The 213,717-nt window shown below is 49.6% G+C and overlaps 15 protein-coding genes, 1 long non-coding RNA gene and 1 pseudogene across 37 annotated transcripts; 6 read left to right on the top strand and 11 right to left on the bottom strand.

Annotated features, from left to right (window-relative positions):
* Positions 1 to 6,632: 6,632 nt before the first annotated feature.
* LOC112640072 (major vault protein) lies at positions 6,633 to 30,136 on the bottom strand. Of its 4 annotated transcripts, none has more exons than XM_049110855.1 (16): positions 29,790 to 30,136; positions 23,940 to 24,055; positions 23,578 to 23,710; positions 23,193 to 23,388; positions 16,679 to 16,802; positions 16,451 to 16,582; positions 15,493 to 15,587; positions 14,957 to 15,193; positions 12,997 to 13,278; positions 11,320 to 11,564; positions 10,946 to 11,143; positions 9,591 to 9,977; positions 8,703 to 8,819; positions 8,420 to 8,546; positions 7,476 to 7,664; positions 6,633 to 6,894 (listed from the first exon to the last, which is right to left on the bottom strand). In XM_049110855.1, the coding sequence occupies exons 3-16, from the start codon at positions 23,700 to 23,702 to the stop codon at positions 6,676 to 6,678; spliced, it is 2,673 nt and encodes an 890-aa protein (XP_048966812.1). In that variant the 5' UTR covers positions 23,703 to 23,710; positions 23,940 to 24,055; positions 29,790 to 30,136; the 3' UTR covers positions 6,633 to 6,675. The 4 variants fall into 4 exon arrangements, with proteins under 4 accessions (XP_048966812.1, XP_048966814.1, XP_025271599.1 ...); XM_049110857.1 differs by having other exon boundaries at positions 23,193 to 23,278; XM_025415814.3 differs by lacking the exon at positions 23,940 to 24,055.
* Positions 30,137 to 30,277: 141 nt separating this feature from the next.
* Positions 30,278 to 33,222, bottom strand: PAGR1 (PAXIP1 associated glutamate rich protein 1). The gene is made up of 4 exons (XM_049110859.1): positions 33,094 to 33,222; positions 32,248 to 32,749; positions 31,981 to 32,063; positions 30,278 to 30,697 (listed from the first exon to the last, which is right to left on the bottom strand). The coding sequence occupies exons 2-4, from the start codon at positions 32,727 to 32,729 to the stop codon at positions 30,498 to 30,500; spliced, it is 765 nt and encodes a 254-aa protein (XP_048966816.1). The 5' UTR covers positions 32,730 to 32,749; positions 33,094 to 33,222; the 3' UTR covers positions 30,278 to 30,497.
* Positions 33,223 to 33,376: 154 nt separating this feature from the next.
* Positions 33,377 to 37,152, bottom strand: PRRT2 (proline rich transmembrane protein 2). Its single transcript, XM_025415823.3, has 4 exons — positions 36,955 to 37,152; positions 35,336 to 36,299; positions 34,808 to 34,940; positions 33,377 to 34,640 (listed from the first exon to the last, which is right to left on the bottom strand). Exons 1-4 carry the CDS (start codon positions 36,969 to 36,971, stop codon positions 34,630 to 34,632), a joined length of 1,125 nt encoding a protein of 374 aa, XP_025271608.1. The 5' UTR covers positions 36,972 to 37,152; the 3' UTR covers positions 33,377 to 34,629.
* Positions 37,153 to 38,223: 1,071 nt separating this feature from the next.
* Positions 38,224 to 43,389, bottom strand: MAZ (MYC associated zinc finger protein). Of its 5 annotated transcripts, none has more exons than XM_025415819.3 (6): positions 43,266 to 43,382; positions 42,526 to 42,612; positions 41,586 to 42,442; positions 41,122 to 41,185; positions 40,675 to 40,846; positions 38,224 to 39,328 (listed from the first exon to the last, which is right to left on the bottom strand). In XM_025415819.3, the coding sequence occupies exons 1-6, from the start codon at positions 43,299 to 43,301 to the stop codon at positions 39,177 to 39,179; spliced, it is 1,368 nt and encodes a 455-aa protein (XP_025271604.3). In that variant the 5' UTR covers positions 43,302 to 43,382; the 3' UTR covers positions 38,224 to 39,176. The 5 variants fall into 5 exon arrangements, with proteins under 5 accessions (XP_025271604.3, XP_025271602.3, XP_025271603.1 ...); XM_025415818.3 differs by lacking the exon at positions 38,224 to 39,328 and adding an exon at positions 39,661 to 39,863 and having other exon boundaries at positions 43,266 to 43,389; XM_025415817.3 differs by lacking the exon at positions 43,266 to 43,382 and having other exon boundaries at positions 42,526 to 42,784.
* LOC112640077 (uncharacterized) lies at positions 39,704 to 40,772 on the top strand. Its single transcript, XR_007411013.1, has 2 exons — positions 39,704 to 39,843; positions 40,315 to 40,772. It is a non-coding gene; the product is annotated as an uncharacterized LOC112640077 (long non-coding RNA).
* A 692-nt stretch (positions 43,390 to 44,081) lies between the features above and the next one.
* On the bottom strand, positions 44,082 to 56,273 carry KIF22 (kinesin family member 22). The gene is made up of 14 exons (XM_025415825.3): positions 56,172 to 56,273; positions 51,921 to 52,116; positions 50,310 to 50,437; positions 50,064 to 50,218; positions 49,629 to 49,838; positions 49,319 to 49,549; positions 49,032 to 49,185; positions 48,785 to 48,920; positions 46,568 to 46,736; positions 45,884 to 46,052; positions 45,430 to 45,497; positions 44,475 to 44,687; positions 44,299 to 44,358; positions 44,082 to 44,209 (listed from the first exon to the last, which is right to left on the bottom strand). The coding sequence occupies exons 1-14, from the start codon at positions 56,227 to 56,229 to the stop codon at positions 44,162 to 44,164; spliced, it is 1,995 nt and encodes a 664-aa protein (XP_025271610.1). The 5' UTR covers positions 56,230 to 56,273; the 3' UTR covers positions 44,082 to 44,161.
* Positions 56,274 to 56,411: 138 nt separating this feature from the next.
* Positions 56,412 to 97,981, top strand: C6H16orf54 (chromosome 6 C16orf54 homolog). 7 transcript variants are annotated; one of them, XM_025415827.3, is made up of 3 exons: positions 56,413 to 56,589; positions 83,604 to 83,837; positions 96,146 to 97,981. In XM_025415827.3, the coding sequence occupies exon 3, from the start codon at positions 96,146 to 96,148 to the stop codon at positions 96,818 to 96,820; it is 675 nt and encodes a 224-aa protein (XP_025271612.3). In that variant the 5' UTR covers positions 56,413 to 56,589; positions 83,604 to 83,837; the 3' UTR covers positions 96,821 to 97,981. The 7 variants fall into 7 exon arrangements, with proteins under 7 accessions (XP_025271615.3, XP_025271612.3, XP_025271613.3 ...); XM_025415828.3 differs by lacking the exon at positions 56,413 to 56,589 and adding an exon at positions 81,823 to 82,054; XM_025415830.3 differs by lacking the exon at positions 83,604 to 83,837 and having other exon boundaries at positions 56,412 to 56,589.
* ZG16 (zymogen granule protein 16) lies at positions 67,466 to 69,953 on the bottom strand. Its single transcript, XM_025415833.3, has 4 exons — positions 69,874 to 69,953; positions 68,894 to 68,955; positions 68,586 to 68,718; positions 67,466 to 67,884 (listed from the first exon to the last, which is right to left on the bottom strand). The coding sequence occupies exons 2-4, from the start codon at positions 68,946 to 68,948 to the stop codon at positions 67,569 to 67,571; spliced, it is 504 nt and encodes a 167-aa protein (XP_025271618.1). The 5' UTR covers positions 68,949 to 68,955; positions 69,874 to 69,953; the 3' UTR covers positions 67,466 to 67,568.
* Positions 97,982 to 115,615: 17,634 nt separating the features above from the next.
* On the bottom strand, positions 115,616 to 130,785 carry QPRT (quinolinate phosphoribosyltransferase). The gene is made up of 4 exons (XM_025415834.3): positions 130,008 to 130,785; positions 116,922 to 117,457; positions 116,106 to 116,237; positions 115,616 to 116,032 (listed from the first exon to the last, which is right to left on the bottom strand). Exons 1-4 carry the CDS (start codon positions 130,018 to 130,020, stop codon positions 115,814 to 115,816), a joined length of 900 nt encoding a protein of 299 aa, XP_025271619.1. The 5' UTR covers positions 130,021 to 130,785; the 3' UTR covers positions 115,616 to 115,813.
* LOC112640083 (40S ribosomal protein S27-like) lies at positions 127,079 to 127,388 on the top strand (annotated as a pseudogene).
* A 2,761-nt stretch (positions 130,786 to 133,546) lies between the features above and the next one.
* Positions 133,547 to 139,106, bottom strand: SPN (sialophorin). Its single transcript, XM_049111265.1, has 3 exons — positions 139,039 to 139,106; positions 138,091 to 138,648; positions 133,547 to 138,036 (listed from the first exon to the last, which is right to left on the bottom strand). The coding sequence occupies exons 2-3, from the start codon at positions 138,627 to 138,629 to the stop codon at positions 137,004 to 137,006; spliced, it is 1,572 nt and encodes a 523-aa protein (XP_048967222.1). The 5' UTR covers positions 138,630 to 138,648; positions 139,039 to 139,106; the 3' UTR covers positions 133,547 to 137,003.
* A 30,904-nt stretch (positions 139,107 to 170,010) lies between these two features.
* Positions 170,011 to 172,527, bottom strand: CD2BP2 (CD2 cytoplasmic tail binding protein 2). Of its 6 annotated transcripts, none has more exons than XM_025415840.3 (8): positions 172,386 to 172,505; positions 171,934 to 171,953; positions 171,747 to 171,850; positions 171,372 to 171,507; positions 171,091 to 171,248; positions 170,529 to 170,970; positions 170,338 to 170,447; positions 170,011 to 170,255 (listed from the first exon to the last, which is right to left on the bottom strand). In XM_025415840.3, the coding sequence occupies exons 3-8, from the start codon at positions 171,822 to 171,824 to the stop codon at positions 170,145 to 170,147; spliced, it is 1,035 nt and encodes a 344-aa protein (XP_025271625.1). In that variant the 5' UTR covers positions 171,825 to 171,850; positions 171,934 to 171,953; positions 172,386 to 172,505; the 3' UTR covers positions 170,011 to 170,144. The 6 variants fall into 6 exon arrangements, with proteins under 6 accessions (XP_025271625.1, XP_035574294.1, XP_035574293.1 ...); XM_035718401.2 differs by having other exon boundaries at positions 171,372 to 171,439; XM_035718400.2 differs by lacking the exon at positions 171,934 to 171,953 and having other exon boundaries at positions 171,372 to 171,439; positions 172,386 to 172,527.
* Positions 172,229 to 174,432, top strand: LOC112640087 (sesquipedalian-1-like). The gene is made up of 2 exons (XM_025415842.3): positions 172,229 to 172,523; positions 173,389 to 174,432. Exon 2 carries the CDS (start codon positions 173,412 to 173,414, stop codon positions 174,018 to 174,020), a length of 609 nt encoding a protein of 202 aa, XP_025271627.1. The 5' UTR covers positions 172,229 to 172,523; positions 173,389 to 173,411; the 3' UTR covers positions 174,021 to 174,432.
* On the bottom strand, positions 174,183 to 186,079 carry TBC1D10B (TBC1 domain family member 10B). Its single transcript, XM_025415837.3, has 9 exons — positions 185,066 to 186,079; positions 180,661 to 180,760; positions 180,258 to 180,365; positions 180,062 to 180,168; positions 176,824 to 176,938; positions 176,635 to 176,700; positions 176,264 to 176,453; positions 175,786 to 175,940; positions 174,183 to 175,707 (listed from the first exon to the last, which is right to left on the bottom strand). The coding sequence occupies exons 1-9, from the start codon at positions 186,016 to 186,018 to the stop codon at positions 175,063 to 175,065; spliced, it is 2,439 nt and encodes an 812-aa protein (XP_025271622.1). The 5' UTR covers positions 186,019 to 186,079; the 3' UTR covers positions 174,183 to 175,062.
* A 4,229-nt stretch (positions 186,080 to 190,308) lies between these two features.
* On the top strand, positions 190,309 to 192,619 carry MYL11 (myosin light chain 11). Its single transcript, XM_025415843.2, has 7 exons — positions 190,309 to 190,461; positions 191,081 to 191,176; positions 191,410 to 191,485; positions 191,689 to 191,793; positions 191,900 to 191,978; positions 192,282 to 192,330; positions 192,422 to 192,619. Exons 1-7 carry the CDS (start codon positions 190,459 to 190,461, stop codon positions 192,524 to 192,526), a joined length of 513 nt encoding a protein of 170 aa, XP_025271628.1. The 5' UTR covers positions 190,309 to 190,458; the 3' UTR covers positions 192,527 to 192,619.
* A 405-nt stretch (positions 192,620 to 193,024) lies between these two features.
* Positions 193,025 to 197,302, bottom strand: SEPTIN1 (septin 1). Of its 2 annotated transcripts, XM_025415848.3 has the most exons (11): positions 196,802 to 197,287; positions 196,529 to 196,625; positions 196,355 to 196,441; positions 196,019 to 196,142; positions 195,590 to 195,724; positions 195,378 to 195,495; positions 194,432 to 194,533; positions 194,213 to 194,312; positions 193,811 to 193,976; positions 193,483 to 193,573; positions 193,025 to 193,377 (listed from the first exon to the last, which is right to left on the bottom strand). In XM_025415848.3, exons 1-11 carry the CDS (start codon positions 196,802 to 196,804, stop codon positions 193,291 to 193,293), a joined length of 1,110 nt encoding a protein of 369 aa, XP_025271633.1. In that variant the 5' UTR covers positions 196,805 to 197,287; the 3' UTR covers positions 193,025 to 193,290. The 2 variants fall into 2 exon arrangements, with proteins under 2 accessions (XP_025271633.1, XP_025271634.1); XM_025415849.3 differs by lacking the exon at positions 195,590 to 195,724 and having other exon boundaries at positions 196,802 to 197,302.
* On the top strand, positions 193,141 to 210,772 carry ZNF48 (zinc finger protein 48). Of its 3 annotated transcripts, none has more exons than XM_049111255.1 (3): positions 193,141 to 193,266; positions 206,321 to 206,414; positions 208,161 to 210,772. In XM_049111255.1, exons 2-3 carry the CDS (start codon positions 206,336 to 206,338, stop codon positions 209,960 to 209,962), a joined length of 1,881 nt encoding a protein of 626 aa, XP_048967212.1. In that variant the 5' UTR covers positions 193,141 to 193,266; positions 206,321 to 206,335; the 3' UTR covers positions 209,963 to 210,772. The 3 variants fall into 3 exon arrangements, with proteins under 3 accessions (XP_048967212.1, XP_048967213.1, XP_025271629.2); XM_049111256.1 differs by lacking the exon at positions 193,141 to 193,266 and adding an exon at positions 205,534 to 205,781; XM_025415844.3 differs by lacking the exon at positions 193,141 to 193,266 and adding an exon at positions 205,886 to 206,152.
* The last annotated feature ends 2,945 nt before the right edge of the window (positions 210,773 to 213,717 follow it).

The following is a 213,717-nucleotide window of genomic DNA, read 5'->3' as shown; positions in this document are numbered from 1 at the left end:
TGCTGGGGGTTCTTTGCAGATGTTACTCATTTCGTCCTTATAATAGCTTAGCCAGGAGGCCCTTGTGTCCCAGAGAGCTGAGATTTAGCAGCTGGGTTTTGAGCCTTGACTCCTGAGCTAGGCCCCTGACTTGGTCAGCCCTCTTGGAGGTCACAGGCCAGCCATGGGGGAGATGATAATGCACTTCCTGTGGTGCTGGTGGGGAGATGGGAGAAGAAAGTCCTGGAGCACTTAGGTGTTGCTGAAGCGGGTAGGTATCCAGAAAGCTGGTGGGGATTGGGCGGAAAGGGTTAATGTACAGAAGAGGATTGATTCTCAGCTGGGAGAATAGGGAGGCCAGAGAGCATACTGAGCAGTTGCAAAAATGGAAATTGACCCAAAATGGAAACGGATCGATGTGCCTAGAACACTGAGGGCTGGGAGCTGGAGAGCTGGTGAGAGGTGGGGCTGAAGGCAGCCAGGGCAGCCTGAGGAGTCCAGTTTGGACTTTAGCCTGAAGGCCACGTGGGGCCACTGAAGGGATCTTTTGAAATAAGAGGAAAACATCCAGATGGTGAGAATATGAAATCGTATGCATTACAAAAGGGTGACAAAGTCTGCCACCTTAAGCTCTAACTTCTTCCCAGCTGTGGGCACTGCTACTCATTGCTTTTATATCTGCCTAAATACTTAACATCTACATGTACATATTTCCATATTTTCACACTCATTCTATACAGGTTCTTTTTTAAGATTTTATTTATTCATGAGAATACACAGAGAGGAGAGAGAGGGGCAGAGACACAGGCAGAGGGAGAAGCAGGCCTCATGCAAGGAGCCCAACGTGGGACTCGATCCAGGGTCTCCAAGATCACACCCTGGGCTGCAGGCGGCGCTAAACCGTTGAGCCACCAGGGCTGCCCTCTATACAGGTTCTGTTCTGTTCTCACAAGCTACCGGAGTTCCAAGTGCTTTTTGCGTGCCTGCATCCCTCATTTCACCTCACACCCATGCTGTCCTGTGTATTGAACAATACGGCAAGCCTTTTATTGTGCCTATTTTCCAGAGAGGAAATATCAAGGCCCCCAGAGCCTGTACCCTTAACATTTACCATACATGGCAGTCCATGCCAGCTGTCTGCTTAATGGTGGCACAGAATTCCGTTATTTCTTGGTGATCTCTCTCTTCCAGCCAGATGCATCCTCTGAGCCCTCGCTCACACCCCACAGCCCTGCCTCCTTGGCTCACCAGGAGTCTCTAACTTACATAAGCTCAGCAAACCCATGATCTAAAAAAGAGAGAAAGGTGGGCAGGAGAGTGTGTCTTCCACTCAAATAGAATACATGCTGGAGGGCACCTGGGTGGCTCAGTCTATTAAACATCTGCATTCTGCTTGGATCATGATCTCAGAGTCCTGGGATCGAGCCCCACATTGGGCTCTCTACTCAGTGGGGAGTCTGCTTCTCATTCTCCCTCTGTGCTCTCACTCAAATAAATAAAATCTTTAAAAAAAAAAAAAATACACACCTGAGGCGCCACCACCAGAGACCAGTCTCCTCCCTTGGTAGGGCCTGGAGGTTAGCCTCTGCCTTTGGTCCCATGTCCAATAGCTGGACTGAGCCCAGGAGCGAGCAGAGTGACCTGGAGGAGGACAGTGGGGAAAGTCTAGGCCCAACTGGATCTAAGGAACATAGCGGAGCCATGTTACTGTGGTCTGCGTATTTGTGTGCTGGCAGCATTCATGTGTTGAAACCTAATGTCCGATGTGATGGTGTTTGGAGATGGGGCCTTTAGGTCATCATGAGCTTTCATGAATGGATTAGTGCTTTCATGAAAGAGGCCCCAGAGAGCTCTCTTGCCTCTTCCACCAAGTGAGGAAAAAGCCAAAGATGCCAGTTCTACCGGGAAGAGGGTTGTCAGCAGAACTTGACCATGCCAGTGACTCAATCTTGGAAATCCAGCCTTCGGAACCATAAGAACTATATGACTATTGTTTATAAGCTACCCAATCTATGGTGTCTTGCTATGGCAGCCCAAATGGACTAAGGCATATGTGCAGCAAGAACTTTCTAGATTTCATCTATATGCTTTCAGACTAATAACCACCACATTCCATTTGCTCATTCCATTCCATTCAACAGGCTCTGCCTCCGGGAGGGCATGGCCCAGGCACTGTGCATCTGCCATTCCCTCAGGTAAGCCTAACCGCTCTAACAAACCTCATAGAGGTACAGTGGCTTAAACATGATGAAAGAAAGAAAGAGAAAGAAGAAAGAAAGAAAGAAGAAAGAAAGAAAGAAAAAGAAAGAAAGAAAGAGAAAGAAAGAAAGAAGAAAGAAAGAAAGAAAGAAAGAAAGAAAGAAAGAAAGAAAGAAAGAAAGAAAAGAAAAAGAAACTTCTAAGATTTTATTTATACATGAGAGACAGAGAGAGAAGCAGGCCCCCTGCGGGGAGCCCAATGCAGGGGGAGCAGGGAACCTCAATCCCAGGATCCCAGGATCATGCTAGAGCCAAAGACAGCCGCTCAACCACTGAGCCACCCAGGTGCCCCCCAAGGTTTTTATGGGAAGGCAGGGAGTTGACACATACTATTTCCATTCACCTTCCATTGGTTACAACTCAATCAAAGTGGCCACGTGTCCTCACAAGGGAGGTTGGGAAAGAGAGGTTAGCTGTGGGACCAGGAGGAAGAGAAAATAGGTTGAATAAACAGCACTGCTAACCTGCTGAGTGTGATTTCATTTTTCTTATGCAAGTTCTTTTTTTTTTTAAGATTTATTTTTATTTGTGATAGATATATAGAGAGAAAGAGAGAGGGGGGCAGAGACACAGGCAGAGGGAGAAGCAGGCTCCATGCCAGGAGCCCGACGCGGGACTCGATCCTGGAACTCCAGGATCGCACCCTAGGCCAAAGGCAGGTGCCAAACCGCTGCGCCACCCAGGGATCCCCATGAGTTCTTAAATCAAAGACCTTATCTGGCATGCAGCCAAAGAAGAGCCAGTAGCTCTAGTGCCAGAGAAAAACGGGCTGTGTTGAACATCAGAGATCACACTATTCTGTATTTTACGGGCAATTCAAGGAACTTCAAGGGTAAATTTAGTAGAGTAGCCATGTTCTCCAAAAATCCTGGGTGGCTCAGTGTTAAGCATCTGCTCAGGGGACTGGCTCAGAATTTGGCTCTGGTGTGAGCTGGAGCCCCACTCCATTGCCAGCAAAACTTGCTTTTCTATCACTAAGGTGTATCTGGTCTCCCTCACCCTACAATTAGTACTGGGCCTGTCTTTATGCATACAATTTATTTGTTTATTTTATTTTATTTTATTTTATTTATTTGTTTATTTTAAAGACTGATCTCTCAAGAGAGAGCATGAGCAGGGAGCCCAACATGGACCCTGAAATCATGACCTGAGGCAAGGGCTGATGCTTAACCGATGCTTCCATGCATGTGATTTAAAGGACAGCTTCCTCTATTAACTTACTAGATTTCATAAGCCCGTGGGAGTACACGTAGTGGTTAGGATGGGCTAGATTCTACTATGGTAACATCCCCCTCCCCAGGTTCCAGTTCCATAATATAGCAAACACTTCTTGCTCCTGCTGGAGTCAGGTGTGGCTCTCTGCTTCATGCCATTTCTCTCTCTGGGATCCGTGCTGACAGAAAAGCCTCTGTTTGGAACACTGCCTGTCACCATGGAAAAGGAAAAAGAGAAGGCAGTGATGTGCCTTCCCTTTGCATTTCACTGGCTAGAACGAGTCATATGGCCCAGCCTGATGGCCATTAGAGATCCCTGTGGAGATATCAGGTCATCAGCTGGAAAGGAGTCCAGAGCTCAGGGGTGAGGTCAGGGATGGAGAACTGCATTTGAAGTCCATGGTGTAGAGATGCTCTAAAGCTATGGAACTGGCCAAGATGGTCACTGAGTAAGAAGGTGGCTCAGGGCGACCCATGATTTAGATGGAGCAGGGGAAGTAGAGCCGGCCAGGGAAACTGAGGTGTGGCCCCTGGTGTGGAGAGGAAGTGGAGTAGGCAAGGTCAGGGGAGCCCCAGTGTGGAAGAGAGGTGGCCACTGTGCCTAGTGACAGGGGAGGCTGTGCAAGAACCATCTCGCTGAGGGGTCTAGCGACAGGGATGTCACTGGTGACGCCGATAAGAGTCGTTTCTGTGAAGAAAGGGGTGGAGGCCACAGTTAATTGGAGTAGCTTGAGAAGATAATAAGAGGTGAAGAATGGAAACTAAGAAATGTAGGCTGCGAAGGAAAAAGAGTAAGGGTGGCAGCTGGAGGGAAGGCAGAGCTGAGGGAGAGCTCATTTGTTGGTTCTGGGGGGCAGAGTGGCAGGGAGCCCAGAGAGGGAGAAACTGACAGTGCAGGCCAGAAAGCTGATCCATGGAGGAGTTGACTCAAGGGCCTGAGATGGCTGGGATACAGAACCCAAGGGGAGGAGCGGAACCCAGGGGGACACATTCCCAGTGGGAGCAGGAGGCAGGAGTCCAGGTGCCGGTAGTTTGCCGGATTTGGTGCTGGGAAGCAGGTGGGTGCCTTCCTGCCCCTATGTGCTTCTATTTTCTCTCAGAGGGGAGAGTAAGTGGGTGGGGATGTGGGAGGGCGGGGGGAGGCGCGAGTGGTTGTTCTGAAGGAGCTCACACAGCAGAAGAAACAGAGTCAGAGGCCCTAGGTTTCCCTCCAGATTTGTTGCCATGAGTTTAAAATGAGATTGTTCAGCATGTGGGATATACCTCCCCCCTGCAACATGCCGCTGGCCAGAGGCTGGTGGAGAGGATGGTAGTTGGTTTAAGAAGGGCTGGGGTAGAGAGAAGGCCCTCAGCTGCTGGGGAGTCCCTGCCCTAACTTAATCCCCCAACACACAGAACACAAAGAATCTCCAGACCTCCAATTTACATCCCAGACCCCGCCGAAGGGGAGGGGTTTGCAGAGCCCTACCTTGTCATGTACCATCAATAAAGTATACTGAGTATACTGTACCCAGCTAAAAAAAAAGGGGGGGGGGCTGGGGTAGAGGAGCCTGGGTAGCTCAGTTGGTTGAGCATCTGCCCTGGGCTCAGGTCATGATCCCATGGTCCTGGGGATCGAGCCTTATGCCCATCCAGTTGGGGCTCCCTGCTCAGTGAGGAGTCTGCTTCTCCCTCTGCCTGTCACTCACCCCTACTTATGCTCTCCCCATCAAATAAATCTCTAAAGAAAAAGACGGGGGGGGGTGGAGGGGAACAGGACTAAGCATCACAGGGGAAGGGGAGAAGTGGAGTTAAGAAGGGAGGTTTCTGGTGAGTGAATTACCTATAGGACAAAAATCTAAGCTGGGCAAGATTGAAATGAAAGGGTGGGTGTCAAGGTTGAGAAGGTGGTTGGGGTCAAGGTCACTGAAGCCCTGAGTTGGAGAAATGGTTTGGGAAGGTGAGGCTTCAGAGATGGTATGTTACCAGTAAGGACAAGGTCAAGGAACGGCCATGGGAGCTGGATGCTGGGGGAAGGAACATACCCACCAAGTAGAGTCTTACTCCCCAGAGGCTCTTGGCCATGAGCAGTGCTAAGGCTACACACAAAGTTCTGCATCTGGCACCTGGCACATGCTCATGACCGCTCTTAAGGGAAGATGTAGGACCGTTAGTAGGAACCAGGGCTGGTGAGGCTGACTCACTTGCCTGTCTACTCAGAGCCCCCACCAGCCCTGGCCCCCCCACGTGCTGCGAGCTCACCAGTCAGCCCTCGGCCTCAAGCTCAGGCTTGAGTGGAGCCATCAGCCACATAAATGCAACTCAGCTCTCAGCTCGGAAAGAGACCAGGCTCATGGGGTCAGGCCCCCATCCATCAGGAAGAGGACTCAGACCCCAAAGCCAAGCATCAACCCTGTTCAGGAGGGGAAGTGCTCCTGAGCTCTTTCATGGACAGAAGACATCAGAGAAGTGGCCTTCTCCAGCCATCCAGAATGGAAAGCAAGCTTCTGTCTCCTTTATACCTCCAGTATCTTCTTACTTTGCTATAGACCTGGTACCCACAGCTCCACCTGGGCAAAGGGCTGGTGCACCATGCAGCCTCCCCTTACGGAAGAGGATTTGAAACTGCCTGGGATCCGTCCCCAAGAAAGGGCTCTGTGATGGTTGTGGGGGGTTGTGTGTGGGGGGGGGCGGGTGGAAGGAGAGAACTCCTCTCTCTGCTCCTGAAGAGCCCTTCCAGAAACCCAGGGAGGCACTGGTTCCTGTGGCCCCTGGGCAGGATCCAGACATCCCCTGAAGTGGGACGAGTGCACAGGCCATGCTACCAGCAGGTGGCGCCAGAGAGCGCCTCCCAAGTGCTGCAGGAGGGAAGCCGGGGTGGATGCTCCAGCAGCAGAGCGTTAGATTCCAGGACTGGCCAGATTTGCTCCTGGAGGACTTAGCTGAGAGAAGAGAAGATGTTGCTGGTACTGAAGCTAGCCCAGGGGGGCTGGCCAGGCAGGCGCCATTCTCTCCCCTGCAGTGTCCGCCCCCACCCCGGGGTCAGAGATAGCTGACTGCCAACAGACCCAACAGCGTGACTTCAGATGAGTCTTCTCCCTGTTTCCTCTCCACCCAACAGATGAGGATGGTCTCTAGCAGCTACCTGGAGATTTCAGGGGTATCCACTGAGCTCTCTCAGGATGAGCTTGAGGCCCAGCATTTAAATGCCCAGAAATGTTTTATTCATCAACGCAGTACGGATCTAAGGAACCACATGGTTGCTTCCAACAGCTTGAGGAGGGGAAGTGGAGCGGAGTACCAAGCCCTCCCGGGGGCCAGGCATGCCAGCTGCCTTTTGGGCTGGGTGCTGAGCCTCAGACCCTACACCCAGCAGACCCAAGGCTGTGTTGAAGAGGTTGATGGGAGTGGAGCCATCGGTGATGAGGGTTGATTTCAGGCCCAGGCTCTGAAGCAGTTTTACCTGGAGGAGCAAAAACGTACAGTCAAGGCCCTTGCCCCTTTCTCTTGTTTCCTTGGCCACTATCCCCCCATTGATCTGACACCAAACTGCCACTCAAGCCATCTTCACAAAATAGTCAGGGATAATAGGTGAGGATATAAGGGGAGCCTGAAGGGTTTTACCAGGAAGACCTGGCTACACCTGCATTGCCTTCAGCCGCTCACCATTCCATCCTTGGTGGCAGCCATCCCATCCTTTCTGTTCCTAAACACACTGAGTTTTGTTCTGTGTCTTTGCCCTTGGACCTTCTCCAGGAAGCTCCTGTCAATTCTACATCCTGTATCCCCTCCTCATAGCGACTCTTCCTAAGCCAACCTGCATCACCCTGCTCGACTTCCTTCAAAGCACTTGCCACAGTCCGGTGTCCCAGCGGGTCATCATCTGCACCAGGGGCTGAGGCCCCCTGGGAAGCTAGCATGGTGCCCACCAATCCCTCTGCCCCCAAGATCTTTCCAGATATGTCTACCGCCCTAGCTCTGCCTTCTTGGTTTCAAGTGTGGCCCTGAAACACATACTCCCCTGCTCCCACCACCACCACTCACCTGCATCTCTGGCCCAGCCACTGCAAGGTCCCTGATGGTGCTGGGGCCCAGGGCCTCAGTCATCTGTTTGAACTTCTTCACCTCCACCTCAGCCAGCTGCTGGGCCTTGCTCACCTCCAGTTCTAGCTGGGCCCGGGCGTAGACCAGTTCTAGCTCTCGCACTTTCTGTACCCGCTGGAGCTCAGCCTCCTGGAAGAGAGGAAAACATAGCATGCTTTCCATTGTGTGGCCCATGGGAACTGTCCAGCAAGTCACCCTAGCCAGCAAGCCTGAGGGAACAGAGCCCCCAAGGGATGGAATTGCAAGCTAATAGTCAATCAGGTGTGGATCCTGGCCAGGCTACCTTTTAAGCTAGTGACCTGTGGGAGTCCTTAGTCTAAGCCTTGGTTTCCCCATCTGTGATATGGAGATAATATTTATCCCCTTAGTGGGATTTCAAGAGTTAAATAGGACCACATGTATAAGATGCATCCAACACTTGGCACAAAGCTGGCCAATGTTTGTATGCATATCATACACAAGATGGATGTCCTAATGCTTGCCTGCTGGGGTGGGGGGGCGTGGAGATTAAGTGAATAGATAGAGGGCAAAGGACTTTATAAACCACAAAGTAGTTATAAAATAGTGCTTTACAGGGATGCCTGGGTGGCTTAGTGGTTAAATGTCTGACTCTTGATTTTGGCTCAGGTCATGATCTCCAGGTTGTGAGATCTAGCCCCGAGTCGGGAGAAGCTGGGAATGGAATCTGTTTAAGATTATCTCTCCTTCTGCTTCTGCCCCTCCCCTCCACCCTGGCTCCCACTCTCTAAATAAATAAGTAAATTAATTAATCAGGGCTTTATACTCTAATACCTGGCATCCTGCTCATATTCAAGGATTGGCATGATGGTGCCTCTTCCAGACCCCAAGGCTACATCCGCCCACAGGTATCGCCCCCCACTCACCGTCTCAATGGCCAAGGCCTCTGCTTTCAGCTTGGCCTGCAGCACGGAGCCTTCTCCCTCGATGCGCAGGGCCTCTGCACGGGACTCAGCCTCAGCCTTGGCAGTCCCTGTGCTCTCTACAGCAGTGCTGGGGGGGCAACAGAGTCAGGGGACACCCGGGAGAAACCTGCCCATGCCCTCCCCCAGCCTTGACTTATGTCGCAGCAGATGTCACACGCACCCTGTTCCATCCACCAGCTACTTTTCCAAGCTGGGCCTTGTTTGCCTCTGGTTTTCCACCCACCTCAGAGCCTCCAGCTCCAGGAGTTCCCTGCGAGCTTTTTCAGCTTCAGATTGGTCCAAGATCTTCTGCCTCTCAAGCCGGCCGCGGGCTTCTTGCTCAAGTCTCTGAGCCTCGTGCCTGGATAGGAGAGGGAACCAGGAAGATGCTGGTGAGAGGCCAGATCTTGACCAGGAAATCCAAGGGCAGGGACCACCAATCTGTCAGGGGCCCATGGAAAGCACTCAATATGCAAATGGAAGGACAGTGCCTGATTCCAGGCGCAGGGGAACGCAGTGTGACCCGGGGCCCCATGTTCACACAACTGACCTCCCAATCAGGAGGAACAAATGAACGGGGTTGATTTTAGACAGTGACAAGTTCCCTGAAAATGGATGATGAGGCACTGTGGCTGAGCAGAGAGGGCGCCACCTCAGTTGGGGAAGAAACAGGCTCTCCAAGGGGGGCAGCTTGGGGTTGAGGCTGGAGAAGCAGCCTGCCTGAAGCGTTTGGGGGAAGAGTATTCTGGGCAGAGGGAACGGCCAGTGCAGAAGGTCCTATGGCATGAGCCCAGCTGTGCCGCAGTGGGGCAGAAAGCAGCTAGTGGGATCGGAGCACATGAGCCTGGGGAGAGTCTGGAAGGGGTGGGGAGGGAGGCGGGGGGATCAATCCCTGGGTGCCTGGAAGGCTACAGCAACAAGTTTGGGTTCTAGCACAAGCAAGGGAAGATGCCACAGGAGCAAGAGAGCACCCAGTTGTACTTTGAGTGGGCCATCCATTCTGCTGGCTAAGGGTGACACCAGGCTGACCACAGGGTCCCCCTGACAGTGGGCTGAGGGAAGGACACTGGAAAGCTCTGGCCCACAGTGGGCACTGTGGTGGCAGGGGCCCCCCACCCAAGACCTCACTCACTTGGCTGCAGCCTCCTGGGAGTTGGTGGTGATCTCAATGGCCAGCTGGACACTGCGCTGTAGGGCATCCCGGGTCCTCTGGTCCACAGGCTCCACTGACTGCACGTCCACACTGCTGACCACTAGTCCATTTTGGGGGAAGATGGCCCGGTCCCGGGGCTGGGGCAGGGCCTTGCTGTCGAGTATCTTGATTTCTGGAGTCTCAAAGCCAAAGACAGCCATGCGAATGATGCGGGCGGAGTTCTTATGGAAGTCATCAAAGGTGACAGATGCCACAGCACCCCGCACCCGGGACGCGATGGCTTTGCAGGCATCACCCACGAAGTCAGGCACTGAGAAAAGCTTGGCTGCCTCCTTGGGGTCCTTCCGGTCACTCAGCTCGAAATGCCTGTGAGCAAAGAGGCCCAGAACAGGGAAGCTATTTTCCTCCAGGACACAGCAACTTCCTCGTGTTTGGAAAGGACTGCGACACAAACCCTCCATTACTGGCCAGGGTCTGTCTCTCTTAACAGTGAGTGAGAATTAGCGCCCAGGTGATGTCCCATTTAATTCTCTTGGTCACCGTATGAGGTGGGGATGAGTGTTACCCCCTTCTGCAGAGAAGTAAGAGGCCCAGGAGGTTAAGGGACAGGCCTGAAGTAGCAGAAGATGTAGCCAACTGGAAAGATGAATCAGGCAGCATGGCTGAGTAGATTTATGCTCTAAGGTACCACGCTGTCGTGCCCCCTAAGACGTCAGCGTCCATCTGCCTCCGTCATGGTCCTGGCCACTCAGCCAAGAGGTGGGTGTGGTGGAGCATAGCTTCTGGATGGGACTCCTTTCCCTCAGCTCCAGGTACTGCCATTCCAGCTCTAACTATGTACACGGCCCCGTTCTAATCCTCAACGCACACTTTCAACAGCCCTGTGAGGTTGATGGTTGCCATTCTCATTTTACAGATTGGGAAACTGAGGAAAGCATTGAGTCTGTCGCCCAGATCCACAGCAAGCACACAGCAGGGCCGGGATCCAGACAGGGAGCCCTAGAGCATGTGCTGGTGACACCTGCCTGCACACTCCCACTCCTACCGGGTGTGTCCCACTGACATTTTTATAACCATTCAGTTATGTGGCTGACTGAACACATGGGAAGTTTAGCTGGGGAGTTTCCTCCGACCACATCCACCAAATCCTGCTCCTGGGGAGCAGGGGAGTCTGCATCTTCCCATCACCCGACTTGGGCATCACCGGATTTCCTTCTCAGTCATGACACAGAGTCAGGTATCCTGCCCCCACTCAGCCTGGCACCTTGGGAGGCATCGTCTGTCCCCATGATTCCCCTAGGGTTGGGCCTGCAGCAGCCCCCCCCTCCCCTCACCAGTTGTAGGCAAGCTGCAGCTGCAGCCTGGCATGGTCTGCCGTTTCGATGGTGATGACATCTGTGAAGAAGTCCGGCCCGAGCAGCAGGCAGAGTGCACGGCGTGCATGGGGACGTTTGGGCCTCCCAGCCGAGAGGGACAACACGGTGAACTGCTCTTCGGGACCCAGTGACACCAGCTCAGGCCCAAAGACCACACTGCAGAGGGATCCAGGAATCAGATACATAGAGAACCCTTCCCACCTCACCACCCTCAATGGCTGGTCCCTCAATCCCCAGTGGCCCCTACCTCCCTACCTCACTCCCCCCTTGTCACCTTTCCATCACCTGTTCCCTCCTCACCCCAATCCCCCCCCCACTAGGTAGCCCCTCACCGAGCTCTCTTCTCTCTGTAGTCATACACCTGCACGGCTGCGTTGTGAGGGACCCGGTAGCTAACCACACGGGTCTTGTTCCGGACAACGGAGGGCTGAGGGGTCTTGGACATCTCCTTCTCTCCCCTGTCTGCCAGAGGGTCCTGCCCCTTGCTCAGCAGCTCCTCCACCCCAGGGGGCAGCTCTTTCTCCCATAGGACTTCATCCTGGGTCAGCATGTAGGTGCTTCCAATCACAGCACGTACCTTGAGAGAAGAGGACAAGGAGGGACATCAGTTGGGAAGGTAAAAGGGAGAAGGACCCAGCCAACAGTCCTGAAACAGCTGGCCTGGGGGTCAGACAGTGCTGTGGTTGGGCACGGTCCCTGGGATGGGGCTGCATCCACAGGCAGCACCTGTTGGCTCCAGCATGGCTTTAGGCCCCCATCCGCAAAACGGACCTGACACTGGCTGCCTCACATTGAGGAATGAATGACCTCTCCCATATTTAGTGCTGAGAACCTGGCATGTGGTAAGGGTTCAATATTATTTCTTCTGGAATGTTCCTTCTTGGGGTAGCTTGGAGAACATCGTAGGGACAGATGCAGTCAATCCTAGGAAATAGGGAATATCCACCAACATTTCCTAGGATTCTGAGCTCTACTTCTAGGTTGGATTTTTTTTTTTTTTGTAAGATTTTATTTTATTTTGAAAGAGCTAGAGTGAGCAAGCAAGCATGAGTGAGGGGGAGGGGAAGAGGGAGAGGTAGAAGATTCTCTGCTGAGCAGGGAGCCCAATGTGGGGCTCGATCCCAGAACCCTGGGATCATGATCTGAAGGCAGATGCTTCACTGACTGAGCCATCCAGGTGCCCCTCTAGTGTGGAGTCTTAGAAGTCAGAGATGTTTTCCTAGATCAAACCATGGTCAAGTCTTCAGATGAGGGGGCAAAGAGGAAGGATTCCACCAGGATAAAGGCATGGGGGAAGAGGTTGGTTCTTGCTGTTCCCAGGCCACTCCCCAGTCAGACCTTTATGCTGGGGCCAGTCAGAGGCCCCATCCTAAAACCTGGCTCATCTCCCTTGGGGGTTTCTCAAATTTAAAGTTAGCTATTTAGGGATCCCTGGGTGGCACAGCGGTTTGGCGCCTGCCTTTGGCCCAGGGCGCGATCCTGGAGATCCGGGATCGAATCCCACATCGGGCTCCCAATGCATGGAGCCTGCTTCTCCCTCTGCCTGTGTCTCTGCCTCTCTCTCTCTCTCTCTCTCTCTGTGTGACTATCATAAATAAATAAAAATTTTTAAATAATAAAATAAAGTTAGCTATTTAATGGGCCGCCTGGGTGGCTCAGTCAGTTAAGTCTCTGACTCTTGATTTCAGCTCAGGTCATGATCTCAGGGTTATGAGATTAAGCCCTGCGTGGGGGCTCTGCGCTGGGCATGGAGTCTGTTTATTTCCCTCTGTCCCTCTCCCCACTCCCTCTCTAAAAAGAAAACGTTAGTGAGTTAGCTATTTAAGACAAAGGGAAGGCAAATACTCCCCAGAATGTCCTTATACCTAGTAGCCAGCCAGCTCAGATGCCACCATCAAGGCTGTTGAAGTCCCCTCCCCTGTCTCCACCCTGCACCTCTCCCTGTCAGCCCCAAGCAAGCTACCACCATGGCCACACAGCGGTGATGGGGCCCATCCCTTAACCATTACCCTTCCGGTCTTGACATCCTGCACGTAGATGCCCTCATTCTCGTCCAGAGGGATGGCTTGACGCTCTTCCACCACCTCCACCTTGGCAGAGGGCACGTACTCCAGGGGCCCACGGATGAGCCAGTGGTCCCCGGCCTGGTGTGCAACCTTCTCTCCTTCTTCTCCCTCCTCCAGGGGCTGCAAGGCCCTCAGCAGCAGCCCCTGTTGCTCTGACAGCACATACACATCCTGGATGCCTCGTTCCAGTCTCTCTCCAGGCTGGAGGAAAAAGGACTTCTCGCCCTAATGGGGAGTCACGGGGTTAGGAGCAGTCGCCACCCAGGGTTGTTCCTTGGATGGTCCCTCTTCTGGTTCCTGTGGCCACAGGCTTGTTTTGAGAACAGGAGCCCAAGAAGCACCCTCCCCACACTCCCGCTGTGAAGTATCATCTGGATCATGAGGCTCTCGGCAAATGCCTACATACTTCATCTGGTCGAACCTGCCCTTGATAAATTCTGTAAACCGTCAAGACCTGAACCCTCACAATCTCAACAGCTAAGCATGAATCTCTTGTTGCTCTTCATTTCTCTCATGCCTTGTTTTCTTGGGATGGTATAGTCTGGGTGTTGGGAGACTGTTGTTGGGTCAAATCTGGCCTTTTTTTTAAACTATATATTTGAGATATAATTTGTATACCAAAAAAATTGTCCATTTAAAGTATACAATTCAAAAATAAATAAATAAATAAAAATAAAGTATGCAATTCAGCTCAGTAAGTGGAGCGTGCACCTCTTGATCTTGGGGTTGTGAGTCGAGCCCCATGTTGGATGTAGAGAGGATTTAAAAATAAAATCTTAAAAATAAGTAAATGAAATCAAGTATATAGTTCAGTTGTTCTGAGACATCCATAGAGCTGTCCATTCATGATGATGATCTAACTCCAAGGCATTTTCATCATCCTGAAAATCTGTGTATTCAACAGCAGCTAATGTCCATCTATCCCTACCTGCTGTAACCACTAATCTGTTTTCTATTGCTATGGATTTACCCATTAGGGACATTTTGTATAAATGGAATCATACAATATATGGTCTTTTGTGTGGCTTCTTGCTTAGCATGATATTTGTTTATCCATGTTGTAGGTGTTAGTACATGCTGATCATTAGTACACAAGCATCAGTACACATTCTTTATATAATTGAAGGATATTCCACTGTGTGGATATGCCATACAATTTGTTATCCATTCATCCACTGATAGATATTTGGGCTGTTTCTGGAAGCAAAGTGTTACAGGAACACAGAGGCACTCGTTCATTTACAAGCTGTCTATGCTCTTGCTCCAACGGCACAGTTGAGTGGTTGCAACAGAAGCTATTACCACTCACAAAGCCCAAAATATCTGCGATCTGGCCCTTCACAGAAAAGTGTGCCAATCCCTGGCAGGCCAGCATATAGTTGAGAGAAGGGTAAGGTAGGGAGTGGGGAGAAGCATAAACCAGGAGATTTGTTTTATGCAGGATGATGACAAAGTTTTCAGGACGGCAGGTACAGATGGGGCTGGGGAGGTGCTCCCAGGAGAGACCGTGTGTGAACTGAGGTTGGGGGCCACCAGGAAGACTGATGGGACAGTGTCTCAAAAGACAAGAGCTAGGGGATCCCTGGGTGGCTTAGCGGTTTAGCGCCTGCCATCAACCCAGGGCGTGATCCTGGAGACCCGGGATCAAGTCCCGCACTGGGCTCCTTGCATGGAGCCTGCTTCTCCCTCTGCCTGTGTCTCTGCCTCTCTCTCTCTCTCACACACATAAATAAATAAAAAATCTTTAAAATAAAGAGCTAGGTGTGCAAAGGCACAGAGGGAGCCATAATAAGCTCAATGCTTCTAGAATGTGTATCTGGGGTGGGAGGAGGGAAGGGAGTGGTCTAAGGGCCTGCTGCCACTCAGGGCCATTCACCCTCCCAGGAGAGCTGGAGGCATTTACCTTGACCACACGCTTTTGCCCGAGCTGGTTCTTGCCATCTGGTCCGACAGGGTCGAGAATCACACAGTAGTTGTGAGAGCCCAAGGTGGTGATGGGCACGATCCCCAGCACCTCCTCGTAGACATCTGGCACATGGGCCTCTGTGTCCTGCACAGTCACCAGCCACTCCTCCCCAGTGCGGCGGGTCACTCCTCTCAAGTCTCGGAAGTTCTGCCTCGCCCGCAGGTGCAGGGCCGTCTGGAGGGCAACATGGCAAGGAGCTGGGCCACTTGAGGAAATCGACCTCTAGTTTCCTCTGGGGATCTGGGTGGCCACTCTGCTGGCCACTGAGTGCTTTCAGGCCTGAATGCCAGTCTCCACCAACACAGGAGGACCTTTAACCCTCTCAGAGGACCCAGGATATTCCTCAGGTATCCAACCTCTGCATTTTTCTTTGAGTGGACTCAAATATTGCCTCTCTTCTACTGTCCTGTCCTCTGCCACTAGGAGTGATCCCTAAGGGATCCAGGGTCCCTTAACCCCCCCAGAGCACAGACCTTTTCTGTGAGGATCACAGCTTCCACCAAATCCAGAACTTCCTCAAACACTGCCGGGAGATATGCACCCACGGAGCGGACCAGCCATTCTTCTCCTGGGCCAAAGGTGGAGAGGTGAGGGTCAAAGTTCACCCAGCCTGCTCCCCAGTGGCTGTCCCTTCCCGCACCCTAAACAACAGGGCACCCCCAAGGCTCTGCAAGCTAGGAGAGGTCACTGTGCTCAGGCTCAAGGGCCTGACGGTAGGCCATGTGTTAATTTTTACTGAGGCCAGAGAAAAAAAACAACCCCTAACCAGGACAGTAAGAAAAGTCATCCAAGTGCTCAAGCTGCTACCACACCTTCTCTGAGCTCCAAAGACCAACTTTTCTCTTCTCCTGAAGTGGGCAGAACTGCCTCTAGGAGAGTTGTAGATTTTGTCTGGCTTATCAGAGAAGCAAGAGTGCCTGGGTACTGGCCTTGCCCTTGCTCATCATAAATCCCAGCAAGTGACCTCACATCTGTGCCTCAGTTAGGTCATCTGGAGAGTGAGAACTGTAGCACCTCTAGGTTGAGGACAAAGTAAGTCCCATCTGTAAAGCATTTTAAGCCATACCTGGCACAGAGGGAGTACTGCATTTGTTAAGTACACATATCGCATTTGTCCAGTACGATTGCTAACTATATGCGAACATCTACTTTGCTGATCTAGAAACAGTTACGACTGCTGTCCCTGGCTCATGGTAAAAGGAGTGGGGTGTGGAGGTGGAAGGAGGAAAAAGCCATGTCAATACATTCATGACAACAGGGTCAGGTAGAGGCTGCATGAGGCTGGAGTGGGATGCGAAGCAGTGGGCAGCCTCCAAAAGCTTATGATACCAGGGAAGCACTTCCTCACAGGCTGCATGCAAGTGGCTGTCCCCAACCCTGCAGGCAAGGTACAGCCTGCTCAGCCCCATCAGCACCCCTTCTCAGCCCCACCTGTCACCCTCTCCTTGCCGTCCCGGTCGCAGCACTCCTTGCGGGCCCTCAGCCGCAGGGCCTGGTTCTGCCTTATGACTGTGGCCTGAATGATCTCCAGGACCTCCACCTCCTTCTGGGGGATATACGTGCCTGGGGAGGGAAGAGATGGCAGAGGTTAAAGACCAGAGCCTTAAGGGAAGGGCAGGGAGTCTCTGACCCTGACTCCAGCCAATGGAAGGAACTTACCAGGTCCTTCAAATAGCCACTCATCTCCTGCCACCACCTTCTCTCCATTCTTATCCTCAAAATCCAGCAACGCTTTAAGGTGGAGGGCAGTGTTGGGAAGAACCACCTGCAGTGGGGTAATGTCCTAACAGGGGAAGAAGGGAAGTCATGGGACATTCAGTACTGTGACCCAAGAGTCAAACCCAATATCTTGGAGGTCGGAGTCCACAGCATCAGTCTTTACATGTTCCCAGATAAGCCTCCACATGGAATGTACAAGGCAGAGGTTAAGTCCCAAAGCCATCTGATCTGAAGAACTAAGACAGTTGACAGGGCAAGTGGACTCCACTGCCAGTGAGCCAAGGACACACATTCCTCTGCAGGAAGTGCTTGGAAATGGTTCTGACCTAGAAGTCTAGGCAGGAAACTGGGCAACCCCTCAAGGCCTCATGTGCACCAGGGCCCTCTACGAAATGTAAGGAAGTGGGAGGTGTGAACAACCTTAACAGGCATGCTTTGGACACAGGCTTTTGTTTTCAAGGTTGTTTCATGGTCACAAGACAGCTGCTGTACTACAGCCATTACATTTCCCTTCATCAGGGAGGGGAACCTGGCAACAAGTATCCAAACCTTTTAGGAGTTCATAGAAATGTTTCCACGAGTAGGACTTCACTTGGTCTTTGATCTGAGGGAGCAGGAAAGCAAGCAAAGAGAGGCTCATAGAGGCTAAGAGACCTGCCCAAGGTCACACAACTAGTAAGGAACAGGAATCAGGACCTGAACCACAGTCTTTTAAGAAGCCCACCTGCCACTCCTTACTCCGATCAGAGTAGCAGGGGTGGGGGTGGTCATATAACACCACTCTCCCCACTCCCACACGCAAGGTTGGAGGGAGACAGAGTTGGAGGTTCACTGTGCCAGCAAAGCCCTCCCTTGTGCACCTTCAGTGTACACAGCACCCGGCGGGTTGTGGTGGGGGCAGGCTAGCCCCAGCTTCATGGATTGCAAGTTCCAGCAGGTGATAAGACAGATACAGCCCCTTCTCTGCAAGCAGACCATGGACAGTGTCAAGGGAACCAGGTTGCAAAAGTTCAAAGAAGAGCTTGTTTCTGATGCAAAGGTGTGGGAGGAGGAAATGGTGAGCATTCTGGAAGGAGCACGGAGGCCAGTGGGTTTTTCACCTCCCACATCTACTCTATCATCACCTCCTACCTGCTCCAGCGAACGCTATAACTGCCTTTATCTATTGCTGCCATTCCCCTCACCTAAGCTACCATCTCTCACCTGAACAATGGAAAGATCTTCCTAATTGGTCTCCACCTGCCACTGCAGGCTTCCAGCTTGGGTGACTGGGTACCCAGAAGTATCATCATGTAAAATTGGGGATGTAGGAGAACAGATTTGAGGGCAGAATAGAAAGTAGCAGGTTTGGATGTCCAGTAGGAGGTTAAGCATCTGACTTTGGCTCAGGTCATAATCTCAGGGTCCTTGGATGTGGAGTCCAGCATCAGGCTCCCTCCCTGCTCAGTAGGGAGCCTGCTTCTCCCTCTCCCTTTGCCCCTCCCTCCCAACTCATGTACATTCTTTCTCAAATAAAATCTAAAAAAAAAAAAAATTAAAAAACCCCAACCCAGGGCAGCCTGGGTGGCTCAGCGGTTTAGCGCCGCCTTCAGCCCAGGGCACGATCCTAGAGACCCGGGATCGAGTCCCGCGTCAGGCTCCCTGCACAGAGCCTACTTCTCCCTCTGCCTGTGTCTCTGCCTCTCTCTCTCTCTGTTTCTCATGAATAAATAAATAAAGTAAAAAAAAAACAAAAAACAAAAAAACCCAACCCAGGGACAATCTGATAGCTCTTATGCAAATGGTTATAGTTCATATATAAATATATAATACATATTTTTATATTTCTTTTATATATATACATATATATTTTTTTACACATACTCTGCTAACGCATAAACACATATGGAAACACAGACCTTGAATGGATGACAGTAGATACTATCTGGAGAATGGAGACCAGAGATTGGTGGTGGAAGTCAGAACCTTACAGCCTTCTGAATTCATTTTTTTTAATTTTTTAATCTACAATGCAATATTGGTTTCTGGAATAGAATTCAGTGATTCATCCCTTATATACCAAATGTATTCTTTAGAATGAAAAGCTCACACAAGTAAGCCTTTAAGGGCAGAAAAGGATGGAAGAGGCAAAGCATGTTTATTGGTCAAGAGAAAGGCATCAGTAGTGGAGAAGTTAAAGACAGAGGAAGGAGAAGCTCTAAGAAGTGGGGGAGCAAGGTCTTAAGAGATAGAATGGGGGACACCTGGGTGGCTCAGTGGTTGAGCGAATGCCTTTGGCTTGGGGCGTGATCCCAGCCTAGGGATTGAATCCTGCATCATGGTCTCTGAGGGGAGCCTGCTTCTCCCTCTGTGTCTCTGCTTCTCTGTGTCTCTCATGAATAAATAAAAACTTAAAAGAGAGAGAGAGAGAGAGAGAGAGAGAGAGAGAAAGAATGATATTAACTTAACTAAGGAGGTGAAAGACCTATACTCTGAAAACTATAAAATACTGGTGAAAGAAACTGAAGATGACAAACAAATGGAAAGATATTCCACGCTCATGGATTGAAAGAAATATTGTTAAAATGTTTATGCTACCCAAAGCAATCTACAGATTTAATGCAATCCCTATCAAGATACCAACAGCATATTTCACAGAACTAGAACAATCCAAAAATTTTATGGAACTACAAAGAACCCTGAATAGCCCAAACAGTCTTGAAAAAGTAAAACAAAGCTGGAGGTGTCACCATTCCAGATTTCAAATTATGCTACAAGGGCTGTAGTGATCAAAACAGTATGGGACTGGCACAAAAACAAAACACATAGATCAATGGCCAGAATAGAGAGCCCAGAAATATAGCCACAGTTTTATTGCCAATTAATCTTCAACAAAGGAGGCAAGAATATGCAATGGGAAAAAGTCTCTTCAACAAATGGTATTGGGAAAACTAGATAGTTACATGCAAAAGATGAAACTGGACTACTTTCTTATACCAGGCACAAAAATTAATTTAAAATGGATTAAGGATCTAAATGTGAGACCTGAAACCATACAACCCTACAAGAGAGCACAGGCAATAATGTCTCTGACATCGGCTGTAGCAACATTTTTCTAGATAGGTCTTCTGAAGCAAGAGAAAAAAACAAAACAAAAAAAAAGCACAAATAATCTATTGAGACTATATCAAAATAAAAAGCTTCTGCATAGCAAAGGAAACAAAACTAAAAGACAACCTACTGAATGGGAGAAGATATTTGCAAATAACATATCCGACATTCAAAATATATAAAGAACTTATACACAACTCAACACCAAAAAGTAATTCCATTAAAAATGGGCAGAAGACATTTCTCCAAAGACACCTAGATGGCCAACAGACACATGAAAAGATGCTCAACATGACTCATCATCAGGGAAACGCAAATCAAAACCACAATGAGATATCACTTCACATCTGTCAGAACGGCTAAAAGAAAAAACACAGGAAACAATAAGTGTTGGCGAAGATGTGGAGAAAAAGGAACTCTTGTGCACTGTTGGTGAAAACAGAAACTGGTGCTGCCACTCTGGAAAACAGTATGGAAGGTCCTCAAAAAATAAAAAATAGAACTCCCTTACTATCCAATAATCACACTCCTGGGTATTTACCCAAAGAATAGGAGCACACTCATTTGAAAGGATATGTGCACTCCAATGTTTATTGGAGCATAAATATTACTAGCCAGTAAATTAAACTAGCTAGTAAATTATTTACTAGCCAGATTATGGAGGCAGCTCAAGTGTCCATCAATAAAGGAATGGATAAAGAAGATATTAAAAAAAAAAGATGTGATACATATATACAATGGAATATTACTCAGCCATTAAAAAAGAATGAAATCTTGCCATTTACAAAAAAAAAAAAGAGAAAGAAATCTTGCCATTTGCAATGATGTGGATGGATCTAGAGAAGATAATGCTAAGCAAAATAAGTCAGAGAAAGGTAAACAACCTAGGATTTCACTCATATGTGGAATTTAAGAAATAAATTAATAAAGGGGGGGGAGACAAAGCAAGAAACAGACTCTTAACTATAGAGAACTGATAATTACCAGAAAGGGAACGGTAGTGGGGTGGGGGAAATAGGTGAGGGGTTAAGAGTGCATTTACTGTGATGAACACTGAGTCTGGCATGGAATTGTTGAACCACTATATAATGTACTATTGTCTGTTAATTACATTGGGATTAAAATAAAAGAGAGAGGGAGATACAGAATGATGAGCTGGGTTCCCAGGCCCACCTGACAGAGGCTCCAGCAGGTAGAGAGGAGAAAAAAGTAGATCTAAAGTAAGGGAAGGGGACACAGACCAGATGCTGCCAGATGGCATTGACTTCTAAGCACATGATGAATTTTTTCAAGAGTGAGAAGATAGGAAATAGGAGGAGAGTGCTGTGATAAGTATTTAGAGGCATGCAGAGAGAAGTGGAGAGAAAGCTGGCTAGGAAGGAAGAGAACCACTGAAGGTGGGGGGAGCGGGGCTTGGGTTGGGATGAACTGCTGAACCCATCAACTACATGTCTGCTGCCCATTGTCTTGATGGATCCATGTCCATAGCTAGGAGACCCCCCCCCCCCACCGAGTGTGAGGACAGGACAGGGGAGGGTCCCACCAAGCCAGGACTGGGTTCTGCCACAGGTTCTTGCACACAAGTGTTAAAATGACAAGCTTGGGACACCTGGGTGGCTCAGCAGTTGGGCATCTGCCCTCGGCTCTGCGTGATTCCGGAATCCTGGGACTGAGTCCCACATCGGACTCCCTGCATGGAGCCTGTTTCTCCCTCTGCCTGTCTCTGTGTCTCTCATAAACAGACAAATAAAATCTTAAAAAATAAAATAAAATAAAATGACACGCTCCAGTTGGAGTAGGAAAGAGATCAGGAAGCAAATCTAAGGGACAGAAGAGAGAATGAAAAGCCCTGAAAGGGGCAGCCCAGGTGGATCAGCGGTTTAGTGCCACCTTCAGTCCAGGGCGTGATCCCGGAATCCTGGAATCGAGTCCCACATTGGGCTCCCTGCATGGAGACTGCTTCTCCCTCTGCCTGTGTCTCTGCCTCTCTCTCTCTCTCTCATGAATAAATAAATAAAATCTTTAAAGGAAAAAAAAAAAAAAAAAAAAAAGACAGGCCATGATGACCCAGGAGGCCTAGGAAAGGGAGGCTGATGGTGAAGAGGGTGGGGTTGAATTCCCAAGGTGGGCAGGTGGGAGAATAAGCAAGCCCAGAGTGCACATGGCCCCCAAGAAGGGGCTGAAGCAGAACGGGAGAGGCAAAGATCCAAGTCGGGCAAGAAGGCGAAGTCATCGACAGGGTCATCACAAGGACATCTGTGAGGCTCCCCGGAGTCTACAGGGGAGGAGGAAGGAGGGACGCTTGAGCCACACACCACTGCAGTGAAGACCAGGAAAGAAGCCATATGGGCAGAGAGGGGCAAGAGTGGGGGTGGTGGGTAGAAAGGGAGGGTCTCCATGGCACTGAGCTCTGAGGAGGGAGAGGTCCTGCCCTCCTGGCCCAGATGATGTGAGGTGTGAAAGAATGAGTGGCAGGGGGCTGGGGCTCCTAGGGAGCTTTAGGCACTGGTGCCTGATGACTCCCCCACACTCCCATACACACTGCTCCCCACCCAGAGAGGAACTGAACAGACCTGAGGTAGAACCTGGGCATGGAGGATTTTTAGCTTTCGACAGTTTCAGACATACACAGAAGTTGCTAGAATAGTACAAAGAATTCCCGGAGGCTCCTCACTCAGATTCCTCAAGGGTTAACATTCTAATTACCCATCAGCCCTCCCTATCTCTGCTGCACATACTCCTCTCCCAAAGTGGCCACCGCTAAGTGGGCAAGAAGGTCTCAAAGCTCCCTGGCTCGTGCCGTGAGGCTTCCGGGATCACAGGTGAGTAGAGGAAGCCAGAGTAAGCCAGGATACAATGGCCAGGAGGTGAAAGCAGGACCGTTAAGGACATAAAGGCAGATGCCCACTTGCGTGGGCCCAGGGCCTAAGGGTGACACAGACAAGGGCTCAACCAGAAGCGCAGGCCTGAGATGTGGTTCTGTGGCATAGTCACATCGGGTCCACTATTATCGTCACTGGCCACCAGTGTCACACTGTTTGAGTGAATGAAATGCTCACTCTCGGCAAAGTCATTTAACACCAGACTGGTCAGGACCTTCTAGCAGGCTCTGGAGACTGGGAGGCCAGGTTGGGAGAATGGGCTGACAGCTCTCAAACGGAGGCAAGTCTGTCATGGGCATGTGAGGAGGAAGGGGAGGATGGTTAGAGATGAGTGGAGGAAGCAAGAATTCTGTCCTTGGTGAGAACCACCAAATGCCACCCCCGCCTCCGCCCCCTCCAGTCTGATTCTCTGTGGGAGGTAGAGAGCCCTAGGACAAGGGGGCAGTACAGGTTGGAGGTTACGGAGGAAGCAAGCTAGGTACCTTCTCCAGCACCTCCCCCGGGTACAGAGGGAAGGGGTCCTGGGTCAGCCGGATCTCTAGGTCAGCATGGCGTAGCCGTACTTGCCCTGTAACATCGAACAGCACTGAGCCCTGAGGATCCCGGGACACAGGGTTGGCCACTGTGCAGTAGTGGCGTGGAGGGACAGTCACCATGCGCATGGGGGCAAACAGGACCCTGTTGGGGGTGAGAGACAGTGTGAGAACCCCAGGGGATCCCTGTCCCCACTCCTGGAGGGGACAGTGAATGGGATAGAAAGCTCCCCATCACTCAACCCCGGGCTAATCCTGCCTGGAAACAGGATGGAGATGGACAATCATGCCAGCCAGACTAAGGGGCACCCCATGGCCCAGTCCCGACACCAACCTCTCGTTGTCCTGCCGGATGTAAGTCTTTGGCCCGACCTCCACACGGGACACATTGCTGTTCTGGTCCAACACGTGGATATAGTGGTATGGGGGGATGCGTATGATGGACTCTTCAGTTGCCATGGTGACTTCTGAGGCCAGACCAGCAGAGTGACAGACAGGTAGGGAGCAGATACAGCAACATGAGTACAGGGGGCCTAGCAATCAGCTGGATTAGAAACACCAAACTATTCTAGTCCTTTCCTCCCCAGCAGTCTCTGGTCAGTTGCCACTCTTGGTTTCCTGCTGCTGTGGGTAGGGGTGGTGGGTGGGAAGGGAATAAGTGAGTACATATCCCAGCCCCCCCCCCCCCCAACCTACCTGCTTCTAAATCCTGGGTGGTTCCACTCCATGCTTGGCCTGTTCAGGAAGATGGCACCTCTTCCCTAAACTCCATCCCTGCCCCCAGCATGCCTTGGACCTTGGACAACACAGCCCTTGGCATCACACAAAGGGAATCAAGTTTGTTAGGGGACCCAAAGCCTTGTCCTCTGAGACTTTGGTCAGACATTTTCGAAGCCACCACCAGAAAGGATTGACACCTCATCTACCCCACCATTCATCCAACTTCAGACTGGAGTGAAAAAAGGGGAAGCGAGGAGGGAGTGGCTTGCCACAGGAAAAATAGGCAGAAACCACATAAATTAGAGAGCCAAGGCAAGGCCCAAGAGTTTTACTTGATCTATACAATCTGTAAAATCTCAATTTTTAGTTTAGCAATCACAAACTCCTGATCGCTACTTCTCTTGATGGATTAGGGGCCACGCCCTATGTTCCCACCTAGCAAAATTGGGTAGAGCCAAGTCACAGCAGCTCCCTTTGGATGGGACACAAGCTTTCCTATTTACCACACTTCCCACCTATAGTCCCTGTCATCTTGTACCTGGGCCACTGTACTATGTCACCTGCCTGGCTCCTGCTTAACACCCTCTCAGCATCATCCAACAGAATTTTCTAAACCTGTGCTCTTTGGACTGGTCACACGCAGCTACTGAATACTAGAGCGGCACTAGAGTAACTTTAGAATATTAAGTTTTATTTAAGGTGGCCAAATATGGCTGCTTGATCCCAGATTACAGAGTGTGGCTCGAAATGGTTGAGTCCCAAATAGGGACTACGAATCATTCAGGGCCACACAGCAAATAAATGGTACTACTGGGATGGGAATCCTTTCTGGTGGCAGCACGGGACAGTGGTTAGGGGCACCGATTCAGCTAGAATGCCCAGGCTTACAGTTCCGATTTCCTGCCTTGTACAGTTTCCTTCACGTCTTACCTCATTTTGAAAGGTTACAGTTTTGACCTCTTTTCCTGGTACACATTTGACATCAAAGGAAAGTTCCTCTGCTATCTTGCAACTTTGTATGGGATTTGACCTTGATACTTTTCTGTGGCTCTCTTTTATGTGGAGTTAATTTCCCTTAACTTGTAGGAGTGGCTTTTCTAGCACCAGAGCTCCCTCTTCTGTTGTTTTGGGGTAGCATTTGAAAATACAGGGGCTGGCTTGCCAGTATGGGTTCTCCTCCCCACTCTTATCTGGACCTTCTGGTTCCTTCTGCTCTACTCTCCAGTCCTGCCCAGCTGTCTTCCAAAGTTGCTCCCTGCTGAAGCCCCTGAAGAGCCTCCAGGAACTGGGACTGCCTAGATCCCTTACTGGATGGGTCACCTGGTTGCCTTCCCTGTACCTGTTTCCCAGGCCTGTAAACTGGGAGTGGACAGGGCATCTAACAGAGTTATGAGGGCTGAGGTCATCGTAAAGTAGTTGGAACAGCCCGGCTCTTCGGAACCACTATGTGGCTCACTGCTGAGGCAGAAAGAGCCTGAGGCCCAACTCCTTTAATCAGCTAGGGGATGTGGCCTAGTACCAGAGGGGTCTTAACCCCCTCCTTGTTGACTGGTCAGAAGGATGGCAAGTCTTAGATCACCCCAGCTGTGGGGCTAGAAGAATAGCAAAGAAGGGGCATCTGATGGCCAAGTAAAGCCTTTTCCAGCTGCTCCTTTGCCAAGTTCTCTGCAGGGTGGAAGCCTAGCCAGGAAGCCAGATGGGGGAGAAGAAGGGCAAGGGCTATAAACGGAGGTTCGGACAGGGCTCCATGAGGCCCCCCAGGGAAGATTTGAACTCTAGAAGGCCATGCAGGGCTGGGAAGCAGGCCCCAGGAACAGCCTCCAATGACTCTTTTTTGGACTATCCCCTACTCCCTATGGCTGAGGCCTCTCTACCATCTGTCACCCCAGCTGGGCCCAGTCAGGGGGGTTGAGAGCCTCGCCCAGCTCAGTGAGTCAGCTGAGAATTATTCTGATAGCTGATCTGGCTGGGCTTCTGCCTTATTCCAAAGCCAAGCCCTTGTTTCAGTCCCAGGCCCATCTTAACCCCCTACCACCCACCCACCATGCCCTACAGCTGTGCCTCCCACCTAGCTCACCTGCTATTCACCCAAGAATGGACTCTGCTCTTTTCTGTCATCTCTAGAAGGAAGCCTCAATGTAAGGCCTCTCCAGGCAATCAGAGAACCCACTTGACTCAGGCAACATGTTTGTGACAAGTCCCAGATTTAGACTTTGTGGTTTACCAGATAACATGTACAGTTAGAACATTTTCTTTCCAATATATCGGGGCCCTCAAAGAACAATGGTTAAGGATTATGTTGATCTTTGGAAGTTACTGCTCAGCCCTTGGGGTTTGGCCCCAATATTCCAAATCCACCCATCTCTCCCCTCCAGTACCAGCTTCCTAGTCTGCTCTCTGGCTATATGCCCACCTTTGCCTGATCACACTGCCCTCAAGGGTCATGGGGCTCTTGCAGGAGCCAGTCAATTTTTGCCCAAAACCTCAGACACTGCATCACACCCATGAAGAAAGGAAGAAAGTCACAGGTGGAAGGGCAGAGAATAACACAACCTAAAGGCAGAAGCTGGGTTCCTCCTCTAGTTAAGAGGCACTCTGGTCCAGCGTCTTGGCTCAGATAAACTTACACTATAGCAAAGCTTAATGAGATTCTTTGGTCACTCTTGGTCAGAGATCTTCAGAGTCAACCCTGAGGACCTGCCGCAGTGACTCAAATAGCAGATACCTATGTGACCAGCCTTACTACTGTGTCCTGGTCTGCAGTGAGCAGTGTTCACTTTGTGAGGGAGCTTCTTGGGCTGCACTCAAGAGCTGCTGAATCGGCTGGCATTTTAACTAGAGCCCTAGTGATTTGGGCGCATGTGAAAGTACCAGCAACACTGGCCTCAAGCAGCCACTCTCAGCCCTAGCTGCACTTGAGAATCACCTGGGGTCTTTGAAAAGCATTGATCTCTGGGGATTCTGACATCAGTGGCCTGAGATAGGGCACAAGCATTGCCTTTTTTCACCCCCTCCCAGTAGGGTCTACGCTCAGCATGGAGCCCAACACAGGGCTTAAACTCACCACCCTGAGATCAAGACCTGAGCTGAGATCAAGAGTTCAACGTAGGGGAGCTTGGGTGGCCCAATCAGTTAAGTAGCCAACTCCTGACTTAGGCTTAGGTCATGATCTCAGGGTCGTGAGATGGTACCCTGCATTGGGCTCAAAGCTCAGTGCAGTCTGCTTGGGACTGCCTCTCCCTCTGCCCCTCCGCTTGCACATGTGCTCTCTCTTGCTCTAAATAAAATATCTTTTAAAAAATAGAAAAAAAGGTTGAGGCTACACAGACTGAGCCATCCGGGCATCCTGACCATTACTATATTTAAAAGCTTCCCCACTAAATCTAATACACAGCAAGGACTGAACTCTCATTATCTTGGGCCACTTGCTAACTCTGAGCCGGAGTGTCCTAGACTGAGAAGTGGAAAGAAAAGGGACTATTTCCTGGGCTTGAAGAGATTAGTGGCCACAGGGTATCTCTAGTGCACAGGCTCAAAGTAGGGGGCTGGGAGGAAGGAGGGAGATTTAAAGACAAGCTCAGATTACAGACTGCTCCTCAAGGGCAGGGCATTTGGCATTTGGTTATTCACCTCCAGCCCAATCCACTGCCAGGCCCAGGGACCCCCTAGCCAATGCAAGTCCCCTGCCCCACGCAGCCTGAAGTTGGAGGGGAGGCCGGTGGCCCAGCCTGCCACTATCACCTCTATCAAACTCAGGTTTAGGGGTCCCTGGGTGACGCAGCGGTTTGGCGCCTGCCTTTGGCCCAGGGCACGATCCTGGAGACCCAGGATCGAATCCCACATCGGGCTCCCGGTGCATGCAGCCTGCTTCTCCCTCTGCCTGTGTCTCTGCCTCTCTTTCTCTCTGTAACTATCATAAATAAATAAAAATAAAAAAAAAACAAAAAAAAAACCCCTCAGGTTTAGGAAAATGCACGATGCCTAGCATAAACAAGGGCTCATTATTGCAGTTTCCCTGATTTTAAACATTCTAGACTTTGGGGAAGGCCAGAAGCCTTCACTATGCACAGATGTTTATACGCTGGTTTAGTTTAGGGAAATTATTTTCTGCTTTAGGGGACTTTTGAGAACTTGTCTCATACTGACCACAACTGTGTAAGAGCAAAGTTTTAGGAACTTTCCTTCCTAGGGAAGACTTATCTGAGCTCCAGTCCAACTACTTTGTGGGAGGAGCAGCTTGGTGGCCTCACTGGAGCCACAACACATCTGCCAGCTCAGAATGCTTCTTGTCCTATCTCCCGGACACTAATTAATGCTCATCACTGAAGGCAATGATTGCCTAGTTGAGAAGTGACCCAGGAACCAGGCTTCACAATTCCTGATCCAGATCAGTGTTTTCTAAGCTCACTCCATCATAAGACCCAGCTGAGAGCATTGCTCCTGTTCATGCGGATTCCCAGGCCTCACCCAGACCAGCTGAGTTTCCAGGAGGCTCCGGAACATGTATCTTTGGCAAGAGCCCCCAAATAACAGCTCCCACTTATTAAGGAATTAACCTGTGCTAGGTGTTGTGTGCCTTTTAACTCATTCATCTAATCCTCACAGGAACCTAGAAGTTAAGGAATTTTGCACAACGGTCAAAGGACAGGGTCAGAATCCTGTCTCTTACCCTACCTGCAGAGCTCCCAAACCAGGAAGTAGCCTGGCTTCTTGGCACAAAACAGGGACCTAAGACCAGGGAGGGAGTTGCGGGGGGCGGGGGGGGGGGGGGCTGCAGGTAGCCTCCAACAAACAAGGAGGCCCAAGTTCTTGGAGCCCGGGGTGGGGGTGGGGGGGTCAAGGGGCATCCACTCAAGGTGGCTCCTCTACCAGCTCCTGCCTCTGGAGAGCTGCCTCGCCCAGAAAGCTTCACCCCAGGTCAGGCCTGTGTGCCAAGGGCGGAAACAGGCAGGAGTTCCCAGGGAGCACACAGGCTGGCACCCCATGTAACAGAAGGCTTCCCCCTCACAATCCAGGGTCCCCCCAGGGCAAGGAGCAGACAACACAGGGACATCTGTCTCAACCCACTGTCTCCCACCCCTCCAGACTTCACTCAAGAAGAGCCAACCCTAAGATGTCCACAATCACAGACTGGCAAGCCCAAAGGAATTTTGGGTTCCTTCATTTCTCCCAAAGAGAAAAAGAGCCTTGCTCAACAACCAACCCCCACACCTTCTAGAAGTCCAGCCTACCTCAAATTGCTTTCCTAACCACTTCCCACATGGTCCCACATTGGCATAGCCTTTAGTGAGGCAATAGGAAAGCTTCATTTGGCAGAGATGAAGGATCCTGGGGGCAGGGGTAGGGAGAAATCACATTCTAAAAGCTCAAGAGAGGGATCCCGGGGTGGCTCAGCTGTTTAGCGCCTGCCTTTGGCCCAGGGCGTGGTCCTGGAGTCCGGGGATCGAGTCCCACGTCGGGCAACCTGCATGGAGCCTGCTTCTCCCTGTCTCTGCCTCTCACTGTCTCTCATGAACAAAAAAAAAAAAAAAAACTTTAAAAAATAAAGGCTCTAGAGGACAGGCCAGAGCCCAGGCCAGCCCCAAGGGGGAGCAGACAGCAGGGACCCAGGAGGGAGTATAAATGGACCCACTTTCCTCTGGCCCTTACTTCTGATGTGGGAGCCCCTGAAGTCGAGAGGCCTGAGATTTTGGGGGGTAGGGAGTGTTGGCAAGGTAACAAGTTGACCAACCTTTACTTTCAAAATACAGAAAAAAGAAAAAAAATCCAACAAGGAACGTAAGCCTCCACCCACCTTCTTCCTCCTCAGGGTCAGAGAGGTCTTACCTGCCCCGGCAGAAGCAAGCGGCCCTAGAAGGCAGGACCAGGCTCAGAGAGCCTGGAGGGACACAAGGCCCCACCACTGGTTTAGGGGTGTTTAGGACCAGTACGAAGTATACCCGGAAGGGTGTCCGCTGCCACAGATCCCTCAGATGGGGGAACTCCCTGGCCCAACCCCAGGGATCACTTCCTGACAGAGGAGGGCAAGCTTGGGGGTGGGGCTTGGCCATTTAAAGAGCCCTTGCAGCTGTTTGTCTCCTTTTTTTCCTATGGGCGGCTCCTCTGGCAGCTGAAGGCACTGCAGCCCTTTCAGCCCTCAGGAAGGTCCCGCCTCAGAGCCAGCTGGCAGCACTGGAACGAGAATTGGGGGCAGGTGCTGAGCTCATCTCTGTCCCATGTGGCTTTAATTTTCATTTCCCCACCTGAGTGACTAGGATCCTGATCCGGCTGCTCCAGAACTGGGTTCCTGCTGCAGCCCACCCTCTAGGAGAAAATAACTTTGTGTTTTTTTTATTCTAGATTCCAAAAATTCAGCCCAGGTCTCCAAATAAATGTTCAACAGAAAGCATAAATACACACACATGTCCTCTTTCTGGCAAGGTGCGGTGTTGGGAGCTTGGGAGCTCTCTCCTCTTGCCCAGTTCCCAGTGCCCAGAGTTAGGGAAGGAGAGCCCAGAAGGTATAAGCTCTGCACGCTAAAGGCTGCAACAACACTCAATATTTCCGTTGCCGGGGGAAGAGTGTGCTCCCTGAGGACCGGAGCGGGGGGCTGGTGGGGCTGGGGTCCTCTGAGTCCAGGCTGAAGAGATCCCTGCCAGTACGAAGGATCTGCTCCTCCAGCTTCTTGTGTCGCTTCATGTCTGAGAGGACCTTGTCTAGGCGGGCCTCCCGTTTCTGGCTCCGGGCGGAACTTCCTGGAGAAGAGGAAGGTAAGAAATGTGGACGGGAGTGAGGTGCTGTGCTCCAGACCTGCCTACATATTACTCATTGCTTAGGGAGCTCATTAAACAGAGATTTTCAGGTCTCTGTCACAGAGGTTGTAGGGTTTGAGGTTGGGCCTCAGATGGGGTAAGCAGTAAAGGGCTGACTTACAAGAAGGAGCCAGTAATGTGAAAACCAAGGTAAAGATATCCAGGCAGGGGAAGAGCAAGTGGAAAGGCCCCAGAGCAGGAACAGGGAGGTTTGTTCAAAGGGTATAGAGAGCTGGGGTATGGCAGGGAGAAGGAAAGTTGTGGCTCAAGAAACGACTCTGAGGCCATGATGAAAGTTTGGATATCTTAGGTCAAACGGAAATAAATTATCTTTGGAAACTTTGGCGGCCCAAAAAAAGTCAGGGGGAGTTGTGGTGTTTGGATTCCCTCTTGATATGCTCTTTCCCCCAACAATGGAATCCTTTGGAGAATTTTAAACCAAGTAGTGACATGATTTATATTTTGAAAGGATCATTTTGGTTGCTGAGGAGAAGCAGGGAGGCCAGTTACGAGCCATGGCAAATATCCAGGCAAAAGAAATGATGGCTTGGGGGTGCCTGGGTGGCTTAGTCGGTTGGGCTTCTGACTCTTAATTTCAGCTCTGGTTGTGATCTCAGGGTTGTGAGATCCACCCCTCAGGATGGGTTCTGGGCTGGGAGTGAAGTCTGATTAAGATTCTCTCTCTCCCTCTGTCTCCCCTGCCTGCCTTCCCCAGAAATGTCCTCTATAAAAGAAAATAAAGAGAAAGAGAAATGATGGCTTGGATGAGGGTGTGGTGCTGAGGGTGGAGAGTAGCAGATGAGCTTGGAAATGTGGAGGCAGGGCTAAACAGGACTTGCTGCTGGTTTAAATGCTGGGGTGAGAGAAAGAGAAATCAAGAATGGCTCCAACAGTAAATTCCAGGAAGGCACTTGGAGTGTGAAATCAGGTCAGATTAGGAGATATACACAGTGGTACAGGGATAAGAACGGAGAAGACTTGAACTTCTAGGGAGATGGAGATAAAAGGAATGGGAAGCATGATAGAACCATCTGTCAGTCTCATAAAGAAGACAGGGTATCTATCCAAGCTGTTAATGATGGCACCGCTTGGTGAATGCTCTCTCCTGCAGCTACAAGTTGTGTATAGCAATCAAGGCACCAAACACAGGCCTCTCCTCAGGAGTCGCCTTTCAGGTCGGTGGGAGTAGAGGTCCTTTACCTCCCCCCTACTCTCCCCCTTTGTACCTGGGGTGCGTCTCCGGTCAATCAGGGAGTCCTTTGGGGTCATTGGCTCATCATCAAAGTCAAATTCTGTAGGCATGTGCGGTCTGGGACAGGTGGACAGAGTGAAAAGTGAGGGTGGTCTCCCCAAACACCCCAGCCTGAGGGTCTCCCCCCACACCCCTTGCAACCCTCTACTTTCCATGCTCCAAGGTCCCACCTCCCCTCCCAATTTTCTCTTGGCACCAAGAGAGCAAGCCCCAGCAACAAAGTGTAAGGGTGTGCCCTCACTTTTCCTCTTCCTCTTCTTTGGCTTCAGGCTCCTCATCCGATCTCTCCTCTTCACTCTGGGCCTCAGGCGTGGGTGGCCGGCGGGGCAGGATCTCAGCCTGAAGCTCCAGGGTACCGTGGGCAGCCAGAAGTTCATAGAGCCGCTGGATTTCGGACGGGGGAGGCATCCAGGCCTGCCCATCTGCGGGCAGCTCCATCTCCTCATCGCTGCAGGGTACGCACCAGTCTTCGGATTCTCCCTTGGCATGCTCTTCCCCTTCGGTGCAGGGGGCTTCTCCCTGCACCTCCTCGACCCCGGGCCCCTCAAGCTCGGTCTCCTGCTGGCCTCCTTCCCCCTCTTCCTCGGCTTTATTGGCCGAAGCAGAGGAGCCTCCGGTATCCTCCACCGCCAGAGCTTGGAGGCCAGAGGTCACCTCCCCTTCTTCAGACAGGGGCGCCGCCGTGGTGGCCGAAATGTCTCCATGACCACGAACAAGGGACATAGGCTACTAGGGGAGGGGCCCTGCGATGGTAGGAGATGCAGGAGTACTAAACCAGGGGGGTCTCCCGCCCCCGGGGGACTGGGCTCCCCAGGAGTTCAGGGAATGTCTCCAACCGGGCTCCAACAGCGGTCCCAGCGACGAGACCGCCGGTTCCCAGGAGGGGGCGCTGAGTCCCCTCCAAGGACCCCGCCCCACCGATCCAGATCCGGTACTCCGAGATTCCTAGGGACCAGCGGAAACCACTTTCTGGGCCGGAGAGGGGGTGGAGACGCTCTTCTCGCCTTCACACCGCCCCTCTCTACACCGGGATCCGGCGCCCTCTCCCCACACCTCGCAGTTCAGCCACCTCAGCCGCCGTACGCACCTGGAGCTAGGACCCGCCTCTCGGGCTGCGCAGGGTCACGGTACGCAGGCGCACAGATACGGCGCGGAAGGCTCCGCTCTAGCCAAAGCTACTTAGAAAAGGAAAGCAAGGGGAGGATTGCACATGCGCAGGTAGGCTCGGGCACAATTGGCTTCGACCCACAGTAAAGATGGCCACCGGGACGACGCATGCGCATACACCCAGCAGGCTCTGCCCGAAAGGGGGCAGTACCGTGGGCCCCGGCGGCGGACAGACGTAAGGACTAACTGAGGCTAGAGGCGAGTCTCATGCAGTCTCCGTTTATTGGTGTTTCAGACTCATGCAGCATCCGGCATACAAAAAGGGAGAATCTGTTTGATGTATCTTTTTTTTTTTTTTTAAAGACTTTTAGTGTTTTTCCAGCGCTTTTTTTTTTTTTTTTAAAGAAAACAAAACCCGCCAACTCCGAAAGGCATCGTAGCTCGGTCCCCGCCTCCCTAGCGAACTGTCGCGTGCAACAAACCTCCCTAGTCCTCTTGGAAAATAATTATAGAGCTCCCCGCCCTTCACTCGCTCCCTGCATCTAGGAGCTTTGGTCCTATTTCGGGGTTCTTTCGTTACAATGCACGTGAATGACCCCAGCCCCGACGCCTTTAAGAAACTCGCAGAGCGAGTTTAAAAGCCCAGTCGGGGCGAGTCAACTCGGGCTGATCTGAAAGGGTCAACAGCCGCGCCCCTTCCTCCTCCTCCCAGGTGCGTGCTCAGAACCCAGCTAAGCAACGGTGCGCGACACCCCGCACCAGTTCCCAGACAAGACCTGGCTAGCCAGCTCTGCGACCCAGAGGCGCCCTGGGGGCGTCAGGACCTGGGTGGTCCCAGCAGAAAACAGTCGGAACGCGGCGGGGGAGCCCTCCCCTGACACCGCTGCCCTCCCCCAGCTGATCTAAGTGCTGGAGTTTTTGCAGAGAAAACGGTGGCAGGAGGGAGGAGGAGAGGATCCTGAGAGGGGATAGGAATGCTGAGGGGAGAGGAGGCAGGAAGAGGAAGGGGGCAAGGAGTGTGGAGGGGGAAGGGGAGATAATAAAGGGGAGAAGGAAGAAAGGAATGGGGAAGGATGCCAAGACAGTGAAAGTTGAAAGGGGGACACTGGGGCAGAGGTGCAGGGAATTGGGGAAGTTGGGAGGAGTGCAGGGAGGCTGGGGGGGGGATGCAGGGAGGCTGAGAGCAGAGAGTTTGGGAGACGTTCAGGTCAGGGAGATTTCCAGAAGTGCAGGAAGGTTTCTAGAAGTGCAGGGGCAAGGAGTCCAAGAGGCGAGGGGGAATGCAGGCAGAAGTGCAGGGAGGGTGGAAACAGTGCAGGGAGAAGAGAGGCCTACGGTTGGCACAGGAGCCTGGCAGGATGCAGGAGCAGGAAAGAAGCTGTAAACAAGGCCGCTCAGGCTCCCTTGGTCCCTATGGGTGCGGGCCTGGGCCATCGATTGGGCTCCCCCCAGGGGAGGATGGGCCCAAGGCAGCTCCCAACAGGAAGAAAAGTCTTGGAATGCAGGGCAGAGCCCCTCACTTATACACTGTGGGAGAGGAGAGGGAGGGACAGACAGAGACGGTGGTGGGGAGAGACAAGGAGAGACAAAGGAGAAGTAGGGAGGACAGACAGGAGAGAGCAGGGGCAGGGGTTAGTAAAGCTGCCCTTGCCAACCCTTCCATTCCTCCCGGCCTGTCCCAGACCCCCACTCACCGCCTAAGTTGATGACGCAGGAGGCGATGATGATGAGGACCCCCCCTACCAGCGCCACGATGCTTAAGAGCTTGGCCACGCGGCCCAGACGCTGGGCCCCATCCACGTCCCCCTGCTGCAGGCTGTTCCGGGACTGGGGTTAGGGTGAGGGGTGGGGCACCATGGGCCCAGGTCAGGAGAAGGCAGCCCAGCAGGGATCAGGTGAAAGAGTTGTCCAGAGGAGACGGGCAGGCCCCCGTGGACAGTGGTTAAAGGAGGAAAGAGGGTTGGAAAGGCAGGGGGAGGAGGGCAAAGGTCAGCAAGGCTGGGTAAAACGTGTCTTGACATCCCTCCCACCTGACGGGGGTAGGGCAATGGTGGCTCAGACGGGAAAGTCCTAAGGAGAGGCTAGAATAGGCCCCATACTTGGGAAGTGAGATCCATGCAGAGAGGAGAGGGAAGGCAAGACTACTCCTGGGGTTTTTGTCCCAGTGCTGGCAGGAAGCTGGGAGCCACAGCAGGCCTGGGCCAGGGTCCCATGGGGCTCACCATGACAGCATAAGCGAAGGCCACGATGTTGACAGGCCACATGGGGCAGAAGCAGGACAGGATGGCGAGGATGATGTAGTCCCGAGGTTTCTGGGTGCCTTCACCCCCCTCCACCCCAGACCCTGCCAGTTGGGAGCTGGGGTGGCGGCTCAGGCTACCTCGGGGAGATCCTGGGTGCCCACTGTGAGCCCTTCCTAGTCGGTCCTCCTCAACCAGCTGCTGTAGCACTCGCGGAGGAGCCCCATTGGCTGGGTGGGTTTTTGTTGAGGGTGGCGAGTGAGGCTGGGGGGCTGGGCCCTCTTCCCCACCGCCAGCCTGCAGGGGAACCACTGCCCCATTCTCTTGCTTTTCCCCCACACTCTCAGTCAGGACCTCAGGGGTGGGGTCCTCCTGGGTGGGGGGCTCTGGCTGAAGATCTGACTTGGTGGGCTGAGAACCTGGCTGGCAATCTGGCTGAGGGTCTGACTGGGGGTCCAACTGGGGAGCAGGCTCTGAGGCTGGCTCAAGCGGGGCCGCAGGCCCCAGATCGGAACCCTGGTCTGCAGTGACCTCTTTATTCACTTCTGGTTTGGGTGCTGGCTCTTGGCATGCTTCTTCAGGGCTAGGGATGGCATTCGATTCCCCTCCTGGGTTTGAGCTGAGGTCTCTAGCCTGAGCTGTTTCTGGGACCCCAGTTGGGGTCTCTGTGGTTTCTGGAGCCAGCCCAGCCTTAGCTTCTGAGTCCACAGGGGCCCCAGTGATGTCTGGGCCTGGCTGCAGGGCCTCTGGCTCATCTGGGACCCCAGCTGGGACCTGGAGAGGGCCAGTTTTGGCTTCAGAATGGCCAGGCCCTTGTCCTTGGGTTTGGGGACCCTCTTCTATCCCCTTCATCTCTGAGCCCTCAGAGCTGCTGGCTGCCATCTTGAGAGGGGAGAGGGGAGAGGACCTCGCTGGAGAGGCTGGAGCAGCAGAGACAGCAGCAGTCCTGAAAGAGGAGGAGACAGGTTTGGTGTGAGGCGGAAAGAGGTGGCTCTCAGCACTGCAGCTGGAGAGGGCTATGCTGTCTTAGGGCCAGCCTTGGGCTGCCCCTGGGGAGAGGAAGAAAAGTTGGGGTTTCCTTTGCCTTGGGGTGGGACATCCCTGGGGAGGAGTGCTCTGCTCAAAGTCTGCTTGGAGAGCCCTGGGAAGATTAACACTTTTGTAAACAGGACCCTCCCCATGGTCTCTTCCTGGGTCTCCCCGACAAGATCCAGACTCTGAGATCCTAGCAGATGCCCCAGCACCCCGAAATCAACAAGCTGTGCAGACGCTCGTACACTCCGACAGGCAGACAGGCACACCGGGCAGAGGACCGACATTTACATTCCACTCCCTCTGCATCCTCCCTTCCTCCCTGGGCGCCCCGCCGGTGTTTTCTCACTGCGCGTCTGGGGCGCAGACGCCCCCGCCCCTCCCTGGGGGACCTGGGCTGCTCCTCTGAGCCCCTTCTCAGCCCCTCTTGCAGGGATTCCCTCGCCCCCGGGGGACGGCGCCTCCTCCTCCCATCGGCGTGGCGCGCCCAGCACCACCGGCCAGTCCGCCAGGCGCCTGCATTCCGGTGCAGCCCTCCCAGCGTCCGCCGTCTGTCCGCGCACTCCTACCCGCAGCCTCTGTCCATCCCCGTCTCACCTCGACGCCGGCCTCGAGACTGCTCCCGCTGCTGCTGCCACCGCCGCCCCGTTGCAGCAGCCGCAGCCCGGGAGGGAGCGAGTCAGCGAGCGAGGGAGGGAGGCGGCGGGTCTCCCCTCCCCTCTGCTCGTCCCCTCCTTTCGCTCCTCTCAGGTCCCCTCCCCTACGCTCCGCTGCTGCCGCGCACCGCCCCCGCCCCTCGCTCGCCTCCCGCCCCTCCCGGCCAGCCCCAGGGAGCCACGCGTGCCAGGCCCCGCGTTACCCGGGCAACCGGCCGGGTAACCACTCGCGCCCCCTCCCTGCCCCTTCCCACGCGCGCCTCCTGGGGGTGCCCCCTTCCCAAGCCCTGGGCCCCTCCCGCCAACGGTCACCGGGGTGTCCTGGCAGAGGCGGGGGGCTGGGGGAGACGGAGAGGGGTCTGCGAGGAGACAGGACCTGTGAGACAGGCGGGACCCGGTGGTGGCACTCCTACAAGCAGAAGGCGGGGAGGGGAAATGAGGCAAAACTTGGGGAGGCTGCTCCAAGGAGGAGCAGGGTGGGGTTTTAAGAAAAGGGAGCCTGCAGTACGGGAAGTCCCTCTACCCTCGAGGAAGCAGCAGCAGAAATGGGTGCTGGAAGGCTCCCGGGTCCCTGGAGCAGGGCTCAAAAGGGAATTCCAGGGCCGAGGCTGCAGGGGCAGTCTGGAACAGGAGGGGGCTGGGGCCCTGGAGCCCCGTAAATGCTGAATGGATCACACCAAGAGCGAAGGGGACGGGTGGGGGAGAAATGCAGTTCTTCTCGGCACCCTCAGGGCTCCCGGTCCCAGGGCTGACTTCCCCATCCTTTCTGCAGCTCCACCACCCACTGTCACCTCTCAGGGCCTTAAGGATGTGCAGGTATTCGGCTGGGGTCTGAGCAGCAGGCAGTGTGTGAGTCGGGGAGAGCAGCATTTTTGTGTGGTAACTGTTGGGGTTTCTGACCCTGGCCTCTTCAAACCTCCAGTGGCTATTCTGGGACTGCCCAGATTGGGTATTCCGGGGAGACCTGGGAGTCCTGGAACCTGCTCTCCAGTCACTGGAGCCTCAGCCCCACCCTGAATCAGGCTTGCAGCCACTGGTGCTGCCTCTGGTGAGGGAGGAGCCAGCGCCCCAGAGCCACACAGGGCAGGGCAAGGCTGGGACTGATACTAGACCCGCAAGAAACTCCTTGGGGGTGGGGCAGAAGGCTTGGGGAGAGCAATTCATCCAAACCAGAGTCAGAGACAGGTTTTTATTTAAAATTTATTGTAATGGGGTCCGCGCAAAAGGAGGGGGTGAAGGGTGGGGAACATGCAGGGGACACAGGAACACGATGACATGGCCAGGGCCACAGCTTCTGTCGTGGGGGAGAGGGATGAAAAGAAAAGGCCAGGGCTGGAGCTGGGGTGGCAGAGGGACGGGGGAGACACTGTGACTGCATTCCCCCCACCCCCAGGAAGCACCTCTAGTCCCTGGATCCCCCCATTTACCCTGGCACCCTAAAATTCCATCTCTTGTCCTGCCTCTGGCCCTAGTGGCTCCTTCTTTTGCTCCCCTTGACTTGTTTTCCCCTGACAGATTCTCAATTAGGACGATGTTTAGGGGCTGACCCCAAACAACCTCACCTTATGAAGGTACTACTGTTGCCTTCCCTGCTTCTGCCCCTTCTCCAATCTCACCTTTTCCCCTCTCTGGGACAGAATCTCTGATTCCCCTCCTTCCTCTCCTCCCTCCCCCTGGAAAAAAAAAAAAAAAAAAAAAAAAAAAAAGCACCAACTCCCCAGGGAGGGGCAGCAGACAGTAGTGGGAGGGGGAAATGGGAGGAGGAGGAGAGCAGGGACCATCAAGGAGGTGGCTTGCAGATCCCGGGCAGGGCAGGGGGCTACAGAGAGGAGAGGGGAGTGAGGGCAGTGGCCGCTCCTGTCCTCTGCCACCCCTGCCCACTGTCCAGGGGGCTTCAACACAACCAAGGGGACAGGTGTGTGTGGGGTCAGGTCTGATAGGAGAGAGGAGCAGGAGAAACAAATCTTTAAAACCTAGCGAATTCCCCCTAAGAAACATCTCTTCCTCCTTTCCTTCTGGAGGCTCCTTGGTTGGTGGGGAAGTAGTGAGGAGTTGGTAGGAAGAGAGAGGGGAAGAGGAGACGGTACCAAGGGACTTTCCTCCGCTTTCCACTCTCCCCACCACCAACCTGGAGCTCACCAGGGCTGGGAGGGAAGTGGCTGAGAGCTCACAGGCACCCCCTCGGCCCCGGAAAGGGAGCCCACAGCTGTGGGGGGGGCTGCCACTGCTGCTGCTGCCGCCGCTGCTGCTGCTGCTGCCGCCGCCATAGGACAAACCTCACCAGTACCTGCACAGAGAGAAACACCAGGAGATCACAGCGCAATCCGATCGGCAAGAGCCTTGCCCCTTGCCCCAGACTCTTTCCCAGACTCCCTCCCCTGGGACACAGCCGTTGCTCACTTCCTGTTTGGTCCCCAAAGGCTTCCACCTGCATCCTTACCCAGTTCTCCTGCAGGGCCCTCCCTGTCCCCAGAAGTGTCCCTAACTTCAGTGATGGATGGGCATCCCTGGCCTTCCTGAGTTCCGCTACTGGGCACTTTGAGCCCCCTCGTCCCACACACCCCATCCCACCCCCCCCAGCCATGCCCCACGCCTTGCCTGGTGGGTGCGGGGTCCCCCTCAGCAGGTGGGCTGTGGCTGGGGGGCGTCTCCCGGGACAGGGGGGGCGGCCCCCCCCAGATGGGTCTGCATGTGGCCGGCCAGCTGGGCAGGGGTCTTGCAGTGCACGCTGCACAGCTTGCACAGGATGCGGTCAGCCCGCGGGGCCTGGAGCCCGTGGTCCTTCACCGCGTGGATGCGCAGGTATGCTGCTGTGGTGAAGCCTATTGGGGGGGGGGGGTGGATTGGGATGGGGGGATGGGGGGTCAGCCAGGCGGAGACCCCAGAGACGGGGTGGTTCTCCTAGGCCGGGGACGCCCTCCTCAGATGGCCCTGTCCTCCTCCCACCACATCCTTGGTAGCCTGGGGCCAACTACTCTCTTGGGGCTGGTGGAACATCGCCCCTCCCTAAGCTTGGGGCCTGGGTGAGTGGTGTCAGCTTCTCAGCCTTGGTGTCCACAGAACCTATTTTCTGTGGCTAGGGGGACCTCTCCCGGGGTGACAGGCCACTAATTTCTAGCCACTCGAAGAGTTGACCCTCAGCAGAGACGGCTGTGTCCCCTCCCTCCAGGGCCCCATACGGTCTCATTCCAATTACTCAGTCAATCTGTGAAGCTGTATAAAAGCAGCTTTCTGCTACTAGGGCAGGGTGCGAGCTTGTTAATCCCCTGCCAGCATACTCCACTTGCCCCAGAAGCCAAAGAGCACACCATTGTGGATGCACAGCTGAAACCCTGCCTTCCAACCCTTGGGAACTGGCTCTCTTGACTGCTCCTTGCTCCTTTCCCAAAGCAGCCGAATCCTGCTCCTCCTCCCCACCCCCAGAGGCCCACTCTTGCTAGTAGCTCATCTCCAGTCAAGACCTCTTAGAACTTAATGAGGTTCGGTCGTCGGATGTTGTTCCCCTTGCTTCCTAAAAGGCTCTAATAGCCGTGAGCTCTTGGCTACAGCACCTTTAACCCACATCTGTGGAAGGGCCTCTGGCTTTGCCCCTGCCCTTTGTCCCTGGCCCTCCCAGCATCCCTCAGCATGTACCTTTGTTGCAGAGCTCACAGACATGGTGAGGGCCCTGGCTGTGCACCTTCATGTGGTCCGAAATATAAGCCGAGCTCAGCATCTTGCCACACACATGACATGGCACCTTCTCCTCGTGTCGTACTGTGTGCGCTCTCAGTCGATCCTTCGTAGCAAAAGCTGCCTCACATTTCTGGGGAGGGGGGAGGGGCGTGGGGGTTGTCAGGAGAGTTAGAGCTTCGGGGAGCAGGGAGAGGGGAACAAGAGGTTAAAGGAATCAGAGCCTTGGGGATCTTTGATCTGTAGGAAATGGGAGTGAGATGACAAGGTCTTGAAGAAGGGATGAGAAAATGGAGTGAAAAAGCAAAAAGAAAAGAGAGAAAAAGGGGGTCTGAGAGGCCGAGCTCAGACAGCTACAATGAGGATCAAAATCATGAAAACCGGGAAAGGAGGAGGCGGGCTTCCTACCTCACATTTGAAGGGCCGTTCTGTTGAGTGCACTTGTCTGACGTGACTGTTGAGGTGATCCGGCCTGAGAATACGTTGGGGTTGGGGTTAGGGCCCTGGAGTGTGGACGTGCTCCCAAATCTGCCTAACTTAGCGCAACAGGCCCTTCCAAAGACGCCGGCAATTCGCCCCGACCCGAGGCTCCCGAGTCCCGGTGTGGCAGGAAATCCCTCCCCCTGCCGCAGGGCGGGCTGCTCCTCCTCCCACGCGAAGCTTTCTTACAACCGGAGGACCCACCTCCTTGGCTAAGTACCACCCCCCGCTCCCTGGTAACCGGGAGAGGCTTTCCTCCCTCCTCCCGGGGAGTGGCTCCCGGTCCCCATCCTCAGAAACCGCCTCCCTCCCCGCCAGCCAAGGCCAGGCCACCTCCGTTGCCGTCCCTCCCTCCCCACCCGCCCAGTGGGCGGCCGAGGCCCCGTGCACACCGGGAAAAGCTCTTGCCACAGTGGGAGCAGTTGTAGGGCTTGTGCACAGCGCCGTCATGTGAGCGCACGTGGTAGCTCATGCGGTCCTTGCGCTTGAAGCGCTGCTGGCACACCGGGCACTGGTAGGGCTTCTCGTCCGAGTGCGACAGCTTGTGTCGGTTCAGATGGTAGACGTCGCGGAAGGCCTTGCCGCACATCTCACAGGCGTGGTTCTTCCGGATGCGCTTCCCCGAGGCGGTCGTGGTCACCACGCCACCCGCGGCCACGGCGGCCGCTCCGCCGCCCGCACCGGCTTCTCCCCCTCCCCCGCCGGCTCCGCTCAGCTGGGGCACGCTCAGGAGACTCAGGGGCACCATGGTGGGCATCTTCATAGCACCCGAGGGGACCCGGCCGGCCTTGGCTCCTGTGTGGATGGCCTCGTGCCTCCGGAGATTGTAGCCGTTCTTGAACTCCTTGGCGCACAGGGCACAGATGTAGGGCCCCTTGCTCTTTGTCTTCTTCTCCAAGGCAGATGCGACCGGGGCCACGGCGACCGTCGAGGTTGGGGCTACGACGGCGGTAGCCGCGGCTGCGGCGATAGTGGCGGCAGAGACAGGGGGCGCGGCCTCGGCCGCGGGCGCCGACACCGGCGGGGGCGGCGGCGGGGGCGCCGGCGGCTGCTTCAGAGCCGCTGTGTCCACTGTGGAGGCGGCGGCCGGGGCCGGGGGCGCAGCAGCGACGGCGGCGGCGGCAGCAGCTGCTGCGGCGGCGGCCGCGGCGGCGGCAGACTCCTGGGCGGCGGCGAGAACCGGGAGCAAGTCCACCTGGAGGGGCTCGGCCGCCGGGGGCTGGGGCGTGGGTGGGGGCGCCGGCGCGGCCTGCGAAGACAAGGCGCCGTGTGGGCCGCGGCCGCGGGTCGGCGCCCTCCCGGCCCGGCCCGCCACGGCCGGCCCCTACTCACCTGGAATGGACTCTGGGCGCAGCCCTGGGAGGCAAAGAAGCGGGACTGGAGCTCAGCCCCGACCTGCAGGGGGTTCTGGGCGTGACCCTGAGGTGGCGGGAAGGAGTTCATGAGGCCGCCCACCCCCCGGGAGTCCAGGCCCAGCACGGGGAAGGGGGGGGCCAGCAGCGTGCAAGGGAACACGGGGAACATGGCCTCGGCCACGGCGGGGCCCCCGGGGCTCAGCGGGGGCCGGGGGCGCGGGCCGCGCGGGGCCCGGGCTCGGGGCGCCGCCCCCGGCCGGCCGGGCTGGGCCGCGCCGAACGCATGGCCCGCGGGCCGCCCCGCCGCCCGCGCACCCCGGCCGGCGGGAGGGAGGGAAGGAGGGCGCCTGGCGGGCCGCGGAGCGCGGCGGCGACGGCGGCGGCGACGCCCCCTGGGTGGGGGCGGGAGGCCCCGCGGGGCCGGGGGCCGGGGGCCGGGGGCGGGGGGCGGGGGCCCGGGCGGCGGCGGCGGCGGCGGCGGCGGCGGCGGCGGTTGGAGCCTGGCGGGGCGGGGTGGGGGGAGCGAGGGAGCAGCCTCGGCCCCCGCCGCGCGCGCGCCCAGCCGGCGCCTCGGGGAGGGCGGGGGAGGGCGCGAGGGAGGGAGGGGGACAGCTGCGCGCGCACCGGGCGCGCGGAGGGGGGGTGGGACGGGAGGGAGGGCGGGCGGGAGGGGGTGTGGGAAGGGGGGGTGGGGGGGCGGGGGGAGGGGGTTGTTACCTGGAAGATGAAGCTGCTCCAGTTGCCGGGATCCATGGCGGAGGGAGGGAGGGAGGTGGCTCGCGCTCACCCTGGGGCGGGAGGAGGAGGAGGCGGCAGTGGGGGAGGGGGAACCCAGGGAGGAGGCGCGCGGGGCGAGCGGGAGGGGGGAAGGAGGAGGAGGGTGGGGGGAGCGGAGCACACTGCGCGCGGGGAGGGCGGGCGGGGGGCGCGAGGACACACAAGAGGCTGGAGCGGGCGCGAGCGCGAGCGCGCGCGAGGCCAGCGGGAGGGGGGAGGTACGAGAGGGACTCTGGCGGGAGGAGGGACGGGGGAGCCACCCAGCAGCCGGAGTCGCCCCAAGCGCGAGACCCCTGAGACGGCCGCTGATTGGCTGACGATGGCGCAGGTGGTGGGCGCGCGGGAGACAGGGCGGCTTCTCTCTTCCCCCCCCTTCAAAGATTCCACCCCCCCTCCTCCCTTCTCCAGCGGCCGTTATTTCGCGCGCACGCGCATAAAACCGCTGTCGTTGCTGAGCGGGAGAACAGGGGAGCGCGCGCCGGGGGTACGGATGGGGCGGGGCTAAACTCGAAGCGCGCGCCCGCCTAACGGTCGCCGTCCGCGGGCTTTCGCGTTACTTTTTTGTTTCCTTTCGGCCACCGTCGTTTCCCCCTCCCCACGCCAGCGGTTTATTTACAATCCTACCCCGCTTCGTTCCTGCCAGCTTTTCCCAAAGATGGCGCCCGAAGAAGTTATGCCGAGGAGCTTGTGGCCCAACCCAAGGGCAGTTATACCCCCTGGCCCCGCCCCCACAGTCCCAAGAATCAGGCTGAAACACCGGAGTAAAAATTGTATTTACACGACACGCAATTATATAAGGATTAAAAAAAAAAATGACAGAGGAAAGGAGCTGGCAGTCAGGAGGGGCCGCTGCGCTGGCACGCGGCGAGACCCAGGATGTTCGCCTGCAACACAGGAGGGAAAGGGAGAGGGGCATTAAAGCTGGGTGCGGGGCACAGGCTGGGGAAGGGAGGGGGCTAAGCGGTGGGCTCACCTTCAGGAATGATTCCATCTGTTTCCCGGATATGCCCTCCACGTGTTCCAGGTCCTCCACCTGGCAGGACGGCACAGCAGCAGCGATGGGAAGGGGCCTCAGGGGTGTCCCGCGTCGCCCCTCCCGCCCCACCCCCCAACTCCATTTCAGGGCCGCCGGCCTCCCTGGGCCATTACCTGGCTGAAGGGGCCGTGGAGCTCCCTCCAGCCGACGATGAGCTGGGCCTTCTTTTGGCCAATGCGCTGCAGGCTGCGCAGATCCCGGGCAGAGCCTTCGTTCAGCAGATCTAGTATTTTTTGGCGCCCATGGGCCAGTAGCTCCGGGCTGATCTGTAGCTCCCAGCAGTCCTCAGCCTTCTCCTCTGGCTCTGAGGCATCCAGGGACTCCAGCTATGAGGCAGGGGGAGGTGAGTGACAGAAACAGAGTTTGCTATTCAGCCCATGGCAGCAAACTGCTTTAGACTCCTCTGCCAAGGATAGAAGCCTAGGCGCAGCTACCTCCCCGCCCTCCCAAGCCTCTCTTTCCCTCAAGTGTCTGTCCAAAAACAGACACACTTCTCTCGGGTCACTCTCTGGGCTGATTCTTATTGTGAAAGGCTGCTAATAGTTATTGTGAAGCTCGAATGAGTTAATGAACATAAAGCACATAATAAGCTCTTAAATTTGCCTCATCTCTGAAAAGTAAAGAATGAGCTTTCTTCCACTCCTAGGAAGGCACACAAAAGGTACTTAATAAATGATACTCACACCCCCACCACATATGTCATCTCAGTTTTTAGGTAATTCTTCCAGTGTTGGTTCATTTCTTGAGTGCTTAGGTCATGTTTCCCCTAAGTGACCTCTTAATTTTGTGGAGTGAGACTCAGGCTACACACTGTACCTAGTAGCTGCTGACTGAGGGAGAGTGCCAGCAGGAAGAAAGTAACAGGTGACAGACACCTTCTCTGCTAGGTGTACGGATACATACTGCATTTCATCCTAAATGCTGTGAAGTATCTCCACATTCAGAGGATGAGCAACTTATAAATAGCTAGTATGTGTTTTAACTCCATGGCCAGTGCTCTTCCCACTAGAGCTCACTAGTCTTAGCTTCTCCGCTCTAAGTGTGGCTTAAGCTGCCAGCCACTCTCACCTTTCTCTTCCGCCCTTTCTTCTTCAGAATATGGATCTCAGCATTGGGAGACGCTGCCTGTTCCTGAACTGAAGGCAAGAATCATGAGCCAGAATCATGGCAGAGGCTACTTTTCACCCTCCCTCACTTGGTTCTATTTCTGATTCCCCAGTTCCCCTCCAGCCCAAGTGAGCCTCCTCTTCTGTTGTTTCCATATGACCTTTCTTATATCTATATTTGAAAGTCTCAGCTGTTACTGCATAGTAATCAGTCACATATTATCCGTCTATCCGACCTACTAAGTGCCTGAGAACAGAGCGCACCCAAGCTCTATTTCAGGCAGTCCTCAACCCCCGACCCCGCAGTTGCAATACAGAGAGAGCACATGAGTGATGTGATGAAAGCTGTTCCATAAACCTCCTCCCTTCCCAGGCTCTATCATCTGGGCTCCCCTGGTCTCCACAGCTGAACTTACTCAGTTGTAAGGGCATCACCACAGCCTTTTTCAGGGGCTTAGCTACTGTGACTGTGCGGCGGGCAAGTGGTCGGAGTATTGCAGGAGAGGAATTCTCTTTATCCTTTGGGTCCAGAGCCTCCTGGGCCAGAACCTTAGCTTCTAGTTCTTTTTGCTTCATCTTAAGCCTCTGTTGGAAAAGATCAGGGAGACGTGTGACCTAGAACCAACTTTCGGGCAGCTTGAAGGGCAGTGGTCCAGGAAAGTGAATGCAGGGCTCTGACACACTAGCAGGCAGGGTGAGGACCAAGGAGAGAAGCTACCAGGAGACAACTGGAGCCCAGTATAATTAAGGGCTTCCTAATGATCAGGGCTGCTTGGAGGTGGAATGGGCCCCATTGTGAAACACTGAAGGGAAGGGACTGTTCAGGCAGAAAGTCCTAACTTGAGTTGGGTTTTAAGAAATGACATCTTACATTTGTTCCTTTCACTTGGATTTCCACCCCCTCACCTCCTCAAAGCTGACCTTAATTATTTTTTAGTCTGGCCACATTAAGGACATTCAAGCAGAAGCTGAAGAACAGGGATTCCAGTGTTGGGTAAAAATTGGATGCTGGTCCAGCCTTTGGTGTCATTTATCTGAAGATCTTCAGATTGCTTTTCTAAGCCAGTAGGGATCCCAGCCCCCACCTTCCCAACACTTACCTTAATCTCCAAATCCTTCTCCTCCATTGTCTTCATGAGCACCATCCGCTCTCGTCTTGGGGTGTTCAGCCCATGGGTCCCCTGGCTCCCCTGGGAGCCCAAGAGACGGTCCAAGCTTAGGAGGCGCTCCAGCACAGCTGGATCCATGCTACTTAGCTTCTGTAGGGGGCTGAGCAGACAAAAGTTACTCTGCATCTACCCCTTCTCTCATCACCCTCTCTAAAGCAGCAAGACTCCCCCCATGATCCCTTAAAATGGCATATTCTGTGATTCCAGACTCTGGTGTTAACTTGCTGGGTAACCTTGAGCAAAGTCAGACTCTCTGGGTATAGTGCCTTCATCAGGTGAAGGAGATCAATCACTGCTTGCCCAGGTAACCTCTCAGGGATGCCAAGAGATCCAATGAGAACAGGCATTTAATGCACACCTGAGTTTCAAGTGTTCAGGCTCTAAAACCCTGCTCTGCCAGCAGTCACTGTCTTAAGGGAAAGGCAAAGACTGTGACAACAAGGACTGTGTGCCGGTTTCTCTAGAAGAGCAGTTGGGGAAAGATTCAGCAGCACTCTGAAAGCCACTGAAGACCTCAAATGCCAAACCTTCTTCCCATGGGCAGTAGGAAAGTTCTCCTCAAACTGAATCCTGACTTAATCTGAGTATGACCATGCTTAACATTTGTTCCTTCTGTTTGGTATTATTTCCCCTCACAATTATCATTCAGTCAATTTGACACCACCTTTCCCATGAACCCCAACTTGATTGTGTACCTTCCTTCCTATACTGTGAACTAGTTCCTCAAGGACAGGGACTGCCCCGTTCTTTGTGTGCAAATGTGTAGGAAGAGCAGGATCAGAAAATATGGGTGAACACTTGAAGTCATTTCTTCCTCCCTGGCTGTCAGAGAAGCAGTAACTCCTTCCATACTGCACCCTGTCCTATCTACCCTGCATCATAAACTGAAGTTCTGGGACACCTTGGTGGCTCAGCAGTTGAGAATCTGCTTTCAGTTCAGGGTGTGATCCCAGAGTTCCGGGATCAAGTCCCACATTGGGTGCCCTGCAGGGAGCCTGCTTCTCCCTCTGCCTGTGTCTCTGCCTGTTTCTCTCCCAAATAAATAAATAAATAATTCTTAAAAAAAACAAAACAAAACAAAAAAACTGAAGTTCTCGTCTTCCCTTCCTGAATCCCTAAAGTCAAGGTCTGACTAGGTCTTACATGCCTCATCTCTGAGCTTACCTGGGATGTCTGTCTGGCAGAGACTTTGCCTATTCACATGTTACAACACATGTGCAGGGTGTAGGTTTCTCTTGAGTTTATGCACATAGGAGAGGGGACTGCTGACAGATAGCTTGAGGGACAAGATTAAGATGGGGTTCTAAGCAAGTGCGTTTTTCTGTATGCCATCCATCTTCAACGACAGTAGAGCCCTTCCATCCCCGGGAGGGGGGTGGGCAGAGTATATACTAATCCTTGACCTCTTCAGGTCACCTATGTTCACTAGACTTCAGACTTAAATAGTTTAGATGCTTTATTTGGGCTTGGGTAGAAACCGGGCAAAAGTAAAACTGCAGCTGGCTCCCTAGAATTAGGGAGGGCCCAGTGGCCAGACATAGAAAGCAAGACCACTAAATGGCAGTGACCTAAGACCTCATGCATCCTTGGCCATGAGGTGCAGCTATCAGAACGGGGGAGAGGCTGCACACACAAAAGGGACTTAGTTGAGAAGCTTTAGATTGAGGTTAGAAGCCAAATTAGGACAGCAGCTGGCCCCTTGTAGAGTCATGGAGATGTTGGACTCTAATGCACAGACTGCGAGGTCTCAGGGAGACACGGCTCTTCATCTCTTTGCTTTGCTCTTATCCTCTAGACCTGAAAGACCTAATCCAGATTTCTCCTTGAGACAGAAGTTAAAATGCTCATCCTTGAAACAGCTGCCTGCAAATGCGAGGTTTTGCTGCCTGCCTAAAGGGGTTGGTAAATGTCGAGGGGCTGCGAACTCAAAGGGATGGCTTCCTGCAGGTGCAGGACAGCACACCAGGGCTGGAGATTGAGCTTAGCACTTCAGTGAGTTCTGTAGAGTAGGATTTGGGGTAAAGTCAATGAGAGAGGAACCAGTTCGCAGCTCAAGGATCTGACAAACTAAGCCCACTACTGCTCTCTGCACTTAACACACACAACAGTTGAAGGGAACATCCCCAGGGCCCCTCCCCTTCTGCTCACCTGAGTTTCTGGGAGGCAGAGGCTGGAGCTGCTGGGGGCTCAGGACTCCCAATTTCCTCTTCCTCAGGGCCTCGGGCTCTCTTTGCCTCTGACGGGCCTAGCAGTTCTTTCTGGGACAGTTTAATGGGTGCCAAGACTAGGGAAGATGTGGGAGCAGGTCAGCCTCTGTGCTGATGCTGGGCAGCTTCAGCGTGCTGCCCAGTTGTCCAGATCTGCCCTCCACATTCTTGCCAACCCCAGTCCTCACCAGGAAGCTGTAGACTTTCATTGGTAAAAGGCCGGTTGATCACCTCCTTGGACCTGGCAGCAAAGTTGAGTGCAGAGACTGTATCTAGGTAGAAGTGTCTCTCAGGGGCAATGTTGGCAATGAGGATGCTGTGGGCTGAGCCACCCAGAGAATCCTGAGGGATTGGGCAGGGATAGGCAGATCAGACGCCCCATGTTTCCATTCCTTGACTGCTGTTCCCCAGCCTCCCAGCACACCTGAGAACGTTCTCCTCCAGCCCCTTTTCATCCTGAGATGGGTAGCCTAACCTGCAACAGGCGAGTGAGCTTGCTGTCCCGGTAAGGTACACGAGGGAGGCCTTGGTTCAGGGCATCCACCACCTTGCCCAGTACAAAGAGGGAGGAGTTGATGGCTCCGCTTTCCTTCAGCCGCAGACCCTTGTTGCCCGTGCGCCGGTTGTCCTCTGAGCCAGCCAAGTCAATCAGGTAGAGTTTACCCTCCCGCTGGCGAAACGGGGCCAGCCGTTCCCGTTGATCCACCTGGGGTTAAGAGCAAGGGCCCCCAACTTAATTCAGCCTGTAGGGGCTCCTCAGGTCCTCACCCTGTCAGTGGTCTCACCTTAACCAGGAGCACAGCATGACTGCGGGAGGAGCGCTGGTTGAGCCGGGTGGCTCCCACAGTCCGATTTCTACTTGCTGGCAGGAAGTGCCGCTCAAAATCAGCAAAGCTAGTGATGGGCTTCTGCATGAGGCCTGGAATCAGGATGTTTCCCCGACAGTCTTCTCGGATCACCAGATCTCCTGATGTGGGCTCCAAGAGGTCTAATACCTGTTGGAGCAGAGAGAGGTAGGGCCAGTTCTCTAGACCCAAGCTGCTTACTTCCAGGGCATCAGTGTCTTTCTTGTGCTGGACTGTCAGAGGTATACTATCTGCTACCCCAATCTCTGTCTTTCCAGGTCTCGCCTCTTTGCTAGGGCAGAGCTTCACAGTCAAGAACTGGATCCTATTTTGTTTGACCTTTCTCTCCCCTTCCCAACCAGAATGGGGCCTCACCTTTTCCTGGTAGATCTCTAAGTAGGACATAGTGACAGAAAGGGCCCAGGGCCGGCCCTCGCCGCCCTCCTCCCTTGTGAGCTGTAGGAGGTCCATAAGAGCCCGGGGTATCACTCCAGGTTGCTCTGGGCTGCCCAGCATTGTGTGTGTCTTCCCTGGGGGAAAGAATGGAGATTGCTGCAAGATCTTCCTCCCCACTCTTGAGCACTTTTGGGCCCATACCTGTTCCCTATTTGGCTCCCTCACCTGCCCCTGTGGGCCCATAGGCAAGCACACTGGCATTCTGCCCTTCCAGCAAGTGCCTTAGGATGGGCTGTACTGATCCTGCATAGATGTCCTGCTGAGAGCTCCTCTCCCCATAGAAGGCATCAAACCTATATATAGGCAGGGAGAAAAGGAGAGAATTAACAGAGGCTTCCATTCTCACCCAGACTTAGAGGGTAATACTGGCCCTGGATTGATTGATTTTTAAAGATTTTATTTATCTGACAGAGGAAGAGAGAGCAAAAGCAGGGTAAAGCGGCAGGCAGAGGGAGAAGAAGCAGGCTCCACACTGAACAGGGAGCCCAAAAAGGAGCTTGATCCCAGGACCCCAGGACCATGACCTGAGCCAAAGGCAGATGCTTAACCAACGGAGCCACCCAGGTGCCCCTGGGCCTCGGATTTAAAGAGTCTCTATCCCTTTTCTTATATAAGGATCTTGGAAAGTACTCACAGAACACCTATTCTGCTCCAGTCCCTGTCCCAGTGTTAGGAATACAGAGATGAGTCTGATGCCTGCTTTGGGGAGTTCTGCCGTCTTGTGGGACAGAAAGATATCCAAACTACTGTGATTCAAGAAACGGAGAGGAGGACACACTAGAAAGTGTAACTGATTCTGCCTGAGGAAAGAGGATTTTGCCAGAGAGAGAAGAGAAAGATATTCCAAGTATCAAAAATAGCATGCAGACAAGGCACGGTGTGAAAGGGCAGGGCTTCCAGTCTTTTTCTCGACACAGTACACAGAGAAAGTAATATCTGTACATCAGAACGAAGCAGAGGATGCTGTCAATAACAAGATGAGACTCCACACACCTGCGGTCTACTCTCTGCACTCTGGCTGAGGCCACAGCAGAGGTAAGGGTTTTAAGGGGACTGTAGCCTGTGTTGGGGGAGAGAATGAGGCTGGAAAAAAACAAGACAAATTGCCAAGAGCCTAGAATGAAGTTGTCAAACTTTTTCTGTAATGAGCCAGAGAGTAAATATTTCAGGCTTGGTGAGCCATATGATTCCTTTTGGAGTTCTTCACCTCCGTCATTATCATGGGAAAGCAACCATAGATAGTATGTAAATGAACAAATATGGTTTGTTTGAATAAAGCTTTCATTACAAAGACTCCTGGTCAGATGTGACCTGCAGGCTGTAGTTTGCCAACCCCCTAGCCTCCAATGACAGGCCAAAGAGACTGAACTTCCAATCTCCAATGGGGTTTTAAAGTAGCTGTCCTTGTGATTTCTGTCCCCAAATCTGGATGGTCTTCTCTCACACAGCCCAGCTGCAGCCTGCGTTGGCTGGCTGGTCTGTGTTCCTCCAAACCCTCCCACACCACCTCCCCTGACCCTAGGTAGGGCTCCCCTGCTAACAGTAGTGTGTTTGGTTCAGCCTTCGGCCTTTACCCAAGGATCCTACAGAGGACCTGTCATAGTGGGCACCCATGAATGTTTCTGGAAGACCAAACGAAGGTGTGGGGAACAAAGCTGTGCTAGGGAAGGAGTAAGGATCCTAAAGAGGCATGTGTGAGAAACCATGTGGGCAAGCAATAATGTGAGCAGCCGAGGAGGGAGGAGGGAGGAGAGGGATGGGCAGCCTGAACCTTACTGGTATTTGAGAGTCTCCTGGTGGTTCCTCCAGTTGGCAATCTCCAGGGAACAGCTGTCCAGGCCCCGCACACAAGGGGGATCATCTGCTCCAGCTGTCCCATCCACAAATGGCCGCAGCCGCACAGCCACCCTTACTCGGGCTGGCGGTGGGCGCCTACCAGCTCCCACCTTGCTTAGCCGACAGCGACCAGCTCCTAGAATAGAGAAGGTAAGTTTTTAGGCATAAAATGTGGTGGTGGCACAGAAACAGCAGGAGCCGGCTTTGCCAGAGGTAACAGGAGTCTTGCAGGAAGAGGTACTTGATACAGTGAGTTCTGAAGGATGAATAGCAGCTTGCCCAGAGTAAGCCGGAGGTTGGAGGAGCAAGATTATGTAAAGGTCGGGGAGTGCAAACCATATTGTGTACTAAGCAAACGTTAACATTTATTAAGCACTGACTACATGTCAGGTATTGTTTAATCTTCACAGTGTTCCTGAGGTAGGTTCTATCCGTGCCATTTTACCAATGAGAAGCTGAGAGAGGTGCAGTAGCTCTTCGGAGCACCTCAGCAAGTTATTCCTGGGGCCTGTGCCCATTACATCTTGTTTCATAGGCCACATTTTGTCTCTCTGCTCCTCAAAAGAATAAGCAGAGCCTGAAAACAAAACAAAACCTTAGCATCTTAAGTAGACCAGAGACCCTCATAACCTGGACAGAGGGGCAGGGAAAATGAACTGGACCTGGGGACACCTTGGGAGAGCCAGAGGCCCCCAGCTCATTTCAGGGAAACTCTTTCTACCCTGGTTATACTGTGGGTATTCCCAAGCTTAGTCCCATTTCTTTCCTTGCTCTACAAGTAGGTCCAGTGGGATGTAGATTGTCAGGCTTACACAAATAACCTGTAAGATCTTGTAATGCAGATTTTGCTTCAGTCCCTGAAGTGATGCCAGAGCTTTTTTTTTTTTTAAGATTCTGGATTTCTAACCAACTGCCAGATGATGTGGATGCTGCTGGTGGGACATGTTTTGAATTGTCAAGGTGTTGTAGACCAGCATCTTCTGGAGTTATAAGGATTAAGAGTTGACATTTGCCCCCACCCAAAACCAGTCAATGAACTGCCTGACTTTTCTGTGCTTTTTCTTTTTCTTTTTTTTTTTTTTTTTAAGATTTTATTTATTTATTCATGAGAGACACAGAGAGGCAGAGACACAGGCAGAGCCCAACCTGGGACTTGATCCCAGAACTCCAGGATCACGCCCTGGGCTGAAGGCGGGGCTAAACTGCTGACCACTGGGCTGCCCTGTGCTTCTATTTCTTATCCACGGGTTATAACACATACTAACATGTACATGTGTGTATACCCAAAATCATTAATGACGGTTTTCTCTTGATGGGGACTATGTGAGTTTCTTTTTTGTTACCCAGTGCTGTAATATTTGTATTAAAAAAATAAATAACTCTGCTCACTCTAAATTTCTGCCAGTCTTAAATGTTTTTCCTGAGCTCCTTCTATCCTTTCTCTAGCACAGGGTTCCTCAACTATGGCACTATTATTTTGGGCTGGATAACTCTAATAAAGCCATCCAGAAAAAAATAAAAAAATTTTAAAAAGCCATCCTGTGCGTTGTAGGATGTTTAGCACATATATACCAGTAGCATTCCACGTGCCACTGCCCCCCCTCCCATAACAACCAAAAATGTCTCCAGATATTAAAAATGCCCCCATAGGGAACAAAACTGCCTCTAGTTGAAAACGACTACTCTGATTCATTTCATGGGTATGGTCATCTGCTTTCTTGGCTTTAATTACCATTTTAATGGTAATTAAAATTGATGACTCCTAATCCACACCTCCAAACCAGAGCTCACTCTCAAATTTAGGATCCAGGTTCCAGCTTGCCCTGACTGACACCTCCTCTGACACCATTCTCAGGTACTTCAAACCCCACCTGTCCTAAACAGAACCCTTCTCCATCTCTCTGCCACCCGGTCTTTCTATGCTCTCTAGCATAAATGAATGGAACCAATCCCAAAGATGGGGGTCTTCCTTAATTAACCCCACCTTCTCTCATCACCTAAGTCAGTTACTCATTTAACACCTGTCAATTCTGCCTTGTTAAAAAAGATTTATTTGAGAGAGCGAACTCAGAGCAGTGGGGAGGGACAGAGGGACAAGCAGACTCCCCACTGAGTAGGGAGGCTGTCATGGGGCTCGATGCCAGGACCCCAAGACCACCATCTGAGCCAAAGGCAGACACTTAACCGACTGAGCCACCCAGGTACCATTTCTGCCTTTTTTTTTTTTTTTTAAGATTTCATTTATCCATTCATGAGAGACACAGAGAGAGGCAGAGACATAGGCAGAGGGAGAAGCAGACTCCCTGTGGGGAGCCCGATGCAGAACTTAATCCTAGGACCCTGGGATCATGACCTGAGCCAAAGGCAGATTCTCAACCACTGAACCACCCAGCTGCCCTCCTCCCAGTTCTGTCTTTTTTAAATGGGTCCACTTCTCTCTAGAACCACCGCACAATCTTTGCAAAGGTCATCATCATCTCACCAGTCTCCCCAATGCTCTCCCTGTTTCCAGTTCTTCTCTCTCCACTTCCTCCCTTCCTTCCTTGCGCTGTAAGCTCCAGCTCTCAGCCATAATGACTTTCCTTTAGTTCCTACAACATGCCAAGTTCTCTCACAGCTTTGGGCGCTTGTACATGCTATACTCTCTCCCTGGAATATCTACTTTATCACATCCCTCCCCTCATATGACTGACGTAAAAATACCTTACCTCTTCTAAAAAAACCTCTTGTAAAATTACTGCCCCACTACAGTATACCCATGGCTATCTGGCTGTCTCCATCCAAGTGCTCATCATACTCCACTGTAGCTGCAGACTTGTCTGTCTGCTCCACCTAACTGAACTCAGTGAAAACAAGTCTTACTCTGGTCACCTCTATACCCCCAGTGCCAGGCACACAGTAGCTCTCAAGAAGTATCTGCTCAACAAATTGAGACTTGATGAATGAATTAACATAAATCATTGGCTTGTTTATTTCCTGTTTTCAGCATAAAAGTGGTTCACGTGCCATTCCTGTCCCAAAGCTCACAGTCTAGGGGAGAAGCAAAGAAGAGTTATACGTAAACAACTGCTTTTATAATACAAGTCTAGGGATGCCTGGGTGGCTCAGAGTGTGATCCCAGAGTTTCAGGATAGATTCCTACATTGGGCTCCCTGCATGGAGCCCGCTTTTCCCTCCGCCTGTGTCTCTCATGAATAAATAAATAAAATCTTTCAAAAAAAAAAAAAAAAAGAGCAGAGGCTCTAGAGTAGGACTTGCCTGAGCACAAATTCAGACCCCAATATTTACTAGTCGTGTTAACTCTGAGCAAGCTATTTAACCCATCTTCACCTCAGTTTCCTCATCTGTAAAACAAGGACAACAGCCAACAATCTCGTAGCATTGTGTGGCGATTAAATGATTCATCACCACAAAGTGCTTACAACTATGCCTGGCACCTAGCAAGCGTTCAACATGTGCCTGACATTCTGCTAAATAGCTCTGTTTTTCCCAGGGCCTGACAAACAGCAGGGGACTCAATCAATTACTACCGTCCCCACCATAATCACTGGCCAGAACTCAGTGTACAGGGAGAGAGCAGAGACATCTGTAAACAAATACGCACTTACAAGATTCCGAATGTCCCAACAGCCTTTCCAACCCTAAAAGGGCACTGACTTCCACGGCTAGACCTTTATTTCCCTGGTCCGGGACCTCAGCACATCTAAGGCTGTCAACTTACACCCAGCTGCGGCCGGTCTGAACCTCGGCCTCCCTGCATCTCCCCGGGATCTCCTCTCACTCAAACAGCACGTCAAGAACACAGTCAAACGTGCATCCAGCTTCTTTCTTTTGGTCCTTACGGTTCAGTGTCACCTACTTTTCGCTCACTCATCTCCCGAGATGGGGTCGCTGTCCCCATTCGACAATAAAACTGCGGCTCGCAAAGGGCGGCAAGTGCGCTAGGCTCAAACAAAGCTCTAGTGTCGGAACCGGGTCTTAACACGGCCCACTGACCCGCGCGGAGAGCTGGAAACAGTGAGCAGGAAAATGCGAGCGGGGCCGGCCCGCTCGGAAGTCCCACACTCCCACCTTCCCCTCCCCGCGCCACTTCGGCCTCTCCGCGACAACCCACAGAGGCCGGACCAGACTCCGGGCGTTACCACACCAGGCTCCAGACTTTGGCACCCCGTCCAGGCCGGGGTGGCGTACCTGAGACCGCCGCCGCCATCTCGCGTCGCCTGAGCGGCGCGGCGCCCCCCGCGTCCATTCCACTCCCTCCGTTGGCCCGCCTCTCCTATTCGAATTTCCCGGTGCCCCGCCCCCTGTTCTGGGTTCCACCAATCACGCCTGCTCGCCGCCGGAAGCCGCTGACGGCAGCTCTCAACCATCCCGCCCTCTAGGGTTCGCCTCTGGGACCTGCAAGAAAAACCTCCCCGGGGCGGAGGACGCATGCGCGCAGGTTGGCCAGCCAGCGGTGGCGGCAGCGGCCGGGCTCCCGCTCGAATTCCCGCGCGGGAGGCAGGGGCGGCGGCGGCGGCAGCGGAAGCAGTCGGAGGAGCTGCTGGGCGAGGCCGGGCACCGGACTCCCCGTACCTTCTGGCTTTCGGGTGTCCCAGAGTAGATTTGCGTAAGTACAGACTTCTCGCCTCGTTTTTCCCCCTCAACCACGGATTTGGGTACGAACCACGCAGGGATCGAAGGCACTCCATCGATTTAGCCCCTAATTTCCCTGAATTGAACACAGCTTAAGCTATTATAGTGGCAGAAGGGATGATTCTATGAAACGGGAAGACGTTGCGAGAAAACGAGTTATTCTAAGCTTCACTTTCTGCAGTTTCTTGCCTTCGCGCCCTTGGGAGTGGGGGTTGGCGAGGTCGTCTTTGTGGATTTCGAGACTTGAACTCAGTGCCAGTCAGCGGTGCTTTACCGTCTGGTCACTCCTGTAGGTCTGGACCGCGCTGCCCGGATTGTAGGCAGTCACGGTGCACTCACCTCCTGCTGAGCCCAAATCCACTATGTGAGGTGCAGGTGACTTACGTGTCCTCTTATGTCAAATCTGAGCCCGGGAGACCAGCTCCGATGTTCCTTACTTGGCAATTCAGAACACATTGGAGTGAACGTTAAAGGCATGTTCAGTCTTTTACCTAGTCAGCCTCACCTACGGTTCCACTCCCCAGTGTCCTGTGGTTCACCTGTTTGTGAATTAGTTACCTTTCCCTTCTGGAAGCCTAACCAGGGATGGATGTCACATCTTTGAGCTCCTGGGGTAGGGCCCTGATTTAGACATTATGTCCATCCTGTTAAAAAACAAAACAGGGATCCCTGGGTGGCGCAGCGGTTTAGCGCCTGCCTTTGGCCCAGGGCGCGATCCTGGAGACCCGGAATCGAATCCCACATCGGGCTCCCGGTGCATGGAGCCTGCTTCTCCCTCTGCCTGTGTCTCTGCGCCTCTCTCTCTCTCTCTGTGACTATCATAAATAAAATAAAATAAAAAAAAAAAAAACAAGTGTTAGACCCTTTGTTCCTGAGAACAATTTTGCTCTTGAGGTCCTTTTACGTTCTTAAAATGTGAGGCCCCAGGGGCGCCTGGCTGGCTGAGTCCGCAGAGCATTTGACTCTTGATCTTGGAGTTGTAAATTTGAGCCTCATGTTGGGTGTAGAGATTACTTAAATAATTTACAAATCTTAAAAAAAGTTTTTGAGGGGCAGCCTGGGTGGCTCAGCGGTTTAGCGCCACCTTCAGCCCGGGGCATGATATTGGAGACCGGGGATCGAGTCCCACGTCGGGCTCCCTGCCTGGAGCCTGCTTCTCCCTCTGCCTGTGTCTCTGCCTCTCTTTCTGTGTCTCTCATGAATAAGTAAATAAAATCTTTTAAAAAATGGTGAGTTTTATGTTGTGTGAATTATATCTCCATTTAAAAACCTGCCTGAAAAATTACAATAACCTATTACATATGAGGTAAATAACATTATAAAATTTTTAAAGATATTATTTATTATCTGACAACGCACACACACAAGTAGGCGGAGCAGGAGAGAGTTGGAGAGGCAGTTTCCCTGATGAGCAGAGAGCCTGAGGCTGAGCCTACTCCAGGACCCTGGGATCATAACCTGAGCCAAAGGCAGATGCTTAACCAACTGTGCAACCCAGGCACTCTAACATTTTAATTTTAAAAACCAAAAAGAAAAAGAGTGGCACGTTTTACATTTTTACAAATATAACGTCTGGCTTAACAGAAAATAGCTGGATTCTCCTATCTGCTTCTGCATTCAGGATGTTGTGATATCAATATATCATATAGCTTCTTGAAAACTCTACCATATACTTAAGAAAGTATGCAAGGAGGGACGCCTGGGTAGCTCAGCTGTTGAGCATCTGCCTTCAGATCAGGGCACGGTCTTGAAGTCCCAGGATCTAGTCCCACATTGGTCTCCTTGCATGGAGCCTGCTTGTCCCTTGCCTGTGTCTCTGCCTCTCTCTCTCTGTGTCTCTCATGAATAAGTAAAGAAAATCTTAAAAACAAAAAGGTTTACAAGGAGAAAAGGCAAATGGCATCTTAGTTTTATTATGAAAATAGTTTTGGCCTTGCAGGCCTCCCTGAAGGTGTCTTAGGAGCCTCCAGAATTTCCCGGATCACACTTGGGAAACCACTGTTTTAAGATGATTGGCAGTTTGGTTTTATCCACGCTTTAGAAAGGATTCCTGGGCTTTTCACATTTGTTGCCAGTCCCTAGGTATTTGGTAAGATACTTGCCAGAAATAGTGGAAGGAGCATAGGTCAGGGGTCAGGACTTTTAAGATTGAATAAATAGCTCAGGTACAGGGCTTTGGTGCTAGACCACCCAGGGTAGAGGCTTAACCTCCTTGCCTCCATTTCCTCAGGTGTTAAAAAAAGGAATAATGGTTGAATCTGCTTCCTAGGGTTGTCTTAAGGATGTGCATCTGTCTGGTGGAAATTAGATTGTTAAATACCTGACAGGCAAAAAGAAGCAGTGGATTTTTTTTAACTTTTTTTTTTTTTTTTAAACTAGACTCTTGGGAAGCAAAGGAGAGCTCAGCAAAGTCATGTAGCATTTGCACTATCACAATTGGAAGGAGACTAGTGAGCAAGAGAGGCAATTCTGTCCTTCAAGCCTCTCTGTCCTTCAAGCCTTGGAAGATCCCAAGTGAGGATCATCTGGGGTGAAAGGCAAAGCAGCAGTGATGGCGAAGGGAATTGGTGGTGGGAGAGAAAGGACCAGATGGAGGAGGGGGGCCGCCAGGTGGGGAGGGAGGACTCCTGGGCGAGATAATAAAGCACCTCAGGGGGCCAGGAAGCCTCACCAGTTGGCCCCTGGTGGGCATCTCTTTCCCTTGCTTCATTTACAATTATGTAAGAGCTGAGGAGGGTGGGGGAGCTTCCCAAAAAGGCTCAGCAGAGGTACCCCTGACCTATCTACTGGCCCTTTCCTGCAGGCTCAGGTCAGCTTTGAAGGCTGCTGTGCTGGGGGAGTTTGAAATGCTTGCTAGAATGAGGCTGGCTCCAGAGGATTCCTGCCTTGAGGAGACAAAGCAGAGTTGTATATTAACATTTCAAACAAAACAAAATATTGTAATCCCTAGAGCAAGGATTCTCAAAATGTGGTCTGGGGGCCCCTGGCCTCTGTAGAGTAAAAGCGATTTTCATACTGAATATCAAAGATGTTATTTGCCTTTTTACTCATTCTCTCAGGGCTGTACAGTGGTTTTCCAAATGCTCCATGCTTTGTAAGATAACAGCAGTTTGAATGCAGAACAGACTTAACCTGTGCTGGAAAAGTCAGAGAAGTGATTGCCTTTTGGGAGTTAGGGGCAGGAAGTGACTGGGAAGGGCCCAGAAGGAATTTTGGGGGGGTGATGGTAATGTCCTATATATCCTTTTTTTTTTTTTAAGATTTTATTTATTTATTCATGAGAGGCAGAGACATAGGTGGACGGAGAAGCAGGCTCCTCAAGGGGAGCCCAGTGTGGGACTCGATCCCAGCATCCCGGGATCATACCCTGAGCCAAAGGTGGATGCTCAACCACTGAGCCACCCAGGCGTCCCAATGTCCTATATATCCTGATGAAGGAGTTTGGGTTCAACAGGCATTTGAGAGAACTCACATGTAGATGCCTTACATGGTTTTCTAACTGTGGGATCTTCATATCAGAAAATATTGTAAGATTTTGTGTTGAAGATGTTTGAAAGCCATAGACATGTGAAAATGCCCAGATTTTGACATCAGAAAGACCCGCATTCGAAACTGACTCTGCTCTATTCTATGTTTGTGACTTTGGACATGTAACAGCATTTAGCAGAGTGCCTGATGCATCATGGGCACCTAGTAAATATTTGTAATATGATCGAAGGCAAACGTGTCATTTTTCAGAGCTCTAGTTTGTACTAAGTCTGAGAAATCTCACTTTCATTTGCTCCACCAAGATTTAGACGGTTCCGGGTGAGTTTCCTTTGACGGCACACTAAAGCAGAGAAAAACATGTTTTTGTTTGGATTTGCTCAGTTATTACCTCCTGGGGAATGAGCAGGGGTGTAAGGTCTGAGGGGGAGACACAGTGAACTGTGACATGCACCATTGTAACTCTCTCTCTCTTTTTTTTTAAGATTGTATTTATTTATTCATGAGAGACACAGGTAGAGGGAGAAGCAGGCTCCATGCAGGGAGCCCAATGTGAGACTCAATCCCAGGACTCTAGGATCATGCCCTGGGCGGAAGGCAGGTGCTAAACCACTGAGCCACCCAGGGGTCCCCCCATTGTAACTCTCAAACTTCCTACAACCACAACTGATTTCTGTCTTGGTGACTTCATCTGGAAAATGAGAATACCCTTACTGCTTTACAACAGGATTGTTGTCACAATTAAACGAGGTACTTTTGCAGAGTCCCTGAACTCCTAATGGATGATGCAAAATAAATATAAGTCCCCTCTTCCATTTTTCATCTCTCCCTACTATTTTCCTCAAAATAGCCACGCTCCAAACATGTATGGCTGCTAACATAGTCTTCCTACTTGAAGTGATCCTTAAACGTTCTCACACATGTTCAGTGTTACTCATCGTCTATTTGCTGTCCTTCCGCAATGTGAGTGAGTCCACATGCTAATGCCAAGGATTGCCTCGTTTCATTGGCTGGACTGGAAGGTATTGGACCCAAAACTTTCTTGAAACCCACGAGTTCGGACACCTGAGTGGCTCAATGGTTGAGCGTCTGCCTTTGCCTCATGAAGGTCATGATCCTGGGGTGCTGGGATGGAATCCCATATTGGGCTCCCCACAGAGAGCCTGTTTCTCCCTCTGCCTGTGTCTTTGCCTTTCTCTGTGTCTCTCATGAATAAATGAAACCTTTAAGAAAAAGAAACCTACAAGTTATAGTCTAAGGGGAGTCTTCTATTTCTTGGATAGTTAGGTTTTTTTTTTGTTTGTTTTATTTATGATAGTCACAGAGAGAGAGAGAGAGAGAGAGAGAGGCAGAGACACAGGCAGAGGGAGAAGCAGGCTCCATGCACCGGGAGCCCAACGTGGGATTCGATCCCAGGTCTACCAGGATCGTGCTCTGGGCCAAAGGCAGGCGCTAAACTGCTGCGCCACCCAGGGTTCCCGGATAGTCAGGTTCTTTTGGTGGTTGTAGTTTGGGAATTTGACCTTTGGGGCACCTGGGTGGCTAAATTTGTTAATTGTCTGCTTTCAGCTCAGGTCATGATCTCAGGGTCCTGAGATTGAGCCTGCATGGGGTACCCTGCTCAACACAGAATCTACTTCTCCCTCTCTCTCTCTCTTTCCCTCTCTCTCTCTCCCCCTTTGCCCCTCCCCCTGCTCATGCTCACTCTCATAAATTTTTTTTTTAAATCTCAAAATGGGGGGCACAGATTTGACTTTTGCTTTCTCCTGAATCAGCTTGTGCAGATTGAAGCTTCTCTATTCTTGGGAATCCTCTAGATGCCTGGTCCTGTGTTTCCTTAAAATGGCTCTTTCCCTGCTCTGCTCTGCAGTGGGAGCTTGAGGATTCAGTTCCAGCCACTATGGAGTCCATGATGATCCACATGAGGAAGCAGTCATAGTTACATCACCTAGTTAATTTGGTGACCTCCTGTAGGGCAAAGTTGTTGTTGTTTTAAGATTTTGTTTTTAAGTAATCTCTACACCTAACATGGGGCTCCAACTTAGAACCTCGAGATCAAGAGTGCCATGCTCTACCCACTGAGCCAGCCAGGTGCCCCTAGCTGTCAGGCAGTATGTGTGTGTATAATCTTTTTGAGAGATTGCCTCCAGTTGCCATCAGAGGAGCAGTGGACCTTTGGGCCCTTCATACTGGCATACTCCAGATCATTTCCTATTTGGGGAGACCTCAGACATACCCTCTTTTGGGCCATGTCCTTCATACACATATCTCCATTATCACTATATAGCATTCAGTCATTGCACAATGAGGTCAGTTTTTTCATGTAATGAATTCTTAGAAGTTAGATTTCTAGGATGAATGCGCTCGATACATCTTAGAGAGCCTATGACCCAGAGAAGCTCTTTTTTTTTTTTTTTTTTTTTTAAGATTTATTTATTCAAGAGAGGGGGGAGGGCAGAGACACAGGCAAAGGGAGAAGCAGGCTCCCTGCAGGGAACCTGATGTGGGACTCGATCCCAGGACCCCAGGATCACGCCCTGGGCCGAAAGGAGGCGCTCAACCACCCAGCCACCCAGGTGCCCCTTATAAATGGGTATTTGGAACCCAGAGAGGTTAAGAAGTTTGACTAAGGCCATGTAGTTGTGCAGAGGTAGGACCTAGGTTTCCCAAGTCCCTGGGCAGTACTCTATCAACTTGCTGTGATCTCTGGTAACTAATAGCTAAGTTCCCAGGATTCCTCAGTAATCATTTTATCTGACTTTGGTTAGCAAACTCCCTCACTGCCTGCTGTTGTTCTGACTCCCCTCTCCAGCCCTCCTAGGTTTTCTCAGGTGCAACAGGTCATTTATATGTTAGTTTGGCTAGGCTGTAGTAGAGCATTCAATCAAAACTAGTCTAGGTGTTGCTGTGAAGATGCTTTGTAGACACAATTACCATCTACAATCATTTGACTTTAAGTAATGATCCTGGGTAAGCCAGGTAGGCTGCATGCAGTCAGTTGAAATGCCTAAAAGCAAAACTGATACTTACGTGTGAAATCTAAAATCAAAAAATTGAACATCGGGGCTCTTGACTGGCTCCATCAGTAGAGCATGCTACTCTTGATCTCAGGGTCATGAGTTAAAGCCCAACCTTCAGAGTAGAGATTACTTAAAAAAAAAAAAAAAATGTTGAACACCATAGAAACAGTAGAATGTGGTTGCCAAGACCTGGGAAGTATGGGAAATGGAGAGATGTTAGTAAAAGGGTACAGACTTTCCACTGTGTCTCCTGGTGACCGTAGTTGAAAATACTATATTGTATGATTGTAATTTGCTATGTGAGTAGATCTTAAGTAGTCTCACAAAAAATTTTTAAGGGTAACTATTGATAAAATAAGATTGGGAGATGTAATATACAGTGTAGGGAATAGTAAATAATATTGTAACAATTTTTTTAAAATTTTTTCTTTAAAAAAAATAAATAAATAAAAATTTTTCTTTATTTACTGTAGAGAGAGAGTGAACAAGCACGAGCGGGGTTGGAGGGTAAGGAATGGGTTGGGGGGGGAGCAGAGGGATAAGCACACTCTGCAGCGGGAGGAACAGAGGAATAAGCAGACTCTGCTGAACACAGAGCCTGACTCGAGGCTGGATCCCATGACCCTGAGATCATGACTTGAGCTGAAACCCAGTCAGATGCTTAACTGACTGAGCCACCCAGGTGCCCCGACCACTTTATAATGTATATAAATATTGAATCACTATATTGTACACCTGACATGAATACAATGTTGTATGTCAATTATTCTTCAATAAAAAAAATTTTTTTTAAGTAACTGAGGTGGTGCATCTGTTAATGAACTTGATTGTGGGAGTCCTTTCACCATGTATATGTATCAAATCATCACGTCGTACACTTTAAATATATTATAGTTTTATTTGCCATTTATACTTCAATAAAGCTAGAAAAAATTTTAAAAAGAAAATTAAGTCACTAAAAGTGTAAGTTTTGATTACATAAAATTTACAAGGAAGCAAAAGAGCAAAACTGGGGTATCCCTGAGGAAGAAGAAATCCATCTGTATACCTGGAGCACGCCCTCCAGATGGCTGGCCTGCCCTCCAGATTTCAGACTTGCCTCACCTGCCTCCATGGTTTTAAAGCCGATTCTTTGCAATAAAGCCCTTTGTATTTAGGGGTCACGTGGCTTTCTCCGTCGGGGGAGTATGCATGTGGGGCCCCACACTGGGTATGGAGCTTGCTTAATATTGTCTCTCTCTCCCTCTTTCTCTGTTTCCCCCAAATTAATTTTTTTTAAAGGCTAAATTTTCCTTGTAGTCCTCATCTTAGAGAGGGTTTCTTTCTTCCCAGTTGCTGATACTAGACATGGTCTTCTAGATTCTCCTCCTTCACGCACTTTCTTGCATTCATTTATCAAATTCTTCTGAGTCCACCCTCCCCCTTGAATCTCCCAGATTCCTCCCAATCTTCTCTTCCTCACATTCCTGCCTTTGTTCAGACTTCCATCATTTCTGATCTAGATCTATTCTCTTAACTATTTCCCCGCTTCACCTTTATTTTTTTTTAAGATTGTATTTATTCATGACAGACACAGAGAGAAAGAGACCCAGAGACACAGGCAGAGGAAGAAGCAGGCTCCATGCAGGGAGCCCGACGTGGGACTCGATTTCGGGTCTCCAGGATCATATACTAGGCTGAAGGTGGCACCAAACCACTGGGCCATCGGGGCTACCCCCTGCTTCACCTTTAATCCATTTTCCCCACTCATCCCAGGAAAAAATGATTTTAAAAAAATTATTTATTTATTCATGAAAGACACAGAGAGAGGCAGAGACACAGGCAGAGGGAGAAGCAGGCTCCATTAAGGGAGCCCCACACGGGACTCGATCCCAGGACTCCAGGATCATGCCCTGGGCCAAAGGCAGGTGCTAAACCGCTGAGCCACCCAGGGATCCCCCAAAAATGATTTTCTTATGAATCTTAATCCCTTGGGCGAATTTTTGGTTAAATGACTTCAAGGAGCCCATAAAATAAAGTTTTAATCATTTAGCATGACGTTCATGGTCCCTGCCTGTCCATGAGGCTTCCTCTTTGCCCAGTTGTACTTTGCATTTTAGCTGTGCTAAACCACTTGTTATCTTCATGTGTTCGTCTTTCTTTCTTTCTTTCTTTCTTTCTTTCTTTCTTTCTTTCTTTCTTTCTTTCTTTCTTTCTTTCTTCTTTCTTTCTTTCTTCTTTCTTTCTTTTTTAAGATTTTATTTGTTCATGAGAAACAGAGAGGCCGAGACACAGGCAGAGGGAGAAAGAGGCTCCCTGTGGAGAGCCAGATGCAGGACTTGATCCCAGGACCCTGGGATCCCGCCCTGAGCCAAAGGTACATGCTCAACCACTGAGCCACCCAGGTGCCTCATGTGTTGATATTTCTGCATCACCTGGGGCCTGAGTCTAGTACGGTGCCCCTATACACGTGTGTGCACGTGTATACACACACCTGCCTTCACCAAGTCTTCCCTTTGACTAGAAGAGAAGAACCAAACTTTCAGTGGTCTTTGTATTCCTAAATACCTAGCAGAATATTTGATAAATGTATGATTAGCTCATCTTAATCTTAGAATTTTATAAGTAAAGAAATATTTTCTTTAAATAAAATTTGTACAAAAGCCTAATATGTAGACTGGACAAAAGTCAGGAATGCCATTACTTCATCCTCTTGTGCTGCTTCTGCCTCTTTAATGCCAGTGCCTACCCCCTGGCACAATGTGAAACCCGCTGGCTTCAAGCCTGCCTGAAGTGGACCAGATATCTGATCTGTCAGATTCAGCCATACAGAGGAACAGAGTACTAACACATGCTACAACATGGATAAACCTGGAAAATACGCTAAATGGGAAAAGCCAGACACAAAAGGCCACAATATTGTATGATTCCATCTACATGTAGTGTTGGGAATAGACAAAGCCATAGAGACAGAAAACAAGAGGGGCGGTTATATGGGGCTGGGAGAGGAATGGGAAGTGACTGCTTAATGGGGATGAGGCTTCTTTCTGAGCTGATGGCAGTGTCCTGGAATTAGAGAGGTGATGATTGCACAATCTATGAATGCACTAATAACCACTGAAATGACACACTTTAAAAAGCTGACATTTATGTGCTTTATATCTAAAAAAATAATAATCACAGTGATATAATATTCCATTACATGGAATTGTTTCAGAAAAATAAAGGAATTGTTATAAAAAGCTAGGCATGGGGGATCCCTGGGTGGCGCAGCGGTTTAGCGCCTGCCTTTGGCCCAGGGCGCGATCCTGGAGACCCGGGATCGAGTCCCACGTCGAGCTCCCAGTGCATGGAACCTGCTTCTCCCTCTGCCTCTCTCTCTGTGACTATCAAATAAATAATTAAAAAAAAAAAAAAAAAAGGCTAGGCATGAGTTGCTTCTATAATGTTAATACTTCTTTCTAAAATTACGTGTACATAATTGTTGTCTTTGTCTGATGGGGAAGAAATGTGACTCTGGCACTGCCCACAATGTGAATCCATCTACTGGTAGCAGGGAGTGATTTCCCCCACCCCTAGCCACCACCACCAAAAGACAAAGAAAAAAAAAAAAAAACTGTCACAGTCTTAGAAGTGGGAGCTAGAGTCCTAAGAATTCTTTCTAAAGCAACTTTATAGCCTTGCTATATCTGTGAAACCACTCTGTTGCCTCCCCTGAACGTTCATAGAAACCCACGATGGAAATCTACCCTCTTGTAATGCCTGTTTTTGAGGATGGTATTGGCAGAGTAGAAGCTGTTGAGGAGGTGGTGGCTTCCTAGGGAAGGAAGCCCAGTTCTGAGTGAGCTAAACTAAGCAAGGACATTAGTGCTTCTGGGCAAAGTTGGGGAGGAACAAGGCTGGAGTAACAGGCAAGGTCCTTGACACAGGCCAAGTTTCAGAAGTCAGGTGGATTCTGGGAAAGAACAAAGGAAAATAGCCCAGGCCAGTCACAGATAGCAGGTGAGTTAAGGTCAAGAGGGCCTTTTGAGGAAGAGGGACTATCAAGGGTAGAGGCGATCTAGGGAGTGGAACATCTGGGGTTTTGGCGACAAGCCCCAGCCAGGCCAGCCCTTAGCCTTAGGACTCCAGTTTGGGTAAAGTCTCAGGAGCTATCCTTGAAAAAAAGAGTTGGTACAAGCCCTAATCTTATCTCCTCTTGATAAATTAGGAAGAAAAGCCCAGGACTCTTAGACCTCTCTCCTCTCCCTCCCACTCTTCCCTAGAATGACATCCGACAGCCAGATAGGAGATTAGCTCGCTCGTTCACAGCCAGAGTCAGGAGGCAGATTCCAGCTGCACACACCCACACACACGAGCCTTAGCTAGGTTCTTTTATTTTGTCTTTATTGAGCCTTGCAGATGGAGTTAGTGGTGAAGAGGTTCCCATACCCGTCGCCGCAATGCAGGGCCTGGAGAAGGCTGGATCTCAGCAACTGCTGCAGTCACTGGGGTAGACGTCCCAGTGCAGGCCAATGGCATTGATGAGGGAGCTAGCACGGCCGCTGATGAATCGGAGCACAGTGTTGGGGTACAAGGGGACGGCGTTGAAGCTCGTGCCTGTGTCTTTCCCAAAAGGCAGGTAGCGGCCCTTGTCCGTCACGAAGACCAGCTTCCTCAGGTAGTACTTGTACTTGCCAGACACCTGGATCACTGACTCCCCGGGGTGCAGGAAGATCTCTTCCAGATCTCCCTGGGTGCCACCCACGTAGTCGCTCCATACCTTGCCATAGCGCACCTGGAGGCTAGGGGCAGGGTGAGGAAGGAAGGAAGACTGACATTGGGCTGATCATAATTCAGGACCTCCCCGCCTCCCTGCTGAGACTTGCAGACTGGTGATGGGGCAACAGGTCTGCTGCCAACTCCACAGTGTGTGAGGGGTGAGTGAGCCCTTGAGATCATATAGGGAACTTCAACTCGCTTTGCCCACAAATGCAGAGGCTCAGAAAGGAAAAATTGCCTAGCCAGAGTCAAGCAGACAGCGTTGGAGCTTGATTTTGGAATCTAGATTCCCACTGTGCTGCCCACCCCACCCCACCCCCAATACAAAGGGAGCAGGGGGATCTTTCTGGAAAGTTCTCGTTAGGGAAGATACTTTGTTGTTCCAGGGTGTAGTCCAGGATTAGAAGGCTATACATTGTCTGGAGAGAGTCAGCAAAGATGGAAGATGCCAGAGGGGGCTTACACCTCAGGTGGGGCCCGACTAGCCAGCTTCCAAGTGCCTGAGCAGCTATGGCCTATGATTTGCCTGAGGTCATGTGTGCTGGGGGGCTGTAGGGTTATTAGCAGAGCTGACCTCAGATCCCTGTCCTCTAACAACTTTCACGTATCATGTTATCCCTGGGATTTGTTGACTGGAACAGCCATGACCCAAAGTGACTGAGAACTTTCCAGTTTAGCAAGATCAGAGCAGATCCCCAAACCACAGAAACACAAAGAATCTTACCCTACAATGTAGTATCTGTTGACCCGGACACGGAGGGCGGTGATAGGGCCTTCCAGCTGGTTGCCAGAATGGGAGAATCGCTGCCCTCCACCACCTCCATACTCTCCATTGTATGAGGAGGACCTAGCCTGAACTGGAGGGGACAGTAGGAGTTGAAGGGAGAAATCTCAAAAGCTCAGTTTCCCCACCACCACCTCCCACAGCTCAGTGTCCACCACTCCGAGCCAGCCTCTGAAAGCCTTGGCCACCAGCAATGCAGGAGGCTGCCTTCCCATGACACTATGCTGGGCTCCTGGCTTCTCACTTACTGGCATTGGCCGAGGCTGATGCACAGAGTAGGGCCAGAAGAGCAATGGTCAACATTCTGGGGCTGGAGTGGAAATAAGGAGAAAGTCAAGGTTTAGCTTTTTTTCTTTGGCTTTCATTTACTCAGGTTTCACTGACCTCCAGCTGAGTGTCAGCCTTCTTTGTCTTCAACTCAGACTTCACTGACCCAGTCTTGGGCTTAGAAAGGATTGTCCCTAATCTCTAGTCCTGCTCTTGGCCGACTGTCTTCTGTCCTTAACCCCTCTGTCGTCCCTGGTCCAGAGGGAGCCAACTCCCTTCTTCCATCCCAGATCAGAAGATCAATCCTAACCCTCTATCTGGACCAAGCTGTGTTAAGTCCTGATCCCTCCTGCCACAAAGCAGGAAAAGCATTTTCAAAGAAGTAGAGACCATCTCCAAATCATAGAGATGGCTGAGTTTACCAAACCAGGAGTCTGAGCAAAACCTAACTGAAATCTGCCTGTAAGGGATGGGCCTGGCATGGGGGGACATCTGGGCAGAGTTCAAACTTCTAGCTTCCTGCTGATCTCAGATCAGAAGGAAAGGAGCATTTTAGAGGTGCATCTCTGTGACACCTGGGGAGTAGAGGTGGTGATAGAGGAGACTGCCACCACCAGCATCAGAGCAGTTCAGGCAGAGGTGGATAGAGATTGCAGAAGGTGTTTGGACCAGCTCCAGATATTAGATTCCAGATGCCTGCTCTATTTGTCATCATTCTTTCTCCACTAACACAAATCTGGCCACATTGATTCCCCCGAGCATCCCAGACATCCCCAGTCCTTCCACTGAGACCCAGATATCTTTGCACCTCACTCAGATACAGAAGCCCCAGTTAGCTGACCCGCAGGTTTCTCTTGCCACCCAATCCAAGTAGGCGCCTGTCTGGCTCAGCCTGAATTCCCCTTAATTTGAACCCGGCCATCCCTGTCACCTCTTAGCTCAGGCCACTGTCACCCCTCACCTGGCAGTTTCAGGTGCAAAGTAACCCCCCTGAAACTTTCAGATCTTTTATACCAGGTCCGAGCCCTCCTCCTGCTCTTTATCGTGTGAACCTCACCTCCTGAGCAAATATGATCAACCTCTGAGGATCAGTTGTCAAGCAGGGTCCGGAATATCTTATCCGGCCTCTCCCCCCAAGGGTGACAGATCACAGGGTGGGGTACTCGGGGCCAAGGCCATATCTGAGCAAAACCTAACTGAAATCTGGACGGACAGGCAGGATAAACTTGAGAAAAGGTCACCAACCGAAAGGACCATCAGCTTTGGGTGGGCTAAGTTACTAATCACTTCTGGGTGTGGTCTAAGATTCCCTCCCCTATTTGGGTGTTCTGCAGGTGCTCTCACCTGTAATATGTCATCTTTCAAGATAAACATTGTCCTTTCAGGGCATTTGAAATATAGATTCTCTTGGAGAGGGATTACACTCCCAATGCTCCATACTTAGGAGTGCCTACTATATTCCAATTTTTTCCCTCTCCTTTTTACTTTATATGAAAAAAAAAATCCACATTGATAGAAAAATTGAAAGAATTGTACAAGTACCCATATACCCACCATGTCAATTCTACCATGGTTAATATTTTGCTGTGTTTGCTTTTTTTTTCTTCCCCCATCTATCCATCCTCAACCTGCCAGACAGTTCACAAACCTTTTCTGAGAACGGTAAGGTAACAGAGGGGGCACCTGGGTGGCTCAGTGGTTGAGTGTCTGCCTTTGGCTCAGGGCTTGATCCCGGGGTCCTGGGATCGAGTCCTGCATCAGGCTCCCTGCGAGGAACCTGCTTCTCCCTCTGCCTATGTCTCTGCCTCTCTCTGTGTGTCTCTCATGAATAAATAAAGTCTTTAAAAAAAAAGGTAACATTGGTGTTGCCGGTGGACACTGAACACCTGTAGATCCCCCTCTTGGGAACAGACAGTCAGTCCAGAGGGCACGTGGGAAGCTAAGGAAGTAAAAGTAGCCAGGTCCTCCTTGGGGGCAGTTCTGCTCAGGACCCCAGGACTCCTGGGAGCCACAGCTGAATCTTCCAGGGGTTACAGCCCACACAGGACAATTGCTCTTTCCTGTAGGTCTGAAATGCCTCCCGGATTGATGTCATAGATTTCTTCTCTTTGGAGGCATTCCTTTCCACCTACATCCCTAGGATGGACTCCTGAGTTCTGCTTCCTGACCCCTCTAGGACTGGCTCTTTGACCCTCTGGGTCAGCAGGTCCTCCCAAGCAGACAGAAGGATGGAGCTCCGGGAGGGGCTGGAGTCATTAACCTCGGTTATTAATGACTAGTAGTTGGACACACAAAGCACCCACCCATCACAGGCTCACCATCTAGGACTGAGAGCTCCTCCCAAGAAAGCAAGGGAACCCCACCCTAAGAAGCCGGAAATAGGACAGGGCTCTTCTGGAGATTGCTGAACCAGGAGGGCAGCCAGGGACACCGTGTCTGACCTCACTTCTCCAAGTTCAAAAGAAGCCTGTCCTGCTGACATACTTTTCCTTCATTCCAGATGTTCTGTTTTGTCTCTTGTCCTCTCTGGTTTTCCTTTGTTTCCTGATTCTGTGTCTTAATTTTTCCCCCATGTCTACTGCTCTGAGGATTTTTCTTTATATTCTCTCTGTGGTTTTTCCTTCTACCTCTTCTCTTTGCCTCTCTTCCTCCCCCAAACTCTCTTTCCTCTGTCTCTTCTCTTACTGTTGTCTCTCTCCTCTTCCTTATTAGGAATATATCCTACAGGATGCAACCAAACACCAATATTAAAGATGGCCTCAGAGGTCTGAGGTGAATGCTCAGGGAGAATGCCCTCGCATTTCCATGCATGATGCACTGGGATCCTCATAACAGAGGCCCCTACACTTGTCATGGGTTTATCTGATGCACTTAATGAAGTTCTGGAATATAGGTTAGGACCTGAGCCGACGACCAAGAAAGAATTCTTGAGACATCTTTGGTGAAAAATGGTGATTTTATTAAAACAAAGGGACAGGATCCGTGGGTAGGAAGAGCTGGGTAGGAAAAGCTGTTGCCCAGGGCCTGTGAAGAGTGGCTGATTATATACCTGGGAGTTGGGAGGGGTTTGGGGATAGCATCCTCTCTAAGGAACTTTGGAAGCAACGTTTCCAGGACCCTGAGGGGGCTAGCTATTGTTGGGGAAAGGTCATTTATTACCAACTAATAAAACCTGAGTCATGAAACCCTTCAGATGTATATGGTGGGCCACATGCTTGGGGGATGATTGCTAACAAAAATCTTGGGGGTTTAGAGATAAAGGAAATTTCTTTTTTTTTTTTAAGATTTTATTTATTCATTCATGAGAGACACAGAGAGAAGAGAGGCAGAGACACAGGCAGAGGGAGAAGTAGGCTCCATGCAGGGAGCCCGGCGTGGGATCCTGGGTCTCCAGGATCAAGCCCCAAGCCGAAGGCACCCAGATAAAGGAAATTTCTAAAGGAATTTTTATATGTTAAAGTAGACTTACAGGATCCTGGGGGGTGGGCAAAGATTGCCTTTTGCCCTTAGCAAAGTATTAACTTGGAGTCAGCTGAGTGGTAGAAGAATGCTCCACTGCCTGTTTCAAGGATTTGTCAATGTGCTGCTCCCGGCTTGTGCTTTGTCCTCAGCTAGTCCTCTGTTCCCCCATCACACTGACCCCACCTAAGCAGAGAGCCAGAGTTTTCCCATCCCTACAGACTGCTCCCTGTGTTCCCACAGCCAGCTCTCCAGCCCCTCTCCAGAGGGCAAGAGAGGCCTTCCTTCCAGTGGGAGAGGGTCAGGGCTCATCCTCTGTCGGTCCCAACCACATAGGTCATTGTGCAGCTCATGTGGGGACATCCAGGGTTTGCTCTGATTTGGTGCCGAAAGAGTCAAGAGGAAGGAAGATGGTGGAGGCATTGGGACTCCAGACCTCACCTCTACTTCCACTTCATTAACTCCTGTTTGAATTTTTCACATTTTACCCATGTGTCTGCTGGGGGCCTACCTGCCTTAGTCCTACAGGCAGTGGGGGTTGTCCCTGTCCCCCTTCTACAGGCAGTGGGTCACCCCTACCCCCAACCTACAGGCAATAGGGTCACTGTTCCCATCCTACAGGTAGTGAAAGTCCAAAGCCTCCCAAGCTTTCTACTGTTGCAGGGCAGCTTACATTCTCTCCGTCTTCTCTGCCCCCCTGGCAAAGCAACTTACACGTTTGTGGAGCATCTGTATGTTGGAGGCAATGTTCTAGATGTTGGAGAGACAGCCACCAAGGAAGAGTTGAGTCACACACTCCCCTCAGGAGCTTTTGCTCCAAGGACTGGGATGGGGGGTGGGGGTGCTGTCAGACAATGGAACAACTGTTAGCACATGACAGGCCTGAGGAAGTACACAAAGCAGAGGGAGCTGGGAGCTGGGCTGGAAAGGCTGCTCTGCTGCCTGGGGGGCCTCCCTCCTCAGGTAACATTGATGAAGACTAAGACCTGACTGAAGCGATGGAAAGAACAGATGTTTGGGGGTAGACTGGGCCTGGTGAAGGCCTGAGTGCCAAAGCCCCGAGTGGGCGTGCAAGCAGTGAGTGTGTGGAACTGTGTGCAGGGGAGCAGGGGCTGGTGTAAGTGTGGAAGTCATGAGGGTGGAGAGGGAGGTGTGGACAGCAGACAGGGGGCAGATGGTGCGGGGCCTGAGAGGCCTGGTCAGGAGTTTGGATTCCTCCTGATGGTGAGGGGAGCCGTCGAGGGATCTTACCTTTTTTTTTTCTTTTTTAAAGATTTTTATTTATCTATTCATGAGGGACACACAGAGAGAGGCAGAGATGTGGGCAGAGGGAGTAGTAGATTCCCTGTGGGAGTCTGTGGGGGACTCCATCCCAGGACCCCAGGATCACTCCCTGAGCCAAAGGCAGACACTCAACCACTGAACCACCCAGGCGCCTGAGGGGTTTTGCTTTTTTTTTTTTTTGGGGGGGGGGTTGCTTTTTAAAACTGGAGAATGAGGGCAGCCCGGGTGGCTCAGTGGTTTAGCACCACCTTCAGCCCAGGGTGTGATCCTGGAGTCCCGGGATCCAGTCCCACGACAGGTTCCCTGCATGGATCCTGCTTCTCCCTCTGCCTGTGTCTCTGCCCCTCTCTCTCTCTGTGTCTCTCATGAATAAATAAATAAATAATCTTTTTTAAAAAATAAATAAAAATAAAACTGGAGAATGCAGGGACGCCTGGGTGACTCAGTGAGGTCAGCCTGAGAGTCTTGGTTTCCCTCAGGTCATGATCTGGGGTGGGAGGTTCGAGCCCCACCTCCCGCTCTGAGCTGGGCGGAGTCTGCTGGTCCCTGTCCTCCCCTCTCTGTCTTTCCCTCGCGCTCTCTCTCTCAAATAAATATTTATTTATTTATTTTTATTTTTAAAAAGATTTTATTTATCTATTCATGAGAGACACAGAGAGCAGAAACACAGGCAGAGGGAGAAGCAGGTTCCTGCAGGAAGCCCACGTGGGACTCGATCCCTGGACCCCAGGATCACGCCCTGGGCCGAAGGGAGGTTCTCAACCTCTGAGCCACCCGGGCTGCCCTCAAATAAATATTTTTTAAAATAGATAGATGATGATGATGATGATGATGATGATGATGATGAAGATAGATGATAGATAGATAGATAGATAGATAGATAGATAGATAGATAGATAGATAGAAGTGGAGAATGGGGCGCGGTGGGGGTGGGTGGTAAGAGCGGAGGTAGGGGCCCCAGCAGAGGCAGTGGGAGCTCTGACACTCGCCCCCCACACCAGGCCCCTGGCTCTGCTCCTCCCCGGCTCCGACCTGAGAACTACTTCCTCTCCCAGACAAAGCGGTTTAAGTTCTGATGCAAAATCCCACCGGGGGTGGGGTGGGGTGGGAGGAATCCGCCTCTTCCCGCCCATCCTGGATGTTTCAAAATGTTTTTCCAAACAATGGCAGATCTGTTTCCTGCTAAGAAAAAAAAAATCTCTATCTCCTTGTGTATGCCGGTGGCTTCATTTGAACAAAGGGCTTTAGCACAAAAGCAAATGTGAATATTGCTTCTCTGTTCACCCTTCACTGTTCAAGTGAGGAAACTAAAGTCTCGCGAGAGGAGTGACCCCACTCAATTGCAGACGGGGTCCCTCTACCCCCTGCCCTCCTGTCCCCAGTGCCCCGCATGCCAGCCCCTGCAGTGGCCTGCAGTTTGCCCATGCCACTCCTGCTGCCTTCTGCTCGTCTAGTATCTTCTACCCTCAAGACATTCATTCACACCTGCCCCTGCACCTCTCACCAAGCGTCTATCGCAGGTGCCCTCTCCCCAGCCCCTCCCTCCACTCCAGATTTCTTCTCTCTGGCCTCCAGCTGTGCTTCCTACATCACCAGCTTGCCTCTGATTACTCTGTGCTGTAATTTATCTGTTTACATGGAACCTCCTCTACTAAACCTGGAGCCCACTGGAGGCCAAGCCAGTGTCTTCACCTCTGACTTCCCCGTTCCTGCTCCCCACCTGGCACCAGAGCAGGTGCCCCAGAAATGACAGTCTTAGCTGCGGTGAGAATTCTACTAAATGCGCATCCTTTGTCTTTTCACTCCTGTGTCTCTCCTCTGGTAGGCTCCTATTTGGGTTTTCTTGTTTCTTATTTCTGAATCTTCTGGTAAAATTCTGCCTTCAGTAGAATACTGGACATAAAGACCAAATTTCAGGTTGAGGTTCTCTATCCAACACTCATTAGCGGAGTGAATGTAAAGAAGTCACATTTTAGGGCCTAGATTTCTGCATTTGTAAAATAAGAAAAAAAGGTCTCCAGGTCAACCAAAATCCTCAAGGATGATGTTTTTCTTTTCTTTCTTTTTAAGATTTTATTTATTTATTCATGAGAGACACAGACACAGGCAGAGAGAGAAGCGGACTCCATGCAGGAAACCCGACGCAGGACTCGATCCCGGGACTCCAGAATCACGCCCTGGGTTGAAGGCAGGCGCTAAACCGCTGTGCCACCCAAGGATCCCCAGATGATGTTTTTCTATCTGTAGGTCTTAACTCGCTACTGGACCACGAAATCAGACTATATATTTTTAGTTTATTTATTTATTTGTTTGTTTTTTAGTAATTTGTACATATAAGGTGGGGCTCGAGGCCGTGACCCCGATATCAAGAGTTGTGCGCTCTTCTGACTGAGCCAGCAGGGCACCCCAAGACCAACATAATTTTAAACACGGACCAGAGGGACGCCTGGGTGGCTCAACGGTTTAGCGCCGCCTTCAGCCCAGGTCGTGAATCTGGAGTCCTCGGATCGAGTCCCACATCATCAGGCTCCCTGCATGGAGCCTGCTTTTCCCTCTCCCTCTGCCTGTGTCTCTGACTCTCTCCCTCTCTCTCTCATGAATGAATACATATAATATTAAAAAAAAAAACTTTAAAAATAAATAAAAGTGGAATAGAGAAGAAAGTGAGAGCATCGCATGCAACAAGTCTAAATACTGTTTCCTGAACCATTGTTTCAGTTAAATACTCTATACTGTGTATTGGCTCACAATATAAAATGTTCTTTCCTATTGTGAATTGGTATTTAAAAAAAAAAACCCTTGGAAAAAAACCTTTCCCTCTCTCAAAGGGTAAGATTCTTTGTATGCAGTTCAAAACTGCCAGGCTAGAAGTGGGTTGGGACACCTCTAGGGTAGTAACCAGAGCACCTCCAGAAACCCAAAGTATATGTTGGTAATCTTTTTTTTTGAGGGAGGGGAAACATGTAATTGACATGTAACATGATCAATTTCAGGTATATAACAGACTGGACATGTATATAGTGCAAACTGAGTTAATTTTTTTTTAAAGATTTTATCCATTTATTCATGAGAGACACACACAGAGAGAGGCAGAGACATAGAGAGAGAAGCAGGCTCCATGCAGGGAGCCCAATGTGGGACTCCATCTGGGACTCCGGGATCACACCCTGGGACTGAAGGCAGGTGCTCAACTGCTGAGCCACCCAGGCTCACCCTGAGTTAATCATTTTTTGAAGTCAAACCTATAGCGATAGACCAGGAATATATTAGAAAGAGACAGGTCCTAAAGGGCTCCTGCCCTTACTCATTCCATGAGCTTCTGTTTGTTTATCTGCCATAGGAGAGGGGTTCGATCAATTTGTGTCAAGCCCCTGGCACAGATCTGGCCCACATAAGTACTGAGTAAATTTCTCTCTCTCTCTCTCTCTCTCTCTCTAATTCTCACAAAACATGGCCTTTCTTTTTCCATCTCTTTTTTTTTTTTTTTTTTTTTTATTTATTTATGATAGTCACAGAGAGAGAGGAGAGAGAGAGAGAGAGGCAGAGACACAGGCAGAGGGAAAAGCAGGCTCCATGCACTGGGAGCCCGACGTGGGATTCGATCCCGGGTCTCCAGGATCACGCCCTGGGCCAAAGGCAGGCGCCAAACCGCTGCGCCACCCAGGGATCCCTCCATCTCTTTATCTGAAGATAAAGTTGATGAGGGCAGCCCTTGTCTTTCTCATCTGCAGTTAGCTTTATTTATGGCTTAGCTTAGTTCAGATCCTGGAGATCTTTATCAAATGCATCATAAGACTCAAAGAAACAATTTTTTTAAGTTTATTTTTTTAGTCATCCCTGCATCCCACATGGGGCTTGAACTCATGACCCCAAGATTAAGAGTCACATGCTCTTCAGACTGACACAGCCAGGTGCCCCTCAAAGAAATAATTTTCTGTAAGTTGATTTGAACATTTAAGTTAAAGTCACTTGGAGGGACACCTGGGTGGCTCAGCGGTTGAGCATCTGCCTTTGGCTTAGGGGATGATCCTGGGATCTGGGTCGAGTCCCACATCGGGCTCATTGCAGGGAGCCTGCTTCTCCCTCTGCTGTGTCTCTGTGGCTCTCATGAATAAATTTTAAAAATCTTAAAAAAAAAAGTCACTTGGAAATCTGGTTCTAATTTCCTTTTATTGGGGCACCTGGATGGCTCAGTCAGTTAAACATCTGCCTTCGGGTCAGGTCATGATCTCAGGGTCCTGGGATCGAGCCCTGCTTTGGGGCTCCCTGTTTAGTGGGGAGTCTGTTTCTCCCTCTCCTTCTGTGTGTTCTCTCTCTCTCTCTCAAATAAATAAAATATTTTAGAAAATGTAATTTCCTTTTATTGAGCTATGATTACATGGTAATTTTTAAAAATCTGTGTGTGCTTTTTTTTTTTTAAAGATTTTACTTTTAAGGGGCACCTGGGTGGCTCAGTCAGTTGAACATCCCACTCCTGGTTTCACACAGGTCATGATCTTAGGGTCGAGGGATTGAACCCATGTCAGGCTCCACACCCATCATGGAGCCTGCTTGGATTCTTTCTGTCTCCCTCTTGACCCTTCCCACCGGCTCGTGCTCTCTTAAAAAAGAAAAAAATAATTTAAAAAAAATCCAATGAGTATTTTTTTAAGTTTTTAAAGTAATCTCTACACCCAACGTGGGGCTCGAACTTACAACCCGAAGTCAAGAGTCAAGGGATGCCTGGATGGCTCAGTGGTTTAGCACCTGCCTTTGGCCCAGGGCGTGATCCTGGAGTCCCAAGATCAAGTCCCACATCAGGCTCCTGGCTTGGAGCCTGCTTCTCCCTCTGCTTCTCTCTCTCTCTCTGTGTCTCTCATGAATAAATAAATAAAATATTAAAAAAAAAATCAAGCAGCCAGGCGCCCCAATTTCTGTGTTTTTGCCTTCAGCCTCAGTACCTCTTACTGAATGGTTTGATCAATTGCAACTCTTTGTGTTTTCATTTGTTTCATTTATTTTTTCCTTTGTTTCCTGTATTTGTTTTTCTCCTCACCAAGAATAATCACCTTCCAGAACATATAACAATTTAACAATATCAAATATTGATACAACAATATCGTAGTGGGAATCAGGTGAGGTCATTCTGCCAGGATGTAGTCATTATCACTGTGTGCGGAAGAATTCATCTAACAATATGAGCAGATTTAGTGTCCTTCATATATCACAGGAGGCTCAGTCACCTGCTCCTGTGCGATGTGTTCTACAAATGCATGACGACAGGGTCAGTTGGTGTGCCCTTGTGGTGTGCTGGTGAAGGACATGGATGGCCGGGCAGGACCACTCAGAAGCCTGGGGCGAGTTATTTTACCTCTCTCTGCTTCTGTTTTCTCATATGAAAAATACACACAAACAAAAAAGTGATCATTGTGCCTGCCTCCATGGGTTGCTGTGGTCCTGAAATGGTTAATGTTGGTAAAGTTCCAGACCACTGCCTGGTACAAGGTGAGGTGCCAAGGAAGTACTTCTTGTTCCTCATGGTCTAAGGAGTGACTCTGTCCTGTGAAAGTAAGAAAATCATAGGGGCATCTGGGTGGCTCGGTTAAGGTATCTGCCTTCCGCTCAGGTCACGTCCCAGGGTCCTGGGATGGATGGAGTCCCACATTGGGCTCTTGGCTCATCAGGGAGCCTGCTTCTCCCTCTCCTTCTACTCCCCCTCACATTCTCTCTTGCTCCCTTTGCTTTCTCTCTTTCTCTCAAATAAATAAATCTTTTTTTTTTAAGATTTTATTTATTTATTCATGATAGTCACACAGAGAGAGAGAGAGAGGCAGAGACACAGGCAGAGGGAGAAGCAGGCTCCATGCAGGGGGCCCGACGTGGGATTCGATCCCGGGTCTCCAGGATCGCGCCCCGGGCCAAAGGCAGGCGCCAAACCGCTGCGCCACCCAGGGATCCCAATAAATAAATCTTTAAAAGAAAATCATAAAGTTCCTAATTACCCTGCATGTTTTACTTTATTTATTTTATTTTTTAAGATTGTATTTATTTATTCATGACAGACACACACACAGAGAGGCAGAGACACAGGCAGAAGAAGAAGCAGGCTCCATGCAGGGAGCCCGATGCCGGACTCGATCCCGGGTCTCCAGGATCACACCCCGGGCTGAAGGCGGCGCTGAACCGCTGAGCCACCGGGGTTGCCCCATTTATTGTTTTTTGAGATTTTATTTATTCATTCATGAGAGAGAGAGAGAGAGAAAGAGAGAGAGAGAGAGAGAGAGACGCAGAGACACAGGCAGAGGGAGAAGCAGGCTCCATGCAGGGAGCCCGACGTGGGACTCGATTCCAGGACTCCAGGATCATGCCCTGGACCGAAGGCAGGCGCTAAACCGCTGAGCTACCCAGGGATCCCCTATTTATTTATTTTTACCCCTCGTTTTAGTTGTAAACCTAAATTGTATATTCCTAGCATTCCATACATACACTTCATCTTGTTCTTTTCTTCCCCCCGCCCCCCGACTCAATAGGACTCAGTACTCTGCAGACGAACTAAAGCCCCAGAGCCACCACCACCATCATCCCACCCGCCTGAGGGCAGGGCTCACAGATTTTAGTACTTCCCAACTCTGGCCCTGTCATATCAAGGTTATGAGATGTCACATATCTCCTCTAGCATCATCACCTTTTCATGTCCACTTGGCTAATGAAAGAATAAGGGCAAAAGCACTGTCAACTAAGCAGAGAACAGTGATAGGAAGGCCAAGATAGCTTGAACTGAACATCATTAAAAGCACTTAGTGAGCTTGCTGGAAAAATGGAAATGAAGTGTCCTGCTGGGAAGGGCTCGCACCCTGGTGAGGGGCAAACCTGATCAACTGGTCTTCAGAGTGTAGTGAATGAGCAAAGCCAGAGGGCTAGGGATTCAGTCAAACACAGGGGAGGGAACCAGGGTCCCCACTGTGGCCACAAAGTGTGGTCACAGATGCCAGAACTGCACAGTGAAAAGAGAGAAGCAGGCTGAGGTTTGGCTCTGCCACCTTCCTTGGGCAAATTACTTAATGTCTCTGAATCTCAGTTTCTTCATTAGAGAAGAGAGGATAAGATCCACCCCAAGGGTTATTTTAGAGGATTAAATGAAACATACAAATGTGCTTAGTCAGGGGCACCTGGCTGGCTCGGTCAGTAGAGCATCTCCCGGGCATGATTCAAGCCCCCGTTGGGTATAGAGATTACTTTATAAAAGAAAATCAGTGTTCTTAGTAAATTGCTTGACACAGAAGGCGCACGGGCCAGGAGCAGTAGCATTGGAGGAGTGCAGACTTTGAAACAAAGTAGGAAAATCAGTGCAGGGGACAAAGTGGGGCACATCATCCTTCACTGTGGGAAGAAAATGTCTGGGCAGACAGGGCTCACAGAAACTGTAGGAAGCCTGTAAGAATCCTCAGACAAAAAAAAAAAAAAAAAAAGGAATCCTCAGGCAAGCTATGAACAGACCCAAGAGTGAAAGCATGGTGTCCATGATTGCTAATCTATCCTTGGAGAAGGAGCCAAAGGGGCCAACCCCCTCTCAGAGGCTGAGAATGAACAAGGAGGAGAGCTAGGGCTGCCTGAAGGCATCAGCTTTCTGCACAAGAGAGAAAGCAGGTCCACTGATGATAAGAGTTGAGATTGGGCAAAGTTCGCTAGGGAAGCTGTGAAAGATCTGGAAGAGCTTTGTAGGGAAGGGAAAGAAAGAGCATTGCCCAGATCCACATTGACAGCGTGACTGAGGGACCAGGTGGAGTTAGGGGCGTAAATGGGGTGAGTTTGTGTGATTTTCTCCAACCGGGCTCACTAACCTGGTAGGATAATAGGCAAGAGGTTGTATTGGTCCAAGGTAGAAGCTTTATGAGGAAGGTGTGGCCGAGGACAAGGCTAGCAAGTGGCAGAGAGAGGTTGGTTGGAGCAATACACCGTAAAGTCAGGGTTATAGAGGAAGTGCAGTAAGATCAGGGAGGGATTCCAGGATGTGGGCTCCAGGAAAAGAAATATCAATAGGATGCACCAGGAGGTGGAGTGGGAGAGAGGGGAGGCTCAGAGGCTGGGGAATCTGGTGGTCAGTGTAGAGCAATCCTGAGTGGTAATGAGATTGAAGGGGAGATCTTTTATGGTCTTTTTTTTTTTTTTTTTTTGAAGATTGTATGTATTTATTCATGAGAGACACACTGAGAGAGGCAGAGACATAGAAGGAGAAGCAGGCTCCTCACAAGGAGCCTGATGCAGGACTCAATCCCAGGACCCCCGATCGCACCCTGAGCTTGAGGCAGGTGCTCAAACGCTAAGCCACCGAGGCGCCCCCTTTATGGTCTTCCAGAGATGAGAAGCAATGCTATATCAAGACAGAAGAGGACAGAAGTGCTGAATGCCTACTTTATGAGGTGCTTTATATAAACTATCTACTATTCCTTATAGCCTTTCAAGGTGGGAATTCGTGAAAAATGGGAATCAAATATAGGAATCTGGGATCCCTGGGTGGCGCAGCGTTTTAGCGCCTGCCTTTGGCCCAGGGCACGATCCTGGAGACCCAGGATCGAATCCCACGTTGGGCTCCCGGTGCATGGAGCCTGCTTCTCCCTCTGCCTGTGTCTCTGCCTCTCTCTCTCTCTCTCTCTCTCTCTGTGTGACTATCATAAGTAAATAAAAAAGAAAATCAAATATAGGAATCTCAGATTTAATCCCAAGACTGACTGGTTCCAAAACCCAGATTCTTTCCACCGCTGCAAATATCCCCAAAGAGGTGGCACTTGGGACCTTTCTAATTCATTATCATTTTTAAAAATTTATTTATTCATGAGAGACACAGAGAGAGGCAGAGACAGGCAGAGGAAGAGGCAGGCTCCTCATGGGGAGCCCAATGTGGGGCTCGATCCTGGGACTCCGGGATCATGCCCTGAACCAAAAGCAGATGCTCAACCACTGAGCTACCCAGGCATCCTGATTCTTTCTTTCTTTTTTTTTTTTTTCTTTTTTGTTGGAGTTCAATTTGCCAACATATAGCATAACACCCAGTGCTCATCCCATCAAGTGCCCCCCTCAGTGCCCGTCACCCAGTCACCCCCACCCCCCGCCCACCTCCCGGCATCCTGATTCTTATCATTTTTTTAAAGTTTATTTATTTCGCTAATCTCTACACCCAACACGGGGCTTGAACTTATGACTCTGAGATCAAGAGTCGCATGCTCCTCTGACTGAGCCAGTTGGGCCCCCCCATTCTTATCATTTTTCACAGTTCTCAAGGTTAGAATCTCTGACTAGGGATCCTGAGCAGCCACTAGGTACAATAGGCAGGCCCTGAGCAGTGATGAAACCTTCCTGAGTTCAGCCCTGTCTTTATTCCCTGTTGGCAGCAAGATGGCCCCTGGTGAGGGTTGGGACTCTCAGTGGGATAGGGCCCCACTGCAGAGTGCATGAGGGTGAAGGGAAGAGCAACAGGAAATAGCTGTACTCTTTTGTTTAAGCTCTGGCTGTGTTTCCTATGATTGACCTCCTCAGGAAGTCATTCATTCAGCAGGAGGAGAAGGTTGGAGATGGTCAGATCTGGGCTTGGATTCAGCTCCAGCACTTGAGTTGTGTGACTTTGGGTGCCATTGCCCAACTTTCTCAGTTGGCCCAGCATTAAAGGGTTTTCTGAGATGTGGAACTTCCAGTGCTAAAACCAGATTGGTCCTGAGGTGCCTGGTTGGCTCAATCAGTAGAACATGTAACTCCTGATTTTGGAGTCCTGAGTTCAAGCCCACATGAAGCATAGAGCTTACAGTAAGTACATACATACATACACACGGAAAACTGGGATGATCCAGACAAAATTGGGATGGTTGGTCACCCCAGATGGGCTACTCAACACTTTTAAGCCTCAGTTTCCAAGTACATTACAGCTACCTGCTATCTGCTTCTCTGCTCCTCACCACCTGAGGTTGTGCTTTTCAGAGAACATAAAAGCAAGGAATGTGGTTTAATTCCATTTGGTTAGAAGAAGCTCAAGTTTGCCTGCCTGCTCCTTCATCTGCTGAAGCTGAACTTCTGAAGGACAAATCAACTTTCACTGACATGCTGCTTGGAGTCTTCAGCTGTTGCTCATGTTGTGACCTGGACCCAAAGTCATGAGCCTCCCTAGTTGAACCACCTCCCCTGCTGTTCCTGGCCCCTGCGTCTTGCTGTCAGGTGAGCATGGCAAGATCCAAGCACACATGCTCAGCAAACAGTGGTATGACAGTGGCTGGGCACAGGTGGATGAGGGCACCTTGAAACATAAAACCCAGAACTCTGGTCACAGTATCATTGCATACGGAGGGATCTTTAGGCTTCAGCCAGGATGAGTGGCATGAGCACAACAGGAAGAGAGCAAAGTCTTTCTGAAGGCTCGTCTTCCCTGGTGCCTGCTGTCAATTCTGTTCTTGCCGGAGACTGGTGACCACCACATGTTGCCCAGGAACCAGGTGCATAGGGAACTCAGCGATGTGCAGGAAGGCAGTGGAGCTGTCGTTACCATAGGAGGGTGGGTTCTGAGCAGAAAGTAAGGAGAAGTGGATGAACTCAACAGTCATAAATGTGACCATCCTCAGGTAAACAGAGTCACCATATGATTGAGAAGTTCTATTTCTAGGTACAGACCAAAGAGAAACTGAAAACATTATGTGCACACAAAAGCCTGTGCTGGAACATTCCATAGCATAGTCCTTTGTGATAACAAAGAAGTAGAAACAACTCACATGGCCCCTCAACTGATGAATGGATAAAAACAATGTAAAATATCCATACACTAAAATATTCAGCTATAAAAAAGGAATGAAGTACTGATTCATGCTACAGCATGGATGAACCTTGAAAACATTATGCTAAGTGAATGATGCCAGATACAAGAGGCCACATGTTATATGATTGCATTTATGTGAGATGTCCAGAATAGGCAAATGCATAGACATAGCAAAGATAGTTTTTGCCAGGGTCTGGGGGAGGAGGGAACAGGGAGTGACTGCTAATGAGTACAGGGTTTCTTTCCGGGATGATGAGAATGTTCTGAAATTAGATAGTAGTGACAGTTGCACAGTCTTATGAATATAGTAAAACTCACTACATCTTATTGAGTGAGCTTCATAGCATGTGAAGTGTAGCTCAAGAGAAATAATAATAAAGTTTGGCCACTCAGTCCTGTTACCTGTAGAGAGTGCAGCAGTGGAGTGACGCCTTCAGGATCCCGTTGATATCCCTTTGGCATTGGGATGGGGTGTTAGAGGAGGAATGGATTTGGATGGATGAGTCTTCTGCACCCAGAATACAAGCAGATCCTCCAGTTGGATCACCAGTGGCTAACTGCCCGTGGAGGTAGTAAACCTTTGTGATGAATGGGGCCCTGACGGCCAGGTATGTGGTGGAGGACCTAAAGCTTAATGTTTCTCTGAGACCACCCATCTCTGTCAGAATCAAGCTAAGAGGGAGGCCTGGGTGGCTCAGTGGTTGAGCGTCTGCCTTCAGCTCAGGGTGTGATCCCGGGTCCGGGGATCGAGTCCCACATCGGGCTTCCTGCAGGGAGCCTGCTTCTCCCTCTGCCTGTGTCTCTCCCTCTGTGTGTGTGTGTCTTTCATGAATAAATAAATACAATCTTTAAAAAAAAGAAAAAAGAAGCAGGCTAAGAACCTAAATATGAGCAGGCTCATTAAGTGTAGGAATTGGGAAGGGATACGTTAGCCCATTGGGCCCTCCTTTCTCCTGGGAACATCTGGTGTGCAGCCATGTGTCACAGGGTGCAATGCCAGGTGCTGGCCACTGAAAGAACTGTACGGTATAGAGGTGGCCAGATCGGACAAGTGGGATCCAAGTGGAAGTGAAGGAGGCACCTAGCAAGTCAGATAGCAAGTCCTTTAGGCAGAAAGTGAGCAGAACGCCAAGGAGTAACTCACCTACCCCCCAAATTTCCTTCCTTCCATTTTCGTGGGGCCTGGCATCCTCTGGACCTTCTGACTAGAGAGGACATAGCCCCAGATGGTGGCCTCCCATTTGCTGGCAGGTTTCATCAGAGAGGCTGCACTGCTAGAAAAGTCGGCTTCCTCTGCCTCCTCAGTCTGCCCTTCCCCAAATAAATTAGGTGGTTTTATCCAGGGAGCTTTCCCATGTGCTCCACACCCAAGCAGGAGCACATAATTGACATATGCTGAGACCCGCAGGAACTTGGGCCATGTGGGTTGCTAGTGCTAAAGACCCTGGTCCTGGAATTGGTTGGCTGCTTGGCTGTCTTTCTCCCACCCCCCGGCTCCGTAACCTCCACAAGTTCAGGGACCGTGTCTGATTGTCCACTCTTGGATCCCCGTGCCTGGCACATAGTAGATTCAAAAATAAATATTGCTTGCATTTGTGCTTTTACTGGTAGCCAAAATGTTCCCAACCAGTTTAGGGTTGGCAGGTTGTGCTTTTCCTGGGCAAGTGAGGAGTCCTTTAGGAGGGGCTCCATACCCGAAAGTAGCCAGGCTCCCCAAAACATAATCATAGCTGCCCCTCCACTCCTGGCTGAAGTTCCACTCAGCTCATCAGCAAGGATTCTGACACACCCAGGCACACATGCACACAAGCACACGCATGCATACATATGTGGGAGCACACCCATCCTCACACACACTCAGATTCACATTGGCTTCTCTTCCCCCAAATTAGGCACCCAGTTACACTTCCTTTTTTTTTTTTAATATTTTATTTATTTATTCATGAGACACCGAGAGAGAGAGAGGCGGAGACACAAGCAGAGGGAGAAGCAGGCTTCATGCAGGGAGCCCAACGCGGGACTGGATCCCGGGACTCCAGGATCACACCCTGGGCCGAAGGCAGGCGCTCAACCGCTGAGCCACCCAGGGATCCCCTCCAGTTACACTTCCAATATGAAGTATCTGCTAGTGAAGGTGCTTGGCTGCCTCTTGGAAATCCAAGCTAACCCATCTTAGATGGTTCCTGATCAATTTTCTTAGAATCAAAAAAAAAAAAAAAAAAAATTCTTAGAATCAAGCCCAGAATGGAGTCATTCCTTATGGAGATCCTGGGTGAATAGACAAGCATCATTTACTCTTTTTTTTTTTTTTTTTTAAAGTATTTTATTTATCTATTTGACACAGAGAGACCACAAGCAGGAGGAGTGGCAGGCAGAGGGAGAGGAAGAAGCAGGCTCCTTGCTAGGAGGTATGGAGCCCCCATTAGGGGCTCGATCCCAGGACCCTGAGATCATGACCTGAGCCAAAGGCAGACACTTAACCGACTGAGCCACCCAGGTGCCCCAAGTGTCATTTACTCTTGGAAGCCTTCCCTGCACACCTTTCTACCCACCACAGAGAGAGCTCTGGCTCTGTCTTTGGAGAAATCATGGAAGCCTTCCCAAAGTGACGAGGCTTTAGCTGAGCCTTGGCAGACAAGTAAAAGCCAGGTAGAGAGGTGTTCCAATCTCAAGGAGAAAGGGACTCTATTTACCCGGCACCCAGTAAAGGGCCATTATCACTGGACGTTTTATAGATACATGATAAATACGTACTGGAGAAAGGCAGACAGTAGACTCAGGGGCTGTAAGTTTGTGTGAGTGTGAGGTCATAGCACAAATGAAGTTGAAGCTAGAGAGGTGGGTTTGGAGCCAAACCATGAAGGGCTGTGCACTAAGCCAGAGAATTTCCATCTGATCTAGCTGGTAGCAGTAAGCTCTCAAAGATTTTGAAGCAGGAAGGTGATAAGATCAGAACTGTCTTTTTGGGGTGCTTGGGTGGCTCAGTCAGTTAAGCATCTGCCTGGGGCTCAGGTCATGATCTCGGGGTCCTGAGATCAGGCTTCTTATCTGAGCCACACATAGTGCTCCCTGATCAGCAGGGAATCAGCTTCTTCCTCTGCTCCTTCCACTGCTCATGCTTTCTATTTCTCACTCTCTCTCAAATAAATAAAATCTTTTAAAATAGAAAAAAAGAGCTGTCTTTTTAAAAGATTAGCCTGGAGGGGATCCCTGGGTGGCTCAGCGGTTTCGCGCCTGCCTTTGGCCCAGGGCGTGATCCTGGAGTCCCGGGTTCAAGTCCCATGTTGGGCTCCCGGCATGGAGCCTGCTTCTCCCTCTGCCTGTGTCTCTGCCTCTCTCTCTCTCTCTCTCTATGTCTATCATAAATGAATAAATAGATCTTTAAACACAAATAAATCTTTTAAAAAAAAATTAGCCTGGAAAAGATTAGAATGGGGGAGAAATTGAGTGAAGGAAACCACATCAGAAGGCTGTTGAGACAGGACACCAAGGTGTGGCTATGGGGGTGGAGAAGGTCATCACATTCGCAAAGTATTTTACATATAAAATCACCTGGACAGGCTGACGTGGAAGGAAATGAGGAAGAGGATAGATTCCAGGATAGTACACCTTCCTAGCTCAGCACACTGGGCAGATTGCACAGTCCCATTAGCTCAGATTTACATAAAGAAGAATAAACATAGAGGGAGAGATGGTAGGTTTTAAAACCTTTTTATTATGAAATATTACACAACTATAGAAAAGTAAAAAAAAAAAGAGGAAATGTGTTGTGCAATAATAATGAGGCCGTTTTTTTTTAAAGATTTTATTTATTTATTCATGAGAGACATACAGAGAGAGAGAGGCAGAGACACAAGCAGAGGGAGAAGCAGGCTCCATGCAGGGAGCACAACGTGAGACTTGATCCTGGATCTACAGGATCACGCCCTGGGCTGAAGGTGGCGCCAAACCGCTGGGCCACCGGGACTGCCCAATGAGACCATTTTTTAAAATTTATTAGTTACCTGTGAAATCTAGTTCTGTTCTAGAACATAGTTGACAGGTGTAAGATTATATAAATGAGCATTCTCGAGTCACAGAAATGCCACCCAAACTATTAAACACAAAGGGAAATGTATTATAAGGACACCAGAACCCAAGGACAGGAGTGAAGCTGGGCATCAGGAAGGAACTAGAGGGCACCTGGGTGGCTCAGTGGTTGAATGTCTGTCTTTGGCTCAGGGCGTGATCCCGGGGTCCTGGGATGGAGTCCTGCGTTGGGCTCCCCTCAGGAAGCCTGCTTCTCCTTTTGCCTGTGTCTCTACCTCTCTCTCTGTGTATCTCATGAATAAATAAATAAAACCTTAAAAAAAAAAAAAAGGGAATTAGAACCAGGTCTCTCCAGTGCTCCTCTCTGCTGGCTGGTTCTTCCACTTCTCTGGCCCATGTAATGGAGAGGGGTCAGTGAGAGTTCCTAATTTTTATATCTAACAGATTCAGTCATCCAGTCATTCAATTTCAGCTCCAAAGTCCCAAGGGAGAGAACTCATTGGTCCCACACGTGTGGCATGTTAACCTAGTAACTTGTGGCTAGGTGCAAGGTGACATTCAGAAAAGATGATTCTTCAAATGGTGGCACTAGTCAAAGAATCCAACAAGTGTGCACTACAGGGCAGAAGCTGTCAGGCTCCCCCAAGGATGCAGACTAGAGCAGTGGTTCTCAACCTTCGCTGCATATTGGAATCACCCAGAAAACCGTAAGCCTGCTGCCTGGGTCCCACCTCTCGGGAGATTGTGATTGTCTTGGTCTGGGGTGTGGCTACAACATCAACCTTTTTAAAAAAGCTTCCCAGGTACTTTTTTTTTTTTTTTAAGATTTTATTTATTTATTCATAAGAGACACAGAAAGAGAGAGAGAGAGGCAGAGATACAGGCAGAGGGAGAAGCAGGCTCCCTGCAGGGAGCCCGATGCAGGACTTGATGCCAGGACTCCAGAATCATGCCCTGGGCCGAAGGCAGGGCCACCCAGGTATCCCCCAGGTGCTTCTGATGTACAGCCAGGGTTGTGAACTTGTGCCTAGTGCCATGTCCCTCCAGGTCACCTGGGTAACCTGCTAAGATGCAGTTTCTGATTCACAGAGGCTGGGCAGAGCCTGAGATCTACACTCCCAGGTGATGCTGTCCTGGCTGGTCCTCCACCCGCCCTGGGCAGTGAGACTCTGGGACATCACCATCCAGTAGAAGTCTCTGTGGTGGCCAGATGTTCTGTAGCCACACTGCCCTGTGCAGCAGCCATGACTAGCTATGTGTGTCTGTTGAACACCTAAAATGTAATTAGTGAGACTGAAGGACTGATTTTATTTTATTTGAATTAATTTGAATTGGAAGAACTGAATGTGGCTAACGACTACTGTATTAGACAGACAGGTTTAGTGTATCTCAGCCACGGAGTGGGAGGGCAGATCTGAATGGCTTGTGACGTTTCTTAACCAACCTCGTGCTGCTGTTGCTACGGTTTTTCTCCTCACCCTCCCCAATTTAGGCCCTAAAACAGTGGAATAGGATGAGGGGAGGGACCTAGAGACAAAGAGTGAGCACTGGAGAAGGCCCCACAGATGATTCCGAGGCACAGTCCTTACTCATCCTGGGAGAGCAATGCCATAGGTGTTCCAGTATACACTTTGGTGTTACAAACCTCCCTGAATGTAGTGACCTAAGGCAGTGATATATATATATATATATATATATATATATATATATATATATATATATATATATATTTATAAATCTATTTTAAACAAGGCTCAGTGGGGATAGCTCATCTCTGCTGCGCTTGGGGTGGGTGAGAATCATGGTAGAATAGCTCAGTTACAGGTGGGTAGCTGATGCTGGCTGTCATTTGGGACTGCCCCTGGGACTTTGACCAGATCATCTACATGTATCTTGGACTTCCTCACACATGGTGACTGGGTTCCAAGAGGGAGCATTGAGATGATAGATAGATAGATAGATAGATAGATAGATAGATAGATAGATAGATAGATAGGGATCCCTGGGTGGCTCAGTGGTTTAGCGCCTGCCTTCGGCCCAGGGCATGATCCTGGAGTCCTGGGATAGAGTCCCACATCAGGTTCCCTGCATGGAGCCTGCTTCTCCCTCTGCCTGTGTCTCTGCCACTCTCTCATGAATAAATAAATAGAATCTTAAAAAAAAAGACATAGATAGATGATAGATGGATAGATGATGGATAGATAGATACCCCAAGCCAGGTGGGAGCTCTGTCCCTTCTTTAAATGTTTTTATTTTTATTTTTTAAGATTTTTAAAAAGTAATCTCTATACCCAGCATGGGACTCGAACCCACAACCCCAAGGTCAAGAGTCACATGCTCTGTAGACTGAGCCAGTCAGGCACCCCTGTCCCTTCTTTTTTTTTTTAAGACTTATTTATTTTAGAGTTGGAGGAAGGGCAGAGGGAGAGACTTTCAGGTGGATTCCCCACTAAATGTGGAGCTGGAAGCTGGGCTCAATCCCCCAACCCACCAGATCACAACATGAGCCAAAACCAAGAGTCTGATGCTCGATCACTCAGTCGACTAAGCCACCTAGGTGCCCCCTGTCCCTTTTTTTTAAACCTAGGTTTGGGGGCCATGCTATCACTTCTACTCTAGTCCATTCATTAGAAGTCAGCCACTAAGGCCAGCCTACGTTCAAGAGATGGGGGACTAGACACAACCTCATGAGAGAAGGAATGTCAAGGAACTTGCAGATATGTTTTAAAACCACCACACACACCTAGGCGGTAAGAGCACCAAGGACAAAACGCTGCCCATGGCTGCCCACAAGCCAGCCAGCTAGTCTATGATTCTCTCACTGGTTCCAAGTAGAATCAGGCTCCTCCCAGAGCACCTAGCCCCAGGAGCACCCCATCAGCCCAGAAGACACCTCCCCCAGGGTTGTTTCATAGACTTCTGACCCAGAGACTCCTCTATTGCATACACTCCTTGAGTAACTTCCTGATTCCTGTTTTCAGAAATTCTTGAGCAGTGGAGTGGGAGGAACCCGAGTGTCAGGATATCTGGGTTTTGATCCCTGTGCTGCAGAAGATTGTAAAAAAAAATGCAAGCTAGGGTGCCTGGCTGGCTCAGTCAGTGGGCGTGTAACTCCTGATCTTGGGGTTGTCAGTTTCAGCCCTATGTTGGGTGTAGAGATTTACTGTAAAAATAAAATCGTAAAAAAAAAAAAAAAAAAAAAAGAATGCAGACTTATTTGGGAGTGAGGAAATTACAAGCAATAATTTCCCTGTTTCAATTTTCTATATTATTGTTTATTATTTTTTTAAGTTTTTCTTGTAGTGAAATACATACAACATAAATTTTACCATTTTAATGATTTTTAAGTGTACAGGTCAGCAGCATTAAGTACATATTCACTGTTGTGCAACCATCCTCACCATCCATCTTGAGAACTTTTTTATCTGGTCAAAGTGAAATTCTATACTCTTTAAGCAACTCCCCATCCCCTTTTCCCCCAGGCCCTGGCCACCACCATTCTACTTTCTTGGTCTCCGTGAGTCTGACTGCCCTGGGGACCTCGTATGGGTAGAATCCTACAGTATTTGTCCTTTCGTGACTGGCCTAATTCACTTAGCATACCATTCTTTTTTTTTTTTTTAAGATTTTATTTATTTATTCATAGAGATGCAGAGAGAGACAGAGAGAGGCAGAGACACAAGCAGAGGGAGAAGCAGGCTCCATGCAGGGAGCCTGATGTGAGACTCGATCCCCGGACTCCAGGATCATGCCCTGGGCTGCAGGCGGCGCCAAACCGCTGCGCCACCGGGGCTGCCCTTAGCATACCATTCTTAAGGTTCATCCCTGTTGTAGCACGCGTCAGACTGCCTCTCCTTTTTAGGGCTGAATAATACTCCACTGTATATATACATATATGTGTGTGTGTATAACATTCTGTTTATCCATTCATCCATTGATGGACATTTGAGTTTTTCCACCTTTTTGGCTGTTGTTAATAACACTGGTAACAAACACTGGTGTGCAAATACCTGTTTGAGTCTGCTTTCAGTTCTGTATATACATGAAAGTACAATTGCACAAAATAAATCTATTTTTAATTTTTTAAGGAAACAAAAATGTTAAGCTTTTTTTTTTAAGTGATAAGTGACAGTTAAGAATTAAAACATGGGGGGGGCACCTGGGTGGCTCAGCTGGTTAAGCATCTTTTTTTTTATTCTTTCTTTATTTATTTTTTTAATCATGAGAGACGCAGAGACAGAGGCAGAGACACAGGTAGAGGGAGAAGCAGGCCCCATGCAGGGAGCCCAATGTGGGACTCGATCCCGGCGGGATCACACCCTGAGCTAAAGGCAGACACTTAAGCTCTGAGCCACCCAGGCGACCCTGATCTTCCTGGTTTTATTTTATTTATTTATTTTTTAAAGATTTTATTTATTTATTCATGATAGTCACACAGAGAGAGAGAGGCAGAGACACAGGCAGAGGGAGAAGCAGGCTCCATGCACCAGGAGCCCGACGTGGGATTCGATCCCGGGTCTCCAGGATCACGCCCTGGGCCAAAGGCAGGCGCTTTGGCCTGCGCCAAACCGCTGCGCCACCCAGGGATCCCTCTTCCTGGTTTTAATGATGTTTACTCTTCTAGTGTTTTTTTTTTTTTTTTTAAGATTTTATTTATTTATCCATGAGAGACAGAGAAAGAGAGAGAGAGAGAGAGAGAGAGAGAGGCAGAGACACAGGCAGAGGGAGAAGCAGGCTCCCTGCAGGAGTCCGATGAGGGACTTGATGCCAGGACTCCAGAATCACACCCTGGGCTGAAGGCAGGCGCCAAACCGCTGAGTCACCCAGGGATTCCCTAGTGTTTTATTTTTTTAAGGAAAGACTAAAACAGAACATTACATACATTTCAAATCTATTCATTTATTTAGATTTTTAAAAACATATTGTTGTAAATACATGTAACAAAATGTATTATCTTAGCCTGTTTTTCAAATTTTATTTTATTTATTATTTATTTATTTATTTTTAATGATTTTATTTATTTACTTGGGAGAGAGAGAACACAAGCATGGTGAAGGACAAAGGAAGAAACAGACTCCCTGCTGGGCAAGGAGCCCGATGTGGGACTCAATTCTTGGACACTGGGATCATGACCTGAGCTGAAGACAGACATCTAACCGACTGAGCCACCCAAGTGCCCCAATCTCTTTAATTTTTTTTAAGTTTATTTTTTAGTAATGTCTATACCCAAAGTGAGGGTCAAACTCATGACCTCAAGATCTAGGGTCGCACGCCCTTCCAAGAGTCAACCATGTGCTGCAATCAACCTTTTTTTTTTTTAAGATTTATTTATTTATTTATGACAGACAGAGAGAGAGAGAGAGAGAGGCAGAGACACAGGAGGATGGAGAAGCAGGCTCCATGCTGGGAGCCTGACGTGGGATTCGATCCCGGGACTCCAGAATCGCACCCTGGGCCAAAGGCAGGCGCTAAACCCCTGAGCCACCCAGGGATTCCCAATCAACCATTTTTTAAGTGTCCAGTTCAGTGTTATCAAGTTCAGTGTTTTGTTTTTTTTTTTTAATTTCTTTATTCATGAGAGACACAGAGAGAGGCAGAGAAATAGGCAGAGGGAGAAGCAGTCTCCTTGCAGGGAGCCCAATGTGAGTTTCCATCCTAGAACCCCAGGATCACATCCTGAGCTGAAGGTAACACTCAACCACTGAGCCACCCAGGCGTCCCTCAGTTTTGTTGTTGTTTTTTATTTTTTTTTAAGATTTTTATTCATTTATTTGGTAGAGAGAGAGAAAACAAGCACAAGCAGGGGGAGGGGTAGAGGGAGAGGGAGAAGCAGACTCCCTGCTGATCGGGGAGACCAATGAAGGGCTCCAATCCCAGGACCCTGAGATCATGACCTTAGCTGAAGGCAGACATTTAACCGACTGAGCCACCCATGTGCTCCAATTTCAGGTTTTATTTTAAGGCTTATGATCTCATCAAATTATAATTGTATCAGATTCAAGCATGTGTCATAGGGCTAGGAGCCTCCGAACTCTATTTCTACCTACTCCTATCTCATGCCACACTTTGTGCTCCTTCTGGCCCTTTCCTCAAAACCACCAGGACAGACCAGTGTGAGTCAGGCTGTCCTTGTGATCATGTTGTAAGATGCTAACATTTCAACATATTTTTTAGCCTTTCTCAAAAGGCTTGCAAAAGAAAATATTAATCCCAAGTAAGAGTTGTGTTCTGTTCAGTTGCTTGCCAGACTAGGAACTTATATTTATGCTTCTCCCATCCCTCCCACATACATGGGTTGTGTGACCTTGGGCACGACACTGCCCTTATGCGGGGCTTGCTTGTCATCTGTCGGCGAGTGAGTCAAACTAGACAATCTCCAAAGGGACCCGAGTGACCGACAACACTCCCTCATGCCGCGTTCCCAGGCTCTGCGGACCCTCACCCCAGGAGAAAGGAGCCAGGGTGGCAAATGTCCAGGGCCTTGGAGATAGACCTGAGCCTGATTCTATACCAGGCTTCTTCCCAGAGGCCTTACTCTGTTGCTACCCACACCGCACCTCACCAATGTCTGGTGAGATAGTAAGATATCACACCCTGACCAAAATTGAGGCCAAATATTCTGAAGACAGAGAAATGTGTATTCATAAGAAGTATGGGGAAGGCTGGGTTGAGCAGGAGAGGGGAGGGTGTGGGTGGGCCAGGGCCAGAGCCACCGCCCCCAGAGTAGGGAAAGCAAGGAGCCTTGGGTGCTCTGTGAACCCACCTCTTGGTCTCTGGTGGAAGGTTTTGGGGCCTGAGGCCTGGGGCCTGGCTGGGGTGAGACTGAGTTCAATACAACTACTGCCCGTTGAGCCCCACCTCTCACCAGGAAACGCCTCCCCACCACATTGACCACATCCCCCCAGGTCGCCTAGGAAACACTCCCCCCCCTCCCAGGGCCAGAAAGTTGGGGCACAGTTGCCCAGCAACAGGTGGTGCCCTTCCGCCCTCATCTGAGGCGATTGCCTGGGCGCTCAGTCACAGGGAGTGCTCCAAAGGGAGAGCCAGGAGCCCTGGGGGTGCCCCAAGGTAAGGTGAGGCAGCGGGAGGCCCCTGCAGATGGGATGCTGGGGGCCCCGGCAGAGCAGTCAGGCAGGGGCCGGAGCAGAGGAGGCGCCTGACACCTGGCATGACAGCCAGCGAGCGTGCTGGAGCCTGTAGAGGCGAGACCAAGCCCAGGGGAGTGGTGAGGGCACAGGAGCATCCCAGGTGCTGGCCAGTGGCAAGTGGGCTTGCACAGGGTGGGGGCCGGGAGGGGAGGAGGGGACAGTCTCATCTTACCCACCACTTCCTCTGAGCCAGAGCCAGACCTGGGCCGCGGGGGTGGGGGTGCTAGATGGAGGAAAGAAGCCCTTGGGGCCCTCAGAGTTTTGTCTGAGGCACCCCAGGGTCTGAAAGGGAACTGGGGTTTCTGCAAGCAGGCTGGGGAGCCTGAGCAGAAGTGTCTGGCTGTAGGCCGTGGAGGGACCCTTGCTCTCCAGCCTTCTGGGTCCCCTTGGCTCCTCTGTCTGCCCAGGTCTGTTTCCCGGGCCAGATGCTGCGCCCCTCAGGCCTCTGTCTTTCTCCTCGCCCTTGTTTGGACACTCACTGCCTCCTGCCCCCGCTTAGGTTGTGGCCACCCTGTCTCATCTGACCCCTGTCTTTCCAGATGCCTTCAACACCAGAGCAGCCCTCTGGGCAACAGGAGGGACTCCCTGTGTCCGAACTGGTTCCGTGGCCCCCACTGCCCTGCGGACCCTGCATCCCCATCATGCTGGCCCTGGCCTCCCTCGCCGCACTCTTCCTCCTAACCACAGCCGTGTTGGCCGAACGCCTGTTCCGTCGCTCTCTGCACTCGGACCCTGGCAACCACGCACCCACCCTGGTCTGGCGCCCTGGAGGAGAACTGTGGATCGAGCCCAGGGGTACTGCCCGAGAGCGCTCAGAGGACTGGTATGGCTCTGCAGTCCCCTTGCTCATGGACCGGCCCCCAGACCCTCCCACCCCTGGGGGCACATTGGAGGCCAGAGCCACAGCCCCACCTGTCCCTTTAGCCCCACTCACCCCTCCTGGCTCCTTGGCCCCCCATACCCCACACAGGGCCCCAGCCTGCAACACCTTCTGGGGGCCCCAGGCGTCAGAGGAGAGGCCCTACGCCCCAGGCCTGGTAAGCTGGGCTGAGCCTGAACAGAGGCCAGAGGCCAACATGCATCTGGGGAGCCCCCAGGCCCAGAGGCAGCGACTAGGAAGCCCCGATTTTGAGTGGGGCCTCCAGCCTCGGGTCACCCTGGAGCAGATCTCAGCTTTCTGGAGGCGTGAAGGTCGGACCAGTGTGGGGTTCTGAATCCCCAGGTCCTGGAGGACTGGCCTCCCAAAGACCCATACAGAAGGCCCTACCTCAGAGAAGACCCTGAAGCTCCAGCCTAGGAGCCCAAGTTGATACCTGGGTCCCCAGGGAAGAATGCCCCCTACCCATCCTCGGCCTTTTACATCTGGATTTCAACTCCCTGGATCTGGGGCTGGGCAGTTTCCTGTGGACAGAGCTGGTGCTGCAGAGGAAGCCCAGAGGTGTGTGCCTTTGGCTGCCCCAGGCTGCAGAGAATTGGAGGTGGGGCCCACTCTGGGCCAGAAGACACCAAAATCACGTTGCAGATTAAGATCTCAAGGTACCAAAGAGGCAGAAAATAGCATCATCATAGGGGTTTCCGCCTTCCTTTGCTGTGCAGCTAAGATGCTGGGGTTGGCGTGCAGGGTTCCCGTGGATGCCGAGAAACAGGCCGAGTGTGGATGCTAGCAGGAGAGGACAGGAAGTCAGCCTCTCAAAGCCACAGATTGTGCCTCCAAGGAAACACAAGACCAGGCAAAGGAGCGTCTTACTACATCTCAACTGTGCCTTTGACCCTCAACTTGCAACAGGGAACTTCATCAGCCAAACTGGGGAGTTGCCTTCCTTGCCCAGACCCGGGACCTCGTATCAACAGAGACCAGGGGCAGCCTTCCGATCTTGACCCCTCCAGGGTGCAGGACACCAGCCAAGGAGACCTGAGTGCGATCCAATGTGGAAAGGAACGTTGTCCCAGGGCAGAGCACCAGCGTCTGGTCCTCTCCCTGGGACCTTGCTGGATCAATCCAGAGAGATGGATTTGCCCCAGGACACGCTTATTTATAACGCTCCACCCTTGTAGAAATGGAGCCCAGGGATGTCCTTGGCCCTAAAGCCATCTGTAAGAGCTGACCTCCCCTCTGGGAGAGGAGCCAGGAGTGGGGAGAGGGGAAGTAGTTTCCATTCCATTCCTGGGGTTTGATTTCCCAAACTTCAATCATGAACGTTAGGATTTTTGCCATATCACTTAACCATCTGTATTTTTCTTTAAGATGACTTACTATTTGCTTAATAAATTTATTTTAAAAGGAACCTTTTTTGTATCACTTCTGCAAATGGAAAACCAGTATCACTTGCCATAAATAGAAGGTCCAACATGAAAATAAATACAAGGTAAACAAAGATATTGCGTAAACGTTGTTCTTTCACTGCTGGAGGCATTCATTTACTCAAAGATCTGCTCTTTCTTTGTTAAAAGAAAAGAGAACCGGTGGATCAGTAAGTGTTAGGAAAGTGTCAGACTGGGATCCCTGGGTGGCGCAGTGGTTTGGTGCCTGCCTTTGGCCCAGGGCGCGATCCTGGAGACCCGGGATCGAATCCCACGACGGGCTCCCGGTGCATGGAGCCTGCTTCTCCCTCTGCCTGTGTCTCTGCCTCTCTCTCTCTCACTGTGTGCCTATCATAAATAAATAAAAATTTAAAAAAAAAAAAAAAAAAAAAGGAAAGTGTCAGACTTCCTAGTCCCATCCTGCCATCTCTCCACCCCCCACCCCCGCCCCCGGAAGTACAGAGAGACTCAGAGTCCTGGGGGGTGGGGAGGAGCAGCCATCCTGTGCTACTGAATGGCCAGGAACCTCCCAAGTTCACACCCGGTTAATGCTGGACACAGCTCTTCCTTCCTGCTCAGGAGGGCCTTGGAGCATTCACCCCCTGGATGCAGGAAGGAAGTGGAAGTACCAGCAGGGCATTCCTCTGAGCCAGGCCCTGCGGGTGGAGGAATCAGGCCCTCGCTCTCAACTCTCAACGAGCTCAGCGTCTCCAGTGGCAGGGGCAGGGCTGGGGGAGGGTGACAGAAGACCGGGACAGAACTGATACAAGATAGAGATCAGGGCTCTGGTCCCATCTCTGTCACTCAGGAGCTGGAAAACCATGTTGCTTCTCATTGTCATCATCAGCTGGCAGGACTGGGTCGTGGGGACCCTGCACATGAGGGGCAAACAATCTGCCAGGGAAACACAACAGGCGTACAGTGTTCAGAGCTCAGACGCCCGCATGTCAAGTGATCAGCAGAGGCAAGGCCCTGGCTCTCCAGCTGGCCTCGCCGCCCACACACTTGGAGACTTCAGGAAAGTGATTTTTATGTTGCTAGGACTCACATTCTTTCTCTGCGAGAAAGTTGAAAGTTAACCAAGAGGGGCATCTAGGGGCTCAGTGGTTGAGCATCTGCCTTGAGGGTAATGATCCCAGGGTCCTGGGATGAGTCCCACATCAGGCTCCCCGCAGGGATCCTGCTTCTCCCTCTGCCTGTGTCCCCACCTCTCTCTGTGTCTTTCATGAATAAAATAAAATCTTAAAAAAAAAAAAAAAAAAAAAAGAGGTTGAACAAGATGCCCTGTGGGGACTTTCTAGCTTGACCTCTTAAAGATGCTGGGAAAGGAAAGAGGGGCGTGCACATGCATGGACGAATGTGATGTTCCTGCCCTAGAGTCCAGCCTGCTGTCCCCAGAGTCATCTTTACACTCTCAGACCCAGACAAGGGGCCACAGGAAAGGGGAACGGATGGCTAGGTGGGTGGATTAACAGTGGCATTAGTTTTACCCTTTTCCTTTCTCTTTGTTTTAAACCTCTGCCTCTCCTTTTTAACACCCTCTGATTACTTTCTCATGCTGAGTCCTTCTTTTAATTCTTCAGGTGCTTAAAATATACTTACTGTGTGGTCTTTTGCTCCATGATTCTGTTGTCTGGAGTTCTGGGGTGCTTACTTTCGTCCATGACAGATGGTTTCCTCTTAAGTTTCTAATTCAGGGCTGTGAACTCAGAGTCAGCAGGGGGACACCATGTGACTAAGTTTGATGGTGTCTTTCTAGAGAGATTCTGGTTTGCTCCTGTCAAGGATGCTTCAAGGGTATTACAAACCCTGAACCATGTTATTTGCTCATTTTATCTGGGCTTCCATGATGGTGTAAACTTGGAACCCAAATCCAAGTGAGGGCAAGCCTTCTGCAATGAATTCTCAGGACTTTTCTATTGCCATCAGATCTCAGGGCGAGGCAGGCAAGGTTCTTTTGTGCTCTCTGAGCCGATGGAAAGATCTTTTTTTCTAGTCTACTCCTTCACTAAGGGTCCCCCTTTAAGGGGTTGAGCTTTATATTAGGGTCTCCGTTTTCAATGGCCCTGCAAGACCTCATCTCCAATCTCTAAGTGAAGGTAAAGCCCAAAGCCCCTGTGTTGCCAAGATCTACGGCCTCAGAGCTCTGGTTTTCAATTTCCTCCTTGTGTGTGGGGATTCCCCTTACTATCTTGAAACCCAGCTGTGCATTTTGAGGGATGTTTACTTGATTTTATGCCTAATCTCTACCTGTTTTATGGTGGGGATGTGCTCTTTAGGTTACACTGTTCACGACATCACAAAACCCAGACTATTTCCTCTATAAACAAGATCAGATCTCTTCCACCTTAAAAAAACCAGCCAACCGACAACCAATTCTCCATCCTTCACCACGCATGACCTCGCACCTCCTTCACTGCCAAACTTCTGGAAAGAGCTGTCTGTCTTAACAGTCTAGGTTTCCTCCTCTCCCCAGCAGCTGAAACCTGCTGTAGGCTTTGGCATGCCTCCAGCACTCCAGAAGAAACTGCTTTCTTTTTTTTCTTTCTTTCTTTTTTTTTTTTTAGAAACTGCTTTCACCAAAATCATGACCTGCATATTTTACTTAAAGGATACCTCTGTAGGCTACATTTTTTTTCTCTTTTTTTCTTAAGATTTTTAATTTATTTATTCATGAGAGACACAGAGAAAGAGAGGCAGACATAGGCAGAGGGAGAAGTGGGCTCCCCGCGGGAGCCAGATGTGGGACTCGATCCCAGAACTCCAGGTCATGACCTGAGCCAAAGGCAGATGCTCAACTGCTGAGCCACCCAGGTATCCCTTGATTCTTTTCTTGACATGTTCTCTTCGCTTAGCTTCTGTGATTCCACACACACCTGATATCCCTTCCCTCCCTCTGGCCATCCTCTCTGACTTCTTTCTTGTCTGCCTTCTTCAGCAGTCCATCCTGGACAGCTTTTGTTCTTGCCTGCCACGCTTCTCCTGAGCAATCTCACTCATGCCCATGGCCTCACCTGCTGTCCCGTACCTGAAAATCCCCAAGTTTCCACCACCAACGGTGGCAGATATGATTCTCTTATTTATATGCTCTGCCATTATTCCAAAGTAATAGTAACAATGGGAAAGAAACAAATTAACTAACTAGAAGATTATCTCAGAATCACTCCACAGCTGTCCTTGGGTACAGAGACAACATTTGTCCCCAGGATAAAACCAGGAAAAAAGAAAATACAGGGGTCATGAATTTGCATGAGTAAAGAGGCCAAGCAGGAGATATAGGTGGCCAAATGGACCAAGGGACAGAGGTGGGAAGGGACACATGCTCATCTGTAGGGACAGCAGCCACTCAGCTCTATTAATCACGTCTGTCCTGATTTTCTAGCAGAAACTAGAAATCTGTTTTTTTAGGTAAAATCAACCAAAATGTTGACCACTTTATATATATGTAAGTATTTTAATAAAAGCCAAATGAACCAAAGCTGTAGGCCACTTGTGGTTCATGAGCCATCAGTTGAAGATCGCTCTCTCTCTCTCTCTCTCTTTTTTTTTTTTTTAAAGTAGACTCTACACCCAGCCTGGAATCCAACAGAGGGCTTGAACTCATAACCCTGAGATCAAGACCTGAGCCAAGATCAAGAGTCAGATGCTCACTCAATTGACTGAATCACCCAGGCGCCCCTCTTTCTTTTTAAATATTTTTATTTTCTTAAGATTTTATTTATTTATTCATGAGAGACACACAGAGAGAGGCAGAGACATAGGCAGAGGCCGAAACAGGCTCCCTGCAGGGAGCTCGATGTGGGACTCAATACCAAGACCCCAGGATCTCAGCCTGAGCCAAAGACAGATGCTCAACCACTGAGCCACCCAGGTATCCCTAAAGATTTTATTTTTAATAATCTCTACATCCAACATGGTGCTCGAACTCAAAACCCCAAGATCAAGAGTCATATGCTCCAGCAACTGAGCCAGCTGAGTGCCCCTGGAGATCTCCTTTAACAAACTTGAATAAATGCCTGGGAATTCTCCTGAAGTGGATGTGGAGAGTCCCTTCTTGTCTTGACCTTTGGTGGTGTGAGGTGTGGCAGGCTGCTCTCAGATTGTCTTAAATCAGGGTTTTCTCCACCTTCACACGATTGACATTTGGCCCAGATACCTCTTTGTGGTGGGAGACTTTCCTGTATGCTGTAGGATATTTAGCAGCATCTCCGGTCTGTAACCACTAGATGACAGTAGCATCCCCTGAGATATCACAACCAAAAATGTCTCCAGACATTGCCAAATGAATGGCACCTGGGGAGAGGATTGAAGTGAAACATTTTCATCAATTAATACACCTTTCCACAGAACTCGCAGCCTGTCCAGGTATAGGCCTGCTGGTGAACTACGTGGATCTCCTTTGACTCACTTCCAGTAGAACCAAAAGGATTAGGATGAAGAGACAAAACAAACAGCCCTGGAGGAAACAAATAAATGAGATAATGCAGCATGAAACAATAGAGGTTTCTAGGAAGACATGGTAATTGGAGAACAAGAAATAGTTTGGGAAATTACAAATATCATTGCCTAGGGATGCCTGGGTGGCTCAGCGGTTTAGCACCTGCCTTCAGCCCAGGGTGTGATCTGGAGTCCCAGAATCGAGTCCTGCATTGGGCTCCCTGCATGGAGCCTGCTTCTGCTTCTCCCTGTGCCTGTGTCTCTGCCTCTCTCTTTTTTTCTCTCTCTCTCTGTCTCTCATGAATAAATAAAATCTTTTAAAAAAAGAAATGGAAAATATGAAAGAAAAGTTAAGAGATGATCAATCCATTCAATATTCATCTGAACAAAGTTCCAGAAAGAGAGCCCAGAGAAAATGGAGGAGAGGAAATAATCAAAGATTCTATTTGATTGAAAAAAAATTTCAAGCAGAGAAAACAGCTCTATAAACTGGCTGTCACTTGGCTGCATCCTGGATCACCTGAGGAGCTCTTAGAAACACACACGCCAGGATCCCTGCTCCTCCTCAAGGTGAAGAAAGGGAACCAGGTTTACCCTATCAGAAACAACTACCACTACCACCACAAAACCAGACAAAACACACAAAACAATGGTTTTCAAAACACTGGACACTAAGCAATGAAGGACAGTAACAGAAACACTGCAATTCCAGAGAGAAAGGAACACAAGGACACTAGGGGAAGAGCCATCTTTGCAGGGAGCTCCACTCAGGGCCTTCTCCCACCAGCCAGACTAGAAAATGTGACAAGGCTTTGGGCAGGGTATTCGGAAGGGTTTGGCTTTAGTAGCAGGGAATAAATAGCCATAAGCTGAGCGTTGCTCTGGACCTGTCTATCAAATCATACAGATTACAAAAATATCTGGCACTCAGCAAGGTAAAATTCACAATGTTGAAAGATTACCAGGCAGGCAGAGAGGCAGGAAACACATGAAGAATAATGTGAAGAATAATCAATCAATTGAAACCAACCCAGAAGTGACACATACGTTACAATGAGCAGAAAAGGACATGAAACAGCTTTCATAACTGTATTTTGTATGTTAAAAAAGTTAAATAGAGACAGGGAGATATAAAAAAGACATAAATTCCTAGAAATGAAAATGGCAATGTCAGGGCCACCTGGCTGACTCAGTCCGTGGAGCATGCAACTCTTGCTCTTGAGGTTGTGACTTTGGGTGTGGAGATAACTTTAAAAAACAAAGTCCTGGGATCCCTGGGTGGCGCAGTGGTTTGGCGCCTGCCTTTGGCCCAGGGCGCGATCCTGGTAGACCCGGGATCGAATCCCACATCCGGCTCCTGGTGTATGGAGCCTGCTTCTCCCTCTGCCTGTGTCTCTGTGCCTCTCTCTCTCTCTGTGACTATCATAAATAAATAAAAATTTTTTAAAAAAATCTTAAAAAAAAAGAAAATTACAGAGCCAGATATGAAAAATACATTGAATGAGATCAATAGTAGATGAGACATCGTGGAAGAAAAGATTCGTCAAGTTGAAGGCAAAGCAATAGAAATTATCCAAAATAAAATACACAGAGAAAACAAAAATTTTTAATGAAAAGCACATTAGTGAGCTGTGGAAAAATCTCACATAGCCTAATATGTGAGTAAATGGAGTTGAAGGAAAGGAGAGACAGAGGGACACAGAAAAAATATTTTAGGAACTAATGCTTATGTTATTTCCAAGTTTGATGAAAATTATAAACCTACATATCCAAGAAGTTCCATACATCTCACACACAAGAATCTCCACCAAGACACATCATAATCAGGGGCACCTGGGTGGCTCAGTGGTGTAGTGCCTGCCTTCAGCCCAGGGCATGATCCTGGAGTCCTGGGATCAAGTTCCACATCAGGCTCCCTGCATGGAGCCTGCTTTTTCCTCTGCCTGTGTTTCTGCCTCTCTTTCTCTCTGTGTCTCTCATGAATAAATAAAAAAATATATATTTAAAAAAAGACACATCATAATCAAATTGCTCAAAACCAGTGATAGAGTGAAAATCCTAAAAGTAACCAGAGACAGCTCAACAACACTAATCATCAGAGTAATGAAACTCAAAACTACAACGAGATATCACAACCATTAGGATGGCTACTATTAAAAAAACAGGGGGCCCCTTTGTGGTTCAGTTGGTTAAGCATCAGACTCTTGATTTTGGCTCTGGTCATGATCTCAGGGTGGTGCAATGGATCCCTGTGTCAAGCTCTGTGCTGGATGTGGAGCCTGCTTGAGATTCTCTCTTCCTCTTGAGCTGCACCCCCCTGCCAATCTCTAAAATAAACAAACCAGAAAATACATGTTGGTGAGGATGTAGAGAAATTAGAACCCTTGTGCACTGTTGGTGGGGTGACAAAATGGTGCAAACACTATGGAAAACAATTAAAAATAGAGCTACCAGGGAGCTTGGGTGGTACAGTTGGTTAAGTGTCCAACCCTTGGTTTTGGCTCAGGTTGTGATCTAGGATCATGGAATTGAGCTCTGCATTGGCTTCAAACTCAGTGCAGAGTCTGCTTAAGATTCTCTCTCCCTCTGCTCCTGCCCTCCCCAAATAAATAAACAAATCTTTAAAAAAGCTAAAAAACAATAGAGCTACCATATGATTCAGCAATTTTACTTCTGGGTATATGTCCAAAAGAATTGAAAGAAGGATCTCAAAGCACACGATTTCACAACAGCACTATGCACAGTAGCCAAGAGGTACAAGCAACACAAATGTCCATCAATAGATGACTGGAGAAGCAAAATATGTTCTATACACATAATGGAATATTATTCAGCCTTAAAAAAGGAAGGACATCCTATCACATGCTACAACATGGATGAAACTTGAGGACATTATGCTAAGAGAAATAAGTCAATCACAAAAAGACAAAATACTGTATTATTCCTCTTACATGAGGTATTGAAAGTAGTCAAATTCATAGAAACAGAAAATAGGATGGCGGTTGATGGGGAAGGAGGAACAGAGGAGTTACTGTTTAATAAATGTAGAGTTTCAGATTTGCAAGATGAAAAAGTTCTAGAGATCGGTTTGTTTGTTTGTTTTTAGATTATATTTATTTACTGGGCAGCCCAGGTGGCTCAGCGGTTTAGTGTTACCTTCAGCCCAGGGTGTGATCCTGAAGACCCAGGATCGAGTCCCACGTCTGGCTCCCTGCAGGGAGCCTGCTTCTCCTTCTGCCTGTGTCTCTGCCTCTCTTGTGTCTCTCATGAATAAATAAATAAAATCCTTTTTAAAAATTATATTTATTTACTTATTCATGAGAGACACAGAGAGAGAGAAAGAGGCAGAGACAAAGGTAGAGGGAGAAGCAGGTTCCCTGCAGGAAGCCCAATGTGGGACTTGATTCTGGGACTCCAGTATCATGTCCTGAGTGGAAGGCAGACCCTCACACACTGAGCCACCCAGGTGTCCCTGGAGATATGTTTTACAACAATGTGAATATACTTAACACCACTGAACTGTACACTTAAGAATGTCCAAGATGGGGGATCCCTGGGTGGCTCAGTGGTTGGCCCAGGGTGTGATCCTGGAGTCCCAGGATCAAGTTCCACATTGGGCTCCCTGCGCATGGACCCTGCTTCTCCCTCTGCCTGTGTCTCTGCCTCTCTCTCTCTGTGTCTCTCATGAATAAATAAAATCTTTTTTTGTAATGTCCAAGAGTGCTTGCTTCAGCAGCACATATACTAAAAAAATGTCCAAAATGGTAAAGTTTTCTGTTTTCTGTTTTTTATCATACATGCAAAAAGCAGCCAGAGACAAAGCCAAAGAGACAGAAAGCAGATTAGTGGTTATCACAGGTTGGGGGAGGACAGAATGGGCAGTGACTGCAAATGAGGACAGGGTTTCTTTGGGGAATGATGAAAATGTTCTGGAATTAGTTGGTGGTTATGGTTGCACAACTTGGTGAATATACTAAAAACCACCGAATTGCACATTTTAAAAGGGTGAAGTTTAGAGTATGAAGATTATATTTCAATTTTTTAGAAAAAGCACCCTAAGGAAAAAGACACTACTATAGGAAAACAGAGATAAGGTTGACATCAGGTATCTTGTCAGAAACAATGCAAATAAGAAGTGAGAGAAGCAATATCTTTAAGCATTGGAGGGGGAAAAAAAAGACAACCTAGAATTCTATACCTGGCAAAAAAAAATTTTTATATGAATGTAAAACCCAAATTCACAGATCTAGAGAACAGATTGGTGGTTGCCAGAGGAAGGGGAGTGGAGGGTGGGCAAAGTGAGTGAAAGGGGTGAAAAGTTACTGACCTCCAGTTATAAAGTAAGTCCTGAGGATGTAATACATTACATGTGGTGACTATAGTTAACAATACTGTATTCTTTATTGGAAAATTGCTTAAAAGTAGATCTTAAAAGTTCTTTTCACAAAAAAAAATTTTTGTGACTATGGGTGAGGATGGATGTTAATTAGACTTGTGGTGATCATTTTGCAACATACACAAATATTGAATCACTACATTGTACACCTCAAACTAATATAATGTTATGTGTCAATTACATCTCAATTAAAAAAAAAAGAAGGCAAAAGAGAAACATTTTCAGATTTACAAAAGCTGAACCCACACCAAATGAAAATGTAAAATGTCTCCTTCAAGCAGCAGGAAAATTATCCTAGAAGAAATCTGGATTTACAAAAGGAATGAGAAGCATCAGAAATAGTACATATAGGGGTAAATACATAAGATTTGTTTTCTTCTCCTTTATTTATTTTTAGTGAGGGGCAGAGGGAGAAGAGCAGAGGGAGATGGAGAGAGAGAATCCAAAGCAGGATCCACACCCAGCTTCCAAGTTCAACATGGGGTTCGATCTCACAACCCTGAAATCATGACCTGAGCTGAAATCAAGAGCCAAACACTTAACTGACTGAGCCACCCAGGTGCCCCAAGATTTATTATTCTTTAAATACCTTTTTTTTAAAGATATTTATTTATTTATGATAGACATAGAGAGAGAGAGAAAGGCAGAGACACAGGAGGAGGGAGAAGCAGGCTCCATGCCGGGAGCCCAACATGGGACTCAATCCCGGGACTCCAGGATCGCGCCCTGGGCCAAAGGCCAAACCGCTGAGCCACCCAGAGATCCCCTTAAATACCTTTCAAAGAGAATTGATTTTTTCTTTTTTTTTAAAAAAAGATTTTATGTATTTATTTGAGAGAGAGAGAAGCGTGCACACTAATAGGGGAAAAGGCAGAGGCAGAGGGAGAAGCAGACTTTTGGATGAGCCGGGAGCCCAATTCCAGGACCCTGAGATCATGACCTGAGCCTTAGGAAGATGTTTAACTGACTGGGCCATCCAGGTGCCCTGATAATTTTTTTTTTCAATAAAAAGAATAGTATATTGTGGAGTTTAGAACATATGTAAAATTTAAATGGGATGCTTGGGTGGCTCAGCGATTTAGCACCTGCCTTCGGCCCAGGGCATGATCCTGCGTCCCGGGATCGAGTCCCGCGTCTAGCTCCCTGCATAGAGCCTACTTCTCCCTCTGCCTGTGTCTCTGTTTCTCTCTGTCTCTGTGTCTCTCATGAATAAATAAGTAAAATCTTAAAAAAAAAAAAGTTAGGGATCCCTGGGTGGCGCAGCGGTTTAGCGCCTGCCTTTGGCCCAGGGCGCGATCCTGGAGACCCGGGATCGAATCCCATGTCGGGCTCCCGGTGCATGGAGCCTGCTTCTCCCTCTGCCTGTCTCTCTGCCTCTCTCTCTCTCTCTGTGACTATCATAAATAAATAAAAATTAAAAAAAAAAAGTTAAATGTATGACAACAGCAGCATAAAGGCCAGGAAGGGAGAGATGCAAGTCTACAAGGTTGTCATACTATTTATATTGTGGTGTAATACCCCTCAAATATTTGTAATAGACGGAGACAGGTTACAGATGAATGCTCTAAAACCTAAAACAATCACACACACACACACACACATACACACACACAAGGAGTTATAGCTAATAAGCCAACAAAAGAGGAAAAACAAAACTAAAAAACACCTCTGAAAAAGAGGCAGAAAAAGAGGAACAAAGAATTGATGGGACAAATAAAAAACAAACGGCAAGATGATAGATTCAAATCTAATCATATCAATAATTTTTTAAAAGATTTTATTTATTTAGGGATCCCTGGGTGGCGCAACGGTTTGGCGCCTGCCATTGGCCCAGGGCGTGATCCTGGAGACCCGGGATCGAATCCCACATTGGGCTCCCGGTGCATGGAGCCTGCTTCTCCCTCTGCCTGTGTCTCTGCCTCTCTCTCTCTCTCTGTGACTATCATAAATAAATAAAAATTTAAAAAAAAAGATTTTATTTATTTATTCATGAGACACATGGAGAGAAAGAGAGGCAGAGACACAGGCAGAGGGAGAAGCAAGCTCCATTCAGGGAGCTCACCTTGGGACTCGATCCCGGGTCCCCAGGATCAGGTCCTGGGCCGAAGATGGTGTCAAACTGCTGAGCCATCCAGGCTGCCCTCAATAATGTTTTAAAAGATTTTATTTATTTATTCACGAGAGACACATTGAGAGAGAGAGAGACACAGGCAGAGGGAGAAGCAGGCTCTTCGCAGGGACCCTGATGCGGGACTGAATCCCTAGGCCCTAGGATCAAGCCCTGAGCTGAAGGCAGATCACTCAACCTCTGAGCCACCCAGGCGTCCCTAACCATATCAATAATTACATTAAGCATAAATAGTCCAGGCTAGATTGGAAAGGAAGAAGTAAAACTATATTTTCAGAAGACACGCTCTTATATATAAAAAATTCTAAGGAATCCACAAAAAATCATTATAACCAGCAAATGAATTTGACGAGGTTGCAGTATACATAATCAGTATAAAATATATACAATATATATAAGCACATGAAAAGATGTTGGCATCACCAGTCATTAGGGAAATACAAATCAAAACCATACTAGGACACTGCTTTACACCCACTAGGATGGCCATAATAAAAAAGACAGGGGTATCTGGATGGCTCAGTTGGTAGAGCATGCAACTCTTGATCTCAGGATTGTGGGTTCAAGCACCACATTAGGTGTAGAGATTACTTTTTAAACACTAAAAACTTAGGGATCCCTGGGTGGCTCAGTGGTTTGGCACCTGCCTTCAGCCCAGGGTGTGATCCTGGAGACCCGGGATCGAGTCCCACATTGGGCTTCCTGCATGGAGCCTGCTTCTCCCTCCTTCTGTGTCTCTGCCTCTCTCTCAGGAATAAATAAATAAAATCTTAAAAAAAACAAAAAACAAAAAACTTGTACAAGAATCTTCACAGCAGCACTATTCATAATAGCCTTATTGTTAATAGCATTATTCATAATTATTATTCATAATAATAAAAGGGGAAACAAGACATATGGGCATCAATGATGAATGGATAAACAAAATGAGATCTGCTCACACAGTGAAATATTATTCAGCCACACAAAAAAGTGAAGTACCAATGCACTCTACAATGTGGATGACCCTCAGAAATGTGCTAAGTGTGGAACGCCTGGGTGGCTCAGCGGTTTGAACATCTGCCTTCAGCTTAGGTCATGATCCTGGGGTCCTGGGATTGAGTTCTGCATCAGGCTCCCCACAGGGAGCCTGCTTCTCCCTCGGCCTGTGTCTCTGCTTCTGTCTCTGTGTCTCTCATGAATAAATAAATAAAACCTTTTTTTTTTTTTAAAAAAAGGAAAACTAACAGGGGTGCCTGGCTATCTCAGTCAACAAGAGCGTGCAACTCTTGATCTCAGGGTCATGAGTTCAAGCCCCACGTTGGGTGCAGAGATTAACTAAAGAAGTAAACAGATAAACTTTAGAAAATGATAAAGCAACAAAAATAAAAGGTGTGTATAAGCTAAATTCTTTGTCCTTCACACACAGAGTCAAGAGAGCTTTAAAAGCTATAAATCATCATCTTTCTAATGCAAGACTGCCACCAGAAGAATTCAAAACAACTCTTTAAAAGTGGGCTATCTCCAGGAAATGAGAGTGAATAGAGATTTTTACTTCTTCATTTTTACAACCTGATAAGTAAATTAATTAACAAGTGAAAAATAAAGGCAAAGATAAATTAACTATCAGAGTTAATTCATAAAGATGTATGAAACTTTTTTGGTTTTATTTTAATTATTGTATGCAGAGTGATGCTGACCTATTGCCACGGACAGGTCATGAAACAGTTCTTTTGCACCTTCTCTGGCTTCCCTAGTGCACTTTTCATCCATTGGAATTAATTAGATTAGAATTTTTAAATATATATTTTTTAAGATTTTATTTATTTATTCATGAGAGACACAGAGAGAAAGGCAGATACATAGGCAGAGGGAGAAGCAGGGTCCCCATAGGCACCCCAGTGTAAAACTCGATCCCAGGATCCCGGTATCACAACATGAGCTGAAGGCAGATGCTCAACCACTGAGCTACCCAGGTACCCCTAGATTGGAATTTTTTTAATGCAAGGCTTGTTTTAGCCCCTGAAATAATCTATTTGGGTAGTTTACCAAAAATACAAAACTGTGTTAAGTACAATCGTTTACCCAAAAAGCTGCCAAACCTCAACGGATTCCCCTTCTGGCTCATAACATTCCAAGAAAACAAAGCAAGTCATGCAAAAAATAAAAATTAAATGTCTTTGTTTTTCGGTGAGATTACAGTTAAGGGACTATTATTATTGTTCAATATGAGAAGAATGATTTTTATCGAGCCTCTAATACATCAGCATTGTCCTTCCCATATTGATATATTATCCCAAAAAAATGCTTTCCTTTGGCTAAAGGGCAACTAAATATCAAGAAGCAAGGGGCTTGTGGGATAGCTCTTCTTGGTACCATCCCAGGCTTCGGAATCTCTCAGCTGAATTGCTGGGAGAGAGGAAAGAGGTTACCCAACAACCCACCAAAGTAGAGCTATGAGGATCTCTGCCCCTGATCATTTTCCAGGGCTGCTGTGCTAGATTCCAGGGATCTGAAGAGCACTCCATTCTTGAAATGAAGAAAGCCCTCATCACCTGGCATGAGTTTGGGGTGTACAGTGATCAGCGGAAATGCTATTCACAGCCTCCTGGTGAGATTCCCTTCAGGACTTTGAAGTTTGGTCTTACAAGCTGAGCCTACTTAGGGCCTCAGAAAGCAGGGCTTAAAATGTTACTGAGCAACTGCCAAGATGATCAAGACTCAGGAAGCGATTGGAACAAAGTACAGAGGTACTGAAATATTTATGAAATTTTACCTACCATATTGTCTTGAAGGCCTAGTGATAAATTAATACATGTGTCCACACCACATCATACCACAGTGGGATTTTTTAAAGATCCAAAGTTGAATTGCTTTCAGATACTAATAACATCTTGCCAGTTTTAAATGCCTTCAGTTTTTAACCGGCCTTATCACGCTCAAACTCATGCCCACTGGGTTCACGGTCTCTATCAACCTGGTTTGACCTCTTGCCTTCCCCGACCTTCTAGACTGAGTACCCCAGTTGGTGGGTGGGTGGAGGGCTGGGAAGAGGGATGGAGAGATGGGAGGAGGTGGGGAGGTGGGTAAATGGAAGGGAGTGGTGGATGAACTGATGAGTGCATGTGCACCTTGGTAATCTCTGGAGTACAGAGGACCTTAAAAAGTCGCTGAGAGACCTGGAGCAGTTGGATAGGGATCTGGTGAAGAGATTAAGCTGGAAAAGTGGGTAGAAGAAGGAACTGTTGCATACCTCTCCTCAGCTTCCATCCTTGAGCAGATGCGCTGAATATTCACAGCCTCCCTGGCTGTTATCTTTGGGACCCAGAAGGGAAGATGGAAGCAGAGAAAGGACGGTGGTGTGGTTACAGTGTCCTCTGGTGGCCATGAGGGGACTTGGCGTTTTGTCTTTTTTCTCCCAACCCCGCAACCCCAGTAGACTATAAAGTCCATGAGGACAGGGACTTTTGTCTGTTCACTCATTGTTGTATACTCAGTGTCTAGAATACTGCCCAGTATGTAGTAGGTGTTCAAACCATATTTATTGAGTGAGTGGCTGATAGATTTCTAATCTTGCTCCACCGCTTTATTGATGTATGACCCTGAGCAGCTCTCTTTACCTCATAAATCCTCAGTTTCCTCCTGGGGAAAATGGAGATACTCACCCCCACCCCCACGGGCATGGAGGGAAAGAGACCTTCCCAGGGCTGAGCAAGGGCACTCAGTCAACGTTCCCTTCTCACCCACCAGCCAGCGTTGGTGATACGTTATATGCTGACTGTAGCACCCAGCTGGATAGGCACATTTGCCATAATGAGCATGGAAGCATGGGCCTCCGCTGGGCATGGGGCAGCTTGGGGAAATCATCCAAGCCTAATCCCAGGCTGGCCATGCAAGAAGAAGGTGTAGCCAGATAGATAGGGTGCTACCAGGTGAGGTGTGGGATTCCTCTTCTTCCGATTCCACTCCCCAGTTCAGTCTCCCCACCCCCACAGCCACACCCAATTCCTCCTACTGCCTTGAACCCATGGGGTTCCATCTGAGCTCTGAGCCTTTGCACATGTTGTTTCCTCTGCCTGCATTCCCTTGTCTCCAACCCCATTGCCACGACCCACATTCGAGCCTGTGAGGGGCTGCATCAGCCTCCTCCTGGGCTCCCTGCAGCCACTGTGGCCCCCTTCAATGCGTTCTGATGCAGTGAACTCGGTCTACAGCAAATATGCTTATCTCACTTTCCAGCTTCAGTCTGATTGTTCTCAGGACAGAGTCCAAGTCCTCTGGCCTACCATCTTGTGGTCTGGCCCCAGTCCAGCTCCTAACCATCTCGCCTGTCTTGCTCCCATCTTCAAATCTTCCACCAAACAATCCAAGTCATTTCCTATCTCTGAGCCTTTGTCCTTGCAGTCCCCTCTGCCTGGAAATCCACTCCATTGCAAGGAAGGCATGTGTTGCTTTTGCCTGCCCAGGATCCATTTCCTTTTCCTCTGGTAATGGGATCCCCTCCCAGCTCTCAGATCGGGAGGTGCCTGGAGGGCTGACCCATTTCTGTGTTCAAGGGTGAGCTTGAGACTCAGCCTGCTAGAGTTCTTTTTTCTTTCTTAATTGGGATGCTGTGGGTGCAGTACACATTCCCCAGTTGGCCACAGCCCACTTCGCTCCCATTTATTTTATCTTCTGGGTCCTGGAGGCATTGGAGTTTGAGATTCTGTGTCTGTCAGGCTCTGATTCCCTTCTGGATTCCAACTGTTTTGCCTTCCCATTCCCAGTGTATCCATGAATCTTGATTTCCTTATCTTGACACCTAGAAGTGCCCCTGGTTCTGTGGGTGTTCAGTTATGACACTTCGGGATTGAGAAGCTGAGGCCCAGAGATCTAAGTTCCCTAGAGCCAGGAAGTCTGCCTAGCTGAGCATGACTGTTTTCCCTGGAAAAAAGGACAGGAGGACCCAAGGGTGGAAGTGCTTATTAAAGAGGAAAAGTGTAGCCCCAGGGGACATCTCTGGGGTGTGTCCTGTGAGAAGGTGTCACCAAAGGCAGTGGCTCACCACTTCTGTCCAGCATCTTTGCTAGATTAATCCCCACTGTGTGCTCTGAGCCTGACCACAGTAGCTGCTCAGCACTTAATTCGTGCGTGAAGGATGGTCTTGTCTTCTCTGGAGCTTTCATATCTGAGATGAGCTCATTGTTTTCTTGATCTGTCCCCTTCTTAGCAAGGGGTCTCCAGGATTGAGGAAGGGGCAAAGGGGTAGGTACCTCCCTCAAGGCAGACTGCGACCCCTAGACCCTCTCTAGTAAAGGAGCTTTGTGGATGAACTGTTTTCCTCTTCCTCTGGCAAAGGGCAGAGAAGACAGTGGGTTTCTCTCCCAACTGACGATAGCGCAATGGAACCAAGACATAAAGGGACTTCAAGCACCAAATGGAGATGCATAGTGGAGTCGGCTGGGGACCCCAGAAGTGAATGGTCAGGTTCTCGCTTCCTCCAAAGAGGTGGTAACAGTAGCCAGAGGTGAGAGGCAAAATGCTTAATAATCAGTACAATATGGGCACCAACCAAGTAGAATGTTCCAGCTGAATGCCAGCCCAGTGGCAGGCTCCCAGCTCAGCGAGGAGCCTGCTTCTCCCTCTCCCCATGTCCCTCCTCTGCTCGTGCTCTCTTTTAAAGACTTTATTTATTTTTTTAATTATTTTATTTTATTTTATTTTATTTTATTTTATTTTATTTATTTATGATAGGTACACAGTGAGAGAGAGAGAGAGGCAGAGACATAGGCAGAGGGAGAAGCAGGCTCCATGCACCGGGAGCCCAACGTGGGATTCGATCCCGGGTCTCCAGGATCACACCCTGGGCCAAAGGCAGGCGCTAAACCGCTGCGCTACCCAGGGATCCCCTATTTATTTATTTATTTATTTATTTATTTATTTATTTATTTATTTATTTATTTAAGAGAGCATGGGTGGGTGGAGAAGCAGAGGGAGACAGAGAAGCAGACTTCACACTGAGTAGAGAGCCTGATGGGAGGCTCCATCCCAGGACTCTGGGATCATGACCCTAGCCAATGGCAGATGCTTAACCAACTGAGCTACCCAGGTGCCCCCCACAATTTCTTTCTGGCATCTGTTTAAAGAGCTCTCTTGGACTTATTTCAACATAGATTGTTATCATGTTTTTTTTTTTTTTTTTTTTTTTTTTTTTTTTATTTATGACAGTCACAGAGGGAGAGAGAGAGAGGCAGAGACACAGGCAGAGGGAGAAGCAGGCTCCATGCACCGGGAGCCTGACGTGGGATTCCATCCCGGGTCTCCAGGATCGCGCCCTGGGCCAAAGGCAGGCGCCAAACCGCTGCGCCACCCAGGGATCCCTCATGTTTTTTTTTTTTTAAAGACTGTATTTATTTATTCATAGACAGAGAGAGAGGCAGAGTCACAGGCAGAGGGAGAAGCAGGCATCATACAGAGAGCCTGACGTGGGACTCGATCCAGGGCCTCCAGGATCACGCCCTGGGCTGCAGGCGGTGCTAAACCGCTGTGCCACCGGGGCTGCCCTGTTATCATGTTTTATCTGTAAGCTGCACACATAGGCCATGATGGCTATGTGATGGCCAATGCCTGGCTGACAGTGACCACTAGACCCCATTGGTGAAAGACACATTTTGACTTCAGAGAAGGTGGTGTGTGAAAACAAGTGCATCTTAGAATCAGTGAGCTATGGTTAATTTCTAAGAGTCACTGAGCCTTCATGATGTGTTAATGGTCACCCAAAGACATCTGTAAGGTTGCTCATTTATTAGACCCATTGTACAGATGAACAGAGGTGAAGTCAGCCCCTCCAACTCACATAAGCAGTAGATGGCAGAGCCAGACTGCAGCCCAGGCCAGTGCCGGGAGAGTCGTGTACTATACTTAGGGGCAACCTTGAGGGTCCCAAGAAACCATGCTATCCCACTGGTGGCTGCATCCTCTTTGCCTTTAGGACCTGTGGGCATTGTACATGGGCGTGGCCCCTTCAGGAAACAGCTTGAGAGAGAAGTCAAGGGCGGGGGCAGCCTGGGTCAGCATCCCTAGAGAGAGGACGTCGATGTGGGGCCCACAGAACTGGGGGAGGTTGGCCAGCGTGATGCCTCCGCTGGCCTCCACGCCCACACCGGGGAACTGGGCCTTCAGCGCAGCAGCCGTGGGGTGCAGCTCCTGTGGGACATAAGCCAAGGGGAGGTGAGAGTCCCTGACTCAGCCCCTTCCCCGGAAGCAGACCCCGCCTCACCTCAGGCCTGAAGTTGTCCAGCAGGACGAGGTCCGCTCCGGCCTTGGCGGCCTCCACAGCCTCCTGCAGACTGCTGCACTCCACCTCCACCTTCAGGGTGAAGTCAGCCACCTGCCGGGCCGCCTGCACTGCCTGGAGGGCAGGCCCAGAAGGTGAGTGAGGACAGTGGCACCTGACATGGGGGCCTGGCCCCAGAAAGGCCCCAGGTGGATAATGAGCTTGGGGTTAATGAAAAGGTCAGGCCACGGGATGGTTTCCCTCACATTAGGTGAAACCACATGAAATTACCCCTTCTGTGGATCCAAAAAAATGGCCAAATATCAGCCATATTTGGCACCAGGATGGGAGTCCAATTTGACTCAAGAACAGTAAAACTGGAAAGCACCTCTTTCTGCCCACGGGTCCTGTCCCCCTGCTATAATACAAACATCTTCTTGTACCAGAAGAAAAAAAAAAACAAACAAAACTGGAAGGGATCTTTAAGAACATTTTCAAATAGGAAACTGGTCCAGGAAGCTCGAGCAACTTGCTCAAGGTCACAGAGCCACCATCACCAGGTTCCCAGCAGCTCAACCACCCTTTGCTTTTGAACATCACAGCAAGTCCCAGGGCCCTGCTGGAGAAGTCTGCCACCAGCCCATCTGACCTGAGGGCGCGAATGCCCAAGGGGGTGGGAGTGGGGGTCCAGCACCCCAGACTCCCCAGCCATCACTGTTCACCCTGGCGTGGTTGGGGGGGCGGTCGCTGGTAGGGGGCGGGGGCTGCGGCTGGGAGCGCAGCAGGGCCGGCGCAGGGGCCCAGCGGGACGCACCTCACCTTCTCCACACCTCCGGCGGCCAGGACGTGGTTGTCCTTCACCATCACTAGCCCTCCCAGGTCATAGCGGTGGGCGGCGGCCCCGCCCACCAGGAGCCCGAACTTCTCCACCAGCCGGAAGCCGGGCGTGGTCTTCCTGGTGCCAGCCACGTGCCCGGTCCAGCCGGTCCCCTTGGCGGCTTCGACGGCGGCGGCGGCGGCGCTGGCCACCCCACTGCAGCGGGCCAGCGTGTTCAGGGCCACCCTCTCGCCCAGCAGCAGGCAGTGCGCGGGGCCCCGGACCTCGGCCACCTTGGCCACCGGCACCAGCTTGGCGCCTTCAGGGAGGAACCAGGACACCTGGCAGTTGACTCGGGCAAAGATGGCATCGAAGAAAGGCCTCCCGGCCAGTACCCCGGGGGACTTGGCCCACAGCACCGCCTGCGACGGGGCTGCCCCCGAAACCAAGGCTGCGTGGTTAAGGCCTGGGCAGTCCTCGCGGAGCCAGCTGTCCGCCAGGGCGGCCAGAGTGGTGGGGGGCAGCAGCAGCTCCAGGCCTGGGAGGGAAAGACAGAGAACAGGGTTACACTGAGGACGCCTCCCTGCAATCCGGGGTGGTTGTCAAAACATCTAATGACCAGCTAAATTGGGGGCTAGCCAGTCAGGGCAAAGATCTGGGGTTCCCCTCAGACGGGCTTGTGGGTTGGACAAGGGTGTCAGATTAGGCAAGTAAGAACACAGGACACCTAGTTAAATTTATTTATTTATTTTTAAAAGATTTTATTTATTTATTCATGAGAGACACAGAGACAGAGAGAAAGAGGCAGAGACACAGGCAGAGGAAGAAGCAGGCTCCATGAAGGAAGCCCAACGTGGGACTCAATCCCGTGTCTCCAGGATCAGGCCTGGGGCTGAAGGCAGGCGCTAAACCGCTGAGCCACCCCAGGATCCCCACCTGGTTAAATTTAAATTTCTGCCAAACACCAAAGTTTTCTTGGTATAAATATATCCTAGGTGATATTTAGAACAGACTTACACTTAAAAATCATCTGTTGATTATCTGAAATTCAGATTGAACCCAGTGGCCTGTATTAAGTGGCAAACCTAGTGCTGCATCAACAGCTATTTACCAACCAGAAGAGAAGGCACCTGAGAGTCACCTGCAGCCTTTCCAGTCTCCCTGGCATCTGGCACAGAAGGATTAGTTATGAGTGGAGGCCCCCAGCAGAATAAGTGTATGTCTGCTCTGTAGCATCAAGTATTTTATAGCTGGAAAGTCCGGTTTTTACAGATGTGGAGACTGAGGAAAGGCAAGTGCGCTGAGGTCACACAGCAAACTGGAGGCCGACCAGACCTTGGGGTCCCTTCCCCTTCATGCCTGATATCTTAAAGAACTGTCCTCTCTCTAGAGATAGGGGCTGTACAAGGAGGAAGGTGTAAGTGGAAATTGGGCTTGAGCCCTTGCTCTGTGAGGCACAGCGTCAGCGGTGTGGACGAGTCTTTTCTCAGAAAGTTGTGGACCGAGTGGTCCTTCCCGCCCACGTTACCCGCGTTTAGCCGTTAACCCGCTCCTAAGGTCTGTGGATTGAATGGGTGAGCTCGGGCGCGGTGCAACATCGCCATCTGTCGGCCAGGAGAAGACCTGCAGCCTCCTGGGCGCGAGCCCTGAATGGACGGCGCTTCCCGTCGTCGTGGCAGGGGGAGACCATTGGATAGCATGTTAGGGTTTTTTTTTTTTTTTTGTCTTTGTTTTTGTTTAGATTTTATTTATTTATTCATGAGAAACACACAGAAAGAGAGGCAGAGACACAGGCAGAGGGAGAAGCAGGCTCCATGCAAGGAGCCCGATGCGGGACTCGATGCGGGTCTCCAGGATCACACCCTGAGCTGAAGGCAGATGCTCAACTCCTGAACCACCCAGGCGTCCCTGTTAGGGGGTTTTGATTGGATAGTATGTTGGGTTTTGTTTTGCTTCCTCACTTTTGCTCCACATTGAAGTTAAAACAGGCATTCTGGCTTGCTCTACCCTCAAAATAAGGCTTTCTTCCCCAAAGTCAAGCACCCAATCTTCACCCCTTCCCCACCCTCAGTAATTTTACCTGGCCCTCCTTGCTCATATTCTGCCCCAAATGGCTTCCATTCCTCACTCAGAGCCAGTTGTGCCCTGGCTGGGTACTGAGAGCAAAGTGACTGTGACAGCAAAGTAAATATGACAAAGACATAGTTGTCATCTCCACTGTTCCACCAGCCAGCCAGGCAAAAGGCTGTTGGACATACAACAGAGATATAGAAGCTCCAGCTCCATCCACACCAGGTGTAGTGATGTTTGCTTTTTAAAGTGAATGTGAATCCTTCAACTGGTGAATATATGATATACAAACTGTGAGGCACCTCTGGGGTGTAATTCTACTTGGCAACATAGAAAGGAACCAACTACTGACACACACAATAGGGGACTCATTTCAAATGCATTATTCTAAGTAAAGAAGCCGGATTCTAAAGGCTATGTGCTATTTGAGTTCATCCATATGACATTCTGGAAAAAACAAAACCACAGCAAAAGAACAGACTGGTGGTTTCCTGAGGGGAGGGGGGGCTGGCCACAAAGGAGCAGCACCAGGGAGTTTTGGGGATGGGACTGAATGAGTCTATATTTTCTCTGATGGTGGCTACAGCACTGATGCATTTGTCAAGACTCACAGAACTGTATACCGAAAAGGGTGAATTTTACTCTCTGTAATTATGCCTCATTAAATCTGACTTTAAAATAAGACAATAAAAAAGTAAATCACCTTCCTGCTTCAAACCCCACTTTCATTGTATCAGCTCCAGCTGATACTTCTCTCCCTTTTTCATTTATTTTTTTGACAAATCCTTCTTTTTTTTAAAGATCTTATTTATCTATTCGAGAGAGAGAGACAGGCAGAGGGAGAAGCAGGCTCCATGCAGGGAGCCTGACATAGGACAGGACTCGATCCCGGTTCTCCAGGATCAGGCCCTGGGCTGAAGGGAGCGCTAAACCGCTGAGCCACACGGGCTGCCCTGACAAATCCTTCTTGAACGTCCGCTCTGTGCCAGGTACTAATTGCTGGGTAACAGAGTTGGCAGCCCTCCTTCTTAGCTTTCAGGCCTTAGCCTATGCTGTTCCAAGGCTGTGCCTTTGCCTGGAAGTCCCTTCCCTCCCCCTTCCCCCAAACTCCCCCTTTCCTTCCACTCCTCTCTCAGGTCTTCTCTTAGTTAGCACTTCCTTGGCAGGGGGCTCTGCAGACACCCTATTGGGTCACATGTACACTCTGCTCCTTGATCTTCACCCATGCTCTAATGTCATCACCCAGAGTTTTCTGCTCCATCCCAAGTGCCTAACACATGGAACCATACAAATGTGCTATTTTTATGGGTCAAAGATGGCCAAATATTGGCAATTTCATACTGATTTGCTTAATACTAGGTGTTCAGTGATACTCATCCTAGCATAGAGGCTGCATGGTAGATGAATGAGAACCCAGACTCTGGGGCCAGATGGCCTGGGTTCCAGTACTGCCTCGGCCATCTTCAGCTAAGTGATCTTGGGCAAGTGACAGAGCATCTCCAGGACCTCAAAGGTGCCTCCTTTGTCATAGGGATAACAAAAATAAGCACCTCATAGGGCTGTATGAAAATTAAGTACTTTAATATTTGCAAAGCTCTCGGGAACACTGTCTGGCACACAGTAGATGTGTCTGCTAAAGGATAACTGAGCATCTACCGAGGGTTGTGGGAGCACAGAGGAAGAAATGACTAAGTGTCTGTGAGGAAGGAGGGAGGTAGGTTCTGTGGCCTTGAAGGATGAGTAATGTTTGCCAGGCAGAGCTATGAGGTGGTGGTGGGGGAGACACGTTTCATGCTGAAGATGCTGGTGCCCAAGTCTCAAAAGCAAGAAAATAGAGAAAGGCTGTAAGGGGAGAAATGGGATGGCCAGAGTGAAAAAGGACTAAAATATTTAGCTGTGTAGTTTGGACAGATCCTAGGGGCCATCACAGAATTTTAAGCACAAGGTTTTTTTGTTTTTTGTTTTTTAAGATTTTATTTTATTTTATTTTATTTTATTTATTTTTTAAAATATTTTTTATTTATTTATTCATGAGAGACACAGAGAGAGAGGCAGAGACATAGGCAGAGGGAGAAGCAGGCTCCCCATGGGAAGCCCGATGTGAGACTCCATCCTGGGACCCCAGAATCACAACCTGAGCCAAGGCAGATGCTCAACCACTGATCCACCTAGATTTTATTTATAACTAATCTCGACAACCAGCATGGGGCTTGAACTTACAGCCCCGAGATCAAGAATCACACGCTCTACTGACTGACCAACTGAGCCAGCCAGGTACCCCAAGCAAGGGAATTATGGAATTATGATTTTGTTTCAGGAGGGTCAATTCAGACACTGACTGGAGATAGGTTGGGAGGCAAAAGGAGGCTGAGGCAGTTAGCCAGACAGGAAGAGATGTAGCCCTGAGCTTGGGCAGAACCGTAGGAAGAGCAAGCAGGGGCAAATGTGCGAGTTGTTTCTAAGGTAGGATCTGCCCGAATTAGCAGCTCATGAGATGTAGAAGCCTTGGGTTTCTGCCATAGGTAGCTGCAAACTGCCACAAGGAACTATTCAGGGTGGAGGATGGGGACAACAGAAGGCAGCAACCTGCATGCCTGCAGTGTGCCAGCCGTGGGCACCACGCTTCTCTTGGGCTCTCTCGTCTGAAACTCACCACAGGGGATTATTCCCATTTTACAAGCACAGAAGCTGAATGTCAAGGAGGTTCGTGCAGCTGGTGATGCAGCTGAGAAGCAGCAGAGCTGGGGGGAACGACTGACTTTGGCTTTGCAGATGTTAAGGTCGAGATGCCAGCAGGAAGGATGTGCCTGGCCACACCATGATGGTGGGTCCTGGTGAGACACTGGGTGAGGAATGGAGATTTGGGGGCCACCAGCAGAAATGAGTGATGACTAAGCATAGCAGTGGGTGAGATCACCAGGTCAGGAAGAAGAGGAGGCCTCTGGGAAGTACCAGTATTTAAAAAGAGAAGCAGCACCAGGAGGGAGTGGGTGTCTGGAGCTGAGGGTTTCAAGAAGTAGGATGTGAGCAGAAGCAAGTAGAAGGCAGGCTGCAAATGGGCATAAGACTTAGCAGCGGGGAGGCCATTGCCAGAGCACTCGGAGTGCTGTGCAGTGGGGGCAGAAGCCATATCATCACGGTCAAGTAGTGCATGGGAGGTGAGGAAGTGGAGGTGGGGTGTGAGACCACTCTTCTCTGCAGAACTGAGAAAGCAAGAACCCACCTGAGGAGCTCTTCAGACTCTGCTGCTCAGCCCCAGCCCAGACCAACCAAATTAGAATCTTTTATGGGTGGTTCCCAGGCATCCAAGTTTGGAAGACCTCCTCCTGTGTTTCAGATGCACATGAGGGTTAAGAACCAATGCTCCCAGGGATCCCTGGGTGGCTCAGCAGTTTAGCGCCTGCCTTCGGCCCAGGAAGTGACCCTGGCTGGAGTCCTGGGATCGGGTCCCACAACAAGTTCCCTGGAGCCTGTTCTCCCTCTGCCTGTGTCTCTGCCTTTCTGTGTGTGTGTGTGTGTGTGTCTCTCGTGAATAAATAAATAAAATCTAAAAAAAAAAAAAAAAGAATGAATGCTCCCGGAGCACCAGGCTGGCTCACTCCATAGAGCATGCAACTCAATCTTGGAGTCGTGAATTCGAGCCCCACATTGGGTGTAAATATTACTTAAAAATAAACTCTTTAAAAAATTAAGAGAAAGATGCTTGGGTGGCTCAGACAGTTAAGCGTCTGAGTTCCTTTGGCTCAGGTCATGATCTCAGAGTCCGGGAATAGAGCCCTGAATCAAGCTCCCTGCTCAGCAGGGAGTCTGCTTGTCCCTCCCCCTCTCCCCCTACTCGTGCTTTCTCTCTATCTTTCTCTCTCAAATAAATAAAATCTTTTTAAAAAATAAGTAAAAGGGGCACTTGGGTTGCTCAGTTGGTTAAGAGTATGTCTTCGGCTCGGGTCTTGATCTCAGGTCAGATCCTGGGATAGAGACCTGTGTTGGGCTCCCTGCTTGCCAGGGAACCTCCTCCCTCTCCCTCTGCTCCTTCCATGTCTGGTTCTCTCTCTCTCTCTCTCTCTCTCTCTCTCTTTCTCTTCCAAATAAAGAAATTACAATCTGTAAAAATAAATAAGCAATAAATAATAAAAAGAATCTTTTTTTAAAAAAGATTCATTCATTTATGAGAGAGCAAGAGCACACTGGAGAGTATGGGGTCATGGGCAGAGGGAGAGGGAGAGTCTCAAGCAGACTGTGTTGAGCATGCAGTCCTAAACAGGGCTCTATCTCACAACCCTAAGATCATGACCTAAGCCAAAACCAAGAGTCAGACACTTAACCTACTGTACCACCCAGGCACCCACACACACAAAGAATCTTTTTTTTTTTTTAAGATTTTATTTATTTATTCATGATAGACATAGAGAGAGAGAGGGGGTGGGGGAGAGACTCAGGCAGAGGGAGAAGCAGGATCCATGCACTGGAAGCCCGACGTGGGACTCAATCCCGGGTCTCCAGGATCGCGCCCTGGGCCAAAGGCCGGCGCCAAACCGCTTGAGCCACCCAGGGATCCCACACACAAAGAATCTTAACACACATACTAACCAATCACAACATGGATCTTATTTCGATCCTAATTCAAACAACTGAAACCAAATTAAAGCATTTATGAGACAACTGGAAATCTGGACACTGGATGTTTAATAACATTAAGGAAATTTTTAAATAATTCAGATGTAAAAAAAATTAGTTGTGATCATTGTATTGTGGTTGTAACAAAAAGAAAAGTCCTCATCTTTTTTAGAAAATACACACCAAGATGTTCATGTATGAAAAGACTTACGAGGGATCCCTGGGTGGCGCAGCGGTTTGGCGCCTGCCTTTGGCCCAGGGCACGATCCTGGAGACCTGGGATCGAATCCCACGTCGGGCTCCCGGTGCATGGAGCCTGCTTCTCCCTCTGCCTATGTCTCTGCCCGCCCCCTCTCTCTGTGTGACTATCATAAATAAATAAAAATTAAAAAATAAAAATTAAAAAATTTCATAAATAAATTAAAAAAAGAAAAAGAAAAGACTTATTAGCCCATTTTGCTTTAAGGTGTTCCTGAAAGGTAGAAAGTAGAAGATGTGTGGATGGAGCCCAGCTGGCCAAAAGTTGGTGGTTGTTGAGGCTGGGTGATAGGTACATGAGGGTCCATCCTTACTTTTCTGCTTACTTTTGTGTACATTTGAAATTCTCTATAATAAAGAAAAGGAAGAAAGAACGGAAGGAAAGAAGGAAGGAAGGGACGGAGGAAAGGACAGCAAGAAATCTTGTTTGACAGGGTCAAGGAAAGCTTTCCTTAGGGTGGGTAAGACAGTGGTTCTCAACCTTGGCTGCACAACGGAATTATTTGCGGAGCTTAGCAAAATGCTGATGCGTGGGTCCCACCCCCCAGAGATTCTAACATAATGGGTCTACAATGTGGTGACCTAATTCTAATTCATAGCAGAGCTGAGAGCTTCAGAACTGCAGGAAGGGAATCATGGCTACCAACCACTGGTGCCTACCATACGCCAGGCACTTGCCACATTGCCACAGGCCTGGCACTTTGTCACAAATCTTACCCCTAGTTCCTCAAGCTAGAGCTCATTCATATTTACAGATGGAGACCTGAGGCTCAGAAATGTAAAGGAAACTCCTTACAGAGCAGAGTAGGAAATGACCCGTGTAGATTCAGGTTGTGCCTCCTACGCTGCCTCCACCAGCAAGGGTTGCTCTCTTGGAGGCTTCGAGATCCATTGTTCTGGGCTTGTCTACCATTCGGTCAGAATATTATCTGCTCCGTGTTCCATTTGTGAAACATAAGCAAGTACATCTGGTTTGTTTCAGGCCCCCACTCTCTCATGTGTTTCCAACAAAAGGGATTCCTGGGGGAAGCTTTGAAAATGCGGCTCTTCTATTTAGCAGCTGTTACTGAAAGGAACTTCAGAGAAGGGAGCGCTGTTTTTGCAGGTGCCTGAGGAGACCTTGCCCAGAAACTGCCACCCAGGGGGGACAGCTATAACACCCTGTCCCACCTTCTACCCTTCCAGTTGTTATATGTAAAAGTTCTCTCAAGATGCCTAGACTTAAAAAAAAAAAAAAAAAAAAGATGCCTAGACTTCACAGATTATATATAGTTTTACCCTGTGAGATGTAACCCTGATCTCTTCATTAGTTGACTAAAGTTTTATTAAAATTGGCATCTCTGGGGGAACCTTCTTACACTGCTGGGAGGGAATGCAAACTGGTGCAGCCACTATGAAAAACAGTATGGAGGTTCCTCAAAAGTTAAAAATAGAGCTACCCTACCACTCAGTAATTGCACTCCTGGGGATTTATCCAAAGCATACAAACCTAGTGATTCAATGGGGCACATGCTCCCCAATATTCACAGCAGCAATGTCCACAATAGCCAAACTATGAAGAGAGCCCAGATGTCCATCGACAGATGGATGGATAAAGAAGATGTGGTACATATATACAATGGAATATTACTCAGCCACAAAAAGAATGAATGCAGTCCTAAACAGGGCTCTAAACAGTCCTAAACAGTTGCATCATTTGCAACGATGTGGATGAAACTAAAGAGTGTTATGCTAAGTGAAATAAGTCAATCAGAGAAAGACAATTATATGATCTCACTCATACGTGGAATTTAAGAAACAAAACAGATAAACATAGGGGAAGGGAAGGAAAAATAAAATAAGATAAAAACAGAGAGGGAAGCAAACCATAAGAGATTCTTAATTCCAGGAAACAAACAGAGTTGCTGGAGGGGAGGTAGACAGAGAGATGGGGTAACTGGGTGATGGCCATGAAGAAGCGCACGTGATGGAATGAGCACTGGGTATGATATATGCAACTGGTGAATCGCTAAATTCTACTCCTGAGGCTAATAATGTGATGCATGTTAACTAACTTGGATTTAAATAAAGTTTTGAAAATGGGCATCTTTGTTTCTGAGGGGATGCATCTTGGGCTATTTCTTGCACTAGATCAGAATCAGAACGCCCATACCTTCATCTTTACATCAGTCACTTAACTGTTTCTTGTCTGGGATGGATGGGTCACAAAGGGAGACTCTATGAATGCACCTAAGATGAGTATAACAAGTGTTTGTTTTCAGTTTTGTGTGTAATGACATGGCCTGTGCTTGCAGCTACAGCTCTGGTATGTGTTCAACTAAAAGCAAGTCAGGAAGGGGCCGCCCAGCTAGCTCAGTCAGTGAAGCGTGCAGCTCTTGATCTTGGGGTCATGAGTTGGAGCCCCATGTTGAGGGTAGAGATGACATAAATAGATAGATAGATATATGGATAGATAGATAGATAGATAGATAGATAGATAGATAGATAGATAGCAGCTGGCACTTTCTAAAGCGCAGTGCCAAGCATTTTATATATACCAACACATTCGATCCTCACAACAACCTTATGAGATAGGTCCCATTATTCTCCCCATTTTACAGATAAGGAAGCTGAGGCACTGAGAGACCACAAACCACATCCAGATTTCACAAAGTTCACACAGCTGGGAAGTGGGGAGTTAGAGTCATTAACTCAGGCAGAGTGGCTCCAGAGTCCCCTCACTTACCCCACCCAACCGCCATAATCTAGCACTGAGTGATATTTTTAAATTGTGATGTGCTTATCATGTCAACATTCACAGAGTTCTGCAAACCACACCCATGGTTCCAGGGCTCTGTCCATGCAGTAGTAAGAACACCCGGCTCAGGAGTCAGAAACACCTGGGCTGGAACTGGACTCCACCACCTACACACTGAGTGACCTCAGGCGGTTTGCTAACCTCTCTGAGAGTCGGTTTCATGCAGGAATCACAGGGCTTTTCTTTTCTTTCTTTTTTTTTTTTTTTTTAAGATTTTATTTATTTATTCATGAGAAACACACAGAGAGAGAGGCAGAGACACAGGCAGAGGGAGAAGCAGGCTCCACGCAGGGAGCCCCATGTGAGACTCGATACCGGGTCTCCAGGATCACGTTCTGGGTCGAAGGCTGGCGCTAAACCGCTGAGCCACCCAGGGATCCTCACAGGGCTTTTCTGCAGTGACAACCTCCCCACGGGAACATGTCCCTGATGAAGGACCTCCTGCCTGCATCCTAGTCCCCAGGAAGAGGAGAAGAAGCGCCTGGCGTAGAGCCCCAACTCTTACTTCATGTATGCCAAGTGCTCGGGATGCTACAAAATCACCACCGTCTTTAGCCATGCACACACCATGGTTTTGTGTGCTGGCTGTTCCACTGTCCTTTGCCAGCCTGCAGGAGGAAAAGCAAGCCTTCTGGAAGGATGTGCCTTCATACAGAGGCAGCACTGAAAGCGCCCTGAATCAAGATGAGTGGGACACTATCCCAATAAACAGATTTTGGATAAAAAGAAAGGAAAGGAAAGGAAAAATCACAGGGCCACAATGAGGAGGGCAAGAAGTGGTCGACAAGTGCTGAGCCAATGCCTGACAGATGTCTCTGAACCCCTTTGGGTGTGACCGTGACAGCCCTGTTCATTCGGCTTTAAAAAAAAAAATTTATTTATTCATGAGAGACACAGAGACACAGGCAGAGGGAGAAGCAGGCTCCCGCAAGGAGCCCGATGTGGGACTCATCTGGAACTCTGGGATCAGGCCCTGAGCCAAAGGCGGACGCCCAGCTGCTGACCCACTCAGCCATCCCTCAGCTCTTTATTTGTTGATCCATTTGGCTAACACCAGATGGAGACAGAGGCTGACGAGCACAGCAACTCCCAGCTAAAGTTCTTGTTCTCATCCCCTTCTCTCTCTAAAGAAGAGAAATGAGCCCTCCAAGGGCTCAAAGGGACTGCCTATCATGCAAGTGGTAAAATGCTCTACAGAATTTCAGATCGGGGGACACCTGGGTGGCTCAGCATTTGAGTGTCTGCCTCCGGCTCAGGGCGTGATCCCGGGATCCGGGATCCGGTCCCACATCGGGCTTCTTGCATGGAGCCTTCTTCTCCCTCTGCCTGTGTCTCTGTCTCTCTCATTGTCTCTCATGAATAAATAAATAAAATCTTAAAAAAAAAAAAAAAGAATTTCAGATCGGTTTGAGTAGCAAGAGGGGGCTGAACGGCAGGACCGGGCCAGACTGAGCAGGCCTTGAATGATAGGAACGAGTCAGGGTCTTGTTCAACAGGCAAAAAGAAAAATCACTGATACATTCCATCTGAAATCACTTGGAAGTTTAAATATTTAAACTGCGCCTGGTGTTCTTGAAAGATACAAGATGGGAGGCTGCAGCAACAGCCCGGGCAAGGAACAGGGGGCCAGGGGAAGGGTAGTGAGGACGTTTTTTGCTCCCAAGGCTGTAAGGGAACACAGCACCTGCACCCTGCACCCTGCTCCCACCCTGCCCTGCTCATGCTTGGGCCAGGCCTGACCTCTCCATCTTTGCCCACCAGCCTGCCATCTACATCTGCCCCAACTCTGTCCTCACCCCTCCTTGCTGCCACATCCCCAGCTTTTGCTTCACCCCTTAGACTTTTCCCTTAGACCCTCCCTGCTTTATTCCCATGAGGCACTGATCAATGCCAGTCCAGAGTTATGGACACACATCACCAGAAAGAAGGCAGCAAAGCAAAGGAAGCCTCCACCAGGCTGCTCCCCAGAAGGAGGTGGGAACAGAAAACGAAGAGGTTAGAGGTTTAGGTGACGCTCAGGAGAAGGGGAGTCCATAGGACGTGGCAACTGTCTGGATGTTGGGGTGCAAGGGGGGATGAACAGTCACAGATGACCCTGAGTTTCCAGTCCAAGTAGGAGGATGGTGAAGTAGGGATAGACATGGAGAGGATATGAGGGGATGTCTCTGAGTCTGACATGCCAGTGAGTTGTCAGGTGGAGATGGACATGCAAGGCTTCCAAGTGTGGGACTGGGACCCAGGGAGGGCTCAGGGCTGCAGAGACACACCTGGGGAGTCAGCACCACCACCAGCATGACTACACCGAGGGATTCCTATGTAGTAGGCACTGGAAGTGTATTATCTCATCAAGCCCTCCCCACAACCCAAGGGAAGACAACATTTTCACTTCATCAGTAAGGAAACTGAGGCACAGTGAGGAGAGGCATTTTGTCTGAGGTCACACAGCTAGCGGGTGGCAGGGATGGGGCTGAATCCAGGCTCTGACTCTGAGGCCATTTCTAAACCGAAAGTTTGTTTGGATCCCCAAGAGCTGGTTCCGCAGCCTAGCCAGAGGTGCCAGGTGTGTGTGTGGGGGGGCACCAGAAGCCCCAAAGCAGGGGAGGCAGATGAGAGCCAAGGAAGAAGCAGCCCAGAAAGGGGGAAGGGCAAATGCAGACAGCTCTAGAAGGAGCCCGACTTCTGTCCTGCAGGCACTGGCCAATAGCTTCTGTGAGTCTGACATTCGTCCTCCCTACAGCCTCATGAGCTGGGAACTAGTATTGTCATTTTGCAGATGCAAGAAGATGAGGCTCTGAGAAGTCAAGTGACTTGCCGGAGGTCACACAGCCTGCTCCAGGTGGAGCCCAGATTCAAGTAGGAGCCTTTGATTCCAGAGCCTGGCCCCAATCATCGACCACTCGCCCTCCTTCTCCACTGCGACATCACCCCCACCCCAGGCAGAGTCACGGGGCTCAAGTCCCCTCCCCCACCGGCTACATAAGGGACAGGACTTTGCCTCCCCTCCTCCCTGCTGGCTAGCATGGGGCAAAGTCCAGAGCTGCTCCCCAGACAGGGCCTCCTCCAGACCCCTCTGGACCTTTCCTTTCCTGGGGCTCAAGCCCCTTTCTCCCCAGAACTCGCTGGGGACTATAGAAAGAGAAAGAAGAGGCTCTCAGGAGACAGAAGAATTGCTTGGGATTCAGAGAGGTCAGAGGGCGTGAGGAGGACAAAGCAGGGGGGGCAGGGAATGGATCTTCTTTGGTGGGGGAGGGGGGCTAAGGGATTGAGATTAGTTGGGATGAGGAGGGAGGCAGGAGAGGGGAGATGGTGAAGCAGGGACAGAGAGGAGAGGCCTGGGGGTTTCCTTTACCTTTAGGGTCCATGATGGCTGGAGGCGCAGGGCTGGCGTGACCACTCTCAGTCCACAACCCAGAGGCCCAGAGTGGGGGTGGGGCTGCCAGAGGAAGGAGGAAGGGGCCGGTCTAGCCAGGTCTAGCCAGCCCTTCTCCAGTTCTCTGGAGCTCTCTCCTGCCCTCTCCCAGGACCCCTGGCGCTGGACACACCTTCTTCTGCTCTCTACGTGGGACAGGAGGAGCTCTCATTTGTGTAGCTCAGAAGTGTGTAACTCAGAAGTCTTCTCCCTGAGCCAGAAGCCCAGGACCCTCCACACACTCAGCCCTCCCCAGGCTTCACATGAGCAGGCTGGAAAACTTCTCTGATGGGCGCCCTGGGAAAATCATCAGCCTCGGTCCTGGGTTCAGATCCTAATTCCATCCTTTTTAATCTTGAATACCTTCTTGGCCTTTTCTGTGCCTCATTTTCCTTAGCTGTAAGATGTGATAATTCCTCCCTTGTGGGTTCAACTGATAATCAAGTGAGAAAACTCTATGAGTAAGAGTAGAAAGTCAACCCTTCCCTCCCTTTAACTCCTTTTCCCAGGGTCCATCTTGCACCTAGGACCTTGCTTGTCTCACTCTAGTCCAGGCTTCTAACTATTTTATCCTCGATGCCATGTTTATCCGGGTTTCTCTCTTGAAGGCTCTTTGCTGGCTCTTGCAAGTCCTTCTTCCTATAGTCGACATTTTGGTGTTCCCTCGGTGTGGTGGGACAGTTTCTCTTCTCCCCCTCGGGACACAGCTAAACTACATTTCCAGGCTCTTTTGCACTGAGGCTGCCACGTGACTGGATTCTGTCCAGTGGAATGTGAGGGAAGGTGATACCGTCACTTCCAGACCTGGCCCTTGAAAACCTTCCCATCATGCTGCCCTCTCTCTATCCTCCCTATCTGGTGAATGGCAGAGCCGCAAAATAGAAGGAGCCTGGGTCCTGGCATGACTTTATGGAAGCCCACTTTCCAATGGCAGCAAGGAAGAAACTTCTCCTGAGTTATACCCCTGACATTTGGGGGTTGTTTGTTACAGCGGCTAGCCTGTCCTGACTAAATCCTGAGCCTCTCTCCATGGCTCCCTTCTCATGCTGCACGGTGAATGGCACAGTTTATGCATTTATCCATCAGTGTCATTATTTATTTATTTATTTATTTATTTACTTACTTACTTATTTATTTATTTATTTATTTATTTTTAGTGTCATTATTTAAATTACTATCTACAATCAAATGATTCTCAAATCTGTAGCTCTGACTTCCCTCCTAAATTCTAAAAATTAACTTATGTTCTCCCCCAAAACTGCTCATCCCTTTGCATTTCTACATAATCCGATCTGCATCTCCTCCACCTCCCAGGATAGAAATCTCAAAGTCTAACTTCTTTTTTTTTTTTAAGATTTTATTTATTTATTCATGAGAGACACAGAGAGAGAGAGGCAGACACAGGCAGAGGGAGAAGCAGGCTCCATGCAAGGAGCCCAATGTGGGACTGGATCCTGGATCTCCAGGATCACACCCCAGACTGCAGGCGGCGCTAAACCGCTGCACCACAGGGGCTGCCCTCAAAGCCTAACTTCATTCTTCCCTCTATCACCCAGCAGCCAATTAGGTCTAAAATTTGATTTTCTGAATAAATGCATTTCAGATTTCACCTTCTTTTTGCCCTTAGGCCAGACCCCCACTATATCCAAATTGTACTAGAATAATGCTCTCACCTTGGGCTGTACTACCTCAGGCCATCCTCCTAGATGCCAGTTTCACTCAAAAGACAGATCCCAGGGGCACCTGGTGGCTAAGTCAGTTGAGTGTCAGACTCTTGATTTCAGCTTGGGTCATGGGATCCGGCCCCACATCAGGCTCCACGCTGGGTATGGAGCTTGCTTGGGATTCTCTCCCTTCTCCCTCTCCCCACACTCCCACCTCTGTTTGTGTGTGCTTGCATTCACCCCTCCCCAAGTAATTGAATAAAATCTTTTAAAAAAGACACATTCAAACTTGCTACAAGTTTACTTAAAATCATCATTTGTTCATTCATTAATTCCTTTATCCCTCCATTCAGTAAACACATTAGGTGGCTACCATGTGCCAGGCCCTGGACTCTGAAACCACAAAGATGAGCTGTGGATTTGGAGGGGCTCTAATGAGTGAGGGATACCTCCACATAACGACAGTCCAGTTGTTGTGCTGTTGCATGAGGCCCTGAGGAAGAAATGCTGTTTCTGTTAGGGTGGAAGCAGCAAGGTCAGCTTCACAAAGGCAGCGACATTTGAGCTGAATCTTGACAGTTGAGGAGCTTGGCAAGAAGTCAAAATGTGTGTGTCTAGGACAAGATGGGGGTGGGCTGGTTTCAGGCAGAGTGCATACAAATGCAAGAGAGGGTATGTGGCTCTCTTCATGACCAACCTCCTGGGATGGATCTGGCCCACAGTCCAGCTGGGCTGTCTGGATACCACAAGCTCAGCAGGCAGGTACCCAAGGAAACTGAGGCACACAGGTGCCTACTTGCAGCTCATTGTCTGGAGCAAATAGATTGTCTTCAAAGTACTCTGGGTTTCCTTTGTCTAATGGCTCTAACCTGAACTCCCCCAGAACAGACAGCCACCCACCATGTAGGATCCTCAACCAATACCCTCTTAGAGTTTCAAAGTTTTCTCTCCACTTTTGTCTGGGGTCTGCTCTTGCTATTACTTTGGGAATCTTAGAAACTTCTGATTATACTCCTCTCTTGTCTTGTTAACAGTCTCAGCTTAACCCACCTCCTGGCATGTTTGCTGAGCTTTGGGTTCAGAGGCGGAGTCTGTTTCCCATTCCCTCAGCCCAAGGACTTGGAGGACTTGGAACTAGCAGGCATCCCCTCTGCCTACAACCCACCCTTCATGGACTCTGCCTGCCAAACTCATCAGGGTCCAGAGTCAGAAATAGGGATGTAAGGGACATTTAGGTGTAAGTATCCATTTTCAGAAATAGATATGTCCTTAGAATCATGCATGGAGGCCCTTTCCCTGTGTGTAAAAATGAATTGTATTTTGAGATTTAAAATTTTCTCTATCTAAATTCTTTTACCATCTGGAATTTTCATTTTGTATGACAAAGCTTTCTTTGTAGCCACTATTTTATTTTATTTTATTTTATTTTTTTATTTTTAAGATTTATTTATTTATTTATTTATTTATTTATTTATTTATTTATGATAGACAGAGAGAGAGAGAGAGAGAGAGAGAGAGAGGCAGAGACACAGGAGGAGGGAGAAGCAGGCTCCATGCCGGGAGCCCAATGTGGGACTCGATCCTGGGACTCCAGGATCACGTCCTGGGCCAAAGTCAGGCGCTAAACCGCTGAGCCACCCAGGGATCCCCATGTAGCCACAATTTTAATGTGCACTTTTTACTGTCTGGACAAAATAAATACCTTTAACATCTTATTTTTTATTTTTAAAAATTATTTTATTTATTTATTTTTTATTGGAGTTCAATTTGCCAACATATAGCATCAAGTGCCCCCCTCAGTGCCCATCACCCAGTCACCCCATCCGCCCGCCCACCTCCCTTACTTTTAACATTTTAAACTATACCCCCCCTTCCCCCACACACACACCAAGAAAATCACATGGCATATTCAGGGAGCTACAAGGAACTTTTTTTTTTTTTTTAGATTTTATTTATTTATTCATGAAAGACACAGAGAGAGAGAGAGAGAGGCAGAGACACAGCAAAGGGAGAAGCAGGCTCCATGCAGGGAGCCTGACGTGGGACTTAATCCCTGGTCTCCAGGATCACGCCCTGGGCTGAAGGCAGGTGCTAAACCACTGAGCCACCTGGGTTGCCCTACTACAAGGAATTTGATGAGGCTAGAGTGCAGTGTTTGCACCAAGGACTGGCCAGGCAGACCGAGATCTTAAAGGGGTCTTATCCTGCATGCTAAGGCTCTATCTTGAGTGCCATAAGAGGTTCAGGGATAACCTGGACAGAGTGGTCTTTTAGAAGGGTCAGTGGGACCATTGTGGGCAGAGGGTGGAAGTTATTTGGGTCAAGAAACCCAAAGAGAAGACTGGGCAGGACTCAGGCAAGATGTGTTAGGGTCTGGGAGAAGGAACAGCTCCAAGGGATTGTGGAAGAAGGGTCAGGGGAACTTGGCACCCAAGAACCAAGGGCAGGAAGGAGTGTGGTTTCGTGAGGCCCTGGAAGAGTCTAGAACATACTTAGGTTTGGTGACCTCCCCATTGCTTTCAGAACTGAATTCAAATTCCCTTGCCCTTCACAGAGGACCTCCAACCTGCCCTTCCAGCCTTCTCTCCTTGAACCAGACATCTCATCCTCTCAGCAGACACTCTCTTGTTGATGTGTTTTCTAATTTTAAGAGTGATAGGCTTTTATTATTTAAAACTTGGAAAACACAGAAAATATAAACAAAACAAAAATCATTCATAAGCTTATTACTGACAGATAACTACAGTAAACATTGGGGATATACCCTTCAAATATTTTTCTTTTTAAAAAAAATATTTATTTATTTATTTATGAAAGAGTATGTACACGAGCAGGGATGGGGGTGCTCAGGGAGGGGCAGAGAGAGAGGGAAAGAGAATCTCAAGTAGACTCCTTGCTAACCATGGAGCCTGACTCGGGGCGTGATCTCACGACCCTGAGATCACAACCTGAGCTGAAATCAAAGTTCGGCCTAATAGACTGAGCCACCTGGGTGCCCCTATGTTTTTGCATTTTCATTGCAAAAATAAATTTGTAAGTATTTACAGATTAGTAACCAGTTTTCCTTCCCAGGTAACATTATATTGTAGACATTTTTCAAAGTCATTGCATAGTTTTTGAAAACATGATATTTAGCATGCATGCTTTCATTCAGATGACTATTTTCTGAGGACCCCTCACTTGCTGGCATAGTAGCCACCTGGAGCATAGCAGTGAATCAGACAAAGTCCCTGAACAGGATCCAGAGCTAAGTCAGGTCTGCAGTGGAGCCTCCTACCCTTCCCCCAGGAACAGTGTGTACACATGTAAAATTTTGTCTGTGCCTCTATTTGAACACTTTTCACATTCTGTGTTATTTTCCAGGCTGCAAGAGCCCTATTGGGTGCCTTACCTATCCACCCCATTTCCTTCAGGATCCACCCATGACCCAGACACCAGGAGTAGTTCAGAAAAGGAATCACACATGTCCACAGAGAGGGACAGAGCTGATGGCCTCTGAGTTCGAGACAATATTCTTCTAAACCTGAAATTGGGGTGCTCGGTTGGGCAAACCTGTGACAACAGTTACAGTGTGTCTGAGGGACTTTGGGGACACAATCTGGCTGCTCCAGCTAAGAGCAAGGGAGTTTGAATTCAGTTCTGAATTGTCTAAACGGCGCCCTGTGAGAAGTGGGAAAAGACACCCAGGGACAGCTGTGGTGGTACCCGGCTTGGCTGCTGAGGGCTGTATTTCTGTCCAGCTCAGCCTGCCCCCAGACCAAGCACAGGCGGCACAAACTGTGGTGGCTGCATGGCTGCATGGCTGCGTGGATCCATGGCCACTTTCTGTCCCTTCTCTGTCTCTCTCTCTCTCTGTGTCTCTGTCTCTGTCTCTCTCTCTCTCCCCTCCCTTCCCCCCAGGGCAAGAACAGATGCCGCACCTGCTTCCAGATCCCTTCCCTCCCTTTTGGGCCATGGGGCAGTCATGCTCCCACCCTTCCAAGGACCTCTTCTGTGTAGGTCAACCTGTCTCCTCAAAGCTGCTGTGCCTTATGACTCAACAACTTCCTCTTTGCAAATTTCCTCTTTGTCCTGGGGAAGTACCTAGCGCCTCTGGCCTTGGCATGGCTTATGTGGCCCCTGGGCTCTGGCCTGGGGTGGGGTCCTGTCCCCACCCCTCCCCAGCCCCTACTCCCTTCCTCTCCTGGAGCCACAGGGGAAGCTCCCAGTTCTGGGGGCCTGCCTGTCTCACTGATTCTCCTTGGAGGAGGGAAGGAGCCCCATGAGAGATGAAATGCAAACATATTACACAGGTAACAGCCAGTTCCCCCGCTCTCTGGGCTTCCTCTCCCCATTCCTGGAGAGTGATCGGGCTGGAGCCGGGGAGGCTGAGAGCAGGACAGACAGAGGCCTGAGCTGAAGAACTACACTCAGGTCACACCAGAAGTCTTTCCATCAAGCCCGGCATTCTTCACTGGGCCGCAGACAGGGGCAAATCCACTACCCCCACCCCACCTGAGCCAAGACAAGGGCCCATGGGATGTCAGCTGGGTGGCAGCTCTGCAGCCTCTCCTGCCCTGGCCTCACTGCCACACTTCACTACTCACCGCCACCACTTCACACGCAGAGCCACAGAGCACGCAAACTGCACCCGTGGCCAGGCCCACGTTGGCGCTGGGGCTTCTGAGAGTTACACCTGCCCGGAAACGCTTCTCACCCTTACCTTGGGGAGGAGGAACTGCTGCCTCTGGCAGCCTCAGTCCACAGGCTTGAGGAGGGGAGCGTGGCAGCGTGAGCCAGGGGCCAGCCAAGAGTCCATGTGCTGTCACCAGGCACAGTTAGGTGATGTTGCCTGGCACAGAGCACCGCACAGAGTTAGAGGAGGTTTGTGGGCTGACTGTCCAAGAAGACTGTCCCAGTCTATGGACCAAAAGTAGTTTCCAGAATGATCCTAGGTGGGATCACTCTGGGTTATGACTCCTAGACTCTGCGGTCCCCAGGGGATGGGGGGGTCCTCTGAGAAATTACAGGTCAAGGAAGCTCGACATTATGGAGACTGAGCAGCAGCGGGGAGAAGTCAGAATGGAGGAGGAAGGGTTATTGGTTCAGTTTGAAAGCGCCTCCGTGGGTGTAGGCCCTCCAGGCACCGGGTGTGGGCGCTGGCTGGGAGACCCTGGGTTGAGAAGCTGCGTGGGGTTCAGGACAAACATGCTGGGTGACAAGGAGCCTTCAAGTGATGATGGGACAGCAGGTAATAGAAGCTGGGAATGATTCTGACCTTGGCTCTCTTTCTTCAGAAGCACTGAGGGGCCTCCACCTCCCCGGCTTCTGGTCCCTCTGAAGCGGGGACCTCGGCAGCCTCCTCCTTGTTGTCCATCAGTGGCTCCTCCTCCCCCTTTGGGACCAGGGCTGACCTGGCTTCCAGCTCCACCAGCTCCACTGAGTCCCGGTGTGACTTGCGTTTTTCAAAGAATGTGGTGAGCATGGGCTGCTGGCCAGACCCGTCCACCTCAGACACCCCGGGGCCCCTCTCACCCCCAGGCCCTCCTGCTGCTGCCGTCAGGGCCTCCTCATCACACACCCGGGCTGGCCCAGCCCAGGCATCTACAACCCCGTTGCGCTTTCCACCCCTGCCTAGTGTCAGGGCCCCCGTCCGCCTCTTCTGCCGTTGGCGCCACAGCAGGAGTAGGCCCAAGAGGACAATGACCACCAGCACAGCCACCAGCACAGCCACCAGCTGGGTGCGATTTAACTCCTGACCTAGAGGTTGGGAATCCCCACTGGTTCTATTGGTGAATATTTTTACCGTGGAGATGGGGAAGCCACTGGCCCCCTTGGGGGTCTCCAGAGAGTTAGTCGCCATGATGGTGGAGGGTCCACTGGCTACAGTGGAGGTCTCCAGAGAGTCAGCCGCCATTATGGTGGGAGGCCCACTGGCTATAGCAGAGGTCTCCAGAGAGCCAGTTGCCATGGTGGTGAGAGGTCCACTGGCTACAGCAGAGGTCTCCAGAGAGCCAGTTGCCATGGTGGTGAGAGGTCCACTGGCTACAGCAGAGGTCTCCAGAGAGCCAGTTGCCACGGTGGTGAGAGGTCCACTGGCTACAGCAGAGGTCTCCAGAGAGTCAGCTGCCATGGTGGTAAGAGGCCCACTGGCTATAGCGGAGGTCTCCAGAGAGTCAGCTGCCATGATGGTGAGAGGCCCACTGGCTACAGTAGTGGTCTCCAGAGAGCCGGTTGCCATGGTGGTGAGAGATCCACTGGCTACAGCAGAGGTCTCCAGAGAGCCAGTTGCCACGGTGGTGAGAGGTCCACTGGCTACAGCAGAGGTCTCCAGAGAGTCAGCTGCCATGGTGGTAAGAGGCCCACTGGCTACAGCGGAGGTCTCCAGAGAGTCAGTCGCCATGATGGTGAAAGGTTCACTGGCTACAGTAGAGGTCTCCAGAGTGTCAGTTGCCATGATTCGATCAGCCATAACATGTAATGCTAGAGAGTGTCTTAGTGGTTCAGCAGAGTTCCTGTTTGCACTAATTTCCAGGTTTGATGACTCCTTGCTGGAAACTTCCCAGGAGGCCATTGACTCAGATTCATGGAGGTCACTGCTGGCAGCAGTGGGAGTCCCAGAAAAGGACACTTCAGTGGCTGTATAAAGATCTGAGGAAGGTGGGGAGATCTGGTGCCTAGTGCTGTTGACCTCTTCAGGGACTCCTGTTATTGCAGGGTAGGGGGTAACTGAGTTGAGGTTTGGGGCCTCAGAGAAAGTTGAGACCCAAGAAGCAGAGGTCTCTCCAGGTACAGACGTCACAACTTCTTTGGAGATCTTCAAAGTGGTTGTGGTGTCTAGAAACTCTGTGCTCACTTTGTGAGTCCAGATGACCCCAAAGAGGAGGAAAAACAGGGCCACTTTCATGGCAGCAGCCATGAGCAGGAGTGAAGAAGACCTGAGGGTGGAAAAGTTGGAGAAATATGAATACATGAAGAGTTAAGGGGAGAACCTGGCTAGACCCTCCCTTTCTGCCCACTTCCCTGCTAACTGCCAGGCCTAACTTGTGGTTTAACGGCTTTTTCCACCCTTGCTTCTACTATTATCGGAAAGAACAAGGGAATGGATGCTGGCTGCTCTGCCATCAACTTGGACCCACTTGGGCCCCCTCAAGCCTCAGCGGCTTGCACTCCAGCAATGGCCATTCCTCTTGGTTTTCCCTGACCCTATTCAGCCCTGATGGCTCCTGACCCTTTTTTTCCCATCATCTACCAGGGTCTGTTCAGCCCATTCCCAAGTCCACAAAGGCTCCTGCCCTCCCAGGTCACATCCCTTACCAGTAGCTCACTTGATGAGGACACAAGGTTGGGGCCAGGCTGCTCCAACTCCTCCTGAAGCTGGAGAGGACTGGGCAGATGGGCCCCAGGGGGAAAGGAAGTAACCCTGGCTCCACCCACCCCACCCCAGCATCCTGCCCCACCCGCACTGCTCCCACAGCTGTTGTTTGATGACAGCTCCATCACTTGCTCTTTCTAGGGTCTGAGATGGTGCCAGGGGCTCTGGGGTCTCAGCTGAGGCACATGGGGTTGTGGAGGGGGAGGGGTTTAGAATGGGGACTTAGCTGGGAATCCAGATGGCATGAAGCTGGGGTAGGGATACGGGTCAGAGCAGGGGTGATGCAGTGGAGTGCCTAAGAACAAGGGGGTGCAGAGGAGAATATGGGAGGCAAGAGTGGTTTTCTTTGCATTTGTGGTTCCCAAGCTGTTAGGCCCAAACCCAGGGCACCATTTCCTGCCTGAGAGTTCCCAGGAAGTACAATGCCCTGACTCTGGCTGGGGGCACCAAAGGCTTTTGCAGGCTGTTTGCAATTTCTAGTGGGCTCTTGGTAACTTCTCAAGAAGCTGGGGGAGGGGGTCACTACAATGGCCTCTAGCTGTGGGAGCTTAATTAGACCAAGGTGGTTTCTAAGGATTCATGGGTTACGATTTTACTTTTGTGGAAGATTGATAAAGATATAGGATTCTGTATGAAAAACAGTCTGTACACGTATCTATTTGAGGCATTAGTCAGGTTTCTTTGGACAGGTGTCAGTAGGTTTCTTTATTTTTTTCTTTAGATGGTTACTTTTTGTTTTTATGAGTTTTTTATTTATTTGAGAGAAAGAGAGAGACAGAGATTGCGAGAGAGATAACAAGAGAGAGCATGAGTGGGGAGAGGCAGAAACCCTACGCAAGGCTCCATCCCAGGACCCTGAGATCATGACCTGAGCCAAAGGCAGATGTTCAAACGACTGAGCCACCCAGGTGCCCCTGGAAGGTTGCTGTTTTCTGAATTTCCTCTATTTTTTTTCCTCCTCCTCCTTTGTGTGTGTGTGTGTGTGTGTGTGTGTGCCTATATATTTTTTCATTTCTTTTCTTTTTTCTTTTTTAAAAGATTTTACTTATTTATGTAAGAGAGAGTGAGCACACAGGGGAGAGGCAGAGGGCAAGGGAGACAGTCCCAAATGGGCTCCACACACGAGGCTCCATCCCATGACCCTGGGATCATGACCTTAGCCAAAATCAAGAGTCAGACACTCAACTGACTGAGCCACCTGGGCACCCCTCTTTTTATTTCATTTATTTTTTTTAATTTTTATTTATTTATGATAGTCACAGAGAGAAAGGGGGGGGCAGAGACATAGGCAGAGGGAGAAGCAGGCTCCATGCACCGGGAGCCTGATGTGGGATTCGATCCCGGGTCCCCAGGATCGCGCCCTGGGCCAAAGGCAGGCGCCAAACCGCTGCGCCATCCAGGGATCCCTTTATTTCATTTATTGATTGATTGATTAATTTACTCTCTTCTGATTTGTAAGCTTCAACTTTCTGTGTATGTCTGGTTTTGTTTTTTGCCTTTTTTAAAAAAAATCAAAACTGATTTTTATATTGTAAAAGTATATGTATGTCAGAAATGATTGAACAGGCTACTCTCAGGGCCTGGGGTTATACCCCATTCTCAAGCTAACGAGTTAGTCTGACACAGATACATGAGATGCCTGGATCAGAGGCAGAGGAACCCATTACTCACCTCAGAGCAAGCAGCAGGAGCATAATGTTTGCGCCAGTTCCTCTCTCCCTCAAGTCCCACAGGGGTGACACAGAGGGGCTTGCCCTGCAGCTGAGGAACACTGGGCATGGGGCATTTCCCTCTATTTGAACAGGTGGAAAGTAAGTCTTCTCTTCAGGGAGCCATCCCTTATACCTCAGAATTATTCACCGCAAACAAAGCCCTGAGAAATTGCTGGAAGGTAGAGCGCCCAGGACCTGGCAGTCTTGTCATGCTAGCAAGAGTGTGTCGCGGTGCTCGGAGCCATGATGGATTGCGGTGGATCGCCTCTCCTGACAGTCAGGAGAGTGTAAGAGGAAAAGCTCCAAATTCTGCCACCAGATAAGCATTCATAACAAAGTTGCAGTTTGTGTCTGTGTTTATGAAAGCATATATGCATGAAATTCATTATGTTAAATCTTATTGTACACAATGTTTTGTACTTAACAAATAAAAGAAAGAAGGAAAGAAGAAAGAGATAAATGTATGCTATATGTTGGCAAATCGAACTCCAATAAAAAAATAAATACAAAAAAAAAAGAAAGAAAGAGATAAAGGAAGAAAAGAATGTCATTGTCAGACATTGTCAGAACGTCTTCCATTGTCAGACATTTAGGTTATTTCAACACGTTGCTATGGCAACAGAAAAGTACAAATAATTGGCTGAAAAGTAATTGGAGGTTAATTTTTTTTTTCTAATTTTAAAGAGTCAACAAAAATATTTGTAAGATTACACAAAGAGGGACTCCTGGGTGGCTCAGGAGGTTGAGCATCTGCCTTTGGCTCAGGGCATGATCCCAGGGTCCCGGGATCAAGTTCCGAATTAGGTTCCCTGCGAGGAGCCTGTTTCTTTGCCTGTGTCTCTGTCTCTAATGAATAAATAAATAAAATCTTAAAAAAGAAAAGACTACACAAAGATTCCCAACTTTCCACTCTTTTAAAATTACTAAGGTAGGGGGAGCCTGGCTGGCTTAGTCAGAGGGGCGTGGGACTCTTGATCTCAGGGTCAGGGGTTCGAGCCTCATGTTGGGTGTAGAACTTACTTAAATAATTAATTAAAACAAGACAAATCAAGAGAGGGTGGGAGAAGGGATTTAAAAAAAGACAAGACAAATCCAAATAACTCAGAGGAAAAAAACTTTTTAAAAATAATTTAAAAAGAGGGACTCCTGGGTGGCTCAGCCGTCGAGCATCTGCCTTTGGTTCAGGTCGTGATCCTGGAATTCCAGGACAGAGTCCCACATCGGGCTTCCCTCATGGAGCCTGCTTCTCCTTCTGCCTGTGTCTCTGCCTCTCTATGTGTCTCTCATGAATAAATAAATAAATAAATAAATAAATAAATAAATAAATAAATTTTTTAAATAATAAAAATTAAAAAAAAACTGAAGCAAAATGCATTCTTGAGAAAATGTCATTCTAACCAAATTGCTGCTGACAAAGTTGTGTGCTCCCTGGGCTCTCTGTGGGGCCCCATTTCTGGGGAGAGCAAGGAGAAGGAGGCTGGTCCAGGCTCTGGCCTCAACGCTCAAGAAACAGGGACCTGTCAGCACAGAATGTAGACCGTGGGCTGGGGGGAGAGATGATGAGAATGTGAACTATAGGGGTGATCATTGCCCTCAAGCCATCGCAGAAAAGCAGTCTTTAGAAAACTCTGGTAGCAGTGGTCTGCCATCTATAGAACCAAAGATGGTGCATGGTTCCGGCTGCTCCTCACCGCAAGCCCATTTTACAGGTGAGGAGGCCAAGGGCAGAGAGGTTAAGTAACCTGCCCCAGAACAGGCCAGGCTCAGTGCCAAGCGCTTCCCATTTACAGGGCACTCACTCACTCTTCACAGCTACTCTGTAAGATGCATGTCGTTGCGCTCATCTTACAGGTGAAGAAACTGAGAAATGAAACAGTTCAGAGACTTGTCAGGGCTCAGACAACCAGCGAGTGCTCTCACCCACCGTGAGTCCTCAGAATGGCCAACGGGGCTGTAGCCATCTGACCCTCCCTCCCTCTCCTGCCGTCCTTCCCTCTGTTGCCGCCACCTGCCCCTTCATTGTGGTTTCTGAAGAACCCGAGCCTCGGAGGCCTCGGTTGCTGCCACGGCCCCACTTGGAAGGCTCTTCACGCAGACAGCAAGATGGCTCCGTTTCTCCCAAGTTTGGGCTCACGTGTTACCTTCTGAGCGCGGCTCCACCCTGTTTAAGCCTGTGCCCTCCCCCGGGGCCCGCGCGCCGCGTTCCGCCCGCCGCCGCAGCGCTTCACACCTCCTCAGTTGCCGCGTCCGCTCTACCTCGTTTCTGTCTTTCTGGCCCCACCGGAACGAAAGCTCCGGGACAGTACAAGTGTGTGTTTGCTGCTGTCCCAGCGGCACCTAAAAGGGCTTCGTACACAGTAGGCGCTGGGTCCTGTGCAGTTCTCTGGCCCAGAGAAAGAGAGGGTCTGTAGCAGGTTAGAGCAGGGCGAGGGGCGGGGCCGGGGTAGGGAAGGAGCGGGGGCTGCGGGCGCCGGGAGCGCGGGGACTGCGAGGCCCGCCCGGCCCCCACCCCGACCTCCCGAGGCTTGCGCGCTGCGGAGCGATGCCAGCGACTGGTGTTCTGTGAAGATACCGCTGCCCTCCTCCCGGGCCCTCGCTCCTCGCCAGGGTTTGGACTTGCAGCTCCGACCTTCTGCAGGTCTTTGAGGCGCCGTTTCCTGCCAGACACCGCAGCAGATAGGAGTTGGCGCCAGAGAGGCTGCCCCTCCCTGGCCCGAAACCGGGTCGCCAGGGAAGCCCCAGGAGGGGGCACAGGGGCACCTGAGCGGCTGTCGCCTCCTCTCGGTGTTTCCTAGGCTCAGTCATTTCATCCCTCTGCCTCAGTTTCTTCATCTGTAAAATAGGGATAATAATACTATTTTTCAAAGTTCTTGGGAGGATTAAAGTAGCTGGGGGGCGGGGAGGCCCCTGGTAAGAACCTCATATACCATAGCTGATGTAATAAGAAATGAATTGAGGGCCGTCTGAGTGGCTCAGCAGTTGAGCGCCTGCCTTTGGCCCAGGGCGTGATCCTGGAGTCCCAGATGGAGTCCCACATCAGGCTCCCAGCATGGGGCCTGCTTCTCTCTCTGCCTATGTCTCTGCCTCTCTGTGCGTCTCTCAAAAATAAATAAATAAAATATTTTAATTAAAAAAAAAGAATTGATAAGTCCAGTTCTGATCTTCCAGGTCAGAATCCAGGACTACAGGATTTGGGCTTGCTTTGGGGCCTGGGACCCTTTCTTCCCATCCGTTACCCGGTCCAGGAACAGGGCAGGCACAAGCATTTGTCCTTCGAGGAATTTCCATCTGGCCAGAGAGATGTTTATATACTAATTTATTCACTGAACATAATTATTGTTTAAATTTTCATCAAATCAATGATTTTATAAGTACAGAGGATTTATCTCGAACAGCAATTCTCCCCTTTCCTTCTCAAGTCATGGTCCTGAAAAAAAAATTTTAGTGCTTTTAACTTACTCTAGTCTCAGTTCTTCTCATGGGTCCATATCCTTAAACAGCCTGAGAATTCAACTAGTAGCAGAATCTGCCAAGCAGCCCTGTCCTGAGGATTAAATGAGCTAGGACATGGAGAGTACAGAGAACAGTACCAGAGCCTCTAAATGCCACATACATGTGAGCTGTAATAAATCCTCCATCATCACTGTGGCTTCCCTTCCTGTAGCTCTCTTCTGCCCTATTTCTGTTATGGATATGTATGCGTTTATAAGGCTCTAAGTAGATCGATCATATTTGCGTTCTCTTCTTTGCATTGTCTAGAGCTGTACCATCCAATATGGTAATCACTAGCCACATGGGGCTATTTTAATTGAGATCAATTAAAATTAAATAAGATTTAAAATTCAGTTCCTCCTTTGTAACTAACGAGCTCCATTTCAAGTACTCAAAAACCACATGTGGCTAGTGGTTACCTTATTGGATAGCACTCCAGTAGAATATTTGCAGCATCTCACCGGATGGTCCAGAATTTGAGTCTAACAATGAAAAAGCATTAATTGTCTTTCCTTTTATTTTTTTTTTAATTTTTATTTATTTATGATAGTCACAGAGAGAGAGAGAGAGAGAGAGAGAGAGAGAGAGGCAGAGACACAGGCAGAGGGAGAAGCAGGCTCCATGCACCGGGAGCCCGACGTCGGGGGAATCCCGGGTCTCCAGGATCGCGCCCTGGGCCAAAGGCAAGCGCCAAACAGCTGCGCCACCCAGGGATCCCAATTGTCTTTCCTTTTAAAGGTTATATAATTTTGTTCAATGCACAGCCAATACTTTACTATGATTATCTACCCTGAATTATGTATCTTTTAATTTTTCCTAGAGCTTTTGCTTTTCATAATTCCTTGCTTCCAGAGAACCACCTGCCCCCGCCTCCCCTATTGTTACACAGCTTCATCCTAGAACCAGTGGTTATTTCTCTCCCCGGTGGGATCCTCCATTTCCTGCACCCTACATCCTCCTCTCTCAAGCATATCCCCTCATTCTTATTTTTAATTAATTAACCAATTAATTAATTTATAGTAGTCTCCACGCCCAACGACCCCAGATCAAAAGTTGCATGCTCTACCCATTCAGCGAGGCAAGCATCCCCTCATTTTTGCTGGAGCACAGCCTCAAGTCACTTCCTAATAAAGAGACCTTCCTAAGAAGAAAGGTAAACTTTCTTTTTTTTTTTAAGATTTTATTTATTTATTCATGAGAGACATAGAGAGAGAAGCAGAGACACAGGCAGAGGGAGAAGCAGGCTCCATGCAGGGAGCCCAATGCGGGACTCAATCCTGCGTCTCCAGGATCACACCCTGGGCCAAAGATGGCGCTACACCACTGGGCCACCAGGGCTACCCAAGTCTGATTAATCTAAAGGAACTACCCTCACCCTTGCCCATGATTAGAAAGGGAAAAGTGACCCAATTCTAGCCAGTGAGATGAAGGAAGGGAGGCTTCTTGGAGAATTCTTTACTTTTATTTTTATTTTTTTAAAGATTTTATTTATTCATTCATGAGAGACACATGGAGAGAGGCAGAGACATAAGCAGAGGGAGAAGCAGGCTCCCCATGGGGAGCCTGATGAGGGACTTGATTCCAGGACTCTGGGATCAAGATCTGAGCTATGGGCCGCCCTGTTGGCTCAGCGGTTTAGCGCTGTCTTCAGCCCAGGGTGTGATCTTGGAGACCTGGGATTAAGTCCCACGTCGGGCACCCTGCATGGAGCCTGCTTCTCCCTTTGCCTGTGTCTCTGCCTCTCTCTCTCTCTCTATGTCTCTAATGAATAAATTTAAAAATCTTAAAAAAAAAAAAAAAAGACCTGAGCCAAAGGCAGATTCTCAACAACCAGGCCACCCAGGCATCCTGAGAGTTCTTTACTTTTTTTTTTAAAGACTTTATTTATTTATTCATGAGAGACACAGAGAGAGTTTTAAAGTAACATCTTTAAAAGAAAGGAAATAAACCCTGATCTTATACCATACCCAAAAAATCAACTCAAAGCGGGTGAAAGATTTGAATGTAAGACCTGAAGTCATAAAAGTCTTAGAAGAAAAACAGAGTAAACTCCTTGACACGGATCTTGGTGAAGATTTTTTGGACTTGAAAACAAAAGCAAAAATAAACAAGTTGGGACTACATCAAAAAGTACAACCTAAAAAGCTTCTACACAGCAAAGGAACCACTGGCAAAGTGAAAAGGCAACCAACCAGCAGGAGAAAATTTTTGCAAGTCATATACCTAATATGGGATTAATTCCCAAAATATATAAAGAACTTGTACAATTCAATAGCAAAAACAAAACAAAAACAATTCAACTAAAATTGGACAGAGGAGGGGCACCTAACTTGGTTCAGTCAGTAGAGCGTGCAACTGTTGATCTCGGGGTCATGAGTTTGAGCCTCACATTGGGTGTGGAGCCTCCTTAAAGAAACTGGGCAGGGACACCTGGGTGGCTCAGTGATTGAGCGTCTGCTTTTGGCTCAGGGCATGATCCTGGGGTCCTGGGATTGAGTATCACATCAGGCTCCCTACAGAGAGCTTGCTTCTCCCTCTGCCTATGTCTCTGCCTCTCTCTGTGTGTCTTTTATGAATAAATAAATAAAATATTTTTAAAAAGATGAGCAGAGGATCTGAATAATCGTTTTTCTGAAGAAGACATACAGATGGCAAACAGATTCATGAAAAAGTGCTCAACATCACTTATCATCAGGGAAATGAAAACTGAAATCACAGTAAGATATATGAAACATCACCCACATCAACAGATGGCTACTGTCACTCCAATAATAAATAGCAAGGGTTTATGAGGATATGGAGATAGACTATTCTGTGTGCCATTGGTGGAAATGTAAATTGGTGAAGCCACTATGGAAAACAGTATGAAGATTTCTCGAAAGCTTAAAAATAGAAATATCATGTGATTCGGCAACTCTACTTCTGGTATTTATCTGTAGGAAATGAAGACAGTATTTTTTTTAAGATTTTACTAATTTATTCATGAGAAACAAAGGCAGACACTCAACCACTGAGCCACCCAGGTGCCCCTCTAGCCAACTTTTAAATAAATGATACAGCAGTATGAATAATAGTCATCAAGCTGTACATGACATTCCAGGACTTGTTTATTTTATACCTGGAATGCTGTAACTTCTGACCTCCTCCACCCATTTTGCCCAACTCTTTCCCCCTCACCACTGGCAAACACCAATCTATTCTCTATAACAATGAATTCATTTTTTTGTTTTGTTTTAGAGTCCACATATAAGTGAGACCATAAAGTATTTGTCTTTCTATGCCTAACTTATTTCACTTAAGATAGTGCCTTCAAGATTCAACCACGTTGTTGCAAATGGCACGGTTTCCTTCTTTATATGGCTGTATAATATTCCAGTGCATGTGCGTGTGTGTGTGTGTGTGCCATATATATACTGTATTTTCTTTTTCCATTCACTCATTGGTGGACACTTAGCCTGCTTCCATGTCTTGCCTATTGTAAATAAAGCTGCAATAAACATGGCAGTGCAGATATCTTTCTAAAATAGTGTCTTGGGTGCCTTTGGGGCTCAGTGGTTGAGTGTCTGCCATTGGCTCAGGTCTGGGGCCCTAGAATCAAGTCCATTGGCTCAGGTCTGGGGCCCTAGAATCAAGTCCTGCTTCGGGTACCTTGCAGGGAGTCTGGTTCTCCCTCTGCCTATGTCTCTGCCTCTCTCTGTGTCTCTCACGAATAAATAAATTAAAATCTTTAAAAAAAAGTTGAGTAGATGCTAGAGGTTTTCATGACAGAAAAAGGTTTGTAACTCTGTGTTACAGTAGATGTTAAGTAGACTTATTGTGGTGATCGGTTCACAATATTTACATACATTATGCTGTACACTTGAAACTCATAATATTTTATGAGTTTTGTCTCAATAAAAAAAAAAGAACATAGATGATAAGGTAAAATAAAAATGAGAGGGGCAGCCTGGGTGGCTCAGCAGTTTAGCGCCGCCTTTGGCCTAGGGTGTGATCCTGGAGACCAGGGATCGATCCCATGTCGGGTTCCCTGCATGGAGCCTGCTTCTCCCTCTGCCTGTGTCTGTGCCTGTCTCTCTGTGTGTCTCTAAATAAATACAATCTTAAAAAAAATGAGAGAAAAAACTCGGAGCCTAATGAAGGACTAAAACTTCACATTTGACTTGGAGCTTCCTGGGGCTAACCCCAGAAGGGACAATTTACATGACGAGATCCCTTAGTCAAAAAGGAGGAAACACAGTAAGAAGTTTCTCCATGTTTTCCTGACATTCACTTCTAAAATTAGTTTTCATGTGAGAACATACCTCATGCCAGTTGATGTCATGGATGTAATTGCCCATGGACAACGCATCAGTCATGAGGGAGAATCTTGGATTCAAACAAACTAGCTTGAAAGGTGACTCTGCCAGTCATTGGATTCAAACAAACTAGCTTCAAAGGTGACTCTGCCAGTCATTATTTCAGTTTTCCCGCCCGCAGCCCCCCATTTTTTTAAGAAAAAGAGGGAGAGTATAGGGTAGGGAGAGGCAGAGGCAGAGGGAGAGAGAGAATCTTAAGCAGGCTCCATGCCCAGTGAAGAGCCTATGCAGAGCTGGATCCCAGAACCCTGAGATCATGACCTGAGCCGAAATCCAGGGCCAAGGATGCCTGGGTGGCTCAGTGGTTGAGCATCTGCCTTGGGCTCAGGGCGTGATCCCAGAGCCCCGGGATTGAGTCCACATTGGGCTCCCTGCAGGGAGCCTGCTTCTCCCTCTGCCTGTGTCTCTGCTTCTCTGTGTCTCTCATGAATAAATAACTAAATCTTAAAAAAAAAATAAAAAAAAAAAAGAAATCAAGGACCAGTCACTTAACCAACAGAGCCTTCCAGGTGCCCTTCCCGCCCTTTGAAATGGAATTAAAGGATCTACATCACAATGTTATTTAATTTGTTCGTTTATTCCAGAAATATTTGTTGAACATTAACCATGTATCATGCATAGGATATAGTAATGAACTAAATACAGTGTCACTCCTCTGTCTTTCTGGAGGTGACTTCTCCTGAGGTGAGACAGACCAGAAAAACACATCATGTTAAGTGTTGTGGAGGATCATAAAGAAAGGGGTAAGAGGAATTGCTTGTTTCCATAAAAAGGCCTCTCTGAAAAGGTGACATCTGAGCAGAGACCTGTCTTAAGCGAGGGACCCAACCATGCGATCCCTGGGGAAGGGAATTCTAAGGGAGGACAAAGCCAAGTCAAAGGTCCCTTTTACAATTTACTTATTTATTTTTAAGATTTGATTTATTTATTCATGAGAGACACACTGAGAGAGGCAGAGACACAGGCAGAGGAAAATGCAGGCTCACCACAGGGAGCCCAGTGTGGGACTCCATCCCAGGACCCCGGGATCACAACCTGAGCTGAAGGCAGATGCTCAAATACTGAGGCACCAGGTGCCCCTTATTTATTTATTTATTTATTTATTTATTTATTTATTTATGTATTTATTTATGTATTTATTTATGTATTTATTTATTTATTTATTTATTTTAAGGTTTATTTGTTTATCTTGATGGGGGTGTGGGTGCAGAAGGAGAAAGAGAATCCCAAAGAGACTCCCTGCTAAGTATGGAGCCCAACACGGGGCTTGATCCCAGGACCTGAGGTCATGACCTGAGCCAAAGTCAAAGTCAGACACTTAACTGAGCCACCTAGGCACTCTGTGGCCCTTTTTAAAAGTGGGATCTGGGATTGAGTCCTACATTGGGCTCCCTGAATGGAACTTGTGTCTCCCTCTTCCTGTGTCTCTGCCTCTGTGTGTGTGTTTCTCCTTGTCTCTCATGAATAAATAAATAAATCTTAAAAAAAAAAAAGTGACACCTGGGTGGCTCAGTGGTTGAGCATCTGCCTTTGGCTCAGGGCATGATCCTGGAGTCCTGGGAACGAGTCCTGCATGGGGCTCCCTGCATGGAGCCTGCTTCTCCCTCTGCCTGTGTCTCTGCCTCTCTCTGTGTGTGTCTCTCATGAATAAATAAATAAATAAATAATTTTTAAAAACTTTAAAAAATAAAACTGGGTCATACTTGGTGTCCTCTGAGAACCCTAAGGCGCCAGTGTGGCTTGAGGAAAGCATACCACAAGCTGAGGGGAGGTCAGAGAGGAAACAGGGCCATATCCTGTGAGGTGAGCTTAAGGACTTTTGCTCTGAGTCAAAGGACAGCTGCTGATGGGCTGTCTTTGAAAAGGCTCCTTCTGGGGACGCCTGGGTGACTCAGTGGTTGAGCTTCTTCCGCCTTCAGCTCAGGTCGTGATCCTGGGGTTCTGGGATCGAGTCCCTCATCGGGCTCCCCACAGGGAGCCTGCTTCTCCCTCTACCTGTGTCTCTGCCTCTCTCTATGTCTTTCATGACTAAATAAATAAAACCTTAAAAAAAGAAAAGGCTCCTTGTGGCTGCGATGGGTGTGGCCGGGGCGGGGGTGGGCTGAGGGGGCGAGGGTGGAAACAGGGAGCCCGGTTGAGGAGGCCCCGCCCCTGATCAAGAGAGAGACCACCGGGGCTGAACCAGGATGATGGGAGATGTGGAGAGAAGTGCTCAGGTGCCGAACATGTTCTGAAGTAGAACCAACAGGGCTTTTTAATATATTGGGTATGAGGGTAGACAAGAGAAAAGATCAAGGACAACACCATGGGTTTGGGCCTGACGAGCTGTAAGAATGGAATTGCATTTTCAGATACATGAAAGCTGGGGTGGAGTGGGTTTGGGGAAGAAGATAAAGAGTTTATCTGAGGACATGTTAAGTTTGGGAAGCCATTTGACACCCAAGGGGTGGGGGTATCAAGTGAGCAGGTCTGAAGCTCATAGAAGACGTCTACAGTGAGGATGTCAATTGGGGGACATCAGCCTTTAGATGGTGTTTAAAGCCATAAGTCTAGACAAATTCACCTCAAGAGTGTTAAGAGGCCCAGCGCTAACAAGTGAGATGGGTACTCCCAATTACAGAGAGGACCATAGGAGCTCAGAGAGGTTAAGTGACTTACCTAAGGATGCACAACTGGTAAGGGGTAGAAGCTTTGGGGCTTGTTGCCTTGGTCTGGTTGTCATCTACCTTCCACCCCCCAGATCTATCATCTGTTCTGCAGCATACCTTGGAGGTTCCTTTGCACTCTGGCTTCCATGAGGGTTTGGCTAAAGGTAGGACAGGCTGGAGATCAGAGAGAGAGGGAAAGTGAAGACAGGGCATTTCTTCCCTGCTCCCTTCTAATCTGGGTCACAATTTGGGCAGTGGCTTCATCTCTATACCCATGACTAGCATCTGGCAGGTGGCTCCCTGTGATATTGGGACTTATTTTTTTATTATTTATTTTTTTAATATCAGGACCTATAATAAGAACTATACATTTGGTCTTTGTCCCTGCTTCTTTTATTTTTAAGGTTTTATTTATTTATTCATGAGAGACACACACAGAGAGAGGCAGAGACACAGGCAGAGGGAGAAGCAGGCTCCACGCAGGGAGCCGAATGCGGGACTTGATCCTGGGACTCTGGGATCACACCCTGAGCCAAAACCCCCTCCTCTATATCTCCAGCTGTCACCTGGTTTCCATGACATCATTCCCTCCCCTTCCCCGACAGTCCTGGGGTTAGTAGCAGCTCTCCACTACTGTTGCCCCTGGGTGCTCCCATATTCCTTATAGGTTCTTTCAACCATCCCCACCTCTTATAGGTTCTTTCAACCATCCCCACCTCTACCTGGAGTGCTTACAGTAAAGCCTCCAGAATTGTGCTATCCAGTATGACCACTACTAGCCACCTATGGGTATTTAAATTTAAATGAATTAAAATTCAGTCCAATTTATTTATTTTTTTAAAGTTTTTATATTTTTTTTAATTCATAGACACAGAGAGAGAGGGGCAGAGACACAGGCAGAGGGAGAAGCAGGCTCCATGCAGGGAGCCTGACGTGGGACTCGATCCCGGGTCTCCAGGATCACACCCCAGGCTGCAGGTGGCGCCAAACCGCTGCGCCACCGGGGCTGCCCTCAGTCCAATTTAAAATGCACTTCCTCTGTGGCACTATCCACATTTCACGGGTTCAACAGCCAATGTGGCTGGTGGCCACCATTTTGCTCGGTGCTGATAGAGACACCTCAGTCATTACAAAAGGTTCCATTGGATGGCACTACTTTGATACCATCTGAATTGGATCCTGTCTCCTGCCATGTCCATCAGAATAAGGCAATTTTACTGGGTTTACATATTTGGAATCCAGTTTAAACTGTCATTGACACTCAACCATTCTAACATATCCAAGACATAACGTTTAGCCCTCAGACAGTGTGACTGGGAACCTGTAATGGTGCAGCCACTTTGGAAAAGTTTGGCAGTTTCTCAAAATGCTAAACCATACACTTAACCATATAGTCATAACCATATAACACCAAAATTCCACTCCTAGCTCTATGCCCAAGAGAACTAAAAACATAAAAAACTTATACACATACAAAGACTTGTTCATAACGCTGCATTTTACAATAAATGTCCCAAAGTGATGGGGCACATAGGTGGCTCAGTCGGTTAAGTGACCAACTCTTGGTTTTGGCTCAGGTCGTGATCTCAGGGTCATGAGATTGAGCCTGGCATTTGGCTCTTGGCTTAGTGTGGCACCTGCTGGAGATTCTCCCCCTCTCTTTGCCCCCTCCCTATTTTCTCTCTCTCTCTAAAATAAATAAATAAATCTTAAAAAAAATTATTGCCCCAAAGTGGTAACAACCTTAATATCCATCAATTGATGAATGGATAAACAAAATGTAGTATCTCCATACAATGGGATATTATTCAGCTTTAAAAGAAATGAAGCACAGATCCATGCTCCAGCATGATGAACCATGAACACATTACAGCAAGTGAAAGAAGCCAGGCACAAAGGACCATATACTGTATAATTTATTCATTTGAAAGGTCCCCACAAGGCAAATCCATAAAAACTGGAGTAGATTGATGGTTGCCAGAGATTGGAGAGGTAGGAGAGAAATGGGGCACAGGGTTTCTTTTTGCAGTGAAGGAAATGCTCTAAAATTTGTTGTGGTGATGGCTGCAAGAGCTCTATGAATGTATCAAATAATCATTGAGCATAGACTTTAAATGTGTGAATTATATGGTATATGAATTTATCTCCATAAAGTTGTCGTAAGGAAAAGACACAATGTATAAAAGTTATTAAATTTTTTAACTGTCTTTTTTTAAAGATTTTATTTATTTATTTATGACAGACAGAGAGAGAGGCAGAGACACAGGCAGAGGGAGAAGCAGGCTCCATGCAGGGAGCCCGATGTGGGACTCGATCCTGGGTCTCCAGGATCACCCCCTGGGCCGAAGAGAGGCAGTCAACCGCTGAGCCACCCAGGCATCCCAAAGCTATTAAATTTTTAAAAACCAGTATGTTATAACAAATATGGAGATAAACATCATCCTAACAACAGCTGATGCCTGGGTGGCTCAGTGGTTGAGCGTCTGCCTTTGGCTCAGGGCGTGATCCTGGAGTCCTGGGATCGAGTCCTGCATCAGGTTCCCTGCATGGAGCCTGCTTCTCCCTCTGCCTGTCTCTGCCTGTCTCTCTCTGTCTCTGTGTCTCTCATGAGTAAATAAGTAAAATCTTTAAAAAAAAGAATTCTTAAAAAAAAAGAATTCTTAGAACTATGTGCAGTATTATTTTGATAGAAAAATAAAGCATAATTTAAAAATAAAAAGACTTATTTTTAAAAGCTCTTATTTACTTATTGCATATATATGTAATGAAATATTATTCAGCCATAAAAAAAGAATGAAATCTTGCCATTTGCAACCATATGGATGCATCTAGAGTGTATTATGATAAGTGAAATAAGTCAGTCAGAGAAAGACAAATACCATATGATCTCATTCCTATGTGGAATTTAAGAAAAACACATTAACACAGGAAAAAAAAAAGAGACAAACAGAAAAACAGACTTTTAACTATAGAGAACAAACTGAAGATTACCAGAGAGGTGTGGGGGGAGGAGTGGAAATGAATGAAATAGGTGATGGGGATTAAGAGTACACTGGCCCAAGACATCTCTCCAATAACTTCCATGCCAGTCACTCTGGCCACTCCTTCAGGAAACTCCTCGGGGCCCCTGATTGGCTCGTGCAGTGAAGCATGGGACTCTTGATCTCGGTGTTGTGATTTCAAGCCCCATGTTGGGTGTAGAGATTACTTAAAAATAAAATCCTAGGGCAGCCCCGGTGGCTCAGCGGTTTAGCGCCGCCTTTGGCCCAGGGTGTGATCCTAGAGACCGAGGATCGAGTCCCGCGTCGGGCTCCCTGCATGGAGCCTGCTTCTCCCTCTGCCTGTGTCTCTGCCTCTCTCTCTCTCTGTGTCGCTCATGAATAAATAAATAAAATCTAAAAAGAAAAGAAAAAAGGGAACTCTAAAAGGTACTACTTTCCAAGTACTGACAGGTTTATATCTGAATAACAATAATACTCCTAACCTCATATTGTCATGTATATAACATGTATATGTATATAACATGCATATCATGTATATACACACATACATGTAGTATATAACGCCATATGTTATCAGGTAATTAACATGTATATTATCTATACATCATGTATATAATATTTAGCCTGGAGTCTAAGTGCACATTATTAGTGCTTCATAAATTTGAATGTTTGGACTTCTCCAGTGGGATCCAGGTAGATGTCACATATCCAGATGTCACATATCCAGCCCCCTCATGGATTCCGGATTAGTTGGCAACTGTAGGATCACAGGGAGCCAGCCCGTGGCTATGATATTAAACACCAGGCTCTTTCCACCACCAGCTCTCCCTTGCCTGCCTCTCCGCCACAAGGCTCAAGTGCTCATGAACACAGAGAATAGTGCCCTCTGCTGACCTCCATGAAAAACTTCGGTACATCTGTGGAAAACCAGAGGCCGCCCACTACGGTCTCTACTACCACTGAAATTGGGGCACCAGATCGGGTTGGGTTGGGACACAGCATAATGTAATCAAAAAGCCTGACTGGGGGGCACCTGGGAGGCTCAGTGGTTGACTCCCGCATCCGGCTTCCCACCGGGAGCCTGCTTCTCCCTCTGCCTGTGTCTCTCATGAATAAATACATAAAATCCTAAAAAAAAAAAAAGCCTGACTGGAGCTCCTGACCAGAATGAAGTAACAGGGGCCAGATATACCTGATGTGGAGAACAAAGGCAAAGGAAAAAAATGAAATTTCCTTACATCACACAGCCCATTGACAAGTCTGTGAGACAGGCAGACTGACCTTCCCCTAGGAATTCAACCTCCTTGATGTAAATACCTTGCTAAAGGCAAATGGCAACCTTAGCTTAACATAGTCTGACCTCCAGGATCTTGTACGTCTCTTTTAGCATACAAAAATTCTTCTGGGGGGCAGCCCGCGTGGCTCAGCAGTTTAGAGCCGCCTTTGGCCTAGGGCGTGATCCTGGAGACCCGGATCGAGTCCCATGTCAGGCTCCCTGCATGGGGCCTGCTTCTCCCTCTGCCTGTGTCTCTGCTTCTCTCTCTCTCTCTCTCTCTCTCTCTTTCTCCTCTCCGTGTCTCTCATGAATAAATTTTTTAAAAATCTTTGAAAAAAAAAATTCTTCTGGGAATCCCTGGGTGGCTCAGTGGTTTGGCGCCTGCCTTCGGCCCAGGGCATAATCCTGGAGTCTGGGGATCGAGTCCCACGTCGGGCTCCCTGCATGGACCCTGCTTCTCCCTCTGCCTGTATCTCTGCCTCTCTCTCTGTGTCTTTCATGAATAAATAAATAAAATCTTTTTTAAAAAGTGGTTAGGATGATAAATTAAAAAAAAAAAATTCTTCTGGAGGGACGCCTGGGTAACTCAGTGGTTGAGCGTCGGTCTTCAGTTCAGGGTGTGATCCCAGGGTCCTGGGATCCAGTCCTGCATCAGGCTCCCTGTAAGGAGCCTGCTTCTCTCTCTGCTTCTCTCCGTGTGTCTCCCATGAATGAATAAATAAAATATTAAAAAGAAATTCTTCTGGAAACTTCCTTTATCTCTAACCTCAGAGATGTATGTTAGCGATCATCCCCCAAGCACATGACCCACCAATGTACATCTGAAGGGTCTCATGACTCAGGTTTTACTAGATGGTAGTAAATGGCCTTATCCTAACAGCAGCTAACCCCTCAAGGTCCTGGAAACCTGGCTTCCAAATTCCTTAGAGATTTCCGCTCTCTCTAACCCTCTGCCAACTTGAAAGTCTATGATGGGCCACTCATGACCCCAGGGCAGCTCTTTCTGCCCATGGGTCCTGTCCCCATGCCTTAATAAAACCACCCCGTGGGATCCCTGGGTGGCGCAGTGGTTTAGCGCCTGTCTTTGGCCCAGGGCGCGATCCTGGAGATCCGGGATCGAATCCCACGTCGGGCTCCCGGTGCATGGAGCCTGCTTCTCCCTCTGCCTGTGTCTCTGCCTCTCTCTCTCTCTGTGTGACTATCATAAATTAAAAAAAAAAATTTTTTTAAATAAAATAAAATAAAATAAAATAAAATAAAATAAAATAAAACCACCCCTTTGGGACACCTGGGTGGCTCAGTGGTTGAACATCTGCCTTTGGTTCAGGCTGGGGTCCTAGGATCCAGTCCTGCATCAGGCTCCACTTTGGGAGCCGCTTCTCCCTCTGCCTGTGTCTCTGCCTCTCTCTTGGTGTCTCTCATGAATAAATTAATAAATCTTTAAAAAAAAGCTGCACAAGATAAACAAAAGAGCCACTTCAGTGTTCTGAGATCCACCAAAGGCTAAGTACAATCTGAGAAGTATATCATCTTGAAACCTACTCAACTTTGAGTTAGAATAGTGGGAGTCAGTAGTGTTCTCACTTGGGGCTGCTCCATCTCTCCTTCCCAGCTTGAGAAGTACAGAGGTACTGCCAAGGTGGGGTGGGCCTTGAGGACTAGCAGTGTCATTGCTGAAAGGGGGTTCATTTGATTTGGGCACATGGATGATGGCCATGCCCAGGGATGTTGCCAGAGGGAGCAGCCAACTCAGTGGCAAGAGAGTGGGGAGAGCCTGTGGCTCTATTAGCCTGACGCTGTTGTGGTTGAGGTGAGATGTTCCCTGATGAGGTTGTGTGCATTTGCTGCAGAGAGAGCTCATGTTACCTGCACACTCTTGGCTAACCCAGGGGGCCGCGTGCACAGGTGAAAGGAAAGCTGGGGTCAGCTTGAAAATGGCCTGAACTTTGTACTTTCCTAACACACATAGATCTATTGGCAGAGGATAGAATTCTCACTGGCTCAAGGTGACAGTACAAACTCTTTTCAGTAATTATCTGACCATTAAGCTACACAGACACGGGCATTCCTAGGGATCCAAGCTTAAAAATAAAACAAGAATTATTTAAAATTATTGCTGAGGCAATGCCCTTCTGAATTCTCTATTAGATGCCTGTGTGTTTGGTGATCTTTGGGCAGAGACATCAGTGGCCACTTACCACAAGGGAAGCAGAGTTCACAGATTTGGCCTAGGCAAATTATCAAACAAAGAAACAAACAAAAACCAATGACAACAACAACCTGTAGAGGGCATCAGAATCCAGTCTAAACTCGGGAAAAACAAGGCTTCGGTTGAACCCGTCTCTAAATGTCCCCAGATGTTGCATTTAGCAGACAAAGACTTTGAAGCAGCTATTATAAATATGTTCAAAGAACTAAAATAAAAAGACTCAAAGGAAAGTGTGACAACAAAATACATCATCTTGATAAGGGGATAGAAAAATTGTTTTGAGGGGAGAGAATGGGGGAAGGGCAGATGAAGAGGGAGACAAGCAGACTCCCTACTGAGTGGGGAGCCCTATCTATCCTATCTATCTATCCTAGACAAGGCTCTATCTCATAACCCTAACTGAGATGATGACTTGAGCTGAAATCAAGCATCTGTCACTTAACTGACTGAGCCACCTGGGAGCTCCCCAATTTTTTTTTAAATAAAGTACTGATACGTGCTACATCATGGATGAGCCTTCAAAACACTATGCTAAGTGAAAGAAACTGGACACATAAGTTAAAATATTGGGTTTGGGGTCCTTATGGTTTTTTTTTTTAGAGAGGGAGGGGCAGTGGGAGAGAGAATATTAAGCAGGCTCCATGCCCAGCATGGAGCCCAACACAGGGCTCCATCTCCATCCTGGGATCATGACCTGAGCCAAAATCAAAAGGGGGCCACTTCACCAACTGAGCCACCTGGGTGCTCCAAAAGGAAAAAATATTGTTTGCCTCCACTTATATGAGGATTCCACTTATATAATAGGAGTCCAATGCAAATTCCACCTAGAATATGCAAATTCACCCATAGAGACAGAAAAAAAAATAGAGGTTGGGGCACCTGAGTGGCTTAGTGTTGAGTGTCTGCCTTTGGCTCAGGTCATGATCCCAGGATCCTACACTGGGTTCCCTGCAGGGAGCCTGCTTCTCCCTCTGCCTATGTCTCTGCCTCTTTCTGTGTCTCTCATGAATAAACAAATAAAATCTTAAAAAAAAACAAACAAACAGAGGTTATCAGGAGCTGGGAGAAGGGAGAAATGAGACATATGAGACATTGTTGTTTGATAGGTAGTTTTCTGTTGAGGAATGAATAGTACATGTACTTAATGGAAATAGTGCACAGACTTAATGCTGCTGAATTATACACTTAAAAATGGTTAAAATGGTGAGGCGCCTTGCTGACTCAGTTGTTGGAGCATGCAATTCCGTGGGGTTATAAGTTCAAGTCCTCTATTGGGTGTAGAAATTACTTAAACATAAAATTTTTTAAAGTTGTTAAAATGCAAATAAATAATTATATAAATTCCAGAGTTGAAAAGTACACTAAAATTTAAAATTCACTAGAGGGACACCTGACTTGCTCAGTGAGTAACACATGTGACTCTTGATCTCCGGTTTTATTATTATTTTATTTTATTTTATTTTATTTTATTTTATTTATTTTTGCTTTTTTCTTTTTCTTTATTTTGATCTCGGGGTTTTAAGTTCAAGCCTCACATTGGGTGTAGAGTTTACTTAAAATAAAATCTTTTTAAAAACTCACTAGAGATGGGGATCCCTGGGTGGCTCAGCGGTTTGGCACCTGCCTTCGGCCCAGGGCATGATCCTGGATTCCCGGGATTTTGCTCCTCTCTCTCTCTCTCTCTCTCTCTGTATCTCTCATGAATAAATAAATAAGGAAAAAAATTCACTAGAGGGAGGACACCTGGTGGCTCAGGGGTTTAGCGCCTGCGCTTGGCGTAATCCTGGAGGCGTTATCCTGGAGTCCCGGGATCAAGTCCCACATCAGGCTCCCTGCATGGAGCCTGCTTCTCCCTCTGCCTCTGTCTTTGCCTCTCTCTGTGTGTGTCTCTCATGAATAAATAAAATCTTTTTAAAAAATTTTTTAAATTATTTATTTACGATAGTCACAGAGAGAGAGAGAGAGAGAGAGAGAGAGGCAGAGACACAGGCAGAGGGAGAAGCAGGCTCCATGCACCGGGAGCCCGACGTGGGATTCGATCCCAGGTCTCCTGGGATCGCGCCCAAGGCGCCAAACCGCTGCGCCACCCAGGGATCCCAATAAATAAAATCTTAAAAAAAAAATTCACTAGAGGGGCTCAATGACAGATTTGAGATGACAGATGATGGAATCAATGAACATGAAGATGGGTCAATAGAAACTATCCAACCTGAAGAACACAGAGGGTAGGAAGCAAAAAAAAAAAAAAAAAAAAAAAAAAATTTGAGTCTTTACTCAGAGATCTGTAGAAATCAGATGTACCAACATAAACATAATAGGAGTCCAAGTAGGAAAGGAAAAGAGAGAAAAGAGCAGAAAAAAAAAATAATTGAGGAAACAATTGCAGAGCTTTCAAGCTGAATTCCACAGAGTTCCACATACTCCATGGTAGCACACCCCATTTTTATGAAAACAGAAGTTCCTGAGCTTGGGACCCTTCCAGACCGCCTATGTACTTCTTCATCTGGCTGCTCATCTGGTTATCTGTATTCTTTATAATATCCTTTATAATAAAGTGGTCAACATAAATGAAGACTCAAAGCAACAAAGTGACTTGGAATTCAAACCCGGAACTCTGTGTCTGAGAAACCAAAATCTTTTTTTTTTTTTTAAGATTTTATTGATTTATTTATGAGAGACACAGAGAGAGACAGAGAGACATAGGCAGAGGGAGAAGCAGGCTCTCTGCAAGGAGCCTGATGTGGGACTCAATTCTGGGACTCCGGGATCACAACCTGAGCCAAAGGCAGATGCTCAACCACTGAGCCACCCAGGCACCCTGAGAAACCAAAATCCTAACCATTATGTCAGAGAATATGTCACAACAGGAATTCATAAAGTACTTTGTCACAGGAAAGGAAAAAAGGAGAAATAATGGCCAAAAACTTCCCAAATTTGATGAAAAAATAATCTCCACATCCAAGCAGCTCAATGAATGCCACATAGGATCAATATAAAGAGATTCACAGTCAGACACATCATAGTCAAACCATTGAAAAAGAAAATAATAAAAGCAGTGATGAAAAAGACTCATCGTGTGCAAAGAAGTATTGACACCAATCTACATAAACTTCTCATCTGAAACAATGGAGGCCAGAAGTCAGTAGAATGACATATTCAAAGTGCAACAAACCAAGAATGAAATTAAGAGAGCAACTCCATGAACAACTTTGCATGAGTAAAATTCAATCACATAGATGAAATGGACAAATTCCTTAAAAATAACAAACTACAAAAAAAAAAAAAAAAAAAACTACCAAAGCTCACTCAAGAAGAAATAGAAAACTTAAATAGCCTCACATATAATTAATGAAACTGAATTCAGAGTTAAATCTTCCCATAAAATTAATTGGAGTTCCATGCCTAAAATAAAAGTGTTATCTTTGGAACCAGCACAGATCTCTAGGCACTGAGAGGCAAGATTTTTTTTTCATTCCCAGAAATACTTTCATCATACAATGTTTTTTGTAGATGTTGTTTTACACAAGCCAACTTTCAAAATATTTGGATGCAGAAAGAATTCACTCTCAAGTTTCTCATTGTTGCTTTGCTGGTGAACTTAATAAAATTAATTGGATTCTTTCACATTTCCTATATGCTGGAGATAATAAACAGATATATTCAGGGAGAAAATCTCCTACAAAGAAAATTCCAGGTACAGATGGCTCCATTGGTAAAGTCCACCAAACATTTAAGAAGAAATAATACCAACTCTACATAGATTTAACATTATTCCCATCAAACCCCAACAAGGTTTTTAGAGAAATTGGCAAGCTGATTCTAAAATTTGCATAGAAATGCCAAGGAGGGCAACCCTGGTGGTGCAGCGGTTTAGCGCTCCACCTAGCAGCCCAGGATTGAGTCCCGCGTCGGGCTCCCTGCATGGAGACTGTTTCTCCCTCTGCCTGTGTCTCTGCCTCTCTCTCTCTCTCTCTCTCTCTCTCTCTCTGTGTGTCTCATGAATAAATAAATAAAATCTTAAAAAAATAAAGAAATGCCAAGGACTTAGAGTAGCCAAAACAATTTTTAAAAAGAAAAAAGTTAGAGGATGTTCACTACTTGATGGGGCTCACTATAAGGCTACAGTTATCAAGACAGTATGGTACTGGAGTACACATGGCTGGCTCAGTCAGTAGAACATGCAACTCTTGATCTCAGGGTCATGAATTTGAACCCCACATTGGGCTTAGAGATTATTTATTAAAAATAAAGGAAAAAAAGGGCACCTGGGTGGCTCAGTGGTTGAGCATCTGCCTTTGGTTTGGGTTGTGATCCTGGGGTCCTGGAATCAAGTCTTGCACTGGGCTCCCTGCAGGGAGCCTGCATTTTCCTCTGCTTGTGTCTCTCCTTGTGTCTCTGACTCTCTCTCTGTGTCTTTCATGAATAAATAAAATGTTTTTAAAAATAAATAATAAAATAGACAGTATGGTATTGGTATAGAGATAAACATATAAATCAATGGAATAAGGGTGCCTGGGTGGCTCAGTCAGTTGAGTGTCTGACTCTTGATCTCAGGGTCATGAGTTCAAGCCCAGTGTATGGAGTCTACTTAGAAAAGGGAGGGGGGTGCCTAGTGGCTCAGTCGGTTAAGTGTCTTCCTTCAGCTCAGGTCATTATGATGCTGGGGTCCTGAGATGGAGTCCCACATCGGGCTCCCTGCTCAGCAGGGTGTCTGCTTCTCCTCTCTCTCTTCCCATCCCCTCTGCTTGTGTTTTCTCTCTCTCAAATAAATAAATTAAATCTTTGGGAAAAAAAGATTCCAATTAATGGAATAAAATATGTAATTCAGAAACAGATGAACGTATATGTGGTCATTTGATGTTTTGCAAAGGTGGTAAGGCAATTTTTCAACAGGAGAAAGGATGATCTTCAACAAATGGTGCTGACACAATTAGCTAGCCATATGCCAAAAAAGTGAACTGTATACAAAAATTAACACAAATGGATCATAGACCTAAATGTTAAAGTTGAAACTATAAGACTTAGAGGAGAAACAGAAAATTTTGGGGACCCTGATTTTGATGATTTTTTTTAAGGTTTTATTTATTTATTCATGAGAGACACAGAGAGAGGCAGAGACCCAGGCAGAGGGAGAAGCAGGCTCCATGCAGGGAGTCCGATGCAGGACTCGATCCTGGTACTCGATCCCGGGACTCCAGGATCACACCCTGGGCCAAAGAGAAGCACTCAACCACTGAGCCACCCAGGCGTCCCATAATGAAGATTTCTTATATAGGACACAAAAAGACAAACTATAAAAAAAAAAAATCAAAAATTGAACTTCATCAAGATTTTAAACTTTCGGGATCCCTGGGTGGCGCAGCGGTTTGGCGCCTGCCTTTGGCCCAGGGCGCGATCCTGGAGACCCAGGATCGAATCCCACATCAGGCTCCCGGTGCATGGAGCCTGCTTCTCCCTCTGCCTGTGTCTCTGCCTCTCTCTCTCTCTCTGTGACTATCATAAATAAATAAAAATTTAAAAAAAAATTAAAAAAAAAAAGATTTTAAACTTTCACCCTTCTAACAATACTGATTAAAAAGAAGTTAAGACAAGTCACAGACCAAGGGAAATATTTTGCAAAATATATATCTGACAAAGGACTTGAATCTGAAGTAACTATCTGTTACAAACTCAATAATAATAAGATAAACAATCTAATTTTTAATAGACAAAAAATAGGAATAGGGGCATCTGGCTGACCCATAGCAGGTGGAGCATACAACTCTCAATCTCAGGGTTGTGACTTTGAGCCCCACATTGGGTGTAGAGATGACTTAAAAATAAAATCCTTTGGGATGCCTGGGTGGCTCAGCGGTTGAGCATCTGCTTCTCTGTGTGTCTCTTATGAGTAAATTAAAAATTAAATTAAATTTTAAAAATAAAATATTTCCTTTTTAAAAAAAAAAAGATTTTATTTATTTACTCATGAAAGGCACAGAAAGAGAGGCAGAAACATAGGCAAAAGGAGAAGTAGGCCCCCTGTGAGAGACCGATGTCGGACTCGATCCCAGGACCCTGGAATCACACCCTGAGCCAAAGGCCGGTGCTCAACCACTGAGCCACCCAGGTGTCCCGCTTAAAAATAAAATCCTTAAAAAAAAATTGGAACATACATTTCACCAAATATTCTGGCTGGACTTTAGGATCACAGACCTGGGTTCAAATGGTGGCTTTACCACTTTCAGGCTGTGTGACATTAAATAGGTCACTTCACCTCTGTGGGCTTCATTTTTCTCATCAGCAAAATGGAGAAACTAATAACTAAATAGTAGGCAGTCAAGAAAGATGCCTGCTTGGCTCAGCAGTTGAGTGTGTGCCTTTGGCTCAGGCCGTGATCCCGGGGTTTTGGGATTGAACCTCACATCAGGCTCCCTACATGGAGCCTGCTTCTCCCTCTGTCTGTGTCTCTGCGTGTCTCTCATGAATAAATAAATAAAATCTTTTTTTAGGGCAGCCCAGGTGGCTCAGCAGTTTAGCGCTGCCTTCAGCTCAGGGCCTGATCCTGGAGACCTGGGATCAAGTCCCATGTCGGGCTCCCTGCATGGAGCTTCCTTCTCCCTCTGCCTGTGTCTCTCCCTCTCTCTCTCCCTGTGTCTCTCATGAATAAATAAAATCTTTAAAAAAAATATATATATATATATATATATTTTTTAAAGTAGGCGGTCATGAAGATTAACCATACTATTCCTAACTTATTTAGATACTTAAGAAATGCCAGATGTCTTTTTCTTCCCTTTCAAATCCAGATAGGTTTAGTTACTGTATTTTAAGCCTGGGGAAAAGTCATCATTGTGTTTAAGCAAGCTAAAGAGGTTGAGACAGAGAAATCTGTCCAAAATAGGGCATTGGAGCTGCTGCTGGAGCTGCAGGGCAGAGACATGCAGAGGTAGTCGTGGGGACCGACCGGAAACTGAGAGCAAGAATAATAGTATCAGGGCAGGAAAACCAGAGGCTGCCCAAGCAGATCTGAGGCAGGATGAGTATCTGTGGTGGGGTTGCATGGGCTTGTCACATGTTGTGTTTACTTAGGTAGGTGGGGTCTTACCTACAAGGCAGGCTGGGCCAGACTAGGCCAGAGGGAGATGTGCACTGGGCTGGCCCCTTGGAGGGAGTTAAAGCAGTCTGGGGGCCGCTGAACCGATCACAGAAAGCATACCCTTGAACCGGGATGATAGCCAAAAAGGACCAAGGGCAAGCCTGGCTTCCACGTGCAGTTCAGAAGTGGCTACTGATCTGAAGAAACATCATCTACCCTTGGGCCTCGTTTGCTTCCAAACCCACTCTTGAAAGACATTCCTCTGGGGTGTGAGTGTCAGGAAGGGATGGGCATTTCCAGGGCTTCAGCTTGGTTCTGGCTGGGAGCAGATGGAAGGCAAGCTGCTCAGTCCCGGGCCTCCCCACTGCCTGGGAGGCCAGCATTTGGTGACCCTGCCTGCAAAGGAGGCATCAAAACAGCCAGGTGGGTCTGGAAGGGGTGACAGACATATCAAAGACATTAAAGGCCCACCTAAACTCCATGGGCTTAGTGAAGCCTGGCTTTTGACTTATTTTAACTTCTTTTTGCCATCCTCTATGGTCTCTGTCTCCCCCAAGACCTGACAGACACTCAGGGCAGAGTGTGACACCCTAAGCCCAGATTCACCTTATCCCACTCCTGCTAGTCTTCTGGAAAATGGCCTACCAAAGGCAAAGGCTGCATTTCAGAGGTTCTCGTGTCCTGGATACAGTGATGACATCTGCAGCTTTGAACTTGAGCCCCCCCGTAAATTTGCCCAGGGACCCAGGGACACCCCAGTAAGAACGACCCTACTGACCCCTCAGCCCCACTCCCTGAGAGACTCTTGGATCTAGACACCTGTACACTGTCAGGTGATACCTCACCCCTTTAAGGGCAACAAACAGCACCACCAGCCCCTAATTTCTGGTCTTGCTCGAGAGGGGACTGTCCCACACAGGACCAGGAAAGACTTGGCTCATTCCCTATTCATTCATCAGCACTGATTCCCAGTCTCACCCTAATTGGTGGAGACGGGATCCTTGGGTGGCTCAGCAGTTTAGTGCCTGCCTTCGCCCAAGGGTGTGATCCTGGAGTCTCGAGATCGAGTCCCACATCGGGTTCCCTGCATGGAGCCTGGTTCTCCCTCTGCCTATGTCTCTGCCTCCCTCTCTCTGTGTCTCTTATGAATAAATAAATAAAATCTAAAAAAAAAATTGGTGGAGACAGACAGGCAGGGAAAAACTGCCCTGGGTGTGACATCAGACCTCTTTGCTGCTGGGCACAGTGGAAAAAAAGCTGACCAACCTGGGGCATGGGGAGTGGGTTAGGAAGCTTTGTAGGGAAAGGAGACTTTGGATCTAGTACAACACATATATATTAACTGGTCTTTCCCATATAGAGGAGAGAGAAATGCATCACTGGGCCAGGCCTGGTGAAATGAAATTGCCCTCTCCTGGGAGAAGGTTGTGGGAGAAGGAAGTAGGGAAGCAAAGGCAGTTGCGGAGCTGGAGGGGCTGGCTCGAGTCAGGACATGGAAGATCCTCTCAGTCAGCTTCAAGCTGTTGAAATTTATCTTGAGGGAAATGGAGCCATTAAGAGTTTTCATTTTCTGTAAAAGGGAAGGCACTTCACCTCCATGGTCTTCCTCCCCAAAACCCACAGCCCAAATCTAAGCATGAGAAAAATACCAGACAGAAAAAACCCAAATTAGAGGAATATTTTATAAAATACCTAACCAGTACGCCTCAAAACTGTCAAAGTCAGCAAAAACAAGTCTGAGAAACCGTCAGACCAGAGGTTAAGGAAACATGACAATTGTATGCAAACGGGTATCCCAGAAGAGGTTCTGGAACAGATTAGGAACATTAGGGAAAAATGAGTAAAAGCCAAAGAAAGTGCAAGGTTTAGTTAATGGTAATAGAGCATACATCCATATGGTAGAATATTGTTCAACCATAAAAATGCATAACAAAAAATTTAAAAAGCATAATGTACTGTGTTACGCATTACATGGATGGATTTCGAAAACTGGCTAAGTAGAAATAGACACAGGAGACACAAAGACCACATCTTTATGAGTCCATTTGTATCAAATCGCCAGGATAGGCTACTCTACAGAGAGAGAGGAAGATTACTGGTTGCCAGGTGCTGGAGGATGAGGAGGGTGGGAAGGAAAGGGGAGGGACTGCTGATGGGTGTGTGTGTGTGTATACACACACACACACGGATACACACTTTTAAGAAGAGCCAGGGAGTTAAGTGCTGATAGGAGCTTGTAATAGGGAAAGGCCACAGGGAGAAAACTTAGGGATGTTTGTGGGAGGGAAGAGGCAATCACTCAGATGGGGTATGTTAGTTTCCTGCTAGGGCTGCAACAAATAACCACAAGCTTAGTGGCTTAAGACACAACTTTATTAGGTAGGATCCTAGAAGTCAGAAGTCCACAATGGTTTTCACTGGGTTCAAATCCCCAGTAGGGCTGCCCTTTGTAGTGGCTCTTGCCTTTCCAGCTTCCACAGACCACTGCATTCCTTGGGATATGGCCCTGTCTTCCATCTTCAAAGCCAGCAGCCATGTTTAACACCTTCACCTCCTTTGACCCTCCTGACTTAACCCTTTGACATTGCAGGTCACTTTTGATGACACTGGGCCCACATACCTCAATAATCCAGAACAACCCTCCCCCCAATTCAGTCACTGATTTAATCACTTCTTTAAAATCTCTTTTGCTTCTTAAGGTCCCATCTTCACCGATTCTGTTAAGGACATGCCATATTTGGGGGGGGGGGTCATTATTCTGCCTACAGTGTGTCATCAAAGAGATTGGGACACCTGTGTGGCTCAATGAGTTCCGTGTCCAACTCTTCATTTCAGCTCAGGCCATGAGCTCAGGGTAGCGAGACCAAGCCCCACATCAGGCTCTGTATCAGGCTCTCCCTCTGGGCACCTGACTGGCTCAGTGGTTGAGTCCGCCTTCAGCTCAGGTTGTGATCCTGGGGTGCTGGGATCCAATCCTGTCAGGCTCTCTGCAGGGAGCCTGCTTCTCCCTCTGCCTATGTCTCTCATGAATATTTTTTCTTAAAGGTTTTATTTATTCATGAGCGACACAGAGAGAGGTAGAGACAGGCAGAGGGAGAAGCAGGCTTCCTGTGGTGAGCCCAATGTGGAATTCAATCCCAGGATTCCTGGGTCATGACTTGAGCTGAAGGCAGACAAGCCACCCTGGGGTCCCAATAAAGAAAATCTTAAAAAAAAAAAAAAATTCTCTCTCCTCCCTCTGCTCCTTCCCACCTCTCAATCTCTCAAAATAAAAAAAGGCGGCAGGGATCCCTGGGTGGCACAGCGGTTTAGCGCCTGCCTTTGGCCCAGGGCGCGATCCTGGAGACCCGGGATCGAATCCCACGTCGGGCTCCCGGTGCATGGAGCCTGCTTCTCCCTCTGCCTGTGTCTCTGCCTCTCTCTCTCTCTCTCTCTGTGACTATCATAAATAAATAAAAATTAAAAAAAAAAAAAGTTAAAAAAAAGGCAGGGGGGTGGATCCCTGGGTGGCTCAGCGATTTAGCACCTGCCTTCGGCCCGGGGCATGATCCCAGAGTCCCGGGATCGAGTCCCACATCGGGCTCCCTGTGTGGAGCCTGCTTCTCCCTCTGCCTTATCTCTGCCTCTTTCTGTGTGTCTCTCATGAATAAATTCTTTAAAAGAAAAAGGGTGAACCCAGGAGGACGCTGTGAGGGGAAGATGGGAGTCCGTTCTGGCCAGGTGGAGGCCCCAGGTGCTGGTGGCAGTCTCAAGGGAACTGCTACCTATTCACCAAACACTAAGCCCCTCCCACAAGCCAGTCATTGGGGTTATAAAGGTGGCAGCTGTACTGCTTTTCCTTTCTTGTTTCTGAAATCAGGATGCACCTTTTAATCATTGACATCTCGTAAATGTAATTGGCAGGGTTTTCTTCCTCAATGACACATAAAGAGTTCTTACAACTGAAGGGATCTTGGAGTCGGTGAAACCCAAGTCTGGACTGGCACTAGCACAGACCTAATTATCACAGAAGTTGGAGACCTTGCTGGAGTACCAAGTATCCCCACCCTGTCCTTGTCTTTCCTACTTCCCAGTCTGGCTCCTTCCACCTGGGGCTCTGGTGCTCCACAGTCCTGTAACAGACTCCAGCGGAGCCCTGGCCACACCTGTTCACCTCTGCCACCACCGCAGGATTTGGGAAGAGGCCCCTCGCTTGAGGTGGAACCCAATCACAGGAGTCCCACCCGATGGTTTTCCACTCATCCACACATTGGAATCACCTGGAAGCTTTTCAAAGTCCCAACCACCAAGCCACTACCTAGATCAATTCATTCAGAACATGAGGAGTAATTTTACAGCCCTGCTGAGACACCAATGGACAGTCGAGGTAGAAATGTGGAGGACTCCCCCTAACCTGGTGCATGAGAGAAGAGGCATAAGGCAAAACTGGTTAGAGGTGGGAGGTCCAGGTTCAATGATACCTGTCTCCTTCCCGACCCCACTCTTCAGAATCTGAATTCCTGGAAGTGGATCAGCTCCCTAGTTATTGAGAGTTCCTTCAAAGCACTAGCCTCATACCAGGCACACCACGAGAGCCCAGGGAATGGAAGCTTCAGGGCCTCAAAGGTGCCAAGAAAGGTCTGGGCAAGAAACCCATGGGGTCAAGTCATGCTCAGATTGCTGTGTGAGCTCCAGGGAGACACTGCCCCTCTTTGTCTGTTCAATGGTTGGCCCAGGTGGCCTGGAGTTCACACTTCGCCTGAGGAGCTGGAGATCCCGAGGGGGTGGGGAGGGAGTGGGTACCAGGCTTCCCACTCACCCCCAGCATATGTCTCAGCCCTTTTGAAGCCTAAAAATTTCTACTTCTGAAGCTCCATCTTATACTGGCTAGAGACTCTAAAGTTCTAAAAACAGGACTGCAGAAAAACAAAACAGGAACCCTGCTCCGAGGGTACTGGAGAACAGCAGGTGAGCAAAGAGATTTTTGAGATGGTGAGCAGAATCCAGGTGGGAAGGCCACAGGCCACCTGGGAGCCCTGGCTCTACCTTGGGAATGGTAAACAAAGGTGAGGTGGCTCAAGTGACCAAACACTCCCAAGAAGAACTTCATGAGGCAAGTCCAAAGGGGCTATGAAGCACCTTAGCTCCTGGCCATCAGCACAGCCAAGGCCCTAACATACAACTAAAGGCTTTTATTGGGAAAGGAAAATGGACTGAAAGGTGGCCCCCAAAATCCTCAATGCCTGAGACAGCTGGGGCCTCCTCCAGAGTCAAGGAAAGAAGGGACCACCAAACTGGGCCCTCAGCAGACTCAGGTGTAGAGGTCAAAGTCAATGCGTTTGGAGTTGTAGAACTGTCCACCGGGAGGGTCCAGCTTCCGGCAATAAACACCATCTGCGAAGTAGCCTTCGTTCACCCAGGTCTGCAGGAAAGGAAAGCAGAGCTGGGGAAAGACTCATGGGAGAAGGGAAGGGGGGTAGTGGTAGAAGCAGGAAGGGGCTTACCTGCATCTGGGTGCTGGTGAAGGGCCCATACAGCTCAGCATCCCCTGTGTTCTCCCACTTATATTCCCACATCACGTCCACCAGACCATCATCTCCTTTCAATTCTGCTTCTAAAACAACAGGCAAAGCCATCTGGCCCTCAAGTGCCCTACCTCCTGCCCCAACACCCCTCCTCTGCCTTCTGATCTTACCTCCCCTCTGTGTGGGGGTTGGGGTCTCCAGCTCCCCCTCTGCCACTTCCTCAGCAAACATGTCCAGAGAGGGTGGGGGTGTGGGGTCAGGGGGTCCCTGAGTCCGGGACCCCAACCCCTTCAGCCGCATGGCTAACCGTTCCCTTGTCTCCTGATATACACCGAGGTTGCCCCGGGCCACCATCTGGTCAGCCAACCCAGAGAGCCGATCCAAGCGCTGAGGGGAACTAGGCCGCCCAGCCCCCTTGCTGCCCCCTTTGCCACCTCCTCCTCCTCGGGCCCCCAGACGCCTCAGTGCCCCGGCCACTGTCTCTCTGGGTAACAGCAGCTCCAGAAGGCCCTCCAGGAGGGCTTGGGCACTCATTGGTGTCTGGCCCAGGCTGTCTTCTTCCTCTGAGTCTGAAGGTGGGCGCTGATCAGGTGGCCGCTCCTTGATCTTCACCTGTGATATGAAAACGGGGTGGGGGGGGGGGTCGGTTATCTCTTACAAACCGTGAGCAGGGCACAAGCCCAGCACTTGCTGCCTCCAGGTCCCCAGCCAAAGTCAACCCCTGGGCCACACCCAGTCAATGTTGTCCAGCCAGCTATCTCGGATCTGAGCATCCCGGTTCAGAAAGTAATTGCCATCAGCATCAAAGTGGCCTTCCTCCATCTCTTCCTGCAGGTTGAAAGGTGTGATCCGCACACCTCCCTCACTGGGGAGTGTGGCTGCTTCCTGACCTGCACCAAAGACACAGGTGGCCCAGGCTGAGCAAGCAAAAACAGACAAGAGCCTTCTCCACCCCATATCCCGTGAAACCCCATCTGTTCCTCCAGCAGCAACAATTCTTGGGTTTAGCTCACCTTCCACATCCTCTGAGGCCAGGATGTCGTATTTGCTGGACCCCTCATCATCATCATCCTCCTCATCACTGTCCAAAGAGTGTTTGCCTTTGAAGCGGCTCCCAGGACCCCCTGCCCCAGCCACAGGATCCACCAGCTGTGAGGAGCCAGCAAGTTGAGAGATGCAGGTTTGCGGCTATTCCTCAAAGTACTCTAGGAAGGTTTTTCTTCAAAGCTTTCTCAGACTGAAAATTCTCCAAACCCATTTCCCAGAGAACATGGAAAAAGCGAGACCTTTCACCGCTTTATCCCCACCAGCTTTCTTTCTCTTCTAGCCTCCAGTTCCTTCTCCCTGCCCTCACTCCTCCCCAGAATACAGGAGTCTGGCCACCTCACCTTCTTCTTGGGGACACTGATTTCATCCTCATCATCCTCATCTCCTACGCCTTGGAAGGTCACTTTCCTCTTTGGCATGCCTGCACAGAGGGGCCTTCGCCAAGCTGAGCGAGGGAAAGGGTGCAGATTAAGGGAACTGGGCGAGGCTACTCACCGCCGAAGGGCCGCCAGCACAACAAATAATCACCTGGTACGCACTAGATCCAGCTTGGGAAGAGAGGGTGCAGAGTCAGGGGCCGAAAGGGAAGTCGGCCGCCAGGAGGCCCCGGGGACTTGGTTTGGTCCAAAAGAGTTGCTGGTGCGGGGCCGGAGAGGCGGACGCGCGGAGGGGCTTCCCACGGGCAACCCCCACCCTTGACGAAAGGAGACAGACCCCCCACACATGCCCCCCCATTCCTGGCCCCCGCAGTCCTGGGTGCGACGAGGCTCTGAGGGCTGACACCGGCTCCTACACCCCCAGCTCCCTCAGAGCCCGCGGGGCCCGGGCGGACCCAGGACCTGGCGTCCTGGCCGACCCCCTCTTCCCCGCGCCGAACTCCCGGCTCCGAGGGGTGACCCCCAACTGTCCCGGGCTAAGTGTACAAATCAGAGGGGCGGCAGAACCGCGAGGATTCCAGGACCCCACCGGCGCGCGCTCACCTAAAGATCGACGGGAGGCCGGCGGGGAAGGAAAAAGAGAGCTGCTTTCCCCACGGCTACGTCCGGGGCAGCGGCCGCCATCACCCGGAAGGGAACTGCGGAAGGCGCTGGAGAAGGCCGGAAGTGGCTTCACTCGGGGTAGGGGACTAAGTGGAGAAGCGGGCGGAAGTACACAGTGAGCGGGAAACACCTCCCCGCCCAACCCAGAGTGACGTGATCAGTGTGGGGCGACAATGGCGAGAACAGGGGACGTACGAACGCCTAGGCCCCGATCAGACGAGAGAGATGGCCGGATGCGGTTTCGATTCCCTCCGACAGCAGTCAGAGGCTCTGGGGAGAAAGCAGAGCGCACTCTACTTAAAGGGGCGCCCAGGACCATGATGGAGGAGCAAAGTGGGACAATGGCCCGTTTCCCTTTCCATAGTTGAATCACTTTCCCCAGGGTTGCCCAAGGGCTTTGCGCCCCTCACCAGAATCTTCTTGGAAACCCTTCCTTTCCACTCAGCGTCCAGTCCAGTCCACTCCTACCCCGAGGTGCGGCCCTGCTCTTTTCCCCGAGGCAAGACCCGGTTCTGATGGCCAGCCTGGAGGCCCGGGGTGGTTCCGGGGCACTTGCCGAACACAGGTCTCTTTAGGACCCGGGGGAAGTCATTTACCCGACACCTATCCCCTGGGGAGTTCCTGGTTTGAGAGGTGGGAAGAGCCGTCTCGGAAAGGTGACGGTGGTACCTGTGTCCAGTACCCAGGCCGAAGTTTCTTGTGCCCTGATTTCAGGTAGGCCTGGAAAAGGGCAACAGTGCGTCTCTCCAACTACAGGCGCAAGCAAATAGGGGTCCAGGCCAGCGGCCCCTGCCCAGGGTCTGTAAACTAGCCCAAAGGGGAGAACTGTAGGTGGGAGGTGTCGGCCCCAGTGCTGGGGGGGGGGGGGGGAGCAAGACCTGTACTCTTGAGGACACTCTTAAATCCCACTAGGCTAGGACCAGCTCTCTCTCCTGCCCCCAAGGTCTACTCCCAGATTGGACTACCATGAAACTGCACCAGAAATCCGTACTCAATTTCTTCCGTGGATACAGAAAAGCTCCAGACCGCGAGGGCATCTTGCTGAAGAAAGGAGCCCGAAATATCAGCTATCAACGCCGCTGGTTCATCCTCCGGGGAAACCTCCTCTTCTACCTGGAGAACCAGGCGGACCACACACCCCTGGGCCTCATTCTCTTGGAAAACTGTCGGGTGGAGCCACGCCTTGGGGCCACAGAACCCTATGCCTTTACCATACTGACCCCTAGGGTTGAGGGAACAGCTGGGCGTGCCTACAAATTGGCAGCAGAAAACCAGGAAGAGCTGGGAGCCTGGCTGTGGGCACTAGCTGGGGCGAGCTGGAGGCGGCTGGTGGCGCTACTACCCCCCCTGGAGGCCCAGTACCGGGAGCTGTGCCAGGCAGCTGGCCAAGAGCCCAGCTCACCCCCAGAGGACTGTGGCTTTCTTGCCACCCTCGGTATCCCCTCCAGCTTCCAGGAATTGCATGAGCACTTTGGAAAGGAGATCCGGGTGCTGCAGGTGGTGCGTAGAGGGCCCCAGGCTAACAATGGGGGCAGCAGATCCCAGGCAAAAGAGGAACAGGAGCTCAGCAGCTGATGAGTGACTGAAAGGTGGACCAAAGGCCAAGAGGTACCCACGTGCCAAGACCAGCCCACAGCTTCGGTAGATGCCTGGATCCTGGCCTGCTCCACTGTTTCCCACCCCCTGCCCAGTCCTTATTCTAACCCCCTCTATCAAATAACAAAGCAGGAGACGGGCCCAGGTACAACAGCAGGTTCTTTTCTGATTCCTCAAAGCGCTGCATAGGATAGGAGCAGAGATAGAAGAGAATGTAAACATTGGGTTCCACCCCCTGGAGCTCAAGGGAAGACCCCTTCCCCAGATAGGGGCTGGAGGGAAACAATGTAAAAGGTGGGGACCCTGGTGAGACAAAGCAGGAGAGGCCTGAGAATACACAGGAAGGTGGTGAAGAAGAAAGAGAGCAAGGAGGATGGTTGGGGGGGGGGGGCATTTCCTGTTCCAAGGCATGTCCCCTTAAATAAATGAGTGCAAGAACATTGTAGAAGGAGAACTAAAGGACAGAAGATAGAGCGAACACCCCCACCCTGGACCCACCAGGTCCTCTGTACATAATTACAACGCAGAGATGTCCGAAAGTAGAGCGAGGAGAGCTTTGGCCCCCAGGCAGGAAGAGGGGGAGATGGGCAGGGCTGCAGGGAAAAAGGAACCCGGCTCCACTCACGGATAAAGGGGAGCAACTGGAGTGTAAGAATCTGAAAACTGCTGATTCCCATCGCCAAGTCACCCCTGAGGTGACTAAAGGCCAATCAGGACTGCACCTGGGAAGGACCCCAGAGGGAATTGGGGCAGGAGTGACAGAGACCCCAGCTGGACCTAACTGGAGGTGAGGGGCTCCAGACTTATTCGAGGCTGTCCCAAGGAGAGGCGGCTGCCCAGTGCGCTCCCACTGTCCCAGCTGTGTAGGGACCAGTGGCTGGCAAAGGAGATGGGGAGCCAACTGCTTTCCCCAGAGAGAGTGACCACTGGCCCAGGAGGCTTGGGGCAGCACCCCAGGCCAGGCCTGCTCTGGACTGAGGAAAAAAGAGGGAGGTCATGCAGTCCAGCCCCAAAACAGAGGTCAGAAGTAAGCATCCTGCCGGGCCTCAGATGCCGAGGACCTGTCCCCACCATCCTGGGGGGTGGGGGGCCCATCTGCCTTTCGACGCAGTGAGAGCTTCCTGCCCTGGGCCTTCTTTTCCTGCTTCTGCCGCTCCTTCTCCTGCTTCTGTTGCTCCTTCTCCTGCTCTTTTTCCCACTTCTGCCGCTCCTTCTCTTGCTTTTCCCGTTCTTTCTCCTGTTTCTGCCGCTCCTTCTCACGTTCCTTTTCCTGTTTCTGCCGCTCTTTCTCTTGCCTTCGAGTCTCCTTGCTGGGAGCCAGTGGGGTGCTATTGCCAGTAGGCGAAGGAAGGGATGGATGTAGTCCCTCAGCAGTGACCACGGGCCCTGGAGTGGGCCCAGCACTAGCCCTGCGGGCAGGAGGAGGTGGAGAGGGGACCCCCCCCGTAGCCCGGGAACCTCGGCTCTTGAGGCCAGGGAGGCTAAGAAGGCTGGACGAGGGGCCCAGAGGTGGCTGCTGCCGCCGACGCTCCTCATGGATGGCCCGGGAGCCATGTAGTCGCCGAGAGGGCCGATACTGCAGCTCCCCCCGGGTTTCCCGCCACTTCTTAAGCTGGGTTGTGTTCTCTCGCTCAATCAGGGCTTCTGTCACTGGGAGGTTGGTGACCTAGACAGAGAAGAAATGGGTAGCAGGACGAAGGGGATGGGATGAAGCAGGTGTGGATGTGCTCAGGCCACAGCCTACCTCATGCACCAGGAAGTCCTCCTGCATGCACTGCTGGGGCAGGTTGCGCAGCTGCTCCATGGTCTCATACATGCCCTGGCAGGAGCGGAGCTTCTCCACCGAGCCCAGCGTGTGCCGCAGCAGCACCAGGGCCACCCGGAAGATGATCTTGACGCCTGCAAGGGCAGAGAAAAGACAGCGTGGGTGACCAGGGATGGGACTTCAACTTGCCCCAATTCAAAGGGACTCATAGGCTCTATCCCTGTCCTACTGCCATCCTCATAGATGAGGAAACTGAGGCCCCATGAAGGAAAATGAGCTGACATGGGTTTCAAGTTCCTGGGAGGGAGAGTAGGCTCCAGGCTGATGGCAGAGCCAAGGCTAGGCCCCAATCTCTCCAGCCCCCAGACTGCTTACAGGAAAGCCTAGGCTCCAGAAATACCTTTTGGCAGCCACTGAAACCCCAGGCCCCTCATGGCCTGAATGGCTACAGAAGTACCTTCACAGAAGAACATATCCCAGACACGCAGTACTGATGCCCAGGGCAGGGTGCGGGCGAAGATGCACATGAACCATTCTGTCATGTAGAGCACGGGGTCAATGCGCTGTCGCCGCAGGTGCCGATGTGCCAGCGGGGAGGCCCGGCGCAACAGAGCAAAAAAGATTTCTCCATCCAGCTGAATGGCCTCCTGGAAGTGGGATAAGCCTTGAGAAGAGGCCTACTGGAGCCCCCTTGGGGTAGAACTGTCCCAAGTAGGGGATCCTCACCTCAGTGGGAGAGGCCCAGAGCAGAGGGACAAAAGGGCAGCAGGTGGGGCAGGACAGGGACCTCCCTGCAGCCTTGGGCACACCCGGCCTTCAGACACTCACCAGCCCTGCACTGTAGTAACCAGGGAGGTACTTGTCACAGATCTGCACCAGGCACCAAAAAGCTTGCTGGGAAGGGCAAAAACAAGGAGGGAAGGATGGGACCTGAGACAGGGAGTAGAGAGCCCCCCATCACTGCTGTACACCAAGGTCCTCCCAGGCCCTCCCCAACAAGGCCCAGGGTGTACTGACCTCAGCAGGCATGTGCATGAGCAGCACTGCAGCCACTGGGGCCTGGGCCTGGCAATAGCCCTCATCAGGCCGGTAGATGGTATAGGCCTTTAGGATCCGATACAGGTCCTGTTGCCTGTGGGTTGGGGGAAGACCATGAGGGCAGTCACAGGAGCTGGAGCCTCTCTGCCCCAAACTAGGCCTACTCCCCTCAACCAGCCCCATTCCAGACCCCTCCTAGATCCAGTTCCAGATTAACCCCAGAGCTTCACCACCACATACCTCCATTGACCTTCCTGGCGCTATCCATCAAGGTGAAGCCAAAGATTCAGACCATAATGAAAGCATTCCAGGCTCCAGCCTTCCACCCTTGCCTGCACACCCCACGTGCTCCCTACTCATTCTCCCACAGAGGCTGTGCTCTCTCCATCTGCTAATATCCCATAGACCTTCAAGGTCACCTTCTTCAGGAAGCTTTCACCACCCACAGCATCAGCCCTCCTAGAGCACTGTCTGAATGCTTTTATCACCCCAGAGCAGGGGCTCTCCCAGGGCAGGGCCCACCTCATCTGCCCCACTGGATGGCATCAGGTTCCTGCCACCATGTCCAGTGGGCCCTGGTTCTTGGTGAAGGCTTGGGAAGCCTGCTGTGCCTCAGACCTTTCTCTTGTCTCTGCATGCAAAAGAAGAAAATCTCTGCCCTAGACCTGCTCCTGTTTCTTGAGAATGCCCCATCACTGTTTTTGGGAATTGCATTCACTCAGCTACACATTGGAAAAGAGGGCCCCTCGTCACTCCCCATGGCTATTTACCAAGTCTTCTCAACACTACCTCTTGAATTTCATTCATGCCTGTTCCTTCTGTCTCCACAGCCATTCCATAGCTCAGACCTTCATTTCTTCCCCAGAAAAAATTTAAAAATGACCTCTATTCCAAAATTCAGTCACTGAAGTATGATCTTTATTTGTGCTTTATTTGCATACCTCTCACCTATTTTCCCTCAATATTTTTTTCTCCATCCATGAAATGACAGGTTTGATGCACTAGTTATTTTACCTAATACCTATTAAAATAAACACATAACTCCCCCAAGCTTCCATGCTACCTTCACCCACCTACTTGCATGTGTCCCTGCTTTCTCCCCTGTTGCTGTGGGTAAACTATTTGTGGTCTTGGCCAAACACAGCCTTTCCATTGTGGAAAGGCTGCACTGCACCCCATCCACTCTCACTAAACAGACCATCCCTCCAGCACACCTCCCATCTCTCCTACATCATCAGTTTTTCTCTTCCTACTAGATCATTCTCATTGGCATACCAACATCTGTTATTTCTTCTTGCTTTAAAAAAAATGTCTCTTGGCCACCCCCCATTTCGCCTCCAAACCCCATACCACTTCTCTCCTTACCTACTCAGCGAAACATCAGAGTACAGACTCGCCGTCAATCTCTTTCTTCCCATCCTCCAATGAGGCTTTAACCTACTGCCCCATGCAAAACTGCTCTTATCAAGGTCACCAATGGCCTCCACTAAGCTGAGTCCCAAGGTCAGCCTGCAGACTTGACTCTACTTGACCAATCAGCAGTATTTCATACAGCTGATCCTGAAACCCCTCGTTTGCTTCCAGAAATCTGGTTTTCCTTCTACCTCTCTGCTGCTAGTCTCTCTTGATGGCTTGTTCTCATCTTCCCATGCTTGAAATGTTGGAGCTGCAGGGCTCAATCTTTGAGCTTCCTTTTGTATCTACATTTGCCACCCTGATGATCTCATCCAGTCTCATGGGTGTATTTAATCCCATCTAGAGACTGACAACTCTCAATTTCCAGCTTACATCCACTTTAAATTTCTCCCCAAATTCCAGACTTGTACATATAGTACATCCAACTTACTAGACATCTCCATCTGGATGTCCAATTAGCATTTCAAACCTCACATTCCAAACTGAGCTCCTGATGTACCCGTCTAACCTCATTTTCCCCATCCGCATCAGTATATAACAATTCCATTCTTCGTTTCTCAGGCCTAAAATCTTCAGGGTCAGCCTTAATTGCATGTTCACTCACTCTTCCTCTCTCACACACATACTCCACATCAAATTTGTGGACAAATCGTTTGGGTCTACCTTCAAAATAGATCCAGAACCCAACCACCTCTCCCTATAGTTCCACAGCTACCATTCTGGTCTATCTATCATTGTCTCTCTTCTGGATTATGGAAATGGTCTAATAGGTCTTTCTGCTTCTGTCCTTGTCTCCTTAGAGTCTATTCCCAGCACAGCAGCCAGAATGATCCTTTTAAAACACAAGTCAGATGATCACCTGTAACCCAAACTCCATTCACATTCCCTATTCCCCTTTCTTGCTTTAAAACCCGTTTCATACTTACCACCATTTCACATACAACATACTTTGCCTTATTTATTCATCCTCTATCCCCACTAAAATGTAATAAGCCCCATAAGGGCAGGAGTTTTGTCTCTTGTTAACTGCTGTCATCTGTGGCTTGAGTAGTGCCTGGCAGATAGCAGGTGTTGAAAAGTACTTGCTGAAAAGATGAACCAACTGATGAAAAAAGTCCACCTAAGAGCTACCTAATACTATCTTGCATATTACTAAGGACTTATCTATCTGTCTGTCTATCTTGGGTAAGCCCAGCATATAGAACAAAAGTATAAAGTGCCTTGGGGGGATCCCTGGGTGGTGCAGCGGTTTGGCGCCTGCCTTTGGCCCAGGGCGCGATCCTGGAGACCCGGGATCGAATCCCACGTCGGGCTCCCGGTGCATGGAGCCTGCTTCTCCCTCTGCCTGTGTCTCTGCCTCATTCTCTCTCTCTCTCTGTGACTATCACAAATAAATAAAAATTAATATAAAAAAAAAATAAAGTGACTTGGAACAGGTTTTAAGGGCCTTTGGTGATCTGGTTCTAAACTGCTTTTCCAGCCGCAGCTCTACCCAACCACACATCCCGGACACAGCTTAACCCCTAGCCAGGAAAAACCTGTCCCTTGCTTTGCTCCCATCTATTTTTCAAAACCCAGTTCAAATGTAACCTCAACAAGTCACTGTGCGCCCCCCCCAACAAGTCACTGTGCAGCCCAACCCCAAGTCAGAATCTCCCTCCCAAGATGCTTCCTTCAATATGGCTTGATACTCAATCCATTAAGGACCACTCTCCTAGAAGCCCTGGAAAGCAAGAACTGTATCCACCTGAAGCCTTCTACAAATGTTTGCTGACTGACCCATGTGGTCAGGCCATCTTACCCATGCCCCCCTCGAGCAGCAAACATCTCATGGAAAGGGAACTGGCGGTGCAGGTCCTTCTCAATCACATCCAGCCACTTAGGGTCCCCAGGAGCCCGTTCCAGCTCCTGCAGTGGAACAGCAGGGACTATCTCAGGATCTGGGGGGACTGATGATACCCTTCACACCATGTCACATCCCCATACCCTGGACACACCTCAAACTTGCCAGGGTTCTGCTCCAGGAGTTCCTTGCTATTGGACAGGTACTGCCAGGCCTTGGCTCTGAGGGAGGAGGGGATCCCCTTCCGGCAGCGCAGCTTCACCTAAGAGAGAGTGGCAGGCAGGGCAACAGCTTCAGGGGCTGGCATAGCCTCCAGGCTTTCCCCAGCAGTCCTCAGGCTTCTGGCACACCTCTTCCACATCCCATTGGCTTGACTCCACTGGACCTGGCTTGGCATTCTATCTTTAAAGCTAGTCCTCCTCCCAGGCCCAAGTACCACCTGCCCCAATGTCTGTCTAAAGAGCAAATACTAACATGCCTTCCCTGGAGCACATGAGCCCTCTCTGGCCCCCTCCCAATCTGTCCATTGCCCTGCCCACCACTCAAGCCTTCCAAACCTTCTGGAAACGCCGTGACAGCCACTTATCCCAGTTACTGAACATCTCCAGCCATTTGAGCTCCCGCTGCCGAGCCACATCCACAGGAATGGAGCTTTCTCTGCAGGATGAAGGGAGCATGGAAGGGGTCAGTAGCAGTAGTGTAAAACATGGATTGCCGGTGGAACTGAAGTCACCTCCCCAGTTTCTTGTTGTTGTTGTTGTTTTTTACCTCCCCAGTTTCAAATGAGATACTAGATAGAAAAGCATTTTGTGAGCTGCCAAATATCAGAACATTTGGCTGCTCAGCTGCCCAAGGGTCTAGCTTACCATACTGAAAGCACTTTTTTTTTTTTTTTAAGATTTTATTTATTTATTCATTAGAGACACAGGGGGCGGGGGGGGGGGCGGCGCAGAAACATAGGCAGAGGGAGAAGCAGGCCCCATGCAGGGAGCCCAATGTGGGACTCGATCCCAGGACCCTGGGATCACACTCCGAGCCAAAGGCAGACACTCAACTGCTGAGCCACCCAGGCGTCCCAAAAGGACTTCTCTTTGGAAGGAATCTCTGTATAGAGATCATGTTCTCATATTGGATCTCTATATGTGTTGGGTATGTTCAAATCCTGCACATACAAGTTTGGGGAGAGGGTACAAAATACATAAAAGCCACACTTTGTGGATCCCTGGGTGGCGCAGCGGTTTAGCACCTGCCTTTGGCCCGGGGCATGATCCTAGAGACCCGGGATTGAATCCCACGTCTGGCTCCCGGTGCATGGAGCCTGCTTCTCCCTCTGCCTATGTCTCTGTTTCTCTCTCTCTCTGTGTGACTATCATAAATAAATAAAAATTAAAAAAAAAAAGCCACACTTTGCATTAGACTGGGGCCCAATTCTAGCTTCACCACTTATTCATTGTGTGACCTTGGGCAAGTCACTGAATTCCTCTGGGCCTCAATTTCCTCATTTGTAAGATGGAGAAGTTATATGAGGTGACAAATAGCAAGTGCTCAGTAAGTAACAGCAATTATTATCCATAAAATAAAATACAGAACCAAAATATTTCTCGCCTCCTTAGAAGCAACTGAGTTTCCACCTATCAGACTCTTGAGATTTCCTGGGCCATCTGCAATTCCCTCTACCTCCTCCTCCCTGAAATCATCCTAGATTCCCAAGCAAATGAAGTTTTCCTTGCATTGTCTGCCCATTGTTCTGTCACAGCTTCACATTCAAGATGCCCATAAGGCTTGAAATAGTTATCTGTAGGAGCCAGTAAGAGGAGGTGAGTGAACGGAAGAAAGAACTTGAGTTTCCAGACAGACCTGAGTTCAAAACCCAGTTCCATCCATTAGAAGTTGGGGAATTGGAACACCTGGGTGGCTCAGTGGTTGAGCATCTATCTGCCTTTGGCTCAGGTCGTGATCCCGGGGTCCCAGAATCAGGTCCCACAATAGGCTCCCCGCAAAGCAGGGAGCCTGCTTCTCCCTCTGCCTCTGCCACTCTCTGTCTCTCATGAGCAAATAAATAAAATCTTAAAAGTTGGGGAATCTGGGAATCCCTGGGTGGCTCAGCGGTTTAGCGCCTGCCTTCCGCCGAGGGCGTGATCCTGGAGTCTCGGGATCAAGTCCCACATCGGGCTCCCTGCATGGAGCCTGCTTCTCCCTCTGCCTGTGTCTCTGCCTCTCTCTGTGTGTCTTTCAATAAATAAATAAAATTAAAAAAAAAAAAAGTTGGGGAATCTTGGAAAGTGATAACCTGAGTCTCTTCCTCTTCTATAAAAAAGGGATGTCACCACCTACATCACAATGTTATGAGAGGACTACTGAGAAACTGTATATAAAGGACTGGTAAATGGAAGGGCTCATTAAATTTTAGTTTCGTCTCAGAAGCCCCTTAAACATCTCTCAATTTCTATCATAACTTCTAAACTCTAAGGATTAGGAAGAGTAAGATAGTATCTTTCCTGCCCTCAAGAAGGTCACAAGCTTGCAGGGGAGATAACTGCAATGTGGTGTGGGAAATGCAATGACAAAAATGTACAGAAGAGGCACTGACGGGAGTAGGGGCAGTGGATACATCGGGAAAGGCTTCCCAGAGGAGACATCTTCATAAACCATGAAGGACTGAGTAGAACATACCAAGACAAGGAGGAGGAGAAAGGCATTCCTGGCAGGTGGGAAAGCCTGAGTATGAAGGGAGAAAGACTACAACCAGTTCAACAGGACCACAGGGGATGCCTGGGTGGCTCAGCGGTTGAGCACCTGCCTTTGGCCCAGGACATGATCCTGGAGCCCTGGGATCGAGTCCCACATTGGGCTCCCTACATGGGGTCTGCTTCTCTCTGTGTCTCTCATGAATAAATAAATAAAATCTAAAAAAAAAAAAAAAAAAAAAAAAAGGACCACAGTACTAAGTGCATGGCAAGGTGGCAAGGACTGGCAAGAGAGAAGACCAGAAAGCCTGACAGAGCCAGATAATAAGGAACCTGTCTGCAGAATAAAGCACTTGAAGGGCGCCTGGGTGGTTCAGTGGTTGAGCGTCTGCCTTTGGCTCAGGTCGTATCCGGGGGTCCTGGGATCGAGTTCCGCAACAGGCTCCCTCCCCTTGGGGAACTTGCTTCTCCCTCTGCCTATGTCTCTGCCTCTCTGTTTGTCTCTCATGAGCAAATAAATAAAATCTTAAAAAAAAAAAAAAAGTTCTTGGGATTTTATCCTGTGACCAGTGGGGAGCCATTACAAGCTTTTAAGGTAACATGTGCCCCACTCAGCCTTGCCTCATAAGTATATTCCTCCAGCACAGAAGATAGATTTTAGAGGGACAAAATTACAAAGCACAAAAATAGCAACCAGCACAGTGCCTGGCACACACGAGGGGCACACTAAGATCCAATTCAATCCAAGTTCCTTAGGGCAGCATGGTTTTGAGGATAAAGTCAGTCAGTCACACAGATCCAGATGTGAGTGGGGCAATTCACTCAACTGCTTTAATCCTGTTTCTTCACCTATAAATTGTGTACAACAGTGCATCCCCTGTGCATGGGAAAACACCACGGTCAAACTTCAGTTGCCGGGATCCCTGGGTGGCGCAGTGGTTTGGCGCCTGCCTTTGGCCCAGGGCGCGATCCTGGAGACCCGGGATCGAATCCCACATCGGGCTTCCGATGCATGGAGCCTGCTTCTCTCTCTGTCTGTGTCTCTGCCCCTCTCTCTCTCTCTCTGTGACTATCATGAATAAATAAATAAAATCTTAAAAAAAAAAAAAAAAAAAAACTTCAGTTGCCTTCCTAGGACCATGAATTTTGGTGTTCAATCAAAGGTTTTCTGTTTTTTGGATTATAAAAAAATGCTTTGAATATCCTCCCAATTGTTTTCCTCCAACCCCAGACAGGTACCCCCCACCCCAATGCGCACATACACAACTAAATCCTATTCATTCTTCAGCATTTGGACCTTCAGCAGACTCCTGAGTGGGCAAAAGATCCCTTTCCTAGGTGCTCACAAAATCCTGTGATGATCTCTAGGCTAAACCTAACATATATTGAAGCCAACTGTTTAAGTATCTGTTTCTCCTCTAGATGTTAAGCACCTTGAAACAACTATTTTATCCCTAGTACCCAGCACGGGTCTGGCACCTGGGTGCTCAGGTGATGCTGTAGGTTGAACTGACCAGCAGGTTAAATAGAGTACAGAAACAATGGACAGGATCCGGAGAGAGGGAAGGAACAAGTCAGAGGCAATCACACTCCCACATCAGGAGTGACTCAGGCCCCTGGAGGGAACTAGGAAAGAGTAAGCCAGGCTAGGGAGATGAGGAAATGGGGAAGAGGCCTCCCCTAACCCTTTTCCTTTAGTAAAAATACAAGACTGCCCTTCTCTGTTTTGCAGAGGAGTCTTGCCTTCAGGGTCTCCCCTCCATCAACCAGACTTCCCCATCTCACCAACCCATCAGAGCTAGGACTATGGGGGAGGGGAGATGCCTGCATCCCTCCCAGACTCCTCCCTCAGGGACTACCAGAACCCCTGCCCAACCAACCCTCCAGAATATCTGGCCCATAGCTGGAGTTTCACATCAAGGACCTGGGACAATCTTAGGTATCACGTCATTCAACCTTTCACTTTATAGAGAAGGAAACTGAGGCACGGAAATAGGGAAGACACTAGGTCAAAGGCACACAACACACTAAAAGCAAAGCTCAAACTCAGAACTCCTGACACCTGGCCTGAAACTCTAACATCCAAGTGCCACCAAAACCTCACGATGCTCTAGGCATGAAAGGGATCACCAAGTACCTCACTCCTGCTGGAGACACTCTCCTGGAGCCTCAGAGCAGTCTGGGCTGCCAGAGTCTGGGCAAGGTGTATCATTTCCTCCTCCCCAACCTCTGCTTCCCTGAAGCAGTCCCCACTGGGTGCCCACTGGGTACTCACAGACTGCCCGAATACTGGCTGCCCCCAAGGAAGCCATACTTGTCCGTCTTGCGCAGGGCCAGCCCATTTATCTCCGAGTCTGAGCCCATGGAGCTCACATCATCTGCCAAGGACTCCAAGGTCCCAGACATGAGGCTTACGGAGTCCAAGTAGCTCAGAGTGTCCGGGGCCTGCCCTCGAGGCCCAGAGATGCCAGGTCCCAGGCTGGACGTGGAGCCTAGGTCCTGAGAGTTTTCAGCGGGCTCCGGAGCTGGGGTGACTGTCACAACAGCTACCATAGCCTCACATGTCCCTGAAGGGCCTGGAGCAGGCCCTGAAGGGTCCTCTGGAGCCTGTGTAGTTGATGCTGATGTTGCTGGGGCAGCTCCATGTCCACTTGTCACCTGTCCCGCGGTCACTGCTGCAACCCGCGCAGTCACTCCTGAGGCAACTGTGGTTCCCGGCTTGGGGGCAAGCGGGGGTTTGGCAGTCAGAGCCCCAGGAGCCGTTCTGGAAGGGGTCCTGGTGGGGGTCGCGGTGGGAGTACCTGGCCCATGGGCGGGTGAGGTTCTAGCCTCCTCTGTCTTCGGAGAATCTGCCCCCGGGCCCGAAGCCACGGACATCTCGGCTCCTGCCACTGCCGCGGACACCAGGGGTTCTGAGCCAGCGGAGACCTGCGTCCTCGCGGCTTCGGGTGAGGCCTCCAGAGTCAGCACCACCACTGTGCTGCTCGTGACGGTCGGGGCCGGGGCCGGGGCCGGGGCCGAGGTCTGGGTGGGCCCCGGTACCCAGGCGGGCCGCGCCTCCCCGGGGGCCACCAGGGTGACTGGGGCCGAAGTGGCCGTGGTCACTGGCGGGCCCGGAGCCACCACCACGACGGGTCCGGCCCGGGAGCCGCGGGGTGGCGGCGAGGGGGCCGCGGGGGCGCCATGACGGCGCGGCGGGGCCACCAGGGGCGCCGGGCCGGTCTCCATGGCCGCGGGCCTCCCCTCACATCCCCCCGCCGGGGCGGCCGCAGAAGGCGCCGCCCCTCAGGCCGCTCCGCGCCGCCCGCCAAGGAAGGGGAGCAGGCTAAGGGCGCGGCCCGGCGCACGTCCGGGACGGGGGCGGCGCGCGGGCCGCCGCCGCCGGGCGCGCGGAGGCGTGGCAGGGGTCCCGGGGCGCCAGGCGCGGGGGTCCCGCTCCCGCCCTCTTACCCCTAGCGCTCTCGCCGCCGCCCCCTCCCTCCTGCTTCAGGCTAGCGGCCGACCTCGCGCATGCGCACATGCCCAGTGCCGGCTAAGCGGCCAGCGTTTCAGCGTTTCACGCCTGCGCGCGGGCAGTCCCATCGCGCTCCTTTTTTTTCCTCCCGCCTCGTCAGAGTGTTTGGACGAATAATAGGACAGAGGGAACTGGGTCTCTGCCAATCGTTGGAAGGGTGGGTGGGGTTGGGGGTGGGAAGGGGCTGGGTAATTTGGAAAGAGGAAATGGAAAAGGCGGAGGGCTCTAAGACCAATGAGAGGGTGAGCGAAGGCAGGCGGAGGTGGGACGAAGGAGAGAACTAATAGAAAAGCGGGAAGCTGAACCTCCCAGCCACTAAAAATGGCTGGAGAGTGAATGACCACGGAAGGAGGAGGGTGCTGCGCAAGAAGAGGCGAGCCTGGCCAAAGGGAACAGTAAAAAGGGAACCAATGAACAGGGGGAGTGGGCGGAGGTCAAGTTGACAGACAGGGGTGTCTCTTAGGACGGTGACGGACAGCATCCGCAGTCAATAGGAAGAGCTGAGGAATTCTTGAGGTCTCCCAAGAAAGTCAAGAAGGAATGACAGCTGGGGGAGGGGGGTGCGGGGGGGGGGGGCCAAATTTGCAATTAATTTGCATCGTCAGCCAATGAGAGTATTCCCTCACTTTGGCAACAGGAAAGTAAGATAGACGGATGTCTCGGCCAGTGGCAGCATCCAAAAGGGTAGGGGCGCTGCCAGCAGGCGGTGCCAGCTCAGGGATATCGGTGACAACCGGAGACAAGCGCAGGAGGGGGCGACAGTTGGGGACAGCGCCGAGAGGGGGCGGAGGCCAGAGACACTAGTGCAGCCCTTAGCCAATAAGAGCGCCGCGCTGCTCTGCTTGAGTCCTTTCTGGGCTGCCATTCTCTCTCTCCCTGTCCTCCCTCTCTCTCTTTTTAAGTAGGCTCCACAGCCACGGTGGGGCTTGAACTCACGACCCTGAAATGGAGAGCCGCATGCCCTCCCGACTAAGCCAGCCAAGCGCCCCCTGGGTTCCCATTCTCCATCCAGAGCCGCCTCACTCTGGTGGTCTGTGAGACCCCACCACAAATCCAGTGGCCTCTGATCAAGTACTCTCAGCCAGTCTGTCTTTAATTTTCATCTAGGCCAGCAACCAACCTCAACACTCAAAGCCTAGGCGACTATAACCAGAGCTCCCAATCCTCTAAGCAGCCCATCTCCCTGGATCCTCCATTTCCTATGGGAATCCCAAGCCCTAAGTCCCTCTTCTCAGCCCCCCATCTATCTCAGCTCCTCCCCAGAATCTAGGCTCTAATTCCTTGGACTTCATCCTCTGAGTGTGCCCCCCATTCTAAAAAAAAAAATTTTTTAAGATTTTATTTATTTACTTGAGAAAGAGGCACAGGCAAGAGGAGTGGCAGAGGGAGAGGGAGAAGCAGGCTCCCCGCAGAGCAGATAGCCTGTGGTGGGGCTCAATTCCAGAACCTTGGGATCATGACCTGAGCCAAAGGCAAAGCTTAACTGAGGCAGCCACCCAGACACTACCCCTCCCCCCAGTTCTGGTGGGTATGCTAGCACCCAAACCATGAATTCCCAGTAACATGAATTCCCATATCTTTGTTCTTACTGTTTTGGGGATGAAGGACCTGTTCCATCAACTCCTCTCCCATCACTGCCACACCTCTCTGTACTCATTTTTTTTTTTAAGATTTTATTTATTTATTCATGAGAGAATAAATAGCTCCCTGCATGGAGCCTGCTTCTCCCTCTGCCTGTGTCTCTGCCTCTTTCTCTCTCTCTCTCTGTGCCTCTCATGAATAAATAAATAAAATCTCAAAAAAAAAAACAAAAAAAAACAAAAAAAACAACCTCTGAGCCACCCAGGGATCCCTGTAGTCCTCATTTTCTGCTAAGAAACCAGACCTCCGTGGGATGCCTGGGTGGCTCAGCGATTGAGAGTCTGCTTTCCCCTCAGGGTGTGATCGCAGGATCCAGAATCGAGTCCCATACTGGGCCCCCTGCCGGGAAGCCTGCTTCTCCCTCTGCATATGTCTCTGCCTTTGTGTGTGTGTGTGTCTCATGAATAAATAAACAAATTTTAAAAAAAGAAAAGAAACCAGACCCCAGTCTCATGAGCCCCCAGGATACCATAGATCACAAACACAAAGCTCTGACTTTAGGAGTCCCTCCTCTCTCGGACCCCCATCCCTTTGAGCCTCAGAGTTAGAGGGCCCCAATTTTCCATACAGAGTCCACCATCCTAGAATTTCAGTCAGGCCAAACTCCCAATGTCCCGGATCCTCCTTGGTTTCTGAGTTCTTTTAGGCTATTTGCTCCCAGCTCAGACCCAGATCCTGTGTATTTCCATTCAGTGTCTGAGTTAGACATACAGCTCCTGATCTCCTTCTTATTTCCACGCTTTCCTTTTGACCCAAACTACCTGAGTACTTTCCCCCTTCCCCTCTTTGGGGTTTTCCTCCCCTCCCAGAACCAAGGAATAAATGGGCTCCTCCCTGAGCCTAGACCCCCCTGGTAACCGTATAAGGTGAGGCAGCTGTCATTGGAAGCAGGGAGAGGCTAGTGTAGGAGGCCAAGGGCAGCTGCTAAGTTTAGGGTGGCTCCTTCTCTCTTCTTAGAGACAACAGGTGGCTGGGCCTCAGTGCCCAGAAAAGAAAATGTCTTAGAGGCATTGGCATGAGGCTGGAGGAGGGAAAAAGGAGGAGGTACTTTCCTCAGGACATCAGGTCCTAGAGGGAGCAAAAGAAGGAGGAGGTGGGTGTCCTTGCCAATCTTGGCCTCCCAGGGCTTCCTCAGCCACTATTTCCCCAGGAGAGGGTACCTCAAAGTCACACAAGCAGCCGAGCTGGTTCTTGCCTAGAATGGGGAAAGGAGCACTAGCCATTCCAGCCACCCAGAAGGAAGTGACCAACTAGCATCTCTCCTGGTGTCTCTGACTCCCCTCCTCTGAATTCTAACTTTCACAATAGGATCCAATGAAATGATTATAGACTCACATTAGATTATGTTCTTCAGTTTCAAACTTTTCCAAGGCTCCCAAGTTCTTATCCCTCACCTCAGCCTGGCATGGAAGACCCTTCAATCTCTGGTTTCCAGCCTACACCCTCTGCTCTAGCCTTGTCACCATTCTAACAACTTGACCTTTCACTTCTCCAGGTCTTTGCTTATCTGTGCTCTCTGTTTAGCATGCCTGCCCTTCTACTTTCACCTAACTTCTCCTGGTCTTCATAAAATCATTCCCATATCCTCAGACAGGGCTGCTATGCCCTCTACTTCTGTGCTCCAGATCAGCTGTCCTTTTTTTTTTTTTTTTTTTCAGATCAGCTGTTATGGCATTTTCTTAGTTTATCCAGTCTCCACAGGTAGGCTGTAAGTCCACCAAGGCAGGGCACAAATATGAATTGTAATGATTATATTTCACTAAACTGTTTCCACATAGTGTTCATATCCACAAGTTCTGTGGGATGGGGAAAACAAGGCCCATGTTTGGTGCAGAAATTATTTAAAAATAAAAAATCTTTTTAAAAATACAAATAAGGGCAGCCCCAGTGGCGCAGCGGTTTAGTGCCGCCTGCAGCCCAGGGCGTGATCCTGGAGACCTGGGACCGAGTCCCACGTCAGGCTCTCTGTGTGGTGCCTGCTTCTCCCTCTGCCTGTGTCTCTGCCTCACTCTCTCTCTCTCTCTGTCTCTATGAATAAATAAAATAAAATCTTTAAAAAACATACAAATAAATAGAAACATAAAAATGTTAATTTCAAAATGAGGAATATTTTTTAAAGAAATAAATAATAAATAAATCTGGAGCCACCCCACTCAGGTTTATCTTTCTCCCAGTACTATGCATTAGTTTGGGTCCTCTCTGAACTCTGGCATATTGGAGCCCCCTTTTGGGAAAGTGAGCATCCTTTCCTGCCTGGGTCCTAGTGAGACACACATCCCAAGACCTAGTCGCTCCTCCCTCCCTGAGCTCCAGCTGCTGCCAGCCCTCCAAGAAAGGAGAGGCCCTGAGCCGGGCTATTTTGGTATCTGGGGTGGGCACCCACAGGGCTAAGGTTACCCTGGTATGTTGAGGGCTCCCTGGGGCAGGACTATATAACCCCAGAGGGACTGTCACAGGCTGACTCTGCTCCTTCCCAGCCAGAGCCACTGCCTTGCCCCCAGGAGACTGAAGCCATGGTGAGTGAGAATCCCCCAGCCCCTACCCAGATCCCTCAGACCTCAAGGCAGCCCCACTTTTTATAAGTAGCTGATTCCCAGTCCAGTAAGAGGAAACAGATGAATCCTCCCTTTCTTGTCATTGCTAATGGGGAGCATACAGAAAGATGGCCTAAGTGATCCAACCAAGGATAATCTGCCAAGACTCTCCATTCACAGGAGACCCACCTCTCTCAAAGCATGCTGCATACTTTCCTGTACTCCTTTCTAAAACCCTCTGGGCAGAGTCAGGCAAGGATTTCAACTCTCATTCTATACATGAGAAATTAGAGGTTCAGACAGGGTGAATGAGCAGATCAGGGTCACACAGCAGGTTTGGGACTCAGAGGAGACAAGCTCTGGTCACTGAAAAGGAGATTTGTTGAGGAGTCCCACATGCTGGGTAGGATGGAGGATAGGAATTTGGGGATGCAACCAAAACAAGTCCCCTCAGCAAAGAGGTCATAAGGAGAGGAAAACCTAGAACCAAAAGAGCTGCTTTTAAAAAAATGACTCAAAGAACCCTGAATCTAATCCATTGCCTCCAGAGAGATGTAGGGATTCACCCATGGACCACTTTGCCCATCCCTCACCCCCCCAGGCACCCAAAAAGGCCAAGAGAAGGGCAGTGGCAGAGGGCGGAAGCTCCAATGTCTTCTCCATGTTCGACCAGACTCAGATCCAGGAGTTCAAGGAGGTGAGTAAGGGGAGAAGGGAGACTGGAAACTGACCAAAGGCACCCCTTGCCACCTCTCCCTGGAATGTGCACCTGTTTAGGGGGAGGGGAAGGGTTTAGAATTCCTTGCTTCCCGTCCTGCTTGGCATGTAAGAGAACAGCTGGCAAGGGGCCAGAATCTGATCTGCCTGGGCTAGGGATGCTGAAGCCTGGCCACAGGGGAACTAATCCCTCCCTGCCCCTGCCTTCCACAGGCCTTCACGGTAATTGACCAGAACCGTGATGGCATTATCGACAAGGAAGATCTGCGGGACACCTTCGCAGCCATGGGTGAGCCCCTTCTCCTACCCATAGAGACTCAAGGCTGGAGAGTACTGGGAATTCAGGAGCCTTGGGTTTCAGCCCTGCCAGTTCCACCCCAAAACCTCAGTCCACCCAGAAGAAAAAATGGGTGGGATGATCTGAATTTATGGGAAGGATCAACCAACCCTTGGCGGAAAGATCCCACTCCAGCTTCCCCCACCCTACTCCAGGGCGCCTCAATGTGAAGAATGAGGAGCTAGATGCCATGATGAAGGAAGCCAGTGGTCCCATCAACTTCACCGTCTTCCTGACCATGTTTGGGGAGAAGCTTAAAGGTGAATGAAATGTCCTGGGTCTAAGCCCCCAGATGCCCCTACCCACACCTTTCAGGGACAGAACCTTCAGAAACCCTTCTGCTTCATGCGCCTTCTGACCTTCCAGGTGCGGACCCCGAGGATGTGATCACTGGAGCCTTCAAGGTCCTGGACCCTGAGGGGAAGGGCACCATCAAGAAGCAGTTGTAAGTGACCCTTTCCAGCTCAAACACAGAAAGCCTCCTTAAATTCTTACCAAAGCTTAGGTATAAAAGAGAGAATAAGGGAAAAATTAGGACTGTGGAAATGGGCAATAGGATTACACTATCACAGCACATATGAGAGGGGAAGAGCAAAACCGAGAAGGCCAGACTGGGAGACCAGTGAGGGATCTGGAATGACTTCGGTTTTCAAGTTGATACCAGGAATGGCAACCAGGATGAGGTGGGAGGGACTGGAAAGGAACCACGAAGCCCAATCTCAACTCCCCATATGTCACCTCTCCGCAGCCTGGAGGAGATGCTTACCACGCAGTGTGACCGCTTCTCCCCGGAGGAGGTGAGCAGGGGAGGGGCCGGGAGAAGCAGACGGAGGGGGGAGGGGAGCATACGGAGTCGGTAGGAGACGCCGCCCCTGAATCTTTCCGCAGATCAGGAACATGTGGGCAGCCTTCCCCCCCGACGTGGGAGGCAACGTGGACTACAAGAACATTTGCTACGTCATCACGCATGGCGACGCCAAGGACCAGGAGTAGGGGACCCTCTTAGGCTTCTGCGGGCCAACGCCTTCCTGCCAGTCCGACCCCCACCCCGACTCCTAATAAAACTAAACTGGTCTTTGTTTATTAGCCGCGGCGCTTTCAGTGCGTTTGTGGGAGAGGGACTCAGGTGGGAAGCTGGCCTGAAACACTGCCTGGCCCCAAGCCAGCGCCCAGCCGACGAGTAAATAGTGGCCCGGAGGCCTGGGGTCCGGGTGGGGCGGCTCCATCCGCTCCATCCGCTACATCCGCCACTTACTCCCGCTGGGAAAGTAAGACTCTGGTGGTTTCAGGGAAACTACTTGTTTTTTTAATATTTACCCATTTATTTATTTGAAAGAGAGCGCAGGCGCGAGCAAGGGGAGGGGCAGAGGGAGGAGAGGGAGAGAGAAAAATCTCCAGCAGACCCCCGCTGAGCAGGACCGGCCCCCCCACCCCCCCACTGGATTCTATACCCTGAGATCATGACCTGAGCCAAACTCAAGAGCCTCACGCTTAACATACTGGGCCACTCCGGCGCCCTGAAACTCATTTTATTGAAGTCACAGCTTGAGTGAAGGGGGCGGGGGGGCTAGGGGCGGGGCTGAAAGCTGGGGCGTGGCCAAGGGGTGTGGCCAAAGGCGGGACTACAAACCCGGCATTGGGAGAACCTCTTAGCCCGAGAGCCCAGAGCCGAGTTGGGTCTCGCAGGCTGGGGCTCCAGGATTGGACGGGAACCGACTGAAGGCGGAGCCGAGGTAAAGCAGGGCCGGGCGGGGTCCTCAGAGAGTGTCCGATTGCTCTCCCTGAGTCTGGCTTTGCTGCATCTGGGCCTGCATCTTCTCCAGCATCTCTTGCATGCGGCGCAGCTGTGCGGGGCAAGATTGTAGGCGGTGGGACGGGGAGGCCATGGAGGGACTTCGAAGAAGACTTGGGGTTCTGGGGGGTTGGGGCAGAGCGAGGTACTTGCTCACCTCTTCATCTTTCTCACGGATCAATTTCTCTGTCTCGGCCAGAGGCAGCATGGGCAACGGGATCTCTGTGGCGCTCTGGCGGGAGAGCTTACTAGGAGGCGGGGGAAAGGGACAGGGAATCAAGGGCGGGACCCTCGGTTAATGGTTGCAGGAGCGGCGCGGGGCGTGTGGCGAGGTTGGGGTCTAGAGGCGGGGCCATGTCCTTTCAATGCCATAAACAAAGTGGATGGGGAAAGATTCTGGGAGAGTGGTCTGGATGATGAAGGCCGGGTCCGGGACAGTGAGGGCCAGGCCTTGGGAGTCCCTAGGACTCAGGTCAGGGTCTCACCTACGGCTGGTTCGATCGCGAGCCCCAGGCCGGGCTAGGCTCTGTAGGCAGCTGGCCCGGTAGCCCTCGTAGAGAAGATCGTGGGTCACTTCCTTCAGGTCCTGCAGGTGTGTCTGCACCAGCATCCGTCGCAGGTTCAGGAAGTCGCAGTGATGTGGGTTCTCGACTGAGGGGCGGACCGGCGAGTGTCAGGGACCTTCGGGTCTAGCCCTACTGGGCCTGGTCGAGTCTGCCCAGATTCCTGCCCCTGTCTAGGTGAGGGTCTGAAGTCCAAGGATCCCTCTTTTGGCTCTTAGGATCCCCGGGACCAGAGATCGCCCCAACTTTACATGTTGGGTGCCATTGACTCAGAGGCGTCTTGGGCTCCCCGCTGGCCTCAGAAAGCATGCCCACCTTACTCACCCTCCACGGTACCCCAGGAGTAGCGGCGTCCCCTCACAGGCCGGGTCCCACCGTCCCTCACTACCTCGCAGGAACCAACAACTGCAAAAGGGATGCTTTCCTGAAAGGCAGGAGTCAGGGATCACCGGTGGCCCCTCTTGGGCAGAAACCTCGTTGTCAACCTCCACCTCTGCAGCCGCAGCCCTGGCTTCTTTGCCCCATCCTCCTTTGCATCTTTACCTTCATCTCTGCATCCTGCCTCTTGAAGTCCTCATCCTCATCAGAGTCACAATCGGGGAACTGGTAGATGTTGATCTCTTCCTCTTTCAACTGGTCCCTGATCTAGGAGCAGACAGATGCACAGACAGTGAGAAACAGAGGCTGTGAGCAGCAGACACTGCCTGGCTGGAGACAGTGAGATAAGGTACCAGGTGGTCAGAGGCAGGTGACATGAAAGGCAGATGGTGACATACAGGAGGCCCCAAACCAAAATCTCAGAAGGGTGCCTGGGCTGGCTCACTCAGTAGAGCATGTGACTTTTGACTTCAGGGTTGTGAGTTCAAGCCCCACGTTGGGTGTAGAGATTACTTAAGATCTTGGGGCCCCTGGGTGGCTCGGTGGGTGAAGCATCTGACTTGATTTCAGCTCAGGTTTTGATCTCAGGGTCATGAGCTCAAGCCCCTGTTGGGCTTAAAAAAATTTTTTTTAATTAAAAAAAATACTTTTATTTAAATCTTAAAAAAAAACAAAACAAAACAAAACAAAACAAAAAAAAACTCAAGTAATGAGAGAGATATATATGGTGAAAAAGAGACAAAGACACCCTAACAGGGATGACTGGAGCCTGGGAAGATTATAGGATGAGGCAAATACCAAAAGCCCAGGAGAGAGAGGCCTAAGCAGAAACAGTGAGAGAGGGCTCTGAAGTTACGATGGGGATCATCATTCCTTGCTGCCACCCTCAGACAGACAGGCCTTAGCCAAGCAACCAGTCCAGGGATTCTATTCCGAGCCTCCAGCTTCTTCAGCCAGCTTACTACCCACCTTCCTCAGAAACTCTCTCCTGCAGTGTGGTTTGACTCATTTTGCTTCCTTTCCCGAGATCAAAGAAGTCAAAGCTGATTTCAGGTTTGATAACAACTTTTGGCTTCATGTAGGGCCAAAGATCAGAGGTTACCAGACATACCTTCTGCTTGAGAGCCTGGGTCTCCTTAGGCATCAGGGCATCTGCTTTGCCAATGACTGGGATGATGTTGACCTTTTCATGTACTGCCCGGAGGAAGGCCACATCTAGGGGCCGGAGCCTGCGTGGAGTGATTGGTCAGGGTTCAGCCTTAGGCCACGGAAACCTTCCCTGCCCCTACCCAATACCTCAACCCTCGAGGGTGTCCCCCAGACCCTCGGCCAAAGGGTGAGATGAAGTAGAGGCAGCAGTGGACACGGGAATCCTGAATGTTCTTCCGGTTCAGGCCACTCTCATCCCTAAGATACTGCTCAAATTGCTCCTCAATGAAGCGCACCACAGGCAGCCAGCTGGGGTGTGGGGCAAGAGAGAACAGTCACAGGGGAGGGGCCACAGGGGAGGGAAGGGGTCGAAGCTAGCCAGGACCCTGGAGGTGGGAACTAGTTTCTTGGACTCTAACCAAAGACATCAAAGGAGATTGATGAGGTGTAGTTCAGCTGTTGGGAAGCCACATGGCCACCAGATGCAGACCCACCTTTTGGGGAGGGCAGGGGCAGAGCAGACCAGTCCTGTAACTGACCCCTCAGCCTTCACAGAGTAGCCACATGGGGAAGCTTAGCCCGCGCTCCTTCCATTGTTCTCACCAGTCTGAACAATCCACGGAGTCCCCAAAGCCAGGTGTATCCACCACTGTCAGCTTCACCTTAATACCCCCCTCCTCGATCTCCACACCCCGGCGCTCAATGGTCAGTGTTCGTGTCAAGCGAGCTGTGGAGATGAGAAGTGGTCAGGGAGCTTCGCAGGGGTCTGAGCCAGGTTTCCTTTCTCAGAATCCCAGTTGCCCCCACCCATTTTTTTCAGGGGAGTCTCAGAAAAGCACTGAGCTACCCGAGTGCCCCCAAAAAGTCAGGGGAGACCCAGATGAGTGCCACCTGGGGATAGGGGAGACAGAGGACCTGGAGAGGACAGGATGGTCTTACCGCTGGCCTCTGGCAGTTGCCGGTCCTCATAGAGATTGGTGAGAAACAGGCTGTTGATGAGGGTGGATTTTCCCAAGCCTGACTCCCCTGTGGACAGGACAGACCCACCTGGTCAGGTGAGGAGACAGCCAGGGTCTCTTGAGGACCCAGTCCCCTGTCCCAAACCCATCAGACCTGCCACCATGAGTGTGAAGTCGAAGCCCTTCTTGACGGACTTGCGGTGCAGCTGATTGGGGAGGGCGGCGAAACCCACATACTCCTTGTCCTGTTGCTAGGGGGCAGACAGTATGAGGCTGCTGGGAGCGGCAGGCAGGGCCCCCAGTGTAAGCTGACTTCTCCTTGGGAGTGAGGAGAAGTCAGCCTACCATGGGTTGACTTGGGCCTGGCGACTCCGGGGTTTGGGGGCTGAGGGCAAAGATGCCTGTATTCCTGGGCAGAAGGACTTACCATGGCCCTGCTAGCTGTCGCTGCACCTGCTGTCTCTCCCCACTTCCTCTGGTGGGGCAGGAAGTTGAGTGTGGCAAATAAGGGGGCGGGCAATGTAGGAAGCTGAGATGCTCGAACTGGTGAGGAAAGCCAAGACCAAGAAAACCTGGGAGTTCTCACTTTCTGGATCCCTTTGGCTATGCCCTCTTGGGAAGCTTCAACACCTCAGTTCTCTGCACACCCTTATTCCAAGCCCCCACTGTGACCCCATCACCCTGGTGAGAGGTGGGGTATAGGCAGAGAGGAAGGAAGCAGATTGGTGTCTTTAGCAAGTGAGATGAGACTTTGACTGAGATGGTTAAAAAAAAAGTTCCCAGAGACTAAGTGGACCAAAAGTCTTAACAGATTTAGGGGTGGAAGAAGCCATCAATTTTCCTTACCAGCTCATGCAATTGATTTTTTTTTAAAGATTCTATTCATTTATTCATGAGAGACACAGACAGAGGGGCAGAGACATAGGCAGAGGGAGAAGCAGGCTCCTGGATGGGGAGTCCAATGCAGGACTCAATCTCAGAATCCCAGGATCACGCCCTAAGCTGAAGGTAGATGATCAACCACTGAGCCACCCAGGTGCCCCTGATTCATTTTTTTCCCCCATGCAATTGGTTCTTTTTCTTTTTCTTTTTTTTTTTTAAGATTTTATTTATTTATTTGATAGAGAAAAAGCACAAATACATAGAGTGGCAAGCAGAGGGAAAGGGAAAAGTAGGCTCCTCACTGAGCAGAGAGCCCAGTTGGGGGGGGGGGGGGGGGGCTCCATCCCAGAACCCTGAGATCATGACCTGAGCTGGAGGCAGACACTTAACTGACTGAGCCACCCAGGTACCCCTTCATGCAAGGGATTCTTTTTTTTTTTTTTTTTTTTTTTTAAGATTTTATGTATTTGAGAGACAGAGAGAGCACAAGCAAGTGAGCAGCAGAGGGAAAGGGCGAAGCAGTCTTCCAGCTGAGCAGGAGCCCAAAGCCTGGCTCCATCCCAGGTCCCTAATGTGCTTCTGTGTGTAATTTTTTGGTGTGTATGCATTTTGAAAAATGTGTAGTGGGGATCCCTGGGTGGCTCAGCGGTTTAGCACCTGCCTTTGGCCCAGGGTGCGATCCTGGAGTCCCGGGATCGAGTCCCGCATCAGGCTCCCAGCATGGAGCCTGCTTCTCCCTCTGCCTGTGTCTCTGCCTCTTTCTCTCTGTCTGTCTATCATGAATAAATAAATAAAAGAAAAACCTTAAAAAAATGAAAAATGTGTAGTATACAGTGCATGTTTACACAAATGATTATATATATGAATACATATTTGTTAACTTTTTCATTCAGCACTATTTTTTTAAATTTTATTTATTTATGCATGAGAGACAGAGAGAGAGGCAGAGACATAGGCAGAGGGAGAAGCAGGCTCCCCCAGGGAGCCCGATATGGGACTCCATCCTGGGACTCCAGGATCACACCCTGAGCCGAAGGGAGACACTCAACCGTTGAGCCACCCAGGCGTCCCCAGCACTATTTTTTTTTTTAAGATTTTTAAAATTTATTTATTCATAGAGACACACACACACACACACAGAGGCAGAGACACAGGCAGAGGGAGAAGCAGGCTCCATGCAGGGAGACCAATGTGGGACTCTATCCCAGGTCTCCAGGATCACACCCTGGGCCACAGGTGGCACTAAACCGCTGTGTCACTGGGGTTGCCCCCCAGCACTATTTTTTAAAAGCTTTAAAAAAAATTTTTTTTAAAGTAATCTCTACATCCAAGATGGGGCTCAAACCCATGACCCCAAGATCAAGAGCTGCATGCTCAGGACACCTGGGTGGCTCAGTGGTTGAGCGGCTGCCTTTCGTTCAGGCTGGGGTCCTAGGATTCAGTCCTGCATCAGGCTCCCCATTGGGAGCCTGCTTCTCCCTCTGCCTGTGTCTCTGCCTCTCTCTGTGTGTCTCTCATGAATAAATAAATAAAATATTAAAAAAAAAAGGTATTTATTTATTCATGAGAGACACAGAGAAAGAGGCAAACACAGGCAGAGGGAGAAGCAGGCCCCATGCAGGGAGCCTGATATGGGACTCCATCCTATGACTCCAGGATCACACCCTGAGCCAAGGGAAGACACTCAACCATTGAGCCACCCAGGCGTCGCCAGCACCATTTTTTTTTTTTTTTTTTTTTTTTCAGCACCATTTTTTAAAAGCTTTTTTAAAGCTTTTTTCTTTTTTTTTTTTTTTAAAGTAATCTCTACACCCAACATGGGGCTCAAACCCATGACCCCAAGATCAAGAGTTGCATGCTCAGGACGCCTGGGTGGCTCAGTGTTTGAGCATCTGCCTTTCATTCAGGCTGGGGTCCTAGGATTCAGTCCCGCATTAGGCTCCCCATTGGGAGCCTGCTTCTCCCTCTGCCTGTGTCTGCCTTTTTCTCTGTGTCTCTCATGAATAAATAAATAATTTTTAAAAAAGATTTTATTTATTTATTCATGAGAGGCACACAGAGAGAGAGGCAGAGATAGAAGCAGAGGGAGAAGCAGGCCCCATGCAGGGAGCCCGATGCGGGACTCCATACCAGTACTCCGGGATCATGCCCGGAGCTGAAGGCAGACCCCCAACTGCTGAGCTATCAGGCATCCCTTAAATATTAAATTAATAATTCTACCGCTTAGGGTCACAATGGGGATTTTACGGCCTAATAGACATAAAGCTCTTAGTTCAGTATCCAATGTATGAGATGAGCTCCCACAGAAAATGCTAGCTATTGCTAGCATTACTTGGGCAGAGGGGTGTGACAGTGCCACCATCTCAAATCTAGTGATTGCCCCTTGCTGAGGATGTAGACAGGGTTTCGGCCCTCTGGGGAGCCAGAGACAGCCACAGGTAAGTGTGCCACAGAGCACTGGTGCTAAAAACGTAGTGCAACAAGGAGATAAACAGAGGACTTCGAGAAGCCAAGGGAAGGGATAATTATACCCCTCCTCACTCCGAAACCCTTCCTCCTGCATTTCTTATCAAGCTGAGCAGGCCTAAAGTCTTAATTAAAACTCTGAGCTCCTCCCCCCTTGCACTCCAGGAGTACATTTGACCCCAGAACAACACAGCTTTCAACTGTGATGATGGTGGTGGTGGGGGTGGGGGTGTCCATTTGTATGCAGATTTTTTTTTCAATGAATACAGTACTATAAAGGTATTTTTCTCTTATGATTTTCTTTTCTTTTAAAAATATTTTGTTTATTTAGGGACACCTGAGTAGCTCAGTGGTTGAGCATCTGCCTTTGGCTCAGGACATGATCCTGGGGTCCTGGGATTGAGTCCCACATCGGACTCCCTGCAGGGATCCTGCTTTCCCTCTGCCTGTGTCTCTGCCTTTCTCTGTGTGTGTCTCTCATGAATAAATAAATAAAAAATCTTAAAAAAAAAGGGTTTTATTTATTCATGAGAAACCCACACAGAGAAAGGCAGAGACAGGCAGAAGGAAAAGCAGGCTCCCCGTGGGGAACCCAATGCAGGACTCCATCCCAAGACCCCAGGATCACGACTGGAGCCAAAGGCAGATGCTCAACCACTGAGCCACCCAGGCATCCCATGATATTCTTTTTTTAATTTTTAATTTATTTTTTAAAAGATTTCATTTATTATTAATTAGAGAGAGAGAGAGTACACGGGAGCATGAGCTGGGGGAGGGGCAGAGGGAAAGAGAGAAGCAGATTCCCCACTGAGCAGGAAGCCTGATACTGGGGCTCAATTCCAGGACCTCATGATCCTGACTTGAGCAGAAGGCAGATGCTTAACCAACTGAACTACCCAGGCACCCCTCCTTTTTTTTTTTTTAAGATTTATTTTTATTTTTATTTATTTATGAGAGAGAGAGAGAGAGAGAGAGAGAGAGAGAAAGAGAGAGGCAGAGACACAGGCAGAGGGAGAAGCAGGCTCCATGCCGGGAGCCTGACGTGGGACTGGATCCCGGGATTCCAGGATCGCACCCCCCGGCCAAAGGCAGGCGCGAAACCGCTGAGCCACCCAGGGATCCCCCCACCCTTTTTTTTTTTTTAAGATTTTTATTTATTTGAGAGAGCACAAGCACAGGAGCAGGGGGAGGGGCAGAGGGAGAGGAACAAGCGACTCCCCACTGATGAGGAGCTCAATAGTGGACTCAATCCCAGGACCCCAATATCATGACCTGACTCAATACGGGACTCAATCCCAGGACCCCAAGATCAAGACCCAAGCCAAAATCAGATGCTTAACTGACTGAGCCACCCAGGCACCCCTTCTTATGATTTTGATAACATTTTCCTTTCTCCAGCTTATTTTATTGTAAGAACACAGTATGTAACACAGTAGTATTCATTTTATTTATGAATAAATTGTAAGAACACAGTATGTAACACAGTAGTATTCATTTTATTTATGAATTTATTCATTTATGAATAAATAAAATCTTAAAAAATATATATGCATCTAATATCACTACCATGATATAACCCCATTTTGATTTTTATCCTTCTAGATTTTCTCTCATCCCTTTAAATATGAATAAACATATTTACAAAACTAGGATCATACTATAACTTTGTTTGGAATCCTATTTTTATCACTGCATATGTTCTATCTATAATAAATATTTATAATTTTTAACATTCATTTATTTTTATGAGGATGACATTTAACAATTTGATATAGAGTGGTTTTTCTTTTTTTTTTTTAAGTTTTGTTTTAATTCCAGCTAACATACAGTGTTATTAGTTTCAGGTATACAACATGATTCAACAATTCCATACATCACCTAGTGCTCAACACAAGTTCACTCCTTAGCCTCCCATCATCTGTTTAGTCCCTCTCTGCCTCTGATAACCATCAATTTGTTCTCTATAATTAAAAGTCTGTTTCTTGGCTTGTTTCTCTTTTTCCCCTTTGCTTGTTTTCTTAAATTCCACGTGAGTGAAACAATATTTGTCTTTCTATGATTGACTTATTTCCCTTAGCATTATACTCTAGCTCCGTCATGTTGCTGCAAAAGGCAAGATTTCATTCTTTTTTATGGCTGAGTAATAACCATTATATATACACACCACATCTTCTTTATCCATTCATTTATCAGTAGACACTTGGGCTGCTTCCGTAATTTGGCCATTGTGGATAATGCTACTATGAACATTGGGGTACATGTATCCCTTTGATGTTTTTATATTTTTTGGTTAAATATCCAGTAGTGGGATTGCTAGATTGCAGGATAGTTCTATTTTAACTTTTTGAGGAAACTTGATACTGTTTTCCACAGTGGCTGCACCAGTTTGCATTCCCACCAATAGTGCATGAGGGTTCCTTTTTCTCCACCTTCTTGTGAACACTTGTTTCTTGTGTAGCTGATTTTAGCCATTCTGGCAGGTGTGAGGTAAAATATCATTGTAGTTTTGATTTGCATTTCCCTGATGATCAGTGATGTCGAGCATCTTTTCATGTCTATTGGCCATATATATCATCATTTTTATAAAAGTTTAGTATTTAGATTGATTCCCATTTTTTCCCAGTGATAAACAATGCTGAGCTGGGATGGACATGTTTGTGGTGCCATCATTGTGTACTTGTCCAACCATTTCCTTAGGCCTTTCTATGAGGTGAATTACTGAGTCAAAGGAAGTCACATATTTAAGGCATTTGTGAATATTAACAAATTGCATAAACAATAGGCTCTTAGCTTGCAGAGATGACATGAATTACTAGTGACACAATATTCATTTACATGCTTATTACTCCAACAAATTATGTCTAATCATCCATACAATAAGGTTTGGGGCCTGCTCAGAGAAAGGAAGATCCTACCTTGAGATTCCTATGGGGCAGTATATGGTAGATAGGTATTTTCTCATTTAATCATCTGGATTATTTATTTTTCATCTTGCCATTAAACCTGCATAGCTATTGATGGCCCCACCGGGCATCCCTGGAAGGGCTTCTGTATCTTTTGATCCGAATTCAGGTTCAGACCTAAGAAGTCCAGGCTTTCTCTAGCTAGTTCTGTGAGTGAGTATGGTATACAGACTGGCCACCTTTCAGAAGGTTCTCCAAGAGTGGCTGGCTTTTTGCCATTTGGTACCCCCTTATCTCTGTTTTCCATCACAAGGACCTGGCACGGGATCCCTGGGTGGCGCAGCGGTTTGGCGCCTGCCTTTGGCCCAGGGCGCGATCCTGGAGACTCAGGATCGAATCCCATGTCGGGCTCCCGGTGCATGGAGCCTGCTTCTCCCTCTGCCTGTGTCTCTGCCTCTCTCTCTCTCTCTGTGGGACTATCATAAATAAATAAAATAGATAAATAAAATAAACAAAGACCTGGCACATGGTGGGCCCCCAGAATACAACTAAATGTACCATTCTATCTTCAGCTTCCTTTGCCTTCCTATTATGTAAACTCATGACACATTAAAACACAACTATTCGGGCAGCCCCGGTGGCTCAGCAGCCCTCCAGCCCGGCGCATGATCCTGGAGACGCAGGATCGAGTCCCATGTCAGGCTCCCTGCATGGAGCCTGCTTCTCCCTCTGCCTGTGTCTCTGCTTCTCTCTCTCTCTCTCCTGTGTATTCTCATGAATAAATAAATAAAATCTTAAAAAAAAAAACACAACTATTCTGTTTTTCTCTTTGAGGATAGGTCTTCACCATCTTTGGATCTCAGGCTTCTAGCATGTAGTAGGTTTTCAAATAGTGTGTAGGCAACTGTTCATTTCATTCCCTCTGCCTGAGTTCTTCATTCAGCCCCCACTTTAGCCCACTCTGGATTTTGGTGAAACCTTAGCTGTTCTGAAAGGATTGGCTCAAAAATGCCATCTTCTTTCTTGGTTGCTCCACCCAAAAAAGTAAAAGCTGTTATCTTTGGCTAAGCACTTTACACATACAACACATATTAATCCTGAACCATTCAAATTGGCTATTATCCTCCCCATTTTACAGTTTAGGAAAAGAAGTAGGTCAAATTTGACTAGGGTCAAACAATAGTAAATGACAAGGTCAGGAATCAGCCTGCAGGAATGGCTTTAAAGGCAGTGTCCATAGCCACTAAACTCTACAGGTCTCTCTCTCTCTGCACTGCACTCCTATCATATTTTGTTCATCAGGTTGGTATAGAATCTGTCTCATCAGGATGCCTGGTGGCTCAGTGGTTAAGCGTCCGCCTTTGGCTCTGGGCATGATCCTGGAGTACCAGGATAGAGTCCCACATCTGGTTCCCTGCATGGAGCCTGCTTCTCCCTCTGCCTAGGTCTCTACCTCTCTACCCCTCCGTGTCTCTCATGAATAAATAAAATCTTTAAAAAAAAGTCTCACCACTTGCATATCTCCATTTTCTACTGGACTAAGGAGTTTCTTTGTATTTTCAGGGCCTACACAGCATCTAGATATTGATGATCCATAAGTGTGTGCTGATTGATGTCAGTGTCTAACATCCATGCCTACCAGACACCCAGAACTACGCTGACCCATTCCCACAGCTTAGAATTCTTCCTGCCTTCCCACACTCTTTTACTGGTGCATGTAACTTTTTCATGCCCCTATAATTCTTTTCTTTTTCATGATTGGCATGCTTGCCCCTGTAAACTGGTAGCATCCAAGGACAAATCTTACATGTGTTTCATCTCTTTATCCCAAACTTTTGGCTTTGCATTAAGGTGCTAATTAAATGTGAATTAATATACAAATCTGTCACCCCTCCCTATCATCAGATCATCTCTCAGGCACTCCTCTCTTCACCAAAGACAAGCTGGTTCAGAGTACAGATACCGGGGATCACACCCCAGGTCCCCTGGAACACAGACTCAGCCATGGTGGCACCAAACTGGAAACCAGGGTTTAATGTTTTAGGCTCTCCTTCTTGGGTTTGGCCTTTGTGGGGTTGTCGACCTGTCCCCTAGTCTCCCCATGGGCTCTTTCTTTGTGTCTCTCTTTGTCTCTGCCTGTTTCACTGTCTTTTGTTCCTCTGCCTCTGGGCCTGCTTCTCTCCAGATTCCCTTCCTCTTTTTTTTTTTTTTTTAAAGATTTTATTTATTTATTCATGAGAGACACAGAGAGAGAGGCAGCGACGCAGGCAGAGGAAGAAGCAGGCTCCCTGCGGGGAGCTCGATGTGGAACTCAATCCCAGGACTCCAGGATCACGCCCTGAGCCAAAGGCAGAAGCTCAACCACTGAGACACCCAGGCGTCCCTCCCTTCCTCTTCTTACAGCTCCTCCGACTGTGCTTCAGTGACTTTGTATCTATCTCTTGTTTCTACATCTCTTTGTTTTCGGCGGCCAAGCTTTTGCTCCTATATTTTTTGGGCCGCCGTTGTCTCTCGGTCTCTCTCTGCCTTTGTGTCCTCTCTGACTCGGGGCTCTTGGGTTACGACTTGGTGAGTCTCTGGCTCAGGGTCTCCGCTCCAGGCCCCTGGCCTGATTTCAACTGGCCCCCTCTCCCCGTCATTTCTCTGGCGCCGGCCTCAATCCTCTACCGGCTGCTCCGGCCTCGGTCTCCCCTAGCCCTGCCCCCTCCCCACCCCTCTACCGGTTGCTTCGGCCTCGGTCTCCCCTAGCCCAGCCCCCTCCCCACCCCTCTACCGGCTGCTCCGGCCTCGGTCTCCCCTAGCCCAGCCCCCCTTCCCACCCCTCTACCGGCTGCTCCGGCCTCGGTCTCCCCTAGCCCAGCCCCCCTTCCCACCCTACCCCCGGCCCTAGGCCTCTCGGACCGGCCGCGCTTTGTTTCCTGTGTCTCAGCGCCCCGCCCCCGCCCCGTCTGGGGTCTCCGCCGCCCTCCGCCGCCCTTTGTTTGCCTTGGTCTCTCCCCCACCCCTTTCCCTGGGTCAGTCTTCGGATCTCTCTTTGTCTCTCCGGACCGGGGTGGCTGGCGCGGTCGGCCAGCCCCGGAGATCGGCGCGGGTGGCCCGACACAGCGACAATTAGGAAGAGTCTTCGGCCCTCATCACCCCGCTCCAGCCCAGCAGGTACATGGTTAATACCACCGAGTTCGGGCAACTGTCCTCGGCTTAGAGTAGCCCTGTCCGCGGCTTGCGGCCTCCCGCCGGCCACCGAGCTCGGGAGGACGCGGGCGGCCCCCACAGGCATGCAGCTCCTCCCAGGTCCTAGAGCGGTTCCGTGCGGCCCCGCGCTTCCGCTTCCCGTCCCCGCCCCCGGCGGCCGCCCCCGGGACGCCTGGGTCCGAGCCCCCTCCCCATTTGGCGCGGAGCCCGCGTCCCGGGGCCGCCGGCGGCTCGGGCAGCGGAGCCCCGCCGAGGAGCTCGCGAGGGCGCCGGGGTGGCGTAGTCGGAGGCGGCCAGGAGGAGAAGGGGGCGCTGCGGGCCGGAAGGAACAGCAGGTGCAGGGGCGGCCGGCGGCGCGGGCGGGGGTCACCGGGGACCGCGCCCCGCACCTCAGGACCCGGCCGCTGTCCGGTGCCCGTGCTGACCGGCAGAGGGCAGCGGCAGGACCCCGCGGGCCGCACATGGCTGTGTGACCGTGGGATTGTGTCTGTCCCCTTGCTCAGGGCGGCGTGCGGGCGATGGAGCGCGCGGTGGAGCCCTGGGGCCCGGATCTCCAGGGCGCAGAGGAGAGGGAGCAGCTGAGAAGCGCCCGCACAGGTGAGGCCCGGGGCGGTGCGCCGCCTGGAGTAGGTAAAGGCCGGGTGGGGACTCCGGTGCCGGGCTCTGTTTAGCCGAGACCTAGAAAAATCGGGAGGGAGCTGTGCTTCCAGAGGGAGGGGGAGGGGAGGAAAAGCCAAGGTTAGGGAGCTAGCGTTTCTGAGCACCTACTGTGCGTCAGGCGGTTGAGGGGCTTCATCTTAAGGACTCTCCGGGGTCCTGGACAGTCATCACCAGCTTCACCGCCTGTGCCCTACTTCAGGGCTCATTTTATCTCATCCTGACAATTGCAACAACCTCCCCACATCCCTTTTCTCTTCAGTGATGCACTCAGCAGCCACCTTGATCCAAGTCCACATTTAATCCTGGTTCCTTCTCAGACACCTTCCCTAACTCCCTTCTGCCTACTAATCAAAAGCCTTAGCGTAGTGTTTGGTCTGGGCCTTACATGCTTAATCTAATCCCAACATCCTTTCCAGCTTTATCTTCCATTCCTCTCCATGGTTTACTCTTTTCTGTGCTGTGAAAACTTGGCCCTATCTCCTTATTTCTTCTCTCTCCTGAGAGCAGTTATTCTGAGCCCATAATTATAATTATTTGTGCTTGATCTTATCTCTCTACCAACCCTACGCATTTTGAGGGACAGGTGTGTGTCTGGGTCCTCTCAGGTACACACAAGGTGAATGAAGTAATAAATTACAGAATGAGCTAATATAAGAAGATATAAGAGAGGGGCACCCTGGGACGCCTGGGTGGCTCAGCAGTTGAGCAACTGCCTTTGACTCAGGGTGTGATCCTAGGGTCCCAGGATTGAGTCCTGCATCAGGCTCTCTGCATGGAGCCTGCTTCTCCCTTTTCCTGTGTCTCTGCCTCTCTCTCGGTGCCTTCTCATGAATAAATAAATTCCTTTAAAAAAAAAATGAGATGGACGCCCGGGTGGCTCAGCAGTTGAGCGTCTGCCTTCTGCTCAGGGCGTGATCTCAGTCTGGGTATCAGGTCCCGCATCGGGCTCCCTGTGGGGAACCTGCTTCTCCCTCTGCCTGTGTCTCTGCCTCTCTCTGTCTCTCATGAATAAATAGACAAAATCTTAAAAAAAAAAAAAAAGGTATAAGAGAAATAACAAATATTAGATTTTTCAAATAGAGACAGTATATTGTTCATGCATCGTTAACACAGGCTTGGGAATTGGACAGACCTGAGTTAGAAATGTGACTTTGCTATTTTCTAACCCTTTTTTTTTTTTTTAAAGATTTTGTTTATTTATTCATGAGAGACAGAGAGAGAGAGAGAGAGGCAGCAATATAGGCAGAAGGAGAAGCAGGTTCCCCACAGGGAGCCCTATGCGGGACCTGATACCCAGACTGGGATCACGCCCTGAGCAGAAGGCAGACGCTCAACCGCTGAGCTGCCTGGGTGTCCCTCCTTTCTAACCTTTATAACCTTGAGAAGTGACTTAAATTGTCTGTCTGAGTGTTCATTTCTATAAAATGGGAGAAGGAGGAGGAATATCTAATAGCATTGTTTACAAGTCTTCAGTGATGCTTAGATCAGTGACTGGCACATATTAAGGGCGTGTTATAAATTACCAATTGTTAATGAGATGCAGCAATAAGTGTTTCAGAAGTTTAGAGAAGAGAGACATCCTTGTAACCACAGATTGTCAAGGAAGAGTTCCTGGGGAAGTTGCTATCAAAGATAGGGGCTGAGCCAAAGGGCAGGGTCTACTATTCCCTTTTCTTTCCTCAGGTATAGGGAGTGAGAATGTGGAGATTTCTCAGCCGGATGAGTTTGAACATACCCCACAGGAGGATGACTTGGGGTTCAAGGAAGAGGAAGATTTGGCCCCAGGTCATGAAGTAGGAAATGCCTCTCTCAAACCTGAAGGCATCCAGACCTGGGATGACTTGTGGGTCCAGAGAGAGGTACCAGGAAAACCTCAGGCTCGGGACGGAGGTCCCCGGCTCTTGGGAGAGCCACGTTGGGGCCAGGCTAGTGATCGGGCTGCCGTGTGTGGTGAGTGTGGCAAGAGCTTTCGGCAGATGTCAGATCTGGTGAAACACCAGCGGACCCATACTGGGGAGAAACCCTACAAGTGTGCGGTGTGTGGCAAGGGCTTTGGGGATAGCTCTGCCCGTATCAAACACCAGCGAACTCATAGTGGTGAAAAACCCTACAGAGCCCGGCCACCAGCCCAAGGCCCCCCAAAGATTCCTCGATCCAGGATCCCCGCTGGTGAGCGCCCCACTATTTGCGGTGAATGTGGCAAGAGCTTCCGGCAGAGTTCTGACCTGGTGAAACACCAGCGAACACACACGGGTGAGAAGCCCTACAAGTGTGGCATCTGTGGGAAGGGCTTTGGTGACAGTTCTGCTCGCATAAAGCACCAGCGGACACACCGGGGGGAGCAGCCTCCCCGGCCCGTGGTGCCCAGACAGCAGCCTTCTCGAGCAGCCACAGCAGCCACACAGGGGCCCAAGGCCCAGGACAAGCCATATATCTGCACCGATTGTGGTAAAAGGTTTGTGCTCAGCTGCAGCCTTCTGAGCCACCAGCGCAGTCACTTGGGGCCCAAACCTTTTGGCTGTGATGTGTGTGGAAAGGAGTTTGCCCGGGGCTCAGACCTGGTGAAGCACCTGCGGGTGCATACAGGAGAGAAGCCCTATCTATGCCCTGAGTGTGGCAAGGGCTTTGCTGACAGCTCTGCCCGGGTCAAACACCTCCGCACCCATAGTGGGGAGAGGCCTCACGCCTGCCCTGAATGTGACCGCACCTTCAGCCTCAGCTCCACCCTTCTCCGCCACCGCCTCACTCATATGGAGCCCCAGGACTTCAGCTTCCCAGGCTATCCCTTGGCTCCCCTGATCCCCAGCCCACCCCCCAGCTCAAGCCCACCCCCACCTCCTCTTGGCACGAGCCCCCCTCTGACACCTCGAAGCCCTTCACACTCAGGTGATGGGCCTTTTGGCCTGCCTGGCTTGGAACCAGAGCCTGGGGGCCCACAGGCTGGGGAGCCTCCCCCACCCCTGGAAGGTGACAAGCCACACAAGTGCCCTGAGTGTGGCAAGGGCTTCCGCCGAAGCTCGGACCTGGTGAAACACCATCGTGTGCACACAGGGGAGAAGCCCTACCTCTGCCCTGAATGCGGCAAGGGTTTTGCTGACAGCTCAGCCCGAGTCAAGCACCTCCGCACCCACCGAGGTGAACGGGCTCGGCCACCACCACCATCCACTCTCCTGAGGCCACATAACCCCCCTGGCCCAGCATCCACAGCCCCTCGACCCCGAGTCCGAGCCCAGACCTCTGGACCCAGTCAGCCCCATGTGTGTAGCTTCTGTGGGAAGGAATTTCCCCGGAGTTCAGATCTGGTCAAACATAGGCGAACACACACTGGGGAGAAGCCATATAAGTGTGCAGAGTGTGGCAAAGGTTTTGGTGACAGTTCGGCCCGCATCAAGCACCAGCGTGGGCACTTGGTCCTGAGGCCCTTCGGGACAGGGGATGGTCAGTCAAGGCCCCTCAAGGAGGAGCCACCAACAGGACTGGAGTAATAGGGTCCAGGGAAGGTGGAAGCCCAGGAGACCAAAGGGAGGGTATCTGCTGCTTAAGCAGAGAATAAAGGGCCGGGGAGGTGGTGGGAGGGAGAAGAGGGGAAGAAATGGGAGAAAGGAGTGAATAGTTAGAAATAGAGATTGGAGACAATGACCTTGAAGCTCAGGAAACTGTCCTGGCTGGGCTCAGTCAGGACCTTGACAGTGTGGTCTATACCCCCAGCTTCTAGAACACTGCCTCATATTCTGAATAGTGTAGGCACTTAATACTTATTGAATGAATAAACTGGCCTTAGCCTGAGGGCCCTTAAAAAACTCTAAAATCTGCTGCCTCTTAACCTGTTAAGAATTGATCCCACACAACCTTGCCCCTAGGAGACCAGCACCCTGGCCAGCACCAAACAGGGTTGGTTTGACCTTATCAACTGCAACAGTAAGACTTAAGGAGTTTCGGGTGGTAGAAAGGCAGGGGCATCTTGAACCTTCTGATGGGAAGAGCTTTGCTCTGTGGATCGCAGTACCCAGGCTCAGGCCACGGGACATGGTCAGCCAGTGGGACACCCTTGGACAGCCCAGATCTTATCTGCCTGGAGAACCCCAACCCGCCCTGACACCTGGACACTGGCAGAATGGACCAGAGACCGCAGAAGGTCCTACGCTCCATGCCAAGCCCAGGTCCTGGTGGACATCAGCAGAGACAAACTGGCTGGGAGACGAGCAGGACTGGAGTGAGGAGAGGCCAGGGAAGCTCCAAGGCAGGACAGCCACATCTCCATGTATCTCCTCACCAATAAATTTTCTTGTCTGAAACTTGGACTCTGTGCTTGTGTGTGTGTGTGTGTGTGTGCGCGCGCGCGCAGGGTGAGGGGTGGAAGAGACGTCAAAGCCTCACCACAGGTGAAGCCATGTGTAAACTTGTGAGGGTCTCTTGCCCTCTTTGAGCCCGTCAAATAAAAAGTTGGAATAGGCCGCCGCTTTCTAGCTGGCTGGTTGAAAGAAACGGTCACCAGGTCTGTCAGCTGATGCACCAGACCTGCGTTCTGGGTACCCACAGGCACCACCTACGCCACAACGTACAGCGCGACCCCTAAAAGGAAAAACGCGCGGCGCCACGGGGTGGGCTGGGGGGACGCGGGGGAGCGGAGGGGCAGGTCGGTGAGCGCTGCTGCTGTTGCTGTGGCGACAGGTGGGGAAGATGGCCGTCTGTGTAGTGCAGGCGCAGAGGTCCCCGACGCTGAGGCTCTGCCTCCTGGGAAACCCCGCCTCCCTGGGACCCTTTTTTATTTGTCGAGAAACAGGTCACTTGACTGTATAGTCCCAAGGGAGGATGCCTCTTTATCCCCTGGAAAAATCAACCATATTTTCCCAGCGACCCACGCGTCACTAGAAGCAAGATTCCCAATTCCTGGCTTTTTCCGAGGAGGCCGCCAGTAGGGAGGAAGGGAAAGAGGAACTGACCTGATTGGCCAGGGACAAAAAAGACGAGGGCAGTTCACCCTCCTAAGAAAGGAGTACGAGACTGCTTGGCAACTAAGCCGGCGGGGCGTCTCTGCTAGTCTCGGCGGGGGAACGCCCCACCCGCCCCCCACCTCAGAAGCTCTCGCGAGATCTGAACCATCGGCCGGGCTTCCCTGGAAACCAGTGAAAGCCGCCTGCGGCGCCCTTCTTCCCGGTCTTCCCACCTCTGCCAAGTTTGTTAGACGCACTCCAAACCCTAGAATGTTGCATTCAGGCCTGGGGTTCTTGGCGGCTTCGGTCCTTAGGTGCACACCCCCTGCCCCCCGTAGGCCTGAATGGAGGCCTTTGCGGGCGTTTGGAACATCGCCCCTGCTGGTTTCCGTGTTCCCCCTCCCAACCAGTCGGCCTCCAAGCCCGCCTGCCGTGAACTTTGTAAAATTACATCTGTGTCACTCCGCTATTAAAAACCCTGCCATATCTCCATATGTCTCCTCTGTAAAACCTAACTCCTCGGCATTCAGGTTGGTATTCAAGGTCTTCCATTTGTGTGGTTTCAGCCCTGCGCTTCTTAAATATTGCTTCCTTTCCCTGGAATGCTCATCCCCACTTGTACCCCCACCCACTTGTTAACATCTGCAAGTCAGAACACTTCAGGGATGACTTTCTTCCTGAAGCCTTACCTGAACTTCCAGCCTGAGTTAGAATCTACTTCTTCTGAGCACTTGAAACTAAGAACTGTTTAAGGATAAATAATCACTCAACTACATTACCTACCCTGTGCTGGGTATGGGGGATAGAAGGATGAATAAAACAAAGTCTCTGCCTTCAGTGTTTATGGAGAACGCAGACTTTGAACAAATTATTACAAGTGTAGGAAAGACTATGCAGGAACCATACATACAGAAGAGAATCCTACCTGTTTGAAAGGCCTCTCTAAAGAAGTGGCAGCTCTGTTTATATTTCTTAAGATTTTATTATTATTTTTTAAAATTTATTCATGAGAGACACAGAGAGAGAGAGGCAAAGAGAGAAGCAGGCTCTATGCAGGAAGCCCAACGTGGGACTCGATTCCGGGTCTCCAGAATCACGCCCTGGGCCAAAAGCAGGCGCTAAACCGCTGAGCCACCCAGGCTGCCTGGCAGCTATGTTTAGATCTAAGCACTGACTTGGAGTAAGCTAAGAAAGGAGTGGGGGATGGTATAGGAGCCAGAGTCTTCCAGGCAGAGAGAAGAGCATGCTCCTAAATCCTTGGGCATTCAAGAACGGAAGTAAAGTTCTAGCGAGTCTGAAGGCAAATAGCAAAATGCAGAGCAATGAGGTGTAGAATAAAGACTTTTCCAAATTCAACTTTCTACCTCTCAGTGCCAACAGGAGCCTGGCACACAACAAGCCTCACTAAATACTTTGATGAACAGTGTCCTCGGAACATGATGTGCTCTTCACAAGATTTTAGAGTCCCTCAAGCTGCTACCTCCTTGTCAATATGGCCAACTCCTACTCATCTTTGAAGGTCTTTCACATTTATGTCCTCAGCCAGGCCTGCACCCAATAACCACTCCCTTCCAAGGGGGCTATTCAGTTATTCATTCATCTTAGCTTTTCCTTTCATATGTATATATTTATATTTATTCATATATACTTATATTTTTATCATAATCTTTTTTACTATACTATGATTTTTTTTTAAAGATTTTATTTATTTATTCCTGAGGGACAAACACAGAGAGAGAGAGAGAGAGAGGCAGAGACACAGGCAGAAGGAGAAACAGGTTCTATGCAGGGAGCCTGATGTGGGACTTGACCCCTGGTCTCCAGGATCATGCCCTGGGCCAAAGGCAGGCTCTAAACCGCTGAGCCACCCAGGGATCCCTATACTATGATTTTTAAGATTATTCATTTATTTATTTGACAGAGAGAGAGAGAGTGCGCGCGCACAAGCAGGGGGAGGGGCAGGCAGAGGGAGAAGTGGGCTCCCCACTGATCAAGGAGCCTGACGCTGGGCTCTATCCCAGGACCCTTGGGATTATGACTTGCAGTGAAGGCAGACGCTTAACCAACTAACTGAGCCACCGAGGTGCCTCTTGACTGTGAGATTTTTTTTTAAAGATTTATTTATTTATTTATGATAGACATAGATAGAGATTGGCAGAGATACAGGCAGAGGGAGAAGCAGGCTCCATGCCGGGAGCCCGATGTGGGACTCGATCCTGGGACTCCAGGATTGCGCCCTGGGCCAAAGGCAGGCGCTAAACCACTGAGCCACCCAGGGATCCCTGACTATGAGATTCTTAAGAACA

Source organism: Canis lupus, chromosome 6 (genome assembly GCF_003254725.2).
Source record: "Canis lupus dingo isolate Sandy chromosome 6, ASM325472v2, whole genome shotgun sequence".
NCBI classification, from domain to species: domain Eukaryota; kingdom Metazoa; phylum Chordata; class Mammalia; order Carnivora; family Canidae; genus Canis; species Canis lupus.
This window is presented reverse-complemented; position numbering and strand designations above follow the sequence as displayed.

Coding starts and splice junctions, on each gene's coding strand:
- SPN (XM_049111265.1), bottom strand. CDS start 138,629: ATGGCTGCTGCCATGAAAGTGGCCCTGTTTTTCCTCCTCTTTGGGGTC. Junction 138,037..138,090: donor GCGACTGACTCTCTGGAGAC/CTCCGCTGTAGC, acceptor CTCTCTGGAGAC/CTCTGCTGTAGCCAGTGGAC.
- TBC1D10B (XM_025415837.3), bottom strand. CDS start 186,018: ATGGAGACCGGCCCGGCGCCCCTGGTGGCCCCGCCGCGCCGTCATGGC. Junction 180,761..185,065: donor AGCCAGTATTCGGGCAGTCT/GTGAGTACCCAG, acceptor TTCATCCTGCAG/AGAAAGCTCCATTCCTGTGG. Junction 175,941..176,263: donor GGATATGTTCTTCTGTGAAG/GTACTTCTGTAG, acceptor CTGCCCTTGCAG/GCGTCAAGATCATCTTCCGG.
- QPRT (XM_025415834.3), bottom strand. Junction 116,238..116,921: donor CCGCCGGAGGTGTGGAGAAG/GTGAGGTGCGTC, acceptor CCTGCCCTCCAG/GCAGTGCAGGCGGCCCGGCA. Junction 116,033..116,105: donor TGGACAACTTCAGGCCTGAG/GTGAGGCGGGGT, acceptor TATGTCCCACAG/GAGCTGCACCCCACGGCTGC.
- C6H16orf54 (XM_025415830.3), top strand. CDS start 96,146: ATGCCTTCAACACCAGAGCAGCCCTCTGGGCAACAGGAGGGACTCCCT.
- PAGR1 (XM_049110859.1), bottom strand. CDS start 32,729: ATGTCCCTTGTTCGTGGTCATGGAGACATTTCGGCCACCACGGCGGCG. Junction 32,064..32,247: donor AAAGAAGAGGAAGAGGAAAA/GTGAGGGCACAC, acceptor CACCTGTCCCAG/ACCGCACATGCCTACAGAAT. Junction 30,698..31,980: donor TGACCGGAGACGCACCCCAG/GTACAAAGGGGG, acceptor CCTCTTCTCCAG/GAAGTTCCGCCCGGAGCCAG.
- ZG16 (XM_025415833.3), bottom strand. CDS start 68,948: ATGTTGACCATTGCTCTTCTGGCCCTACTCTGTGCATCAGCCTCGGCC. Junction 68,719..68,893: donor ATCAGCCTCGGCCAATGCCA/GTAAGTGAGAAG, acceptor TGTCCCCTCCAG/TTCAGGCTAGGTCCTCCTCA. Junction 67,885..68,585: donor AACAGATACTACATTGTAGG/GTAAGATTCTTT, acceptor CCCTGCCCCTAG/CCTCCAGGTGCGCTATGGCA.
- ZNF48 (XM_025415844.3), top strand. CDS start 205,901: ATGCAGCTCCTCCCAGGTCCTAGAGCGGTTCCGTGCGGCCCCGCGCTT. Junction 206,153..206,320: donor CGGGCCGGAAGGAACAGCAG/GTGCAGGGGCGG, acceptor CCCCTTGCTCAG/GGCGGCGTGCGGGCGATGGA. Junction 206,415..208,160: donor GCTGAGAAGCGCCCGCACAG/GTGAGGCCCGGG, acceptor TTCTTTCCTCAG/GTATAGGGAGTGAGAATGTG.
- CD2BP2 (XM_025415838.3), bottom strand. CDS start 171,824: ATGCCAAAGAGGAAAGTGACCTTCCAAGGCGTAGGAGATGAGGATGAT. Junction 171,508..171,746: donor TCAGTGTCCCCAAGAAGAAG/GTGAGGTGGCCA, acceptor GGCTCCTCACAG/CTGGTGGATCCTGTGGCTGG. Junction 170,971..171,090: donor GGCTGGACAACATTGACTGG/GTGTGGCCCAGG, acceptor TTCATATCACAG/GTGAAGATCAAGGAGCGGCC.
- LOC112640087 (XM_025415842.3), top strand. CDS start 173,412: ATGAAACTGCACCAGAAATCCGTACTCAATTTCTTCCGTGGATACAGA.
- MYL11 (XM_025415843.2), top strand. Junction 191,486..191,688: donor GGACACCTTCGCAGCCATGG/GTGAGCCCCTTC, acceptor ACCCTACTCCAG/GGCGCCTCAATGTGAAGAAT. Junction 191,979..192,281: donor GGCACCATCAAGAAGCAGTT/GTAAGTGACCCT, acceptor ACCTCTCCGCAG/CCTGGAGGAGATGCTTACCA.
- PRRT2 (XM_025415823.3), bottom strand. Junction 34,941..35,335: donor CCTTCGCTTATGCTGTCATG/GTGAGCCCCATG, acceptor CCCTAACCCCAG/TCCCGGAACAGCCTGCAGCA.
- MAZ (XM_025415816.3), bottom strand. CDS start 42,717: ATGTTCCCCGTGTTCCCTTGCACGCTGCTGGCCCCCCCCTTCCCCGTG. Junction 41,186..41,585: donor TGTGGCAAGAGCTTTTCCCG/GTGTGCACGGGG, acceptor ACGTATTCTCAG/GCCGGATCACCTCAACAGTC. Junction 40,847..41,121: donor AACGGCCCTTCAAATGTGAG/GTAGGAAGCCCG, acceptor CCCCCTCCCCAG/AAATGTGAGGCAGCTTTTGC.
- SEPTIN1 (XM_025415848.3), bottom strand. Junction 195,725..196,018: donor TCCGTGGATTGTTCAGACTG/GTGAGAACAATG, acceptor CCCACACCCCAG/CTGGCTGCCTGTGGTGCGCT. Junction 194,534..195,377: donor CCCAGGCTCTCAAGCAGAAG/GTATGTCTGGTA, acceptor GTCTGCTCCTAG/ATCAGGGACCAGTTGAAAGA.
- LOC112640072 (XM_049110855.1), bottom strand. CDS start 23,702: ATGGCAACTGAAGAGTCCATCATACGCATCCCCCCATACCACTATATC. Junction 13,279..14,956: donor GGCAAAAGCGTGTGGTCAAG/GTAAATGCCTCC, acceptor ACTCCCCATTAG/GGCGAGAAGTCCTTTTTCCT. Junction 11,144..11,319: donor TACAGAGAGAAGAGAGCTCG/GTGAGGGGCTAC, acceptor ATCCCTCTGCAG/TGTGGTCTTTGGGCCTGAGC.
- KIF22 (XM_025415825.3), bottom strand. CDS start 56,229: ATGGACGCGGGGGGCGCCGCGCCGCTCAGGCGACGCGAGATGGCGGCG. Junction 45,498..45,883: donor GGTGATGCCCTTACAACTGA/GTAAGTTCAGCT, acceptor TCTTGCCTTCAG/TTCAGGAACAGGCAGCGTCT. Junction 44,210..44,298: donor AGATGGAATCATTCCTGAAG/GTGAGCCCACCG, acceptor CCTGTGTTGCAG/GCGAACATCCTGGGTCTCGC.